This window comes from Coregonus lavaretus (assembly GCF_964263955.1).
Source record: "Coregonus lavaretus genome assembly, chromosome: 16".
NCBI lineage: Eukaryota > Metazoa > Chordata > Actinopteri > Salmoniformes > Salmonidae > Coregonus > Coregonus lavaretus.
The window spans coordinates 40615049-40866568 of NC_140003.1; the positions used below are offsets into that span (position 1 = coordinate 40615049).

General features: G+C 44.2%; 7 protein-coding genes, 1 long non-coding RNA gene and 1 pseudogene across 13 annotated transcripts in view; 6 read left to right on the forward strand and 3 right to left on the reverse strand.

Annotated features, from left to right (window-relative positions):
- LOC311144027 (immunoglobulin-like domain-containing receptor 2) overlaps positions 1–21751 on the forward strand; it is a 22575-nt gene extending 824 nt beyond the window's left edge. The window contains exons 2-9 of one of the 2 annotated variants that reach the window (XM_084179955.1): positions 2441–2770; positions 3986–4105; positions 8551–8607; positions 9806–9952; positions 10043–10207; positions 16860–17061; positions 17268–17976; positions 20707–21751. In XM_084179955.1, coding sequence (XP_084036081.1) covers positions 2441–2770; positions 3986–4105; positions 8551–8607; positions 9806–9952; positions 10043–10207; positions 16860–17061; positions 17268–17976; positions 20707–20742 — 1766 coding nt within the window. In that variant the 3' untranslated portion in view covers positions 20743–21751. The remainder of the gene's footprint in view (positions 1–2440; positions 2771–3985; positions 4106–8550; positions 8608–9805; positions 9953–10042; positions 10208–16859; positions 17062–17267; positions 17977–20706) is intronic. The other variant, XM_084179956.1, reaches the window with a different exon arrangement.
- Positions 21752–24085: 2334 nt separating this feature from the next.
- On the forward strand, positions 24086–29857 carry LOC311144029 (immunoglobulin-like domain-containing receptor 1; annotated as a pseudogene). Its single transcript, XR_014615562.1, has 7 exons — positions 24086–24362; positions 24767–24937; positions 25423–25572; positions 25720–25839; positions 28107–28253; positions 28330–28452; positions 28792–29857. The product of XR_014615562.1 is annotated as an immunoglobulin-like domain-containing receptor 1 (transcript).
- Positions 29858–36169: 6312 nt separating this feature from the next.
- LOC311144025 (NADP-dependent malic enzyme-like) lies at positions 36170–57401 on the forward strand. 2 transcript variants are annotated; one of them, XM_084179953.1, is made up of 15 exons: positions 36170–36382; positions 36987–37207; positions 47101–47231; positions 47711–47860; positions 48054–48129; positions 48276–48437; positions 49008–49111; positions 49195–49304; positions 49748–49845; positions 50059–50172; positions 51743–51848; positions 52888–53030; positions 54679–54852; positions 55194–55292; positions 55429–57401. In XM_084179953.1, the coding sequence occupies exons 2-15, from the start codon at positions 36992–36994 to the stop codon at positions 55588–55590; spliced, it is 1845 nt and encodes a 614-aa protein (XP_084036079.1). In that variant the 5' UTR covers positions 36170–36382; positions 36987–36991; the 3' UTR covers positions 55591–57401. The 2 variants fall into 2 exon arrangements, with proteins under 2 accessions (XP_084036079.1, XP_084036078.1); XM_084179952.1 differs by lacking the exon at positions 36170–36382 and having other exon boundaries at positions 36396–37207.
- Positions 57402–61093: 3692 nt separating this feature from the next.
- Positions 61094–61483, forward strand: LOC311144034. Its single transcript, XR_014614464.1, has 2 exons — positions 61094–61176; positions 61261–61483. It is a non-coding gene; the product is annotated as an uncharacterized lncRNA (long non-coding RNA).
- A 4370-nt stretch (positions 61484–65853) lies between these two features.
- On the reverse strand, positions 65854–76321 carry LOC311144028 (NXPE family member 3-like). Of its 2 annotated transcripts, XM_084179958.1 has the most exons (7): positions 76047–76321; positions 74439–74487; positions 73878–74057; positions 72538–73325; positions 72302–72372; positions 68034–68255; positions 65854–67915 (listed from the first exon to the last, which is right to left on the reverse strand). In XM_084179958.1, exons 3-7 carry the CDS (start codon positions 74025–74027, stop codon positions 67365–67367), a joined length of 1782 nt encoding a protein of 593 aa, XP_084036084.1. In that variant the 5' UTR covers positions 74028–74057; positions 74439–74487; positions 76047–76321; the 3' UTR covers positions 65854–67364. The 2 variants fall into 2 exon arrangements, with proteins under 2 accessions (XP_084036084.1, XP_084036083.1); XM_084179957.1 differs by lacking the exon at positions 74439–74487 and having other exon boundaries at positions 76047–76320.
- Positions 76322–86139: 9818 nt separating this feature from the next.
- LOC311144023 (centrosomal protein of 97 kDa-like) lies at positions 86140–96401 on the reverse strand. The gene is made up of 11 exons (XM_084179945.1): positions 96299–96401; positions 95514–95656; positions 95114–95272; positions 94921–95022; positions 94687–94800; positions 93831–93997; positions 93021–93185; positions 92272–92459; positions 91423–92146; positions 87776–87851; positions 86140–87474 (listed from the first exon to the last, which is right to left on the reverse strand). The coding sequence occupies exons 1-11, from the start codon at positions 96330–96332 to the stop codon at positions 86950–86952; spliced, it is 2397 nt and encodes a 798-aa protein (XP_084036071.1). The 5' UTR covers positions 96333–96401; the 3' UTR covers positions 86140–86949.
- Positions 96402–96941: 540 nt separating this feature from the next.
- LOC311144031 (large ribosomal subunit protein eL24) lies at positions 96942–100375 on the forward strand. Its single transcript, XM_084179960.1, has 6 exons — positions 96942–96979; positions 97106–97181; positions 97496–97606; positions 98190–98326; positions 98699–98762; positions 100249–100375. Exons 1-6 carry the CDS (start codon positions 96975–96977, stop codon positions 100327–100329), a joined length of 474 nt encoding a protein of 157 aa, XP_084036086.1. The 5' UTR covers positions 96942–96974; the 3' UTR covers positions 100330–100375.
- A 5625-nt stretch (positions 100376–106000) lies between these two features.
- On the reverse strand, positions 106001–112384 carry LOC311144032 (mitochondrial pyruvate carrier 2-like). The gene is made up of 5 exons (XM_084179961.1): positions 111477–112384; positions 107770–107810; positions 107571–107655; positions 107347–107458; positions 106001–107070 (listed from the first exon to the last, which is right to left on the reverse strand). Exons 1-5 carry the CDS (start codon positions 111568–111570, stop codon positions 107013–107015), a joined length of 390 nt encoding a protein of 129 aa, XP_084036087.1. The 5' UTR covers positions 111571–112384; the 3' UTR covers positions 106001–107012.
- Positions 112385–112574: 190 nt separating this feature from the next.
- On the forward strand, positions 112575–178265 carry LOC311144022 (DDB1- and CUL4-associated factor 6-like). Of its 2 annotated transcripts, XM_084179943.1 has the most exons (19): positions 112575–113073; positions 134661–134722; positions 138695–138787; positions 141765–141950; positions 142149–142262; positions 142529–142664; positions 144621–144832; positions 146931–147024; positions 152850–152972; positions 153233–153565; positions 169211–169270; positions 171574–171799; positions 172111–172355; positions 172548–172938; positions 174023–174161; positions 175788–175944; positions 176637–176725; positions 177167–177272; positions 177837–178265. In XM_084179943.1, the coding sequence occupies exons 1-19, from the start codon at positions 112986–112988 to the stop codon at positions 177893–177895; spliced, it is 2913 nt and encodes a 970-aa protein (XP_084036069.1). In that variant the 5' UTR covers positions 112575–112985; the 3' UTR covers positions 177896–178265. The 2 variants fall into 2 exon arrangements, with proteins under 2 accessions (XP_084036069.1, XP_084036070.1); XM_084179944.1 differs by lacking the exon at positions 169211–169270.
- The last annotated feature ends 73255 nt before the right edge of the window (positions 178266–251520 follow it).

Consider the following 251520-nt stretch of genomic DNA (forward strand, 5'->3'; position numbering starts at 1 on the left):
AGTCATGTCTGTGTTTGAATGCCTCGCAGGAAAATGGTGTCAGTTGTTGAAGGAGGAAAGGGTGTGATGTGGACAGGAAGCATGGAGTGACTCAGAGCTTTGACCAAGAAGAGCCTAGTAGACTTGAATAGTAAGCTCAGTTTGTGTAGTAGCCCACTCATCAAGAAAACACTATTTAATGGTGTATGTTAGATAGTTGCATGTGTTTACAAATGTGTTTTGAAGTGCCTGGTTACATGTATGGACACTTTTTGTGTTCTCTAACAGAGAGATGCTGAGACAGGCTCACACCTTGGAGCAAAGGTTCCAGAATACAGTGACAATGTTTGTTTTGGTTGTACGTGAATCCTGTGGTTACTAAGGTGTCCCACCCTGTCCATTCTCTCTGTCCCTATCTCCCCTCACTACACTGTAAGGACCTCTTCTAACGGTTTGGTTCAAATACCTAACAGCTAATTGGCTGTTCACACCCGACTGGACCAGATGAGATTATTTCATTGGTTGGAGTCCTCCCATCCCCCTCCTCCATTCTACTGTCCACATAGGATCCTCCAGGATGAGGGGGGGCTTACTAATGCCAAACAATGGGCCAATGGGCCATGAACAAAAGGACAAAGGGAGGGCCACAGCTACCCCGTGGAAGGAATTTAGGAGCACCGTTCCTCTCCCTGCTATCTCTCCTCCCACTTTATTTTTCTCCATCCCTCTCATATTCAAAATGAAAACAAACACAAACAAACAAACGGAACTGTCACCTCTCTCTCTCTCTCCTCTGTCTCTCTCTCTCTCATTTGTTTTGTATTCTCCAGAGGTAACACATCTTCTTCAGACTCTGTAGGAGGAGTGGGTGAACCGTTGGTGTAGGGTCAGATATTTATTTGAAGGCCATCATCATGAATCACCCTGGCTCTTCTTTGGTACAAAGTGTAAAATGGCTTCCCTCCTTGTCTCATTCCCTTCATATGCATTAAACTGCTCCTAAGGAGAGAGTTGCTGGGTAGAACGCTTTGTTGTGATTTCCTCTTTTCTGGGAAATGTTTGGAGTCAGTTCCTGCTGCCTGCCCCACCCAGACCTAATGGGACTGGGAAATGTTTGGAGTCAGTTCCTGCTGCCTGCTCCACCCAGACCTAATGGGAATGGGAAATGTTTGGAGTCAGCTCCTGCTGCCTGCTCCACCCAGACCTAATGGGAATGGGAAATGTTTGGAGTCAGCTCCTGCTGCCTGCTCCACCCAGACCTAATGGGACTGGGACATTTTTTTGAGTCAGTACCTGCTCCCTGCTCCACCCAGAACTAACGGGACAGGTTGGAGCTGTAGACTGATCTGGTTCTGGCCCCCTCACTGTTCCTCTTTATTATGATAACCTCCTACCTCCCTACTGCCGTCCTGCCCCCGCTCCCCACGCACAGCGGAATGTAGTCCCTGTGACCAGGAGAGAGGAGCCCCCATCCCATCTCTGTCTGTCTCTCCTCCCCTTTAGATATTATGCAAATCACCACTTGGTATTCTCCCAGTTGGAGACTGAGTTGGAGTCATCATTACACACACACACACACACACACAAACACACACACACACCATCAAACACAGGTTCACACTGTGGATCCAGACCAGATGTTTTCAGGCGTTGGTGAATTCAAGTCATCACTTTCACAACTCTTATCTCACCACTCCATCTCCCTATCTTATATTCTCTCTGTTCTCAGCCTTTTATCTGAACCACTGAACATCAGGAGCATTCCACCTCTGCAGTCTGTCTCTGATAGGCTCCCTGTGGGGTAGAAAACAAATAAACCCCCTCTTGAGTTTAGTGGTCTGGAATCTCCCTTAACCTTTTGGATGTGCAAGGGGTATGTAAGGGAGAGTTGGACTGAAAAAATATGGGTAGAGGCTATATAATAATAATAATAATAATAATAATAATAATAATAATACATGGGACTTATATAGTACTTTTTAAAGAGACAAAGCTGCTTGGTTCAAGTGATGATGGACTGGTTGCGTTTCAAAGCTGGTGTTGGAGAGCATTCAACTGTGAAGTCAAATCTCTCCTTTACATTTGCATGTTTCACTGGCTATTCAAAATATACTGTATGTTAAAGGCCTTATATGCACACTGCTGTTAGTGAGCATTTCACTGTCAGTCCACACCTGTTATTTACGAAGCATGTGATGAATAGAATTAGATTTTGATAGAAAATGTGATTTGATATGTAGAATGGGACATCTATCACCATGCCTTTTTACCATTCATAGGTCTGTGTTTTTAACCTTTCCGTGAAAATATAATCTGGAATTGTTTTGATTATTGGAATTAATAACTTCTCCCCCTCTCTTTTCTCTGTCATTTTCTTTCATTGTGTGTGTGTGTGTGTGTGTGTGTGTGTGTGTGTGTGTGTGTGTGTGTCCATGTTTGTGCATGTTTTTGTGTGTGTCAGTCTGTGTGTGTGCTGGGGTGCAGGTGACCGTTCGGGAGGAGAGGCGTTTGGCCATGCTCTTCCAGTCCGTGGTGCTTCAGTGCCAGTACCACACGCCCTCCACCCAGACCCCTGTGGTGCAGTGGTGGTACAAGTCCTACTGCCGTGACCGCACGCGAGACTCCTTCACCTTCACCGAGAGCCTGGGGGTCCAGGGGTCTGAGCTGGGCGCCGCGGCCCAACTGGAGTGCTCCGACAGCAGCCGCACCGTCCGCATCGTAGCCTCGGGCCAGGGAGCCTCCATGACGCTGGCTGAGCACTACAAGGGCCGAGACATCGCCATCGTCAACAGTACTGTGAAGATTTCTAATTAGTTGATTTGTGTTGTGTTTATTTAAGTTGTGTGCGTGTGTGGAGGTGTTTATAGTTTAATGAGCTGTTATGTGTATGACTAGAAGGCTGTGCTTGTGAAAATGTTGTGAGGGAACGCAATACATACACACACTCACGCACACGCACACGCTTAAATGCTGGTTACAGTATGCCAGTGCTTTAGTGTTATAAGCGGTGGTCCGTCATAGCCTGTGTCTATTGTCCCAGTCTCTCTACTGTGTGATCCGTCTCCCAACAGGAAACGTGACTGCTTGTGCTCGGCTTTTCCGGTTCCTCAAATAGTCCTTCTCTGTCTCTGCTTCACAATAGACCAGGCTCCACTAACACACACACACACACACACACACACACACACACACACACACACACACACACACACATTAAAGGGATAATTCACCCAAATTACAAAATCACATGTTGGTTTCCTTACCCTGGACAAAGTATGACAGCAGTCCATGCTTTGGTTTAGTTTCCCTGGCACTGTTTCCAAATGATAACGTTTTAGCATTTTTGGTACAAATCCCATCCAAGTCATGAGACCCATTATTAACATTTTAAAAATCATCTATAAGTTACTTTGTTGAGCTTCACAATACATTTTAGATACTTTCGGATGATTTGCTAATATCGGTGCCATGACTTGAATGAGGTTTGTGCCACAAATCCTAAAATATTAGCATTTGGAAACAGTGCCAGGGAAGCTAAACCAAAGCATGGATTGCTGTCATACCTTGTCCACAGACAGCTTACAAGGTAAGGAAACCAATATGTAATTTGGGTGAACTATCCCCTTAACGACACTGCCCCCTGTTCACAATGGAGTGGTCTCTACACACACTGCCCTCTCTTATCCTATTCACAATGAACCACCCCATTGAGCTCCTTATCAAAAGGCAACACCCACCTTCTTGTTCTGCCTTCCTTTTAACTAAACACCCTCCTGTTTTCGTAAATCATAATAGAAATATGCAGGATGTATGAATGTGTCAAATGTCAATGTATCTTTGAGGATTGTTCAGTACATTGTTTTACTAATGGTATATAATCCTATGACAGTATGCAGTTGTCGATGATTTGTTGTATGGCTTTTATACGTTTTTTCAGATGTTTTTATAGGTTTATCGTTTTTTTCATTCAACCTTTGACCTGACCTCTGACCCTGTACCTGTCCAGAGGCGGACCTGCGGATCGGGGACCTGCAGTGGGGCGACAGCGGCGTGTACTTCTGTAAGATCGTCATCGCAGACGACCTGGAGGGGAAGAACGAGGGCCAGGTGGAGTTACTGGTGCTGGGTGAGCGACCACAGGAAGTGAACCCCTCAGCACACAGGAAGTAAACATTCAACACAGGATGTCAAACCACCTCAACATCAAAGAGGAAGGGATAGAACAGAAATTAACACCAATTTGAACATTCCGTTGGGGCTATCTGTCCTCTCTTATTTTGAGGTCCTTTCTCGTCTGAAAGGATTTTGAAGTTGGGAGTTGAGGCAATAGGAAACAAGTATACACTTATTTATTGTCTTGTCTCACTTTCTGAACCTTACCACAGCACCTCAGCATAAGATCTATTGATTTGTGCCGTTGCAGTCTGAAATGCCAGTCTGAAATGCTGAGCATCGTGTGTGTGGGGGGGGGGTGCACATTCCAAAGTGCACTTAGAAATGCTGCCATGACAACGGGCCGAAAAGACATGCGCTGCTGCTCTACACGGTTCTGATCCTCTCCGAGAGGACCTATTGTTTGGCTGAGCTTACCGTTGTACAACAGCAGACATAACCCTGACATAGCCATACATAAACCTTTATAACCTCAAATATAGTGTCAGTATAGGCCAGGTAGACATAGGCTACATAACAGAGAGCTCACAACATACAGTACCTATGTGGAATAAGGTCATTACACATACATTACACATACATTACAGAGAGTAGTTCTAGGTAATTGTTGTGAGCTATGTAATCCACTTCTTAAATTGTTTCCATGGCAAAAAAAAAATTGGGGGGAGTAAAGCATGTTAAGGGTCAGTGGTGTAGCAGTGGCGCAGTGGGATCTCTAGTGAATCCAGGCTCTGTCGTAGCCGGCCGCGACCGGGAGACCCATAGGGCGGCGCACAATTGGCCCAGCGTCGTTGAGGGTAGGGGAGGGAATGGCCGGCAGGGATGTAGCTCAGTTGGTAGAGCATGGCGTTTGCAACGCCAGGGTTGTGGGTTCGATTCCCACGGGGGGCCAGTATGAAAAAATAAAAAAATAAAAAATAATGTATGCACTCACTAACTGTAAGTCGCTCTGGATAAGAGCGTCTGCTAAATAACTAAAATGTAAATGTAAAATGTAGCAGGTTAATGGTCAGTGGTGTAGCAGGTTAATGGTCAGTGGTGTAGCAGCTAAATGGTCAGTGGTGTAGCAGGTTAAGGGTCAGTGGTGTAGCAGGTTAATGGTCAGTGGTGTAGCAGGTTAATGGTCAGTGGTGTAGCAGCTAAATGGTCAGTGGTGTAGCAGGTTAAGGGTCAGTGGTGTAGCAGGTTAATGGTCAGTGGTGTAGCAGGTTAATGGTCAGTGGTGTAGCAGGTTAATGGTCAGTGGTGTAGCAGGTTAAGGGTCAGTGGTGTAGCAGGTTAAGGGTCAGTGGTGTGGCAGGTTAAGGGTCAGTGGTGTGGCAGGTTAAGGGTCAGTGGTGTGGCAGGTTAAGGGTCAGTGGTGTGGCAGGTTAAGGGTCAGTGGTGTAGCAGGTTAAGGGTCAGTGGTGTAGCAGGTTAAGGGTCAGTAGTGTAGCATGTTAAGGGTCAGTGGTGTAGCAGGTTAAGGGTCAGTAGTGTAGCATGTTAAGGGTCAGTGGTGTAGCAGGTTAAGAGTCAGTAGTGTAGCAGGTTAATGGTCAGTGGTGTAGCATGTTAAGGGTCAGCTGTGTGGTGGGACAACAGAGGAGCTGACTTTGGCCTTGTACACACACCATCAGAGTTTGAGTTGTTGAACCCATTTTAATTCCTTCAGAGTTTGTCTGTTTATGTCTTAGAACCCCCCCTCCTACTCCTCTGACCGAGTGGGCCTGGTCTCCCTTCTCTCTCTCAGGTTACTGTCTGCTGTATTTATATGACTGTTGAGGGCTAGGAGAGCTCAATGCATAGCACAAGGATGACTGTGCCCCCATGGTGGGACTGAGACTGACTTCCTAAACTGTCTCCTATATTCGTTCCTCTTTTTCTCAGCTTCCCTCCTTCTCTCCTTCTCCTGTTCTCCCTTTCTCTCAGCTTCCCTCCTTCTCTCCTTCTCCTGTTCTCTTTCTCTCAGCTTCCCTCCCTCTCTCCTTCTCCTGTTCTCTTTCTCTCAGCTTCCCTCCCTCTCTCCTTCTCCTGTTCTCTTTCTCTCAGCTTCCCTCCCTCTCTCCTTCTCCTGTTCTCTTTCTCTCAGCTTCCCTCCCTCTCTCCTTCTCCTGTTCTCTTTCTCTCAGCTTCCCTCCCTCTCTCCTTCTCCTGTTCTATTTCTCTCAGCTTCCCTCCCTCTCTCTTTCTCCTGTTCTATTTCTCTCAGCTTCCCTCCCTCTCTCCTTCTCCTGTTCTATTTCTCTCAGCTTCCCTCCCTCTCTCTTTCTCCTGTTCTATTTCTCTCAGCTTCCATCCCTCTCTCCTTCTCCTGTTCTCTTTCTCCCAGCTTCCCTCCCTCTCTCCTTCTCCTGTTCTATTTCTCTCAGCTTCCCTCCCTCTCTCTTTCTCCTGTTCTATTTCTCTCAGCTTCCCTCCCTCTCTCCTTCTCCTGTTCTATTTCTCTCAGCTTCCATCCCTCTCTCCTTCTCCTGTTCTATTTCTCTCAGCTTCCCTCCCTCTCTCCTTCTCCTGTTCTCTTTCTCTCAGCTTCCCTCCCTCTCTCCTTCTCCTGTTCTATTTCTCTCAGCTTCCCTCCCGCTCTCCTTCTCCTGTCCTCTCTTTCTCATAATTAAATTTTTCACTGCTTTATATTTTTTTGTATTCTACTCTGAAGCACCTCATTTTCCTCTACCCCTTCTTCCCCCTGTCTTCTTATCATTGTTCCTTATCTCCTCTCCCTCCCTCCCTCCCTCCCTCCCTCACCTTCCCCTCTGAGGCACACAGTTTCTCCCCTCCCTCCCTCCCTCCCTCCCTCCCTCCCTCCCTCCCTCCCTCCCTCCCTCCCTCCCTCCCTCCCTCCCTCCCTCCCTCCCTCCCTCCCTCCCTCCCTCCCTCACCTTCCCCTCTCAGAGGCACATAGTTTCTCCCCTCTCCCTCCCGGCCGTCTCTAGTTATCACAGCCACAAAGTCATAAACCTTGCCTATTTCTACAATTGATCTTCTTAAAATGTGATTTTAAACTGAACCTTAACCCTAACCTTAACCACATTGCTAACCTTATGCCTAACCCTAACCTTAAATATAGACCAAAAAGCACATTTTTGCTTTCATGAATTTTTACGATATAGACAATTTTGACTCTGTGGCTGTGGTAACTAATGGAAACCCCTACCTCCTCTCCTCCCTCACCTTGTTCCCCTCTCAGAGGCCCATAGTTTCTCCCCTCTCAGAGGCCCATAGTTTCTCCCCTCTCTCAGGTTACTGAGCTCAGCTAGGTTTATATGACTCAGTGCCAGAGAAGGGTGGTAGGATCAGTGTGTGTGTGTGTGTGTGTGTGTGTGTGTGTGTGTGTGTGTGAGGGCATGGTCCCATTACAACACCATTCTCTCTCTATTTGTCTCTATATTTGTCTCTCTCTCTATTGCCCTTTATCCTTCTCTCATTCAATTTCAATTTCAATTTAAGGGCTTTATTGGCATGGGAAACGTATGTTAACATTGCCAAAGCAAGTGAAGTAGATAGTAAACAAAGGTGAAATAAACAATAAATATTAACAGTAAACATTACACTCAGAAGTTCCAAAAGAATAAAGACATTTCAAATGTCATGTTATGTCTATATCCCATGTTATATCTATATCCAGTGTTGTAACAATGTGCAAATATCACTCTCTGTCTTTATCTTCCTTAACCTTTCTGTCTCCTCCTCTGTGTGTCTCTCGCCTTATCACATTTAGCAGAAACAAAGCAGCCATTGTTACCATGGCTGACCCTCTTTCCCAATGAGCTCCGATGGTTAATTGGTGTCCCAGAATGCTTCAGTGTAGTGTCTGTCCCCGTTACACTCTGACCATTTTCCCATCCCCCCCCCCCTTCCCACACTAGACTGAGGTAGTATGTGTGAAGTGGGCGGCAGGTAGCTTAGTGGGTAAGAGCGTTGTGCCAGTAACCGAAAGGTCGCTGGTTCTAATCCCAGAGCCGACTAGGTGAAAAATCTGTCGATGTGCCCTTGAGCAAGGCACTTAACCCTAATTGCTCCTGTAAGTCGCTCTGGATAAGAGCGTCTGCTAAATGACAAAAAAAATAATAATAAAAAAATAAAATAAAGTGGATGTGAAAATCAATCAGCATCACACTTTCAACTTTGTCTTCACTCCTATTAACTTCTGTCAAATGTATTAAATTCTCTCAAATGTTTGAATCATGGGAAATTATTAACGATGATGATGATCACTTTGGCTTTAGCATCAGTATTGAAGAATAGTTTGACTGTTCTTTTCCTGGGCTCCTCTTTCAATTAATCTGTCTGGTAATCTCTATGCATGACTCTTTGTCAATAACTCCATCTGATTGGCTGATTTGCCTCAACTTTGACCTCTGCCCTCTGCTACTTCCTGTCTGCTGCGCCTCACCTCTGCTCTCCTTCTCTCTGCAGGTAGGACAGGTGTGCTGGATGATCTCCTGCCTGAGTTTGATGTGGCGATTATGCCAGGTACGGCTGCCTGCCTCCTCGCCCGCTGGCTACTGTCTGTCTGTGTGTCTGTGTGTGTGTATGCCAAAAATGGCTGCATTTTCACCCCACCTGTTCCTTCCTTACCTGTTCCCCTCAGTGGCATCACCTGCTCTGGCTCTGCTAACCCTGTTCTCTCACTGTCCAATCAGCTTCTGGGAATCTTGAATGATTTAACAACTGCAGAGTAAAGGACAAATCAGCTCGTTGCCTCATCTTATATTCCGCCTCTGCGCAGTCAAGCATTAACTCACTCTCACAATCATATTCTTGCTACATGACTTAATGCATATGGCACATTTAAAACTCTCCTCAATGGAGCAATGCTAGTTATTCACAAGAAACCCTACCCCCTCTCTCTTTTGAAGATGAGATCTCTCTCTGAAGAGGTCCACTTGGGATGTGTGTTTTCACAAGGGGCTGACCAAAGTGGTGTGTTTGTCGTCCTTGGTCACGACCTGAGGAAGTTCATCATTAGTGTTGGGATGCTTTAGTGATGTGAGGCTGTGATAAGCCAGCAAGCCCTGCCTCTCTACACCCTGAGCATTGGAGGGTTATTATTACCATGTATGTCAATGGTTATTACGGATGTGGAGAGAGGACAGAGATGCAGAAGATGTAACTGTAGTAAGTAACATGTAGTAACTCACTCAAGTAACAAGATGTGTATCTTTACTGTTTGTGGGATCTGTGGTCTCATTGATCTGTGTCTGTGTTCCATAGTGGGTGTTTGTGGGATCTGTAGTCTCATTGATCTGTGTCTGTGTTCCATAGTGGGTGTTTGTGGGATCTGTAGTCTCATTGATCTGTGTCTGTGTTCCATAGTGGGTGTTTGTGGGATCTGTAGTCTCATTGATCTGTGTCTGTGTTCCATAGTGGGTGTTTGTGGGATCTGTGGTCTCATTGATCTGTGTCTGTGTTCCATAGTGGGTGTTTGTGGGATCTGTAGTCTCATTGATCTGTGTCTGTGTTCCATAGTGGGTGTTTGTGGGATCTGTAGTCTCATTGATCTGTTTCTGTGTTCCATAGTGGGTGTTTGTGGGATCTGTAGTCTCATTGATCTGTTTCTGTGTTCCATAGTGGGTGTTTGTGGGATCTGTAGTCTCATTGATCTGTTTCTGTGTTCCATAGTGGGTGTTTGTGGGATCTGTAGTCTCATTGATCTGTTTCTGTGTTCCAGAGTGGGTGTTTGTGGGATCTGTATCCCTGGGCAGTATCCTGTTCCTGTTGTTGATGGGGATTTGCTGGTGTCAGTGCTGCCCTCATTCCTGCTGCTGCTACCTCCGCTGCTGCTGCTGCCCCGACACCTGCTGCTGCCCACGCCACCGTGAGTAACACACACACACACAGCCTTACATTCACATGCTTCCCTTTTTAAAAGTTTAGGATTTTCATTTTATTTTTTACTGTTTTCCAGTCTATGAGGCGGGGAAGATGGTGAAGAGGGGCCAGCCTCCCCAGGTTGTTGTGTACCCCCCCTACTGCATCCCTGGGGTCCCCGCCATGGTTCCCTTCGCTCCACCGTCCCTCGCTGACCCTAAGATGGTCTCCCTCCCCTCAGTGGAGAACAACCTGGCTGGGGGTGAGTGACCCGCCCCACACCTGGGCTCGTCCTGTCAGACTGCAGGAACTGGACAAGCCACTGTGCATTGTGGGAAATTTAGTTTTGCATGATATATCACAGTAACACTAACTACCGTTTGTAGAGGGTCATCTGAGTTAACTAACCCTCTTCTTATGTTGGTCCTCATCTTCTGACCCTAACCTGGGTGGAGTTGTCTATGACCGGACCTGCGTTCGAGTGTGTGTGTGTGTGTGTGTGTGTGTGTGTGCATCCGTGTTTTTGTTTGTGTAAGTGTGTTTCTACTGTCCGTAGTGGCTTTGATCCTTGAAATAAGTGTGTGTGGGTGTGTCCGTGTCCACAGTACGCAGTGGCTATCTTCTCCAGCCCAATCACAGTCAGGACTCTATGAAGGTTCTGTACTACGTAGAGAAGGAGTTTCCCTCTGCCAAGATGGCTCCTCTACAATGTAAGCCTGTACAGAGTCAGTAGTTCCTCAATAATCACTTTGTGTGTGTGTGTGTGTGTGTGTGTGTGTGTGTGTGTGTGTGTGTGTGTGTGTGTGTGTTGATGGGTTGGTGTATCTGCGTCTGTGTTTAATGTGTGTATCTTTGTTAGTAAAGGTTGGTCCTCATCAGAAACCCTCCATTAAATTCTCCAATAACTATTCATTTCCCCATTAGTAACAAACCAACCCTGATTACACTAACTGTCATCAATACCATCTACTGAGAGAATCCATCTGTGTTGAATCGGTCAAATGTTGTTTGGTAACATTAGAAGAACTACCTATAAACTGCTTATAAACCACTATAAATAAATATTTATTATGTTTTTTTCCCCCTCATCAATCTACACAAATACCCATAATGACAAAGCAAAACCAGGTTTTTAGAAATATCACATTTACATAGGTATTCAGAGCCTTTACTCAGTACTTTGTTGAAGCACCTTTGGCAGCGATTACAGCTTTGAGTCTTCTTGGGTATGACGCTACAAGCTTGGCACACCTGTTCAAGTCTGGGCTCTGACTGGGCCACTCAAGGACATTCAGAGACTTGTCCCGAAGCCACTCCTGTGTTGTCTTGGCTGTGTGCTTCAAATCAAATCAAATCAAATCAAATCAAATTTTATTGGTCACATGCGCCGAATACAACAGGTGCAGACATTACAGTGAAATGCTTACTTACAGCCCTTAACCAACAGTGCATTTATTTTAAACAAAAAAAAGTAAGAATAAAACAACAACAAAAAAAGTGTTGAGAAAAAAAGAGCAGAAGTAAAATAAAGTGACAGTAGGGAGGCTATATATACAGTAAAATAAAGTGACAGTAGGGAGGCTATATATACAGGGGGGTACCATTGCAGAGTCAATGTGCGGGGGCACCGGCTAGTTGAGGTAGTTGAGGTAATATGTACATGTGGGTAGAGTTAAAGTGACTATGCATAAATACTTAACAGAGTAGCAGCAGCGTAAAAAGGATGGGGTGGGGGGGCAGTGCAAATAGTCCGGGTAGCCATGATTAGCTGTTCAGGAGTCTTATGGCTTGGGGGTAGAAGCTGTTGAGAAGTCTTTTGGACCTAGACTTGGCACTCCGGTACCGCTTGCCGTGCGGTAGCAGAGAGAACAGTCTATGACTAGGGTGGCTGGAGTCTTTGACAATTTTGAGGGCCTTCCTCTGACACCGCCTGGTATAGAGGTCCTGGATGGCAGGGAGCTTTGCCCCAGTGATGTACTGAGCCGTACGCACTACCCTCTGTAGTGCCTTGCGGTCAGAGGCCAAGCAGTTGCCATACCAGGCGGTGATGCAACCAGTCAGGATGCTCTCGATGGTGCAGCTGTATAATTTTTTGAGGATCTGAGGACCCATGCCAAATCTTTTTAGTCTCCTGAGGGGGAATAGGCTTTGTCGTGCCCTCTTCACGACTGTCTTGGTGTGTTTGGACCATGATAGTTCGTTGGTGATGTGGACACCAAGGAACTTGAAGCTCTCAACCTGTTCCACTACAGCCCCGTCGATGAGAATGGGGGCGTGCTCAGTCCTCTTTTTTTTCCTGTAGTCCACAATCATCTCCTTTGTCTTGGTCACGTTGAGGGAGAGGTTGTTGTCCTGGCACCACACGGCCAGATCTCTGACCTCCTCCCTATAGGCTGTCTCATCGTTGTCGGTGATCAGGCCTACCACTGTTGTGTCGTCGGCAAACTTAATGATGGTGTTGGAGTCGTGCCTGGCCATGCAGTCATGGGTGAACAGAGAGTACAGGAGGGGACTGAGCACGCACCCCTGAGGGGCCCCCGTGTTGAGGATCAGTGTGGCAGATGTGTTGTTACCTACCCTTACCACCTGGGGGCGGCCCGTCAGGAAGTCCAGGATCCAGTTGCAGAGGGAGGTGTTTAGTCCCAGGATCCTTAGCTTAGTGATGAGCTTAGAGGGCACTATGGTGTTGAATGCTGAGCTGTAGTCAATGAATAGCATTCTCACGTAGGTGTTCCTCTTGTCCAGGTGGGAAAGGGCAGTGTGGAGTGAGATAGAGATTGCATCATCTGTGGATCTGTTGGGGCGGTATGCAAATTGGAGTGGGTCTAGGGTTTCTGGGATTATGCTGTTGATGTGAGCCATGACCAGTCTTTCAAAGCACTTCATGGCTACAGACGTCAGTGCTACGGGTCGGTAGTCATTTAGGCAGGTTATCTTAGAGTTCTTGGGCACGGGGACTATGGTGGTCTGCTTGAAACATGTTGGTATTACAGACTCAGTCAGGGACATGTTGAAAATGTCAGTGAAGACACTTGCCAGTTGGTCAGCACATGTTCGGAGTACACGTCCTGGTAATCCGTCTGGCCCTGCGGCCTTGTGAATGTTGACCTGCTTAAAAGTCTTACTCACATCGGCTACGGAGAGCGTGATCACATAGTCATCCGGAACAGCTGGTGCTCTCATGCATGCTTCAGTGTTGCTTGCCTCGAAGCGAGCATAGAAGTGGTTTAGCTCGTCTGGTAGGCTTGTGTCACTGGGCAGCTCGCGGCTGTGCTTCCCTTTGTAGTCTGTAATAGTTTTCAAGCCCTGCCACATCCGACGAGCGTCAGAGACAGTGTAGTATGATTCAATCTTAGACCTGTATTGACTCTTTGCCTGTTTGATGGTTCGTCGGAGGTCATAGCGGGATTTCTTATAAGCGTCCGGGTTAGAGTCCCGTTCCTTGAAAGCAGCAGCTCTACCCTTTAGCTCAGTGCGGATGTTTCCTGTAATCCATGGCTTCTGGTTGGGGTATGTACGTACGGTCACTGTGGGGACGACATCATCGATGCACTTATTGATGAAGCCAGTGACTGATGTGGTGTACTCCTCAATGCTGTCTGAAGAATCCCGGAACATGTTCCAGTCTGTGCTAGCAAAACAGTCCTGTAGCTTAGCATCTGCGTCATCTGACCACTTTTTTATTAACCGAATCACTGGTGCTTCCTGCTTCAGTTTTTGCTTATAAGCAGGAATCAGGAGGATAGAGTTATGGTCAGATTTGCCAAATGGAGGGCGAGGGAGAGCTTTGTATGCGTCTCTGTGTGTGGAGTAAAGGTGGTCTAGAGTTTTTTTCCCTCTGGTTGCACATTTAACATGCTGGTAGAAATTAGGTAGAACGGATTTAAGTTTCCCTGCATTAAAGTCCCCGGCCACTAGGAGCGCTGCATCTGGATGAGCGTTTTCCTGTTGATTAATGGCCTTGTACAACTCATTCAGTGCAATCTTAATGCCAGCATTGGTTTGTGGTGGTAAATAGACAGCGATGAAAACTCTCTTGGTAAATAGTGTGGTCTACAGCTTATCATAAGATACTCTACCTCAGGCGAGCAAAACCTCGAGACTTCCTTAGTATTTGATTTTGTGCACCAGCTGTTGTTTACAAATATACAGAGACCGCCACCCCTTGTCTTACCAGAGTCAGACGTTCTGTCCTGCCGATGTAGCGTATAGCCTGCTAGCTGAATGTTATCATTGTTGTCGTTCAGCCACGACTCCGTGAAACATAAGATATTACAGTTTTTAATGTCCCGTTGGTAGGATAACCGTAATCTTAAATCGTCCATTTTATTCTCAAAAGCTTGAACGTTGGCTAATAGGATTGATGGGAGAGGCAGTTTACTCGCTCGCCGTCGGATCCTTACAAGGCACCCGGATCTGCGTCCGCGATATCTCCGTCTCTTCCTCACGCGAATGACGGGGATCTGGGCCTTGTCGGGTGTCTGTAGGATATCCTTCGCGACCGCCTCGTTGAAGAAAAAATCTTCGTCCAATGCGAGGTGAGTAATCGCTGTCCTGATATCCAGAAGCTCTTTTTGGTTATAAGAGACGATGGCAGAAACATTATGTACAAAATAAATTACAAATAACGCGGAAAAACACACATAATAGTACAATTGGTTAGAGGGCTGTAAAACGGCAGCCATCTTCTCCGGCGCTGTTCTATTGCTTCATTGTCCTGTTGGAAGTTGAACCGTCGCCCCAGTCTGAGGTCCTGAGCGCTTTGGAGCAAGTTTTCATCAAGGATCTCTCTGTACTTTGCTCCGTTGATCTTTCTCTCGATCCGGACTAGTCTCCCAGTCCCTGCCACTGAAAAACATCCCCACAGCATGATGCTGCCACTACCATGTTTCACCGTAGGGATGGTGCCAGCTTTCCTCCAGACGTGACGCTTGGCATTCAGGCCAAAGAGTTCAATCTTGGTTTCATCAGACCAGAGAATCTTGTTTCTCATGGTCTGAGAGTCCTTTAGGTGCCTTTTGGAAAACTCCAAGCTGGCTGTCATGTGCCTTTTACTGAGGAGTGGCTTCCGGCTGGCCACTCTACCATAAAGGCCTGATTGGTGGAGTGCTGCAGAGATGGTTGTCATTCTGGAAGGTTCTCCCATCTCCACAGAGGAACTCTGGAGCTCAGTCAGAGTGGCCATCGGGTTCTTGGTCTCCACCCTGACTAAGGCCCTTCTCCCCTGATTGCTCAGTTTGGCCGGGCGGCCAGCTCTAGGACGAGTCTTGGTGGTTCCAAACTTCTTCCATTTAAGAATGATGGAGGCCACTGTGTTCTTGGGGACTTCTTGGGGAAATGTTTTGGTACCCTTCCCCAGATCTGTGCCTCGACACAATCCTGTCTCAGAGCTCTACGGACAATTCCTTCGACCTCATGGCTTGGTTTTTGCTCTGACATGCACTGTCAACTGTGGGACCTTATATAGACAGGTGTGTGCCTTTCCAAATCATGTCCAATCAGTTGAATATACCACAGGTGGACTCCAATCAAGTTGTAGAAACATCTCAAGGATAATCAATGGAAACAGGATGCACCTGAGCTCAATTTTGAGTCTCATAGCAAAGGGTCTGAATACTTTTGCAAACATTTCTAAAAACCTGTTTTCGCTTTGTCATTATAGGTTATTGTGTGTAGATTGATGAGGAAAATGTTTTATTTAATCAATTTTAGAATAAGGCTGTAACGTAACAAAATGTGGATAAAGTCAAGGGGTCTGAATACTTTCCGAATGCACTGTATGCCTGTGATATTTACATTTACATTTTTTGATGATATGTGATTGTCCCACCTAGTTATCTTAAGATGAATGCACTAACTATAAGTCGCTCTAGATAAGAGCATCTGCTAAATGACTCAAATGTAAAAAAAAAAATATGTGAATTGACTGGACTGTTGCTTTTTCATCAGAAACTATAATATGGCATGGTTCTCTATTTCACATGTTAAGTTCATTAACATACCAGTGGCAGTGTAAGGAGGTATCTATAGTGCTTTGTTGTAAACACACAGACATAGGGGTTGATACATTTTTTGTTAGGACAAATCAGTGGAAATTACAAACTTTAGAAACCTTTTTAAACCTTGAATACACTACAAGGTATCATTTCCTGCTGTGTGATCAAATTCAGGCAGGTCACCCGTGATACAAGTCAGTATTCGACAGCCATCCATGTCTGAGGACATCGGGAGATGATGTTGAATACCGGCCACTAAGGGCAACAGTGAGCGCTGTTACCTTCAAGTAGGTTTCGGTTTGCTAGGGTGTTTTGGATGGGGATGGTGGATGGGCGTAAGCATTGAATGGTCAAATCCAACGATGGAAAGTTGTTTTCTATATTTTGTTTTAAGCCTATCCCAAACCTTAACCCTTACCTTAACCATTCGGAGTTAATGCCTGAACTTATCACTAACCTTAAAAATGTGGAGTTAATACCTAAACTTAACCTTAAATACTTCGAAATTTGACGTCTGGAACAATTTAGAAATGTGTCGTTTGAGAAAGATGGATGAACGTCTCATTCTGATGTGAGACTGTGAGAGCTAGTAATTAAGATCCTACATCTGTATGATGAGGGCCATCAACAAAAGCATTTGCTTTGGAAATAACCAATCTATATTTACACTGATGTCTATGGCTATCAGATGTTGTTTGCATTAGGGGTGATATTTGATGATGTGTATGTGATTGGATTAGAAGTATTGAAGCATAAACATGCTGTGTAGCCTAATGATGGTGGTAAGATGCAATTTCAAAACACTGTAAATAGAACGCTGCTGCAAAAAAACTTGCTGCGAAAACAGTTAATTTATAACATTGAAAACCTTTTCTTGAAAGCAGTAACGGTCTCCATAGTGATGTGTTGTCCCAGCAGCCAGTAGCCTATCAGAGCTCAGCTCTCTGCATGAGGGAGGGGACACGGATTTCCGGCAGACCTATCGGACAGTCCAGATGAAATCTCTCCCACCCATCGCTGACCTTGATGACCAATCAGAGCTCATGGCAGCTCCTGTGCACAACAGTCGTCGACCCAGGCATTACCGTGGCAACCACACTGACGACGAGCAAGACAGCAGGTACCAGTTTGAACTGGATCTACAGTACTCAAACTATCTCACCAGGTGTATGTGTGTGTGTGAGAGAGAATAGGATGTTGTATAGGTATTGGATATTTCATTGCTGTATATCTTGTATTTAGTGTAGGAATAAAATGCTAGTTAGCACTGTCTGCCTGCATTTGTATATCTGTACTCTGATTCCCCCTGTCTTCCCTGTTTTCCAGGTGGAACCCTCGCTCTGTGCACCTGGAGAGGAGGACATTGGGCAGCAGGGGGCGTACCGGCTCACTGGATGAGCTGGAGGAGTTTGCTATGTCCTATGGGCCCCGTGCCCGGAGGGGCGACCCCCGTGACCAGGACAGGGACTACGACCTGGAGCTATGGGGGAGAGAGCACAGCCCCCCTCGCCGTTTCCACAGAGATAGGGATGACGACTGGCACCCCCGCCGCAGCCCGCCTCCACAGAAGAGGAGGGACATGTGGGACGGCGACAGCGATCTCCCCTCTCGCCCCCACCAGCACGCCCAGGGGGGGAGGGGTTACGATGCCGCCTTCCTCAATGACTTATTGGAGCGGAAGGCGAGGGGGAGGGCAGGAGAGAGGGGGGAGAGAGGAAAGGGGCGGGTTGACGAGGACAGTGACACTCCCTCCAAGGGCAGTTCGAAGGGCAAGGGCAGCGATGGTTTCTACAGCCGGTCACCTAGCAACAGGCCCGAGGAGGATGACCCTTTGCCTCCATACTCGGAGCTGGAGATGGAAAGGTACCGGATGGTCAACGCAACCGTTGAACGTTACCGCATGGTCGAACTGCCTTCAGAACGATATCGCACCACTGACCAGGCCATGCAACCATTCTCCTATACCCGTCCCCCTAAAGGACTGGCCCACACCGTACAGGGGGGCAGAGAGGATAGGGACAACAACCGAAAAATGGTGAGTTACCTTTAGGAGGGTCAAGTTGAAGAACACCCCACCCCTCTCAGGTTATCACAGCTAGAAGAGCTCAGACGTAGAAAGCCCAGTAGCTCTAACAGTCTCTAACAGACTGCCAACAAGTGTCTTAGTATTACACCAACTGGACATGGTTAGATGGTTAAATCATCTTTATTTTGTGGGTGTTATTTTTTTAAACTATACTGAACAAAAATATAAACGCAACATGTAAAGTGTTGGTCCCATGTTTCATGAGCTGAAATAAAAGATACCAGAAATTTTCCATATGCACAAAAAGCTTTTATTTTCTAAAATGTTGTGCACAAATTTGTTTACATCCCTGTCAGTTAGCATTTCTCCTTTGCCAAGATAATCCATCCACCTGACAGGTGTGGCATATCAAGAAACTGATTAAACAGCATGATCATTACGCAGGTGCACCTTGTGCTGGGGACAATAAAAGGCCACTCTAAAATGTGCAGTTTTGTCACATAACACAATGCCACAGATGTCTCAAGTTTTGAGGGAGCGTGCAATTGGCATGCTGACTGCAGGAAAGTCCACCATAGCTGTTGCCAGATAATTTAATGTTAATTTCTCTACCATAAGCCGCCTCCAACGTTGTTTTAGAGAATTTGGCAGTACGTCCAACCGGCCTCACAACCGCAGACCACATGTAACCACGCCAGGCAAAGGATCTCCACATCCGGTTTCTTCACCTGCGGGATTGTCTGAGATCAGCCACCCGGAAAGCTGGTGAAACTGAGAAGTATTTCTGTCTGTAATAAATCCCTTTTGTGGGGAAAAACCCATTCTGATTTGCTGGGCCTGGCTCCCCAGTGGGTGGGCCTATGCCCTCCCAGGTCCACCCGTGGCTGTGCCCCTGCCCAATCGTGAAATCCATAGATTAGGGCCTAATGAATTTATTTCAATTGACTGATTTCCTTATATAAACTGTAATTCAGTAAAATCGTTGAAATTATTACATGTTGCGTTTTATATTTTTTAGTTGAGTATATACAGTGCATTCGGAAAGTATTCAGACCCCTTGACTTTTTCCACATTTTGTTACGTTACAGCCTTATTCTACAATGGATTAAATAATTTTTCCCCTCATCAATCTACAAAACAATACCCCATAATGTCAAAGCAAAAACCGTTTTTTTTTTTTTTTACATAAGTATACAGACCCTTTACTCAGTACTTTGTTGAAGCACCTTTGGCAGCGATTACAGCCTTGAGTCTTCTTGAGTATGACACTGCAAGCTTGGCACACCTGTATTTGGGGAGTTTCTCCCATTCTTCTCTGCAGATCCTCTCAAGCTCTGTCAGGTTGGATGGGGAGCGTCGTTGCACAGCTATTTTAAGGTCTCTCCAGAGATGCTAGATCGGGTTCAAGTCCGGGCTCTGGCTGGGCCAGTCAAGGACATTCAGAGACTTGTCCCGAAGCTAGTCCTGCATTGTCTTGGCTGTGTGCTTAGAGTCGTTGTCCTGTTGGAAGGTGAATCTTCACCCCAGTCTGAGGTTCTGAGATCTCTGGAGCAAGTTTTCATCAAGGATCTCACTGTACTTTGCTCCGTTCATCTTTCCCTTGATCCTGACTAGTCTCCCAGTCCCTGCCGCTGAAAAACATCCCCACAGCATGATGCTGCCACCATGCTTCACCGTAGGGATGGTGCCAGCTTTCCTCCAGACGTGATGCTTGGCATTCAGGCCAAAGAGTTCAATCTTGGTTTCATCAGACCAGAGAATCTTGTTTATTATGTTCCTTTAGGTGCCTTTCGGCAAACTCCAAGCTGGCTGTCATGTGCCTTTTACGGAGGAATGGCTTCCGTCTGGCCACTCTACCATAAAGGCCTGATTGGTGGAGTGCTGCAGAAATGGTTGTCCTTCTGGAAGGTTCTCCCATATCCACAGAGGAACTCTGGAGCTCTGTCAGAGTGACTATCAGGTTCTTGGTCACCTCCCTGACCAAGGCCCTTCTCCCTCGATTGCTCAGTCTAGGAAGAGTCTTGGTGGTTCCAAACTTCTTCCATTTAATAATGATGGAGGCCACTGTGTTCGTGGGAACTTTCAATGCTGCAGAAATGTTTTGGTACCCTTCCCCAGATCTGTGCCTCGTCACAATCCTGTCTCGGAGCTCTGCGGACAATTTCTTCGACCTCATGGCTTGGTTTTTGCTCTGACATGCACTGTCAACTGTGGGACCTTATATAGACAGGTGTGTGCCTTTCCAAATCATGTCCAATCAATTGCATGTATCACAGGTGGACTCCAATCAAGTTGTAGAAACATCTCAAGGATGATCAATGGAAACAGGATGCAACTGAGCTCAATTTCTAGTCTTATAGCAAAGGGTCTGAATACTTATGTAAATAAGGTATTTCAGTTATTTTATTTTTAATACATTTGCAAACATTTCTAAAAACCTGTTTTTGCTTTGTCATTATGGGGTACTGTGTGTAGAATGATGAGGAAAAACATTTATATAATCCATTTTAGAATCAGGCTGTACCGTAACAAAATGTGGAAAAAGTGAAGGGGTCTGAATACTTTCCGAAAGCACCGTATAAATCAAAACCTTTTCTAACAGTATTTCATATTGATTGGTTGTTATGTGAAAACGTTACCTCACTGACACGTTACCTCACTGACCACACCAGACTAAACGAGCATGAGCGGCATGATTGCAGGGTCTCTAACATGGCTCTTGTTGTTTTTCTTTAACAGACCCCTGCTCTGAGCAGAGACTCTCTCATAGTGTGACACACCAGAGAGAACTCGAGCCTGTGCCTGCACAGCACTGCCAGTATTGAGAATCACACTCACTTAAAACATCACGCATCAGCCTGGGAGAGACTAACTGATCATCCTCATCATCAACAACCTCAAGAGGCTTATCCAATAGAAGGCTTCAATCCACAGAAGGAAGGCACCTTGCACGGATCACGAAAAGACAATGGAACGTGCATTGTTTATGCATCGATTAAGGAACATTTGGACACCATTTTGTTTGTATGTGTGTTGAGCGTGCATGCATTACAAACACACCATTTGAATGGGTATGTATGGCTGCAACGTGTGTGTGAACCATTTGTGTGGATGTGCACTGTACTGCGTGTCCATATTCAGATTTATCTGTGAAACTCAAACGAAGCATTCCACAGAGCAGTCCCCCTCTCTCACCTATAAAGCATGGTGACAGTTAGTTCCCGTGAAGTTACGCTGACAGCAATGATATAATTAGGGGTATTGGTAGGTATCGATCGATAGGTATTGATTAGGTGTGGAGGGAGAGCTAGGATAAGGGGTTAAAAAAAGGAAAGTAATCAAAGAAACTTCATATGATCAATTCATGTGTGTTAAGTGCAGGATTGTTTTGATAAATTCTAAACATCTATATTTGCCAACTTGCCATTATAATTGTACCTCCAATACTCCCCCACGTGTCATACATTTCATCAGACTATAAGAAACATATAATAGGTGTCAATTGTGCCATAAAAAAGGCAACTCAGGTTCACCTGCCTTCATTGTGTGTGTGTGTGTGTGTGTGTGTGTGTGTCATATACTGTACCTACTGAGCTTGAATTTGTATTACAGATTTGCAATTGCATTGTAATTGCATTCTTTATTAGCCCACAGTATTAATTGAACAGGCCCTTATTGGCCACAGGTAACTGGTTTGAAACTGTGCCATTCAGCCATAGCAGATGTTTGCATTTCACTTGTTTGACATTGATGATTTTGATATAAACGTCCGTTGCCTATCTTAGATTGTGCCACTGTGTGTGATTATTATGCCCTTTTATGTGTGTTTACATTGGATATGGAGTGTGTGTTTCTTATCGCTATCTATGTTAACCGATTAATACACACACAGTGCTTGCTCACAACTTTATTTACACACACAAACACCACAGCTATACACAACTCTTCTAAGCTGGATGACATCACAATATCAGGAAGGAAGCTTTCGCTTCAGCATCTGGCCTTGACAGGTGCAGAATCCCTCTTCACTGTACGAATGGAGTGCATTTCATTTATAAACCACATTTCACAAGGTCTCAAAGCTCTTTACATTGGGTCCAGAAGAGCTGTTGAGCGTGGAACTCAAGCTGGCCTGTTTTTGTGTTGAGTGAATAAAGCTTGATTGCATGTTGGAGAGAGAGTTGAAAAGACTATTAACACAAAAGCACCCCTAGGCTTGTTTAACGTCACCACCCTTCAATGCTGGGACTTGGCCAAACTTTATAAAGCGACTGTCTACCACAAGTATGAATAGAGCCTTAGAATAGAACCACACCAACAGTATGAATAGAGCCTTAGAATAGAACCACACCAACAGTATGAATAGAGCCTTAGAATAGAACCACACCAACATAATGAATAGAGCCTTAGAATAGAACCACACCAACAGTATGAATAGAGCCTTAGAATAGAACCACACCAACAGTATGAATAGAGCCTTAGAATAGAACCACACCAACAGTATGAATAGAGCCTTAGAATAGAACCACACCAACAGTATGAATAGAGCCTTAGAATAGAACCACACCAACAGTATGAATAGAGCCTTAGAATAGAACCACACCAACAGTATGAATAGAGCCTTAGAATAGAACCACACCAACAGTATGAATAGAGCCTTAGAATAGAACCACACCAACAGTATGAATAGAGCCTTAGAATAGAACCACACCAACAGTATGAATAGAGCCTTAGAATAGAACCACACCAACAGTATGAATAGAGCCTTAGAATAGAACCACACAAACAGTCCCTGAACCCCCCAGCAACAATCAACCCTCCTTTCAGTGAAGGATGGACTACGACATTGCTGTGAACAGGTGTGGCAGGTAGCTTAGTGGTTAAGAGTGTTGTGCCAGTAACCGAAAGGCAGCTGGTTCTAATCCCCGAGCCGACTAGGTGAAAAATCTGTCGATGTGCCCTTGAGCAAGGCACTTGACCCTAATTGCTCCTGTAAGTCTGCTAAATGACAAAAATGTAAAATGTAACTCCCCTCCAGTCTTCACAGTACTGTGGCCTAGGCCTTTTCTTCCAGCCTGTAGATATATCCCAATTGGTGAGGAGTGTTTCTGTCTGTAATAAAGCCCTTTTGTGGGGAAAAACTCATTATGATTGGCTGGGCCTGGCTCCCAAGTGGGTGGGCCTATGCCCTCCAAGGCCCACCCCTGCCCAGTCATGTGAAATCCATAGATTAGGGCCTAATTTATTTATTTCAATTGACTGATTTCCTGATATGATCTGTAACTCAGTGAAATCTTCGAAATTGTTGCATGTTGTGTTTATATTTTTGCATTGGATATAATCAAATCAAATCAAATCGTATTGGTCACATACATGTGCTTAGCAGATGTTATTGCGGGTGTTGTGAAATGCTTGTGCTTCTAGCTCTGACAGTGCAGTAATATCTAACAAGTAATATCTAACAATTTCACAAAATATACCCAATAAACACATCTAAGTAAGGAATGAATTAAGAATATATACATATATGGACGAGCGATGTCAGAGCGGCATGGACTAAGATACAGTAGAATAGTATAGAATGCAGTATATACATATGAGATGAGTAATGCAAGATATGTAAACATTATTAAAGGGGCTAGTGTTCCATTTCTTAAAGAGGCCAGTGATTTCTAGTCTATGTCTATAGGCAGCAGCCTCTAATGTGCTAGTGATGGCTGTTTAACAGTCTGATGTAAATGCCTAAAATGTAAATGATGTGTGTATAAAGAAAAAAAAGTGATATGGAACAGTCTGGTGTTGATCTTGAGTTGATATTAGAAAGATCACTACTTGTACTATGATAGGCCAATAGCTAAAGATATCTGATTTTCTCAAGGTACTCTATGTATGAAGGCATTTCCAGAGGGTTTATCTTGTTAATATAATCAATTTCAAAGTCCTAATTCTATTTCCCCGAACTATTTGATACATTTAGGCCTATATGTATTAAAAACTCGTTTCCACGTGCACGAACCTTCCATATAAATATATTTTTGTTTGAATTGCACCTGTTACGGCTCGATGTGGGGTCAGTGATGTCACCTGAAGCTGGGGGATGGGATTGGAAACGCGCGGAGGGACTCTGCCTGGGAAAGTAGCCTCGACACTTGTAGGGGAGTAGTTTCACCACAAAAACGAGGAAATTTAAGACTCCTATTTACATAAAATCAAGAAAGTGCACTGATGAAGGGTTGCTTCGACAAATGTCGCATAGTTTTATCAAATTAATTGTTTATTTCTGTATCGATTGACTAAAGGTTGGTCGTCTTTTAGAAGCTTCCGCGTTGGAATGGTGAAGAACAAAATGGGACATTTTATCTTGCTTGCGCTTCTGCTTGGTTTCCTGCCAACAGGTAAGGTTTTTAATCTAAAAGCGCTTTTAGATACGCCTCTAACATGTATTGAGCTTTATTACTTACAAAACACAACTGAATTGTTCGTTGTCTTGATTCTTTCCAAAATAAGCATGTTAGAATAAGTTAATAATCGACAGGTGTAAACATGACAAGGCCAACAAGTCATGGTCACGTGATCGTAAGGTGTTTACAAGCAGATGGGTGTTCTGGACAATTAATTTACTTTCTAGCTTCTTACATTAAACCTTGCTATAAATTATTGTATCAGAGTACTAATTTGCACTTATGTATACAAATTAAGAAGTTTGAAAAACAGTTTTTATTAAACATTTGAATGCTCACACATCCTTTTTATTTTTTTACTATCCTCTCATTCTATCTCACCACTCTCTGTCTTTCAGAGGTGTTTTCCATCCAGGTGATTGTTCCTCAGACAGAGAGGAGTACGGCTCTCTTTGCCTCGGTCATCATACGCTGTGACTACTCCACCTCCGCCAACGCACAGGACGTCCTGGTCACCTGGCGCTACAAGTCCTTCTGCAAGGACCCCGTGCTGGAATTCTACTCCACAGGTGAGATGTTAAAGGAAAGGTAAACGAGTGAGGGCTGCATGGACACTAGTGTTGCCCTCCCTCTGTCTATACGTTATCATAGTCTTCTTATAGTGGGGCTGTGGCGATTGTGATGTCATAAATCGAACTGCAGAGCTTGTGAGGTAGCAACAGGGCTGTGGAGATTGTGATGTCATATTGTAATAGAGCAGTGAAAATTGTAATGTAATAATGGAACTGTGTAGTTTGTGATGTCATAAGGTGCTGTGGCGATTGTGATGTCATGCTTTGGAGATTGTGCTGTCATAATGGGAATATGACGATTGGGATGTAATAATGGAGCAGCAGAGATTGTGATGTCAGAATTGTATAGTGATGCCATAATGAGGCTTTGAAGATTGTATGATGTCATAGTGGTGCTGTTGAGATTGGGACACCAATATGATAATGGAGCTGTTGGTGTATAGTGATGTCATCATAATGCTTCCATTCTCCTCCTGCTGTAGCCTATCAGGCGGCTCTGCAGCTGGGCCAGGACCCAGCCAATGACTGTCCAGACCGCCAGCGCACCGTTCGCACCGTCATCCAGAAGAAGGGCACCAATGAGGCCACCCTGGGCTCTGAGTATCGGGAGCGCAAGATATCCATCCAAAACAGTGAGTGTTACCCCAACATAGTGAGAGAGACCCCAATTCTCAGATTTGTAAATGTTGCATTAAATGTTATCATGCACATGTACAGTAAGTGCTTGTGTGTGTGTGTGTGTGTGTGTGTGTGTGTGCGCGCGCACCTGCCCTCCACAGAGGCCGACCTGGTTATGAATGAGGTGATGTGGTGGGATAACGGTGTGTACTTCTGCTCCATCGACGCACAGGGAGACACTACAGGAGACTCAGACCGCGAGGTCAAACTCATCGTTTACCGTAAGTGACTGCAAATGTTTTTTGCTTTTTCAGGATGTGTTAAAACTCTCAAAATGTTCACTTATACATAGGGCATACATAGTACATGTAGGGCAACCAAATGTATGTACTTGCATGTTCCACCAAAGCATTGCTTTCCTGGGAAAACCGTGGGCTGCCTGTGGCGCATCATTAAAAAGTGCCCTTAGGCTTGAGGAACAACTGTGCAGCTAATGTGTTACACAATAGTGGGTCATGTTTCATTCTTCCATAACTATGTTCCAGGGGTTCTCTATGCAAAACATGCATTCAACAAACAGTACACCATGTAATGGCCTATTTTGTCTCCATAAGAATATGAGTGACCATATATTAGTGTAGAAACGTGGCGCTGTGTGTGGATCTTTAAAAACAATGTGAGTAACACAGTAGAAAAACTCCACTACCCACTATGCACTTCTGTAGATCTGAAAGGATGGCATAGGTACAGTATAAACAAAATGATAGTATCTCCAGCACGACATGCAGCGGAGGCACGCGTCGACACACAAATCGAAGTGAGAGTGGCGAGGGGAAGGGGTCGGTTTGGGATTCAGCCCACTGCTCTCTCCTCTGTTGCTAAGTACAGTGCCTTCAGAAAGTATTCACACCCGTTGACTTTTTCCACATTTTGTTGTTACAGCCTGAATTTAAAATGGATTAAATTGAGATTTTTGTGTCATTGACATTATGGGGTATTATGTGTAGGCCAAAGTGGAATTATGTTTTTAGACATTTTTACAAATTATACTGAACAAAAATATAAACGCAACAATTTCAAAGATTTTACGGAGTTAGAGTTCATATAAGGAAATCAGTCAATTGAAATAAATTAATTAGGCCCTAATCTATGGATTTCATATGACTGGGCAGTGGTGCAGCCATGGGTGGGCCTGGGAGGGCATAGGCCCACCCATTGGGGAGCCAGGCCCAGCCAATCAGAATGAGCTTTTCCCCACAAAAGGGATTTATTACAGACAGAAATACTCCTCAGCAGCACCTTTATATTTTTGTTAATTGTAATAAAAAATGAAAAGCTGAAAGTCAATAAGTATTCAACCCCTTTGTTATGGCAAGCCTAAATAAGTTCAGGAGTAAAGATTTGCTTAACAAGTCACATAAGTTGCATGGACTCACTCTGTGCAATAATAGTGTTTAACATGATTTTTGAATGACTACCTCATCTCTGTACCCCACACATACAATTATCTGTAAGGTCCCTCAGTCGAGCAGTGAATTTCCAACACCGATTCGACCTCAAAGACCAGGGAGGTTTTCCAATGGCTCGCAAAGAAGGGCACCTATTGGTAGATGGGTAAAAATAAAACAAACAGACATTGAATATCCCGTTGAGCATGGTGAAGTTATTAATTACATTTTTGATGGTGTATCAATATACCCAGTCAATACAAAGATACAGGTGACCTTCCTAACTCAGTTGCCGGAGAGGAAGGAAACCGCTCAGGGATTTCACCATGAGGCCAATGGTGACTTTAAAATAGTTATAGAGTTTAATGGCTGTGATAGGAGAGAACTGATGATTGATCAACAACCTAAATGACAGAGTGAAAAGAAGGAAGCCTGTACAGAATACAAATATTCCAAAACTTGCATCCTGTTTGCAATAAGGCAATAAAGGAAAACTGCTAAGAATTTGGCAATGAAATTAACTTTATATCCTGAATACAAAGCCTTATGTTTGGGGCAAACAGCACATTACTGAGTACCACTCTTCATATTTTCAAGCATGGTGGCGGCTGCATCATGTTATGAGTATGCTTGTCATCGGACTAGGGAGTTTTTTTTAGAGTAAAACAAAACGGAATAGAGCTAAGCACAGGCAAATGATCAACAACCAACTTGACAGAGCTTGAAGAATTTAAAAAATAATAATCTGCAAATATTGTACAATCCAGGTGTGCAAAGCTCTTAGAGATTTACCCAGAAAGACTCACAGCTGTAATCGCTGCCAAAGGTGATTCTAACATGTATTCACACGGGTGTGAATACTTATGTAAATGACATTTCTGTATTTCATTTTCAATAAATTTGCTAACATTTCTAAAAACATGTTTTCACTTTGTTATTATGGGGTATTGTGTGTAGATGGGTGAGAAATTTTGTTTTATTTTTTTAATCCATTTTGAATTCAGGCTGTAACACAACAAAATGTGAAATACGTCAATGGGTATGAATACTTTCTGAAGGCACTGTATGTGTCCTACATGACCTCTTGACCTCTGTTCCAGATTGGCTGACGGTGCTGTTCATCATCATCGGGGCTCTGCTGCTCATGATGCTGTTCTGTATCTGCTGTTGTCAGTGCTGCCCCCAGAAGTGCTGCTGCTACGTCCGCTGTCCCTGCTGCCCACAGACCTGCTGCTGCCCTGAGAAAGGTACCACACTCACACGAGTGAGCGCACACCCACACAGTGATACACACACTTATTCACACCTCTCCTCTCTCCCCAGCGGTGATGCAGCACAGGATGATGCGAGAGGCCCAGAAGTCAATGGCCCCCTGGATGCACGGCCAGCCCATCTACGCCCCCATCAGCAACCACACCTCCCAGGGCAACCCAGTGATGTACTCAGGTCAGTCTTATAATGTTGTTAGTTTTGTACCCTGCATGCTGTGAAACTATCTCCTGAACTCCGGTCAATGTTATAATGTTTTACCCTCAAGGTTCTCCCCAAAGAATGTAAGAGAGGCGCTGCGCCACCTTGTGGACTGGCTGCGCCACTATGTAAATATAGAAACACAAAAATCTCTGGGCACCCCCCCCCTCCAGGCCTCCCCCCGGCCGTACTCAGAAGCACCACTTGTTAAAGAATCCTGGGGAGAACCTTGACCATGCATGCTGTGAAATGATCTACTGGTCTCAGGTCAGTCTTATAACAGTGCTAATGCTGTGTGATTCGCTATGTCTCCAGGCTCGTTCTCCGACGGGTACCCTACCAAGCCCAACTTTGCCATGGCCCCGATGGGCCCCTCGCCCCTGCCCCTCCAGCAGCAGCCTCCCCCTATCCCCCAACACCACATGCCCCAACACCAATACGGTATCCACCACGGTAACGGCAGCGTGCACGGCGGGAGCGTGCACGGCACCAACCAGGATGCTGGACTTCCTGGAGAGCCAGGTGAGGGGGGTGCACAGCCAGATGCCCCCTCCCCCTCATCATCAGCACCTGCCCCACCAGTACCAGCCCCAGGGAGTCTCCCAGGGAGTCCCCTTCACGGCCGGCCCCCCCAGCATGCTGTCTGCCCTGGATGAGATGGGGGTGAGGGGGGTGGAGAGGAGGGTGATCAACCTTGCCCCCCATTGTCCAGCGGGTCCCCAGTTTCTCCTCTCGCAGGGGAATGGAGGGGGAGGAGGAGGGACCAGTGGTGCACCCAGAATATCCAGCCCAATCCAGCGGCAGCTCCAACCACACTGGGGGTGGCGGCGGTGGGCGTTACAGTGACAACCGGCGTGACAAACACGACCCCTCCCCTCCGCGGGCAGGGCATCCTGCGTAGCTACAGTGATGAGTCAGACTGGGGCGACCGAAGGGGAGGGCCGAGGAGGGAGGGGCAAGGCTCAGCCGGGAGGAGGACCGGGGGGTCTGGGTCAGCGCCACGGTCCCGTAGTCGTGACGACATGATGGAGGAACTGCGTCGGTCAGCCCCCGCCAGGCGAGACAGGAGCCACTCACCTCCTTCCCGTCGTCAAGGGTCCTGGAGCTCGGATGAGGAAGACAGCAGGAGGGGGGGGAGGAAGGGGGGGCAAGGGGAAGCTGTGGCCAGAGAAACCCCCCAGCTACTCCTCCATCGAGATCCAAAACAGCAACAGGAGGAACTACGACCGCTACTCAGTAAGAAACAAACACGAGTGCTGATGTACGACTCACACCCATATAACATTGTATACTCACACATACAGATCAGGATCGTACTGTCCCTGTAACAGACATACTGCAGAAACAGGATAGTACACACACAAATCCACAGACATTCACATGCACTCATTTGACCACACAAATGTAAACACTATTGAACTGATTTCTTCACCCTCTCCTCTCTCTCTCTCCCCCATCCCTCTCTCTCTCTCTCTCCTATCCTTCTCTCTCCCTCCCTATCCCTCTCTCTCTCTCTCTCTCTCCCTCCCCATCCCTCTCTCTCCCTCCCCATCCCTCTCTCTCCCTCCCCATCCCTCTCTCTCCTCCCCATCCCTCTCTCTCCCTCCCCATCCCTCTCTCTCCCTCCCCATCCCTCTCTCTCCCTCCCCGTCCCTCTCTCTCCCTCCCCGTCCCTCTCTCTCTCTCCCCATCCCCTCTCTCTCTCTCCCCCATCCCTCTCTCTCTCTCCCATCCCTCTCTCTCTCTCCCATCTCTCTCTCTCTCTCCCTCCCCCTCTCTCTCTCTCCCTCCCCATCCCTCTCTCTCTCTCCACATCCCTCTCTCTCCCTCCCCATCCCTCTCTCTCTCTCCACATCCCTCTCTCTCTCTCCCTCCCCATCCCTCTCTCTCTCTCCCTCCCCATCCCTCTCTCTCCCCATCCCTCTCTCTCCCTCCCCATCCCTCTCTCTCCCTCCCCATCCCTCTCTCTCCCTCCCCATCCCTCTCTCTCCCTCCCCATTCCCTCTCTCTCCCTCCCATCCCTCTCTCTCCCTCCCCACCCCTCTCTCTCCCCCCTCCCCACCCCTCTCTCTCCCCCTCCCCACCCCTCTCTCTCCCCCTCCCCACCCCTCTCTCTCCCTCCCCACCCCTCTCTCTCCCTCCCCATCCCTCTCTCTCTCCTCCCCATCCCTCTCTCTCTCCCTCCCCATCCCTCTCTCTCTCCCCATCCCTCTCTCTCTCTCCCCATCCCTCTCTCTCTCTCCCCCATCCCTCTCTCTCTCTCCCCATCCCTCTCTCTCTCTCTCTCTCCCTCTCTCTCCCTCCCCATCCCTCTCTCTCTCCCTCCCCATCCCTCTCTCTCTCCCCATCCCTCTCTCTCTCTCCCCATCCCTCTCTCTCTCTCCCCATCCCTCTCTCTCTCTCCCCATCCCTCTCTCTCTCTCTCTCTCCCTCTCTCTCTCTCCCCATCCCTATCTCTCTCCCATCCCTCTCTCTCTCTCCCCATCCCGCTCTCTCTCTCTCCCCATCCATCCCGCTCTCTCCTCTCTCCCCATCCATCCCTCCCTCTCTCTCCCCATCTATCCCTCTCTCTCTCCCATCCATCCCTCCCTCTCTCTCTCCCCCATCATCCATACCTCTCTCGCTCTCCCCATCCATCCCTCTCTCTCTCCCCCCCATTCCCTCTCTCTCTCCCCCTCCCCTCTCTCTCTCTCTCCCCCTCTCTCTCCCCCCCCCCTCTCCCCCCCCTCTCTCTCCCCCTCTCTCCCCCCCTCTCCCCCTCTTCTTCTTTCTCTTCCAGAAAAGAGCTCTCGTAGTGGTACCAGTGTGGTGATCTGAAACCTGCCTGTCTCTCTGTCTGAAACCTGTCTGTCTGTCTGAAACCTGTCTGTCTGTCTGAAACCTGCCTGTCTGAAACCTGCCTGTCTGTCTGTCTGTCTGAAACATGCCTGTCTGTCTGCCTTTTCCTCAGTGTAAACCAGGGATGCCCAGACTTTAGTTACATAGGATCTACTTTTCCACCTCTTCCTAACACCGTCTACCCCCCCTCCTCCCCCCGCCAATAACATTTCACCTTATTGATTGGATGATTTGCACTGCATGCTGTCAGCAAGCTTTGCATAGTCTGGGTTGTAGCTACTGATGCTAGCCTCACGCAGGTGTCCAGGTGATCACCTCTAAAAAGGCCTCTTTTACCATTTCTCCATCCTGGAATGGTTTCTTGTGACTCACCCGGAATGATGCAATCGTGGCTGCCTTTAATTTTGAGCTGGGCCTTGTAAAGATTGATAGTTGGGCAGCTAGTTGAGACTTCAACTCTTTCACTTTTCTCTCACATAGTTCACTTTTAGCTCATATTTCACAGTTTTGAAATGCATCTCGACATTTCCTTTCTTAGCAAGAGCTACGTTTGAACGTCAGATCAGACACACACCTTTAGAATTTGTTGTGGGGAAAAAATTATCTTCCTCCCACTCACTGTGAAAGTGGTCGATTTTCGGTTTCTTGCTGCTTGGTCCAGCACTCATATTAAAAACATAACCACAACTTCATAGAACAAAACATAGTAAAAAAACAGCTACCACTGGAATAACAAAGAATATTCTGTTACAGGTCTGTTACAGGTCTGGCAAGTGTGGAAATGTAAACATATTAACTGCAGACGGTTGCTATGGTAGCGACAGTTTGGAAAACAAATGTAGCAGCTATAGTGCCGCGGGTTGGTCCAATTTTATGTCAGTCAGTTTCTTTAATATTTTGGCTGTGCAGTAATATTCGACAAAGGAGCTAACCTGTAAGCAAAGCATACAGTGCTTCAGAACTGTGGACCTCATTATTTTTAAGCAGACTCGATGGTAACGCTGTGAATTGCCTAAATCTATTTTTAGTGCGTACATTTTGAAAACTTTTATGTGGTCTACTAGAAAGAAGTTTGACTTCCTGGGCACCAATGGTGTAAACTGATGGTTTGTCTCCACAAACTGTCTGCCTGTCTCCACTGTCTGCCTGTCTCCACTGTCTGTCTGTCTCCACTGTCTGTCTGTCTCCACAAACTAACTAACTGTCTGTCTGTCTCCACAAACTAACTGTCTGTCTGTCTCCACAAACAGTCTCTGTCTGTCTGCCTTTGGAAGATAATTGGTTCTAAACCAAAATGATGATTAAGCGTAATTCAGAGTCCAGAGACGCGATAGTCCAGCATCCCATTGTGACATAGCTACGGGTCTCTGAGACCACTGCCCAAAATTCCCAACCAACACGGCTCCGCGTACACGTCCTCTATTAATTGGAATGTGTTGACAATTCGAGAAATTGCTTGAGCCACGCTGAGAATTCGAAAAGGATGAAAGCTAACGGTCCAATATTCTAGAACACTGCTGTGCATACGCAAACATGTTTTTGGACTCGCTTCAGGATGTATTGTAATAAGGTGACTCAGCTGCCTTTATACATGTACAGATTTGAAGCTTAAACAGTACTTATGTAATACTGTGCTGTACTTTATATAGAATGGGATTGAAGGGCAAGGTGTATATGCAGGGAGGGAGGGAGGGAGGGTGGGTTAGAATACCGGAATCTTAAGGCACATATTTTACCTGTTGAAATCCATGTGAATTCTTCAATTTTAGAATACTTTTTTTTGGCCACATAATTTACCTATAAGACAATGTAAAACATATAGCACCATCACATCAATTGTAAGGAATGCTTTTTTTTTTATTGTACATTTCATCAAGTGTGTATCTGTTTTCTTATTTTTTATATATATATATGTATAGTTGTATAGTATACAATGTTTTGTTGTAGATTTTGTAGTATGTTACCATTTCTTGTTCAGGTTTCCCCAAGTACTTCTGTCTGTTTACAGTTGTCTGTTGTATTTTAGTCTGTTGTGGTGGTGGGATAAATTATTCCATTGGTCTTGTACTTGGGATTTTGTACTTGGGATTTAAATGAAGTCAAGTGAAATCAGCTTTGAGTGGCATGTTGGAGAGTATGGTGAGTCTTTCTTATACGTCTATCACAGTTCTTAGAGGAAAATATATGACAGATAGAGATGCTTTAGTTAAACAAAGTGCTGTGTGTCTGCTTACAGTATGTGTAGATTTTTGCATTTAAAAAATACATTGTACTGGGAATATACTATAACTAACACTTTTTAAATCAATAGGTTTAGAGAACTTTAATTTTTAATAAAAACGTTTATCTACACAGGTTCCTCAGATGATATTATAAACTAATACTACACTGAAGAAAAATATAAATGCAACATGTAAAGTGTTGGTCCCATGTTTAATGAGCTGAAATAAGATCCCAGAAATTTTCCAGACACACAAAAAGCTTATTTCTCTCATTTTGGCCACATATTTGTTTACATCCCTGTTGGTGAGCATTTCAACTTTGCCAAGATAATCCATCCACCTGACAGGTGTGGCATATCAAAAAGCTGGTTAAACAGCATGGTCATTATACATTTACATTTACATTTTAGTCATTTAGCAGACGCTCTTATCCAGAGCGACTTACAGTTAGTGCATACATTATTTTATCGAACCCACAACCCTGGCGTTGCAAACACCATGCTCTACCAACTGAGCTACATCCCCTGCCGGCCAAATCCCTCCCCTACCCTGGACGACGCTGGGCCAATTGTGCGCGCCGCCCCATGGGTCTCCCGGTCGCGGCCGGCTACGACAGAGCCTGGATTCGAACCAGGATCTCTAGTGGCACAGTTTAGCACTGCGATGCAGTGCCTTAGACCACTGCGCCACTCGGGAGTACATTATACAGGCACCTTGTGCTGGGGACAATAAAAGGCCACTCTAAAATGTGCAGTTTTGTCATAACACAATGCCACAGATGTTTTGAGGGAGTGTGCAATTGGCATGCTGACTGCAGAAATGTCCACCAGAGCTGTAGCCAGAGAACTGAATGTTAATTTCTCTACCTTTAGCCGCCTCAACGTAATTTTAGAGAATTTGGCACTATGTCCAACCGGCCTCACAACCACAGACCGTGTATGGCATCGTGTGGGCGAGTGGTTTGCTGATATCAACGTTGTGAACAGAGTGCTCCATGGTGGCAGTGGGTTTATGGTATGGGCAGGCATAAGCTACGGACAACTAACACAATTGCATTTTATCGATGACAATTTGAATGCACAAAGATACCGTGACGAGATCTTGAGGCCCATTGTCTTGCCATTCATCCACCGCCATCACCTCATGTTTCAGCATGATAATGCACAGCCCCATGTCGCAAGGATCTGTACACAATTCCTGGAAGCTGAAAATGGCCCAGTTCTTACATGGCCTGCATACTTACTAGACATGTCACCCATTGAGCATGTTTGGGATGCTCTGGATCAACGTGTACGACAGCACGTTCCAGTTCCCGCAACTTCACACAGCCATTGAAGAGGAGTGGGACAACATTCCACAGGCCACAATCAACAGCCTGATCAACTCTATACGAAGGAGATGTCGCGCTGCAAATTGCCTTGACTAACCAGTGCCCCCGCACATTGACTCTGTACCGGTACCCCCTGTATATAGCCTCCCTACTATTATCTTATTTTACTTCTGTTCATTAATTATTTGCTTTTTAAAATTTGTATTATTGATCTATTTTTTACTGATCTATTTTCTACTTCACTTTTTTTTATTTTCTTAACTGCATTGTTGGTTAAGGGCTTGTAAGTAAGCATTTCACTGTAATGTCTACACCTGTTGTATTCGGCGCATGTGGCAAATCAAATTTGATTTGATGAGGCAAATGGCAGTCACACCAGATACTGACTGGTTTTCTGATCCAGGCCCCTACCTTTTATTTAAGGTGTCTGTGACCAATAGATGCATATCTGTATTCCCAGTCATTTGAAATCCATAGATTAGGGCTTTTATGAATTTATTTCAATTGACTGATTTCCTTATATGAACTGTAGCTCAGTAAAGTCTTTGAAATTGTTGCATTTTGCGTTTATATTTTTGTTCTGAATAGCTTGAGACTGTACATTAGATTGAAATGCTAGTAGAGTTATATTATATTTTCCCAGCAGAGGGAGACTTAATAAATAAAAATATATATATATATATATATGTGTGCAGTACTTCTCTGCAGGGCGGTGCACTCCTTGGAACGTCTGCACTAATTCTCAATGTTTCCGGGTATAACATAAATCTAAATCTGGATGTTCTTGTTGTAAGCAATAAGATCTGGCTGGTGACTCAGCATTGCAGACTGGATAGAAACTCCCTAGCAGGGCAATAAAGTACCATAAATGGCTGGGAAATATATTTAGTTTTGTCTAGGGAAAAAAATACCTTTACAGACATGGGTTTGACTGTCTTCTGTCATTTATTCGCAACATCTATTTTTCACTCGCACTGCAACCGTCTGTATGACCATAATTATGACGGCAATATGTAGTGTGTTTTCCTCTGTAGCTTCCTAAATAGACAATAACACCCCCAGTCAGTGAATACGGGGGATAAAGAGTATCTATTTAATTCAGTTATGTGGACATTATCAAATACACTCCTACGCTAGTACTCTATTTGAAAAGGAAGGGCTACAACTATGTAAATGGTAAATACAGTACACAGAAACAGGAGGGGAGGAGCGTAGAGTGGCGGGTGGAAGGGCGAGTCTAAAATATTTTGTTTGTCTGCGAACTCACACGAACAACATTTCGCATTATCCGATTGGTCGGCCGTGACAAAATGGGTGGTTCTACTACAGGAACGTGAACGCCTACCGTCTGGTGAAAGCGTCAACGTCAAAGAAGCTTGTATCGACTGTTTAGATCTTTCTCAACATCCACTGATAAAAACGTCAGTGACGGAGAGCGACGGTCGTCTGCTACCCCAACCCTAAGATTGAGCTTTTTGCAGATACGAACTCAAGGGCAGCGTCAAACCGTGTTCAGGTAGCGAGCTACGCAGTTTGTTTTGTAAATAAATTAATTTGTGTGTGCAGTGTGCTGCTGTCTATATTTGGAGCTCAGCTATAACGTTACATTGCCCAACTAGGCCGACATGGAACATAAAACTGCCCATTAGGATGGATACTGATAAACACTGAATGTACACTGCCAGGATCATTGTGGCACCTGTTGTTTACCTACTGCGAGTGTTTAATTAAATATTTAGCCTCAACCTAGCCATAAATGTGTATATTCAAGGCCTAACGTCGTTAACTATATGTGGAGGGCAACCTTGCTGAACTTGAATAGGCTGTGCATGTTGCATGCATGGAATTCTAGGTCGTCTGTCTTGTGATTTAGGACAAGTCATCACCAATGGTCAACCGATGTGTAACCATTGCAGTGCTTGACTTGGGCAGCAGCTCACCGGTGCTGAGTACCGGCACCTCAACATTTCTACTGCTTCTTCTCCTGTTCCTCTTATAGCATATTAGCTCAAAAGTATTGTGGAGCTCCTGCACCTAAATATAAACTGTACCGGCACCCAAAATGAGTACCGGCACTTATTTCAGTCTCACAGCCCCTCTCCCAACCTCTCTCTTCACAGGAAATATGAACTCCCTACCGGGAAGGAGTGTGTCGCTGTGCAGAAGCACCACAGCGGGCGCTATGAGGGTCCTCATGGGTGCACCAGGTCACCCTGTCACCATAGCCTGTGCGACTTGCCTCGAGGCCGTCAGAGGGTGTCACTCGGGCTCGAGCTGCAAGGGCAGCGTCAACACCAAGAAGCGCGGTTATGACATCACCAGAAACCCACACCTGAACAAGGTAAAGCCCTAGATCAAGGTCCCCCAACTGGCAGCCCCTGATTTTCTGAGGAAAAAATGTAAAATATATATTTTATTTGTATTAAATTGTTGGACATAAGAGACTGTAAAAACACCAGAAAATCAGCTCCAAGGGATTTTAATTTTGGAAATCTGTTCCAAAGTATTCTCACACATAATAGAGAGATATACACTGAGTGTACAAAACATTAAAGTGGAACTGACAGCGTTTGAACTACTTTGCAGATATGAAACAGACAGTAATATCAGTAAAAAATATAAAATGTCCAGTTTTATGTTACAAAACCAACTTTATAATAGGTTTTAAAAATAGGTTTTATTTCACAAAAAAATCCATGACATACAGTAAGGGATTGTTGGCAAAATTCAGTGCATTCAGAAAGTATTCAGACCCCTTGACTTTTTCCTCATTTTGTTACGTTACAGCCTTATTCTAAAATTAATTCAATTGTTTTTTCCCCTCATCAATATACACACACAATACCCCATAATGACAAAGCAAAAACAGGTTTTTATTTATTAAAAATAAATAACCCTAGGCACACCTATATTTGGGGAGTTTCTCCCATTCTTCTCTGCAGATCCTCTCAATCTCTGTCAGGTTGGATGGGGAGCGTCGCTGCACAGCTATTTTAAGGTCTCTCCAGAGATGTTCAATCGGGTTCAAGTCCGGGCTCTGGCTGGGCCACTCAAGGACATACAGAGACTTGTCCCGAAGCCACTACTGCGTTGTCTTGGCTGTGTGCTTAGGGTCGTTGTCCTGTTGGAAGGTGAACCTTCACCCCAGTCTGAGGTCCTGAGTGCTCTGGAGCAGGTTTTCATCAAGGATCTCTCTGTACTTTGCTCCGTTCATCTTTCCTTCGATCCTGACTAGTCTCCCAGTCCCTGCCACTGAAAAACATACCCACAGCGTGATGCTGCCACCACCATGCTTCACCTTAGGGATGGTGCCAGGTTTCCTCCAGATGTGACGCTTGGCATTCAGGCCAAAGAGTTCAATCTTGGTTTCATCAGACCAGAGAATCCTGTTTCTCATGGTCTGAGAGTCCTTTAGGTGCCTTTTGGCAAACTCCAAGCGGGCTGTCATGTGCCTTTTACTGAGGAGTGGCTTCTGTCTGGCCACTCTACCCTAAGGGCCGGATTGGTGGAGTGCTGCAGAGATGGTTGTCCTTCTGGAAGGTTCTCCCATCTCCACAGAGGAACTCTGGAGCTCTGTCAGAGTGACCATCGGGTTCTTGGTCACCTCCCTGACCAAGGCCCTTCTCCCCCGATTGCTCAGTTTGGCCGGTCGGCCAGCTCTAGGAAGAGTCTTGGTGGTTCCAAACTTCATCCATTTAAGAATGATGGAGGCCACTATGTTCTTGGGGACCTTAAATGCTGCAGACATTTTTGGGTACCCTTCCCCAGATCTGTGCCCTACGGACCATTCCTTCGACCTCATGGCTTGGTTTTTGCTATGACATGCACGGTCAACTGTGGGACCTTTAAATAGACAGGTGTGTGCCTTTCCAAATCATGTCCAATCAATTGAAATGACCACAGGTGGACTCCAATCCAGTTGTAGAAACATCTCAAGGATGATCAATGGATGCACCTGAGCTCAATTTCGAGTCTCATAGCAAAGGGTCTGAATACTTATGTAAATAAGGTGTTTCTGTTTTTTATTTTTAATACATTTGCAAAAATTCTAAAAACCTGTTTTTTCTTTGTCATTATGGGGTATTGTGTATAGATTGAGAATTGGTTTAAAAAATAATACTTTTTGAATAAGGCTGTTAAGTAACAAAATGTGGAAAAAGTCTGAGTACTTTCTGAATGCATTCTAGATGGATGCAGTTCAATGCATTATTAATATAATTCACCAATATATCTCTTGGTAGTCCAAAAATATTGCTGTCTGGTTGTAAATCAAAGTTCGCCTGGTACATTATTTGCAACCTCCACCAATTCGGGATGCGCTGTTTCAGTTTCAACGACTCAATATTTTAAACAAAAACGGCCAACTGTAACTAAGGCTGGGAATGTCAATACAATCAAACTAGCAAGGGCAATGATCACAAGTCAGTCATAACATGGGTAATCGGCTAGCGCACGTATCAAACACAAGGCGTGACACATTTCTATCCGACCCGCGCAATGATTTGGGTTGTCAATTCATTTTGGCCCGCTACCATACGGTCCGCTGCACTACAAGTCAGAGCAAGCACTGCCAACGTGCTGCACGCCAAACGGCAGTGCATTGCCACACACACAACTCTCCTCCCAGACCCACCCACACACGAGCTATATCATATCATCACTAATGGCATTGACCAAATCTTCTACCAGACCAAAAGTTTAAACATGTTGTAGGCTAAATGTCCATGCCAAGTTTCGGTTCCAACAGGTCATTACTGTAGCCTACAGAAAATGTAATCTTGCTTGTCAAAAAGTTATAAGATAAAGGATTCACATGCGGACACACAAGTGAGTATAAATGAGTCAACAGTTGAGTCCTCTACTTCATGAAATTACAGCCTGATGTGCTCGCATCGGGGAATTCAACTTCAATTGTGCTGCTTTCGTGTGTACCATTTACAACATGCACATGCAACGGAGGGAAAGTGTACAGAAATGCCACAGTCCTAGCAAGGCTACTAAAATGTTGCAGTCTGGCTTCGGTTTTTAAAGCTTGACAATGAATAACCAAAAAACTAAACCTGCAACAAAACACCATGCAAAGGAGAAACATGTAGGCCTATTACAGCAACATTTGAGCAGTAACCTAGGCTGGCTACTCAACTACAAGACGTTTTGAGTGCACCATACAGAAATGCGGCATTCATTATTTATTTAGCAAGCTAAAAACACTGAGTCTAACGTTAGCTAGCTAGCTACTAGGAGGATGTCATGTCATTGGAGGAGTGAGTGAGTGACCTCATATCGTTTTTCAGTGGTGACAGCTAGAGATGCAGGTGTCATTTGGTTAACTAGTAAGAAATGTGAATCGCTTTGCTAGCTAGCTAGCTATGCTGAATGACTTATCCACAGTTAGCATATCTCTTAGTTGTCAATCAAATGTATTTGGCATCGATCAAATGGGCGGGCAGGCAAGTTCCCATTCCCTTGTCAAAACGTGGGTTGGGACAAGCATGCTTTGGTAGACAACCTGCAGAAGGACGAGCAGGCTACTATTCCCCATCGTTTATCAGTGTAATTTTGACGGCCAACTAGCTGAAAAAGTTGGAGAGGGTTTATCTAATGTTCCCTCGTTAGATTTTAGCTCATCTCGTTCTGGCTAGCATTAGCTAGTTGTTGATCTTGTTGTTGTTCATGTACATAGGCAACTGAGGGAGTGAGAGCCTACCTTTTCATGGTTGTTTCATCAATAGGACTGTGACGTTCCCAAATGTAAGAGGACTCCCGTGGTATTTACATATTTGCAGAAACCCATTCAGGTGTATTTTTTGGCGAATGCGTTCTAATTATCTAAATTCGCACTGTTGCTACTGCCTGTAACACACAGTCCAGTTCAAAGTGAATGATGGCAGGCCGGTGTGGCAATTGGCTTATTTGCATATAGGCCTACTGTAGCTCTGATTGGCTATGGCGCACCGGTCTGTGCAGGCTCCGGTTCTGGACAAGACAGACGTTTTAATGTTTTATTTGCTGCAGTGTTTATTAATTGTCCAAACGCACGGCCGCCCTCCCACTCTGTGTTGCTATAGAATTTTGACAAATGCCTTACTACATATACGTAATTCCCAAACATTCTATGAATTTGTGAAAATGGCCATATCTAAGTGCTCGCTTGTTAGAAAATTTAAAAACAAAAGATGTCATAATCTTCCTGAGGGTGTATATGATCAGATTTTTAAAAGATTTCATGTTGCTAAAATGCTGTCAGTTCCACTATAAGGACACATGCTCTTTCCATGACATAGACTGACCAGGTGAATCCAGGTGAAAGCTATTGATGTCATTTCAATCAGTGTAGATGAAGAGGAGGAGACAGGTTAAAGAATGATTTTTAAGCCTTGAGACAATTGAGACATTGATTGTGTATGTGTGCCATTCAGTGGGTGAATGGGCAAGACGAAATATTTAAGTGCCTTTAAATGGGGTATGGTAGTAGGTGCCAGGCGCACCGGTTTGTGTCAAGAACTGCAATGCTGCTGGGTTTTTCACACTCAACAGTTTCCCGTTTGTATCAAGAATGGTCCACCATCCAAAGGACATCCAGCCATCTTGACACAACTGTGGAAAGCATTGGAGTCAACATGGGCCAGCATCCCTGTGGAACGCTTTCGACACCTTGTAGAGTCCATTCCCAGACAAATTGAGGCTTTAACTCAATATTAGGAAGGTGTTCTTAATGTTTTATACACTCAGTGTATGTGATTGTATACAGATGTAAGCAAGGTTTGAAATTATTATGTTTTAGTCAAATATTATATCTGTTTGGGCTTCAATTTGCGGTCTACAAATTATTTGTAATTATGTTCCGGCCTCCTGACCATCGCTGAATAAATAATCGGCCTGCGGCTGAATCTAGTTGATGATCCCTGCCCCTAGACCACCACAGACAGTGCAGTGCCATCAGATGAAAAGCCACTGCTCTCATTCAGGACGCCTGGTTTTCTGAGAAATCTTTAGAATTATTAGAACATGTAAACGCCTTCATCAGAGTTCCAGGGGTGTGTTTGATCTGCGCATGTGGCAGCACCAGCAGCACAAGCCTCCCTCTTTAGCGCAAGTGAAGTGTGTTTGGAATGAATGTATGCGTCTTGGAAGTAGTTTTCACATTGAAACTTTGTCCGAACTCAGAATCAAATATGCTTCCCAAAAATAACATGTTCTCTGTGGTAGAACGTTTATTTTGATCTGCGATTTTCTACATTTTCAGAGTGCCATCAGGTAGCCTGATTTCAGATGTGTCCATGTATACAGGATTATTAGGGAAATCGTTCTTCTTACAAAGCATGTAAACGTTTTAATCAAACTATTATATTAATCTGACTATCCACAATAATCGCATTATTGTGTGCATGTAACCGCATTCAGTATGTGTGTATGTTAACCCTGTTCCGGACCATTAAATAATAATAATAATATGCCATTTAGCAGACGCTTTTATCCAAAGCGACTTACAGTCATGCGTGCATACATTTTTGTGTATGGGTGGTCCCGGGGATCGAACCCACTACCTTGGCGTTACAAGCGCCGTGCTCTACCAGCTGAGCTATAGAGGACCACAAAATAAACATGCTGTTGAGAAGTCGTGGGGTTGGTGCCATCATGGATTTGTAGATAGAAAACCTGATTAATGCTTACAATGTGCTGCTGTACCAATACAGTATGTTACACCCGACCATATGGAAAATATTAATAATGGACCACGCTGGAATGTGAATAATATAAGTTGTGTGCCTGGTTCCGACCCCTGACATAAAGGTTGAAGAGTGAAATGCAAGTATGGTTCTGATTCTGATCATGTTTGCCCTTGCAGATGTAAGTTCAAATGGGCCCTGGGTTCTCTATAGCTTCTATAGCCTCTCTATAGCCTCTATAGCCTCTATAGCCTCTCTATAGCCTCTATAGCCTCTCTATAGCCTCTCTATAGCCTCTCTATAGACTCTCTATAGCCTCTCTATAGCCTCTATAGCCTCTCTATAGCCTCTATAGACTCTCTATACTCTATAGCCACTCTATAGCCTCTCTATAGCCTCTCTATAGCCTCTCTATAGCTTCTCTATAGCCTCTCTATAGCCTCTCTATAACCTCTCTATAACCTCTATAGCCTCTCTATAGCCTCTATAGCCTCTCTATAGCCTCTCTATAGCCTCTATAGCCTCTCTATAGCCTCTCTATAGCCTCTTTAGCCTCTCTATAGCCTCTATAGCCTCTCTATAGCCTCTCTATAGCCTCTCTATAACCTCTCTATAACCTCTATAGCCTCTCTATAGCCTCTATAGCCTCTATAGCCTCTCTATAGCCTCTATAGCCTCGTTAGCCTCTCTATAGCCTCTCTATAGCCTCGTTAGCCTCTCTATAGCCTCTCTATAGCCTCTCTATAGCCTCTCTATAGCCTCTCTTACTTAGGGGACTCTTCCCCATGTTCATCTCTCTGTAGGTGATGGCTTTGTTATGGAAGGTTTGGGAATCGCTTCCTTTTAAGTGGTTATAGAATTTAACGTCTCTTTTCTGGATTTTGATAATTAGCGGGTATTGGCCTAATTCTGCTCTGCATGCATTATTAGGTGTTTTTCGTTGTACACAGAGGATATTTTTGCAGAATTCTGCATGCAGAGTCTCAATTTGGTGTTTGTCCCATTTTGTGAATTCTTGGTTGGTGAGCGGACCCCAGACCTCACAACCATAAAGGGCAATGGGTTCTATAACTGATTCAAGTATTTTCTGCCAGATCCTAATTGGTATGTCAAATTTTATGTTATTTTTAATGGGATAGAAGGCCCTTCTTGCCTTGTCTCTCAGATCGTTCACAGCTTTGTGGAAGTTACCTGTGGCGCTGATGTTTAGGCCGAGGTATGTATAGTTTTTTGTGTGCTCTAGGGCGACGGTGTCTAGATGGAATTGGTATTTGTGGTCCTGGCAACTGGACCTTTTTTGGAACACCATTATTTTTGTCTTACTGAGATTTACTGTCAGGGCCCAGGTCTGACAGAATCTGTGCAGAAGATCTAGGTGCTGCTGTAGGCCCTCCTTGGATGGTGACAGAAGCACCAGATCATCAGCAAACAGTAGACATTTGACTTCAGATTGTAGTAGGGTGAGGCCGGGTGCTGCAGACTGTTCTAGTGCCCTCGCCAATTTGTTGATATATATGTTGAAGAGGGTGGGGCTTAAACTGCATCCCTATCTCACCCCACGGCCCTGTGGAAAGAAATGTGTGTGTTTTTTGCAAAAAATTGTTTTGCCAATTTCTTGCCAATTCTAGAATGGATTGAATTTGTTGTTGCCTAATTGTTTTTTGGTAGGTTTCGACACTACTTTCCTTCCATCTATAGCATTTCTTAATATTATTCAGTTCCTTTGGCTTTGATGCCTCATGATTGAGTATTGCTCTGTTCAAGTAGACTGTGATTTTGCTGTGGTCTGATAGGGGTGTCAGTGGGCTGACTGTGAACGCGAGAGACTCTGGGTTCAAGTCAGTGATAAAGTAGTCTACAGTACTACTGCCAAGAGATGAGCTATAGGTGTACCTACCATGGGAGTCCCCTCGAAGCCTACCATTGACTATGTACATACCTGTCTCTCGCTCTCACTCTCTCTCTCACACTCTCTCACACTCTTTCTCTCTCTCTTTCACACTCGCTCTCTCTCTCTCTATGGAGGTCAATGTAGACTGAAGGTGTAATTGCGGTCGCTAGTCAGCTGCTTCCTTAAGGGGTTTACTTTAGGGCCTCTAACTGCTACTCTATCTGACAGGTTTACTTTAACTCGATTAATCTGTGTGTGTGTGTGTGTGTGTGTGTGTGTGTGTGTGTGTGTCAGAATGATATACAGTGCATTCGGAAAGTATTCAGACCCCTTGACTTTTTCCACATTTTGTTAAGTTACAGCCTTATTCTTAAATTGATTAAATAAAATGTTTTCTTCAACAATCTACACACAATACCCCATAATGACAAAGCGAAAACAGAAATACCTTATTTACATAAGTATTCAGACCCTTTGCTATGAGACTCGAAATTGAGCTCGGTTGCATCCTGTTTCCATTGATCATCCTTGAGATGTTTCTACAACTTGATTGGAGTCCACCTGTGGTAAATTCAATTGATTGGACATCATTTAGAAAGGCACACACCTATATATAAAAGGTCCCACAGTTGACAGTGCATGTCAGAGCAAAAACCAAGCCATGCGGTCGAAGGAATTGTCCGTAGAGCTCCGAGACAGGATTGTGTCGAGGCACAGTGGCCTCCATTATTCTTAAATGGAAGAAGTTTGAAGCCACCAAGACTCTTCCTAGAGCTGGCTAACCGGCCAAACTGAGCAATTGGGGGAGAAGGGCCTTGGTCAGGGAGGTGACCAAGAACCCGATGGTCACTCTGACAGAGCTCCAGAGTTCTTCTGTGGAGATGGGAGAACCTTCCAGAAGGACAACCATCTCTGCAGCACTCCACCAATCAGGCCTTTATGGTAGAGTGGCCAGACGGAAGCCACTCCTCAGTAAAAGGCACATGACAGCCTGCTTGGGGTTTGCCAAAAGGCACCTAAAGGACTCTCAGACCATGAGAAACAAGATTCTCTGGTCTGATGAAACCAAGATTGAACTCTTTGGCCTGAATGCCAAGCGTCACGTCTGGAGGAAACCTGGCACCATCCCTACGGTGAAGTATGGTGGTGGCTGCATCATGCTGTGGGGATGTTTTTCAGTGGCAGGGACTGGGAGACTAGTCAGGATTGAGGGAAAGATGAACGGAGCAAAGTACAGAGAGATCCTTGATGAAAACTGTCTCCAGAGCGCTCAGGACCTCAGACTGGGGCGATGGTTCACCTTCCAACAGGACAACGACCCTAAGCACACAGCCAAGTCAACGCAGGAGTGGCTTCGGGACAAGTCTCTGAAAGTCCTTGAGTGGCCCAGCCAGAGCCCGGACTTGAACCCGATCGAACATCTCTGGAGAGACCTGAAAATAGCTGTGCAGTGACGTTCCCCATCCAACCTGACAGAGCTTGAGAGGATCTGCAGAGAAGAATGGGAGAAACTCCCCAAATACAGGTGTGCCAAGATTGTAGCGTCATACCCAAGAAGACTCGAGGCTGTAATCGCTGCCAAAGGTGCTTCAACAAAGTACTGAGTAAAGGGTCTGAATACTTACGTAAATGTAATATTTCCAGGGTTTTTTATTTGCCCAAATTTCTAAAAACCTGTTTTTGCTTCGTCATTAGCTTTGTCAATTTTAGAATAAGGTTGGAAAAAGTCAATGGATCTGAATACTTTCCAAATGCACTGTATAAGTGTACGAATAATGTATTTCCATCTTGTATTTTTTGTGTGTTTATACCCCATTCACCTTTCAATGTGTTGAATGATTTGCCGTTTGAAGGGTCACACCATCAAACAGTTCTTAGCTTCCTTAAACAATGCACTCTCAAATCCAGTTCAAATTCTCCACTTGTAATCACACTAAAATGAGGAAGTGGATTAGGTTCCATTTGAAGGTTAACATCTCATAGTAGGAGAGAGTGTCACTTTGATTGACACATTAATAGGCATTTATTATTAATGGAAACTAAACCACAGGTGCAAGTGTCACATTACACTATCACAACTTTACATAGTGGCAGTACAATAGTGGTATATTTACTGTAGCAAGTTCCTGATAAGTTTTTAAAATGTGATTTATTTCCATGACGTGCCTCTCTGGCTTTCAGAAGAATTCTTTCCATTGAAGAAAGAAGAGGTAGGGCGTGTGTGTGAGAAAGAGGAAAGCAGAGATTAGAAGGGAGTTCGCAGGGGAGGGAATTCAGGCTCCTATCCTATTGGACAGAATAAATAGATGACCTCCCCTCCCCCAAACGCTCAAACACACCCCTCCAGAATACTGACATGACAAAGTAGAGTGGCACTAACCACAACCAGACCTCAGTCACGACCCAATCAGCCCACTGAGCAACCATATTCATTTTCCTTCATGCAAGAGGCCTAATAAATGAATGCTAAACATGATCAGAACCACAACACAGCTAAAGCACCAAAGCTTCTCGATCAAATACAATAATTGTAAAGACCTGATAGCTGGGTGTTTTTGTGAACAACAGCTAGCTAGACCAATGCTAGCTAGACCAATGCTAGCTAGATCAATGCTACAATATTGGAGCGATTGATCCGAATGTTGGATGTGTGGTCCTCCATCCCCCCTGTAGGGCATGGCCTTCACCCTGCAGGAGCGCCTGCAGCTGGGCATCCACGGCCTGCTGCCCCCCGTCTTCCTCTCCCAGGACATCCAGGTGCTCCGCATCATGAGAAGCTATGAGGGCCGCACCCCCCTCGACAAGTGAGCACAAATACACACACACACACAGAAACAAATAATACACTTACATATACAAACAAACATATACAAGATGGCTAAAAATACACATACAGACAGAAATACATTAGCTTTCCTCCCCCCTCATTATCACAAATCATTATCATCACTATCACTATCATCACTAGCACTATCATCACTATCACTATAATCACTATTACTATCATCACTAGCACTAGCACTATCATCACTATCACTATAATCACTATTACTATCATCACTAGCACTATCATCACTATCATTATCATCACTATCACTTCCAGCTCTCTGTTTCACCTCATCCTACATCTCCTGTTGCTCTCTCTCTCTCTCTGTCTCTGTCTCTCTATCTATTTATTTCTCTCTCTCTCTCTCTCTCTCTCTCTCTCTCTCTCTCGCTCTCTCTATTTATTTCTCTCTCTTACATCTCTCTCTCACCATCTCTATCTCTCTCTCTCTCTCAGGTACATTTTGCTGATGACTTTGCAGGACAGGAATGAGAAGTTGTTTTACCGCCTGCTGACGTCTGATGTAGAGGAGTTCATGCCCATCGTCTATACGCCTACTGTAGGGCTGGCCTGCCAACAGTACGGACTGGCCTTCAGGAGACCACGGTAGGCATGACACACACACACACACACACACACACACACACACACACACACACACACACACACACACACACACACACACACACACACACACACACACACACACACACACACACACACACACACACAGAGACAGGGAATTGTTGTGTGATAATAGTGTCTCAGTGGTTCTGAAGTGTTAGCATGTATCCCACAGAGGTCTCTTCATCACCATCCATGATAAAGGCCACATCGCCACCATGCTCAACTCCTGGCCTGAGGAGAACATCAAGGTGAGGAGTACCACAAACACACACGCTTTACTTTACTTTACTCCATTGTACAGGATGTGGACAGGAGGTCGTAAACAGCATAAGGCTCTTAGCTGGAGACTAGAAGTTTCACCATGTGAACCAAACCTTGTGTGTGTATTCCACAGGCCATCGTGGTGACGGACGGAGAGCGTATCCTGGGTCTGGGGGACCTGGGTAGTTACGGCATGGGCATCCCCGTGGGCAAACTGGCCCTGTACACGGCCTGCGGAGGAGTGCCACCCCAACAGTGTCTGCCAGTGCTGCTGGACGTGGGCACCGACAACCAGGTACTTCAACTGGGACACTCCATGAGGAAACACCCAGGCCTGATGGGCCTTCGTAGGCTAATATCACGGTACTTCTCATTTGACCCAGCCATATAGAAAAGGCAGTATCTTACCTAGTGAACTAAATGTATTACTGTTAGTTCTATGACCGTGGGATCTATGTAGGGTTATGGTAAGAATCCAATCATTTTGGGATTCACCATGATTGAATAACAGTATTGTTCAATTCCAAATCGACCTCTAGCTCCCCCGTCATACTCATAGACCTGTAAATCTGATGGGGTTGGATAGGTGCCTTCAGATCTACAGAAGTGCTTAGGGAGGAGGGGCTAGAAGTCATTTGCAATTCAGGGCTCCACTATCACTTAGTTACTTCCCTTATTTCCCTAGAGGTCCTCGTCGGCAGGTTGACATTTATTGAGATTACTCATATACTAAAGGCAGCTCTGCAGAGTGGTCGCTAGCTTGCACAGCCACAAAGTCATAAAATCGGATTTTAAACCTAGCCTTAACCCAAACCCTGCTCCTTGTCGTAGAGTGTGAAGTTGATGATGTTTAATCTTTGATCAGGCGCTCCTGGAAGACCCCCTGTATATCGGTCTAAAGCACAAGAGGGTCAGAGGAAAGGAGTATGATGATCTCATCGATGAGTTCATGCAGGCAGTTACTGACAAGTGGGTAGTGTGTGTGTGTGTGTGGGTGGGTGGGGCTGTGTAATTTGACTATCTGACCGACTGTTCACTGCTCTACGCTGCAGGTACGGGATGAACTGTCTGATCCAGTTTGAGGATTTTGCCAACGCCAACGCCTTCCGCCTCCTCAACAAGTACCGCAACCACTACTGCACCTTCAATGATGACATCCAAGGTAATCTCTCAGACCCTATCCAAAATCTACTCCCACTCCCATATCGAGATTTTCAAAATTCAGCGGAGGGCCACACAGAATCTTTCCCGGACCGATTTGTTTGTCAAAAGCAATTTGCGGCCCAGATAGAGGGCATTTATTTGAAAACGTATAGGTCCATTATAATTTCTACATACTTTCTCTATTCAATAAGAGTGGCCTGGAGTGTTTTTTAACCCAAAATAATAAATAAATACAACTTTATTTGTTTTGTTTTTTGCAAACCTACCATGGACAGTTATTGGGATTTGTAGGCTGTGTGGTTCACGGATGACATCCTGATGACACATTATATCATTTTTTGTTTTGTTGAAAGATAGATGTGGAAAACCATTCCGAGCACAACTTTCCAACCCATCCCTCGTGTTTATCACCCTCTCTAACTCACTCTCTCCCTCTCCCAGGCACAGCCTCGGTAGCAGTAGCTGGGGTCTTGGCTGCTTTGAAGATCATCAAGAACAAACTGTCAGACCACACCTTTGTGTTCCAGGGAGCAGGGGAGGTAGGAGGACAAACGTGCTGATCTGTGTTAATTATAAACTCTTTGTCCAAAACTTATTAACGTTTGGAGACCTCACTCTCTTGAATCAAGCCTTGTAAGGTAACACAAGCATGCATATGAAATGGATTGATAATCATCATGTTGCATGGCAGTGATTGGTTAGATTGCTTGGCAGCAGGATGCATCATGGGACGATGTGTCTTTTTTAACCAGGCTGCACTGGGCATCGCCCACCTGCTGATCATGGCCATGGCGAAGGAGGGCGTGTCCGCCACGGACGCTGCAAAGAAGATCTGGATGGTCGACTCCAGGGGCCTCATCGTCAAGGTAACGGCAATACCCTAATATCATAGCTAACCTCCTAATCAATGTTCCCTCAAAATACATTTGGCACTGAGCAAATTTCAGGTCTGCTGAGCGCAAACTTGAACATTGTGAAAATTCGGTGCAACTTCCAGCGCGCGTTTACTGTGAACACTGAGGCTGTATCCACTTGAAGTTACAGTTTCAGACAGTGGTCAAGTTGGCTTCTGTGGCTATTTGATCATAATGTAGGGTTACCAGTGTGGCCTACCGTCAAAAACAATGGAGAAAATACATCCCATAACATTTTAACATGCTGTTCTATCATTCAGCCTACAGTAGCAGCCAATGTGTGGTGTTCAATATACGCCTACATTCCATGAGACTTTTGAAAAAAATAACATGCAGGGCTTGACATTAACCTGTTTATCCACTTGTCCTTCAGACAAGGAGGTGACTGAAAATGTTGTTGTGTTGTTTGATGCAAGAAACCACTTTACAAAATAGGTGGGGTTTCAAATGTCTCCGGAAGGTGGTGAGTGACTCCGCTGTCCTGGCGTCATGAGGGAGCTTGTTCCACCATTGGGGTGCCAGAGCAGCGAACAGTTTTGACTGGGCTGAGCAGGAACTGTGCTTCAGCAGAGGTAGGGGAGCCAGCAGGCCAGAGGTGGATGAACGCAATGCCCTCGTTTGGGTGTAGGGACTGATCAGAGCCTGAAGGTACGGAGGTGCCGTTCCCCTCACAGCTCCGTAGGCAAGCACCATGGTCTTGTAGCAGATGCGAGCTTCAACTGGAAGCCAGTGTAGTGTGCGGAGGAGCGGGGTGACGTGAGAGAACTTGGGAAGGTTGAACACACGTCGCTACATGTAGCTCTCGCTTTGATCTCAAAACAAGTGCATCTACTCACGACCACAGCTGTAAACAGTCCAGTTCAAAGTGAATGGCACAGATCCATATATGGCAATGGTCTATTTGCATATAGGCCTACTGCAGCTATGATTGGTTATGCCGCACCGGTTAGTGTAGAGTACGGCCTGAATCGTGCGTGTCAATGGAATCATACTCTGATGCGTTCTACCTACAACAAAATCTCTTGCATAGTTAGTGTTGCATACTAAGTCTTGCATAGTTAGTTTTGTTTCGGTATGTTGCATTGAAAGTGGCTAATATTGCATTGATTCGATCACAATTCCCACAGTAAAGGAAAACATTGACAGTGTTAACTAAGGGGGAAAACTCTAGAACGTTGAGTGAAGTTCAGTCTCATGCTTCTCTGTGCGGGCTGATATTTCAGTCCCGGGGGAGCTGCAGACACGCGCGCAGCTTAGTGGGAACATTGCTCCTAATACACTTGAATAGCTTCAAAACACTGATCTGATAAGCCTTCTCCTGAGCTGTCCATCTAGACATGTAGGATGCAACATCCTAGAGCTTCAGATAGAAATATCATATGTAGAACAGTCATGCTGCGCTGTCATGTAGAATAGGGAATGTCAGTCATTTTGTATCGGCAACATTCAGAACGTTGCTCCCTCCTGAACTGGATCCAGTTGTATGTTAGACTTACTGATGTCATCATTATGCGACCCACAGGGCAGAGGAAACCTGAACCATGAGAAGGAGGAGTTTGCCCATGACCACGCCCACATCAAGACCCTGGAGGAGGTGGTGCACACCATCAAGCCCACTGCCATCATCGGTCAGTCCCCATGATCACCTACTGCAGGGTTCTTCAATTCCGGTCCTGGAGGGCCGAAACACTTCTATTTTTTATTTCTACCTGGTAGTTAATTGCACTCACCTGGTGTCCCAGGTCTGAATTAGCCCCTGATTAGAAGGAGAGGATGAAAAACAGAGGTGTTTCGGCCCTCCAGGACCGGAATTGAAGAACCCTGACCTACTGGCTTAGTTGGGCTCACCTGTGTAACTAGGGCTCACCTGGGTTATGTACTAGGCCCGAAATGAGAAAACATTTTGAGTGCCACCGTTGTGTCAACATTTACCCCCATTTCATGCCCACAGAACACGTCCCTGGTTTCTCTTGACCTTACTTTTTTGGTATTTGGTATTTTATTAGGATGCTATTAGCATTTGAGCAATATGAGATGGAACGGAGTTCCATGCGATAATGGCTCTATATAATACTGGACACTTTCTTGAATTTGTTCTGGATTTGGAGACTGTAAAAAGACCCCTGGTGGCATGTCTGGTGGGGTAAGTGTGTGTGTCAGAGCTTTGTGTAAGTTGACTATGCAAACAATTAGAGATTTCCAACACATCTATCACTCCAGTGTTAATACTAAATTATAATTGTAATTATTTTGCACTATGGCCTATTTATTGCCTTACCTCCATAACTTACTACATTTGCACACACTGTATATAGATTTTCTATTGTGTTATTGACTGTATGTTTTGTTTATCCCATATGTAACTCTGTGTTGTTGTTTTTATCGCACTGCTTTGCTTTATCTTGGCCAGGTCGCAGTTGTAAATGAGAACTTGTTCTCAACTGGCTTACCTGGTTTTATTTTTTTGTTAAAGAAGAAGTGATGCAGTCAGTCTCGCCTCAACTCTTAGCACAGAGAGAGTGGCATGCATAGTATTACACAACATGTTCTTCATAATGCCACTAAGCTCAGAAGCTGAATTGAAACGGACAGATAATCAACATTGCAGAGCATCAGCATCTTATGTATGTTTTATTCTCACACTCAGTACTCTTTTCCTGTGTGCAGGTGTGGCGGCCATCGGAGGGGCATTTACTGAAAACATCATCAAGGACATGGCGTCCTTCAACGAGAGGCCCATCATCTTCGCCCTGAGCAACCCCACCAGCAAGGCAGAGTGCACCGCCGAGCAGTGCTACCAACTCACTGAGGTACTGTAACACTCACCTCTCTGACCTCTGACCCTAACCTAGAGAATATAGATTCACGCTTACTAAATATTATTGCTCTCTCATGCTCTTTCTCTCTCTCTCTCTCTCTCTCTCTCTCTCTCTCTCTCTCTCATGCTCTCTCTCTCTCTGATGCTCTCTCTCTCTCTCTGATGCGCTCTCTCTCATGCTCTCTCTCTCTCATGCTCTCTCTCTCTCATGCTCTCTCTCTCTCATGCTCTTTCTCTCTCTCATGCTCTCTCTCTCTCTCATGCTCTCTCTCTCTCTCTCATGCTCTCTCTCGTTCTCTCTCTCTCTCATTCTCTCATTCTCTCATTCTCTCTCATGCTCTCTCTCTCTCTCTCATGCTCTCTCGCTCTCTCTCTCTCTCATGCTCTCTCTCTCTCTCTCATGCTCTCTCTCACTCTCTCTCTCTCTCTCTCTCTCTCGCTCTCTCTCTCTCTCTCTCTCTCATGCTCTCTCTCTCTCATGCTCTCTCTCGTTCTCTCTCTCATTCTCTCTCATGCTCTCTCTCTCATTCTCTCTCTCTCTCATGCTCTCTCTCTCTCTCATGCTCTCTCTCTCTCTCATGCTCTCTCTCTCTCTCTCTCTCTCTCCTCTCTCTCTCTCTCTCTCCTCTCTCTCTCTCTCTCTCTCTCTCTCTCATGCTCTCTCTCTCTCATGCTCTCTCTCTCTCTCATTCTCTCTCTCTCTCATTCTCTCTCTCTCTCATGCTCTCTCGCTCTCTCATGCTCTCTCTCTCTCTCATGCTCTCTCTCTCTCTCATGCTCTCTCTCTCTCTCTCTCTCTCTCTCTCTCTCTCTCTCTCTCTCTCTCATGCTCTCTCTCTCTCATGCTCTCTCTCTCATGCTCTCTCGCTCTCTCATGCTCTCTCTCTCTCTCATGCTCTCTCTCTCTCTCATGCTCTCTCTCTCTCTCTCTCTCTCTCTCTCTCTCTCTCTCTCTCTCTCTCATGCTCTCTCTCTCTCATGCTCTCTCTCTCATGCTCTCTCTCTCATGCTCTCTCTCTCTCTCATGCTCTCTCTTTCTCTCATGCTCTCTCTCTCTCATGCTCTCTCTCTCTCTCTCATGCTCTCTCTCTCTCTCATGCTCTCTCTCTCTCTCTCATGCTCTCTCTCTCTCTTGCTCTCTCTCTCTCTCATGCTCTCTCTCTCTCTCTCATGCTCTCATTCTCTCTCATGCTCTCTCTCTCTCTCTCATGCTCTCTCGCTCTCTCTCTCTCTCATGCTCTCTCGCTCTCTCTCTCTCTCATGCTCTCTCTCTCTCTCATGCTCTCTCTCTCTCTCTCTCATGCTCTCTCTCACTCATGTTCTCTCTCTCTCTCTCTCTCATGCTCTCTCTCTCTCATGCTCTCTCTCGTTCTCTCTCTCATTCTCTCATTCTCTCTCATGCTCTCTCTCTCATTTGCTCTCTCTCTCTCTCTCTCATGCTCTCTCTCTCTCTCTCATGCTCTCTCTCTCTCTCATGCTTTCTCTCTCTCTCTCATTCTCTCTCTTTCTCTCATGCTCTCTCATGCTCTTTCTCTCATTCTCTCTCTCTCTCTCTCTCTCTCTCTCTCTCTCTCTCTCTCTCTCTCTCTCTCTCTCTCTCTCTCTCTCTCTCTCTCATGCTCTCTCTCTCCCTATCCCAGGGGCGGGGCATCTTTGCGAGTGGCAGCCCCTTTAGTAAAGTGACCCTGGCTGATGGGCGCTCCTTCATCCCCGGCCAGGGGAACAACGCCTACGTGTTCCCTGGCGTGGCGCTGGGGGTCATCGCATGCGGGGTGCGCCAAATCTCTGACGACATCTTCCTCACCACAGCTGAGGTAACTGTTTGTCTTTTATTATCACATTTTCAGCAAAAGACAGACTTTCGTAAAACATTTCAACGAAAGACAAAAAAAAGTTCCCTAACTGCAGAGGTAAAGGGGAAGAGACTTGATCAAGAGAAATCCACACACACACAGTCACACACACACACATTTTTGAGAAGTTATTTTATTTTAATGTCACATCGCACTTTCTATTTTCCATTCTCTTCTCTTTCTGTCACCCATAACCCTCTTTCTCGCTTCACTTCTCTTGCGCAAATCCTTCCCCCCTCATTTATTCACTTATTTGTTACATTTCCTGTTTCTCTCTGTCTCTCTCTCTGTCTCTCGCTCAGGCGATAGCTGACATGGTAACAGAGGAGCACCTAGCCGAAGGGAGACTCTACCCTCCCCTCAACAGCATCAGAGAGGTGTCCTTTAAGATCGCTGTCAAGGTTGGAGACCGACACCTCCCCACAAACCATCATCAATACCAACATTACATTCCCACATCCACACCCATGTTACTGCAGAGAAAGACACTGCATCAGCGCTCTAACTCAATGCCCTTTCTCTCGACCAATCACTCAGGTGGTGGACTATGCTTACAGACACAACATCGCCTCCCTGTACCCGGAGCCCAAGGACAAGGAGGCATTTGTGCTCTCCCACGTCTACAGCCCCGACTACGACTCCTTCATCCAGGACACCTACAACTGGCCCCAGGACTCCATGAATGTCCAGAACGTGTGAACTCCATCTCCCATCAGCCACCTCTCTTTCTGTCTCCATTGTTCGATCACTCTCAGTACAGCACAAGGGAGCCACATATCAGAAACGCACCGCCGCCTCTTCTCTCCAGCACTCGCATATTTTCACCAATCATCACTCAACTCCTTCTGAAGTTAGGTCATCAATACGAGACACTCCTTTGCCCCTAGACACTCCCCAGTGCCCATAGAAATGCATAGGATGTACATATTAGTTGCAGATGACCAGTAGTTAGCCAGCACAGAGATACTTTGAAGGGTATTTTTGAAGGTTCAGTAACTTGAAGCCTCCTTTGTCTTTTGTAATTGGTTTGTTTGTCATATCCACAACATTGTATCCATACAGTCGTACTTCCAGGTTATAGTGCCACATCATTTCATGTATAAATTGAGGCTACCCTCAAACTGTTCTATACATTCTATTTCTATGTTCCCATATTCTAATACCTTGGAATTATCTGTGATTGATACAGAATCTGGAGACAGACTATTGACATCACCATAGCGCCATGGTATTCTATCTGTGTCCTGTGTCACCAAGCCCCTAATAACACACTCTATTGAGCTTTCTAGGCCTGGTCCAGTCTGTGGGGTCTAGCTTCAATAACTAACAGGCTAAACTCTAATATAAATTACATAATATTATTACAAAAGGCTAGGTCTCTCAGGCATCTATTGTAGGGTGCATCTCAGGAGTCTTACCTGGCTTCCTTCCCTTGACTCCTTCATCTTTACTACATCTGCATCTGCAAAATGGACAAGGGAAAGCAAATTCCCATTAGGCATTCACCATATCGCCTTCACCTGTCCATTGTTTTTTAATTAGTCAGGATGAAAGGAGATGGGAGACGAGGACCCCCGTTTTAGACTATTAAGATGGGCCCCTTGTCCGGACATCAACGCACAAACCCTCATAATGCCTTCCTCTGTTTGACCTTCTGACCTCACAATGTCATATCCTGCAGTCTTTGGTTGGAGGATTCTATCAGATATTAGTAAGGAATGAGATGTACAAGCCAGTTCACACTGTTCATTACCTCCTCATTGATTTTCAAGCGCAACTCCTTTATATTATTAACTGACATATTGCTCCTTGTTGTCCCTGCATGCTTTAGGCTACACTCCTGCCAACGCCTGGGTTAGGACAGGGCCAGATAGACAATCTATAGAACTTCAAGCCTTGTAACGTAACACAAGCATGCATATGAAATGGCTTGATTATCATGTTGCATGGCAGTGATTGGTTAGATTGTTTGGTAGCAGGATGCATCATGGGACTATTGTCTTTTATACGCAGGTTGCACTGGGCATAGCCCACTTGCTGATAATGGCCATAAAGTTATAAAGGATATATTTTTTAAAGGATATAAAATAGGGCTTTTAATTTATTTTTAAAAACACTCCCTGTTCATCTTATATTTTTCCTCTAGACTTTGTCACTGATCGCCTGTTGATATGCGAGTGTCAGTAGAGTTTTAACGAGATGCATAGCTACATGGTTTTATCCCCAATGTCACTACCTGTAGCAACTGACTTCAGGTCTGTGAGGTGCCGAAAGTTAATGTACAGAGGTATCTTTGAGCAAGCACTCGTGCAGTGTTTCCCAACCCTGGTCCTCGAGTTCCCCCAACAGTACACATTTTCATTGTAACCCTGGACAAGCACACCTGATTCAACTGGTCATTCATCAAGCCCTCAATGAGCTGAATCAGGTGGGTTTGTCCAGGGTTACAACTAAATGTTATACTGTTGGGGCTACTGGAGGACCAGGGTTGGGAAACACTTCACCAGTGTACCGCCACGATGATTAGATATATAATTGCCTCTTTAAGTAAGTTTTTTATATAATGGAGGGGTTGCTTATTTGAGTGTTGTTTTGTATAAAGCTTTGCCTGTTTCGGTTTAGGTGTTTTTGCCAAAGGTAATAATTATCTGCTTAGGAGTGATGCGCTACGAAAGGAATTCTATTTCAGTTTTTTAATGAAAGACAATGTTTTTGAAGGGAATAAAATGCACTTTTAAGTGAATGTTGTAACAAAACTACTGAGTGTTTTATTGATGATTAACACTGATTTTGCTGACGTGTGTGTGTGTGTGTGTGTGTGTGTGTGTGTGTGTCGTGATGAAAGTGGATAGGAAGCAGGCGACGTCTATTAGTGATGCGCGGGTTCACTCATAACCCGCAGGTTTAGGGTCATGAAATATTGTAGATTTAAGGGCAGCGGGTGGTAACTCATAACCCGGGTGGGTGGCAGGCGGGTTGTATAGAGAGAAAACAATACCTTAAATCCATAAATATATCATTCCTCAACAAAAAATATAAAGGCAACACGGTAAGTGTTGGTCGCATGTATCATGAGCTGAAATAAAAGATCCCTGAAATGTTCCATATGCACAAAAAGCTTATTTCTCTCAAATTTTGTGCACAAATGTCTTTACATCCCTTTTAGTGAGCAATTTCTCATTTGCCAAGATAATCCATCCACCTGACAGGTGTGGCATATCAAGAAGCTGATTAAACAGCATGATCATTACACAGGTGCAACTTGTGCTGGGGACAATAAAAGGCCACTCTAAAATGTGCAGTTTTGTCACACAACACAATGCCACAGATGCCTCAAGTTTTGAGGGAGTGTGCAATTGGCATGCTGACTGCAGGAATGTTTTGGTCATAGAACCCCTTGCCGCCATGATTAGATAACATTACCAAATTAAAGGAATTATAATTCAATTCCAGTCCTCCTGGCATTGCTTGAAGAGTTTGGTAAACTATCTGGTTATAAAGTCAGTTGATCCAAGACAGAGATTATGCCTATATCTATCTTCAACCCCAAACCTTTACAAGACGAACTCAAATGGAAATGGTCCTTGACGAATATTAAGTACTTAGGATTTTTCAAACCCTGTAATGTACATGATGTGTATAAATTGAACTACATTCCAGTTATTGAAAAGGTTACCAATGACTTGAAAAGAACGGACTTCCTTCCTATTTCTCTTCTGGCCAGAGTTAATGTCATGAAAATGCCAATATTACCACATTTTCGTTATTTGTTTCAGAATCTTCTAATGTCACAAACATGCAGAGCCTCTTCTCGTTTATTTGGAATAACGAATCACCCAGAATTAGTTTGCAGGTCCTGTATCTTCCATATAAGGCGGGTGGTCTGAACTAACCTAACCTAAAACTTTACTATTATTGGGCAGTCCAACTTGCCCAAGTTAGGCAATGATTTTCTCCCTCATTAGGTTCCTGGGCAAGGCTAGAACCCTTTGACATTTTACCATATGAGTTGAAATACCTGCCCTATTTTGGCCTGCAAGAGACAAAGAAGATTACGAATACCCCAGTCATTTTGAATAGTATACAAGTATGGAAAGCAACTAATAAATGACTGGGTTACAATGCATCTCTCTCCCCTTTTGCTCCCATATGGAGAAATTCCTGCTTTTCATCCTGTTTTAATGATAATAATAATAATATGCCATTTAGCAGACGCTTTTATCCAAAGCGACTTACAGTCATGCGTGCATACATTTTTGTGTATGGGTGGTCCCGGGGATCGAACCCACTACCTTGGCGTTACAAGCGCCGTGCTCTCCCAGCTGAGCTACAGAGGACCATGATGATACATTTAAATCCTGGCACAACAAGGGTATAAAGGAAATGTACCACCTCTTTCAGGATGGTACGAGAGAAATTCTGTATTCCATCTATTTTTCAAGTCTGACATATGGTTAAATTGAAACAGGGTTCTCTTGGGGAACCCAAATCATCTAAACTTGATTTCTTACTGATAATAGTGAAAAAACTGTCAAGTGTAATTTCTAAGGTTTATAAATTGTGGTTAGATCATATGCCAGTAGACACAGATGTTACTAGATTGAAATGGGAAGATGTACAGGTTGAAATATGCAGAGAAGAATGGTCTTATATATATGTTTGAAAGCACACCAATGTTCCTACAACCTCATACACAATCTCAGATTAAAACCATTCACAGAGTTTACTATACACCAGAAAACTTCACAAAATGAATGCAAAAATATATTTCCTTTGTTGGTGCTGTAAGAGGCAAAAGGGTACTTATTATCACGTTTTGGACATGCAATCTTATTTCAATGTTTTGGGAATCAGTAATCAACACAATTTCAGAATGTTTACAGATGTCTATCCCTCTCATGCCTAGCTTGTGTCTGTTTGGGACTAGTAAAAATATATATTGATCTGTCTGTGCTAGCGGCAAAGAAATGCATAACATTATTCTGAAAATCAGATAGTCCCCCTACTTTAACACACTGGATATATGACATAGAGTACCAGTCAAAAGTTTGGACACACCTACTCATTCAAGGGTTTTTCTTTATGTTAAACAAATCAAAATATATTTATATTTGAGATTCTTCAAATAGCCACCCTTTGCCTTGATGGCAGCTTTGCACACCCTTGGCATTCTCTCAACCAGCTTCATGAGGTAGTCACCTGGAATGCATTTCAATTAACAGGTGTGCCTGGAATTTATTTCCTTCTTATTGTGTTTGAGCCAATCAGTTGTGTTGTGACAATGTAGGGGGGGGGGTATACAGAAGATAGCCCTATTTGGTAAAATACCAAGTCCATATTATGTCAAGAACAGCTCAAATAAGCAAAGAGAAATGACAGTCCATCATTACTTTAAGACAGGGGTGTCAAACTCATTCCATGGAGGGCCTAGTGTCTGCAGGTTTTTGGTTTTTCCTTTCAATTAAGCCCTAGACAACCAGGTGTGGGGAGTTCCTTACTAATTAGTGACCTTAATTCATCAATCAAGGACAAGGGAGGAGTGAAAACCCGCAGCCACTAGGCCCTCCGTGGAATGAGTTTGACACATGTGCTTTAAGACATAAAAGTCAGTCAATACGGAAAATGTCAAGAACTTTTTTCAAGTGCAGTCGCAAAAACCATTACATTTACATTTTCGTCATTTAGCAGACGCTCTTATCCAGAGCGACTTACAAATTGGTGCATTCACCTTATGATAGCCAGTGGGAGAACCACTTTACAATAAAACCTTTTATTTAATTTTTTGGGGGTGGGGTAAGGTGGGGTAGAAGGATTACTTTAGATATAACGTGATTTGACATCATTCTATCTGTGGCCAATGACCTTGAGCCTTCTTGGATGGATGTGAATTTTCGAGGTCCACTCTTAGACTTGGCAGTGACGTACTGTCCCCACGAGTGACAGAACACTGAGCTAATCATGGTGCAACTAGAGAACATTACCAACACCTATGCTCCGTATTTTCCGCTGGCTGCCCCACCACCACAGAAAGCACTGAGCTAGGCTGAAACACTGGTATGTGATACGTATTAATGCCAAAATAACATGCAAAACTGTTAGGCCTACTGCTGCTAGGTAGCTCTCTCTCTGCTCTCCCCCTCCCCTCTGTCTGTCCTTGATTGCAGGAGTGAAGTCTGGTGTGCGGGAGTCAGGGTTCCAGCTGCAGCTCATTCACCATAATCACCTCAGCCTTTAAGACCCGGTCAAACTTGCCACTCATCGTCAGATCATAGTCAAGACGACCATGTTAGTTTCGCTGTTGACTCAACCTGCTTGTTTTCGCCCTTTGTGTTTTTGGCCTGTTCTAGTCACTTTTCTCCTGTGCCACAGATTATTGGAACCTGACTCCTGCCTCTGCTTCACTCCTGCCACCACCATCCTGCTTTCCACTACCGGACCTCCCTTTTGGACTCACCACGGACACTAGGACGTTACGGTACCACTCCTGCTCTGAACCTGGATCTGTTACCCTCCCTGTAAACCTGGACTTGCTCTTCCCCTATTATTGGAAACCTGGACAAATTGAACTTTGTAAATAAACCTGTTAAACCTTCTCTGGCTCGGTGTAGTTATCTGCATTTGGGTTCAAATCCAGTTAAATCATGACAAAAACAGGTATTTGTTATTTTTTCCCTAAAAATGTGAGGTCAAAACAGGTGACTTTAGAGTCATTGAAAGGGTTGAAATTGATGTTTCACGAAGAAGTGTCCAAGTATGCTACTTTTTCTCAGATTGATTTAGGATTATTCAAATTAAATCGTATTTGTCACATGCGCCGAATACAACAGGCGTAGACCTTACCGTGAAATGCCTACTTACAAGCGCTTAACCAACAATGCAATTCAAGAAATAGAGTTCAAGAAATTCACAACTGCAACTTAAAAGTGTAGGCAAAGCTCTTCTGGTAAGACTCCAGCCGTTGAGTCCTGGTGTACTTCTCAACCAGTGACTCCAGATCCTTCTGTTGCTTGCAGTAGAGGGATCTTTGCCATAGCAGTGGAATATAAAGAACAGCTCTGCGTGACTTAATGAAAAGCAGCTGTAGTGTCGAGTCAATGTTGCTAATTATGCTGTAACAAAGGAGTCCGCTTAGACTGAGCCTTGATCATAAGTTTTATTCATATCACAAGATTTCAGCATAAGTTTACAGATGTCATGATCACCCGGAGAGCAGTGTTTTCCAAATTGCAATGGCCGCTCTGCTCTTCTTTGTTTAAACCCAGTACTTATAATTTTCCCAAAATATGGGTGGCTCCCTCTACTGTCCAATCCCCTGTCTACAACACACACTCCCTGTCCCATCTGGGGCGTCACCCTAAAACTCCCTTTGAAACTAAATAAACATCCTCTCAGGTTCCACTTAAAACATTAGCAAAGTCATAATCTTAATACACTACACAGCAAACACACACAACATTGTTTCACATTCTTTAATAAAAGACTCAAACACAAACAGGCAATAGGCTATAGAGCTGGCTTCACAGTTTCCCTGCCAAATAGGCTTTTAAGGAAACTCGACATATATTGACGAGGTTGAGTGTGAGAGTGGGGTCTGTGCGCTGCGCAGTAACTTCCCCAAAATGTTTTGCTCGACAGAAAGACATGTAAGCCACACACACACACAGAGGAGAGCAGGGAGTTAGGAGAACACTTGAGGTGGGGCCAAACAGCGTACAGTAGGTGTGACCTGCTTTAGGCTGTGGGAGTGGGCCAGTCTCTTTGACAGCAGTTAGATGGGCCGACACTGATTTTGAAGTCGCAGATCACGTGATCATGAGCAAGCACAGACTCAGGTCCGCTACACACACACACCTTTTCTGATTTGTATACTTTGAAAACATGAATTGAAAGTCTAGTATCCACTCTTCATCATACATTAACATTTATATTATTGCAAGAAGTGTTAGAACCTATTGACACACTCATTAGGTGATTACAGCAGTGGTGACCCGTCATCCAGGGCAGGTGAGAGCCCCACCTGTTTAGCTATATAAAAAAAAAACGTTGCAATGTAAAAAACATGTTATTGAGTTAATAAAGCCACATACAAACATGGTCTCTACCCCAATTATTATTATTTTTTATTTATTTTTAAATAACATGGTCTCTTTTTTGCTTTCTTGAGTAAGGCAGCTCCAAAATGCAGGTGTTTCAGCCTAGCTCAGTGCTTTCTGTGGTGGAAGGGCAGCCAGCGGAAAATACAGAGCGTAGGGGTTACTAATCTTCTCTAGTTGCGCCGTGATTGGCTCAGTGTTCTGTCAATCATGGGGACACTACGTCACTGCAAAATCTACAGGGAGAGCTACAAAGTTCAAGCCCCCTTAGGTGCTGCCATAGATTTACATTAGAAGTGCCCATCCAAGAAGGCTCAAGGTCATTTGCCACAGATAAAATTATGTCAAATCACGTTATATCTACCGTAGCTTTGATTGGACTGATCATGTCAACATCATACTTTCAAAATCTTAGCTAGCAAGCTAGACAAGCAGTCATCATCATGAATCACGTCGACAATCTACTGGCAAATATTTTTCAATCCTTGTCATATGAAGATAAATGATAGTTAAAACGTATCGGTGCTCATCGGCCATCAACATTACACAATAAGTTGGAAATTTCAAATTCAACAATGAGTGTTTTGGAAGGAATTAGTGGCTAACTGCAAGCGTTGCAAAGCAATCACTATTTTGCTTCCCCTGCCTGCTATTCGGTGGAGAGGGTGTGTGGTCCAAGTCTGGGTTTAAGGGTCTCTTTTCCAAGCTTAAAAGGATAAACATTCACACACAACACCATGGGCCAGAAAAGTTTGAATACATTGGCCATGCTGTCAATACAGCATGACTTCTGTCGCGTTCAAACCAAATGGAAACTCGGAACTGGGAAATCTCAGACTTCATTGAGTTCAAGACAACTGGGAACTCTGAAAAAAAAGAGCTCCGACTGGGAAAATACGTTTTGAACGGTCATCCAATTCGGAATTCCAAGTCGGGAACTCAGGCCTCTTTCTAAAGCCCCGACCTGAAGATCACCGACGTCATGATTCAACCTTGTTTTTTTTCGACTTCCCAGTTGTCTTGAAAGCACCATAAATTCAGAGAATGCCAGACTTTGATCACAAAGTTTCATGACAAAATTTGCCCACAAGGCTGTTCAAGTGAGCACAGCACAACAAGGTGAGTCCAAAAATGTATTGTATGCTGATACATAAATGATGTAATATGCCAGGGAGATATGTATACTGTATCTACGAAAGTAATACTAAGTGTATGTAGTGTAGTAAGCTGTTAGTAGCCCATGTGCCTCACCCTAATAATTTACCCCTCTTAATTTTTCGCATACTGTTCTGACTTGGTGGTGCACATGTAGCCTACAGCCTATTTTAGAGAAATGTCAACATCGAATATTGTAAGAGCTTTCATTGTCTGCTTATATGCCCCCTTTATTTATCCTATGGTTCTGACTTGGTGTACAGAGAGAACACTGTAAGAACGGCCCATGTTCTGAATTCTGGTCGCTGTACATTTCAAAAGTGCTGAACATATAGTTATATTGACTACGTCCGTTTTAGCTCGCTCATTCATGTCTTACTCGAAATTACGGATTGCCTCATCCGCTCATCGTTCCCTTATGCCATAGTTTGTACATCTCAATTGTCATCAGAAACCACATTTGTTTAAGAAAGTCAGCCATATCAGCTATGTTTTTAAAAAAGGCAGTAAATGAGGCTGAATTAACTGTTTTGTTGTCAGACAAGGCTCTGATGATAGCCAGGTGTAGCGGTGGTAAGGATTGAGTCCATGGTGCTGAAAAGAAAGCTCTGATATTGTGACAGCTTTATATAGGCCCCAACAGTTTGTGGGCACAGTTTGTCACAATTATAGTGCAATTAATGTATTATTTAGTGTTGTGTTGTGTAGTGGCTTTGCTGGCATGCATCTAAAATTATTTTTTTTTGCCCCAACAAGATTAACATGCTAAACTCGCCGCTAGATTACAGGATTCTGTTATGATCTTTGACCGTAAAAATGTGTTTTACCTTCAGCAAGGACATCTGCCGCTCGGTAAATGACGACACATATGACCAAATGTTATCAATGAGAGAGGACATCAATGAGCAATTCATTAGATTACAATTCAAAGTTACATCTCTCTCCCCTGTTTGCTTACACTATTACTCCAACATAGCATTTAGTTTATTAATCGGTCCTCACCATTTTCTGAGAGAATGGAGAGAGTTGGGAAAGCGTTCCTCTTTGCTTCGGACAACACTGAGAGGAGGGCATCAATAATGTTGATATTTAGCTAATTATTTTCCACAACAAAATGGTAGCACACATGCTATAGTCCTATACTTTATCCCATGATGAATGAATGACAGGTGCACGCTTCAATTCATCAGATGTACCTTTGGATTTTGTATTGTGTTGTCATGGATGATGCAATAATGATTGGGGTTAGGATTCGAACCAATGAATCAAACGGCTACGCAAGCAAGCACCACGCAGCTGCAGGTAACATGCGCAGGGTGCACGAGCAAGAGGTGCACACATGCTTTTAACTTGAACTTAAAACAGACAGTTTGGCTATCTTGTATGAAGTATCAAATATTTGATATCAAGGGCAGAAGTACAGTATGTGTCAAGTAGACAGATCAGTTGCCTATATTTCCGGACTATCGAACAATCCCGATGGATCACTTGCTAAAGCTATCTAAAGCTTAGCTGAGAATTTTCAACTCCAGGCAGAATTTGAGAATTCTTAGCTAGCTAAAGCTTTAGCTAACCTTAAGCTAGCTAACTAGCTGGATATCAGCACATTTGTTAATGTGGGGGGCGGGGGGAGGGGCAGGAATGCAAGAACTTGTTCAACGAAGACTGGTCATAAGTAAATCAGTGCTTCCATAGCTAATAAAACTGATAATATCACCCTTGTTAGTCAGAATTTGCAGAAGCTAACCCTAGCTAGCTAGTCAGACCTTAGATCTTCCTTCATAAATAAATCACCAATCACTTTATTGCAATTGTTCAATGGGAGATATATTTCAATTGTGGCAAGTTGACACTTATGGTAACTGGTAGAAAGTGAGGTAACACTTGGCAATAGCATAGCTTGGCAAAGGGTAACATGTTAAAGCGTTCCAGCTGTGGTGCACGGCCTAGGCAATAATACTGCTGTAATCGTTAGTTACAAAATGGCATCACTTTGAGACTGCCTAACAAGAGTTAAAAACAGTTACATGTTAAAAGTTCATTCCTATATTTAAATAATGTCACATTTTTGATATAAACTGTTGCAGAAGTACCTGAAAAATAACACTGGATAAAAAGAATAAAGCCATTCCTGGAGGAAGGCTGTCTGCTGGTTGATGACCTTGCCGTTTCCATCAGCATCTGATTCAGGCCTGTAAACCTCTTGATGGATGACAAAAGCCAGCAGACAAAGTCCTCAAGGGTTAAGTTTTTGAACATCCTTGGATATGGAACACATAGGAAAGCATACGATTTGGTACAGAGTTAACAAGTATTCATCTTTTAGGTTGTAGGTTAAATCTTGGCGACATGCCTTGGGCATTTCCTAGAGCCCCACTACTAAACCACACTGATTTATTTGACATGACAGAGCTGGATTCACATTGAGTTTTGTAACCATAAGCACATTGTTTGGTATAATTTTTTTCACATTTACTTTTGTCAAAATACCTTCGACACTGTGCTCCTGTTTCTGTATAACCAAACATATTTGATATTTAGAGTGAGAACAGCATTAATGCAAGTCTAAAGTACAGTATTTGGCAAACGTGTCATTTTCAATGCATTTTTTATACTGCGATTCCCACTCTCAATCTCCCCTACTGCACTGCAGTAGCCTACATTTACTTAGTGCACTCTATGGCAGCCGATATCCCATTCAGGTTTTGCAAAAGTGGGCTGAACAGAATTTGTTGAAATCTGTCGTTTTTTTAAAAACAATCTGTGGGTCACAATTCAATAACATGGCTGTTTCCCATAAAACAAACACTGAATGTCAGAAACTATTGCATAAAACTTCACACACATTTCTTCTAATAACCCTTTGAAACAACGTTTGAACTGGGGAAAACCTGTTGGCCATTCAACTTTAAATACAGCAGGTTGGGTCAAAATCAGTAATGTGCTCATAGTTGATTGATTCAATCAGCCCCGTTGTTTATCTTCCCATCTCTCCTGGTTTATTTGTGAGTGTGTGATGTTGATATAAACACTAGGTCACTTCACAACAGCCAATCCCATACACAGGAAGCAGGTACACAGCAGATAGGGCTTAGGCTACATCAGGCCATGCTCGCAGTAAATAGGTGAGCTTTGTGATCACACTATAAGTAACCCTCGTAAACATAACCACACTCCTATCTCACGCTCATTTTTCATCTTCCATCCCGCTCTTTCCTTCCTCGGCTAGCTCTTCTCTGGGCATACATAAGAGAGGATATTGTCTATCATGTTCTTGACAATGACTGGAGGCGGGTGAAGGGCATGGGGGAGGTGGTGAGCAAGGGTCATCTCCCAGGCATCCACCAGAAAGACATCCAGACCCCTGAACATGGCCCTGAGCACCCCGTCCAGCTGCACTGAGAACCAGTCACTATTGTACAGGCTCACCTCCGGGTCCAAGGCCTGGAGGTTGGCTGAACGCACCACTATCAGGGTCCCTGGAGCCCGGTCCAGAAGCCGCACCACCGCCCGTCGAATGTGGCGTAGTCTGCGTATGTAGACCTCTACAGGGTAGGTGCTGAAATGGGCCCAAACGCTGAGGACCACCACGGTATCTGGGCCCCCCGCCAGGCCGTCCAGCTCGTTAGCTACATAGCGCATCTCACTGGCGATGACAGTAGAGAAACGGATTGGAGGACCGTGACAGCGGTACCTCAGCAGGATGTTGTGGGTGCTGTCCACCGCCATGAAGGGCCCCACATTCCTAGGACTGTGAAGGTTGAACTCCTTCAGCTCTGTGATAAAGAGGGAAGGAGTTGAATGGGGAGTTGGACAAACAGAAGAGAGAGTTAAAAAGCACCCGAGACAGTGCACAGTGAGAGATGTCATTGAGCTTTAGCAGACAGCACTCACCTGGTACAAAGGCATTGAGGTACTCGAACCACTGTCTGGCAGTGGAGTCTCCGTACATGTACACCACCTTGCCCTTCAGACACTGAGTAATGGCAGAGGAGTCGTTAAACTGATGCATTGCGACACCACCCAGCGCCCGCCATGACCCTTGGAAGTAGTACCCAGAGGGAGTAACCCTGATAGGCTCCGCTCTCACACTGCTGCGCTCCATCTCTGGTTTGTCTGAAAGAGGTGCCAGCATGATCACCTTACAAGTACAGTGCCTTCAGAAAGTATTCATACCCCACATTTTGTTGTGTTACAGCCTGAATTCTAAATGGATGTAAATGGGGGGAGTTCTCACCCATTTACACACAATACCCAATAACGACAAAGTGAAAACATGTTTTTAGAAGTGTTTGCAAATTTATTGAAAATTAAATACAGAAATATATCATTTACATAAGTATTCACACCCCTTTGTCAATAAATGTTAGAATCACCTTTGGCAGCGATTATAGCTGTGAGTCTTTCTGGGCAAGTCTCTTTATTTTTTTTATTTTTTTTCACCTTTATTTAACCAGGTAAGCCAGTTGAGAACAAGTTCTCATTTACAACTGCGACCTGGCCAAGATAAAGAAAAGCAGTTCGATAAAAACAACAACACAGAGTTACATATGGGATAAACAAAACAAAGTCAAAAATACAACAGAAAAAAATATATATACAGTGTGTGCAAATGTAGCAAGTTATGGAGGTAAGGCAATAAATAGGCTATAGTGCAAAATAATTACAATTAGTATTAACACTGGAATGATAGATGTGCAAGAGATGATGTGCAAATAGAGATACTGGGGTACAAATGAGCAAAATAAATAACAATATAGGGATGAGGTAGTTGGGCGGGCTAATTTCAGATGGGCTGTGTACAGGTGCAGTGATCGGTAAGGTGCTCTGACAACTGATGCTTAAAGTTAGTGAGGGAGATAAGTGTCTCCAGCTTCAGAGATTTTTGCAATTTGTTCCAGTCATTGGCAGCAGAGAACTGGAAGGAATGGCGGCCAAAGGAGGTGTTGGCTTTGGGGATGACCAGTGAGATATACCTGCTGGAGCGCATACTACAGGTGGGTGTTGCTATGGTGACCAATGAGCTAAGATAAGGCGGGGATTTGCCTAGCAGTGATTTATAGATGGCCTGGAGCCAGTGGGTTTGACGACGAACATGTAGTGAGGACCAGCCAACAAGAGCGTACAGGTCACAGTGGTGGGTAGTGTATGGGGCTTTAGAGACAAAACGGATGGCACTGTGATAGACTACATCCAATTTGCTGAGTAGAGTGTTGGAGGCTATTTTGTAAATGACATCGCCGAAGTCAAGGATCGGTAGGATAGTCAGTTTTACGAGGGCATGTTTGGCAGCATGAGTGAAGGAGGCTTTGTTGCGAAATAGGAAACCGATTCTAGATTTAACTTTGGATTGGAGATTCTTAATGTGAGTCTGGAAGGAGAGTTTACAGTCTAACCAGACACCTAGGTATTTGTAGTTGTCCACATACTCTAGGTCAGACCCGTCGAGAGTAGTGATTCTAGTCGGGTGGGCGGGTGCAAGCAGCGTTCGGTTGAAGAGCATGCATTTAGTTTTACTAGTGTTTAAGAGCATTTGGAGGCTACTGAAGGAGTGTTGTATGGTGTTGAAGCTCGTTTGGAGGTTTGTTAACACAGTGTCCAATGAAGGGCCAGATGTATACAAAATGGTGTCGTCTGCGTAGAGGTGGATCTGAGAGTCACCAGCAGCAAGAGCGACATCATTGATATACACAGAGAAAAGAGTCGGCCCAAGAATTGAACCCCCATAGAGACTGCCATAGGTCCAGACAACAGGCCCTCCGATTTGACACACTGAACTCTATCTGAGAAGTAGTTGGTGAACCAGGCGAGGCAGTCATTTGAGAAACCAAGGCTATTTAGTCTGCCAATAAGAATGCGGTGGTTGACAGTCGAAAGCCTTGGCCAGGTCAATGAAAACGGCTGCACAGTACTGTCTATTATCGATCGCGGTTATAATATCGTTTAGGACCTTGAGCGTGGCTGAAGTGCACCCATGACCAGCTCGGAAACCGGATTGCATAGCAGAGAAGGTACGGTGGGATTCGAAATGGTCGGTGATCTGTTTGTTAACTTGGCTTTCAAAAACGTTTGAAAGGCAGGGCAGGATGGATATGGGTCTATAACAGTTTGGATCTAGAGTGTCACCCCCTTTGAAGAGGGGGATGACCGCGGCAGCTTTCCAATCTCTGGGGATCTCAGACGTTATGAAAGAGAGTTTGAACAGGCTAGTAATAGGGGTTGCTCTCTAAGAGCTTTGCATAAGAGCTTTGCACACCTGGATTGTACAATATTTGCAGATTATTCTTTAAAACATTTGATTGGTTGTTGATCATTGCTAGACAACCATTTACAGGTCTTGCCATAGATTTCCAAGTAGATTTAAGTCAAAACTATAACTCGCCCACTTGTGAACATTCACTGTCTTCTTGGTAAGCAACTCCAGGGTAGATTTGGCCTTGTTTTAGGTTATTGTCCTACTGAAAGGTGAATTCCTCTCCCAGTGTCTGGTGGAAAGAAGGCTGAACCAGCTTTAGGAAGGCTGAACCAGCTCTAGGATTTTGCCTGTGCTTAGCTCCATTCAGTTTCTTTTTTATCCTTTAACTCTCCAAGCATACCCATAACATGTAGCAGCCACCACTATGCTTGAAAATATGAAGAGGGGTACTCAGTAATTTGTTGTAGTGGATTTGCCTCAAACATAACACTTTGTATTCAGGACAAAAAGTGTATTGCTTTGCCATGTTTTTTGCAGTATTACTTTAGTGCCTTGTTTCAAACTGGATGCATGTTTTGGAATATTTTTTATTCTGTACATGCTTCCTTCTTTTCACTCCGTTATCCTCAGTTCTCTCCTATCACAGCCATTTAACTCTATAACTGTTTTGAAGTCACCATTGGCCTCATTGTGAAATCCTCAAGTGGTTTCCTTCCTCTCAGGGCAACTGAGTTAGGAAGGACACCTTTCTTTGTAGTGACTGGGTGTATTGATACACCATCTCTAAAGTGTAATTAATAACTTCACCATGCTCAAAGGGATTTTCAATGTCTGCTTTTTTTTTTTACCCATCTACCAATAGATACTCCTCTTTGCGAGGAATTGGAAAACCTTCCTGGTCTTTGTGGTTGAATCTGTGTTTGAAATACACTGCTCGACTGAGAAGACGTTAAAGATAATTGTATGTGTGGGGTACAAAGATGAGATAGTCATTCAAAAAATCATGTTAAACACTATTATTGCACACAGAGTGAGTCCATGTAACGTATTATGCGAGTTGTTAAGCCAATTTTTACTCCAGAACTTATTTAGGCTTTCCATAACAAAGGGGTTGAATACTTATTGACTCAAGACATTTCAGCTTTTGATTTATTTATTTTTTGTAGACATTTCAAAAAATTCCACTTCGACATTATTGTATGTAGGCCAGTGACAAATAATCTCATTTTAATCCATTTTAAATTTAGGCTGTAACACAACAATATGTGGAAAAAGTCAAGGGGTGTGAATACTTTCTGAAGGGACTGTAAGTTGATTTTTTTTTTAAACACACAAATACTGCATACACACAAATCCAGTACAAAACGTTGATTATAAACTGGGTGGTTCGAGCACTGAATGCTGATTGGCTGACAGCTGTGGTATATCAGACCGTATACCACAGGTATGACAAATCATGTATTTTTACTGCTCTAATTACGTTGGTAACCAGTTTATAATAGCAATAAGGCACCTCGGGGGTTTGTGGTATATGGCCAATATACCATGGCTAAGTGCTGTATCCAGGCACTCCGTGTTGCATCATCAATTTGTAAGTCTCTCTGGATAAGAGCTTCTGCTAAATGACGTAAATGTAAAGCTGAAGAACAGTCCTTAGCCATGGTATATTGACCATATACCACACCCCCTCTGGCCTTATTGCTTAAGCATACCATGTGATAGCATGCAGATCAAAAACAACAGTGTCCCAGAACTTAGCCCTGGGGTACAACTTGTCTGTCAATAGTCAGCTTGGATAGTCACACAAGGGGTTCCCAGGGCTCTGTTCTGGTGCAGCTCTTTTATATGCACCCACTTGGTATGCTGGTTTTTCATTACACTTTCCAACAAATCCTAAACCTCCCACCCTACAAACAAGCACACGGATGCACACTAGCATGTGTGTAGCATCCCCTTGCTGTCTTACCTTTCTTCTCAGGCTCCACAATGACACTGTCAGACCCTGAAGCATGAATACGGACTTTGATGTTTACACCGCTGAGAAAAATCAAAGAGACTTATTTTGTGTAAAAATGTTGCAGCTAAAAAATATCATACACCTGAAACAAACCTTGTAATTGTACATGTTACTAGCAAAGGCACAACTACTACATAGGCCTAACATACAGTCTTCACACATACTCTTATCTATCACTCACTAACCTCTGGAAGAGCAGCGACTCTTTGTTGGTGAGCAGGTGTTTTTGGTAGCCTCCTTTGGCGTGGTTGATCCGCGTGTCACAGCTCAGCAGCTTGGGCTTGTAGCAGTACCAGGGTTCACCTGTGTGGGGGTCTGTGTAATTGCACAGCGGCTGCTGGGTGGTTGGCAGGCACAGGTTACACATGGTGGTCTCAGACAGGAATCCAGAGCGGAACAGACTCTTGAAGAAGACGCGGTCGGGACGTTCCTCTCGTAACCGACGCAGCACAGCAACTGCCTCACTAGAATGGACCAGTGTCACCTCTACCCGTACAGACCCCTCCCATAGTAACGGGAACACAGCTGAGTAGAGCCCATTCCGGTGGTCCAGCACCTGTCCTGCAACACCCGCCCCCAACTCTGGGGAATGCAGCCGGGCCAGCAGGAAGTCCCCACCGTGACGCTTGGGACGCCCCTGGAAGTCATGCATATGGACTAGCGCCTCAAGCTGATCCCCCACACGCCACTCTCTCCCACCTTCTCCTGGCAGGATTGCAAACAGGCTGTGTGCAGGGTCGCTGGTCTGCCGCAGGGGTCTAGGCGTCGGCCGAGGCTGAGGCTGAGGCTCTGGCCAGGCGATGGACTCCAGGAGGTAACGCTCCTCCAGAGCCTCCTCGGCTGAGGGCTCCAGGCCCAGGTGGCCACAGTAGCTCCGGTTGTGATCCAGTGGAGGAGGTTCCTCTGGGTTGAAGGCTGAATGGATGCTGCTCTGGAACTGGTAGAGTGTCGACACTGTTTGGCAGTTTAGCTTCTGCTGAAGAGAAGAGGAAAGGTCACCAAGAGGGAGGGTAGTAATGGAGGATGGTGATTAAAGAAATGTGGGAGAAAGGAAGAAACATCAAAGCACATCTCACTGCTGAGGTGGTTGTTCATTGTTCAGCTTATAGGCCTATTGCTGTTCCATTTTGTTGACATTGTCCTCAATATGATTGCTAATGATGAACAACAAAGTCATCACAAAGGCGAAAAAGGAGGTAAGAAGCAATAGAGGAGGTAGTGAAAAGGAAGGGACACGCTGAGCTTGACTGGATGTTTTCATACAAGGAAAACAACCTTTTTTTTTCTCTCTCTCTGCTCCACATTAGAGCTAGAGTTGCTCTATGACCAGCTGAAAAAACCAACTGAAACCCCTCAGCACTTAAAAAATAGAAAGAGTTGTGGTGATCTTTCAGAATGCTTTGTCCGAACCCCTCTACCTCCAATCTGAACCCTCCCTCCCAACCAAGTGAACGTAAATCCCCCCCCCCCAACCCTTACTAGACCAACTCCAACAAACATACCTTTTCCCCCTTCCCCTCCTCACCTCAAGAGTGTGAATGTTGCGCAACAGGAAGATGATTCCTGACAGGGCCAGCACAAGGAAGATGGAGGTGTATTTGGACAGGTTCTTCCAAACGGTACCCCCTTTCTGCCTCCCATGCTCAGGCCCAGTCTCACGCTCTGATGTCACCATGGCAACGGTGTCACACCCCTACCAGTCCCCCTGATATTAGCACAAAGAAACAGAAGTACAGAAGTCATAAAGGAGTCAGAAGCCAACCGTGGGAAAGTGTTTGCATTTACATATAGAGCATGGAGCCCTAGGTTAACCTCTACGGGTTCGGTGTCCCTTATACGGGACGGTTGTTGCTCAATATGCGATATGTGACTAGAATGGTGTTGTAAACAACAGCCAACTTTCTGGGACATAGACATGTCTTATATGGGCAGAAAGATTAACAAGAATGTAAGCTAACTGCAGTGTCCAATTTACAGTAGGTATTACAGCTAGAAAATACCATGCGGATAGTGCACAACAACAAAACACTTTTATCACAGCAACTGGTTTGGTACATTCACCTCTGAAGGTAAATAATGTACTTACATTCAGTAATCTTGCTCCGATTTGTCATCCTGAGGGTCCCAGAGATAAACTGTAGTGTAGTTTTGTTTGAAAAATCAATTTTTATATTCAAATGTAGGAACTGGGTTCTACAGTTTGACCTCTGACTCCACACCCACCCCGCCCGGCCATCTAGATGTGTGAAGGTTAGTGTATTTTCTGTAGGGAAGCTAATGATCCATCATTTATGACATTCCTGGGAGTGTGCAAACTTAAATGTTGTATTACCATAGCATTTTTGTATGTTCTCTATAGTTATGTACTTGAAAACCAATTCGGCACATTTGGGAAAACTCCTGGCAGACTTGATACAAAATATTGTGTAGTGATGTAATTCTTTACTGGATCAGTCTGAAACTTTGCACACACACTGCTGCCATCTGGTGGACAACATCTAAATTACATCTAGAATCCTACATCACTGTCTGGCCTTTCACTTGCATTTCAAAGACAATGCAACAACAAAATAATAGAAAACGCATGTTTGTTTGTTTGTATTATCTTTTACCAGATCTAATGTGTTATATTCTCTTACGTTAATTTCACATTTCCACAAACTTCAAAGTGTTTCCTTTCAAATGATATCAAGAATATGCATATCCTTGCTTCAGGTCCTGAGCTACAGGCAGTTAGATTTGGGTATGTCATTTTAGGCGACAATTGAAAAAAAGGGTCCGATCCTACAATTCAGATTTCCTGTTTTGTGAAGCACTCACATTGACATCCCTTGTCATTATAATCAATCTACAGAAAGGGAAAGCACTTACAGAGTCATACATCATTCAAATGTTAGCTCAGGGTGGAGAATCCAGGTTCATTTGAGGTAATATCTTGGTATTCCAACATTCAGTGCACTACTCAAACCTATTAGCCAGCAGTATAGCTCACAAAGTACTTTACAGTTACCACTGCTGCAGCAATGTCCCGCCAGTAAGTTAATACTTTGTTCAGGCAAAAATATCTCTATCACGAGTGTGCTGCTATGTTGTAACATTTGTAATCCACTTGTTCTGGTCACATGACTGAAAGTGCATGAGGTGCCTGCAGTTTTTTTGTTCCTGTTGCATACTATGGAACAGCCAGCCATAGGACCGCTAACTATGTCTATTCTGGGCAGACTACGCAATGATTTGCCCTTAGAATTATACGCATTTACCTAGCTAGTCCATGCTACCTGCAGTAGGCTACATACTCTAGCATTGGCTACTAACCTACCACCACCACCAGAGATGCGTTTTCCCAAACACATTTTATCAGTAACAAAAAATGGACGGTGATGTCAACAGATGGAGGTGGGAACGGGCTGCCCAATTTATATGCAGCGTTTGCTCAGCTGCACGTCATTGCTGTATAGATAGCTTGCTAGCTCCAGAGGAATGAATATAATTCGTTGGAAAATGTAGTTAACCACCTAGCTAACAATTGTAGTATCCTTAGCAGCTAACGTTAGCTAAATTAGTGTAGCCAATACGATTTCCGTGTTGGCTCTTCTAGCTAGCCAGCTAGCAAGCTTGCTTATGCTAGCTTGCTACTTTTACATGCACATATCTGACGTACTGTATAAGATAGCGAAATATGACAAATGCTTACTTAGTTGAACTGAAAGTTGCGTTCCTAGAGATGATCTCACTGTCGCGCGGTGTGCCTTTGTGCGGCTCTGCCAACAATATCATTTGCTGTGATTGTGCCAATCATATTCATGTTCACGACTGCGCGTATCAGCTCATTGTGTCGTTCTACGAATCTCTCAGATTTCAGAACGAGATTCATCAGTTTGCGCTGTTTATACTTTGATCAAAGCCTACCAGTGAAATGCAGTTACCCCAAGCAGTGCTGCAGATATGATATAACGTCACCTTAAGACTACGTCAGTATAAAGCCATCCCCTTTTGGCTTAAAGCAAAGATACTGGAAATCATATGGAGAACGTTTTTCTATACCTTAGTGGTGGAGACCACATTTTATTTGTTATGTGAATTTATTTGACCCAGCATACAGCTATTTTGGTTGTTAGAATATACACATATGTCGTTTCTTTTATCCATGTAAACTGAACTGAAGGTTGGCTGGCCTGCAATATGTTATTCAATTATGTATAACATTACTGACTGCTGTTCTGCGTTATACTGTCACCGTGGGGCATCGGTGAAAATGCATAATGAATGCTTTCACAGACGGACCCAGAAAGCGAATGGTCCCGTTATGATATTTATTTTATTCTCACACAGAAAAGGAAACGAGGCACATTGGGGGAGGGTTTAGATTGAGTTGGGGCAATGGACGTTTAGGGTTTGGTGTTTAAGGGGTTTGGAATTGGCCTGAGGAGGGTTGTGGTCTGTGAAAGGGAGATAACATCAATCAATCAATCAATCAATTTTATTTTATATAGCCCTTCTTACATCAGCTAATATCTCGAAGTGCTGTACAGAAACCCAGCCTAAAACCCCAAACAGCTAGTAATGCAGGTGTAGAAGCACGGTGGCTAGGAAAAACTCCCTAGAAAGGCCAAAACCTAGGAAGAAACCTAGAGAGGAACCAGGCTATGAGGGGTGGCCAGTCCTCTTCTGGCTGTGCCGGGTGGAGATTATAACAGAACCATGCCAAGATGTTCAAAAATGTTCATAAGTGACAAGCATGGTCAAATAATAATCAGGAATAAATCTCAGTTGGCTTTTCATAGCCGATCATTAAGAGTTGAAAACAGCAGGTCTGGGACAGGTAGGGGTTCCATAACCGCAGGCAGAACAGTTGAAACTGGAATAGCAGCAAGGCCAGGCGGACTGGGGACAGCAAGGAGTCACCACGGCCGGTAGTCCCGACGTATGGTCCTAGGGCTCAGGTCTCTCAGTTGGCTTTTCATAGCCGATCATTAAGAGTTGAAAACAGCAGGTCTGGGACAGGTAGGGGTTTCGTAACCGCAGGCAGAACAGTTGAAACTGGAATAGCAGCAAGGCCAGGCGGACTGGGGACAGCAAGGTGTCATCATGCCCGGTAGTCCTGACATATGGTCCTAGGGCTCAGGTTCTCAGAGAGAAAGAGAGAACGAGAGAATTAGAGAGAGCATACTTAAATTCACACAGGACACTGGATAAGACAGGAGAAGTACTCCAGGTATAACCAACTAACCCCAGCCCCCCGACACATAAACTACTGCAGCATAAATACTGGAGGCTGAGACAGGAGCGGTCCGGAGACACTGTGGCCCCATCCGAAGAAACCCCCGGACAGGGCCAAACAGGAAGGATATAACCCCACCCACTCTGCCAAAGCACAGCCCCCGCACCACTAGAGGGATATCCTCAACCACCAACTTACAATCCTGAGACAAGGCCGAGTATAGCCCACAGAGGTCTCCACCACAGCACAAACCAAGGGGGGGCGCCAACCCAGACAGGAAGATCACGTCAGTAACTCAACCCACTCAAGTGACGCACCCCTCCTAGGGACGGCATGAAAGAGCACCAGCAAGCCAGTGACTCAGCCCCTGTAACAGGGTTAGAGGCAGAGAACCCCAGTGGAGAGAGGGGAACCGGCCTGGCAGAGACAGCAAGGGCTGTTCGTTGCTCCAGAGCCTTTCCGTTCACCTTCACACTCCTGGGCCAGACTACACTCAATCATATGACCTACTGAAGAGATAAGTCTTCAGTAAAGACTTAAAGGTTGAGACCGAGTCTGCGTCTCTCACATGGGTAGGCAGACTGTTCCATAAAAATGGAGATCTATAGGAGAAAGCCCTGCCTCCCGCTGTTTGCTTAGAAATTCTAGGGACAATTAGGAGGCCTGCGTCTTGTGACCGTAGCGTACGTATTGGTATGTACGGCAGGACCAACTCGGAAAGATAGGTAGGAGCAAGCCCATGTAACGCTTTATAGGTTAACAGTAAAACCTTGAAATCAGCCCTTGCCTTAACAGGAAGCCAGTGTAGGGAAGCTAGCACTGGAGTAATATGATCAAATTTCTTGGTTCTAGTCAGGATTCTAGCAGCCGTATTTAGCACTAACTGAAGTTTATTTAGTGCTTTATCCGGGTAGCCGGAAAGTAGAGCATTGCAGTAGTCTAACCTAGAAGTAACAAATGCATGGATTAATTTTTCTGCATCATTTTTGGACAGAAAATTTCTGATTTTTGCAATGTTACGTAGATGGAAAAAAGCTGTCCTTGAAACAGTCTTGATATGTTCGTCAAAAGAGAGATCAGGGTCAAGAGTAACGCCGAGGTCCTTCACAGTTTTATTTGAGACGACTTTACAACCATCAAGATGAATTGTCAGATTTAACAGAAGATCTCTTTGTTTCTTGGGACCTAGAACAAGCATCTCTGTTTTGTCCGAGTTTAAAAGTAGAAAGTTTTCAGCCATCCACTTCCTTATGTCTGAAACACAGGCTTCTAGCGAGGGCAATTTTGGGGCTTCACCATGTTTCATTGAAATGTACAGCTGTGTGTCATCCGCATAGCAGTGAAAGTTAACATTATGTTTTCGAATAACATCCCCAAGAGGTAAAATATATAGTGAAAACAATAGTGGTCCTAAAACGGAACCTTGAGGAACACCGAAATGTACATTTGATTTGTCAGAGGACAGACCATTCACAGAGACAAACTGATATCTTTCCGACAGGTAAGATCTAAACCAGGCCAGAACTTGTCCGTGTAGACCAATTTGGGTTTCCAGTCTCTCCAAAAGAATGTGGTGATCGATGGTGTCAAAGGCAGCACTAAGGTCTAGTAGCACGAGGACAGATGCAGAGCCTCGGTCTGATGCCATTAAAAGGTCATTTACCACCTTCACAAGTGCAGTCTCAGTGCTATGATGGGGTCTAAAACCAGACTGAAGCATTTCGTATACATTGTTTGTCTTCAGAAAGGCAGTGAGTTGCTGCGCAACAGCTTTTTCTAAAATTTTTGAGAGGAATGGAAGATTCGATATAGGCCGATAGTTTTTTATATTTTCCGGGTCAAGGTTTGGCTTTTTCAAGAGAGGCTTTATCACTGCCACTTTTAGTGAGTTTGGTACACATCCGGTGGATAGAGAGCTGTTTATTATGTTCAACATAGGAGGGCCAAGCACAGGAAGCAGCTCCTTCAGCAGTTTAGTAGGAATAGGATCCAGTATGCAGCTTGAAGGTTTAGAGGCCATGATTATTTTCATCATTGTGTCAAGAGATATAGTACTAAAACACTTAAGTGTCTCTCCCGATCCCAGGCCCTCGCAGAGCTGTGCAGATCCAGGACAGCTAAGCCCTGGAGGAATACGCAGATTCAAAGAGGAGTCCGTAATTTGCTTTCTAATGGTCATGATCTTTTCCTCAAAGAAGTTCATGAATTTATTACTGCTGAAGTGAAAGCCATCCTCTCTTGGGGAATGCTGCTTTTTAGTTAGCTTTGCAACAGTATCAAAAAGAAATTTTGGATTGTTCTTATTTTCCTCGATTAAGTTGGAAAAGTAGGATGATCGAGCAGCAGTGAGGGCTCTTCGGTACTGCACGGTACTGTCTTTCCAAGCTAATCGGAAGACTTCCAGTTTGGTGTGGCGCCATTTCCGTTCCAATTTCCTGGAAGCTTGCTTCAAAGCTCGGGTATTTTCTGTATACCAGGGAGCTAGTTTCTTATGACAAATGTTTTTCGTTTTTAGGGGTGCAACTGCATCTAGGGTATTGCGCAAGGTTAAATTGAGTTCCTCAGTTAAGTGGTTAACTGATTTTTGTCCTCTGACGTCCTTGGGTAGGCAGAAGGAGTCTGGAAGGGCATCAAGGAATTTTTGTGTTGTCTGAGAATTTATAGCACGACTTTTGATGCTCCTTGGTTGGGGTCTGAGCAGATTATTTGTTGCGATTGCAAACGTAATAAAATGGTGGTCCGATAGTCCAGGATTTTGTGGAAAAACATTAAGATCTACAACATTTATTCCATGGGACAAAACTAGGTCCAGAGTATGACTGTGGCAGTGAGTAGGTCCAGAGACATGTTGGACAAAACCCACTGAGTTGATGATGGCTCCGAAAGACTTTTGGAGTGGGTCTGTGGACTTCTCCATGTGAATATTAAAATCACCAAAAATTAGAATATGATCTGCTATGACTACAAGGTCTGATAGGAATTCAGGAAACTCAGAGAGGAACGCTGTATATGGCCCAGGAGGCCTGTAAACAGTAGCTATAAAAAGTGATTGAGTAGGCTGCATAGATTTCATGACTAGAAGCTCAAAAGATGAAAACGCCATTTTTTTTTTTGTAAATTGAAATTTGCTATCGTAAATGTTAGCAACACCTCCGCCTTTGCGGGATGCACGGGGAATATGGTCACTAGTGTAACCAGGAGGTGAGGCCTCATTTAACACAGCAAATTCATCAGGCTTAAGCCATGTTTCAGTCAGGCCAATCACATCAAGATTATGATCAGTGATTAGTTCATTGACTATGACTGCCTTTGAAGTGAGGGATCTAACATTAAGTAACCCTATTTTGAGATGTGAGGTATCACGATCTCTTTCAATAATGGCAGGAATGGAGGAGGTCTTTATCCTAATAAGATTGCTAGGGTGAACACCGCCATGTTTAGTTTTGCCCAACCTAGGTCGAGGCACAGACACAGTCTCAATGGGTATGGCTGAGCTGACTACACTGACTGTGCTATTGGCAGACTCCACTAAGCTGGCAGGTTGGCTAACAGCCTGCTGCCTGGCCTGCACCCTATTTCACTGTGGGGCTAGAGGAGTTAGAGCCCTATCTATGTTGGTAGATAAGAGGAGAGCACCCCTCCAGCTAGGATGGAGTCCGTCACTCCTCAGCAGGTCAGGCTTGATCCTGTTTGTGGGTGAGTCCCAGAAAGAGGGCCAATTATCCACAAATTCTATCTTTTGGGAGGGGCAGAAAACAGTTTTCAACCAGCGATTGAGTGCTGAGACTCTGCTGTAGAGCTCGTCACTTCCCCTAACTGGGAGGGGGCCAGAGACAATTACTCGATGCCGACACATCTTTCTAGCTGATTTACACGCTGAAGCTATGTTGCACTTGGTGACCTCTGACTGTTTCATCCTAACATCGTTGGTGCCGACGTGGATAACAATATCTCTATACTCTCTACACTCGCCAGTTTTAGCTTTAGCCAGCACCATCTTTAGATTAGCCTTAACGTCGGTAGCCCTGCCCCCTGGTAAACAGTGTATGATCGCTGGGTGATTCGTTTTAAGTCTAATACTGTGGGTAATGGAGTCGCCAATGACTAGGGTTTTCAATTTGTCAGAGCTAATGGTGGGAGCCTTCGGCGTCTCAGACCCCGTAACGGGAGGAGTAGAGACAAGAGAAGACTCAGACTCAGACTCCGACTCGCTACATAATGGGGAAAACCGGTTGAAAGTTTCTGTCGGCTGAATGAGCGACACCGGTTGAGCATTCCAACAGTATTTCCCTCCAGAAGCCATGAGAAAGTTGTCCGGCTGCGGGGACTGTGCGGGGGGATTTATACTAACGTTACTATCTGTACTTACTGGTGGCACAGACGCTGTTTCTTCCTTTCCTACACTGATATTACCCTTGCCTAACGATTGCGTCTGAAGCTGGGCTTGTAGCACAGCTATTCTCGCCGTAAGGCGATCGTTCTCCTGTATATTATGAGTACAGCGACTGCAATTAGAAGACATCATGTTAATGTTACTACTTAGCTTCGGCTGTTGAAGATGTTGACGAACCATGTCCAGATAAAGCGTCCGGAGTGAAAAAGTTGAATAAGGGAAAAAAGTTGCGATGGAAAAAAGGAAAATAAAGTAAAGTTGGCAGCAAAAACGCACAGGAAAATGACTCTTCTGTCTCGGGATAAAACGTCCGGGGTGAAAAAGTTTAACGAAAAAAGATGAGTGAGGACAAAACTAAAAAGTTGGTAAATTTGTTAAATTTGTTGAACACAGAGATTGATTAAACGTTTATTTAAAGTAAAACGTGAATAGTTTGGCAGGTAGCCAAGTAGCAACAAACAGCACAGCAGCACGGAGACAATGCGGAAGCGAGACGGAACATAAACACAGATGCATAAAGTGAGCATGACAGACAAGGAAGTGTCAGATGACCAAAGTTGGAGGGTCAAAAACCTGTGTAGGCATAGGGGTCGAAATAAATTAGGGTTAGGGTTAAGGTTAGATTAACGCCTCGATCACACCGACAGTGTCTTGCATTTTGGTACTCAGAAGTACATTCATTTCCAATGGAACGCTGCGTTTGCCTTGCAGCATTGCGTTGCAGAGGCAGTTGCAGTGCGTTCTGTGTGGTGCATACGTTGGGATTTTGGTAGCAGAAGGTGAATGTTGAACATTTGTTGCACACAAATCCAGATGATGCCATTTACTGTACCATCGGTGTGATCGAGGCTTGTTAGGTTTAGGTATACAGTGCCTTCAGAAAGTATTCACACCCCTTAACTTTTTCCACATTTTGTTGTGTTACAGCCTGAATTTAAAATGGATTATATTGAGATTTTGTGTCACTGGCCAACACACAATACCCCATAATGTTAAAGTGGAATTATGTTTTTATACATTAATACAAAATGAAAAGCTGAAATGTCTTGAGTCAATAACTGTTTAACCCCTTTGTTATGGCAAGCCTAAATACGTTCATGAGTAAAAATGGGCTTAACAAGTCACATAATTTGCATGGACTCATTCTGTTTTAAATAATAGTGTTTAACATTATTTTTGAATGACTACCTCGTCTCTGTACCCCACACAATTACTTGTAAGGTCCCTCAGCTGTGTAGTGAATTTCAAACAGATTCAACGACAAAGACCAGGGAGGTTTTCCAAATGCTTCGCAAAGAAGGGCACCTATTGGTAGATGGGTAAAAAAAAGTACGGCCCGCGCTGGGCACTTCAATCCGGCCCGCGAGACATTTTTTTAATGTAATAAATATTATTATATTTCAGTTACGATTTTTGGCCTAAATTTACTCATTCCATTATATACAAACAACCTCCAATAGATGGCGCTGTAGCCTGGCAGTGCGCTCTGAATTTGGGCCTAGTTGTCAGATTCAGAATGCGCTCAGTCATCAAAGCCACTTCAATTGCTTGATGACTTTGCCCCAACCAGGGGCTCTGACTTATATGACAGGGTGTCTGCCTGCTTGGAAAAAAATGAATATACCATGGAGCAAACTGACAAATGTCACAACAGATGGATCACCAAATCTAACCGGTAAAACATTGTCCGAAAAGATTACATTTAAGTCATTTAGCAGACGCTCTTATCCAGAGCAACCTTACATTTAATGCATACATTTTTTTTTCTCATACCGGCACCCCGTGGGAATCGAACCCACAACCCTAGCGTTGCAAGCGCCATGCTCTACCAACTGAGCTACAAGGGGCCAGTATGTAAAACAAGTAAAATTACAAGACAAAGTAAAAGAAGAAAGCCCTAACTCGTAGGAATTGATATTTCTTCACTGTATTATTCATCAGGAAGCCCTGTGTACAAGTGTGTTAAAGCTGGAAAATGTTGTCAAAGTGGTTGTAAAACTTGTCAACTTAATACGGGCAAGGGGCCTTAACCATTGTCAGTTCATTCAGCTGCTCAATGACACAGAGGCAGAGCACCAGGACTTGTTGTACCATTCAAATGTGTGCTGGCTTAGCTTGGGAAAAGTATTTAGCGGTGTGTGGGAACTGAGAGGGGAGATAGGTATGTTCCATGATACGGTTGGTAAAGCTGACGACTTCTCCGAGCTGAAAGACACAGACTGGCTGGGCGACTTTGCTTTCGGTGTGGTCATATTGGGGCATCTAAACGATCTAAATGTGAAATTGCAGGGAAATTGTGTTTTTGTGCATGAACTTTGGCCGTGAAAGCATTCAAGGCCAAACTTATGTTGTTCTCCAGACAAATGAGCAGCTGGTCTCTCGCTCATTTTCCGACACTGCCCGCACTGAACGCGCCCACATCGCAGTCCCGCACTGAGACGTACAGTTGCACATCGACACCAGACTTTGATGCCCTTGCCAAGACAGGTGACCAGACCCATTGTTCACATTAATAACCATGACTGGGGAAGGCAAGGATTATGCTTTTTCATGGTGATGGTTATGCAGTGAGAATTATCCAGCAATGCACTTGGATACAGGTAATAACTAATCAGTCAGATTTGGGCTGAGGTGATTGGATAACTGTAAATATGGCTCACAATGGAGACGAGAATTGTTCCTTAATATGCTTTCAAAAACAGACCATTCCAAATTAAATGGATGTTCTTACCATATGTTTCACAAACATTTTAGAATAGTTTTTTTTACACATCTGCAGTTACATTTTGCATGTCTCCAGTCATATAATATATATCTATTTTTAAGTTTGCATATTGTGACTAAGTTTGATTGTACTTTACAAGAGTAGAAATGCAGGATCTGTGTGTGTGTTTGACTGTGTCTGTGATGTTATACATTATATCCATTTTGTGAATTTGTTTAGAAAAATGAAAAAACAAGGGTAGAGATGGTACAAGGGTAGAATTGTTCTGCAGGCATATGTACACCTACAGTACACTAGTAGTGTGTCAATGTGAAAATGAATAAAGGCTTCACATGTTTTGTCACACATATAGTATGTGGCCCTTCATTTGGTTTCAAAAACTCAATGTGGCCCTTGAGCCAAAAGGTTTGCCCACCCCTGCTTTAGATGGTGTATCAATTCACCCATTCACTACAAAGATACAGGCGTCCTTCCTAACTCTGTTGCCAGAGAGGAAGGAATTTCACCATGAGGCCAATGGTGACTTTAAAACAGTTACAAAGTTTAAGGAATGTGATAGGAGAAAACTGAGGATGGATCAACAACATTACTAACCTAAATGACACAGTGAAAAGAAGGAAGCTTGTACAGAATAAAAATACTCCAAAACATGCATCCTGTTTGCAACAAGGCACTAAAGTAATACTGAAAAAAATGTGGCAAAGCAATTCACTTTATGTCCTGAATACAAAGCGTTATGTTTGGGGCAAATCCAACACATGTAAAAGTGAGTCACCCAGTAAAATATTACTTGAGTAAAAGTCTAAAAGTATTTGGTTTTAAATATACTTAAGTATCAAAAGTAAATGGAATTGCTAAAATGTACTTAAGTATCAAAAGTAAAAGTAAAATCAATTTCAAATTCCTTATATTTAGCAAACCATTGACGGATAGCCAGGGGCACACTCCAACACTTAGACATCATTTACAAACAAAGCATGTGTTTAGTGAGTCCGCCAGATCAGAGGCAGTACGGATGACCAGGGATGTTCTCTTGGTAAGTGTGTGAATTTGACCATTTTCCTGTCAAAATGTAACAAATACTTTTGGGTGTCAGGGAAAGTGTATGGAGTAAAAAGTACATTATTTTCTTTAGGAATGTAGTGAAGTAAAAGTTGGCAAAATTATAAATAGTAAAGTACAGATATCTGAAAAAAACTACTTAAGTACTTTACACCACTGTAAATGAGATATTTCTGTATTTCATTTTCAATACATTTGCAAAATAATTCTACAAACATGTTTTCACTTCGTCATTATGGGTTATTGTGTGTAGATGGGTGAGAAAAACAACATTGAGTCAATTTAGAATTTAGGCTGTAACAATAAAATGTGGAATAAGTCAAGGGGTATGAATACTTTCTGAAGGCACTGTAGTTTAGGGAAAGGCCATACTTAATTTAACGAACCAATGTTAAAGAAAACATTTTATTGTGTACACAAAGCACCAGATTTTTTTATTTTTACAATTTGCATTTGGCCTGGAGATACATTTCAGTGTCTAGTACAAACCATTCTTAGCAACTAAACTACCACCTCAGCAAGCTGTGATATTTACATTCACTCCAAATATCTAGTCCAGACCTGGTCCCCTCTCACTCACCTGCAGGAATACAAGGATAGATTGAGGCATTTAAATACAGGAGAAATTGGAATTACATTTGGAGCTGAGCTGTCTAGCCTGAACTGTCTAGCCAATCTGTTTCTACTTAAAGGTAACGTCACTTATATGTGAATTGTAGTTCTATCTGATACTCCTGGAGAATCTTGTCTTCCGACGTGCTACCACTTAACATCGGGACACACTGCGGATGACCATTAATCGCAGCAATATAAATTGCGTGTCGGCGTGTGGGGAAAAACCAGGGGTGTCGGGAGCTGCCGTTCCCGCGTCGCCCCAATGTAAGTGAAGCAAGCATTAGCCAAATTGACTGACAGATCATGACAATGAACAACGTAGCGTTGTTGAATGCAGGAACAGTCAGGTCTCCGGGCTAGCAGCAGTACAAGAGAATTAAAAGGGAGAAAAAGCATCCGGGCTATACAAACATATCCACATCCTTGAGTCCATATACCACTACATATCATTACATGGATGGTAGTCAGTCAATTCTTAGAGGAGCTGTTAGAGCCATCAATAACATTCATCAGCACAGGTGGACTGATTTTATGGGCAGTCTCTTAGCCAATCCCAGAAGACCAGGAGAGGGACAGGCACTTCAGATTAGACCTCCCAGTGTGTGATGCTGCTTTGCGTCTTCGCTCTGGGCGGAGTTCTGAGTGTTGGAGTCAGGCTGTTCCATTTCAGCCGGTGAGAGGGGTGAGGGGGGCTGTGGTGTGCCTGTTCTGTCGCTGGCACCCCCCTCCTCCGCCTCTCTCTGTTGCACAGAGGACAGGTACTGCTCCAGAAGACTGCAGTCCTGACTGTCCCCCCCACCACCAGGAGCCAGGGACCCCTCCACGGCCAGCGCCCGCACAGTCTCCAGAGAGTCGCCCGTCCCACAGCTCAGGAAGGAGTCTTCCTGCCCCGCCTGCTGTTCACCTGTGAACTGGAAGCCCGAGTCCAGAAAGGAGAGGTCTGTGCAGGCCGGGTCTGCAGTGCTGAAGGCAACATGCAGGGGGAGCCGAAGAGCTGGAGGGTCACAGAGCCCGGGGGTCAGGGCTGGAGCAGGAGATGACCCAGCCTGAGTCAAGCTGGCCAGCTGCCCCTCTACAGAACGTTGCCACTGCTGCATGGACTGAAGCTGCAGAGAGATGGGGAGAAGAGTGAGAAAGGTTGTGTGTGCATTAATCTAAATATGGTTGATACATTACCTTGTTTATCACTAATCTCAGTTAACCCAGAACTGAAGTCTTGAGTAATTGGTCAGATGCTTGATTAAGTTCTGGTTCCATCCATACGTGTGAGAAGAGATGAAGAGCTCCTCTGTCTTTGCAAGTTCATTTGTCCAACACGCATCCCGTTGTATCGTGACAGATCTACGGTACCATTTATGTTTACATAGTTTCCATAGTCAGTCCATTGTGTATTACTGTATTACTGACCTGCCTCCATAGAAAGTTCACAGCCTCCTCCTGTACCAGTCTCTGTAACCTCTCCTCGTCATGCTGCTGATGCACCCTGTACACAAACAACAAAGTATTCGTTGGAAGTACTTTACATATTCATTTGCCTGATATACACTACTGTTCAAAAGTTTGGGGTCACTTAGAAATTTCCTTGTTTTCGATATATATATATATATATATATATTTTGTCCATTAAAATAACATCAAATTGATCAGAAATACAGTGTAGACATTGTTAATGTTGTAAATGGCTATTGTAGCTGGAAATGGCTGATTTGTAATGGAATAGGCGTACAGAGGCCCATTATCAGCAACCATCGCGTTGTGTTTGCTAATCCAAGTTTATCATTATAAAACCCTTTTGCAATTATGTTAGCACAGCTTAAAACTGTTGTGAAGGAGGTAAAGGAGAAACGCTCACTAACAGGGAAGTAAACAAATTTGGGCACAACATTTGAGCGAAATTCGCTTTTTGTGGGTCTGGAAAATTTCTGGGATCTTTTATTTCAGCTCATGAAACATGGGACCAACACTTTACATGTTGCGTTTATACACTGCTCAAAAAAATAAAGGGAACACTTAAACAACACAATGTAACTCCAAGTCAATCACACTTCTGTGAAATCAAACTGTCCACTTAGGAAGCAACACTGATTGACAATAAATGTCACATGCTGTTGTGCAAATGGAATAGACAACAGGTGATTAGCAAGACACCCCCAATAAAGGACTGGTTTTGCAGGTGGTGACCACAGACCACTTCTCAGTTCCTATGCTTCCTGGCTGATGTTTTGGTCACTTTTGAATGCTGGCGGTGCTTTCACTCTAGTGGTAGCATGAGACGGAGTCTACAACCCACACAAGTGGCTCAGGTAGTGCAGCTCATCCAGGATGGCACATCAATGCGAGCTGTGGCAAGAAGGTTTGCTGTGTCTGTCAGCGTAGTGTCCAGAGCATGGAGGCGCTACCAGGAGACAGGCCAGTACATCAGGAGACGTGGAGGAGGCCGTAGGAGGGCAACAACCCAGCAGCAGGACCGCTACCTCCGCCTTTGTGCAAGGAGGAGCAGGAGGAGCACTGCCAGAGCCCTGCAAAATGACCTCCAGCAGGCCACAAATGTGCATGTGTCTGCTCAAACGGTCAGAAACAGACTCCATGAGGGTGGTATGAGGGCCCGACGTCCACAGGTGGGGGTTGTGCTTACAGCCCAACACCGTGCAGGACGTTTGGCATTTGCCAGAGAACACCAAGATTGGCAAATTCGCCACTGGCGCCCTGTGCTCTTCACAGATGAAAGCAGGTTCACACTGAGCACATGTGACAGACGTGACAGAGTCTGGAGACGATGTGGAGAACGTTCTGCTGCCTGCAACATCCTCCAGCATGACCGGTTTGGCGATGGGTCAGTCATGGTGTGGGGTGGCATTTCTTTGGGGGGCCGCACAGCCCTCCATGTGCTCGCCAGAGGTAGCCTAACTGCCATTAGGTACCGAGATGAGATCCTCAGACCCCTTGTGAGACCATATGCTGGTGCGGTTGGCCCTGGGTTCCTCCTAATGCAAGACAATGCTAGACCTCATGTGGCTGGAGTGTGTCAGCAGTTCCTGCAAGAGGAAGGCATTGATGCTATGGACTGGCCCGCCCGTTCCCCAGACCTGAATCCAATTGAGCACATCTGGGACATCATGTCTCGCTCCATCCACCAACGCCACGTTGCACCACAGACTGTCCAGGAGTTGGCGGATGCTTTAGTCCAGGTCTGGGAGGAGATCCCTCAGGAGACCATCCGCCACCTCATCAGGAGCATGCCCAGACGTTGTAGGGAGGTCATACAGGCACGTGGAGGCCACACACACTACTGAGCCTCATTTTGACTTGTTTTAAGGACATTACATCAAAGTTGGATCAGCCTGTAGTGTGGTTTTCCACTTTAATTTTGAGGGTGACTCCAAATCCAGACCTCCATGGGTTGATAAATTTGATTTCCATTGATCATTTTTGTGTGATTTTGTTGTCAGCACATTCAACTATGTAAAGAAAAAAGTATTTAATAAGATTATTTCATTCATTCAGATCTAGGATGTGTTATTTTAGTGTTCCCTTTATTTTTTTGAGCAGTGTATTTTTGTTCAGTATATTTTCTGAAGCATGGCTAAAGACAAGGCTCTTTGTGCACTGCTTACAAAAGGCTAAATGTCTGCTCTTTCTCCTGACAATGGTTTTGTATGGAGATATGTTTGCCAGTTTCTCTAGAAATCACAGGAGGTTGGGGAGGATAGCTCATGGTAATGGCTGGAGCGGAATAGGTGGAAGGGTATCATGGTTTACATATGTTTCCATATGTTTGATGCCATTCCATTTGCTCCATTCCAGCCATTATTATGGTCCGTCCTCCCCTCAGCAGCTTCCACTTCAAGAAACGTACTTCTCTAGCCTACCACCAAGTCTATAAACAAATCACCTAGTGACCATGCCTTCTAGTCAACAACATCCAGATATAGTAATGAACAACCATGAGCATATGACATTGTTTATACCACAAGCCATAGCCGCGGGAAGATGTTTGGGGGGCGCAGAAAATAGCCGCTACAGATGTCTATACCGGTCCGCTTATACAGGACGAGGCCCAGTGCAATACTTTTGTAAAAATACAAAAATAAAAATACAAAATAAATATGTCTTATTATTCCGACTTTTCAGGGGGTGCTGCAGCACCCCTACTTCCCGCCTCAAGCAAGACTGGAGAACCCCAAGACTGGAGAACCCCAAGACTGGAGAACCCCAAGACTGGAGAACCCCAGGACTGGAGAACCCCAAGACTGGAGAACCCCAGGACTGGAGAACCCCAAGACTGGAGAACCCCAGGACTGGAGAACCCCAGGACTGGAGAACCCCAGGACTGGAGAACCCCAAGACTGGAGAACCCCAGGACTGGAGAACCCCAAGACTGGAGAACCCCAGGACTGGAGAACCCCAGGACTGGAGAACCCCAGGACTGGAGAACCCCAAGACTGGAGAACCCCAGGACTGGAGAACCCCAGGACTGGAGAACCCCAAGACTGGAGAACCCCAGGACTGGAGAACCCCAAGACTGGAGAACCCCAGGACTGGAGAACCCCAGGACTGGAGAACCCCAAGACTGGAGAACCCCAGGACTGGAGAACCCCAAGACTGGAGCACCACAGGACTGGAGAACCCCAGGACTGGAGAACACTGATGCGGTAGTCCGTGTCTACATTCCAATTCTCTACCCTTCTCGAGAAGTGTGCACTCGTACACTGGTCCTCTGTAGCTCAGCTGGTAGAGCACGGCGCTTGTAACGCCAAGGTAGTGGGTTCGATCCCCGGGACCACCCATACACAAAAATGTATGCACGCATGACTGTAAGTCGCTTTGGATAAAAGCGTCTGCTAAATGGCATATTATTATATTATTATACACGCCCCCTCATGTATTTAAAAGGAAAGGACTGGTGTGAGGAATATTGTGAAAACTCCCTCCAGCCATGTATGCACCAATCAAATGCTTTAAAATGCATGAGGGGGAGAGAACAAGTGCACACTTCTGGAGAAGGGCAGAGAATCGAAAAGCAGCCCTTGGATTGATTGGGGTCTCTTCCGTACCTCTCCAACTCTCCAGACAGGAAGACTATGTGCTCCTGCATCCTGCGCAGGCGGATCTCACACCGCACCTCTTTGGCCAGAGGGTGGCTACGCCGAGCCCACATTCCCCTCCACCATGCCTGGATCCTGACGGCTGCCCTGTCCGACTCACAGCGGCCCAGCCTATCACATCTCACCACCGCTTCCTCTTCCTGCTTAGATCCCACCCTCACCTCTGCAGCGCTGCAGTTTGAGTACGCTCCCTGGAGCGGAGCGCTGTCATTGGTCTGTGATTGGTCACCTGCCGTCACAGGTGGACTGGCGGTTGAGGTTAAGGTACAGGTGAGGTGGCTGTCAGCCGATACCCTTTCTCCCTTTGCCTCCTCCTCCTTCTCTCTATCCTCCTCCCACTCTCTCTCCCTCTCCCTCTCTCTTTCCAAGGGTGCGTGTTGGGTCTTTTCAGGAGGGGTCTTTTTGGGACGGATGGGGTGTTCAGGTGCCAGCGAGTCAGGCTCAAACGTCTCAGTTTCGTCCTCACTGTCGGAGCGGGCGGGGTCAGAGGTGACAGGTAGAAAGGTGGACTCAGAGGAGAGCAGGCTGCCGGTGATTTTATCTTCGTCCGTCTGGCTCTGGACGTCCTCCAGGTAAAGGCGCTCCTCCGTACCCCTGGGGCCACGGAGAGGAGGTGCGCCCGCCTGGGAGGGGTCGCAGCCCAGCCAGGTGTTTACCTGCAGGGTCACGGGCTCTGGACAAATGCACACACACAGAAGAGAGGAAAAGAGGAGATTTACACACCAGACACACACTGGGATTTATGGGCGTTACAGAAACAAAAAAAACACAAAACAGGTAGAGTTCATTATCTGCTACCTGTCTGTCTGGCTGGTGGGCCAGTCACAGGTGTCGTGGCTCTGTCTGCCTCTCTGGCTTCCCCTAGTGGGAGCACATGGCAGGGGCTGTGAGTCTCCACATCCAGCTGGGTGGGGCGGGGAGGGCTGGGGCGGGGAGGGCTGGGGGAACCCCCTTGGGTCTGCTGCTGGAGCTGCCTCTGGTGGAGCCTGGAGATATATACAGGACCCCTGGTTAAGTAATGGGATTCAAAGGAGAGAGGATCCCAATAAAAACAGTAATTTCAATGATTGTGCAAGCTGTGTCCAATCTGCTTAATATTTCTCATCTGCTTAAAATATACATTGCGGTTAAATTACCAAAACTAAGCAGAAAAGACTGCTTGATCCATTTTAGTGTCAGCTGGATTGTAACAATGGGGGTTGGATTTATAGCTAGAGCGATCACAGGGAGGAGAACACATCCACTGCCAGTGTGATAGCTGACCTCATCAAACAGCTGTTGGCATCACAGCCCAGTTGTGAATGTATTCTCCTCCCTCTGACAGTTGTGAATGTATTCTCCTCCCTCTGACAGTTGTGAATGTATTCTCCTCCCTCTGACAGTTGTGAATGTATTCTCCTCCCTCTGCCAGTTGTGAATGTATTCTCCTCCCTCTGCCAGTTGTGAATGTATTCTCCTCCCTCTGCCAGTTGTGAATGTATTATCCTCCCTCTGACAGTTGTGAATGTATTCTCCTACCTCTGACAGTTGTGAATGTATTCTCCTACCTCTGCTTGCTGAGGATCTTCTCCAGCTTGGCATCCTCGGCCGTCTCCAGGGCTGGCGTGGAGGTCAAAGGGCACACGGTGGCGAGGTACTGGACCAGCTGCACGTGCTGACCTGGCCGGTACGAGCGACCTTTGCCCTGGCTGTACAGCCACTCCGCCTTCAACCTGAGATCGCAGACAATATAGACATTATTGACCAGCAATGATAGTATTGAGTAATAATAATAATAATATGCCATTTAGCAGACGCTTTTATCCAAAGCGACTTACAGTCATGCGTGCATACATTTTTGTGTATGGGTGGTCCCGGGGATCGAACCCACTACCTTGGCGTTACAAGCGCCGTGCTCTACCAGCTGAGCTACAGAGGACCACATCGATGGTATATGATCACTTCGATGGTATAACTGCATAGTACGACACGGCAACCTTACAGTCACCAGTCCATTTCTCTACCCAGGGATTTACATTATGGTCTGAAAGGCACTCGCCATTTGGGCAAGTCAGGAGTAGATTTTGGTTGCCTGAAGATTATGATCACTTGCCCGAAAATGTAACAAGCTATTTTCACCTACACACAAGGGAGGAAACAGAAAGGCCAGACTACTGGAATTCTTTGCATTTTGTTTGTTACCAGTCAAATAAAATCACCTGCCCAATGGGGCAACCTCAGAGCTGGCTCAACATGCGCGACTGCTCAGATCACTTTCACCGGGCAATATGGCAAACCTTAATGTCAATCAATGCTACCCTCCTTCCCCTGCATAGTTAGCATTTTTTACTTCACTGGAGTTGTGGACCTGGTCTCACCCTTCTTTCTGTGACACCAAGTATCCGTCCAGGATCTTCAGGTTCAGGCACCAGCTCATGATGTACGGCCGGTAGTCGTATCCGGGCAACGAGGGGGTTGCCATGATGCAGGGGTTACTCATAATGGAGAGCTGTTCCAGGTCATGGAGGGGTGCCAGGTAGGAGACCTGTGGGAGGCAGGGAGAGAGAGAAAGAAATAGAGACAAGCAGGTGACAGAGAAGTAGGAGAGAGATTGTTGTTAAAAGCAGAGCAGGTGAGAGAGAAGTAGGAGAGAGATTGTTGTTAAAAGCAGAGCAGGTGACAGAGAAGTAGGAGAGAGATTGTTGTTAAAAGCAGAGCAGGTGAGAGAGAAGTAGGAGAGAAATGGTTGTTAAAAGCAGAGCAGGTGAGAGAGAAGTAGGAGAGAAATTGTTGTTAAAAGCAGAGCAGGTGAGAGAGACGTAGGAAAGAGAGTTGTTAAAAGCAGAGCAGATGAGAGAGAAGTAGGAGAGAGATTGTTGTTAAAAGCAGAGCAGGTGACAGAGAAGTAGGAGATATATTGTTGTTAAAAGCAGAGCAGGTGAGAGAGAAGTAGGAGAGAGATTGTTGTTAAAAGCAGAGCAGGTGAGAGAGAAGTAGGAGAGAGATTGTTGTTAAAAGCAGAGCAGGTGAGAGAGAAGTAGGAGAGAGATTGTTGTTAAAAGCAGAGCAGGTGAGAGAGAAGTAGGAGAGAGATTGTTGTTAAAAGCAGAGCAGTTGAGAGAGAAGTAGGAAAGAGATTGTTGTTAAAAGCAGAGCAAGTGAGAGTACAAAGACAAAATGAGAGTAAAGAGAGAAATTAGAGAGTGCAAAGGGACAAAAAGGCGGGGTCTTTACCTCGTTGAGGTCTCTGATCTCATTCTCTGCCAGGGAGAGGATAGACAGATGGGGGGGCAAATGAGTGGGGACAGTCCGCAGCGTCGTAATGCTGTTACCATGAAGGAGAAGGGTCTGCAAGATAAATAGCAGCCTGTCAATCAACACCATGGAGAAACTGTCCTGCTTAATGCTCCTGAATTCTATCTGCATCCCCATAACTCTGAAAAGTCACGAGGCAAGACCTGTTCTCACCTTTAAGGATAACAGCTTGGTAAGATCACCAATGTTGGAGATGTTGTTTTCAGACAGGTCCAAGTGTTGGAGAGCCACACAGTTGTTGAGCTGCTCAATGACCTGAATGAAAAGTGGATATCAAAATTTCATGATCAGGAGCCAAAATGTACACATTATAGAGGGAGTACATTGTCCACTTTCTTCCCCTCACCTTGATGTTGTTGCCTGACAGGTTGAGCCACTCCAGGTGTGGCAGGTCTCTCAGACCTTCAATATAGCCAATACTGTTATTGGGCAGGTTCAGAACTCTCAGCTCGGTTAGACGACACACACCCATCATCCGCACCAGGCGGTTACCAGCAACTGATAGCTGCCCAGCACAGAACACAGGAAAGAGAGAGGCAGAATGAGACAGCAAGACAATATAGAGGGAACTAATCCAACCCAATGTGGTGCATTGCAAGTTTGCAACAACTAGTAAACGCCCATTTACAAATGATCTGAGGAATTCCACAATGTTCAACAATTAAGTTGACCTGATTCCATCAAATGTGCTTGGATGGAAAGGCAAATGTAGTCACACCACTGAGACCCAGTAAGAGGGAGTCTACCTGTTGGAGGCCTGGGCTCCTCTCCAGATGGTCCAGTTTCATGATGTGGTTCCGGTCCAGGATGAGTGTGTGTGTTTCATCAGAGCAGGTGAAACTGGGCTCCAGCTTCTGCAGACCCTGGGCTGACAGGTCCACCACTGGACCTAAAGGGGAAACAGAGAGAAACATAAAAACATGGGAGTGGATGGATGTAAAATCTATTATGCACATGTTGGTAGTATCACCATGAACACGAACAATACATAGAACCAATATGAGCCATTCAGAGGAGGACAACGGCAACTAGGGAGGCTTATAAATCTACTATGTACATACTGTAGACACAGCCTCAAGCAAGATACAGAGAAGGATCCAACTGAAACATGGAAGCCATCTTGGAGAACTGCTGTTGATCACTATCATACAGTTTATTCATACTGGGCTGACTATTAGTCTGAAGGATGATGATTCATTCACCTTCACTCGGTTGATTGAATAGCTGATATAGCAGTGGGATTGTACATAAAGACATGCTGGGTGTGAAAATCCAGCATGGAATTTGGATTCTTGGTCAGACAGTGAAAACAATTTCACATTTGCAATACAGCATAGCTCTACTGAAAACAATCCAGTCCTCTACGCTTGACTCTGGACTATCAGATGATAACAGGATGGGTAGCTAGTTACAGTCAGTAGTTCCAACTAGCAAACGTAGGACAGAACCAATCATTGAAACATACGTATGTTCACAAAATCGTTGCCCTACAAAGTCGAACATCACACGAAGGGAGCTGTCATGCACTCACCAGTTGTGTCAAATGTCAAATCTGATACTCCCATTTCGCGCAAAATATACGAGGCTGCACCAATCTCGCTACGCTAGCCTGCTTGCCAAAGCACAACTGTCTTGTCAGAGACCTCCGGCGAGTACAACAGAAAGAAGGCTAAGAATTGACCGGGATATGTAGTTCAAAAATGTCCGTTTGTCATTAAAGGACCACTATGCTTGGCTTAAAAAAAAACTACAATAAGCTTTACTGCAGTGCAGAGCGACACTGTTGATGATCCGGTGGGAAAGAGATCTCAAGATGTACACTTGATAGCAATCCCAATATGAAACAACAGAAAGCATGATAGTATTTTCAACGTGATCAAACATATCTATACAATTTTAAAATACCTTTATTTTGTTCAATTTGTTGATCGGGTCCTTTGGCTTGACTTGCTATCATCGCCATACTTCCCGCTTGTGTCAACGCCAAGCAACCGATCTAGTTGCTGATTGGTCAAATACTTTTTTATGAACAAAATTCATATTTGAAAATCAAAATACTGATCCTGACTGGATGTAATGAAAAAAAGACATGCTGTGTAGATAAAAATCCGTGGATAAAAAAATAAATAAAATAAAGAAATCTTACCTATAACGTCGTTTCCGTTTCCGCTATCTTTCTTTCCGGTTTTGTGTCCCCCTCAGCAATCATGAAGTGAGTTTACGGAATAATATCTATTGCCATCAAATGTTTAAATTAACACTTTTACCAATAAAAATGTACTATTAAAAACAAATACACGTTGATCTTCTATTCATGATTTATCTTAATCCGCTACAGGGTCGAGCTGTGCAGTTTCAGCGGGTACAAAATATACCCCGGCCATGGCGTCCGATACGCCAGGATAGACGGAAAGGTACGGGGATATGGCAACTCTAACTTCCTCTAATGCCATTTAGTAGTGTTTGGTTTCTCACGGTTGATCGCAATTAGCCGTGGCCGACATTGTGTTGAAATTGTTACAGTAGAACTGTTCATGGAGTGTTTGTACTCTGTTCTTGGCCTGTCCCGTGGACACTGACTATGCTATGTTTTCAGCTAGCTAGCTAACGTTAGCGTGCAAATCCGGCGTTATCCACGTCAGGTATAACGTTACAACTAGCTAGACATGTACATGTCAACGTTGCAAAATATGCTTCACCTCACTAATGTGTAGTTTAACACCACCAGGTTTTCCAGTTCCTGAATGCAAAGTGTGAATCAGCCTTCCTGGCCAAGAGGAACCCCAGACAGATCAACTGGACTGTGCTCTACAGGCGCAAACACAAGAAGGGCCAGTCTGTAAGTACCTGGCTCGTTATTGTCAATCATTTCCCCCCCAAGCGCATAGAAGCAGTGGCTAGTGTGGTTACCTTTTGAATCACAATTATACAACCTTAGTTCTGACATGGTGTGCCTTTGTTTTTGGCTGAGGGTGTGACGGTGTGCGTGGTTGCAATCTGCGTTATGTACTGTCGCCAGGCTGTGTTTTACAGCTTTTCGGCAGTGCTCACTCCACACACCTGCGGCCATAGAGCCACTGGAGATCATAGTACTGGCTCTGTGAAGTCTCTGACTCCTTACCACTGGTCAGCCTCCATACTCTCCTACAAACCTTATATGTGAGAAAGATGTTAGGGGTTTGCAGTAATGTGAATACATCTGTGTGATTGTTACTGTTCATTTTGCACAAAACGGTACTGTCAAGGAACATTCTTATAGGACTGGTTAATCTACACGAGTGACACTTACATTTCTGTGTTTTCTCCTATGTTGTGCCTATTGATATCTTAACACTCATCAACACTACCAAATTGCCCATACCTGATCCTGAATGTGGCCATGATGTTGCTGACTGCATGTTGTCCATTTCCTGTGCTAACAGGAAGAGGTGACGAAGAAGCGCACACGCCGTGCCGTGAAGTTCCAGAGGGCCATCACCGGCGCCTCCCTGGCTGAGATCATGGCCAAGAGGAACCAGAAGCCCGAGGTCCGCAAGGCCCAGCGTGAGCAGGCTATCAGGTAAGGGCCCGACTCAACCCCACCAGAACCATGCTTGACCAGAAACTTTGCTTTAGATGTAAAATGGCAGTGGCTGGCATGTTGGTGCCAAATAAGTGAACTGTGTACTGCTGTGGGGCATTGTTATTGTGTAGTGTTAAACAAATACGTTTCTGTCAAAGTTCTACATGTGAAGCACATGTAGCTGTTCACCCTGTGATGCTGTTTAAGATGGAAAGGTGAATTGTCAGTCTTGGGTTTTATTCACGAATAAAATGGATCATTAGTCTTTTTCACTCATCACTTGAGGTGTTATTTCTGCAGTCTGGACTCCTGTGTCTTGTTGTTTTGCATGTGTGGAATGGGCCTAATTTATATAGTTCTTGTCTCCAGAGCTGCCAAGGAGGCCAAGAAGGCAAAGCAGACAACCAAGAAGCCCTCTGCCGCTGGTGCTAAGGTAAGATTAATATAGCCATGTCCATATATATAATTTATGACTGTGTGAATCTGATTGGTCAGAAGCCGGTCAGAAAGCAAGAAACCTTTATGACCTGCGTTTATAAAACGCAGCAAGGTTCCCCTTTTTCCATTTATCTGTGAAAAATGCAGATTTCTACATTAAAGGGACAATCAGCAGTTGCTACATACATTTCTGGATTTATAATTGAAATGTTCTCATTGTTTCTTAAAGAATATCACTTATGTCTCATGAGCTTAGTTTAACTGTCGTTCCTAATAAGAACACAAAATAATACATTATACTCCAATGTTTGTAAACAAAGTATATGTAAAACAATATATAGCCTCAACATGGTTAACTATAATTGTAATGTCATGGATGGTCAGTCCTTGCATCCATAGCTCTGTGTATTGAGTTGCATTTCTTCAGCCCCATCCCTCAGCTTTTTACTGAAATGGGCAGGGGAGTAAGCGTTGTTTCAACTGCTCATTGCCCCTTTAAAGGTACACTCAGGCTTACGAAGTAAAAATTGGCAGTATTGGGTCGACTTCTGCAACAGAGCGTGTAGCAAGATGCTGCACATTCTTTTCAGTTGTCACGTTGCAGAAGAGGGAAGGGGAAATGGCTCTTTAGGCACTCTCAATTGCATCCTCTTGCATCGCTCTTTGCAATATCTTTGGTTCACATTGCTGCTCTTGGCCACCTCGTATTACTGAGGCTCTGCCATAAATGGCACCCATGGTTTTAATTTATGCTTGGAATTCTAACGGTACCAAGTAGTTTATCAAGAGCTGTGATGAACTGCATAACCCTAGCACTCAGGTCCTCTCCCTCCCATCCCGGAGGACCTGAGCCCTAGGACCATGCCTCAGGACTACCTGGCCTGATGACTCCTTGCTGTCCCCAGTCCACCTGGTCATGCTGCTGCTCCAGTTTCCACTCTTCTGCCTGCGGCTAAGGAACCATGACCTGTTCACCGGACTTGCTACCTTGTCCCAGACCTGCTGTTTTCAACTCTCTCTCTACCACACCTGCTATTTCTACCTCTAAATGCCCGGCTATGAAAAGCCAAGTGACATTTACTCCTGATGTACTGACCTGTTGCAACCTCTACAACCACTGTGATTATTATTTGACCCTGCTGGTCATCTATGAACGTTTGAACATCTTGGAGAAAAATCTGGCCTTAATGGCCATTTACTGTTATAATCTCCACCTGGCACAGCCAGAAGGGGACTGGCCACCCCTCAGAGCCTGGTTCCTCTCTAGGTTTCTGCCTTTCAAGGGTGTTTTTCTTAGCCACTGTGCTTCATCTGCATTGCCTGCTGTTTGAAGTTTTAGGCAGGGTTTCTGTATAGCACTTTGTGACATCTGCTGATGTAAAAAGGGCTTTATAAATAAAATGTGATTGATTTAATTGGATTCCAATGGTGGTTTAGTTTGTATTTTGTCTAATCTATCTGTACTTTGTCTCCCTCTGTAGGCCCCTGCCAAGGCTGCACCCAAACCCAAGGTGGCAAAGCAAATGAAGGTCAATGCACCTCGCGTTGGAGGAAAACGCTAACCCTTTTGGCTTCGTTGGTCATGAATAAACTTTCTTGGTAAACAAAAATGTTTGGTGTGTGATCATGTTTCAGTGCTTTTGTTTTCTATATTTATGTAATTGACAGTTGTCTGACCTGATTTGGTCATACACCCTAAACTGTCCTTCCTGACTTGTCCTTCCTTACTAGTGTTTCATGTTTTAATGTCACACAAATACAGTGAAAAGCCTTTCTTGCTAGCTCTAAAACCAACAATGCAGTCATCAATAACAATGTAATACTAAAAATAAGGTAGAACAAAAACACGAGATAAACAAGGACACAAAGTAAGCAAACTATATTTATTTAACTAGGCAAGTCAGTTAAGAACTTATTTACAATGACTGCCTACCAAAGTGTCCTGCGGGGATGGGGGCTGGGATTTAAAAATATAGGACAAAACACACATTGCGACAACACTACATAAAGAGAGACCTAAGACAACATAGCATAGCAGCAACACATGGCACAAACATTATTGGGCACAGACAACCGCAAGAAGGTAGAAACAATATATCACGCGAAGCAGCCACAACTGTCGGTAAGAGTGTCCATGATTGAGTCTGGATGGAGATAAAACTGTCCAGTTTGAGTGTTTTTATGCAGCTCGTTCCAGTCGCTAGCTGCAGAGAACTGAAAAGTGGTGGTCCTCTGTAGCTCAATTGGTAGAGCATGGCGCTTGTAACGCCAGGGTAGTGGGTTCGATACCCGGGACCACCCATACGTTAAAATGTATGCGCATATGACTGTAAATCGCTTTGGATAAAAGCGTCTGCTAAATGGCATTAAAAAAGGAGCGACCCAGGGATGTGTGTGCTTTGGGGACCTTGGAGGATGAGTGCTGCAGTAGGTATCTCAGATAGGGGGGAGTGAGGCCTAAGAGGGTTTTATAAATAAGCATCAACCAGTGGGTTTTGCGACGGGTTGCACAGAGATGAGCAGTTTATAGAGTGCAGTGATGTGTCCTATAAGGAGCATTGGTGGCAAATCTGATGGCCGAATGGTAAAGAGCATCTAGCCGCTCGAAAGCACCCTTGCCGATCTATGAATTACGTCTTCATAATCTAGTATGGGTAGGATGGTCATCTGAGTCAGGGTTAGTTTGGCAGCTGGGGTGAAAGAGGAGCGATTACGTCTATATTTAATTTATAATGTGTAGGGATACTGGATCGATAAGAGGTAGATAGTGCCTTTAGAAAGTATTTAAACCCCTTGACTTATTCCACATTTTGTTACAGCCTGAATTCAAAATGTATTACATTTTTTTTCTCACCCATCTACACGCTACCCCATAATGACAAAGTGAAAACATGTTTTTATAAAAGTCTCTATGCTTTCTACAACTGGATTGTGCAACATTTGCCCATTCTTTTTTTTTTTTTTATCTTCAAGCGCTGTAAAATTGGTCTTGCCATAGATTTCCAAGTAGATTTAAGTCAAAACTGTAACTCGGCCACTCGTGAACATTCACTGTCTTCTTGGTAAGCATCTCAAGTGTAGATTTGGCCTTATTTTAGGTTATTGTCATTCTGAAAGGTGAATTCCTCTCCCAGTGTCTGGTGGAAAGAAGACAACCAGGTTTTCCTCTAGGATTTTGCCTGTGCTTAGCTCCATTCAGTTTCTTTTTGTTTTATCTTGAAACTCCCTAGTCCTTAACAATTATAAGCATACCCATAACATGTTGCAAACAGGATCCATGTTTTGGAATATTTTTCCTTCCTTTTCACTCTGTCAGTTAGGTTAGTATTGTGGCGTAACTACAATGTTGAGCCATCCTCAGTTTTCTCCTATCACAGCCAATCAACTCTGTAACTGTTTTAAAGTAACTGTTGGCCTCATGGTGAAATCCCTGAGCGTTTTCCTTCTCCGGCAACTGAGTTAGGAAGGATGCCTGTATCTTTCTAGTGACTGGGTGTATTGATACACCATCCAAAGTGAAAGTAATAACTTCACCACGCTCAAAGGGATATTCAATGTCTGTTTTTTTTTGTTTTTTTACCCATCTACCAATTTGTGCCTTTCTTCGCGAGGCATTGGAAAACCTTCCTGGCCTTTGTGGTTAAATCTGTTGAATCTGTGCTCAACTGAGAAGACCCTACAGATAATTGTATGTGTGGGGTACAGAGGTGAGGTAATCATTCAAAAATCATGTTAAACATTATTGTTCTATACTTACGCACATTTTTACTCCTGAACTTTAGGCTTGCCATCAAAGGGATTCAATACAGCTTTTAATTTTCATAAATTTGTAAACATTTTGAAAAAAAAAACATAGTTCCACTTTGACATTATGGGGTATTGTGTGTAGGCCAGTGACAAACAATCTACATTTAATCCATTTTAAATTTAGGCTGTAACACAACAAAACGTGGAAAAAGTCAAGGGGTGTGAATACTATCTGAAGGCACTGTATGTATAGGGGAAGGTGACTAGGCAGCAGCGTATATGATGATTGTATGTGAGTGGGTATGTGTGTGTAGAGTCAGTACAAATGTATGTGCATATTATGTGTGTGTGAGCAAATGATGGAGTGAGTGTGTGTGTGTTGGAGTATTAGTGTCCGTAGAGACTGCAAAAATAAAGATTACAATACAAAGGTCAATTTAGATAGTCCGTATAGACATTTGTTAGCTTTTTAGTTACAGTGCCTTGCAAAAGTATTCATCCCCCTTGGTGTTTTTCCTATTTTGTTGCATTACAACCTGTAATTTAAATCTATTTTTATTTGGATTTCATGTAATGGACATACACAAAATAGTCAAAATTGGTGAAGTGAAATGAAAAAAAAAAAATAACGGAAAAGTGGCGCGTGCATATGTATTCACCCCCTTTGCTATGAAGCCCCTAAATAAGATCTGGTGCAACCAATTACCTTCAGAAGTTATATAATTAGTTAAATAAAGTCCACCTGTGTGCAATCTAAGTGTCACATGATCTGTCACATGATCTCAGTATATATACACCTGTTCTGAAAGGCCCCAGAGTCTGCAACACCACTAAGCAAGGGGCACCACCAAGCAAGTTGCACCATGAAGACCAAGGAGCTCTCAAAACAGGTCAGGGACAAAGTTGTGGAGAAGTACAGATCAGGGTTGGGAAACTTTGAACATCCCACGGAGCACCATTAAATCCATTATTTAAAAATGGATAGAATACGGCACCACAACAAACCTGCCAAGAGAGGGCCGCCCACCAAACTCACAGACCAGGCAAGGAGGGCATTAAAGAGACCAAAGATAACCCTGAAGGAGCTGCAAAGCTCCACAGCGGAGATTGGATTATCTGTCCATAGGACAACTTTAAGCCATACACTCCACAGAGCTGGGCTTTACGGAAGAGTGGCCAGAAAAAAGCCATTGCTTAAAGAAAAAAATAAGCAAACACGTTTGGTGTTCGCCAAAAGGCATGTGGGAGACTCCCCAAACATATGGAAGAAGGTACTCTGGTCAGATGAGACTAAAATTGAGCTTTTTGGCCATCAAGGAAAACGCTATGTCTGGCGCAAACCCAACACCTCTCATCACCCCGAGAACACCATCCCAACAGTGAAGCATGGTGGTGGCAGCATCCTGCTGTGGGGATGTTTTTCATCGGCAGGGACTGGGAAACTGGTCAGAATTGAAGGAATGATGGATGGTGCTAAATACAGGGAAATTCTTGAGGGAAACCTGTTTCAGTCTTCCAGAGATTTGAGACTGGGACAGCGGTTCACCTTCCAGCAGGACAATGACCCTAAGCATACTGCTAAAGCAACACTTGAGTGGTTTAAGGGGAAACGTTTAAATGTTTATCCAATTGAGAATCTGTGGTATGACTTAAAGATTGCTGTACACCAGCGGAACCCATCCAACTTGAAGGAGCTGGAGCAGTTTTGCCTTGAAGATTGGGCAAAAATCCCAGTGGCTAGATGTGGCAAGCTTATAGAGACATACCCCAAGAGACTTGCAGCTGTAATTGCTGCAAAAGGTGGCTCTACAAAGTATTGACTTTGGGGGGGGGGGGGGGGGAATAGTTATGCACGCTCAAGTTCTGTTTTTCTGTCTTATTTCTTGTTTGTTTCACCAATAAATTATTTTGCATCTTCGAAGTGGTAGGCATGTTGTGTAAATCAAATTATACAAACCCCAAAAAAATCCATTTTAATTCCAGGTTGTAAGGCAACAAAATAGGAAAAATGCCATGGGGGGTGAATACTTTCGCAAGCCACTGTAGGTATTTAGCAGTCTAATGGCATGGGGATAGAAGCTGTTCAGGAGCCTGTTGGTGTCAGACTTGATGCACCGGTAGCGCTTTCCGTGCGGAAGCAGAGAGAACAGTCTATGGCTTGGGTAGTTGGAATCTTTAACGATTTTCCGGGCCTTTCTTTCACACCACCTGATATAGTGGTCCTGGATGGCAGCGAGCTGGGCCCCAGTGGTGTACTGTGCTGTCAACACCATCCTCTGTAGCGCCATGTGATCGAGGGCGGTGCTATTGCCATACCAAGCAGTGATGCAGCCAGTCAAGGTGCTCTCAATGGTACAGCTGTATTAACTTTTTGATGGCCCATGCCAAACCTTTTCAATCTCCTGAGGGGAAATAGGCGTGTGGACCATTTTAAGTTCTTGGTGATTTGGACACTGAGGAACTTGAAGCTCTCAACTCTCTCCACTGCAGCCCCGTCGATGTGGATGGGGGCATGCTCGCCACTGCATGCCCCCCCCCCCCCCCCCATTTTCATGTAGCCCCCGTGTTGAGGGTCAGCGTGGCGGAGGTGATGCTGCCAACCCTCACCAGCTTGGGTCGGCCCATCAGGAAGTCCAGGATCCAGTTGCAGAGGGAAGTGTTCAGTCCCAGGGTCTTAAGCGTGGTGATGAGCTTGGAGGGGACAATGGTGTTGAACGCCGAGCTGTAGTCAACGAGCATTTTCACATTGGTATTCCTCTTATCTAGGTGGGTGAGGGCAGTGTGGAGAGCAATTGAGATTGCGTCGTCTATGGATCTGTTGGGGCGGTATGCAAATCGGAGTGGGTCTAAAGTGTCAACAGTCTGACTTAGTTGGTGTTAAGACTCAACTTCCACCTAGTACAGCCAGGGGAGTATGGGTCTCTCCTGAGTCTGGTTACTCAAGGTTTCTTCCTTCTGGGGAGTTTTTCCTTGACACTCTGCTTCTACTGGCACTTTAGGTGTCTAGGTTACCGTAAAGCACAGGCTGCGTTTACACAAGCAGCCAAATTCTGATCTTTTTACTAATCAGATCAGCACTGAAAAAGATCTGATGTGAAAAGATCTGATGTGATCGGTCAGAAGACCAATTATTGGAAAAAATATCAGAATTGGGCTGTCTGTGTAAACGCAGCCTTAGTGACATGTTGATTAGGTGTTGTGTATACAAAGGTGGACCAATCAATGGTCAACTTTCTGTATTTTTCTTTTTGATCTAATCTTTAGCATGTAAAACAGTATTTCACAGTATAATAGTCTAGTTGGAAGACCAAGTAAAAACAGTAATTCATGTAGAGGCATGACTGTTTCAGTTTGTTCCACCCTTGTGGGACACTTATGCCAAGTCACATATCCAAACCTCAATTCACAAGTCAGGTCAAAACATATCTTCAACTCAAACAACCTATTTTTAACTATCATACACTTTCTGCCCAGGAATGAAACTGCTTCAGAATATGCCAAGATTTTTAATTCAACAGAACAAATATGGGCATATCCATTACATACAGACCTTTTTAAGATAGAACCTCTCCATACGTAAGTGCCTGTTCATGTTCCAGTGCATTATGGACCAATGAAATTTGCCAGTTATTGCTATAAAATCTCAGAGATCAATGAACAAAAGGACTTCTTAAATTCTCATCTAGTTACATTAACAGATTATGCGTCTCCCAACTACTGAGAACCAACTAATAGGAGACGAGGACCTTGACTACAGGGCCAATACAAGTTGTCCACGCTAGATTCATCCCCCAAGACTGCAACACATAGGACACATTACCAAGAAGTTCCTCCAAATGATCAGGGACAGAAAGGTGGTGATTTCATATTACTATTGGCAATTGAAAATCTACTGTTAAAAGCTATATGAAATGTTTTTTTAAACCTGATTTATTGGTTAAAGCATTTACAACACGTGGAAGGTTTAATCATCCTTGATGTACGGATATAGAAATTGTTACCAAAATGATTGATGAAAATAGTTGATGAATTAGCATATGGGATGAAAGTGACATCTAATTCAAAAATATTTTGGGAGACATTCTTTTAAACCACATTCAACACAGATCCAAGACCTTCATTGTTAGGAAACCACTCCATGAGGAATGATGATGACTACTCAAAGAAATTATGGAAAAAAGCAACACTTCCCAAAAAGTGCATGATAAATATGAATCATTAACAAATTAAATCAATTTAAGACCATACAAGTTGTTGCATGAAGTACAACTTAAAAATACAACATCTTGTGCATAGATGACAAACATTTGAGTGTTTTGTAAGGGTTAATATTCCATTATAAACCTGAAGAAATCCAGACAAATTACATGATCTACAGCAAGGAAACATTGTTTTTTTCTACTGTAATATCGAATGAGGATGGAGGGGCTGAGAGGGACTGGGTTTGTGCCGGTGATTAACTCCCTTACGGTCCATGGAGATGGATTGGTGACAACACTCAAGACTCTGCAGGGGCAGCCTCCTCCTTTGCTAGTGCCTTCTTCCCTTGTTCATACCTGTAGTGTGAAAGGGGATAAGGGAAGAGAGGGGGAAAATAAACTTGAGGTTTATGTACATTTATTCAAATACATTTGCCCTTAAACTTCAAGGAATAAAAGCTAAATATTAAAAAAAGAAAACAAAGTAAAACAGAGTTTCTTATGAGCCTCCAGGTTGATTCCTAAAGAACTTACAAAAGGACAGAAAAAATGTACTGTGGCCGTTTAATGGCGAGCCAAATCTATAGGTCAGGTCTTCATTCTATTTCTGTGCTCTAAGAGAGGTTCACTTACTGGAAGATCCTGTAGAGCTGGGATATTCCAGCACTACCCACAAATAAATTGACAGCAAAGAGGTTCCAGTTCTTTGGAATGATGACCAAAGAGTATCTGGACCAGGTCAGACCTGAGAAAGTGGGAAAAGTGATTAGTCAATGAGTGAAGTTGTTTATTTGACTGAAGGATTACATTTACACTATACCTGTCACTCACTGAATAATATAGGAACTCCACTATACCTGTGGCTGTCAGTACAGCAGACTGGGAAATGCTCAGTTTCTCGGCTGGTCGACTCATATCTGCCAGACCAGCCCCAACCAGCCCCTATAGAGATGAGGAGATGCATGTGACCTGAAATTTGTTTCATTAGACAATACCTTCCTACATGTTAACGTTTAGATAAAGCAATAGGTCAAGCAAAACAAATTCAGCCCTTACCCATTTGAACATTGGGGCCCAGAAGAAAATAGTCCTTGGACCTGGAATTAGAGAAGACACAATCCATGAGAAAATTGGTTACAGAACAGATGATGAAATATCATACGATTCTCAGCACAACAACATCATAACATCTGATAATCTTTCATGAATCGCTATTTGACCACTACCATAGACTTGTTTAACGGACATAACCACAGTGCTTACATCCTGACCAAGAGTTCTGTCAGTTGCACACTGAATGAAACATTATGGGACAGCACTGACTATTCCTTTGACTGTGTTTAATTCAATGCAGGGAAATCTTAGACATTTAATACTTCATATGACTGATGCTTGTGGATGGGTATGCCTAAACTATTTTCATTGTTCTGCTATCTATCCCATTGGTAACCAAATAAGGCTAAATGACCTCTCCTAAGTAACATCTCACACTCCATGAATAAGATGATACTCAAAGATTTATGCTGTTTTTTTTTGTTTTGTTTTTAAACACCTGTAACTGCAATTTCCTGCAATCTAGAGCAAAAAATGGCCTTAAATTATAACAAATAACGTTTTTTACATAGTGGTACAGCCAGTCCACAAGGTGGCACAGCGCCCTTCTTTGGGGAGGACCATGGGGTGGACAAAAAGCTTCCACATGCAATACGGTAAGAACACCACTGTCTGCTCTGAATCTAATCTACCAGTCTCCATCAGGAAACACTTGGCTCCGGCTGCACACTGAGGAGGAGGGAAGAGAACTCTGTTTTAGCCAATCATCTTGCAGGGAGTTGGGCTTAGGGCACCACCCCTCATGTGGTCAAAACGTTATTCCTTGGTAGCTGTGTTCTGTTCTCCAATAGCAATGATAGAGTGCTGACAACTTTAGTCTGAACTTTAGTCTGAATTGAAAGATAAACATTATTGACTATACAGGAAGAGTTCATGTAGTGATAAGTCAACACAACAAGAATCAAACAGAGAAAATCAGGGCATTAGTCCTCCTAGCCAGCAATCATTGTTTTACACCAATTTAAGTTACATTTCAAGCATTGGGCTAATTGTTTTTTTCTCCACATATATATTTTTACCAACAAGAATAGATGTAAAAAGCAAGGGTTGGCTGTGTCGGCTAGAGCCCTAATCTAAAGCCATGTTTACATTAGCAGTTTGAAGTGACTCAAGTCCTATTTTTTGGCATATCCAATTCTAAAATGTGTTATTTTTCCTGCAGTCTGAACAGCCAAAAAGCACATGGAATATGATAATTCAAGCCACATTTCAAAACCACCTTCGTAGTGGTTTTGATACAAATCTGATTCCTGGCCACACGACTTGTGTCTGAACGGTCAAATCCGATTTATTTGCCCTCAAGTGGTTTTTAGACTTATTTGGCATATCTTGTTGCTTGCAGCTCTGTTGACAGTTTGACAAGAATGTGGTAGCTAACTAGCTTGTTAATTGTTCACAAACAAATTAGTGAATGTGCTAGAAAGCTAAACAGCTACCTTAGGAGCTAGAAACAGAGCTGCCATGTCTATTGGTGCCATCTTGTACATAGCTAGCAAGTTGACTGCTGTGGCTAGCTAAAACATACTTGTTTTGAAAGTTAGATTATCTTATCATTTGAGGCTATAAAAAAAGTGTTTTTACACTATGGTTTTAACAATTCAAAGCAACTGGGAAACGTCCATTGCAGGCATTGTTGTCACCTTAGCTTGCTACATAACTTCTGAGTGATAGGAAGCACGAGCACCACCAATCAGCCTACACCACTGCGCACACACCCGTCATTACTATGACAACTAGCGTAGCCATGTCAGCAAATGACTGCTGTCTGAACACACACAAATCCGATTTGGTCACTTGTAAATTGCTGTTTGGACAGTCAGTATTCCCCCCCAAAAAAATATGAAGATTTGAGCATTAAGGCCTGCAGTGTGAACAAGGCTTAAGTATGCTTGCATCATGATCAAGCCATGTCAGGCTGTCACAATAAAGTCCTGATAATGCGAAATATTTTTAAATATAATTGAAAGGTTACCCCTTCCTATAAACAAAATGTAACATTGGCAGCATTCAACTATTAGTGATAACCACAACAGAGCAGCATGCAGTTCAGCAAAAGATACACAGCATATACAGGTAACTGGCAAAATAAAGGAAACATCCACAAAGTGTCTTAATAGGGTGTTGGGCCACCACGAGCCACCAGAACAGCTTCAATGCACCTTGGCATAGATTCTACAAGTGTCTGGAACTCTATTGGAGGGATGCGACACCATTCAAGAAATGCCATCATTTGCTTTTTTGTTGATGGTGGTGGAAAACGCTGTCTCAGGCGCCGCTCCAGAATCTCCAATAAGTGTTCAATTGGGTTGAGATCTGGTGGCTGAGACAGACAGACACACACTTTCAGACCAATTAGTGAGAAAAAAAGATCGGAATTGGGCTGCCTGTCTAAACGCAGCCAAAATAATGGGCATCTGGGCATTATTATACATGACCCAAAGCATGATGGGATGTTAATTTCTTAATTAACTCAGGAACCACACCTGTGTTGAAGCACCTGCTTTCAATATACTTTGTATCCTTCATTTACTCAAGTGTTTCCTTTATTTTGGCAGTTACATGTAGGCCTACATAGGATGCTATGCAACAGGTTTGACCAGTGTTACAGGTTTGGCCAATCATATCATTTTTCTGCCAAAGGCACATACAGGTAACTGCCAAAATAAAGGAAACACCAACAAAGTGTCTTAATAGGGGCCGCCACAAGCTGCCAGAACAGCTTCAATTTCTATTTAACTAGGCAAGTCAGTTAAGAACAAATTCTTATTTACAACGACAGCCTACCCCGGACGACGCTGGGCCTATGATGGAGGTGTAAAACACTCTCTCAGGCGCTGCTCTAGAATCTCCCATAAGTGTTCAATTGGATTGAGATCTGGTGACCGACAGACACACACACTTTAAACCCCCTATGCTCATTTGAGACCCCTCTTTCAAAGTCACTGAGATCTCTTCTTCTAGCCATGATAGCAACTGGGCATTTTTATACATGACAATAAGCATGAATGGATGTTTTATTTGCTTAATTACCTAGTTAACAGCTGTAGCTAAATTTACTGGTGTAGGACTGTTAAAATACTGCAAATGTTGACAAGCAGTTTGCTCTCAACTTCTTCCTTCCATGTAGGGCATCACATTGATTTCCAAAAACATGCAACTACTCATTCTGTAAGGAACCATGCCAATGCTGAACATGCTATGCTTAGCTTCCATTCGCTTTGGTATTGCATTCCAGACAATCCTCTCATTCACACAAAGCTCCACGCGACCATCTGCAACCAATGATGTCTATGCCTGCAACCACACTCATTTAGCCAGTTACTGTGTACCATTGACTGCACAGTACTCAATGGGATAACTAATCTGCAAAACTGTTGGCATCGCTTTACAGATTTAGAGGCACCGCCATGACACATTTGTTTGGGTTTAAAACACTAAGAGCAGCGACATTAGATAGGATATTGGTTGCACACATCAAAATATTTAGCAAGGGATTCTTGACATCAATCACTAAGTAAGCCAAGGCCACTTCAGCAACAACAGCGGTCATTAGTGTGTACCGTCCTCAAGGGGTCTAGACGCACGCCAGTTGCTAATGATAATCTATGGCTAACGCTGGCTGTCACAGTGTCTAATAACATTTACATTACCTGCAGGGTGATTGTAGAGAGGTCTCAGTTTTGCTGGCAACATTAGCCCGATCTTGTCTAGTAGTTTGTGATAAGAAGCTCTCATCGCAGCCATGTTTGCAAAAGGCTAATGTTGCTGTCTAACGTTAGCTACACTTGACCTAGCAAGCTAGCTAGCTTGCTAAATACGTAGCTACGAAGGAAAATTAGTTCGACTTTGACACTCTTGAGTATTGGTATTGCCCTATATCTCAAATTTACAGCAATGTTTTGTAGTCATAAAACGGTTCGGAAAAATCTCAAAGGCGCTGTCCTACTTTCGACCTTCTAATGCAAACCTATTGCAATGCAGCTAGCCTGCTATACTACAACAGTGCTCATTCCTGGTTGCCTTGATTTGAGCGATTTCACAAGGTGGTGACTTTTCTTCACGGCGCAACCTATCTAGCACAGTACCGCAACAAGCCCATCCTAATTCCTATTGGTGTAGTGGGCCAATCCTCCTAACGTGATTGGTGTACCAGAGTCCAGGGCCATTCATTGAGCTACGGCAGATAGAGAAGAGCGGCACGCTCTACCATTTGTTCATCTATCTACATAATCCAGTATTAATATGATGCCACTTTACTACAGCATTGCGCAATTATAACTATATGATATATAATAGCCTCAACTGGATTTTCAACTAATTGTTAGAGACTGGAGTTTCTAAACCCAGAGGCGCAACATCGCGAGATTTCCGGGAACGTTTGCGAAACAGACCAAAAAGTCCAGGTCGGGGTTTGGGGTTTGAGAAGGAAACGAGAGAAGTGAAGAATTCTTCCTTAGATGTTTAATTTTCTCGAAATCGAAAGGCACAACCTAGATTCGAGCCAATGTCTTAAGTAGTTAAACATGTTATTACTCCAACTTCGTGAAAGTGACAAACTGACTCGTTTTAATTAGTCAAAAACAAACTTTATATCGAAGGAGTGCCTTTGATTTGACGGCCTGCACATGCGCAGTTGGCGCGAGACGATCGTTATACCGATGACGTACTTCTGCGCATGTGCTTAGTTAGCCAACGTCGCCTACAAGTGTGAGCGGCGATTTCTATTGGAGAGCCGTTTCTGTCTGTCTTCATACTGTACTGACTTTGTCTACTCCTTGCGGGCTGCGTCATACTGCTGCAATGTTGACGGTCTCGATTAATGGTCTCGAGCATAGAAATAGAACGTATAGAACGGCCCGCACACAATTGAGGAACCGCTTTATCGCGTTGTTTCAAGCAGGGAGTTCGACACAACAAGAGAGAGAAGTAGAGCCACCCAAATAACAAACAGCACCAGAGGAATAAAGCGACCGAAGAGGGGGCGATAAGCAAAGCTGGATATAGCTTAGCACGCATGCTAACGTTGGCTTCTAGTTAGCTAGCTACGTCGCAACGGCCAAACGACCCCGCAGAGAACAACATCCAAAGGCGATAGTCAGAAGGCAGGGTTTACAACTGAATTTCAATGGTATTTTTAAATAAAAGCAGGTTCGAGCATTATGTCCTGCTCTGGTAACCTGGTTTGGGATGTTAACAAGCGCTCCATTGGATATAATGACCCGAATGCTGTCAGGATCAACTACTTAGGTAAGAGCTCCTGCCTGTGTCCAAAATAATTTGCAACAACACAGACACAGCTACAGTTAACGTCGGTCAGTTAGTTAGTTAGCTAGCTATGTTTTAGATTAGATTACTAACATGTGAAATACAAGCTGACAGCAATGCAACAACATTGCAGCTAACTTGTTTCCCCAGTTTAGACACTAGTGGCGTTGATTTGTTTCATTGTAATGATAGCTTGCTATTTTGTAACAATACCCCTCCGCTTGCCACAGCTAGCTAGCTATGCCTTTTTAGGTAGCTATAGCTAACTAGCTAAGATGCACCATTGCTTATGTGCCAGTTCCCTTAGTTATTTTAACAACCTCCACTTTCACCTAAGGTTACATTTAATTTGTGAATTTAAATATCCTCTTTTTATATTGATGTTTGATTGACCAATGCTTTCCTCACATAGGTTACACAAGTTGTAGCTGGAGGAAATGTATATATGCACCTGCTGTCTAGTGTCTACCCTTTGTCCTTACAAAATCAAGAATAATGACTGGTTATTTGAAGGTGTTTCTGCAGAATATAGAGAACGATTCTCAGGCCTAACGTTAGTCATTCGAAGTATTGATTATTGCAATTTGCCCAATTGCTAATCAAATTAGCAGAGCTGCCAACTCTCACGCATTGGCCTAGAGACACACATTTGAGCCTCTTCTCACGCTCACTCTTATCTCACGCATCGAGAAGTACTGGTTTTATTTTTCTAATTAATCAAGTGCGTTAACTTTTCAACTGTGCTCCAAATCGTTTAGAAATCGGAGCATCGGCAACTGCAATTTAATAACATCACGAGCGGAACCTCATCATTATTGGCCTGTCTTGCCACAGCACTGTGAACCGCGGCACATTAAACCATATGATTGGTCTAGTTATGTAATGAATCAAGGTGATTGGATGCGCGTTTTAAAGAAAAGCCCCTCATGGGGGAGATGGATGCGCGTTTTATAGAAAAGCCCCTCATGGGGAGAGAGAGAGAGAGAGAGAGAGAGAGAGGGAGAGAGATCGATCGATCGATCTCCGCTGAGTTTATAAAACTTTAGAAGGAGCAGCACGGTAGCGCTGTTTTATGTACAATGTCAACAAAATTAGTTTGCTGTTACTCCCTTCCCTATTGCAGAATGCAGCCTTTTCACAGCATGTACTAAAGTCGATTTAATCTACAGTTACATTAGTCCACTTAATTTTGTGTTTTGGCTGTGACAGGCAGCAGACAGACATACAGTATGTTTTAGCAGAGAAGTTTGGTAGGGTCAGTGGCGACCCGTCATTCAGGGCATGTGGGGCAGAGCTAAATGTTTATTTTTTTGTTGTTGCCTGTTTTGAATGTTATTTTGACATTAATACGTGTTGCATATCAGTTTGCAAACAATGTAAAACAATTTTTTTGAGTTAATAAAGCCGCATAAGAACATGGTGTCTTTTTTGCTTTCTTGAGTAAGGCCACTCCAAAATGCAGGTGTTTCAGCCTAGCTCAGTGCTTTCTGTGGTGGTGGAGCAGCCAGCGGAAAATATGAAGCGTAGGGTTTGGTAATGTTCTCTAGTTGCGCCGTGATTGGCTCAGTGTTGTGTCACTCATGGGGACACTATGTCACCGCAAAATATACAGGGAGAGCTAAAAAATTCAAGCCTCTTGGGTACTGCCATAGAGTTACATAGTGCCCATCCAAGAAGGCTCAAGGTCATTGGCCACAGATAAGATGACGTCAAATGACGTTATATCTACCGTTGCTTTGATTGGACTGGTCATGTCAACATCATACTTTCTAAATTTTAGCTAGCAAGCTAGCAGTCATCATCATGAATCAAGTAAACAATCTACTGGCCAATACTTTTTAAATCCTTGTCATATTTACATTTACGTAATTTAGCAGACGCTCTTATCCAGAGCGACTTACAAATTGTTGCATTCACCTTATAGCCAGTGGGATAACCACTTTACAATGTTTTTTTTTTTTTGAGGGGGGGGGGGGTAGAAGGATTACTTTATCCTATCCCAGGTATTCCTTAAAGAGGTGGGGTTTCAAATGTCTCCGGAAGGTGGTGAGTGACTCCGCTGTCCTGGCGTCGTGAGGGAGCTTGTTCCACCATTGGGGTGCCAGAGCAGCGAACAGTTTTGACTGGGCTGAGCGGGAACTGTGCTTCAGCAGAGGAAGGGGAGCCAGCAGGCCAGAGGTGGATGAACGCAATGCCCTCGTTTGGGTGTAGGGACTGATCAGAGCCTGAAGGTACGGAGGTGCCGTTCCCCTCACAGCTCCGTAGGCAAGCACCATGGTTCAACTGGAAGCCAGTGGAGTGTGCGGAGGAGCGGGGTGACGTGAGAGAACTTGGGAAGGTTGAACACCAGACGGGCTGCGGCATTCTGGATGAGTTGTAGGGGTTTAATGGCACAGGCAGGGAGCCCAGCCAACAGCGAGTTGCAGTAATCCAGACGGGAGATGACAAGTGCCTGGATTAGGACCTGTGCTGCTTCCTGTGTAAGGCAGGGTCGTACTCTCCGAATGTTGTAGAGCATGAACCTACAGGATCGGGTCACCGCCTTGATGTTAGCGGAGAACGACAGGGTGTTGTCCAGGGTCACGCCAAGGCTCTTCGCACTCTGGGAGGAGGACACAACGGAGTTGTCAACCGTGATGGCGAGATCATGGAACGGGCAGTCCTTCCCCGGGAGGAAGAGCAGCTCCGTCTTGCCAAGGTTCAGCTTGAGGTGGTGATCCGTCATCCATACTGATATGTCTGCCAGACATGCAGAGATGCAATTCGCCACCTGGTTATGAGAAGGGGGAAAGGAGAAGATTAGTTGTGTGTCGTCTGCGTAGCAATGATAGGAGAGGCCATGTGAGGATATGACAGAGCCAAGTGACTTGGTGTATAGCGAGAGTGTATTGTGTATTATAGTTCAAACGTATCGGTGCTCATCGGCCATTGGACATAAACATTACACAACAAGTTGGAAATTGCAAATTCAACAATGAGTTGTTTTGGAAGGAATCAGTGACAGTGGCTAACTACAAGTATTGCAAAGCAATCACTAGCCTACTATTCAGTGGAGTGGGTGTGTGGTCCAAGTCTAGGTTTAAGGGTATTTTTTTCCAAGCTGAAAAGGATAAACATTCAACATTGGCCATGCTGTCAATCCAGCATGACATCTGTCGCGTTCAAAACAACTGGAAACTCTGAACTGGGAAATCTCAGACTTCAGTGAGTTCAAGACAACTGGGAACTCGGGGAAAAAAAGGAGCTCCGACTGGGGAAAATACTTTTGAACGGTCATCCAATTCGGAATTCCAAGTCAGGAACCTGGGCCTCTTTCTAGAGCTCCAACCTGAAGATCACTGACGTCATGATTCAACCTTGTTTTTTTTCCCGATTTCCCTGTTGTCTTGAAAGCACCATAAATCCAGAGAATGCCAGAATTTGATGACAAAATTTGCCCACGAAGGACCGCCGCGCCACCTTCCTGTTCAAGTGAGCACAACAAGGTGAGTCTAAACATTTATTGTATGCTGCTGCATAAATTATGTAATATGCCAGGGAGTTATGTATACTGTAGCTAAGGAATACTAAGTGTATGTTGTGTAGTAAGCTGTTAGTAGCCCATGTGCCTCACCCTCATAATTTAGCCTACTGTTCTGACTTGGTGGTGCACATGTAGCCTATAGCCTGTTTTTAGAGAAATGTCATCATCAAATATTGTAAGAGCTTTCATTGTCTGCTTATATGCCCCCTTTATTTATCCTACGGTTCTGACTTGGTGTACAGGGAGAACACTGTATGAAAGGCCCATGTTCTGAATTCTGGTCGCTGTACATTTCAAAAGTGCTGAACAAATAGTTATATTGACTATGTCCGTTTTAGCTCGCTCATTCATGTCTTAATCGAAATTACGGATTGCCTCTTATCCGCTCATCGTTCCCTTTTGCCATAGTTTGTACATCTCAATTGTCATCAGAAACCACATTTGTTTAAGAAAGTCAGCCATATCAGCTATGTTTTTTAAAAAGGCAGTAAATGAGGCTGAATTAACTGTTTTGCTGCCAGACAAGGCTCCGATGATAGCCAGGTGTAGCGGTGGTAAGGAATTCAGTCCATGGTGCTGAAAAGAAAGCTCTGATTTTGTGACATCTTTATGTTTATAACAGCCTCCTGTAGCTCAGTTGGTAGAGCATGGCGCTTGCAACGCCAGGGTTGTGGGTTCGATTCCCACGGGGGGCCAGTATGAAAAATGTATGCACTCACTAACTGTAAGTCGCTCTGGATAAGAGCATCTGCTAAATGACCAAAAAAATAAACGTTTGTGGGAACTGTTTGTCACAGTTATAGTGCAATTAATGTATTATTTAGTGTTGTGTTGTGTAGTTGCTGTACTGGCATGCATCTAAAACAATTATTTTTTTGGTGTACAGGGAGAATACTGTAAGAAAGGCCCATGTTCTGAATTCTGCTCGCTCTACATTTCAAAAGTGCTGAACAAATAGTTATATTGACTACGTCCGTCCTATCTCGCTCAATAATGTCTTAATCTAAATTACAGATTACCTCTTAAACGCTCGTCGTCCCCTTATGGCATAGTTTGTACATCTCAATTGTCAGTAGAAACCACATTTGTTTAAGCAAGTCAGCCATATCAGCTATGTTTTTTAAAAAGGCAGTAAATGAGGCTGAATTAACTGTTTTGCTGCCAGACAAGGCTCTGCTGATAGCCAGGTGTAGCAGTGGTAAGGATTCGCTCCATGGAGCTGAAAAGAAAGCTCTGCTGTTGGGACAGCTTTATGTAGGCCCTAACAGTTCGTGGTCACTGTTATAGTGCAATTAATGAATTGTTTAGTGTTGTGTAGTGGCTTTGCTGGCATGCATCCCAATTTTTTGGGCGTCTTGTCTAAAGGACATTTGATTATCTATTTACTTTATTTACCAGATCAGTGGAACAATTCTCATTCTTAACAATGGGCTAAAATATAAGGTAATTAGTGTACTTGTCACCAAGAACACTACTATTATTCCCCACACTTATTTTATTCTGCTTCTTCCCAATTTTGCCAGTGTAATCACGTTTGAAATCTGATATGCCTAATTGTCTTTCAAAATGAATTGTATGAGGCTATGGACAGTTTTGAATAAGTCATACAAATAAGCATTGGATTTTAAATGCTCCAGGCCTGTCAAATAATTTTTGAATATTGTGCACATGCTAGGCAGAGATTGTAGGGGGACTCACAACTCATAAATGCATCATATCTTGTCTATGCAGAGTAAGATTTAGGCAAGGATCTTCAACTAGTAAAACACCTGAATATTGATATTCATTAGATTTTTCTAGAAAGTTGGGTGATTTGAGAAATTAATTGCTATAACAAGAACATTTTCAAACACCCAGCACTTGGGAAACATAGATCGGGGTGGCCAACCCTTCAGGAGAGCAAGCAGGATTTTCTTCCATCTCTATTTTAAAGAGTTCATCAAATTACAAAATACAAAATGTTTGTGTCCTTACCTTGAAAGCAGTCTATGGACAAGCAGACTGCAATCTATGATTTGGTTACCCACTGCCATCAACCATTCATATCCTGTACAGAGCCTTGGTGTAGTGGTAATACTCCCCGGCACGTGTCGCATACAACTTTTCACCTGAGAACAGGGATCAGTCCCTGCTTCCAACCTTCCCTCTGTTTCTAGCATTTGTCTGTCTTCCTTAGCAGATGTTATTGCGAGTGTAGCGAAATGCTTGTGCTTCTAGTTCCGACAGTGCAGTAATATCTAGCAAGTAATATCTAACAGTTCCACAACAAATATCTAATACACACAAATCTAAGTAAAACGAATGGAATAAGAATCTATAAATATATGGATGAGCAATGTCATTGTCAGAGCGGTGTAGGCTAAGATGCAATAGATAGTATAGAATACAGTATATACATATGAGATGGGTAATGCAAGATATGTAAACATTATTACGATAGTATAGAATACAGTATACACATATGAGACGAGTAATGCAAGATATGTAAACATTATTAAAGTGGCCAGTGATTTTCAAGTCTGTATGTAGGCAGCAGCCTCTCTGTGCTAGTGATGGCTGTTTAACAGTCTGATGGCCTTGAGATAGAAGCTGTTTTTCAGTCTCTCGATCCCAGCTTTGATGCACCTGTTCTGACCTCGCCGTCTGGATGATAGCGGGGTGAACAGGCAGTGGCTCGGGTGGTAGTTGTCCTTGATGATCTTTTTGGCCTTCCTGTGACATCGGGTGCTGTAGGAGGATGGGCGATTCTAAATAATTTATGCTCATGTTTAAAGTCAGTTTGAAGTAACTGAAAAGATTGTCATATCCTTAATGAATGAGGAAGACCCCATACAGCCAGAGCATAGGGTCCATGGTGTCTTGTGTATTTTCAAACCCCTCTTTTTTTTGGGGGGTGGGGGGGTCGGAAGCGCTCAGTCTAGTCTAATTGACGTATACAGATAGAACATTCAACACATGCAGTAGACCCCCATACACATTAGCTCTCCCTCCTACCCAGCCAGTTCTCTGCGTATAGAGCAGTGGTGTGTGTGGGACGGGGCCAGGAGTTGAATAATTGATCATAATCCTTGACACCCTGCTGGATTTCAAAGAACTACAGCACAAACATCATCATCGCTTTCTTCCGCCCACACACAGCTCTCCATTCATCTCAGTTAGGTTTCATGGGGGACAGATTTAATTGGGACACAACATGAGCACAGATTGGAGGATTCTGTAAGAAAAGCCCACAACCAAAGCTTTAAAGTCGGAGTGAGTGTTCAAAGGCACTGGCAATGCTGTTTGTTTTCCTTGACTCACAGGGAAAGAATCCGTTGATTCGGGGCAAATGGGCTACTCACAATATAACTCAGAGACTCTGAAATGAATCTGCTGGCAGGGGACAACTTTTGTGATAGCAAATTCATCAGGGACCCCCTCAAAATCAGAACACAACTCCGACTTTTTAGAGTGTGATTTTAAAAATGGCATACAAGGAGTTTAACAATGACTAACCAAGTCTCGGGCCCTGAGAAATAACATTTTAAGGGCCCCCCTCTTTGCATCAGAGAGGAAATGTTATAGTGTTCAACGTAATTTCTTGCAATTCTACACAATTTGCCAATTTGGGACAGAGAGACAATTCTGCAGTTTTAAACCTTCAATTAAAGTGCATTTATGTTAAAAACATTTTTATTTGAGGGAATACAAGAAGTATTGAGTTGACAACTGGATCATTGATGGAGTACGGTGGATCCCTGTGAGCCTCCCTGTTGTTGTATCTAAGGGTAGTTAATATTGTAGATAAATAATATTACATTGCATTATATTGCACCCTCTAAACTTGTTCCGCGGACTCCTTGGCCAATTTGTTGAATCTGTTTTTACTAGCATATCTATCTATAAAATATATATATACACAGTGAGGGAAAAAAGTATTTGATCCCCTGCTGATTTTGTACGTTTGCCCACTGACAAAGAAATGATCAGTCTATAATTTTAATGGTAGGTTTATTTGAACAGTGAGAGACAGAATAACAACAACAAAATCCAGAAAAACGCATGTCAAAAATGTTATAAATTGATTTGCATTTTAATGAGGGAAATAAGTATTTGACCCCCTCTCAATCAGAAAGATTTCTGGCTCCCAGGTGTCTTTTATACAGGTAACGAGCTGAGATTAGGAGCACACTCTTAAAGGGAGTGCTCCTAATCTCAGTTTGTTACCTGTATAAAAGACACCTGTCCACAGAAGCAATCAATCAATCAGATTCCAAACTCTCCACCATGGCCAAGACCAAAGAGTTCTCCAAGGATGTCAGGGACAAGATTGTAGACCTACACAAGGCTGGAATGGGCTACAAGACCATCGCCAAGCAGCTTGGTGAGAAGGTGACAACAGTTGGTGCGATTATTCGCAAATGGAAGAAACACAAAAGAACTGTCAATCTCCCTCGGCCTGGGGCTCCATGCAAGATCTCACCTCGTGGAGTTGATCAGGAGAACGGTGAGGAATCAGCCCAGAACTACATGGTAGGATCTTGTCAATGATCTCAAGGCAGCTGGGACCATAGTCACCAAGAAAACAATTGGTAACACACTACGCCGTGAAGGACTGAAATCCTGCAGCGCCCGCAAGGTCCCCCTGCTCAAGAAAGCACATATACAGGCCCATCTGAAGTTTGCCAATGAACATCTGAATGATTCAGAGGAGAACTGGTTGAAAGTGTTGTGGTCAGATGAGACCAAAATTGAGCTCTTTGGCATCAACTCAACTCGCCGTGTTTGGAGGAGGAGGAATGCTGCCAATGACCCCAAGAACACCATCCCCACCGTCAAACATGGAGGTGGAAACATTATGCTTTGGGGGTGTTTTTCTGCTAAGGGGACAGGACAACTTCACCGCATCAAAGGGACGATGGACGGGGCCATGTACCGTCAAATCTTGGGTGAGAACCTCATTCCCTCAGCCAGGGCATTGAAAATGGGTCATGGATGGGTATTCCAGCATGACAATGACCCAAAACACATGGCCAAGGCAACAAAGGAGTGGCTCAAGAAGAAGCACATTAAGGTCCTGGAGTGGCCTTCCCAGTCTCCAGACCTTAATCCCATAGAAAATCTGTGGAGGGAGTTGAAGGTTCGAGTTGCCAAACGTCAGGCTCGAAACCTTAATAACTTGGAGAAGATCTGCAAAGAGGAGTGGGACAAAATCCCTCCTGAGATGTGTGCAAACCTGGTGGCCAACTACAATAATATAATAATATGCCATTTAGCAGACGCTTTTATCCAAAGCAACTTAGAGTCATGCGTGCATACATTTTTTTGTTTGTGTGTATGGGTAGTCCCGGGGATCAAACCCACTACCTTGGCGTTACAAGCGCCGTGCTCTACCAGCTGAGCTACAGAGGACCACAAGAAAACGTCTGACCTCAGTACTTGGTGGCAAAACCCTTGTTGGCAATCACAAAGTCATATTATGCAGAGGGGTCAAATACTTATTTCCCTCATTAAAATGCAAATCAATTTATAACATTTTTGACATGCGTTTTTCTGGATTTTTTGTTTGTTATTCTGTCTCTCACTGTTCAAATAAACCTACCATTAAAATTATAGACTGATCATGTCTTTGTCAGTGGGCAAACGTACAAAATCAGCAGGGGATCAAATACTTTTTTCCCTCACTATATATATATATATATATATATATATATATATATATATACAGACAGCTCTGGAAAAAATTGAGACCACTGCACATTTTTCTTAAATCAACATCTCTACATGTATGACAGCCATTCCATTCCAGTGTCTGTTGAATTCCAACACAGGCACACGTCATTCTACTGAATTAGGTACTGATTAGGTTATCACCTGAACCAAATCTTATTTAACGGGGAAAAGTATAAAAACCACTGCTGTGGTCATCACTATCCTCTTGCAATAGGACCAGCTGGATGGCAAAAACAGTGCTAATAGTACCTCAAAAGTAATATTAATCAAAAAATAACTATTGCCCATTCCAAAAAAGTTGCAAAGGAAAGTTTTGAGTGAGGAAAAGAAAGGTTCAATTCTGGCTTTACTGGCAGAGGTATACAGTGAGCGTCAGGTTGCTTCCATCCTTAAAATGTCAAAGACGGTGGTTCATAAGAACAAGGTCAAGCAGCAGACATTGGGGACAACAAAACGACAGAACGGCAGAGGGCGAAAACAACTCTACTGACCGGGATGACTGCCAACTCATTCGAATGTCACTCAACAACCGTAGGATGACATCAAGTGACCTACAAAAAGAATGGCAAACGGCAGCTGGGGTGAAGTGCACGGCGAGGACGGTTCGAAACAGGCTCCTAGGGGCAGGGCTGAAGTCGTGCAAAGCTAGAAAAAAGCCCTTCATCAATGAGAAGCAAAGAAGAGCCAGGCTGAGGTTTGCAAAAGACCATAAGGATTGGACCGTAGAGGACTGGAGTAAGGTCATCTTCTCTGATGAGTCCAATTTTCAGCTTTGCCCAACACCTGGTCGTCTAATGTTTAGACGGAGACCTGGAGAGGCCTACAAGCCACAGTGTCTCGCACCCACTGTGAAATTTGGTGAAGGATCGGTGATGATCTGGGGGTGCTTCAGCAAGGCTGGAATCGGGCAGATTTGTCTTTGTGAAGGACGCATGAATCAAGCCACGTACAAGGTTGTCCTGGAAGAAAACTTGCTTCCTTTTGCTCTGACATTGTTCTCCAACTCTGAGGATTGGTTTTTCCAGCAGGACAATGTGCCATGCCACACAGCTAGGTCAATCAAGGTGTGGATGGAGGACCACCAGATCAAGACCCTGTCATGGCCAGCCCAATCTCCAGACCTGAACCCCATTGAAAACTTCTGGAATGAACATGGTACCTTCAGGCGTTTGGAAATTGCTCCCAAGGATGAACCAGACTTGTGGAGGTCAACAATTTTTTTCTGAGGTCTTGGCTGTTTTCTTTTGATTTTTCCCATGATGTCAAGCAAAGAGACACTGAGTTTGAAGGTAGGCCTTGAAATACCTCCACAGGTACACCTCCAAATGACTATCAGAAGCTTCTAAAGCCATGACATCATTTTCTGGAATTTTCCAAGCTGTTTAAAGGCACAGTCAACTTAGTGTATGTAAACTTCTGACCCACTGGAATTGTGATACAGTGAATTATAAGTGAAATAATCTGTCTGTAAACAATTGTTGGAAAAATTACTTGTCATGCACAAAGTAGATGTCCTAACCGACTTGCCAAAACTATAGTTTGTTAACAAGAAATGTGTGGAGTGGTTGAAAAACAAGTTTTAATGACTCCAACCTTAGTGTATGTAAACTTCCGACTTCAACTGTATATATACTACCGTTCAAACGTTTGGGGTCACTTAGACATTTCCTTGTTTTTCCATGAAAACATACATGAAATGAGTTTGAATAGGAAATATAGCAAAATGCATAGGAAATGTAGTCATTGACAAGGTTAGAAATAATGATTTTGAATATAAATAATAATTGTGTCCTTCAAACTTTGCTTTCATCAAAGAATCCTCCATTTGCAGCAATTACAGCCCTGCAGACCTTTGGCATTCTAGTTGTCAATTTGTTGAGGTAATCTGAAGAGATTTCACCCCATGCTTCCTGAAGCACCTCCTACAAGTTGGATTGGCTTGATGGGCACTTCTTACGTACCATACGGTCAAGCTGCTCCCACAACAGCTCAATAGGGTTTAGATCCGGTGACTGTGCTGGCCACTCCATTATAGACAGAATACCAGCTGACTGCTTCTTCCCTAAATAGTTATTGCATAGTTTGGAGCTGTGCTTTGTGACATTGTCCTGTTGTAGGAGGAAATTGGCTCATATCAAGCGCTGTCCACAGGGTAGGGTATGGCATGGCGTTGCAAAATGGAGTGTTAGCCTACCTTCTTCAAGATCCCTTTTACCCTGTACAAATCTCCCACTTTACCACCACCAAAGCACCCCCAGACCATCACATTGCCTCCATCATGCTTGACAGATGGCATCAAGAACTCCTCCAGCATCTTTTCATTTGGTCTTCGTCTCACAAATGTTCTTCTTTGTGATCCGAACACCTCAAACTTCGGTTCATCTGTCCATAACACTTTTTTCCCAATCTTCCTCTGTCCAGTGTCTGTGTTCTTTTGCCCATCTTAATATTTTATTTTTATTGGCCAGTTTGAGATATGGCTTTTTCTTTGCAGCTCTGCCTAGAAGGTCAGCATCCCGGAGTCGCCTCTTCACTGTTGACGTTGAGACTGGTGTTTTGCAGGTACTATTTAATGAAGCTGCCAGTTGAGGACCTGTGAGGCGCCTGTTTCTCAAACTAGACACACTAATGTATTTGTCAGTTGTGCACCGGGGCCTCCCACTCCTCTTTCTATTCTGGTTAGAGCCAGTTTGCTCTGTTCTGTGAAGGGAGTAGTACACAGCGTTGGATGAGATCTTCAGTTTCTTGGCAATCTCTCGCATGGAATAGCGTTCATTTCTCAGAACAAGAATAGACTGACGAGTTTCAGAAGAAAGTTATTTGTTTCTGGCCATTTTGAGCCTGTAATAAAACCCACAATTGCTGATGCTCCAGATACTCAACTAGTCTCAAGAAGGCCAGATTTATTGCTTCTTTAATCAGCACAACATTTTTCAGCTGTGCTAACATAATTGCAAAAGGGTTTTGATAATGATAAACTTGGATTAGCAAACACAACGTGCCATTGGAACACAGGACTGATGGTTGCTGATAATGGGCCTCTGTACGCCTATGTAGATATTCCATTAAAAATCTTCCATTTCCAGCTACAATAGCCATTTACAACATTAACAATGTCAACACTGTATTTCTGATCAATTTGATGTTCTTTTAATGGACCAAAAAATTGCTTTTCTTTCGAAACAAGGACATTTCTAAGTGACCCCAAAGTTTTGAATGGTAGTGTTTATATATGTATGTGTATGTATGTATGTATGTATAACCTCAGCAAAATAAGAAATGTCCTCTCACTGTCAAATGCGTTTATTTTCAGCAAACTTAACATGTGTAAATATTTGTATGAACATAACAAGATTCAACAACTAAGACATAAACTGAACAAGTTCCACAGACATGTGACTAACAGAAATTGAGTAATGTGTCCCTGAACAAAGTGGGGGTCAAAATCAAAAGTAACAGTCAGTATCTGGTGTGGCCACCAGCTGCATTAAGGACTGCAGTGCATTTCCGCATGGACTGCAACATCTTTGCCAGATGTTATCCCACTCTTCCACCAAGGCACCTGCAAGTTCCCAGACATTTCTGGGGGGAATGGCCCTAGCCCTCACCCTCCAATCCAACAGGTCCCAGACGTGCTCAATGGGATTGATATCTGGGCTCTTCGCTGGCCATGGCAGAACACTGACATTCCTGTCTTGCAGGAAATCACGCACAGAACGAGCAGTATGGCTGGTGGCATTGTCATGCTGGAGGGTCATGTCAGGATGAGCCTGCAGGAAGGGTACCACATGAGGGAGGAGGATCTCTTCCCTGTAACGCACAGCGTTGAGATTGCCTGCAATGACAACAAGCTCAGTTCGATGATGCTGTGACACACCGCCCCAGACCATGACGGACCCTCCACCTCCAAATCGATCCCGCTCCAGAGTACAGGCCTCGGTGTAACGCTCATTCCTTCGACAATAAACGCGAATCCGACCGTCACCCCTGGTGAGACAAAACTGTGACTCGTCAGTGAAGAGCACTTTTTGCCAGTTCTGTCTGGTCCAGCAACGGTGGGTTTGTGCCCATAGGTGACGTTGTTGCCGGTGATGTCTGGTGAGGACCTGCCTTACAAGAGGCCTACAAGTCCTCAGTCCAGCCTCTCTCAGCCTATTGCGGACTGTCTGATTACTGATGGAGGGATTGTGCGTTCCTGCTGTCCCGCAGGTGCATGTTCGGATGTACCGATCCTATGCAGGTGTTGTTACACGTGGTCTGCCACTGCGAGGACGATCAGCTGTCCGTCCAGTCTCCCTGTAGCACTGTCTTAGGCATCTCACAGTACGGACATTGTAATTTATTGCCCTGGCCACATCTGCAGTCCTCATGCCTCCTTGCAGCATGCCTAAGGCACGTTCATGCAGATGAGCAGGGACCCTTGGCATCTTTCTTTTGGTGTTTTTCAGAGTCAGTAGTGTCCTAAGTTTTCATAACTGTGACCTTAATTGCCTACCGTCTGTAAGCTGTTAGTGTCTTAACGACCGTTCCACAGGTGCATGTTCATTAATTGTTAATGGTTAATTGAACAAGCATGGGAAACAGTGTTTAAACCCTTTACAATGAAGATCTGTGAAGTTATTTGGATTTTTACGAATTATCTTTGAAAGACAGGGTCCTGAAAAAGGGACGTTTTTATATATATATATATATATATATATATATATATATATATATATATATATATATACATACATACATACATACATACATACATACATACATACATACATACATACATACATACATACATACATACATACATACATACATACATACATACATACATACATACATACATACATACATACATACAGTGGGGAGAACAAGTATTTGATACACTGCCGATTTTGCAGGTTTTCCTACTTACAAAGCATGTAGAGGTCTGTAATTTTTATCATAGGTACACTTCAACTGTGAGAGACGGAATCTAAAACAAAAATCAAGAAAATCTCATTGTATGATTTTTAAGTAATTCATTTGCATTTTATTGCATGACATAAGTATTTGATACATCAGAAAAGCAGAACTTAATATTTGGTACAGAAACCTTTGTTTGCAATTACAGAGATCATACGTTTCCTGTAGGTGTTGACCAGGTTTGCACACACTGCAGCAGGGATTTTGGCCTACTCCTCCATACAGACCTTCTCCAGATCCTTCAGGTGTCGGGGCTGTCGCTGGGCAATACGGACTTTCAGCTCCCTCCAAAGATTTTCCATTGGGTTCAGGTCCGGAGACTGGCTAGGCCACTCCAGGACCTTGAGATGCTTCTTACGGAGCCACTCCTTAGTTGCCCTGGCTGTGTGTTTCGGGTCGTTGTCATGCTGGAAGACCCAGCCATGACCCATCTTCAATGCTCTTACTGAGGGAAGGAGGTTGTTGGCCAAGATCTCACGATACATGGCCCCATCCATCCTCCCCTCAATACAGTGCAGTCGTCCTGTCCCCTTTGCAGAAAAGCATCCCCAAAGAATGATGTTTCCACCTCCATGCTTCATGGTTGGGATGGTGTTCTTGGGGTTGTACTCATCCTCCGTCTTCCTCCAAACACGGCGAGTGGAGTTTAGACCAAAAAGCTCTATTTTTGTCTCATCAGACCACATGACCTTCTCCCATTCCTCCTCTGGATCATCCAGATGGTCACTGGCAAACTTCAGACGGGACTGGACATGCGCTGGCTTGAGCAGGGGGACCTTGCATGCGCTGCAGGATTTTAATCCATGACGGCGTAGTGTGTTACTAATGGTTTTCTTTGAGACTGTGGTCCCAGCTCTCTTCAGGTCATTGACCAGGTCCTGCCATGTAGTTCTGGGCTGATCCCTCACCTTCCTCATGATCATTGATGCCCCACGAGGTGAGATCTTGCATGGAGCCCCAGACCAAGGGTGATTGACCGTCATCCATTTTCTAATAATTGCGCCAACAGTTGTTGCCTTCTCACCAAGCTGCTTGCCTATTGTCCTGTAGCCCATCCCAGCCTTGTGCAGGTCTACAATTTGATCCCTGATGTCCTTACACAGCTCTCTGGTCTTGGCCATTGTGGAGAGGTTGGAGTCTGTTTGATTGAGTGTGTGGACAGGTGTCTTTTATACAGGTAACGAGTTAAAACAGGTGCAGTTAATACAAGTAATGAGTGGAGAACAGGAGGGCTTCTTAAAGAAAAACGAACAGGTCTGTGAGAGCCGGAATTCTTACTGGTTGGTAGGTGATCAAATACTTATGTCATGCAATAAAATGCAAATTAATTACTTAAAAATCATACAATGTGATTTTCTGGATTTTTATTTTAGATTCCGTCTCTCACAGTTGAAGTGTACCTATGATAAAAATTACAGACCTCTACATGCTTTGTAAGTAGGAAACCCTGCAAATTTGGCAGTGTATCAAATACTTGTTCTCCCCACTGTGTATATATATATATATATAAATATATTCCCCTGCAGTACCCCATTTTGGGAACCACTGGTCTAGAGAAGCTAGCCTAGTCTCTTTCAACAGCTGCAGTGTCTGCAAGGAACAGAGTCCTATGAGTGTGGTACACCAGACTACATGATCTTAGAGTAAACAGTAGGCGTATGACAGAGGAGGCTACAGTTCAGTTATGGGATCTGCAAAGTCAAAATGACCATAACAATCCACTCTTGCTATAACGACAACATGTATTGGGTTACTTCATCCCTTTTCCTCCTGATATTTCTTCATTGCCTGCAGCTCCGTAGTGGTTGTTTACAAACCTTCAGCTGTCTTCTCATGCACCCCAATCTTCCTGGGGTTGGCTCTCCATTACACTGACTGGCTTCCCAAGTGCGTGGACCAGGACTACACTGGTGTTTCTCTGGTAGTTTTGAGTTACTGGTTATGTGCGCTTAACTCAGACGACACTAACTTGAAACTGCTCAAGGCTTTTCCTTGAGCACCATTCACAAAAAGCTATGATGCCATGATTAAAACATTCTGTTATTTTTATATGCCTAGGCCATTTTCTCAATAGAAAATCTAATTCAATGTTTTCAATATTCTGTGCTTATGGTAGGCTGTGATTCCCATCTGTTGTGTTGCCCTCAGCTAACATGGATTTCAACAATGGGCCCCGTGTAGGTCAGTTGGTAGAGCATGGCGCTTGCAACACCAGGGTTTTGGGTTCGATTCCCACGGGGGGGGGGCCAGTATGAAAAAAAATATATATAAAAAAAAAAATGTATGCACTAACTGTAAATGGCTCTGGATAAGAGCGTCTGCTAAATGACTAAAATGTAACCATGTGCCCTTTTATCCCGTTTCATTGTGTGATGTCACACTTGCTAGTGGAAAAGAATCATCAGGTTCCATAGAATCTTACTGCCATTTGTTATTCACCCTTAAAGAGGATGATGAAATACTGTGCATTTGATCCTTGGACGTACAACGTCGTTTCTCATGTCGGATCATGTTGGCCTAAGCTCTACTAGGCTGACTGACATGTTGAAGAATCAGGGAGTTGTCCCTGTGAGGACTGAGGAGTGCACTGCCTCCTTCCAATTACTTTACTAATGCGCGCAGATTTGGTTATGTTGACATTGCCTTTTGAGACATCGTGCTTAGGCTGATCTAGTATACATCTGATCTCAGTGAGTCAGTAGTGAGGAAGTTGCTTTAAGAGCCATTGAGAGGAGTGATCTTATGCAGGTTTCACATCCTCATTTCCCCAAAGATATATATATATATATATATATATATATATATATATATATATATATAACAATTAGGCCAACTACATGCTTGAAAAGCTACAGTATCAACCATCATGCAGTGTGTAGCAACAAAGCTATGTCCATGGTATCCTTTGTGATATTGACTCAAAGATGCCTCTGCTCTCATAAACGTAATGGAATTGACAGACACTAAGTGCTGACCAGGCCATTCAGGATATCGACCATCTTCAAACAGCCCCAGACAGTCTCAGTTACTGATGGGATGCAAATATTAGCAGACATCTCCAGCTACAGCAGTGGTTTAAGCAGAGACTGTAGAGAAAGCGAAACATTCCACTCCCTCATTTTTTATTTCTTCTGTTCTACTTATTGCCCCTGCCCTGCGGAGGGGTTCCCCAGGGCGAGACTTCTCACTGGCAATTTTTTTTCTGGTCAGGAAGGGTGGGGCGAGTGGGAGGGGACAATAAGTAGGCCGGAGCCAGCTGTTCCGTCTCTCGCATGAGCATTCCAGATACTATGGAGGAACCGTGAGCTCATGTGGGAAAAGCACGCTCACGCGAGAGGAAACGCAAGGTAGGAAGCTACGTTGTAGTTAATTGCAGTCACCTGGTGTCCGAGGGCTGAATCAGTCCCTGATTAGAAGGAGAGGATGAAAACCAGAAGTGTTTATACCCTCCAGGACTGACGTTGAACAGCCCTGCTATATGCCATGCATGCTTTCTAGGGCTACTGGTATGCTAAATTAGCCTTTTCTATCTGTGGCCAAGTTAACCTAACTAATTTGTATTGAGTTGCATTTGAGTGAGGATCAGCAGGCCCAGGTGTGGGTCAGGTGGCTTATGGATTGGGATAGCCTAGCACTGCATTTAGCTTAGCACTGCAGTTAGCTTGACTAGGCTGGGTGTGTTGGTAGAGCTGTCATTGTCAATCGACAGGAGAGACCCTAGCATATAATCACACTAGTAAGAGGCTAAGTTTTGCACTGTGGAAGGGGGGCTAGCATTCCATTTGTGGAATATCAATCTCAACAAATGCTGTCCCCAGTCCGCCTGGCCTTGCTGCTATTCCAGTTTAAACTGTTCTGCCTGCGGTTATGGAACCCCTACCTGTCCCAGACCTGCTGTTTTAAACTCTAATGATCGGCTATGAAAAGCCAACTGAGATTTATTCCTGATTATTATTTGACCATGCTTGTCACTTATGAACATTTTTGAACATCTTGGCATGGTTCTGTTATAATCTCCACCCGGCACAGCCAGAAGAGGACTGGCCACCCCTCATAGCCTGGTTCCTCTCTAGGTTTCTTCCTAGGTTTTGCCTTTCTAGGGAGTTTTTCCTAGCCACCGTGCTTCTACACCTGCATTACTAGCTGTTTGGGGTTTTAGGCTGGGTTTCTGTACAGCACTTCGAGATATTAGCTGATGTAAGAAGGGCTATATAAAATAAAATTGATTGATTGATTGATTAATCATAGTCTTAAAATGTTACATTTTGCACAGTCCTCTTCACCCATGAGATTTAGTGAGATCAAATTACATGGTTTCAGCTAAATATGCTAATTCAAACATCATCATCACATGTTACTTTCTCATGACCAAGGCCTATCAGCAAATGAAAGAGACATTTTGGTCAGTTGTTTTTCCCTTTTTGGACGTTTGACTTTAAATATGGGAAGGTTGAAAGACAAAGGAGGGAAAATGGATACAATGGAGACATCTCTGCCTATTTTGTTGTATTGATGTTTTGAGCAGTCTTCTCAAGTCTTCAATATTCCACTTCTCCAATGGTGAAAAATCTTTATATTGCTGCAGACGAAGCTGTTACTTCAAGAAAGTGTGACAGTCGAATGGCCAGCTTTCAGGCTTGTTTTGAGGACATCACTGACCTGGGAAGAGCTCTGTTGCCTTCCATGTTCTCTTATTGATTGAATCTATTCCTCAACACTCTCTCAAAATGGATTGGCTGTGAAAAGAATATGTCAGAGGGGTGTGGGTGTGTATGGCAACCTGGAATATTGATCTTGTCAGGCACGAACAACTTTGTTTTGATTTGAACAGCAATGCAGCAGCAATGCACTAGAACCCAATGCACTGGGGCGTTATTAGATTCTAGACTGTCATCGCTCTACCTGACAGGGTCAAATTGCATGAATTCTCTCCCAATGTTTTTTCCATACTATTTTAAAGCAAGTTTAATGTAAGGTGATGTATTTTAGAACCTGGATCTAGCCTAATACCGTTTAGGTTTGGGAGCAAGTTGACTCATAAAATAGCCTACTGCCAAACCTTTTTTAATGACTGTCTATTTGATGACAGGATACAGTCAGTGGAGGCAGCCTGCTCATTTGGTCCCTATCCCTGTAATGGTGACATCAGATGCGAGGGATGCTTCCTCAATATGAGTAATGCATTATAAGCTATGGGAAGACTGACTACAACGATTCTAACGTGTTAGTTCTTTCCCTGCTCCCTCTTTAAATACTAAGAGGAGTGGCAAGAAAACAAACTATTGCAAAACAAAACGGACTCTTACAAATGGTTCCAAAACTTCTGCTGTAGGTTATTGCCCATATAATTAGGAATTAGAATACGAGAATGGACTTGAAGCTTCTTATGATGGTCAGCCATGTTGGTCAGGGAGTTGGCCAACCATGGTTTGCCTGCCAATGTTGTGATAAGATATTGTGTAAAACAATGAATGTGAAGAATTAATCTGTACTGTATGTGTGTTAGCCAGCCAGTTTTAGAGGAATGATTCCATATATCTTTCAAATTAACTGCCAATATGCCAACATTCCACAGCCATACACTGGCCCAAATCAGTTGATGATAGGACTTAGACAAGTTGTAAATGCAACAAGTAGTGATATTGTATCATATAATAGCACTCACAGCTTTACAAGGAAACATTTTTCGAGTCATTTATGGTCTGTTTACATATATTTATACATAATTATATGACAGTATTTTAGGTTGACTATAATTCCATTAAACATATGTCTGATACATCACATGCCCAATTTACGTTTCCTGCATAAGTAAAAGCAGGAAATGCATCACTTATGCATCTACTGCCATTCATTCCAATTAGACTGGTTTTGGATTTCTCCCTGACCAAGATGGCTGCTATTTTCGCCCCATTACTGAACTTTGAGGGTTAATGACAGAACCCCTCTAGTAATTTAATAGGAACTCTACCCTAGTTGATGATGCCCTTGTTGTTGAATTTCATCAATAAGTTTGAATGCTGACTGAAGTAGTCCAATGTTGTATGAAAGTCCTCTGTAGCTCAGCTGGTAGAGCACGGCGCTTGTAACGCCAAGGTAGTGGGTTCGATCCCCGGGACCACCCATACACAAAAAATTTATGCACGCACGACTGTAAGTCGCTTTGGATAAAAGCGTCTGCTAAATGGCATATTATTATTATTATTATTATTATTATTATATTATATTATATTATATTATAAAGTAACATATCGTCCCATATAGATTGCAAAATAGTTGGGAAGAGATTTTTGACGTATCGATCCCATGGCATAGTGTTTATGAACTGATACGCAAAACGACACCGGATTCAAAACTTAGAATCTTTCAATTTTAAATTATTATATAAATTCTTGCTACCAATAGAATGTTATTTATATGGGGGATACAATCTTCCCAGCTCTGCAGATTTTGCTGCGAAGAGACAGAATCATTAGATCATTTGTTTTGGTACTGTCCATTTGTAGCTTGTTTTTGGACACAGGTCCAGGAATGGCTAAAGGATTGCAATATTTACCTGGAGCTAACCTTGCAGATAGCATTACTGGGTGATCTGAAAAGTCATAGTCAATCGATCAATAATATAATAATACTTTTAGCAAAAATGTTTATTTTCAATTCACAATCTGTAGAAACAATGAGAATAGAAAGGTTCAGAACTTTTGTAAAACATCACAGTACAGTGGAAAAATATATGGCAAATAGAAATCCTATATGGATGGTGTTAAGAGATAGATGGGAGGTGTTGAATGGAGTTGAAGGATGGGACTAATAACAACTAACAACAAATAATAACAAGATAACTAATAATGTAAGCATACTGTGTCCATAATAAGTATATAGGTTGTAGGTTGGGAGCTTTTGTAAAAGAGCACAGTTAGAAAGATATGGCATATAGAAGCAAACCGGATGGACATCATGAAAATGATCAGAGAGGTTGAGAGTAGAAGAAGTTCAGGAGAAAAATAAACAAAATATAATTATTGTAAAATTGACTGTGTCCATAAAATGTAGATAGTAAGTATAAGCTGTAAGTAGAGGCCTAAGCATTGTCGTTCACTAGTTTACTCCAAGTAGGGAAAGGGTGGTGGGGTTGGAAAGTAATAAAGGGGAATATATTTTTTTTAAAGGATATGTATGTATGTATGTATGTATGTATGTATGTATGTATAAATAAACATGGGGGATTGGAAGTGATGCAGACAATTACATAGATTGTAACTCTCATCAATCTGCAATATTAAGCTGATCTACCCAAAAAACAACAACAACAAAAAACATATCGTGGTAACAATTATGTTCTTGCTAATAAGGTCTTTCTTCTGTTTCTGCACAGGGAGAAGAGAATTTGTCCAGCGGCTGAAACTCGAAGCGACGCTCAATGTTCACGATGGCTGTGTGAGTACACATTACCCACCGTGTGTGGCTGTGGTGTACTCTGTGCACATAACTGTCCCTCCTTGTATCTTTAGAGCACGTCACTCTCCCCGCTCTGTCTGTCTGTCTGTCTGTCAGTCAGTGTGTGAAACCCTGTGTCTGACAGACAGAAAGTAGAGCTCAGCCAGGCACTGCTGTGACTGTGAGTGTTGAGCTATGGCCAGACTGTTGATACTCTGTAAACCTGAGGCATCCATACGGCCAGTCACCCGTCCTGTCACACTGTCACCCTGCCAATCACTCCTTCTACCACTGCACAACAACTTCAAACAGCCTGATGCTGGTTTGGGTCAAGGATTCTGTCCTTCTCATCCTGTCTGTTCAGTTGGTCGGAGGAAAATAAAGAGAAACGATAAAGGATTGATGAAACTTCTGAAATAGTACAAACAAAATGTCTGCCATACGGAATCCCCTCGTACAACTTGCTGCCACATTCCCGGATTGTAGGCTACATACACATAATCGTTCAGTTAAATTGCGTTGACTTTATTCTCTCAAACCAGTAGCTCAGAAGAGTTTATGCCATATCGCTCCCACCTACCAAGTCCTTATCAGTGCATATGAAGGATGCGAAGGAGACTTAAAGAAGCCATTTATTTTTTTACCGTCTGTCCGCTTACTGAATCGCGAGGACCTGTCTGTCTCCGCGAGGACCTGTCTGTCTCTCGTCTTGGATACCTGAAGCCACTTGAGCTGTCAACCCCTGTCTCCCATCAACAGTGACGGAGGAAGAAGGGACCTCCAACGTGTGTTACTGGCGCCATTCTGACTCACAACCCCTATTAGGCCGGTACGAGTGACATGAGGGTGTGTTGATGCTGGTGGCCATCACTTTTCAGTTTCTCAAATCCCAGCACGACCTCTACTGCAGGAGATGTTAAAAGACTTAAGTTGGAAGAGATACATGTAGGCTAAATCTACTCTGTAGATAACATTACTGTACTGAAGTACTGGATCACAGTAGTAGCATAATGCATAATGTATTGTCATGTCGGCTGTTATTACACTTGACTTGACTAAAATACCCAGTTCTTAATCAGCCCCTTTCCCCTTGTTTCTACTATTCAGATCTGAATTTCTAAAATGGATTTAGGGGGAGCTTGTGCCATATTGCTGCGCACACCTATCCACTTTCTATAGATCTGCATCACAGGGGCACACTGAGTGGTCTGGGTGGCATAAGGACTCTGACCTAGACACAGACACACAGTATTCCTACAGAGTGCCATCAAGTAGTATCAGTATTACAACACAACGGACAAAATAATGAGTGCTGCATGTGATGTGATAAGTCAATTTTAGGTTTAAGCTACAGTCTGCTTGAACAGAAAGATGGTGGTTGTTGTCATAGTGATGATGACGATGATCTCCTCAAGTTCATGTTAGCAACAACCTTCACTCACCACATAATGCTAGGCCAGAAGAAATGGAATATGCAAGATAAGAAATGTGAAAAACATCTCCCACCACCAATGATATTAACGGCAACAGGTTTTTTTTCAGTGTGTAGCTTATTTATTACCCAATCTAGGCCAACATTTTTACAATACTTTTCTGAAACATCAAATGTCCTTTTTCTAGGGGGATACCGGTGAACAGCAGTGTAGTCTTTCCTAGCATGCCTGTGTTGTCCTGGCAACTACTGAAACACAGTATTTAGCAGAGTGGTGACAACAGGAAAACACACTCTGTCTTCTTACCCCCTTGGGAGAGACTTTAGCGTTCTTTATCAGTAACCTATAATCTGTCTGTTTCCAATGCATGCATCATGACATATCCCACATTTAGAGTGATCTGCCTTTTGTGTCTGTCTCTTTCTAATATAAACCATCCACCATAGCTCTAATTACAGCACGTGTGTTATTTTAGCACGAAACACACCACTCTTATTCAGCTAATGTATTTTCTCAGACAGTGCTGCGAGCAGTTTCTCTGAAAATGACAGCCGTTCTGTGAAAATGCAATAACATTTACAGTGTTTTGAAAGCTGTTCGACAAGGGAAGGACAGTAAAACATGACCGGGGATCAAATGGGGATTAAATCACCCAGAAATACTATTTGGGAATGGCAAGGTAGGGGGAGGAGGGGTCCAGTTGGGTTTGGCAATGAAGAGGGATTGTGTGACCAACCTTGTTGCACACTGATGGGGCTTGCCCTAGAAATAGAGGTAAGAGAGTGTATCAAACTCTGCTGGAGAACTTAATGAATTATTGATCTACGGTCGCGAAGACACGACGCCTAGAGAAGGCATGGATTGTGTGCTCTGTGTTGCAGATGTAGAATGTTCCATTATACGCTGAAGAAAAATATAAACGCAACATGCAACAATTTCAAAGATCTTACTGAGTTACAGTTCATATAAGGAAATCAGTCAATTGAAATCAATTCACTGACTGGGAATACAGATATGCATCTGTTGGTCACAGATACCTTAAAAAAAGGTAGGGGCGTGGATCAGAAAACCAGTCAGTATCTGGTGTGACCACCATTTACCTCGTGCAGTGCGTCACATCTTCACATAGAGTTGATCAGGCTGTTGATTGTGGCCCGTGGAATGTTGTCCCACTCCTCTTCAATGCTTGTGCGAAGTTGCTGGATGTTGGCGGGAAGTGGAACACACTATTGTACACCGATCTAGAGCATCCCAAACATGCTCAATGGGTGTCATGTCTGGTGAGTATGCAGGCCAGATTTTCATGCTAGCAGGAATTGTGTTTAGGTCCTTGTGACATGGGGCTGTGCATTATCATGCTGAAACATGAGGTGATGCCTGCAGATGAATGGCACGACAATGGGCCTCAGGATCTCGTCACAGTATCTCTGTGCATTCAAATTGCCATCGATTTAAAATGCAATTGTGTTCGTTGTCCGTAGCTTATGCTTGCCCATACCATAACCGCACCGCCTCCGTGGGGCACTCTGTTCACAACGTTGACATCAGCAAACCGCTCGCCCACATGACGCCATACACGCTGTCTGCCATCTGCCCGGTCCAGTTGAAACCGGGATTCATCCGTGAAGACCACACTTCTCCAGCGTGCCAGTGGCCATCAAAGGTGAGCATTTTCCCACTGAAGTCTTATGACGCCAAACTGCATTCAGGTCAAGACCCTGTTGAGGACGACAAGCACGCAGATGAGCTTCCCTGAGACGGTTTCTGACAGTTTGTGCAGAAATTCTTCGGTTGTGCAAACCCACAGTTTCATCAGGCATGTCCGGGTGGCTGGTCTCCGACGATCCCGCAGGTGAAGAAGCCGGATGTGGAGGTCCTGGGCTGGCGTGGTTACACGGCATCTGTGATTGTGAGGCAGGTTGGACGTACTGCCAAATTCCCCAAAACGACGTTGGAGGTGGCTTATGGTAGAGGAATTAACATTAAATTCTCTAGCAACAGCTCTGGGGGACATTCCTGCAGTCAGCATGCCAATTGCACACTCCCTCAACTTGAGACATCGTGGCATTGTGTTGTGTGACAAAACTGGACATTTTAAAGTGGCCTTTTGTCCCCAGCGCAAGGTGCACCTGTGTAATGATCATGCTGTTTAATCAGCTTCTTGATATGCCACACCTGTCAGGTGGGTGGATTATCTTGGCAAAGGAGAAATGCTCACTAACAGGGATGTAAACAAATTTGTGCAAAAATCTGCAAGAAATAAGCTTTTTGTGCACATGAAACATTTCTGGGATCTTTTATTTCAGCTCATAAAACATGCGACCAACACTTTACACGTTGCGTTTTATATTTTTGTTCAGAATAGTTTGTTTCTCATCTGAACGTTCACCTGGTTTCTATGTGATCGAGGGACAGTGACGCATTGATGTTCCACCTTAGATTGGGTTAGGAATTCCACAGTTGTAGACAAAGTTGTTTTCAGTATTATTATGTGTGTAGGCCAAGAGTGAACTCACACAGTGTATTTTGTCCCAATCAGGTCAATACCATATCCTGGAACGACACTGGAGAGTACATCCTGTCAGGGTCGGACGATACCAACCTGGTCATCACAAACCCATACAACAGAAAGGTAAGGAGTTACTCTGATTTTAGTTCAGTTTATTTATTTACACAAAAAAGACAAGTGAAAATTAAACAGTGCAGGTAAAAAAACAAGATGGAGAAAGAAAAGTGTGCAGGTTAGGTTGGAAACACAAGAGGGCTTATATGAAAACCAGAGAAAAAACCAATATATACAAAACAGATTATTCAATCAAACATATACAAATGTACTGTATGCAGATAAACCTTATATGACCTTACATCGCCACATCCTGTTATTACACAGTTACATGATCGACCTGGGGTGAAATTATCCTGTTATTACAGTTACATGGTCGACCTGGGGTGAAATGATAATGGATTGGATTGATAGATAGTGCTTTACTAGGTGCTCATTATATGGAGGAGAGCTCACCTACTGAAAGATCTTTATCGCTGATAAAGATGGACAGAGAAAAAAACTGACTGAGTAGATATAAACCTCCCATCAGCTTAACCAACAGTCAAAGAAATTGGCTGGCGAGTGATTCTGAAAATCATAAGTAACAATTGCTGATCTAACCTCTGTCTCTTGTGTTGATATGGAACATGACCTTGGCCAATTGGGTGCTTTGGAATCTCGTTTGATTCTTTCAGTGCCCGGCTATGCATCATGTATACCCGCTTCTATTTTACAATATTTTCCAATCACTTACACTACCGGTCAAAAGTTTTAGAACACCTACTCATTCAAGTGTTTTTATTTATTTTTACTATTTTCTACATTGTAGAATAATAGTGAAGACATCAAAACTATGAAATAACACATATGGAATCATGTAGTAACCAAAAAAGTGTTAAACAAATCAAAATATATTTTATATTTGAAATTCTTCAAATACCCACCCCTTGCCTTGATGACAGCTTTGCACACTCTTTGCATTCTCTCAACCAGCTTCATGAGGTAGTCATCTGGAATGCATTTCAATTAACAGGTGTGCCTTCTTAAAAGTTAATTTGTGGAATCTCTTTCCTTAATGTGTTTGAGCCAATCAGTTGTGTTGTGACAAGGTAGGGGGGGGGGGGGGGTATACAGAATATAGCCCTATTTGGTAAAAGACCAAGTCCATATTATGGCAAGAACAGCTCAAATAAGCAAAGAGAAATGACAGTCCATCATTACTTTAAGACATGAAGGTCAGTCAATACGGAACATTTCAAGAACTTAGAAAGTTTCTTCAAGTGAAGTCGCAAAAAACATCAAGCGCTATGATGAAACTGGCTCTCATAAGGACCGCCACAGGAATGGAAGACCCGGAGTTACCTCTGCTGCAGAGGATACGTTCATTCGAGTTGCCAGCCTCAGAAATTGCAGCCCAAATAAAAGCTTCACAGAGTACAAGTAACAGACACATCTCAACATAAACTGTTCATTCGAGACTGTGTGAATCAGGCCTTCATTGTCGAATTGCTGCAAAGAAACCACTACTAAAGGACACCAATAATAAGAAGAGACTTGCTTGGGCCAAGAAACACGAGCAATAGACATTAGACCGGTGGAAATTTGTCCTTTGGTCTGGAGTCCAAATTGGAAATTTTTGGTTCCAACTGCCATGTCTTTGTGAGACGCGGTGTGGGTGAACGGATGATCTCCGCATGTGTGGTTCCCACCGTAAAGCATGGAGGAGGAGGTGTTATGGTGTGGGGGTGATTTGCTGGTGACACTGTCTGTGATTTATTTAGAATTCAAGGAACACTTAACCAGCATGGCTACCACAGCATTCTCCAACAATGCACCATCTCATCTGGTTTTGTCTTAGTGGGACTATCATTTGTTTTTCAACAGGACAATGACCCAACACACCTCCAGGCTGTGTAAGGGCTATTTTACCAAGAAGAAGAGTGATTGAGTGCTGCATCAGATGACCTGGCCTCCACAATCACCTGACCCCAACCCAATTGAGATGGTTTGGGATGAGTTGGAAAAGCAGCCAACAAGTGCTCAGCATATGTGGGAACTCCTTCAAGACTGTTGTAAAAGCATTCCAGGTGAAGCTGGTTGAGAGAATGCCAAGGGTGTGCAAAGCTGTCATCAAGGAAAAGGGTGGCTATTTGAAGAATTTGTTTCACACTTTTTTGGTTACTACATGATTCCATATGTATTATTTCATAGTTTTGATGTCTTCACTATTATTCTACAATGTAGAAAATAGTAAAAATAAAGAAAAACCATTTTTTTGGAATTTAGCCAGGACACCAGGGTTAATGAGTAGGTGTTCTAGGTGTTCTAAAACTTTTGACGGTAGTGTATATTTGGTAAGCATCTCAGTCAGCAGCATACCACCCTGCATCCCGCTGCTGGCTTGCCTCTGAAGCTAAGCAGGGTTGGTCCTAGATGGAAGACTGGGTGCTGCTGTAAGTGGTGTTGGAGGGCCAGCAGGAGGCACTCTTTCAGGGCAGTGATTGGGGACATTGCCCTGTGTAGGGTGCAGTCTTTCGGATGGGACGTTAAACCGGTGTCCTGACTCTGTGGTCAGTAAAGATCCCATGGCACATCGTAAGAGTAGGGGTGTTAACCCTGGTGTCCATACCATCATGGCCACCTAATCATCCCCAGCTTCCAATTGGCTCATTGATCTCCTCTCACCTGTAACTATTCCCCTGGTCGTTGCTGTAAATGAGAATGCTCTCAGTCAATTTACCTGGTAAAATAAGGGCAAAAAAAGAACAAGTCGGACACAGATCAACTGACCAGAATGTTTTTTCGGGATTGAGTTGACGAAGCATGGGAGAGTAGAACCAAGGTCTCCCTTTTTAGTCAGAAGAGGGAGCAACTCATCCCAGTAGTCTTCAATGCAGATGAGGAGGATACCAGGAGAGGGAGCCACTTAAGACTATTGGGACGCACCTATAGAACCGAGCCAACCCACACACACACACACACACACACTCTCACACACACACACATACACACATACACACCACTGCAACTTGCTACACGCTCTCCTCTCTGAAACTCTCCTCAGGTCAAGGCAACCATACGGTCGGGTCACCGGGCGAACATCTTCAGTGCTAAGTTCATGCCACAGACCAGTGACCAGCAGATCATCTCGTGCTCTGGGGACGGTATCATCTACTACACCCACACAGAGAAGAGCCCTGACATCAACAGGCAGTGCCAGTTCACCTGCCACTATGGAACAGCCTACGAGGTACTGTACACAAGGGTTTCTCAACTTGTTGGAACTATATTTTTTTGTGTGGCAGGTGAAATAAGTTGAGGGGAGCTACCCAAATGTTAATTTCTTTCACATTTTCCTTTTTCATCTTCTCCCTCCCTTTTCATTTCCTCTGCCACCGCCCTCTTTCCCTTCACCTCGTGCTGCTCCTTCCTCCTGTTCTCCTTATAGATTATGACGGTACCCAACGACCCCTACACGTTCCTGTCGTGTGGGGAGGACGGCACCGTGCGCTGGTTCGACCTGCGCACGAAGACCAGCTGTACTAAAGAGGACTGCAAAGACGTAAGGAAGGAGAGAAATAAATCAACGTTTTATTTTTCTAAATCTACATTTGTATTTGATTTTGAACATAGAACCTTCAAAGAACAACAATCAAGACTTTTCTCTTACTTTTGATCTATTATTTGGCCTCTTGTGTTTAATGTCAGCATATTCTGCTTATTTTATATTCTTGTTTTTAAATCATATATCACACCTCTTTCCAGATCTCCAGATTATTATTATTTTTGCCCACGGTGGTGGTGTTTACTGTCTCTCCCTCTCACCAGGACATCCTGATTAACTGTCGACGGGCGGCGACGTCTATTTCCATCAGTCCGCTGGTGCCCTATTACCTGGCGGTGGGCTGCTCCGACAGTTCCGTACGCATCTACGACAGACGCATGCTGGGCACCAGGGCTACGGGTAACAACCATCTCTGTCCTCTCATGGAGCTCTCCCACTCTGTTTACCGCTCTGCGTGTCTGTCTGTCTTTGTTGTCCATCTCTGTCCTCTCATGTAGCTCTCCCACTCTGTTTACCGCTCTGCGTGTCTGTCTGTCTTTGTTGTCCATCTCTGTCCTCTCATGTAGCTCTCCCACTCTGTTTACCGCTCTGCGTGTCTGTCTGTCTTTGTTGTCCATCTCTGTCCTCTCATGTAGCTCTCCCACTCTGTTTACCGCTCTGTGTGTCTGTCTGTCTTTGTTGTCCATCTCTGTCTGTCTGAATTCCGATCAGTAGATATAGTGGTCTCCAGAAGTATTGGGACAGTGCCACATTTTTTGTTTTGGCTCTGTACTCCAGCACTTTGGATTTGAAATTATATTAATGACTATGAGGTTAAAGTGCAGACTGTCAGCTTTAATTTGAGGGTATTGTCATCCATATCGGGTGAATGTTTAGACATTTTGTACATAGTCCCTACGTTTTAGGGGACCAAAAGTATTGGGACAAATTCACTTGTGTGTGTTAAAATAGTCAAAATTGTAGTATTTGGTCCCATATTCCTAGCACGCAATGATTACATCAAGCTTGAGACTCTACAAAGTTGTTGGATGCATTTGCTGTTTTATTTGGTTGTGTTTCAGATTATTTTGTGCCCAATAGAAATTAATGGTAAATAATGTATTGAGCCATTTTGGAGTCACTTTTATTGTAAATAAGAAAACAATATGTTTCTAAACACTTCTACATTAATGTGGATGCTACCATGAATACAGACCGTCCTGGATGAATCATGAATAATGAAGAGTGAGAAAGTTAGACTCATAATTATCATACCCCCCAAAAAATGTTAGCCTCCCCTGTTATTGTAATGTTGAGAGGTTAGCATGTCATGGGGGTATGATATTTGTGCGTCTCTAACTTTCTCGCTCATCATTATTGACACTTCATTCAGGACTATCCGTAATCATGGTAGCATCCACATTAATGTAGAAGTGTTTAGAAACATATTCTATTCTTATTTACAATACAATTGACTCCAAAATGACACAATACATTATTTACCGTTCATTTCTATTGGGCACAAAATAATCTGAAAAACAACCAAAACAAACAGCAAATTCATCCAACATGTTTGTAGAGTCACAAGCTTGATGTAGTCATTGTGTGCTATGAATATGGGACAAAATACTTAACTTTTTACTACTTTAATGCACATAAGTGAATTTGTCCCAATACGTTTGGTCCCCATGTTTAGGGGACTATGTACAAAAAGTGCTGTAATTTCTAAACGGTTCACTCGATAGAAATGTGTCACTGTCCCAATACTTTTGGAGCTCGCTGTATTTGATGGACTGGAAGATCAGTTAGTCGACAGGAAGAAATCCCCTGTCGTTATGTATTCTTCTCTCAATGCATCCATGCTCCTATCCACTCTGCTGTTAGGAATGTGCAATGAGCCATACTACTGGACAGTACTATCCGTCCATCGCCTGCCGCTGCTGTTCACTTGCCCCTATTCCAGAGAGCATCAGGACTCTGTGGCAGCCGGGTCTTTGGGTTGACAGACCAGGGCAATGAACCAGATGCTGTCCTCTTCGTCTGTCTCTAGTCTCTGTGCTGCCATCGCCCTGTGGGCCAGAGAAAGATGAATGTCTGTTCCATTAAACCCCCCACAGAGTCTATAGACAGTCTAGATGGCTGGGCTGTATCTGTCCGACATCATTGTGGAAGACAGACAGGATCTAGGATCAGTTCGTCCTACCCAAGCTCTGAACATAACCATTGGGGAAGAATAATGCAAAACTGACCTTGGATCAGAGTCTGGAGAGTTACGCCACTACTGACATCGTGTTTCACTTAACTCTGCTCCATGTCATTCCCCATTGCTTGCCTTTGACTGTCTCACTAAATTCTTTCCCCCCACCCCTCCCTCAGGGAACTACATGGGCCGTGGAACGACGGGCATGTGTGTGCGCTTCGTTCCGGCCCACCTGTCCAACAAGTCGTGTCGTGTGACGTCGCTGTGCTACAGCGGGGATGGGCAGGAGGTGCTGGTCAGCTACTCTTCAGACTATGTCTACCTGTTTGACCCCAATAATGACCAGGCCCGAGAGCTGAAGGGTCCGTCCGAGGAGAGGAGGGAGGAGGTGAGGAGAGGGCGGAAGAGGCGCCGCCATTTTGATTTGAGCTAATTATGAGGTGTATGTTTCTTTATGCAAATTTGAATTTAGCAATTTGGTTTGGACAGTTCTCCATAAACAAAATAGATTTACACTGTTGTGTGCATATCATCAATTATCCTTGTCATTGTGCATAATTGCAGTGTCGGGCCTGAGTATAGCTGGTTGAGTCTGTTACTGTTAGTTGGGTACCATCTGTGATGCGGTACAGTGAAACGGACGGCAGGCAGGCAGGGTGAGGGCTGAGCACTGAGAGCCACACAGAGATCCACACTGCTGCAGTGCGAACAGGCTTCAGGGGATCACAGGGAGAAGACTACTGCACACACAGTCAGGCTAGGATATGTGTGCGTGCGCTGTGTATGCCCCTCTGTGAAAGTCTGTGTATACCAGGGGAGAACGACTGCCCCCTCTCATTGAAGCCGCGGAAGATCAAGGCCAACCGCAGTACTCAGGCATTTTTAGCAGATAACAGGACCCCCCCCATTATAGTGAATGGTGGTCTTCGTGGTCAATCTTGGTGTAAATAAAACAACGTTTTGAAGACAATCATGGTACCAATAATTGCTTCTAATACACCAGATGTATGTCCTTGAACCGATTTATCGCACACATAATAAGTTATAAGGATAATTTAGTTGATAGTGGCAGCCTGCAGTACCTCGGTTGGCCTTCAAATTAGTTACTCAATGAGAAGGGGGCAGCACTGAGCTATCCTGCAACGTCACTTCCTGGAGAAGCTCAAATTATAGCTCCGTGAGCTCAAACTTAACTGACTTCATTTGGCTTAAGTGAGCTATTGAGTCTTCATAGGAATGAATGGTGTCACGTGAGCAATGGCTTTGTCCATTCAAATATACAATCATTGGTGTATATGTACTTCAGTGTTTTTCCACACTCTGTGTGTATTAAAAACATTAAAGGTCCATTACATGAGTGATTGTGGGATTTTATCATGGTACCATGTTTATTGTCCATATGGGACTTTGCTGGGAGCATAAACACACAGATGGCCAGACAGAAATACACTCTCAAGCCAGGGGGATGTTGATTGTAAACAGACAGAGCTGGCTTTGTGTTGAGCGGCTCTCACAACTAAAGTGCTCTCAGGGCATCTCCTGTTAAAGCGTTGTGTGGTGGAAGCGCTCTCAGGGCATCTCCTGTTAAAGCGTTGTGTGGTGGAAGCGCTCTCAGGGCATATCCTGTTAAAGGGAGGGGGGGGGGGGTGTGTAAGAAATGTGCTGGATCACCTCAGCTGTTGGATAGTGTGTTCAGCTGTGCCTGGATTCACCCAGCTCTGTCTCCCACATGCCTTTCCAAATACAGTGCCCGGCGCAGGCAATTTTCCACCACCCACCCCACCAAAATAGACCAGGACGGGGACTGTAGGGCCTGCCAAGGAGTTTACCTCTTTCTCTCTCTCTTCTGGACCCTCCCTCGCTCTCACCCATCTCTCTTCCTCCTTTAACCATCATCTTGTTACTCCTGCGACCCTACTTGAGCTCGGTTCACGTTCTCACCCCTTCAGCCCTCTCACCATCTCACCTTGCTTTTTCTCTCTCTCCTTAGCTCCCCTCTGCTTTTTACCCTCTCACCTCCACCTGTCTCTCTCTCCTTAGCTCCCCTCTGCTTTTTACCCTCTCACCTCCACCTGTCTCTCTCTCACCTCCACCTGTCTCTCTCTCACCTCCACCTGTCTCTCTCTCCATGCAGTTGTCATTTTCTATCTCTGGTCTCAGTGGAAGTTGTTCTCATTCTGTTCCACATTCTCACTCTCGCCACTGAAGCTGGCTGTCCCCCTCTCTCTCTGTCCCCAGGGGAGGAGCAGAGGCACCTGTGTTGGGTGACCAGGTCCCTGGCTCTAGGCCTGTTGTCCTGTGTGTTGGAGACGGCCAGAGGAAAGTGAATCCCCCACCTGTAGTGCAGAGAGAGGAGTGTTTGGGGGGGGGGGGGGGTCTAAGTAGGACAGTAACAGGTACTGTGCCATGTTTTGCTTGGCAGTGGGGCTATTTTTAACTGTGCTTAGACTTGACTGCATGTTCATGTTTTGTGTGTATGTCCTCAGCTGCGTCAACCCCCAGTGAAGCGTCTTCGTCTACGAGGTGACTGGTCTGACACCGGTCCCCGAGCTCGCCCTGAGAGCGAGAGAGAGCGGGACGGTAAGAGTACACAGAATCACGCTTACAACACACACACACACACACACATTTTCTCTCTTACTCCCTTCTCTATCGCCTCCTGTCTCTCTCCCTCTCCTTCCAAATGCCAATTTCAATTCCATTAGGCTTTATTGGTATGAACACATAAGAAAAACAATAACACACACTCTCGCTCACGCTCTCTCACACTCACGCTTTCACTCACTCACTCACTCACTCACTCACTCACTCACTCACTCACTCACTCACTCACACACACACACACACACACATATATATATATATATATATATATATATATTTTTTTTTTTTTTTGTTCAAAAATTCAAGCAGCTCGGCTTTGTTTGATGGCTTGTGACCATCCATCTTCCTCTTGATCACATTCCAGAAGTTTTCAATGGGGTTCAGGTCTGGAGATTGGGCTGGCCATGACAGGGTCTTGATCTGGTGGTCCTCCATCCACACCTTGATTGACCTGGCTGTGTGGCATGGCACATTGTCCTGCTGGAAAAACCAATCCTCAGAGTTGGAACAATGTCAGAGCAAAAGGAAGCAAGTTTTGGCTTGATTCATGCGTCCTTCACAAATACAAATCTGCCCGATTCCAGCCTTGCTGAAGCACCCCCAGATCATCACCGATCCTCCACTAAATTTCACAGTGGGTGCGAGACACTGTGGCTTGTAGGCCTCTCCAGGTCTCCGTCTAAACATTAGACGACCAGGTGTTGGGCAAAGCTGAAAATTGGACTCATCAGAGAAGATGACCTTCCTCCAGTCCTCTACGGTCCAATCCTTATGGTCTTTTGCAAACCTCAGCCTGGCTCTTCTTTGCTTCTCATTGATGAAGGGCTTTTTTCTAGCTTTGCACGACTTCAGCCCTGCCCCTAGGAGCCTGTTTCGAACCGTCCTCGCCGTGCACTTCACCCCAGCTGCCGTTTGCCATTCTTTTTGTAGGTCACTTGATGTCATCCTACGGTTGTTGAGTGACATTCGAATGAGTTGGCGGTCATCCCGGTCAGTAGAGAGTCGTTTTCGCCCTCTGCCGGTCTGTAGCTTTGTTGTCCCCAATGTCTGCTGGTTGACCTTGTTCTTATGAACCGCTGTCTTTGACATTTTAAGGATGGAAGCAACCTGACGCTCACTGTATCCCTCTGCCAGTAAAGCCAGAATTGAACCCTTCTTTTCCTCAATCAAAACTTTCCTTTTCAACTCTTGGGCAATAGTAATTTTTTTGATTAATATTACTTTTGAGGTACTATTAGCACTGTTTTTGCCATCCTGCTGGTCCTATTGCAAGAAGATAGTGATGACCACAGCACTGGTTTTTATACTTTTCCTCGTTAAATAAGATTTGGTTCATGTGATCACCTAATCAGTACCTAATTCAGTAGAATGAGGTGTGCCTGTGTTGGAATTCAACAGACACTGGAATGGAATGGCTGTCATACATGTAGAGATGCTGATTTAAGAACAATTTGCAGCGGTCTCTTAATTTTTTCCACGTGTGTGTGTGTGAGAGAGAGCGTGTGTTATTGTTCCAACTTCAACTATCTATATATATATATATACACACACAGTTGAAGTTGGAAGTTTACATACACTTAGGTTGGAGTCATTAAAACTCATTTGTCAACCACACTTTAGTTTTTGTAAATCGGTTATGACATCTACTTTGTGCATGACACAAGTAATTTTTCCAACAATTGTTTACGGACAGATTATTTCACTTATAATTCACTATCATATAATTCCAGTAGGTCAGAAGTTTACATGCACAAAGTTGACTGTGCCTTTAAACAGCTTGGAAAATTCCTGAAAATTATGTCATTACTTTAGAAGCTTATGATTGGCTAATTTACATAATTTGAGTCAATTGGAGGTGTACCTGTGGATGTAGTTCAAGGCCTACCTTCAAACTCTGCCTTTGCTTGACATCATGGGAAAATCAAAAGAAATCAGCCAAAGAAAAAGCCATATCTCAGACTGGCCAATAAAAAGAAAATATAATGTATTTTTCTTTGCAACTCTGCCTAGAAGGTCAGCATCCCAGAGTCGCCTCTTCACTGTTGACGTTGAGACTGGTGTTTTGCGGGTACTATTTAATGAAGCTGCCAGTTGAGGACCTGTAAGGCGCCTGTTTCTCAAACTAGACACTAATGTATTTGTCCTCTTGCTCAGTTGTGCCTCCTACTCCTCTTTCTATTCTGATTAGAGCCAGTTTGCGCTGTTCTGTGAAGTGAGTAGTACACAGCGTTGGATGAGATCTTCAGTTTCTTGGCAATTTCTCGCATAGAATAGCCTTCATTTCTCAGAACAAGAATAGACTGACGAGTTTCAGAAGAAAGTTATTTGTTTCTGGCCATTTTGAGCCTGTAATAAAACCCACAATTGCTGATGCTCCAGATACTCAACTAGTCTCAAGAAGGCCAGTTTTATTGCTTCTTTAATCAGCACAACCGTTTTCAGCTGTGCTAACATAATTGCAAAAGGGTTTTATAATGATAAACTTGGATTAGCAAACACAACGTGCCATTGGAACACAGGACTGATGGTTGCTGATAATGGGCCTCTGTACGCCTATGTAGATATTCCATTAAAAATAAGCCGTTTCCAGCTACAATAGCCATTTACGACATTAACAATGTCTGCACTGTATTTCTGATCAATTTGGAGAAAAAAAAGTTTTTCTTTCGAAAACAAGGAAATTTCTAAGTGACCCCAAACTTTTGAACGGTAGTGTACATACATACACACACTCTCACACTCACTACCGGTCAAAAGTTTTAGAACACCTACTCATTCAAGGTTTTTTCTTTTATGTTGACTATTTTCTACATTGTAGAATAATAGTGAAAACATCAAAACTATGAAATAACACATATAGAATCATTTACATTTACGTCATTTAGCAGACACTCTTATCCAGAGCGACTTACATGTAGTAACCAAAAAAGTGTTAAACAAATCAAAATATATTTTGTATTTGAGGTTCTTCAAATTGCCACCCTTTGCCTTGATGACAGCTTTGCACACTCTTGGCATTCTCTCAACCAGCTTCATGAGGTAGTCACCTGGAATGCATTTCAATTAACAGGTGTGCCTTCTTAAAAGTTAATTTGTGGAATTTCTTTCCTTCTTAATGCGTTTGAACCAATCAGTTGTGTTGTGACAAGGTAGGGGGGGTATACAGAAGATAACTCTATTTGGTAAAAGACCAAGTCCATATTATGGCAAGAACAGCTCAAATAAGCAAAGAGAAACGACAGTCCATCATTACTTTAAGACATGAAGGTCAGTCAATACGGAACATTTCAAGAACTTAGAAAGTTTCTTCAAGTGAAGTCGCAAAAAACATCAAGCGCTTTGATGAAACTGGCTCTCATGAGGACCGCCACAGGAATGGAAGACCCAGAGTTACCTCTGCTGCAGAGGATAATTTCATTAGAGTTACCAGCCTCAGAAATTGCAGCCCAAATAAATTCTTCACAGAGTTCAAGTAACAGACACATCTCAACATCAACTGTTCAGTGGAGGCTGTGTGAATCAGGCCTTCATGGTCGAATTGCTGCAAAGAAACCACTACTAAAGGACACCAATAATAAGAAGAGACTTGCTTGGGCCAAGACACACGAGCAATGGACATTAGACCGGTGGAAATGTGTCCTTTGGTCTGGAGTCCAAATTGGAGATCTCTGCATGTTTTTCAACAGGACAATGACCCACCACACCTCCAGGCTGTGTAAGGGCTATTTTACCAAGAAGGAGAGTGATGGAGTGCTGCATCAGATGACCTGGCCTCCACGATCACCCAACCTCAACCCAATTGAGATGGTTTGGGATGAGTTGGACCGCAGCGTGAAGGAAAAGCAGCCAACAAGTGCTCAGCATATGTGGGAACTCAAGACTGTTGGAAAAGCATTCCAGGTGAAGCTGGTTGAGAGAATGCCAAGAGTGTGCAAAACTGTCATCAAGGCAAAGGGTGGCTACTTTGAAGAATCTCAAATGTAACATATATTTTGATTTGTTTAACACTTTTTTGGTTACTACATGATTCCATATGTGTTATTTCATAGTTTTGATTTCTTCACTATTATTCTACAATGTAGAAAATGGTAAAAATAAAGAAAAACCCTTGAATGAGTAGGCGTTCTAAAACTTTTGACCGGGTATGTGTGTGTATGTATGTATGTATGTATGTATGTATGTATATATATATATATATGTGTATATATATATATATATATATATATATATATATATGTATATGTGTATATATATATATATATATACACACACACACACACACACACACACACACACACACACACACACACACACACACTGATAACTCTCCACGTCTCCTCCATCTCCTCTAACTGAGAGCTCTAATCTCTCCCCCAGAGCCCTGCCACTGCCTCTCATTGCTAACGGGGCCCATCTCTGTCCATGGGGATCTCGTTAGCTTGAGCTCTCACTGACTCACAGCTTATACCGGGCCCAGTTGAGACTGTGATGAAGCTGCCGCTTGCTATCACAGACTTTTTATAGACGTTAGGGTAATGTAGATGTTAGTGTATTGTATAGGTAGAGTAAGGAGAAGGGAACTTTTTCCCCACTAGGTCAGCAGTTTTAATGTCTGGATGATGCAGTGGATTGGTAGTCCGCTGTTGGCTATTGAAGGACTTATGCATTATACGTCAAGCTATACCCTGATACCATTAACTCATTCTGGCCCAGGCAGCACTGTTCATACTGTCAGGGGTGGGACACAAGGATTCTCTAGACCAGGGGTCTCCAAACTTTTCTAGCATGAGAGTTACTTAAAAGAATTCAACATTACGAGGTACTAAGCACACTCTTCTCTTCTCCCCTTCAACTCTTCCCCGGGAGAAAGTAGTGCACTATGTGTTCTGTCAATATACCTGGTCAAATAATGGTTACAAAATAAAACTCTAAAGGGGGGTCCTATAAAATCTAAAATAATTCTCCCAAATTATGTTTTCTATTTTCCCAAATTATTTTTTCTCAGTTTTATTTTTCCCGGTTTTAGATATGTTTTGCTTTTCACACTGAAATTACAATAGTTCATAGAAAAACAACGAAATTGGATGTTCTGAGTCCATGTCAATGCTTAAATCACATCAGAAGACACTTCTTTTTAAGGAAGAAAACGAACACATTTAGATTTTCGAGTGTAATTCCCCCTTTTAACTGCACAACTAGAGTGAGGAATGTGCCGGTCTAGCAATGCTGCTGATGCTGCTAATTTCATAGCAATGTCTGCAAATAACTAATAATACATACAAATGTATATACTTACTCATGATATACTTCTGCCAGGTAAGCCTACTTTGCAGTTAACATTTAATTGAGAAGGTTTTGGGGGATGTATTTCTGTCAAACCTCATGATTATCACTTCAACTGGCTACACACGGAGTGATCGACAAATGCACGCACCACACAGACAGACGTGCAATATTGGCAGATATTGTGTTAGGTTTGGCTTTGTGTGGGAGCTTGCTGTGTCTGATACTTGTGAGATTTGTTTATGATAGTTTGCAGTGGAACACGTGGAAAATTGCATGTACTTTCAGAATAGTTTGGCGAGGAACTCATAGGTGGTCTGCGAGCTACTGGTATCTGGGGATCAACCTGTTGGAGACCCCTTCCCTAGACAGATAGTAAAGGGGGCAACAACAACAGTAACTTTGTGGGTTTTCAATGGAATGTTGTGCTGAGAAATGCAAGCCAGTCATGTCTCATTCATGCTAACTCGGTCTCTGACCTTTGACCCCCCCCCCCCCCCCCCCCCCCCACCCTCCAGGAGAGCAGAGCCGCAACGTGTCGCTGATGCAGAGGATGTCGGACATGTTGTCCCGCTGGTTCGAGGAGGCCAGTGAAGCCCAGGTGGGCCGGGGGACCACGCGCCCTCAGACACGCCCTAGAGGTGAGATACTGGGACAGGGTAGTGGTTGGCCTGATGCCACAGATCTATGATCTTATTTATTTATTTGGCCCTTTATTTCTGGAGCCGGGTTTGCACCAATGTTTTGTTTGAAGTGGGAAATTATAAAATGGAATCGAATGCAATCGAATGCAATGAATACAATTCGATACAACAGAATATAACTTTATGAAAAGACATGCTTCAGAAAAATCCCTCAGAAAATGTATGACAAAAAAACATATTTCATGCATCTCCTCCAGGCACTCTTCCTCGCATAGAGGGGACTTCTACAACCCCCACCATTCCAACGCTCCCTACAACACCCCCTCCACAAGAAGCCAGAGCCCCAGAGGGCTCCGTGGAAATGGAGGCCCCTGCCATCACCACTGTATCTGTACTCCTTCCCAAGTCCACCTGCTCCTCAGGGTCATCGTCTACGGTTACAGCACCTCCCCCGTCAACCTCCTCACCCATGGAGGGCTCGGTGCCTCCCTCATCCGCCCTCACCTCCTCCCCAGACTCAGAGCAGGGGAGTCAGGCAGACACGGCTGTGACTCCGACGCCAACACCCACCACAGAGGCTGCTCTGTCTGGTAAGTGTCGCATAAAGAGATCACACACACACACTGAGTACTTCAACCAAAACTGCCATTTTAGCTCTCCAGTCCGGTAAGATGTAATTTTTCCCATAAGAGGGCAGAGTCATCATATTTGATTTGAGGAGAGCCAACAGCTGACTCACAGTTAGGGTTGCAAAGGGAGGGTATATTACTGGAAACTTTATACGTTTACCAGTAAACTACCAGAATGTTAAATAGAAATTACCAAAGTTAGATTAGATTGTCATGGATTTTCTGTTAATTACCTAAATTCCTTTAAATTACCGGTAGCTTTCCAACCCTTCTCACAGTAAACTGGCACAAGCAGACCATATCACTGTGTGTGTGTGTGTGTGTGTGTGTGTGTGTGTGTACAGTCTATAGGAGTGTGTGTGGGAGCTGCCTTACCCTCTCCTTCTACTGTTTCCATTATTTTCCTTTATTGCCTCTCGCCGATTACCCCTCCTCCTCTTCCTCCTCCTCCTTTCTTTCTCATCTCTCCACCTCTCTATCCCTCATCTCTCCACCTCTATCCCCCTCGTCTCCCACCTCTCTATCCCTCGTCTCTCCACCTCTCTATCCCCCTCGTCTCTCCACCTCTCTATCCCTCTCGTCTCTCCACCTCTATCCCTCTCGTCTCTCCACCTCTCTATCCCTCTCGTCTCTCCACCTCTCTATCCCCCTCGTCTCCCACCTCTCTATCCCTCGTCTCTCCACCTCTCTATCCCCCTCGTCTCTCCACTTCTCTATCCCTCTCGTCTCTCCACCTCTCTATCCCTCTCGTCTCTCCACCTCTCTATCCCTCTCGTCTCTCCACCTCTCTATCCCTCTCGTCTCTCCACCTCTCTATCCCTCTCGTCTCTCCACCTCTCTATCCCCCTCGTCTCTCCACCTCTCTATCCCTCTCGTCTCTCCACCTCTCTATCCCTCTCGTCTCTCATCTCTCCACCTCTCTATCCCCCTCGTCTCTCCACCTCTCTATCCCTCTCCTCTCTCCACCTCTATCCCCTCGTCTCTCCACCTCTCTATCCCTCTCGTCTCTCATCTCTCCACCGCTCTATCCCTCATCTCTCCACCGCTCTATCCCTCGTCTCTCCACCTCTCTATCCCTCTCGTCTCTCCACCTCTCTATCCCTCTCATCTCTCCACCTCTCTATCCCGCTCGTCTCTCATCTCTCCACCGCTCTATCCCTCATCTCTCCACCGCTCTATCCCTCGTCTCTCATCTCTCCACCTCTCTATCCCTCATCTCTCCACCGCTCTATCCCTCGTCTCTCCACCTCTCTATCCCTCTCATCTCTCATCTCTCCACCGCTCTATCCCTCGTCTCTCCACCTCTCTATCCCCCTCGTCTCTCCACCTCTCTATCCCTCATCTCTCCACCTCTATCCCTCTCGTCTCTCCACCTCTCTATCCCTCTCGTCTCTCATCTCTCCACCTCTCTATCCCCCTCGTCTCTCCACCTCTCTATCCCTCTCGTCTCTCCACCTCTCTATCCCTCTCGTCTCTCATCTCTCCACCTCTCTATCCCCCTCGTCTCTCCACCTCTCTATCCCTCTCCTCTCTCCACCTCTATCCCCCTCGTCTCTCCACCTCTCTATCCCTCTCGTCTCTCATCTCTCCACCGCTCTATCCCTCATCTCTCCACCGCTCTATCCCTCGTCTCTCCACCTCTCTATCCCTCTCGTCTCTCCACCTCTCTATCCCTCTCGTCTCTCTATCCCTCTCGTCTCTCCACCTCTCTATCCCTCTCGTCTCTCCACCTCTCTATCCCTCTCGTCTCTCCACCGCTCTATCCCTCTCGTCTCTCCACCTCTCTATCCCCCTCGTCTCTCCACCTCTCTATCCCTCTCGTCTCTCCACCGCTCTATCCCTCTCGTCTCTCCACCTCTCTATCCCTCTCGTCTCTCTATCCCTCGTCTCTCCACCTCTCTATCCCTCTCGTCTCTCCACCTCTCTATCCCCCTCGTCTCTCCACCTCTCTATCCCTCGTCTCTCCACCTCTCTATCCCTCTCGTCTCTCCACCTCTCTATCCCTCGTCTCTCCACCTCTCTATCCCTCTCGTCTCTCCACCTCTCTATCCCTCTCGTCTCTCCACCTCTCTATCCCTCTCGTCTCTCCACCTCTCTATCCCTCTCGTCTCTCCACCTCTCTATCCCCCTCGTCTCTCCACCTCTCTATCCCTCATCTCTCCACCTCTCTATCCCCCTCGTCTCTCCACCGCTCTATCCCTCTCGTCTCTCCACCTCTCTATCCCTCTCGTCTCTCCACCTCTCTATCCCTCTCGTCTCTCCACCTCTCTATCCCTCGTCTCTCCACCTCTCTATCCCTCTCGTCTCTCCACCTCTCTATCCCTCATCTCTCCACCTCTCTATCCCTCTCGTCTCTCCACCTCTCTATCCCCCTCGTCTCTCCACCGCTCTATCCCTCTCGTCTCTCCACCTCTCTATCCCTCATCTCTCCACCTCTCTATCCCTCTCGTCTCTCCACCTCTCTATCCCTCTCGTCTCTCCACCTCTCTATCCCTCGTCTCTCCACCTCTCTATCCCTCGTCTCTCCACCTCTCTATCCCTCTCGTCTCTCCACCTCTCTATCCCTCTCGTCTCTCCACCTCTCTATCCCTCATCTCTCCACCTCTCTATCCCTCATCTCTCCACCGCTCTATCCCTCTCGTCTCTCTACTGCTCTATCCCTCTCGTCTCTCCACCTCTCTGTCAGAGTACAGCCCTCACCGGCTGCCGGTAAGTTTAGTGTGTAGGCGCTTGCAGCGGCTGCTCATGTTGGCCGACCCACCAGGACAGAGCCAATCCCCTTCCTCCACCGCAGCCACTGAGAGCCAATCACAGGGGGCTGTTGCTGCTGCCACCAAGACGGCCCCCCATACAGGTTACAGTCACTCTCCCATTGCTGACTACAAATGTATCTATAACTGGGCTAATAACTCACTAACTAGCAAAGGATATGAACAAATGTGCACACGTCGCTACATGTAGCTTTCGCTTTGATCTCAAAACAAGTGCATCTACTCACGACCGCTCATGCTGTAAAAACAGTCCAGTTCAAAGTGAATGGCACAGATCCATATATGGCAATGGTCTATTTGCATATAGGCCTACTGCAGCTCTGATTGGTTATGCCGCACCGGTTTGTGTAGAGTACGGGCTGAATCGTGCATGTCAATGGAATCATACTTTGATGCGTTCTACCTACAACAGTTTTGCATACGAACTCTTGCATAGTTAGTTTTGTTTTGGTATGTTGCAATGAAAATGACTAATATTGCGTTGATTCGATCACAATTCCCACAGAAAAGGAAAACGTTGATCGTGTTCATTGAACTTTCTAGAGTTTACCCTGTTAAGTTCATTCTCGTGCTTCTCTGCGCGGGCTGATATTTCTTCTGCGCGGCAGTACCAGGGGGAGCTGCGCGCCCGCTCATGCACGCAGCTTAAAGGGAACATTGCTCCTGTCCCCACACCCATACTCCCTTTTACCTCTTCTACCCAGCTCACCACTCCCTCTACCCAAAATTCCATATGCCCCTCAGACTTTTTAAATGTACTACAAACTCCACTCCGTTGATCTACGTGCGCGTGGGTGGAGTGGGATTTTTGGAGGAGCGGACATCTTTTGGTAACATGATATCCTCACCGGTCCCACTCCCATTCAAAGTCTCTTATTTTTTTTACTTTTCATTTTGTGTAAACCTTCCCTTGCTAGTAGTAGATAGCTGGCAACCTGGCTAGCTGGCTTTAGCCTGGCTAAAAACGTCAAGCTACAGTGCCTTCAGAAAGTATTCACACGCCTTGACTTTTTTCACATTTTGTTACAAAGTGGGATTAAAATGGATTTAATTGTTATTTTTTGTCAACGATCGACACAATACTCTGTCAAAGTGGAAGAAAAACTCTAACTTTAAAAAATAATTATTGCTGGAAAATAAAACACGAATATATCTTGATTAGATAGGTATTCAACCCCATGAGTCAATACATGTTAGAATCAACTTTTGGCAGCAATTACAGCTGTGAGTCTTTCTGGGTAATCTCTAAGAGTTTTGCAAACCTGGATTGTACATTATTTGCATATTCTTTAAAAAATTAATCAAGCTTGGCCTTGTGTTTTAGGTGATTGTCCTGCTGAAAGGTGGGTTTGTCTCCCAGTTTCTGTTGGAAAGCTGACTGAAACAGGTTTACCTCTAGGATTCTGCCTGTGCTTAGCTCTATTCCTTTTATTTTTATACTATAAAACGTCCTAGTCCTTGCCGATGACAAGCATAACATGATGTATCAATCACCATGCTTGAAAATATAAAGAGTGGTACTCGGTGATGTGTTGAATTTGCCCCAAACATAACCCTTTGTATTCAGGACAAAAGGTTAATTTCTTACCCTCTTTTTTCAGTATTACTTTAGTGCCTAATTGCAAACAGGATGCATGTTTTGGAATATTTTTATTCTGTACAGGCTTCCTTCTTTTGACTCCGTCATTTAGGTTAGTATTGTGGAGTAACTACAATGTTGTTGATCCATCCTCAGTTATCTCCTATCACAGCCATTAAACTCTTTAACTGGTTTAAAATCACCATTGGCCTTAAGGTGAAATCCCTGAGCGGTTTCCTTCCTCTCCATCAACTGAGTTAGGAAGGACGCCTGTATCTTTGTAGTGACTGGGTGTATTGATACACCATCCGAAGTGTAATTAATAACTTCACCATACTCAAAGGTTATAATCAGTGTCTGTTTATTTGATATATAGTTTTTTTATCCATCTACCAATAGGTGCCCTTGGTGAGGCATTGGAAAACCTCCCTCCCTGGTCTTTGTCGTTGAATCTGTCCTTCAAATTCACTGCTCGATTGAGGAACCCTACAGATAGTTGTGTGTGTGGGGTACAGAGATGGGGTAGTCATTCAAAAGTCATGTTAAACACCATTATTGCAAATAGAGTTATTCTATGCAACTTATTATGTGACATGTTAAGCACATTTTTACTCCTTTTTTTATTAATTTGTAAACATCTCTAAAACATAATTCCACTTTGACATTATGGGGTATTGTGTGTAGATCAGTGACACAAAATCTAAATTTAATCAATTTGAAAAGTTATGCTGTAACACAACAAAGTGGGAATAAGTAAAGGGGTGTGAATATTTTCTGAAGGTACTGTAGCTAGCCTTTTTAGCTTCCTACATTGCCATATGAAATCAGATTTATAATTAAATATATATACAGTGGGGAGAACAAGTATTTGATACACTGCCGATTTTGCAGGTTGTCCTACTTACAAAGCATGTAGAGGTCTGTCATTTTTATCATAGGTACACTTTAACTGTGAGAGATGGAATCTAAAACAAAAATCCAGAAAATCACATTGTTTTGATTTTTAAGTAATTAATTTGCATTTTATTGCATGATATAAGTATTTGATCACCTACCAACCAGTAAGAATTCCGGCTCTCACAGACCTGTTAGTTTTTCTTTAAGAAGCCCTCCTGTTCTCCACTCATTACCTGTATTAACTGCACCTGTTTGAACTCGTTACCTGTGTAAAAGATACCTGTCCACACACTCAATCAAACAGACTCCAACCTCTCCACAATGGCCAAGACCAGAGAGCTGTGTAAGGACATCAGGGATAAAATGGTAGACCTGCACAAGGCTGGGATGGGCTACAGGACAATAGGCAAGCAGCTTGGTGAGAAGGCAACAACTGTTGGCGCAATTATTAGAAAATGGAAGAAGTTCAAGATGACGGTCAATCACCCTCGGTCTGGGGCTCCATGCAAGATCTCACCTCGTGAGGCATTAATGATAATAATAATAATAATATGCCATTTAGCAGTCTAAACTCCACTCGCCGTGATCATGAGGAAGGTAAGGGATCAGCCCAGAACTACACGGCAGGACCTGGTCAATGACCTGAAGAGAGCTGGGACCACAGTCTCAAAGAAAACCATTAGTAACACACTACGCCGTCATGGATTAAAATCCTGCAGCGCACGCAAGGCCCCCCTGCTCAAGCCAGCGCATGTCCAGGCCGTCTGAAGTTTGCCAATGACCATCTGGATGATCCAGAGGAGGAATGGGAGAAGGTTATGTGGTCTGATGAGACAAAAATATAGCTTTTTGGTCTAAACTCCACTCGCCGTGTTTGGAGGAGGAAGAAGAAGGATGAGTACAACCCCAAGAACACCATCCCAACCGTGAAGCATGGAGGTGGAAACATCATTCTTTGGGGATGCTTTTCTGCAAAGGGGACAGAACGACTTCACCGTATTGAGGGGAGGATGGATGGGGCCATGTATCGCGAGATCTTGGCCAACAACCTCCTTCCCTCAGTAAGAGCATTGAAGATGGGTCGTAGCTGGGTCTTCCAGCATGACAACGACCCGAAACACACAGCCAGGGCAACTAAGGAGTGGCTCCGTAAGAAGCATCTCAAGGTCCTGGAGTGGCCTAGCCAGTCTCCAGACCTGAATCCAATAGAAAATCTTTGGAGGGAGCTGAAAGTCCGTATTGCCCAGCGACAGCCCCGAAACCTGAAGGTTCTGGAGAAGGTCTGTATGGAGGAGTGGGCCAAAATCCCTGCTGCAGTGTGTGCAAACCTGGTCAAGACCTACAGGAAACGTATGATCTCTGTAATTGCAAACAAAGGTTTCTGTACCAAATATTAAGTTATGCTTTTCTGATATATCAAATACTGATGTCATGCAATAAAATGCAAATTAATTACTTAAAAATCATACAATGTGATTTTCTGGATTTTTGTTTTAGATTCCGTCTCTCACAGTTGAAGTGTACCTATGATAAAAATTACAGACCTCTACATGCTTTGTAAGTAGGACAACCTGCAAAATCGGCAGTCTATCAAATACTTGTTCTCTCCACTGTGTGTATGTGTATATATATATATTTTTTACCTTTTATTTAACTAGGCAAGTCAGTTAAGAACATTCTTATTTACAATGACTGCCTACCAAGAGGCAAAAAGCCTACTACGGGGACTGGGATTAAAAATAAGATCAATAATATGCAGTGGCAAACATGATTATACTCGACGTGTAACCTACAATGTTATCCCATTTTAATATGCTACTTGAATGTATTCACTCCCATATCAGCTAAAAATAGAATGTCATCATGTTTTGGTCATGGAGAATAAGCACAGATCTCGCAGCTGTTTTTACCAGTAGCCTTGAATCTCTAGTTATTACTTCTAAACAAAATACATTTTAGGGGGGATTATTGTTTGAACAGTCGCTGAGATTATATTAGTTTATCAATACAAAATAGGCTACTTTGATGCATAGCCTATAGATCAGATCAAGGAACCAAGCAAGCTTAATTGCCTACACAACACTGCCCCCACGGCTACGGAAGGAATGATATGGATATTAGAGTTTTCATGTGGCATGGGGGTACGTTGAATGTCGGGGGACACTATAAGGAGCCGCCCGCCCCTCTTGTGACGATAAACAACATTGCGACACTGTGTTCTCCTCTTTACCTCTCACACACCCAAACCCCCTCCCACCAAACATACACCCCTGTATGGTGTGGCAGTGAGGTATTTGGCACCCTCTGGCTGTGCAACACTGCTTCTGCACATTTGGCACCCTCTGGCTGTGCAGCACTGCTTCTCCACCTCCTTGGCATCAACCGCAGTATGAAGGGGTTGTCTATGTAAAATATTGAAGACTATGACTATGGATGGTTAAGATTAAGATCTGATCAGCCTAGTGTATTTCTACAGATCTTCTAGGAGCTGATGTAATGACTGATGCAGACACGGTTTGTTAATGTTGTCCTAAGCTTCTTCACTCACTCTGATACACATCATGCTGTTTTCTACTTGATCTCCCATATTTCCACCTCCAAACCCCATCCGTGGTGTCTGCACTAAGAGTGTGCAAAGCTGTCATCAAGGGTGGCTATTTGAAGAATCTAAAATATATTTTGATTTGTTTAACACTTTTTTTTGGTTACTACATGATTGCATGTGTTATTTCATAGTTTTGACGTCTTCACTATTATTCTACAATGAAAAACCCTTGAATGAGTAGGTGTGTCCAAACTTTTGACTGGTAGTGTACATACATACAGACACAACCGTTCAAAAGTTTGGGGTCAGTTAGAAATGTCCTTGTTTTCGAAAGAAAAGCAAAATGTTTTGTTAATGTTGTAAATGGCTATTGTAGCTGGAAACTGCTGATTTTTAATGGAATATCTACATAGACGTACAGAGGCCCATTATCAGCAACCATCAGTCCTGTGTTCCAATGGCACGTTGTGTTTGCTAATCCCCGTTTATCATTAGTGAGGGAGACACTATGGCCTATTTATTGCCTTACCTCCATAACTTACTATATTTGCACACACTGTATATAGATTTTCTATTGTGTTATTGACTGAACGTTTTGTTTATTCCATATGTAACTCTGTGTTGTTGTTGTTTTTATCGCACTGCTTTGCTTTATCTTGGCCAGGTCGCAGTTGTAAATGAGAACTTGTTCTCAACTGGCTTACCTGGTTAAATAAAGGTGAAATAAAAAATAAAACAGTAAAAGGCTAATTGAGCATTAGAAAACCCTTTTGCAATTATGTTAGCACAGCTGAAAACTGTTGTGCTGATTAAAGAAGCAATAAAACTGGCCTTCTTGAGACTAGTTGAGTATCTGGAGCATCAGCAATTGTGTGTTTGATTACAGGAATTAAAGGAATAGTACACAGCATTGTACGAGATCTTAAGTTTCTTGGCAATTTCTCGCATGGAATAGCCTTCATTTCTCAGAACAAGAATAGACTGACGAGTTTCAGAAGAAAGTTATTTGTTTCTGGCCATTTTGAGCCTGTAATCGAACCCACAATTGCTGATGCTCCAGATACTCAACTAGTCTCAAGAAGGCCAGTTTTATTGCTTCTTTAATCAGCACAACAGTTTTCAGCTGTGCTAACATAATTGCAAAGGGTTTTCTAATGATCAATTAGCCTTTTAGAATGATAAACTTGGATTAGCAAACACAACGTGCCATTGGAACACAGGACTGATGGTTGCTGATAATGGGCCTCTGTACGCCTACGTAGATATTCCATTAAAATTCAGTCGTTTCCAGCTACAAAAGCCATTTACAACATTAACAATGTCTACACTGTATTTCTGATCAATTTGAAGTTATTTTAATGGGCAAAAAAATTGCTTTTCTTTCGAAAACAAGGACATTTCTATGTGACCCCAAACTTTTGAACGGTAGTGTACATACAGTGGGGAGAACATGTATTTGATACACTGCCGATTTTGCAGGTTTTCCTACTTACAAAGCATGTAGAGGTCTGTAATTTTTATCATAGGTACACTTCAACTTCAAATCCAGAAAATCACATTGTATGATTTTTAAGTAATTAATTTGCATTTTATTGCATGACATAAGTATTTGATCACCTACCAACCAGTAAGAATTCCGGCTCTCACAAACCTGTTAATTTTTCTTTAAGAAGCCCTCCTGTTCTCCACTCATTACTTGTATTAACTGCACCTGTTTTAACTCGTTACCTGTATAAAAGACACCTGTCCACACACTCAATCAAACAGACTCCAACCTCTCCACAATGGCCAAGACCAGAGAGCTGTGTAAGGACATCAGGGATACAATTGTAGACATGCACAAGGCTGGGATGGGCTACAGGACAATAGGCAAGCAGCTTGGTGAGAAGGCAACAACTGTTGGCGCAATTATTAGAAAATGGAAGAAGTTCAAGATGATGGTCAATCACCCTCGGTCTGGGGCTCCATGCAAGATCTCACCTCGTGGGGCATCAATGATCATGAGGAAGGTGAGGGATCAGCCCAGAACTACACGGCAGGACCTGGTCAATGACCTGAAGAGAGCTGGGACCACAGTCTCAAAGAAAACCATTAGTAACACACTACGCCGTCATGGATTAAAATCCTGCAGCGCACGCAAGGTCCCCCTGCTCAAGCCAGCGCATGTCCAGGCCCGTCTGAAGTTTGCCAATGACCATCTGGATGATCCAGAGGAGGAATGGGAGAAGGTCATGTGGTCTGATGAGACAAAAATATAGCTTTTTGGTCTAATCTCCACTCGCCGTGTTTGGAGGAAGAAGAGGGATGAGTACAACCCCAAGAACACCATCCCAACCGTGAAGCATGGAGGTGGAAACATCATTCTTTGGGGATGCTTTTCTGCAAATGGGACAGGAAGACTGCACCATATTGAGGGGAGGATGGATGGGGCCATGTATCGCGAGATCTTGGCCAACAACCTCCTTCCCTCAGTAAGAGCATTGAAGATGGGTCGTGGCTGGATCTTCCAGCATGACAACGACCCGAAACACACAGCCAGGGCAACTAAGGAGTGGCTCCGTAAGAAGCATCTCAAGGTCCTGGAGTGGCCTAGCCAGTCTCCAGACCTGAACCCAATAGAACATCTTTGGAGGGAGCTGAAAGTCTGTATTGCCCAGCGACAGCCCCGAAACCTGAAGGATCTGGAGAAGGTCTGTATGGAGGAGTGGGCCAAAATCCCTGCTGCAGTGTGTGCAAACCTGGTCAAGACCTACAGGAAACGTATGATCTCTGTAATTGCAAACAAAGGTTTCTGTACCAAATATTAAGTTCTGCTTTTCTGATGTTTCAAATACTTATGTCATGCAATAAAATGCAAATTAATTACTTAAAAATCATACAATGTGATTTTATGGATTTTTGTTTTAGATTCCGTCTCTCACAGTTGAAGTGTACCTATGATAAAAATTACAGACCTCTACATGCATTGTAAGTAGGAAAACCTGCAAAATCGGCAGTGTATCAAATAATTGTTCTCCCCACTGTACATACATACATACATACATACATGCATGCATGCATGCATGCATGCATGCATGCATGCATGCATACGGTGCATTCGGAAAGTACTCAGACCCCTTCACCTTTTCCACATTTTGTTACATTACAGCCTTATTCTAAAATTGATTAAATTGTTTTTTTCCCCCTCTCAATCTACACACAATACCCTATAATGACAAAGCAGAAACAGGTTTTTAGAAGTGTTTGCAAATGTATTAAACATTTAAAACTGATATCACATTTACATAAGTATTCAGACTGTTTACTCAATACTTTGTTGAAGCACTTCTGGCAACGATTCAATAAAATTTCAATCAAATTCTATTTATAAAGCCATTTTTACATCAGCAGATGTCACAAAGTGCTATACAGAAACCAAGCCTAAAACCCCAAACAGCAAGCAATGCAGATGTAGAAGCACGGTGGCTAGGAAAAACTCCCTAGAAAGGCAGAAACGTAGGAAGAAACCTAGAGAGGAACCAGGCTCTGAGGGGTGGCCAATCCCCTTCTGGCTGTGCCGGGTGGAGATTATAACAGTTAATGGCCATTAAGGCCAGATTTTTCTCCAAGATGTTAAAACGTTCATAGATGACCAGCAGGGTCAAATAATAATCACAGTGGTTGTAGAGGTTGCAACATGTCAGTACATCAGGAGTAATTGTCACTTGGCTTTTCATAGCCGGGCATTTAGAGGTTGAAGTGGCAGGTGCGAGAGAGCCAGTTGAAAACAACAGGTCTGGGACAAGGTAGCAAGTTCGGTGAACAGGTCAGGGTTCCCTACTCCCGAGTGGCGCAGTGGTCTAAGGCACTGCATCGCAGTGCTAGCTGTGCCACTAGAGATCCTGGTTAGAATCCAGGCTCTGTCGTAGCCGGCCGCGACCGGGAGACCCATGGGGCGGCGCACAATTAGCCTAGCGTCGTCCAGGGTAGGGGAGGGAATGGCCGGCAGGGATGTAGCTCAGTTGGTAGAGCATGGCGTTTGCAACGCCAGGGTTGTGGGTTCGATTCCCACGGGGGGCCAGTATGAAAAATTTAAAAAAAGAATGTATGCACTCACTAACTGTAAGTCGCTCTGGATAAGAGCGTCTGCTAAATGACTAAACTGTAAATGTAAAATGTTCCATAGCCGCAGGCAGAAGAGTTGAAACTGGAGCAGCAGCACGACCAGGTGGACTGGGGACAGCAAGGAGTCATCAGGCCAGGTAGTCATGAGGCATGGTCCAGGGTCAGGTCCTCCGGGAGGGGAGGGAGGGAGGGAGGGAGGGAGAGAGCGAGGGAGGGAGGGAGGGAGAGAGCGAGGGAGGGAGAGAGAGAGAGAATTAAAGGGAGCATACTTAAATTCACACAGGACACCAGATAAGACAGGAGAATAACACCAGATATAACAGACTGACCCTAGCCCCCCGGCACATAAACAATTGCAGCATAGATACTGGGGGGTCGGGAGACACTGTCTTCTTGGGTATGACGCTACAAGCTTGGCACACCTGTATTTGTGGAGTTTCTCCCATTCTTCTCTGCAGATCCTCTCAAGTTCTGTCAGGTTGGACGGGGAGCGTCGCTGCACAGATATTTTAAGGTCTCTCCAGAGATGTTCGATCGGGTTCAAGTCCGGGCTCTGGCTGGGCCACTCAATGACTTTCAGAGACTTGTGCCAATGACACTCTTGCGTTGTCTTGGCTGAGCCAGAGGTGAACCTTCCAACAGGACAACAAGGTCCTGAGTGCTCTGGAGCAGGTTTTCATCAAGGATCTCTCTGTATTTTGTGCCGTTAATCTTTCCCTCGATCCTGACTAGTCTCCCAGTCCCTGCTGCTGAAAAACATCCCCACTGCATGATGCTGCCACCACTATGCTTCACTGTAGGGATGGGGCCAGGTTTCCTCTAGATGTGACGCTTGTCATTCAGGCCAAACAGTTCAATCTTTGTTTAATCAGACCAGAGAATCGTATTTCTGATGGTCAGAGTCCTTTAGGTGCCTTTTGGCAAACTCCAAGCAGGCTGTCATGTGCCTTTTACTGAGGAGTGGCTTCCATCTGGCCACTCTACCATAAAGGCCTGATTGGTGGAGTGCTGCAGAGATGGTCGCCACAGAGGATCTCTGGAGCTCTGTCAGAGTGACCATCGGGTTCTTGGTCAACTCCCTGACCAAGGCCCTTCTCCCCTGATTGCTCAGTTTGGCCGGGCGGCCAGCTCTAGAAAGAGTCTTGGTGGTTCCAAACTTCTTCCATTTAAGAATGATGGAGGCCACTGTGTTCTTGGGGACCTTCAATGCTGCAGAAATGTTTTGGTACCCTTCCCCAGATCTGTGCATCGACACAATCCTGTCTCGGAGCTCTACGGACAATTCCTTCAACCTCATGGCTTGGTCAACTGTGGGACCTTATATAGACAGTTATGTGTCTTTCCATGTCCAATCAATTGAATTTACCACAGGTGGACTCCAAGTTTTAGAAACATCTCAAGGATGATCAAAGGAAACAGGATGCACCTGAGCTCAATTATCGAGTCTCATAGCAAAGGGTCAAAATACTTATGTAAATAAAGTATTTCTGTTTTTTATTTTTAATAAATTTGCTAAAAAATTGAAAAACCTGTTTTCACTTTGTCATTATGGGGTATTTGATGAGGAAAACAATTAATTTTTATCCATTTTAGAATAAGGCTGTAACGTAAGGGGTCTGAATACTTTCCGAATGCACTGTACATGCAGACAGTGCTGTGAAAAGTATTTGCCACTTTCAGATTTTCTGTATTTTTGAGAAAAAAAATGTATACTGAATGTTATCAGATCTTCAAGCAAAACCTACTATTAGATAAAGGAAACCTGAGTTTACAAATAATACAAAATTATACTTATTTTTATTTAATTAACAAAGTTATGCAACACCCAATTCCCCTTTGTGAAAAAGTAATTGCCCCCTTACACTCAGTAACTGGTTGTGCCACCTTTAGCTGCAATGACTGCAACCAAATGCTTCCACTCTTGCATGCAGAACTGCTTTAACTCAGCGACATTTGTGGGTTTTCAAGCATGAACTGCTCGTTTCAAGATCTCAATTGGGATTAGGTCTGGACTTTGACTAGGCTATTCCAAAACTTCAAATTTGTTGTTGTTAACCGTTTTCATGTAGACTTGATTATATGTTTTGGATCATTGTCATACCGTTGGTATGACGTTCTTACTGTGGAATGCAGTGTTTGGTTTTCGCCAGACAAAATGGGACCCATTTCGTCCAAAAGGTTAACTCAAGTTTGCCAAAAAGTATCTAGAAGTACCTGGATGATCATCAAGACTCTTGGAATAATTTTCTATGGACAGATGAGTCAAAAGTATAACTTTTTGGACGACATGGGTCCCATTATGCCTAGAGAAAACCAAACACTGCATTCCACAGTAAGAACCTCATACCAACGGTCAAGCATAATAATAATAATATGCCATTTAGCAGACGCTTTTATCCAAAGCGACTTACAGTCATGCGTGCATACATTTCTACGTATGGGTGGTCCCGGGGATCGAACCCACTACCCTGGCGTTACAAGCGCCATGCTCTACCAATTGAGCTACAGAGGACCACAAAGGTCAAGCATGGTGGTGGTGGTGTGATGGTTTGGGGATGCTTTGCTGCCTCAGGACCTGGACGACTTGCCTTAATAGAAGGAATCATAAATTCTGCTCTGCATCAGAGAATTCTACAGGAGAATGTCAGTCCATCCGTCTGTGAGCTGAAGCTGAAGCGCAGCTGGGTCATACAGCAAGACAATGATCCAAAACACACAATCAAGTCTACATGTAAATGGCTAAAAAAGCAACACATTTGAAGTTTTGGAATGGCCTAGTCAAAGTCCAGACGTAATACCAATTGAGATGATGTGGCAGGACTTGAAACGAGCAGTTCTGCATTGAAGAATTCAAAATTCCTCCACAGCGACCAGTTATTGAGGGGGCAATTACTTTTTCACATGGACTTTGGGTGTTGCATAACTTTGTTTTATGAAATACATTAAATAAGTATGTAATTATTGTGTTATTTGTTCACTCAGGTTCCCTTTATCTAATATTAGGTTTTGGTTGAAGATCTAATCAAAACATTCAGTATCAAAAATATGCAAAAGTAGAGAAAATTAGAAAGAGGGCAAATACCTTTTAACAGCACTGTACAGACACACAGACATCATGTATGTGGCTACAATGATTCAGTTTTGTCTGTAGTCAAGTGTTGCCCGTAGCCAGTTTTGTATGTAGTCTCCCATTTTTATATGTATTGTTTGTACCTGAACATTTGAGCTTCAGTATTGGAGCGAGGCGTATTACTATGAGGTCCATCCTTATTCCACCACTTATTCCATGACTTACTCTCAAAAGGCTGATTGAGACAACTTGAGATGCCTGAAAAACTTGAACTACTGTGTAAATCTTCCATTGATATCAAACTATGAATCTCATGTGGGATATCTTTTGTGTTTTAGCACTGTACATGTGGCGCTAAGTACAGTATGTGTTCCATCTCCCACAAGCTTTCTGTAGTGAAATGGCTGTTCTATTCCCGTATCAATATCAACCTTGAGATGTTCTTCTCAGCGTTACACCAAACATCACCATCTGTTCATTTGGCTGTGTTTAACTCTTCTTCCTGCTTGGCCTTGGTCCACTTTAAGCTTTGTTTGACCTGAGCTTTGAACTTTTGTCCTCTGTGTGACCTGAGCATGATCGTATGAACCCTGGTGTGACCTCTGTGCCCGTTTTTTAGTGAGTCTTATTTGTGTTCCAGATTCTCCCTCGTCTGTGGTTAACAAACAGCTGGGATCCATGACTCTGGATGAGCAGCAGGGTGCGTCTCCTCTCCTCCCTTCTCTCTCTCTCTCCTTTTTCTTTTTTTGTATCTCTGTCTTCCTCCGGCCTTTCTCTCTGTCGTCTGTGTGGCATAACAAAAATATATAATAATTTGCATGAGCCTTCTGGCGTGCCCTCTTGCCCCGCCACCATCTTTACCATGAGACTTCCGGTGTGCCCCTTGCCCCTCCACCAGCTTTACCTGAGTGCATGTTCACTAGGCATGCATTCTAGTCCCTTTTGTCCAACCGAGTCCCCAGGGCAGAGACTGGTGTTAGCTATCTTCTCCGAGGCTCTCTTGTTGCGACTGTAGCTTGAGCTAATGTTAGGTCATTCCTCAGCCGTTAAGTATTGTTTTTATTTTGAACTGGTAACATAATCCAGAGCCGTATTTACGAACGGGCACACAGGGCACGTGCGCCTGGGCTCCAAACCTGGCCCTGACACAATCTTGCTCTCCTTCTGGCTTTTCACTCAGTCACAGCCGTGCTGTAGATCATCTCATGCTCAAACTGTTCCCTCTCAATGCGATCATCTCCTGTGTTGGCTTTTTTTTTACAGAATAATATAATAGGCCCTAGGATGACATTGACATTCCAAACTCATTTCTGATGAAATTTTGCGTGTGGTTGTAGTTTGAGAGGCTTGCATTTGATCCCTTATATTTCTGGTGTTCCCCTCTCACCTGTGTGATGTTTTGGTTCAGATCTGGGTCAAACACTGGCAAATACTTGAGGTGCGCTTGATTTAGCTTCACTGGCATACAGGGTGATCACTCTCCCATTTTCTTCTATTGTCACCATTGTGATGGTCAAGTTAAATCTAACCAAGTGCACCTCACGTTTTTTGAAAGTATATGAATCACCGTTATGTATTGCTGCTGTGGATTGATGGATAGCATTCCTCTCTACCTCCTATGTATGGAATGAAACTTGAAACATTCTTGTGTAACAGACGGTCAGTAGGAGGTGTGTGTATAATGCAGCACTGCGGAGTACAGCCTTCTTTGCATTGCCATTGACCTACCTAAAATAACAACGCTGCATGTTGCCATCGCATGATATTGTCCTGTATATTAAAAAAACAAAACCGTGTCCCTGTCTTGTAAAATATCATCTAGTTGACATATTTTTAACTAGCATAACTACAGACTGCATTATGCGAAGTGCTAACACTGAAATGGAATACAAAGTGGTATTATCTATTATTAGTCTCTACACAGTAGTTCAAAAGCAACTAATCAATGTTGTTTTATCCCCAAGTCTGAAATGTATTGTAACACCTAACATGTAAACACAACGATGAATAACTCATGACATTTTTTATTTTAGTTATTTATATATATTTTATTATTATTATTTTGGGGGTATTTTACCCCCTTTTTCTCCCCAATTTCGTGGTATCCTATTGGTAGTTACAGTCTTGTCCCATCGCTGCAACTCCCGTACGGACTCGGGAGAGGCGATGGTCGAGAGTCGTGCGTCCTCCGAAACAACCCAACCGAGCCGCACTGCTTCTTGCAGTGCGGCTCTTCTTCCCGGAAGCCAGCCGCACCAATGTGTCGGAGGAAACACCGTACACCTGGCGACCGAGTCAGCGTGCACTGCGCCCGGCCTGCCACAGGAGTCGCTAGTGCGCGATGGGACAAGAACATCCCTGCCGGCCAAACCTTCCCCTACCCTGGACGACGCTGGGCCAATTGGTCTCCCGGTTGTGGTCGGCTGCGACAGAGCCTGGACTCAAACCAGGATCTCTAGTGGCACAGTTAGCACTGCGATGCAGTGCCTTAGACCACTGCACCACTCTGTTGAAAATGTATCGTTGCTAGTAGGGTTGCAAAATTCCAGGAACTTTAAATAAATTCCCTGGTTTTCCGGAAATTCTGGTCTGAGGTTTCCGGATTTCCTGGTTATTGCCTCCTGATTCCGGGATACTTTCAACCGGGATCTCGGAAACACCAGGGAATTTATTGAAAGTTCCTGGAATTTTGCAACCCTAATTGCTATAGTGGCTTTTATTTTGGTAACCAGGAGCCATCCAGAGGCAAAACTATTGTCATATACGGTATATTATGCAATAATCTCTCTCTCTGTCTCTCTCTCTCTCTCTCTCTCCCTCTCGCTGTCTCTCTCTCCCTCTCTCTGTCTCTCTGTGTCTCTCGCTGTCTGTCTCTCTCGCTGTCTGTGTCTCTCAATCTCTGTCTCTCTCACTGTCTGTGTCTCTCAATCTCTGTCTCTCTCGCTCTCTGTCTCTCTCTTTCTCTGTGTGTGTGTGTGTGTGTGTGTGTGTTCTCCCTCTCAGGAGCATCAGAAGCTGTGAGTGTAAGTGCTGGAGCGAGTTCAGTCAAAGTGAAAACTCTGTCTGGGTCTGCCAGTTTAACTGGAACTTCGTCTGGGTCCGGGGCACCCAGCAGCAGTACTGGACCTGGAGGTAGCCGAGCCAGCACGGCAGAACCCGTCCTGAGTCTACACTACAGCACTGAGGGAACCACCACCAGCACCATCAAACTGGACTTCACTGACGAGTGGTGAGCGTGCGACTCAGACTACACTGCTTAGAAAGCCAGAAGCAAAACTTCACACTATTCAAACTTTAGGAGGTGATTTTACAGACCCAGATTAAGCCTACTTCTGGACTAAAAGGCACACTCAATGGAGATTCTTAATGGAGAGCAGAATACTGAACATCGAGGGAAACTGACTGTTGATGTTCCCTGATTTTTACTCATCAAGTTAATATTCACAAACTTAAATCAAGTGTCTCATCTTGGTGACGGAATGTTGTTCTTTGAGACCGACTCTTACCCTCTCTCCTTTGCCCACCCCCTGTTCTCTACAGGAGCCGCATAGCCTCCAGTTCCAGGGGCAGCGGAGCCTCCAGTTCCAGGGGCAGCGGAGCCTCCAGTTCCAGGGGCAGCGGAGCCTCCAGTTCCAGGGGCAGCGGAGCCTCCAGTTCCAGGGGCAGCGGAGCCTCCAGTTCCAGGGGCAGCGGAGCCTCCAGTGGAGAGCCCAAACTGTCAGAGGCAGCAGGGGCCTTCCAGACCAGAGAAGGGCCTTTGGCAGAGAGCTCTGCCTCTGAGTATGGTGAGGACTGGAGTGGCCTAGTGGCCATGATTGTTAGTGTTACTGTCCTCTACGGGATTCCATGTGTAGCACTGATCAGGAAAACTGCATTAGTTCCACTAGTTCTGCCATATTGCTCCCACCTAGACAACTGAGCCTCATATTGACCCTTTCTTCCTCTCCCCTCCTTCCTCTCCCCTCCTTCAATACCAGTGGCTGTGTCGGAGCCCCCCGACCAGAGCAGGTCTGCTGCTTCCCACTCAGACCCAGAGTGTGAGGCTGGGGGTGCCTCCTTCTCCAGCATCCAGGGCTCCACGCTGGCCCAGGCCCCAGCACAAGCCTCCTCTGTGGGGGATAGTGTGACTGCCACGCCCCTGGAGAGGAGCCAGGGTGTGGGTGCAGAGGACACCACTGGGGGGTGCAGGAGAGAGGAGCCTGCGGGGGAGGGGGGGCATGGGGGTCCGACAGGGCCAGGGGGGCAGGGGGTTCCAACGGGACCAGGAGGGCAGGGTCAACCCTCCCGTAGCAACCAGGACTCAGACGACAGCGATGACGACCCAATTCTTATCCCCTCTGCGAGGTACAGAGGAGGACAAGGACAGAGGTACGGACAACAACACACACACAGTATTTTGATATGTTGTTGTGGAGTATCACATTTAATGTCACGTCCTCTGTATATTGTCGTGAGGACACTTTTTCTCATTCTATGTGGTTATCTACTGTTAATGATTCTGATATAAACATAGGTCTAATTTCAGAGGATCAGCGGTAGGAGATAGGATGATCAGGTAACGTCTGTGTGCCCACAACTAAAACATCTAACCTGCAAGGAGTGCAGTGCTCATTGAAAAACTTTTACCTCCAAAACTACAGCTCCCATGAGTCCAAGCAAACCCCCCTGAGACACTACTGTAGTCTACAGGACATGGTGTTTGTAGTTTTCACCAGCAGGATTAAGCCTTGTTTGTGTGATGGGCACTTTTGTGAAACACTAATCGTGTGAGCATGCATATGCATGTGTGTACCACCATCATTCACTAAGAGGACAGCTATTAGCTACATTATCCCTGTTAGGTACATAGTGATGTCACAAGGGTAACAGCCAACACCAGAGATGCAACAACCAATGAATGAATGGAGCCCTACATACAGTGGGGAGAACAAGTATTTGATACACTGCCGATTTTGCATGTTTTCCTACTTACAAAGCATGTAGAGGTCTGTCATTTTTATCATAGGTACACTTCAACTGTGAGAGACAGAATCTAAAACAAAAATCCAGAAAATCACATTGTATGATTTTTAAGTAATTCATTACTTAAATCCCCACTGTACCCTGGAGAAAAATGTAGTACCTGGCCTACTCATTGTTTGCTCACAACAAGAGTGATAAGAGAAGAATAGAGAGAGGAGATAGATATTGGCTACAGTGTGAAGTGAAATAAGCACATTGTCACCTCTACAGTATGTGTAGGGTTGTAGAGTACTGGTGACGGTCAGTTAGCGTGGCATGTGAGGTAGTATTTGCTGCTTTTTTTTGCTGATTCTTTTCCCATGTGCTGTTTTGGTCGCTTCAGCGTCATCGAGGGGTGAATCAGCATGACGCTCAGAATTCACTTTCTTCTCTGCAGGGATAGAAATATATTTACTGTCAATACTGTGTATAACGTGTGTATGTGTCACAGACGCTCAGCTGCGGCCCGTATCCAGGAACTGTTTCGTCGGAGGAAGGAGAGGAGAGAGATGGAGGAGAGTGAGACCCAGAATATCAGGAGACCCTCAGTCAAAATGGTCTACAAGGGCCACCGCAACTCCAGGACTATGGTACGCTAATTTTCACTTCCTGACTTCGGTTACTTCTGGTTGCTCGTTTCCAGCTGATTCTAGATCAGCTTCCCCCTTCACCAACCCCTACTGAAAACATAATGCGGAGAGCAACAAACTGACCCTGGGCCAGATGTAGAGAGGGATCCCAGCTGCTGAGCGAACTATCCTCCTGGTTTAATATAATTAGATAAATAAATAAATATATACAGGACAAGTCAAAAGTTTGGACACACCTACTCATTCAAGGGACTTGCTTTATTTTTACTATTTTCTACATTGTAGAATAATAGTGAAGATATCAAAACTATGAAATAACACATATGGAATCATGTAGTAACCAAAAAAGTGTTAAACAAATCAAATATTTGCGCACACTTGGCATTCTCTCAACCAGCTTCACCTGGAATGCTTTTCCAACAGTCTTGAAGGAGTTCCCACATATGCTGAGCACTTGTTGGCTGCTTTTCCTTCACTCTGCGGTCCAACTCATCCCAAACCATCTCAATTGGGTTGAGGTCGGGTGATCGTGGAGGCCAGGTCATCTGATGCAGCACTCCATCACTCTCCTTCTTGGTAAAATAGCCCTTACACAGCCTGGAGGTGTGTTGGGTCATTGTCCTGTTGAAAAACAAATGATAGTCCCACTAAGCGCAAACCAGATGGGATGGCGTATCGCTGCAGAATGCTGTGGTAGCCATTCTGGTTAAGTGTGCCTTGAATTCTAAATAAATCACAGACCGTGTCACCAGCAAAGCACCCCCACGCCATCACACCTCCTCCTCAATGCTTCACGGTGGGAACCACACATTCGGAGATCATCCATTCACCTACTCTGCGTCTCACAAGGACACGGCGGTTGGAACCAAAAATCTCAAATGTGGACGCATCAGACCAAAGGACAGATTTCCACCGGTCTAATGTCCATTGCTCATGTTTCTTGGCCCAAGCAAGTCTCTTCTTCTTATTGGTGTCCTTTAGTAGTGGTTTCTTTGCAGAAATTCGACCATGAAGGCCTGATTCACACAGTCTCCTCTGAACACTTGATGTTGAGATGTGTCTGTTACTTGAACTCTGTGAAGCATTTATTAGGGCTGCAATTTCTGAGGCTGGTAACTCTAATGAAATTATCCTCTGCAGCAGAGGTAACTCTGGGTCTTCCTTTCCTGTGGCGGTCCTCATGAGAGCCAGTTTCATCATAGCGCTTGATGGTTTTTGCGATGGTTCTTGAAATGTTCCGTATTGACTGACCTTCATGTCTTAAAGTAATGATGGACTGTCGTTTCTCTTTGCTTATTTGAGCTGTTCTTGCCATAATATGGACTTGGTCTTTTACCAAATAGGGCTATCTTCTGTATACCCCCACTACATTGTCACAACACAACTGATTGGCTCAAACGCATTAAGAAGGAAAGGCACACCTGTTAATTGAAATGCATTCCAAGTGACTACCTCATGAAGCTGGTTGAGAGAATGCCAAGAGTGTGCAAAGCTGTAATCAAGGGTGGCTATTTGAAGAATCTCAAATATAAAATATATTTTGATTTGTTTAACACTTTTCGAGATGCTTTGAAAGCATTTATAGTTCCTTTGCCTCCTCCAATTATTTATGTGTGTTGTCTGTAGATCAAGGAGTCGTGTTTCTGGGGGAACAACTTTGTGATGAGCGGTTCAGACTGTGGCCACATCTTCATCTGGGACAGACACACGGGCGAGCACCTGATGCTGCTGGAGGCCGACAATCATGTAGTCAACTGTCTCCAGCCACACCCCTATGACCCCAGTGAGTTACAGTACACCCCATACATCTTCAACCACGCCCCTACACCCCTTACAGCCGCACCCCTACGACCCCAGTGAGTTACAGTACACCCCATACACCTTCAACCACGCCCCTACACCCATTACAGCCGCACCCCTACGACCCCAGTGAGTTACACTTCTATATCTAGAGCCACACCTACAGTATACACCCACACCTCTGTAACCCCAGTGAGTAACACACACCTACCCTAGTCTCACCCCTACACCTCAACCACACCCCGGTGAGTAACACACACCTACCCTAGTCTCACCCCTACACCTCAACCACACCCCGGTGAGTAACACACACCTACCCTAGTCTCACCCCTACACCCCAACCACACCCCGGTGAGTAACACACACCTACCCTAGTCTCACCCCTACACCTCAACCACACCCCGGTGAGTAACACACACCTACCCTAGTCTCACCCCTACACCCCAACCACACCCCGGTGAGTAACACACACCTACCCTAGTCTCACCCCTACACCCCAACCACACCCCGGTGAGTAACACACACCTACCCTAGTCTCACCCCTACACCCCAACCACACCCCGGTGAGTTCCCTAGCTACATCTTCAGCCTTGTATAAAGAGGCGATTATGTCACACCCCCTTCCCCTTAACTGTCGTACCCTATTGCCAACAGTTTGTCTTCTGTCTGTTCCAGTTCTTGCCTCGTCAGGGATCGACTACAATATTAAAATCTGGTCACCTCTGGAGGCGTCGCCGTCCTTTAACAGAGTCCTAGCTGACGAGGTATGTTTGGTAAACGATTGATTCAACCTTAGTGACAGACAGCGGGTAGACTTGGGTTCACTTCTGTCTCATCCAGTAGAGGGGGTGGATTCCCCACTGTGTGAGACTTTCCCCATAGAGTCTCTGGTCCTCTACAAGAGCTCTAACAACAGCTGACTGGAGACGCCTTGCCCCAGGAGGCTTACCTATCCCTCCCTGTACCCTCCCTCATTACCCACCTCTGTTCTCTCACCTCCCTTTTTTTCTCCCCTCCCTATTAGCTTTTCTGTTCCCACTCCCACGTTACCCCTTCTCCGCCCTCCCTTACCATTCAACTGCTCTCACCAGTCCCACTCCCAACTTCAGAGGATGATAGAAATCACATTATCTTTTGATGTTTCTGATTTACTGGTAGCATTTGCTTTCTTTTACCTTCTCTCCATCTCCCTCTTTCCCTTTCAGGTGATCACGCGTAATGAGTTGATGCTAGAGGAGACCAGGAACACCATCACAGTCCCCGCCTCCTTCATGCTGCGAATGCTGGCCTCCCTTAATCACATAAGAACGGGTAGAGGCTTACTCAGTTAAATTTTGCTAGTAGTTTTTGTTATATTAACTTTCTCTTTCGTGAATTGATTCTACGGTGTTTTGGAAATCAGTTGACTAATAAACCAATAGAAAGTGCATGTGGAAGTATTTATGTACTTCTTGATGTACTTTTGGACCCTTGAGCCCGGGCTGAGTAAGCTTCTTACCGCTGAGATTTACTGGTTCACCCACTCAATTACTAGCCTGGTTGCCCGTCTCTGTTCAGCTATTACATTCCACTCCTTGTACTCTGTAATTCGCACAAAATCCAGCTGTATATTGAACGTTGAGATTACCAAAAGGCCAGTCCCTTTGGCAAAAGGAGTGGAATGTTACGAACTAGTACCCAGACTACTCAATTACCAGCAACCAGTTATGAAACTTCCACTGCAGTCCCCACAAGCTAGGTACAGTAGGAAATGGGTTTAGGGTTGCGTTCATCAGGCACAAAATGGAAGAAAACTGACTGAAATAGGGGGGAACTACCTGGACTTGTCCAATAAGAAATGGGGGTTTTTCACACACTCACTTTGTTTTTCCTCAGATCGCTTGGAGGGTGACCGCTCAGAAGGTTCTGGACAGGAGAACGAGGGTGAGCAGTAGCTGCCCGGACACCATTTTATTTGAAAAAGAAAACAATTTTTTTCTTTTGCTCTAAAAAGCACTTGAAGATCTTGAGATTTGTACAAGTATTATGTAGAATATTTCCTTATCTGAGCATTAGTTACATTTTTAGCTCTTCTTTTTTAAGATGACTTTCTTACTGGTGTGTCTGTATGAGAACTGCATGTGAGGAAAAGTGTGTGAATGCAAGCGCAAAGCCAGACTCATATATGTATATGTATGTATGTATGTGTGTACAGTTGAAGTCGGAAGTTTACATACATTAGGTTGGAGTCATTAAAACTCGTTTTTCAACCACTCCACAAATGTCTTGTTAACAAACTATAGTTTTGGCAAGTCGGTTAGGACATCTACTTTGTGCATGACACAAGTAATTTTTCCAACAATTGTTTACAGACAGATTATTTCACTTATAATTCACTGTATCACAATTCCAGTGGGTCAGAAGTTTACATACTCTAAGTTGACTGTGCCTTTAAACAGCTTGGAAAATTCCAAGGAAAATCAAAAGAAATCAGCCAAGACCTCAGAAAAATTATTGTAGACCTCCACAAGTCTGGTTTATACTTGGGAGCAATTTCCAAATGCCTGAAGGTACCACGTTCATCTGTACAAACAATAGTACGCAAGTATAAACACCATGGGACCACGCAGCCGTCATACCGCTCAGGAAGGAGACGCGTTCTGTCTCCTAGAGAAGAACATACTTTGGTGCGAAAAGCGCAAATCAATCCCAGAACAACAGCAAAGGACCTTGGGAAGATGCTGGAGGAAACAGATACAAAAGTATCTATATCCACAGTAAAACAAGTCCTATATCGACATAACCTGAAAGGCCGCTCAGCAAGGAAGAAGCCACTGCTCCAAAACCGCCATAAAAAAGCCAGACTACGGTTTGCAACTGCACACGGGGACAAAGATCGTACTTTTTGGAGAAATGTCCTCTGGTCTGATGAAACAAAAATAGAACTGTTTGGCCATAATGACCATTGTTATGTTTGGAGGAGAAAGGGGGTAACTTGCAAGCCGAAGAACACCATTCCAACCGTGAAGCACGGGGGTGGCAGCATCATGCTGTGGGGGTGCTTTGCTGCAGGAGGGACTGGTGCACTTCACAAAATAGATTGCATCATGAGGAAGGAAAATTATGTGGATATATTGAAGCAACATCTCAAGACATCAGTCAGGAAGTTAAAGCTTTGTCGCAAATGGGTCTCCCAACTGGACAATGACCCCAAGCATACTTCCAAAGTTGTGGCAAAATGGCTTAAGGACAACAAAGTCAAGGTATTGGAGTGGCCATCACAAAGCCCTGACCTCAAGCCTATAGAACATTTGTGGGCAGAACGGAAAAAGCGTATGCAAGCAAGGAGGCCTACAAACCTGACTCAGTTACACAAGCTCTGTCAGGAGGAATGGGCCAAAATTCACCCAACTTATTGTGGGAAGCTTGTGAAAGGCTACCCGAAACGTTTGCCCCAAGTTAAACAATTTAAAGGCAATGCTACCAAATACTAATTGAGTGTATGTAAACTTCTGACCCACTGGGAATGTGATGAAAGAAATAAAAGCTGAAATAAATCACTCTCTCTACTATTATTCTGACAATTCACATTCTTAAAATAAAGTGATGATCCTAACTGACCTAAGACAGGGAATTTTTACTAGGATTAAATGTCAGGAATTGTGAAAAACTGAGTTTAAATGTATTTGGCTAAGGTTTATGTAAACTTCCGACTTCAACTGTATGTGTGTGTGTAGCGATATGCCATCCCTATATATGTATGTATATATATGTGTATATATATATATATATATATATATATATATATATATATATATATATATATATACACATACATATATATATATATATATATACTTATATATATATATATATATATATATATATATATATATATATATATATATATATATATATATATATATATATATATATATATATATATATATATATATATATACTTATATACTTATATACTACCGGTCAAAAGTTTTAGAACACCTACTCATTCCAAGGTTTTTCTTTATTTTTTACTATTTTCTACATTGTAGAATAATATTGAAGACATCAAAACTATGAAATAACACATATGGAATCATGTAGTCACCAAAAAAGTGTGAAATTCTTCAAATAGCCACCCTTTGCCTTGATGACAGCTTTGCACACTCTTGGCATTCTCTCAACCAGCTTCACCTGGAATGCTTTTCCAACACTCTTCAAGGAGTTCCCACATATGCTGAGCACTTGTTGGCTGCTTTTCCTTAACTCTGTGGTCCAACTCATCCCAAACCATCTCAATTGGTTTGAGGTCGGGTGATTGTGGAGGCCAGGTAATCTGATACAGCACTCCATTGCTCGTGTTTCTTGGCCCAAGCAAGTCTCTTCTTATTATTGGTGTCCTTTAGTAATGGTTTCTTTGCAGCAATTCGACCATGAAGGCCTGATTCACACAGTCTCCTCTGAACAGTTGTTGTTGAGATGTGTCTGTTATTTGAAAACTGAAGCATTTATTTGGGCTGCAATTTCTGAGGCTGGTAACTAATGATCTTATCTCTGCAGCAGAGGTAACTCTGGGTCTTCCATTCCTGTGGCGGTCCTCATGAGAGCCTGTTTCATCATAGCGCTTGATGGTTTATTTGAGCTGTTCTTGCCATAATATGGACTTGGTCTTTTACCAAATAGGGCTATCTTCTGTATACCCCCCCCTACCTTGTCACAACACAACTGATTGGCTCAAACACATTAAGAAGAAAATAAATTCCACAAATTAACTTTTAAGAAGGCACACCAGTTAATTGAAATGCATTCCAGGTGACTACCTCATGAAGCTGGTTGAGAGAATGCCAAGAGTGTGCAATGCTGTCATCAAGGCAAAGGGTGGCTATTTGAAGAATCTCATATAACATTTATTTTGATTTGTTTAACACCTTTTTGGTTACTACATGATTCCATATGTGTTATTTCATAGTTTTGATTTCTTCACAATTAATCTACAATGTAGAAAATAGTAAAAATAAAGAAAAACGTTGGAATGAGTAGGTGTGTCCAAACTTTTGACTGGTAGTGTGTGTGTGTGTGTGTGTGTGTGTGTGTGTGTGGGGGGGGGGGGGGAATATTATTTAGATGATTTGTGTGTGAGAACGTTTAAAAGTGCAATATTATTTTTGTCAGGAGCAAATGAGCTTTGATCAGTGTTAAGGTGTGATTTATTGTTTGTAGCGCAAGGCTGAGAACTCAAATGTTTATACTGTACTTGCAGTTATGCATGTAAACATAATTATGCTTTAAGTAAACCATTTTGTTGTTGAAAAGGTAGTTCCTCTTTTTGCTGGGTCTGTAAGTATGTCTGTCTCAAAGGTATACGTAGGTCTTGTGATGACAGTTATTACACAAGACAGAACTCTGATCTCAGCACTGTTGAAGGATCCATCCAACAGTTTAGGGATCCTGAATGTCGCCCAGGTCACAGGACAGATTGCTTGTTTTGGTAGCTGTTGGCTGAAGCATTAACACGGTATGGCCCCTGTTTACTGTATAATGCGACCCTTCCTTCTCTACACTCACAAACACACATACTGACACACGTCCCTACCATGGCATTCTAAGAGATTTAATTGGTTGCGGAGGATTGCAAGACATGGACATGATTCAACTGAATTTGGGAGGCATGTCAAACATTGTTTCCCAGCAATCTAAAACACAGAAGGCTTCTGGTATGTATAATTAAAAAAAATTAATACAACAGTACAAAAAGTCTGTAGAAATTACAAGTTGACAATGCCTCAAATTCTGGAGTATTGCTTTGCTCTTACGATGTAGTACCATACTCGGACAGTGACGCACAGACAAACACATACAGTGGGGAAAAAAAGTATTTAGTCAGCCACCAATTGTGCAAGTTCTCCCACTTAAAAAGATGAGAGAGGCCTGTAATTTTCATCATAGGTAAACGTCAACTATGACAGACAAAATGAGAAAAAAAATTCCAGAAAATCACATTGTAGGATTTTTTATGAATTTATTTGCAAATTATGTTGGAAAATAAGTATTTGGTCACCTACAAACAAGCAAGATTTCTGGCTCTCACAGACCTGTAACTTCTTCTTTAAGAGGCTCCTCTGTCCTCCACTCGTTACCTGTATTAATGGCACCTGTTTGAACTTGTTATCAGTATAAAAGACACCTGTCCACATCCTCAAACAGTCACACTCCAAACTCCACTATGGCCAAGACCAAAGAGATGTCAAAGGACACCAGAAACAAAATTGTAGACCTGCACCAGGCTGGGAAGACTGAATCTGCAATAGGTAAGCAGCTTGGTTTGAAGAAATCAACTGTGGGAGCAATTATTAGGAAATGGAAGACATACAAGACCACTGATAATCTCCCTCGATCTGGGGCTCCACGCAAGATCTCACCCCGTGGGGTCAAAATGATCACAAGAACGGTGAGCAAAAATCCCAGAACCACACGGGCGACCTAGTGAATGACCTGCAGAGAGCTGGGACCAAAGTAACAAAGCCTACCATCAGTAACACACTACGCCGCCAGGGACTCAAATCCTGCAGTGCCAGACGTGTCCCCCTGCTTAAGCCAGTACATGTCCAGGCCCGTCTGAAGTTTGCTAGAGTGCATTTGGATGATCCAGAAGAGGATTGGGAGAATGTCATATGGTCAGATGAAACCAAAATAGAACTTTTTGGTAAAAACTCAACTCGTCGTGTTTGGAGGACAAAGAATGCTGAGTTGCATCCAAAGAACACCATACCTACTGTGAAGCATGGGGGTGGAAACATCATGCTTTGGGGCTGTTTTTCTGCAAAGGGACCAGGACGACTGATCCGTGTAAAGGAAAGAATGAATGGGGCCAATGACAATGATCCCAAACACACCACCCGGGCAACGAAGGAGTGGCTTCGTAAGAAGCATTTCAAGGTCCTGGAGTGGCCTAGCCAGTCTCCAGATCTCAACCCCATAGAAAATCTTTGGAGGGAGTTGAAAGTCTGTGTTGCCCAGTGACAGCCCCAAAACATCACTGCTCTAGAGGAGATCTGCATGGAGGAATGGGCCAAAATACCAGCAACAGTGTGTGAAAACTTTGTGAAGACTTACAGAAAACGTTTGACCTGTGTCATTGCCAACAAAGGTTATATAACAAAGTATTGAGAAACTTTTGTTATTGACCAAATACTTATTTTCCACCATAATTTGCAAATAAATTCATTAAAAATCCTACAATGTGATTTTCTGGATTTTTTTTCCTCATTTTGTCTGTCATAGTTGACGTGTACCTATGATGAAAATTACAGGCCTCTCTCATCTTTTTAAGTGGGAGAACTTGTACAATTGGTGGCTGACTAAATACTTTTTTTCCCCACTGTATATAGAGAACAAGTATTTGATACACTGCCGATTTTGCAGGTTTTCCTACTTACAAAGCATGTAGAGGTCTGTAATTTTTATCATGGGTACACTTCAACTGTGAGAGACGGAATCTAAAACAAAAATCCAGAAAATCTCATTGTATGATTTTAAAGTAATTAATTTGCATTTTATTGCATGACATAAGTATTTGATCACCTACCAACCAGTAAGAATTCCGGCTCTCACAGACCTGTTAGTTTTTCTTTAAGAAGCCCTCCTGTACTCCATTCATTACCTGTATTAACTGCACCTGTTTGAACTCGTTACCTGTATAAAGGACACCTGTCCACACACTCAATCAAACAGACTCCAACCTCTCCACAATGGCCAAGACCAGAGAGCTGTGTAAGGACATCAGGGATAAAATTGTAGACCTGCACAAGGCTGGGATGGGCTACAGGACAATAGGCAAGCAGCTTGGTGAGAAGGCAACAACTGTTGGCGCAATTATTAGAAAATGGAAGAAGTTCAAGATGACGGTCAATCACCCTCGGTCTGGGGCTCCATGCAAGATCTCACCTCGTGAGGCATCAATGATCATGAGGAAGGTGAGGGATCAGCCCAGAACTACACGGCATGACCTGGTCAATGACCTGAAGAGAGCTGGGACCACAGTCTCAAAGAAAACCATTAGTAACACACTACGCCGTCATGGATTAAAATCCTGCAGCGCACGCAAGGTCCCCCTGCTCAAGCCAGCGCATGTCCAGGCCCGTCTGAAGTTTGCCAATGACCATCTGGATGATCCATAGGAGGAATGGGAGAAGGTCATGTGGTCTGATGAGACAAAAATAGAGCTTTTTGGTCTAAACTCCACTCGCCGTGTTTGGAGGAAGAAGGAGGATGAGTACAACCCCAAGAACACCATCCCAACCGTGAAGCATGGAGGTGGAAACATAATTCTTTGGGGATGCTTTTCTGCAAAAGGGGACAGGACGACTGCACCGTAATGAGGGGAGGATGGATGGGGCCATGTATCGTGAGATCTTGGCCAACAACCTCCTTCCCTCAGTAAGAGCATTGAAGATGGGTCGTGGCTGGGTCTTCCAGCATGACAACGACCCGAAACACAAGCCAGGGCAACTAAGGAGTGGCTCCGTAAGAAGCATCTCAAGGTCCTGGAGTGGCCTAGCCAGTCTCCAGACCTGAACCCAATAGAACATCTTTGGAGGGAGCTGAAAGTCTGTATTGCCCAGCGACAGCCCCGAAACCTGAAGGATCTGGAGAAGGTCTGTATGGAGGAGTGGGCCAAAATCCCTGCTGCAGTGTGTGCAAACCTGGTCAAGACCTACAGGAAACGTATGATCTCTGTAATTGCAAACAAAGGTTTCTGTACCAAATATTAAGTTCTGCTTTTCTGATGTATCAAATACTTATGTCATGCAATAAAATGCAAATTAATTACTTAAAAATAATACAAAGTGATTTTCTGGACTTTTGTTTTAGATTCCGTCTCTCACAGTTGAAGTGTACCTATGATAAAAATTACAGACCTCTACATGCTTTGTAAGTAGGAAAACCTGCAAAATCGGCAGTGTATTAAATACTTGTTCTCCCCACTGTATACAGTTGAAGTTGGACGTTTACATACACCTTAGCCAAAAACAAATTCCCTGTCTTAGGTCAGTTAGGATCACCACTTTATTTTAAGAATGTGAAATGTCAGAATAATATTAGAGAGAATGATTTATTTCAGATTTTATTTATTTAATCACATTCCCAGTGGGTCAGAAGTTTACATACACTCAATTAGTATTTGGTAGCATTGCCTTTAAATTGTTTAACTTGGGTTAAACGTTTAGGGTAGCCTTCCACAAGCTTCCCACAATAAGTTGGGTGAATTTTGGCCCATTCCTCCTGACAGAGCTGTTGTAACTGAGTGAGGTTTGTAGGCCTCCTTGCTCACACACGCTTTTTCAGTTCTGCCCACAAATGTTCTATAGGATTGAGGTCAGGGCTTTGTGATGGCCACTCCAATACCTTGACTTTGTTGTCCTTAAGCCCTTTTGCCACAACTTTGGAAGTATGTTTGGGGTCATTGTTCATTTGGAAGACCCATTTGCGACCAAGCTTTAACTTCCTGACTGATGTCTTGAGATGTTGCTTCAATATATCCACATAATTTTCCTTCCTCATGATGCCATCTATTTTGTGAAGTGCACCAGTCCCTCCTGCAGCAAAGCACCCCCACAGCATGATGCTGCCACCCCCGTGCTTCACGGTTGGGATGGTGTTCTTCGGCTTGCAAGCAACCCCCTTTTTCCACCAAACATAACGATGGTCATTATGGCCAAACAGTTATATTTTTGTTTCATCAGACCAGAGGACATTTCTCCAAAAAGTATGATATTTGTCCCCATGTGCAGTTGCAAATCGTAGTCTGTCTTTTTTATGGCGGTTTTGGAACAGTGGCTTCTTCCTTGCTGAGCGGCCTTTCAGGTTATGTCAATATAGGACTCGTTTTACTGTGGATATAGATACTTTTGTACCCGTTTCCTCCAACATCTTCACAAGGTCCTTTGCTGTTGTTCTGGGGTTGATTTGCACTTTTCGCACCAAAGTACGTTCATCTCTAGGAGACAGAACGCGTCTCCTTCCTGAGCGGTATGACGGCTGCGTGGTCCCATGGTGTTTATACTTGCGTACTATTGTTTGTACAGATGAACGTACCTTCAGGCGTTTGGAAATTGCTCCCAAGGATGAACCAGACTTGTGGAGGTCTACAATTCTTTTTCTGAGGTCTTGGCTTATTTCTTTTGATTTTCCCATGATGTCAAGCAAAGAGGCACTGAGTTTGAAGGTAGGCCTTGAAATACATCCACAGGTACACCTCCAATTAACTAAAATGATGTCAATTAGCCTATCAGAAGCTTCTAAAGCCATGACATCATTTTCTGGAATTTTCCAAGCTGTTTTAAAAGCACAGTCAACTTAGTGTATGTAAACTTCTGACCCGCTGGAATTGTGATACAGTGAAATAATCTGTCTGTAAACAATTGTTGGAAAAATTACTTGTGTCATGTACAAAGTAGATGTCCTAACCGACTTGCCAAAACTATAGTTTGTTAACAAGAAATTTGTGGAGTGGTTGAAAAACAAGTTTTAATGACTCCAATCTAAGTGTACGTAAACTTCCGACTTCAACTGTAACTCAGTTCGGAGGTAAAACATACCAATACACATTAGCTAACAGGATCCACCGTTATTCTCTCAGGGTGAGAACTGGTGGTCTAATTAATTGATTAAGAACGTATAACGTGTTCGATATGTGATAACCACAAGGTTTGAATACGGGACGGTAACCACTGGTCTCTGATCAGTTTGTGCTTGAAAGCACACAGAGTTGACTAAAGCAGCACTTACAGATTTGGGATCAGGCTAGGTGGACCTCTCTACAGGGACATAGAGAGCCCACATGTAACTGAAAGGTTGCTTGTTCGAATCCTCGAGCCAACTAGGTGAAAAATCTGTCTGTGCCCTTGAGCAAGGCACTGAACCCTAATTGCTCCTGTAAGTAGCTGTGGATAAGAGTGTCTGCTAAATGACTAAAATGTCAAATGTAATGATTGAAGAATACATTAAGTGGTTTCATGGTGTCCTGTTATGTGCTTGAGTTTTTGTCAGGGTGATAAAATGCCACAGTCCTACAAAGCCTGCAGCTCACCCACACCAGGACCTTTATAGAGTAACACTGGCAAGAGATACTTGATAACTCGCCTCTTTCCAAAACAGTAGACCGGTTAGCTGACAACGTCACGAAAACGAGGTGCGCACTTCAAGGGGGCCGAAGGCCGTGTGTTGTAATTCTGGATGGCCAGATAGCTAGAAACAATGACAAGAAGCTACCATGTGGAGAATCGTTAAGTGGCTAGTTTCAGCTAGTTTGATCTTGTTCTTGATACCATGTCTTGTTTTGACTGATGTCATGTCTATGCTAATATGGCTCAAATTTGCTAGCTAGCTAATCAATAACTGTAAAGATGTATGATTGACAAGTAATCATTGTGCAAATTTGTTTTCAATAAACATTGGAGACTAAATATAGTTTACATGTTATCAACAATCTAAGCCAACCCCGTCTGTTTTGCCCCATAGTTGCGCTCACGTCGTTTTTGTTGCTAAACAACCAACCTGTCTATATACACAGAAGAGGAAGGATTCAGACACTGGGTACTGCATTATTCAAGTGCAATCATATGTACATCTACCTAGGGCATGTTTTCACATGAAATACTGTAAATTGTTGGGAAGTATACAAGAATTTGGTCCTTGGACCACAACGAAGGCATTACAGCGACTGAGAACCGAGAGTTCTCCTCCCGGCAGTACCTGGCCGCGTTCAGTAGGCAAACCTCGTGGAACGTTGCATATAGAAATGTCATGAATAGAGTTGACGTGATCCCCTTACTCTACATGTCGGAGAGGCATGTTTGTTCTCCTCAACATATTTCTACCGGAACGTTCCACCACGTCGTTCCCCTCGTCTAATACTACGCAACAGACCTATCTGTTCACACCAACAAGAGGCAGTCTTTATGTAAGGCAAGAAAAGGAGGTATAACTGGCTTGTGATATTATCATAGACAACAAAAAACGTTAATGAAATTACAAACATTGAACTGCTAGGATACAGCTGTTAAGGCCTCCTATTTATCAGAGGTGTATAGTACAACTAGCAAGGCACTCAATTATACAGCACACACTTGGTCCAACAATCTCCTTAGTATGTCTATTGCTTTTTAAGATTTCAACGTATGAACAGGTGGGTTATTGTGCCCAGCTGTTGAGAAGTACCTATTCACAGGAGAATAGGACAAACACAAAAGTGTGATTCTAGGCATGCACTGAACAAGGTCAGTACAGTATTTGACAGAAGAAACCTTGCATTGTTATCCATGTCTATTTTGCAAATATACACACTGCATACTTTTTAACTCCTCAGTACGCACAATGCCCAATGTACCTACCATAAACTCTTCGGTACTTAAAATAAGAAAAGGAACATTTGTACTATGCAGACAACTCTTCCTCATCAACTCTCTCTTGGACGTCTCTGACGATTCCTTCATCGATGTTCTCCAGCCTCAGTCTCTGGCCGTCCTGGTATCAGGGTCTTGGTGCCCCCCCACGTAGCAGCCGCAAACTGCGCCCCGGGTAGGGGTGTGTCCACGCCAAAGAGGGTGAGTTTGGCATCGCTCTCGATGGCCCTGGCCAGACAGGGGGCGAAGGTGTCCAGAGACTTGTGGATCTCTGCTTGGACCTGGACAGTAGAAGGGATGGTGGTGCACTCTGCAGCTGAGAGAAAAGGAACAGAGATTGAGTTGTATTGTCCTTGCATTAAATCTACACAGTGGAATAGTTACAACACTATCACAATGAATGGTGATGAAGACGTGATGTGAAACTGCTCTTATTAATATTGAACAACACGTTTACAGAAGTCTGTTTACTAAATTGTCTAGGTGGGACGTATGTTCTCGTACAACTCATAAGGAGGAAGAGGTGAAGATGTTTGCAAAAGTAAAACAAACCTGTATAAAAATGCATAACATGTATAACAAAAATGTATAAGACTTGACAACGTGTGGAAAAACCCTGTCTTCCCTAGAACCTAAATCAGGGCTCTCCAACCCAGTTCCTGGAGCGCTACCCTCCTGTAGGTTTTCGCTCCAACCCCAGTTGTAACTAATATGACTCAGCTTATCAACCAGCTAATTATTGGAGTTAACCTACAGGACGGTCGCTCTCCAGGAACAGGGTTGGTGTTAACCTACAGGATGGTAGCTCTCCATGAACAGGGTTGGAGTGAAAACCTACAGGATGGTCGCTCTCCATGAACAGGGTTGGAGTTAACCTACAGGACGGTAGCTCTCCAGGAACAGGGTTGGAGTGAAAACCTACAGGACGGTAGCTCTCCATGAACAGAGTTGGAGTGAAAACCTACAGGACGGTCGCTCTCCATGAACAGGGTTGGAGTGAGAACCTACAGGACGGTCGCTCTCCAGGAACAGGGTTGGAGTGTGAACCTACAGGACGGTCGCTCTCCAGGAACAGGGTTGGAGTGTGAACCTACAGGACGGTCGCTCTCCAGGAACAGGGTTGGAGTGTGAACCTACAGGACGGTCGCTCTCCAGGAACAGGGTTGGAGTGTGAACCTACAGGACGGTCGCTCTCCAGGAACAGGGTTGGAGTGTGAACCTACAGGACGGTCGCTCTCCAGGAACAGGGTTGGAGTGTGAACCTACAGGACGGTCGCTCTCCAGGAACAGGGTTGGAGTGTGAACCTACAGGACGGTCGCTCTCCAGGAACAGGGTTGAGTGTGAACCTACAGGACGGTAGCCCTACTCTAGACCCTCTCTAGTCTACCCCAGCCCTTTCATCTCCAGGTGAGAACGGACAGGTACCTTTGGAATGCTGCTGCTGCTCGTCTTCAAAGGTGACCGAGCTCCGCCTCTTCACGGCCAGGCGTCCATGGTGGGAGGAGCCATCTGTGGAGAAGTTGTCCAACAGCATCACGTCTGTACCTGCATGGGGAGGGGAGGGGCACTTGCCTTCAGTATTTTCTAGTGTAGTGTTTCAGTAGAGATTAAGGAGCTGAAAGATGCATTGCAGCCTGACACTAAATAACATTGCTCCTATTGTACTTCCAATGTGTGCCTTCTCTAATCGAATCCCAAAGACTGAAAAAGGTATTATCAGGTTACTATGTAAGAACCATTTTACATTGTCAGACTCATTACTAAGTGAATACCAAGTACATGGGGGACTGTAAAATAAAGCATAACAAAAATGTCTCCACATCCTCTCAAACCACCATACAGCCATACGGTTTAGTACCATTAAGATCAGCTATATCTATACTGTTCAGTACATTCAAGGCCAGCTATATCTATCCTGTTCAGTACATTAAAGGCCAGCTATATACTGTTCAGTATATTCAAGACCAGCTATATCTATACTGTTCAGTACATTCAAGGCCAGCTATATAATGTTCAGTATATTCAAGACCAGCTATATCTATACTGCTCAGTACATTCAAGGCCAGCTATATACTGTTCAGTATTTTCAAGGCCAGCTATATACTGTTCAGTACATTAAAGGCCAGCTATATCTATCCTGTTCAGTACATTCAAGGCCAGCTATATACTGTTCAGTATATTCAAGACCAGCTATATCTATACTGTTCAGTACATTCAAGGCCAGCTATATAATGTTCAGTATATTCAAGACCAGCTATATCTATACTGCTCAGTACATTTACACTGTATTTCAACTGGGACATAAAGGCCTTGCTTGAATCGTTTTACGGAAACAATGTTGTGTCAGCTTCCTGTGTGCCGCCACTCACATGAGTCCTGAGTGAAACTGAAGCTGGTGTCTCCAGTGCTGCTGCCAGGGACCAGGAGCTGCCCTCCCACCAACATGGCCGTCAGGTAAGGGGACATGCCCAGGTCTGCAGGAAGGAACGCAACAGCAGCAGGGTTAGCCAAACCATACAACATCGGACAACACCATACAACACAACACCATACAGCACAGACCATACAACACCACACCATACAACACCATACAACACCGGACAACACCATACAGCACAACACCATACCATACAACACCGGACAACACCATACAACACAACACCATACAACACAAGACCATACAACACCACACCATACAACACCACACCATACGAGTAAGTATTCACCCCCCTTTGCATTTTTCCTACTTTGTTGCCTTACAACCTGGAATAAAAATGGATTTGGGGTTTGTATAATTTGATTTTCACAACATGCCTACCACTTTGAAGATGCAAAATATTATTTCTTGTGAAACAAACAAGAAGACAAAAAAACAGAACTTGAGCGTGCATAACTATTCACCCCCCAAAGTCAATACTTTGTAGAGCCACCTTTTGCAGCAATTACAGCTGCAAGTCTCTTGGGGTATGTCTCTATAAGCTTGGCACATCTAGCCACTGGGATTTTTGCCCATTCTTCAAGGCAAAACTGCTCCAGCTCCTTCAAGTTGGATGGGTTCCGCTGGTGTACAGCAATCTTTAAGTCATACCACAGATTCTCAATTGGATTGAGGTCTGGGCTTTGACTAGGCCATTCCAAGACATTTAAATGTTTCCCCTTAAACCAATCGAGTGTTGCTTTAGCAGCATGCTTAGGGTCATTGTCCTGCTGGAAGGTGAACCTCCGTCCCAGTCTCAAATCTCTGGAAGACTGAAACAGGTTTCCCTCAAGAATTTCCCTGTATTTAGCACCATCCATCATTCCTTCAATTCTGACCAGTTTCCCAGTCCCTGCCAATGGAAAAACATCCCCACATGGGGGATGGTGTTCTCGGGGTGATGAGAGGTGTTGGGTTTGCGCCAGACATGGCGTTTTCCTTGATGGCCAAAAAGCTCAATTTTAGTCTCATCTGATTAGAGTACCTTCTTCCATATGTTTGTGGTGTCTCCCACATGCCTTTTGGCGAGCACCAAATGTGTTTGCTTATTTTTTTCTTTAAGCAATGGCTTTTTTCTGGCCACTCTTCCGTAAAGCCCAGCTCTGTGGAGTGTACGGTTTAAAGTGGTCCTATGGACAGATACTCCAATCTCCGCTGTTGAGCTTTGCAGCTCCTTCAGGGTTATCTTTGGTCTCTTTGTTGCCTCTCTGATTAATGCCCTCCTTGCCTGGTCTGTGAGTTTTGGTGGGCGGCCCTCTCTTGGCAGGTTTGTTGTGGTGCTATATTCTTTCCATTTTTTAATAATGGATTTAATGGTGCTCCGTGGGATGTTCAAAGTTTTGGATATTTTTTTATAACCCAACCCTGATCTGTACTTCTCCACAACTTTGTCCCTGACCTGTTTGGAGAGCTCCTTGGTCTTCATGGTGCTGCTTGCTTGGTGGTGCTCCTTGCTTAGTGGTGTTGCAGACTCTTGGGCCTTTCAGAACAGGTGTATATATACTGAGATCATGTGACAGATCATGTGACACTTAGATTGCACACAGGTGGACTTTATTTAACTAATTATGTGACTTCTGAAGGTAATTGGTTGCACCAGATCTTATTTAGGGGCTTCATAGCAAAGGAGGTGAATACATATGCACACACCACTTTTCCGTTATTTATTTTTTTGAAAGACAGACTGTGTTTTCAACACACAAAACCAGTCCAAACCTCACCCATTCTCAGCCTCATTAATCTAACAGCAGTACCACCCTCACTAATCTAACCGCAGTACCACCCTCACTAATCTAACCGCAGTACCACCCTCACTAATCTAACCGCAGTACCACCCTCATTAATCTAACCGCAGTACCACCCTCATTAATCTAACCGCAGTACCACCCTCACTAATCTAACCGCAGTACCACCCTCATTAATCTAACCGCAGTACCACCCTCATTAATCTAACCGCAGTACCACCCTCATTAATCTAACCGCAGTACCACCCTCATTGATCTAACAGTGGCACCCTCATTAGTCCCACCAGGACTGGAGCTGAACCCGTGTGTCTTGTGCGCTTCTGTAATTTTTTTTGAAAGTGTTCTTGTTATAGTGTAATGTTTTGATATAGTTAGCAAGTTACTTGGCTATATAAACGCTTTTCGCTTATTGGAGAAAGCAAACCGATACAGTGAGGGAAAAAAGTATTTGATCCCCTGCTGATTTTGTACGTTTGCCCACTGACAAAGAAATGATCAGTCTATAATTTTAATGGTAGGTTTATTTGAACAGTGAGAGACAGAATAACAACAAAAAAATCCAGAAAAACGCATGTCAAAAATGTTATAAATTGATTTGCATTTTAATGAGGGAAATAAGTATTTGACCCCATCTCAATCAGAAAGATTTCTGGCTCCCAGGTGTCTTTTATACAGGTAACCGGCTGAGATTAGGAGCACAATCTTAAAGGGAGTAATCCTAATCTCAGTTTATTACCTGTATAAAAGACACCTGTCCACAGGAGCAATCAATCAGATTCCAAACTCTCCACCATGGCCAAGACCAAAGAGCTCTCCAAGGATGTCAGGGACAAGATTGTAGACCTACACAAGGCTGGAATGGGCTACAAGACCATCGCCAAGCAGCTTGGTGAGAAGGTGACAACAGTTGGTGCGATTATTCGCAAATGGAAGAAACACAAAATAACTGTCAATCTCCCTCGGCCTGGGGCTCCATGCAAGATCTCACCTCGTGGAGTTGCAATGATCATGAGAACGGTGAGGAATCAGCCCAGAACTACACGGTAGGATCTTGTCAATGATCTCAAGGCAGCTGGGACCATAGTCACCAAGAAAACAATTGGTAACACACTACGCCGTGAAGGACTGAAATCCTGCAGCGCCCGCAAGGTCCCCCTGCTCAAGAAAGCACATACAGTGCTATGAAAAAGTATTTGCCCCCTTTCTAATTTTCTCTACTTATGCATATTTGTGATATTGAATGTTATCAGATCTTCAACCAAAACCTAATATTAGATAAAGGGAACATAAGTGAACAAATAACACAACAATTACATATTTCTTTCATTTATTTCATAAAGAAAGTTATGCAACACCCAATTCCCCTGTGTAAAAAAGTAATTGCCCCCATACACTCAATAACTGGTTGTGCCACCTTTAGCTGCAATGACTCCAACCAAATGCTTCCTGTAGTTGTTGATCAGTCTCTCACGTCGCTGTGGAGGAATTTTGGCCCACTCTTCCATGCAGAACTGCTTTAACTCAGTGACGTGTGGGTTTTCAAGCATGAACTGCTCGTTTCAAGTCCTGCCACAACATCTCAATTGGGATTAGGTCTGGACTTTGACTAGGCCATTCCAAAACTTCCAATTTGTTGCTTTTTAGCAATTTTCATGTAGACTTGATTGTGTGTTTTGGATCATTGTCTTGCTGCATGACCCAGCTGCGCTTCAGCTTCAGCTCACAGACGAATGGTCTGACATTCTCCTGTAGAATTCTCTGATACAGAGCAGAATTCATGGTTCCTTCTATTAAGGCAAGTCGTCCAGGTCCTGAGGCAGCAAAGCATCCCCAAACCATCACACCACCACCACCATGCTTGACCTTTGGTATGATGTTCTTACTGTGGAATGGAGAGTTTGGTTTTCACCAGGCATAATGGGACCCATCTCGTCCAAAAAGTTGACTAAAGTTTGCCAAAAAAGCACCTGGATGATCATCAAGACTCTTGGAAGAACGTTCTATGGACAGATGATTCAAAAGTATAACTTTTTGGACGATCCAGTAATGCCTGGCGAAAACCAAACTCTGCATTCCACAGTAAGAGCATCATACCAAAGGTCAAGCAATAGAATGTCAGACCATCCGTCTGTGAGCTGAAGCTGAAGCGCAGCTGGGTCATGCAGCAAGACAATGATCCAAAACACAAAATCAAGTCTACAAGAAAATTGCTAAAAATCAACAAATTTGAAGTTTTGGAATGGCCTAGTCAAAGTCCAGACCTAATCCCAATTGAGATGTTGTGGCAGGACTTGAAACGAGCAGTTCATGCTTGAAAACCCACACGCCACTGAGTTAAAGCAGTTCTGCATGGAAGAGTGGGCCAAAATTCCTCCACAGCGACGTGAGAGACTGATCAACAACTACAGGAAGCATTTGGTTGGAGTCCTTGCACTTAAAGGTGGCACAGCCAGTTATTGAGTGTAAGGGGGCAATTTCTTTTTCACACAGGGGAATTGGGTGTTGCATAACTTTCTTTATGAAATAAATGAAAGAAATATGTAATTGTGTTATTTGTTCACTTATGTTCCCTTTATCTAATATTAGGTTTTGGTTGAAGATCTGATAACATTCAGTATCACAAATATGCAAAAGTAGAGAAAATTAGAAAGGGGGCAAATACTTTTTCATAGCACTGTATACAGGCCCGTCTGAAGTTTGCCAATGAACATCTGAATGATTCAGAGGAGAACTGGTTGAAAGTGTTGTGGTCAGATGAGACAAAAATCGAGCTCTTTGGCATCAACTCATGTTTTGCAGAGAGGTCGAATACTTATTTCCCTCATTAAAATGCAAATCAATTTATAACATTTTCGACATGCGTTTTTCTGGATTTTTTTGATGTTATTCTGTCTCCCTGTTTATTTACATTTTAAATGTTCGTCATTTAGCAGACGCTCTTATCCAGAGCGACTTAAAAATTGGTGCATTCACCTTATGATAGCCAGTGGGACAACCACTTTACAATATTTTTTATATATTAATTTTTTTGGGGGGTGGGGTAAGGGTGGGTAGAAGGATTACTTTATCCTATCCCAGGTATTCCTTAAAGAGGTGGGGTTTCAAGTGTCTCCGGAAGGTGGTGAGTGACTCCGCTGTCCTGGCGTCGTGAGGGAGCTTGTTCCACCATTGGGGTGCCAGAGCAGCGAACAGTTTTGACTGAGTTGAGCGGGAACTGTGCTTCCGCAGAGGTAGGGGGGCCAGCAGTCCAGAGGTGGATGAACGCAATGCCCTCGTTTGGATGTAGGGACTGATCAGAGCCTGAAGGTACGGAGGTGCCGTTCCCCTCACAGCTCCGTAGGCAAGCACCATGGTATTGTAGCAGATGCGAGCTTCAACTGGAAGCCAGTGGAGTGTGCGGAGGAGCGGGGTGACGTGAGAGAACTTGGGAAGGTTGAACACCAGACGGGCTGCGGCATTCTGGATGAGTTGTAGGGGTTTAATGGCACAGGCAGGGAGCCCAGCCAACAGCAAGTTGCAGTAATCCAGACGGGAGATGACAAGTGCCTGGATTAGGACCTGTGCCGCTTCCTGTGTAAGGCAGGGTCGTACTCTGCGAATGTTGTAGAGCATGAACCTACAGGATCGAGTCACCGCCTTGATGTTAGCGGAGAACGACAGGGTGTTATGATGAGTTTCTCAGGTATCAAAGAATCAAGGATGCAAGGATATACTTAGACATTCTGTGGAGATTTCATACCAAGTATTTATTGAATCACGAGCTCGTGGGTTCATCTAACCAATGGACATGGCTTTGCCCTTCGTCAGTTGAACCACTTGAACAAAGGAGATACTCTACCTTATATTCCCTTGGTTCTCATTCCTTTCACATACATCTGGAAACCATCATAGGCCTCCCTGTCTCTGTTATTATTAACCTTTGCCCCCAGGTCACTACATCCTGTCAATCAATCACACTACCCTAAACATCAGTAATCTACTTTGACACAAGGAATGTAGACTTCATGGCCCCAAACTAATTATCCCAGTAACTCTACCTCTGTCCACAAAATACTATGACATGACATTATTATACCATAAAAACTTTATCAATCCACTTTTTTTTTCTTACCATGTGGTAAGTAAGATCACTTAACCCCCATAAGTTCATATATAACTTAGTGTAAAATACATTATTCTCCAATCAGTAGTACATATACAGTGGGGAGAACAAGTATTTGATACAGTGCCGATTTTGCAGGTTTTCCTACTTACAAAGGATGTAGAGGTCTGTAATTTTTATCATAGGTACACTTCAACTGTGAGAGACAGAATCTAAAACAAAAATCCAAAAAATCTCATTGTATGATTTTTAAGTAATTAATTTGCATTTTATTGCATGACATAAGTATTTGATCACCTACCAACCAGTAAGAATTCTGGCTCTCACAGACCTGTTAGTTTTTCTTTAAGAAGCCCTCCTGTTCTCCACTCATTACCTGTATTAACTGCACCTGTTTGAACTCGTTACCTGTCCACACACTCAATGTCCACACACTCAATCAAACAGACTCCAACCTCTCCACAATGGCCAAGACCAGAGAGCTGTGTAAGGACATCAGGGATCAAATTGTAGACCTGCACAAGGCTGGGATGGGCTACAGGACAATAGGCAAGCAGCTTGGTGAGAAGGCAACAACTGTTGGCGCAATTATTAGAAAATGGAAGAAGTTCAAGATGACGGTCAATCACCCTCGGTCTGGGGCTCCATGCAAGATCTCACCTAGTGGGGCATCAATGATCATGAGGAAGGTTAGGGATCAGCCCAGAACTACACGGCAGGACGTGGTCAATGACCTGAAGAGAGCTGGGACCACAGTCTCAAAGAAAACCATTAGTAACACACTACGCCGTCATGGATTAAAAATCCTGCAGCGCATGCAAGGTCCCCCTGCTCAAGCCAGCGCATGTCCAGGCCCGTCTGAAGTTTGCCAATGACCATCTGGATGATCCAGTGGAGGAATGGGAGAAGGTCATGTGGTCTGATGAGACAAAAATATAGCTTTTTGGTCTAAACTCCACTCGCCCTGTTTGGAGGAAGAAGAAGGATGAGTACAACCCCAAGAACACCATCCCAACCGTGACGCATGGAGGTGGAAGCATCATTCTTTGAGGATGCTTTTCTGCAAAGGGGACAGGACAACTGCACCGTATTGAGGGGAGGATGGATGTGGCCATGTATCGCGAGATCTTGGCCAACAACCTCCTTCCCTCAGTAAGAGCATTGAAGATGGGTCGTGGCTGGGTCGTCCAGCATGACAACGACCCAAAACAAACAGCCAGGGCAACTAAGGAGTGGCTCCGTAAGAATCATCTCAAGGTCCTGGAGTGGCCTAGCCAGTCTCCAGACCTGAACCCAATAGAAAATCTTTGGAGGGAGCTGAAAGTCCGTATTGCCCAGCGACAGCCCCGAAACCTGAAGGATCTGGAGAAGGTCTGTATGGAGGAGTGGGCCAAAATCCCTGCTGCAGTGTGTGCAAACCTGGTCAAGACCTACAGGAAACGTATGATCTCTGTAATTGCAAACAAAGGTTTCTGTACCAAATATTAAGTTATGCTTTTCTGATGTATCAAATACTTATGTCATGCAATAAAATGCAAATTAATTACTTAAAAATCATACAATGTGATTTTCTGGATTTTTGTTTTAGATTCCGTCTCTCACAGTTGAAGTGTACCTATGATAAAAATTACAGACCTCTACATGCTTTGTAAGTAGGAAAACCTGCAACATCGGCAGTGTATCAAGTACTTGTTCTCCCCACTGTATCTCTGACTATATCCTAAACTATGCTAGATAACTGAGAATTGATCCCTTCAACCTTTCTATACCTGAATCCAACTTGATTCTCCATTTATTTAATCAATGTAGTATCTGAACATTTATAGCTTTGGCTGAGGTTTTCATATTGTTGGTTAAATGAACTTTGCTCTGCTGTGCTGAACCATCTGGAAAGTGTTACTATAGGGGCCCCCTAAAACAGTGGATATGGGGATATGTGGAGGCCAGGGATTGGTCTATTCAAAACACGCCATTTTATGTTACATAGGATATATACCATGTTTGAACAAAGGGACGAGGAGAGTGATCATATTTGAGATTGGGTTTGTTGCTCTCCAGATTCTGCAGAAGTCTGTAAATTGATGCTGAAATCCTTTGATATAATAAACCTTTATAATCAAAGTACAGTGTCAGCGGATTTCTTGTCAACACAGCATCTCAGCAGCATTGTTCGGCCACCACATCAACAAAGGTATAAATTCTCAGTCATCTATCTTATGTGATATCAAACCTCTCAAACCTCTATAAACTCAGTCTGAGTAAAAGATAAACACATAATTAACTACTATATATTCATGCTCATAATCTATGTAGTCAAAACCTTATTTTTCATATATTTACATTTTAGTCATTTAGCAGACGCTCTTATCCAGAGCGACTTACAGTTAATTTATTTTCATACTGGCCCCCCTTGGGAATCAAACCCACAACCCTGGCGTTGCAAACGCCATGCTCTACCAACTGAGCTACATCCCTGCCAGCCATTCCCTCCCCTACCCTGGACGACGCTGGGCCAATTGTGCGCCGCCCCATGGGTCTCCCGGTCGCGGCCGGCTACGACAGAGCCTGGATTCGAACCAGGACCTCTAGTGGCACAGCTAGCACTGCGATGCAGCGCCTTAGACCACTGCGCCACTCGGGAGACATACAGTGAGGGAAAAAAGTATTTGATCCCCTGCTGATTTTGTACGTTTGCCCACTGACAAAGAAATGATCAGTCTATAATTTTAATGGTAGGTTTATTTGAACAGTGAGAGACAGAATAACAAAAAAATATATATATAAAAAACACGTCAAAAATGTTATAAATTGATTTGCATTTTAATGAGGGAAATAAGTATTTTACCCCCTCTCAATCAGAAAGATTTCTGGCTCCCAGGTGTCTTTTATACAGGTAGCGAGCTGAGATTAGGAGCACACTCTTATAGGGAGTGCTTCTAATCTCAGCTTGTTACCTGTATAAAAGACATCTGTCCACAGAAGCAATCAATCAGATTCCAAACTCTCCACCATGGCCAAGACCAAAGAGCTCTCCAAGGATGTCAGGGACAAGAATGCAAATCAATTCATAACATTTTTGACATGCGTTTTTCTGGATTTTTTTGTTGTTATTCTGTCTCTCACTGTTCAAATAAACCTACCATTAAAATTATAGACTGATCATGTCTTTGTCAGTGGGCAAACGTACAAAATAAGCAGGGGATCAAATACTTTTTTCCCTCACTGTATATAAGGAACAATCCCACATAGACATCCCCTTTTTTTAAATGACCCCTTTTTCTGACACACGCAAACAAAAAAAACTCCATAGAAATAAATTGTTACCATAACGACATCATCACTACACAACAATCAAACATAACCAACACCAAGTTACATATATATTATGATCTACAGTGGGGAAAAAAAGTATTTAGTCAGCCACCAATTGTGCAAGTTCTCCCACTTAAAAAGATGAGAGAGGCCTGTAATTTTCATCATAGGTTCACGTCAACTATGACAGACAAAATGAGAAAAGAAAATCCAGAAAATCACATTGTAGGATTTTTAATGAATTTATTTGCAAATTATGGTGGAAAATAAGTATTTGGTCAATAACAAAAGTTTCTCAATACTTTGTTATATACCCTTTGTTGGCAATGACACAGGTCAAACGTTTTCTGTAAGTCTTCACAAGGTTTTCACACACCGTTGCTGGTATTTTGGCCCATTCCTCCATGCAGATCTCCTCTAGAGCAGTGATGTTTTGGGGCTGTCGCTGGGCAACACAGACTTTCAACTCCCTCCAAAGATTTTCTATGGGGTTGAGATCTGGAGACTGGCTAGGCCACTCCAGGACCTTAAAATGCTTCTTACGAAGCCACTCCTTCGTTGTCCGGGCGGTGTGTTTGGGATCCTTGTCATGCTGAAAGACCCAGCCACGTTTCATCTTCAATGCCCTTGCTGATGGAAGGAGGTTTTCACTCAAAATCTCACGATACATGGCCCCATTCATTCTTTCCTTTACACGGATCAGTCGTCCTGGTCCCTTTGCAGAAAAACAGCCCCAAAGCATGATGTTTCCACCCCCATGCTTCACAGTAGGTATGGTGTTCTTTGGATGCAACTCAGCATTCTTTGTCCTCCAAACACGACGAGTTGAGTTTTTACCAAAAAGTTCTATTTTGGTTTCATCTGACATTCTCCCAATCCTCTTCTGGATCATCCAAATGCACTCTAGCAAACTTCAGACGGGCCTGGACATGTACTGGCTTAAGCAGGGGGACACGTCTGGCACTGCAGGATTTGAGTCCCTGGCGGCGTAGTGTGTTACTGATGGTAGGCTTTGTTACTTTGGTCCCAGCTCTCTGCAGGTCATTCACTAGGTCCCCCCGTGTGGTTCTGGGATTTTTGCTCACCATTCTTGTGATCATTTTGACCCCACGGGGTGAGATCTTGCGTGGAGCCCCAGATCGAGGGAGATTATCAGTGGTCTTGTATGTCTTCCATTTCCTAATAATTGCTCCCACAGTTGATTTCTTCAAACCAAGCTGCTTACCTATTGCAGATTCAGTCTTCCCAGCCTGGTGCAGGTCTGCAATTTTGTTTCTGGTGTCCTTTGACAGCTCTTTGGTCTTGGCCATAGTGGAGTTTGGAGTGTGACTGTTTGAGGTTGTGGACAGGTGTCTTTTATACTGATAACAAGTTGAAACAGGTGCCATTAACACAGGTAACGAGTGGAGGACAGAGGAGCCTCTTAAAGAAGAAGTTACAGGTCTGTGAGAGCCAGAAATCTTGCTTGTTTGTAGGTGACCAAATACTTATTTTCCACCATAATTTGCAAATAAATTCATAAAAAATCCTACAATGTGATTTTCTGGATTTTTTTTCCTCAATTTGTCTGTCATAGTTGACGTGTACCTATGATGAAAATTACAGGCCTCTCTCATCTTTTTAAGTGGGAGAACTTGCACAATTGGTGGCTGACTAAATACTTTTTTCCCCCACTGTATACACATTACTATAAAAATAACAAAAACGTCCATCTTCCATGCGCTGTCAGAGGAACCCCAAGTTTCATCTGTCCACATCTTCTTCCTGTAACCCTTAATTCCATGGTATACAATTCCAACTTAACATTCCTTGTCCCCAATCAACATTATCAATGGAATCTAAACTGGAACAACCTGACAAAGAAGAATAATTATTCCTTTCCCTCCTTGCATTAACATTAACTGATACATCTCTAACTGTAATCACAGGCATGTTAATAATCGTTTGTACAGATCTTAAAATCAATCCCCGAAAATTTTGAAAACAACCCCCATAACTATTCCTACTTTAATAATTCTACCAAATTCAGATCATATGAAAATGTCATAACACCATGATAATAACCAATTAAGTATTTGCTAATCCACCTAGATATTTACCACTCTAAACATCCATATCAATATCATCCAATACTTCAAATCTATATCATTACTAATATGTTAATACTTTAACCAAATTAATCAACATATTCATTATTTCATTCACAATCCTCACCTTAACTTCCCATTACAACTTTCACAATGTATACTTATATTATCATACATTATAAACATCCATAATTCAATTATGACCTTCCTCATCCTGATAATAAATACAGATCATTATCTCAATGGATTCTTTATACTATCAATTTAGCAGTGTATATACCTACTACCCAACTTATCAAATTTAGATAAATCCAATTGTATTATCAACAAGCAACCCCTTTATTCCTCCCGGCACTTAAATCTTCTGGCGTCTCTTCATTATGTTCTTCAGACATCTTCATATTTCAAAATGACCTTTGCTATTACCATGTCACAACTACACTGTCTCATTCGATTCACCACCAACTCCACAACTTCAATGCCTTGTCCATTTGTCAACCATTATACCAACAACATGAGAAATGTTGCATTTGAACAGATCTTTCTCCATTCTCACTCAATGGTGGACTCCTTTCCCACTCCTTCGATATAAAAACATGAGAAAATCCTTTGATATCTTCGATTGGTTGTTGTAGACCAGTTGCATGTAGAAATTGTATTTTACAAAAACGTCTTCAACGCCTCTGATATTCATCTTCAGCCGGTTCATAGTTTGTTACTTTTACTTATTTATATAGGTACACACCATTCTATGCCAAATTATCCCTTATTATGCATCAAGATACCACCTGTATTTACCTCACTAGAAGACAAAAAACACAACAGTTTAATTGATTTCATTCCTAAACCAATAAATCCATACAAACATTCATCATATGACAAATTATTATGCTTTAACAATTATTCCTAATACCAATTCCCAATATAATTCCCAATTTCTATTATATAAACCCTTTAAATACATATAACCGAATGGAATAGCCAGTTGATTCCTGGAAATCTGGAAAATCTTGAAATAATTGGAGGTCTATAGCTCTGTTCCTCCACTGAGGTAATCATCCATAACCCACATCTCATCATTATCATTCCTCAAACATCGTCCTCTGTCACCTGATAATTGTCATCAACAGCATCCTCATCTCTAGATCATCAGTTTCCTCGTAGCAATCCGTTGCATTGGTTGACATGATACCTGTTCAATCTCCCCTCTATCCATACCTCCTTTGGTGTAGACCAGGGGTGTCAAACTCATTTTAGCTCAGGGGCCACATGGAGGAAAATCTATTCCCAAGTGGGCCGGACCGGAAAAATCATGGTATATATAACTTAAAAACAACAACTTCAGATTGTTTTCTTTGTTTTAATACGATCAACATACAACATAAAGCTGGAGCCTGAGGACAGTGTGTCCAAAATAGTACAAGCACAACATCACTATTAATCATAAAACACGTCAAGTTTATTTGAAAATTCTAAAGAAAAAGAACACACAAACACACAATGCCTCAGTGATTAACAGAACTGTTTCACAGATCACAGAACTATATCAGGGTGTCATTTCTCAGGCAGAAATGTAGATAAAAATAATGAAATCCTGTTCCCCAAACAAGTGCAAGAACCACAGAGTCAAGAATAGGTTAAATATACAAATAAAATAAAATCAATTAAAAACAATAGCACATCAACATAAAAACATATAAACATAAATCTGAAAGCGTTGCTCAAACTCCCGTAACAGTCCAGTTATTTTATCTTTGAACCGCTTCATGTCTGCCACATGTTGGGTCGCGCACACATTTTTCAGACAGGGGAAGTGAGCTGCATCACCACCGGCAAGTTGCGTCTCCCACAATGACAGCTTCAACTTGAAAGAACGTATGCTGTCATAATACTGCGTGACAACCAGCTGTTTGTTCAAGTTATTCAGGTGCTCTGTAACATCCACCATAAATGCAAGGTCCGGCATCCATTCTGCGGAATGAAATTCTAACACTGGTTTGCCCTTTTCTTCCATGAACTGTTCAATTTCTTCTCGTAAATCAAAGAAACGCCTCAGCACAGCACCTCGGCTTAACCATCTTACCTCAGTGTGGTATGGCAGGCCATAGATGTGGTCTTTCTCTCTGAGAAGGCTGTCAAACTGACGGTGATTCAGGCTTCTGGATCGGATGAAATTAACAGTTTGGATGACCACCTTCATGACGTTATACCATCTTTAATGACTTGCAACACAAAGCCTCCTGGTGCAAAATACAGTGAAAAGTCAAAAAATCACGTCCTCCATTTGCAGATTGCACTTTCTCTCTGAACTTTGTCACAACGCCTGCTTTTTTCCCGATCATTGAGGGCGCACCATCTGTAGCCAGGCTGACAGCGCGGGACCAGTCCACTCCGACCCTGTCCAGCGCGCCGACGAGTGCGGTAAAAATATCAGCTGCTGTCGTTGTATCTGTCATCGGCACCAACTGCACGAACTCCTCGGTGACGGTCAATGTGTCATCAACTCCGCGGATGAAAAAATGGCCAGTTGTGCAACATCTGTAATGTCCGTGCTTTCATCAATTGCAACCGAAAACGCAATAAATGACTTTACTTTTTGCTTCAACTGGCTGTCCATATCCACTGAAAGATCGGAAATCCTGTCTGCAACTGTGTTTCTTGTCGCTTTTCAGGGCACACAATCTCCGCTGCCTTCATCATGCATGTTTTTACAAATTCACCCTCACTAAATGGTTTTGAAGCCACTGCGATTTCATTAGCAATGAGGTAGCTAGCTTTCACTGCAGCGTCACTGATGTCTCGGCTGTGAGTAAACACAGACTGCTGTTTCTTCAGACCCGCCAACAGTTCATTCACCTTCTCTCATCTCCGCTGTCCTTGAAAGTTGTCATATTTGTCGGCATGAAGACTCACATAGTGGCGACGAAGGTTATATTCTTTCAGCACTGCAACATGCTCTGAACACACCAAACATACAGCTTTCCCATTCAATTCCGTGATTAAATAGGATGACCATTTTTCTTGGAACACTCTGCACTCTGCGTCCACTTTTCTCTTTTTTGACAGAGACATATTGGGGCAATGAGGGTGCCAAAGCACATAATGTTAAAAGTAGAAGCCGTAATAAATATCGCGGGCAAAACAAAGTAGCTCATTGGCTGCACGTGCTTGACCTACTTGCTCTGCCCCGGTATAAACAGTTTGCTTGCTTAACACAATTGCTATTGCGCCATCCACCCCATCCTTTTTACGCTGCTGCTACTCTGTTAAGTAAGTATTTATGCATAGTCACTTTAACTCTACCCACATGTACATATTACCTCAACTACCTCAACTAGCCGGTGCCCCCGCACATTGACTCTGCAACGGTACCCCCCTGTATATATAGCCTCCCTACTGTCACTTTATTTTACTGTATATATAGCCTCCCTACTGTCACTTTATTTTACTTCTGCTCTTTTTTTCTCAACACTTTTTTTGTTGTTGTTTTATTCTTACTTTTTTGTTTAAAATAAATGCACTGTTGGTTAAGGGCTGTAAGTAAGCATTTCACTGTAATGTCTGCACCTGTTGTATTCGGCGCATGTGACCAATAAAATTTGATTTGATTTGATTTGAACAGCAGTTTATTTTATTGAAAAATTGCAGCGCATTTTTATACTTTTTTTCTTTCAAAATCATCTCGCGGGCCGGATTAAACCCGTTTGCGGGCCTGATCCGGCCCGCGGGCCGTATGTTTGACACCCCTGGTGTAGACTGTATGATGATGCATGAACCATCTTCCTTCACTAGTTCTCTGTGTAGTGTGTCCTTCTATCAGCGTACCAATAGTCTCTGCTTCCAAAAACACACAAACAAAACAAAACAATGCTCTGCCAAAGCAGTGCCATCTTCCTCCTTTGGGTTGTGGGGATCTAGATGTGATGCCTAGTTTAGAAAGAATGATTAAACATAATAGGTTTGTACTGCACTGATATAAATTGTTTCACATAACAAGCTGTGATTCATGTGAGGAATGTTAGGGAGTAGGGTGAGACAGACTTGTATTTCTCACAGACACATGCACACTGCCTCTTTGTTAAACCGCGCTCAAGGACGTGTACTGCAAAAAGGTGCTGACTCTACAGGTTGTGATGATAACAACTTATGCCTGGCAACAATGTGCAACGGTAAAGCGCCAAGGGGCTGGGACCAGCCTGTGCGCCAACGATTGGCTGAGTAGGTCTAAACCACGCTCAGTCTCTACTCTGATTGGCCAGCAGGGAGCGGGAACTATCTCTGTCAGAGTATTTGAAGAAGAACTTAGAACAATGGATCAGTTCTCTGAGTGCCCTGCGTGGTATTTCAGTGGACCCGTATATACGAACATCATATTTACCATTGAAGTGGTGTGCATTAATTAAAATACTAGTCTATTTTAGAAGACGTGTATTGACCTCTTTTGTTCCTAATACCAGATTTGAATTGACGCAAGTTAACAATTGGTGACCAGCGACTGTGATCTAGTAGAAGGGACTTCGCTGGGTCATTGTCATTGGACGGTGTGTTTCACAAAGAGTCCGAACTACTAAAAACAGGTAAGCAGACACCTATTGTTATATAACTAAAGTTCTGCACATTGGCTTTATCCAAATACATTTTGTGAAACACCTGTTTGATGTAAGTGAACTAAATTATGAAATTATTATGAGTAGATAAGCACCATATTGTGACATGTAAACCTGTGGTGAATGTGATGTTAAACCTTGGTACCATAGAGTATTGTTTCACCGGCACGTACCAGAAGGCTAGGTATGGCTAGGATCGGGAAATAATACTGAAATCCCCAGGCTAGGACCACCAGGGGTGGGAACTGGGGGTACAGGGAATTATTGGCTTAAAAGTGTTGCGCTATTGACACGTATGAGAAGGCTAGATACAGCTAGGATCATAGGGGCGCTTAAATTTTAGTCGACTCCAGGCTAGGATCACAAGTGGTGAGAACTGGAGGTGTAGGGAATTATTGTTAAAAGTGTTGCGCTATTGACACGTATCAGAAGGCTAGATACGGCTAGGATCATAGGGGCACATAAATTTTAGTCGACTCCAGGCTAGGATCACAAGTGGTGAGAACTGGAGGCGTAGGGAATTATTGGTTAAAAGTGTTGCGCTATTGACACGTATCAGAAGGCTAGATACGGCTAGGATCATAGGGGCACTTAAATTTTAGTAGACTCCAGGCTAGGATCACAAGTGGTGAGAACTGGAGGCGTAGGGAATTATTGGTTAAAAGTGTTGCGCTATTGACACGTATCAGAAGGCTAGATACGGCTAGGATCATAGGGACACTTACATTTTAGATAGTGTTGCACTACTGACACGTATCAGAGGGCTAGATACGGCTAAGATCAGAGGGGCACTTGAAAGTATAGGGTGTCGTATGAATGAGGGTGCGAATGATCCCAGACGAAATAAAAGAGTGAATACGGGTTATTAAAATTAATAAACCTGTATACCTTGATAGAAAACTAATTAGGAATTAAAGACGTCTGTGGCTGTCCAAACTGTATAATTTGTGAATAACTATTGGGTTTGTGGTTGCTTAAACCGTATAACCCGTTAATAACAATTGGGAACATAAAGGTAAAATAATGAATAACTAGTATGACTAAACTGAAACGTTTGAACTGATATGATTGAACTGTAACGTTTGATGTTTGACCCTGCAAAATACTGGTTAAATAATTAGACTGAAATAATTCGGTTTATTGTTGAAATATAAATATGCACCGACTTTAACTAATTAGGTGGGAATAATTTGATTTAAATAAATAGACTAACGTACTTTAAATAACGGCAGAATATTGGAAACGCTAAAACGAAAAGCAGACAAAGCCTGTTCCGACTGGACACAGGAGGGGAGGGGCTGGAGACAGCGAGAGTGTGGCTTTTGGAGAAGTCAGGAGAGACTGGGGGGCGCCACCACGGGGCGATTGTTTGAGAGGTACCTATACATTTCTAACGATATATACGTATGAACTTGCTCACCCGAACGTAGACCTACATCATGGGTGAGAAAGTAGAGAATATTTACATTTGCATTTTTGGTCATTTGGCAGACGCTCTGGTCCAGAGCGACTTATGGGAGCGATTGGGGTTGAGTGCCTTGCTCAGGGGCACATCAGCAGATTTTTCGCCTGGTCGGCTCGGGGATTGGAACCGGCGACCTCTCGGTTGTTGGCGCGGCGCTATTGGTCACTAAGCTGCCTGCCGCCCCATATGAGTTTAAGGTTGTGCCGTTGTTTGATCATGTGATAAGGTTTAATGGGTAATCGGACCATAACTAATGTGGGTATGGAAGTAATGTATAAACAGTGGAGAGCCAATAGGGGGCTCCATTGAACTATTATGTTTTGCTGGGCATTTCGGTGGCATGAGGTGAAATCTGTATGTATGAGGGGAATTCGATTATGTATTATTATAGTATTATGGACACTCCGTAATAAATAAACTGAACCAAACAAGACGTTACTACAGCAATAGAGGATGGTTAATGTTGTTACGTTAGTTTTTAAACCCGATGATAGAGGTAAATGCAGAACGCTGTTTGAGAGTGTGTTTTATTTTTGCTACTAGGGTGTTTGAGATGAAAGGGCTGGCTAGTCGGGAGTGATGACGTGGCTGGTTGTGCGACATGGAAGTTGTTGTTTGGCGTACTTTGAAAGCATCGCGAAATGTGTGGGGTGACTGGCAATGTATGGAGAGGGTCCCTGGTTCGAACACATGTAGGGACAGTGGGTAAAGCTTTCGCATTGGGGCTATAGACCTAGATTACTATGTGGATTGAGAAATGTGAAAGGTTGAATTAGATAGCTTAAGTAGAAGTATTCTAGAAAGGTCTATGAAAATATGTTACAAGGTCCCCGCGCCCCGTAGTTAAAAAATGATAGGGATATGAATTAAATGTGTGCTGGTAAATTATAGCAAGTATTTGTTTTATTAATTAGGGCCTAATCAGAGAGAACAGTTAAAGAAATTGAATAGTGAACTGAAATGGCGATAGAGCTGTGAAAGTTGAGTTGAGGACAAAGGAGAGTAATTTATGGCTCTGGTTAGCGAAAAATAAATAAATAGAGACAGTCAAGCGAGTTAGATTGAGCTGTGGGATTTCAAGTGGAGGTCTGAATGCTTGACTGGAAGGCAGTGCTTTGATACATTCTAATTGTTATTACTTTATTTGATAGGTTGCTTAACACCAGTGGTGTATACAAATAAGTTGGTAAATTGTAGAACAATAATTTATTTTCATTACGGGGACCAGGGGATGCAAGTGGCTTTGGCTGTTGTGCTGGGGGAATAGCGCCAGCCTGTGGTGGGTTCTGGATTTGTTAAATAAACAAACTTATATTTTAAACTATAGTAATGCAATAGGCTACAATTATAACATTATCACAAAAAGGCACAATTTAATGTGAAATAGTTATTGCAATTATTATTAATAGTTATTACAGTTATTATCATTGATCCAGTAATGATAGAAGGATAGTAGAGGAAAGGCAAGGGATTAAATCTCATTTAGGGAAAGAAGAAGAGTATGAAGATATATTATGGAGAAAATACCATTAACTGAGGGATATAAAACGTTTAGCTGAAAAACGCAACAGGAATAATTTACCTTACAACCTAATATAGACATTGCATTATATTTGATGTAACCGTGATTGTATTGGCTAAAAAATGAAATATGACAGAGACAGATTTTCCTAGGGGGTTGATCAAATAATTGATAATGGATCATTTGAGATGAGATCACATGTAGCAGAGTTAGGGTAATCAATTAAATAATCATTGTATACTCTGGGAATTTTGAGTGGTTTTATGGATTAGTTATGAGGAATTAGATTGATACAAACAATTATTGATGGGTTAGGACTGGGGATATCTGTATCATGTTTTGTGTGTACTACCATCTTTAGATTACTGATGGTAATTGAAGGTTAACAAAAATTATAACCAGGAGAAAGAGAATTAGCTTATCTCATTGGAATGTTGCCCAGGGCTAGGGGGAGCAGTAGTGAAGTTAGGCAGTATTTACAGTGGGGAGAAAAAGTATTTAGTCAGCCACCAATTGTGCAAGTTCTCCCACTTAAAAAGATGAGAGAGGCCTGTAATTTTCATCATAGGTACACATCAACTATGACAGACAAAATGAGATTTTTTTTCTCCAGAAAATCACATTGTAGGATTTTTAATGATTTTATTTGCAAATTATTTGGTCACCTACAAACAAGCAAGATTTCTGGCTCTCACAGACCTGTAACTTCTTCTTTAAGAGGCTCCTCTGTCCTCCACTCGTTACCTGTATTAATGGCACCTGTTTGAACTTGTTATCAGTATAAAAGACACCTGTCCACAACCTCAAACAGTCACACTCCAAACTCCACTATGGCCAAGACCAAAGAGCTGTCAAAGGACACCAGAAACAAAATTGTAGACCTGCACCAGGCTGGGAAGACTGAATCTGCAATAGGTAAGCAGCTTGGTTTGAAGAAATCAACTGTGGGAGCAATTATTAGGAAATGGAAGACATACAAGACCACTGATAATCTCCCTCGATCTGGGGCTCCACGCAAGATCTCACCCCGTGGGGTCAAAATGATCACAAGAATGGTGAGCAAAAATCCCAGAACCACACGGGGGGACCTAGTGAATGACCTGCAGAGAGCTGGGACCAAAGTAACAAAGCATTTTGCTACAGCTGGCCATGCTTTCCATCTGGCTACCACTAACCCGGCCACCAACTCTGCACCCTCTGCTGCAACTTGCCCATGCCCCCCCCGCTTCTCCTTCACACAAATTCAGACAGCTGATGTTTTGAAAGCGCTGCAAAATCTGGACCCCTACAAATCAGCTGGGCTAGACAATCTGGACCCTTTCTTCCTAAAACTAGCCGCCGAAATTGTCGCAACCCCTATTACTAGTCTGTTCAACCTCTCTTTCATAACGTCTGAGATCCCCAGAGATTGGAAAGCTGCCGCGGTCATCCCCCTCTTCAAAGGGGGTGACACTCTAGATCCAAACTGCTACAGACCTATATCCATCCTGCCCTGCCTTTCGAAAGTATTCGAAAGCCAAGTTAATAAACAGATCATCGACCATTTCGAATACCACCGTACCTTCTCCGCTATGCAATCCGGTTTCCGAGCTGGTCACGGGTGCACTTCAGCCACGCTCAAGGTCCTAAACGATATTATAACCGCGATTGATAATAGACAGTACTGTGCAGCCGTCTTCATCGACCTGGCCAAGGCTTTCGACTCTGTCAACCACCGCATTCTTATTGGCAGACTAAATAGCCTTGGTTTCTCAAATGACTGCCTCGCCTGGTTCACCAACTACTTCTCAGATAGAGTTCAGTGTGTCAAATCGGAGGGCCTGTTGTCTGGACCTATGGCAGTCTCTATGGGGGTGCCACAGGGTTCAATTCTTGGGCCGACACTTTTCTCCGTGTATATCAATGATGTCGCTCTTGCTGCTGGTGACTCTCAGATCCACCTCTACGCAGACGACACCATTTTGTATACATCTGGCCCTTCATTGGACACTGTGTTAACAAACCTCCAAACGAGCTTCAATGCCATACAACAATCCTTCAGTAGCCTTCAACTGCTCTTAAACACTAGTAAAACTAAATGCATGCTTTTCAATCGAACGCTGCTAGCACCCGCCCACCCGACTAGAATCACCACTCTCGACGGGTCTGACCTAGAGTATGTGGACAACTACAAATATCTAGGTGTCTGGTTAGACTGTAAACTCAACTTCCAGACTCACATAAAGAATCTCCAATCCAAAGTTAAATCTAGAATTGGCTTCCTATTTCGCAACAAAGCCTCCTTCACTCATGCTGCCAAACATGCCCTCGTAAAACTGACTATCCTACCGATCCTTGACTTCGGCGATGTCATTTATAAAATAGCCTCCAACACTCTACTCAGCAAATTGGATGTAGTCTATCACAGTGCCATCTGTTTTGTCTCCAAAGCCCCATACACTACCCACCACTGTGACCTGTACGCTCTTGTTGGCTGGTCCTCACTACATGTTCGTCGTCAAACCCACTGGCTCCAGGCCATCTATAAATCACTGCTAGGCAAATCCCCGCCTTATCTTAGCTCATTGGTCACCATAGCAGCACCCACCCGTAGTCTGCGCTCCAGCAGGTATATCTCACTGGTCATTCCCAAAGCCAACACCTCCTTTGGCCGCCATTCCTTCCAGTTCTCTGCTGCCAATGACTGGAACGAATTGCAAAAATCTCTGAAGCTGGAGACTCTTATCTCCCTCAATAACTTTAAGCATCAGTTGTCAGAGCACCTTACCGATCACTGCACCTGTACACAGCCCATCTGAAATTAGCCCACCCAACTACCTCATCCCTATATTGTTATTTAATTTGCTCTTTTGCACCCCAGTATCTCTATTTGCACATAATCTCTTGCACATCTAGCATTCCAGTGTTAATACTATTGTAATTATTCTGCACTATAGCCTATTTATTGCCTTACCTCCATAACTTGCTACATTTGCACACACTGTATATATATTTTCTGTTGTATTTCTGACTTTATGTTTTTTTTTACCCCATATGTAACTCTGTGTTGTTTTTGTTGCACTACTTTGCTTTGTCTTGGCCAGGTCGCAGTTGTAAATGAGAACCTGTTCTCAACTGGCTTACCTGGTTAAATAAAGGTGAAATAAAAAAATAAAAAAATAAAAAAGCCTACCATCAGTAACACACTACACCGCCAGGGACTCAAATCCTGCAGTGCCAGATGTGTCCCCCTGCTTAAGCCAGTACATGTCCAGGCCCGTCTGAAGTTTGCTAGAGTGCATTTGGATGATCCAGAAGAGGATTGGGAGAATGTCATATGGTCAGATGAAACCAAAATAGAACTTTTTGGTAAAAACTCAACTCGTCATGTTTGGAGGACAAAGAATGCTGAGTTGCATCCAAAGAACACCATAACTACTGTGAAGCATGGGGGTGGAAACATCATGCTTTGGGGCTGTTTTTCTGCAAAGGGACCAGGACGACTGTTCCGTGTAAAGGAAAGAATGAATGGGGCCATGTATCGTGAGATTTTGAGTGAAAACCTCCTTCCATCAGCAAGGGCATTGAAGATGAAACGTGGCTGGGTCTTTCAGCATGACAATGATCCCAAACACACCGCCCGGGCAACGAAGGAGTGGCTTCGTAAGAAGCATTTCAAGGTCCTGGAGTGGCCTAGCCAGTCTCCAGATCTCAACCCCATAGAAAATCTTTGGAGGGAGTTGAAAGTCCGTGTTGCCCAGCGACAGCCCCAAAACATCACTGCTCTAGAGGAGATCTGCATGGAGGAATGGGCCAAAATACCAGCAACAGTGTGTGAAAACCTTGTGAAGACTTACAGAAAACGTTTGACCTGTGTCATGCCAACAAAGAGTATATAACAAAGCATTGAGAAACTTTTGTTATTGACCAAATACTTATTTTCCACCATAATTTGCAAATAAATTCATTAAAAATCCTACAATGTGATTTTCTGGATTTTTTTTCTCATTTTGTCTGTCATAGTTGACGTGTACCTATGATGAAAATTACAGGCCTCTCTCATCTTTTTAAGTGGGAGAACTTGCACAATTGGTGGCTGACTAAATACTTTTTCCCCCCACTGTAGGTCATAAAAGTGAGCTACCAAATTAAGTGAGGCCTGGCTATTTGTGGTTGTTGTTTTTCAAATTGGGTTTTTCAAACAAAAAACAACACACCTAGTATGATGTTTATAAAGCCTTGTTGTTTCAATTTTGGGGGGTTTTCAGCAGGTCAAGGGTGATAGGTCTTGGAGGAGCACGCACAGTGAATTTTATGGAGTTTTTCGGTTTTGCCTGAGTTTGGGGTATATATGATTTCTTATGAGAATGAATGTCATGAGGACTTAATGAACACTTTATGTCAATCTCCATACACTTAATGAACACAATATGTCAATCTCCATACACAGTTTAAGGACAGGTGTAGTATTGTGAAAGTAGGGAATTACCAGAAATGGCAGTGCGACCCATATAAGGGTAGGTACTGTCTGAAAGTCTGAATTACGCTAAAACAGGTTACAGACCTGACAAGTGAGATATCCTCTTCAACTGGGGCACCCTATAGAGTAAACCTCTCTGAGGGAGGTAGTGAGACCGGGGCTGTGGTGAAGATAGTGCAAACTATAGACCTGAAGGAAGTAGTACAGGTGGAGACGGGGTATAGAGATCCTAACCTGTGGTTGGAATGGATTCAGTATACGGCAAGAACTATGTCTAAAGAGGACTGTTATGCCTGTGGGACAGCCAAACCAAGGTTAACAACTACTCCGTTCCCCTTGACAGGCTTTAACTCTCCGTCAGGTTTATCCTCCATGATTAAATTGTTCAAGCCACCTGGGAATGTGGTGAAGGAGTCTTGTAGTAACTTGCACTATCTGTATCCCCCGATAACAAAGTCACCCCGACCTAGGTTGCCTCCGTTTGAAGTCTCAGGGGATTCTTATTATTGTTTTTCTAGGACTAATAAGATAGGATACAGGGTAGGGCATCTTAGCTCCTGCTCCCACACAGAGAATATCACAACTAAAGAGACCATGACTAATCTCTCCTCTTTGTTGCAGCCAGAGGATTTTAGGAACCAAAACCAGGCCCGTGCTGACATCTGATGGTTGTGTGGTGATAACAGATTGTGAACTCACCTACATACGCAAACAATCAGACGTGTCAGAGACTGGTGAGTTGTCACGTAGAAAGTGGGACCTCCTCCCGGGATCCTTTGATGAAAGGATATATATTGATGGGATAGGAGTACCTCGAGGGGTTCCAGAAGAATTCAAAGCTAGGAATCAGATCGCAGCTGGGTTTGAATCAAGTCTTTTCTGGTGGTCAACAATTAATAAAAATGTAGATTGGATAAATTATATTTACTATAACCAGCAAAGATTTATAAACCACACTCGTGATGCAATAAAGGGATTAGCTGAGCAGACAGCGACAACTAGCTTAATGGCATGGCAGAATAGAATAGCTTTAGATATGCTTTTGGCTGAGCGGGGCGGAGTTTGTGTTCTGTTTGGATCTATGTGCTGTACTTTCATCCCCAACAATACAGCACCGGACGGGTCCGTGACCAAAGCGCTTCAGGGACTCACCACGCTGGCAAACGAACTGGCTGAGAACTCTGGTATTGATAGCTCCCTAAACAGTTGGTTTGATAACATATTTGTAAATGGAAAACTATTGTTGTAACTATTCTGGGTGAAGTTATAGCTTCTATGGGTATACTTGTTCTTTGTGGATGTTGTCTTATTCCCTGTGTCCGAGGGTTGGTGGGAAAGGCGATGGAGAAGGTGGTTTCCCAACAGATGATGAGATACGGCCCAATCCCGGACTCCGACCTAAGGAATGAAGGATATGACCTACCAGGATTGGTGGAGTGACACCCTAGAGGGTGTCTAAAGGGGGCCAAAATTTACTTCCCTGTTTGTGTTTTATGTTTTAATAATCTTGTGTTTTGTGTTATTAATCCTGTGTTTTATGCTTTGTTAATCAAGTTAACCATTGTGAATGTTTGTCTTTCCTTATGTGAAGGTTTGAAGTTCCTGGGTGGCTGGTAGCCAATCTAGTACAAGTTAGGTGTAGATGGAAGGACTGAAGGCCTTTTTATTATCATTATTGCCTATTAATAAAAGTGTGATTCTTTTTGTTTGTATTGTATTTTAACGAGTGACACCCTAGAGGGTGTCAATAGGGGGAATCCTACATTTCCCTGAAATTTCTTATTTTGGGTTTTCTTATTTTAGGTTCACACCCAGTGGGTGTGAAAAGGGGGATTGTGGTGATCTAGATGTGATGCCTAGTTTAGAAAGAATGCATTAATGATTAAACATAATAGGTTTGTACTGTACTGATATAAATAGTTTCACATAACAAGCTGTGATTCATGTGAGGAATGTTAGGGAGTAGGGTGAGACAGACTTGTATTTCTCACAGACACATACACACTGCCTCTTTGTTAAACCGCGCTCAAGGACGTGTACTGCAAAAAGGTGCTGACTCTACAGGTTGTGATGATAACAACTTATGCCTGGCAACAATGTGCAACGGTAAAGCGCCAAGGGGCTGGGACCAGCCTGTGCGCCAACGATTGGCTGAGTAAGTCTAAACCACGCTCAGTCTCTACTCTGATTGGCCAGCAGGGAGCGGGAACTATCTCTGTCAGAGTATTTGAAGAAGAACTTAAAACAATGGATCAGTTCTCTGAGTGCCCTGCGTGGTATTTCAGTGGACCCGTATATACGAACATCATATTTACCATTGAAGTGGTTTGCATTAATTAAAATACTAGTCTATTTTAGAAGACGTGTATTGAGCTCTTTTGTTCCTAATACCAGATTTGAATTGACGCAACTTAACAGGGTTAGAAAAGTCCTACAATGGTACATATAGATCTAGGAATCTCTCTCTCTTACTTACCACTCCATCAAGGTAGCCATCAACACTTATTACTAACCTTCCCACTTGGGTGTTGTCCATCTCTGACTTCCTTAATCCTTTACCACCACATATTCTCCAAATCGCAGAAAATGTTCAGATTCTCCTGGTAGTTCTGGCAGACAAACCTTCACCTTTTCATAAGAAAGTCTGCATAACATTGTTATTTGAGACACAGCATGCTACTTCATCCTGTCTTCTTCTCAGTCCTGATAAGCCTTTTACATTAGGAATTGCACATTCTTGCAGCTTGTTGCAGTCTACTAATATCATAGAAAGGCCTCCTCTAAATTCTTCCTTCTACCACAAATACATTTTCCCCTAAAACATTTAATCTAACCCATAACACATTACTTACTACTGCTCAAATTCTTACTATGATATGCAAATATACCAATAAATCCTCATACCATCATTACTACCCCCTTTTTTGAACACATGAGTCACAACGTGATTCATGCTTTCAAAAACAAAACACCAACATTGTTTATTAAATCATAATAAAAATTAAATTAAAAAGACAACCTTTGATAATACCTCAATTTACTTCTATCCCGTAAAGTAATCCACGATTAGTATAATTAACTATCAACTGGTATCCCTCATTCAGGATAGCTCTCTCTCTCCCTTGTTATTATATAGCCCAAATCATATATATCAAAATCAAATTATAAACCACTTCACAATAGTCCGTTTTAATAAATTACCCTCAACTCAGTAAAATGAATTATCTTAAATTCCTCACCCGTTTCTAGGATTACTAGTGTGGATGATCAGATCACACCAGAAAGTCAGAACAGAGTTCAGAGGTCATTGAAATCATTCAACGAATTGTTCCATCAAATAGTATACTAATCATTACCAACATTCAAAACATCTAATAAATGTTATGTACCCCAAGTGTACATTAAATCCTCATGACATTCATTCTCATAAGAAATCATGTATACCCAAAACTCAGTCAAAAAATAAAAACTTCATAAAATTCACTGTGTGTGCTCCTTTAAGACATATCACATTTGACCTGTTGAAAACCCCCTTAAATCAAAATAACAACATTTTATAACATCATACTAGGTGTGTTGTGTGTTTATTTGAAAAACCCATTTGAAAAACAAATAAAACAAACATGGCCAGGCCTTATTTAATTTAGTAGCTCCCTATGATAACCTAAAAATAAGACTACTTAATTTTACTAACTAGTCCACCTAGCCTACAGACGTTTTAAACATCCCAATGAGATATAAAGAAATCCCCATGTTCCTGGAAGAGAAAGTATACATTCCGTTAACATATAATCCACAATCCAAAGATAGTAATTACACACAAAACATGATCCCACTTAGAAGACACTAGATAATAACACGTTTCATTAAGTTAACTACACCTTCCACTATAAACCTATAACCCCTTTCTAGTAATTTAATCATCGCAAACTGTTGCATTGATGCTTTTTAAAATATAAACCTATTGTTTTATAATCCAAAACCCACAAAAAGATGTCTACTTAATCCATCAGGCCAACAGCAACAACTATCTCCCATCGTTCAACGTACTATAAACAGATTATCGTTATCAGAAGTAATGAACCGTCTGCATAACTCACTGTTGTTTAAACAAACGATATAATGTAATAATAATAATTACCAATGATCAAATAACGTTCCATATTCAACTATCTAGACATGTGCTCACCATTACCCTCTGCGTCCTGTCCATCTCAAAATAACCCAACTAGCACCACTTTCTTTTTCATCCTCTTACCAAATTATGTCATTAGTAAATTCCATCCACAAACCACTACTACTAATAAACATATTTTCATTCACCTAACTAGAAAGCATTATTTTAATACCACTCTACTCAAACCATCCAATTCAACATTTCTCATCTCCCAATTAACCTACATCCCTTCTTCAAAACAATCCAATTCAACATTTCTCATCTCCCACTTAACCTACTTTCCTTGTCTTCAACCAATTAAATTCAACCTTTCAACATGTCTCATCACCAAATGAACTTACTTCCTTTGTAAACCCTCTACAATACCTATCATATTCTATCGTTAACTTTCCACATAACGGTACCTCAACAGATGAGAAATTATTTTAAATTTATGGTCAAAACCAATAAAACATCAAATTCAAACCTATGCAACTTTAATTACTATATTATCCTATCTGACATTGATTGGTAGGACAACATCTTTCCTATAATATTATCAATGAAACCAGTAATTCACGTCAATAGCATCAATGTAAAATATTTGCTTTCTGTCCCTTACTGGGCTCGAACCAGGGACCCTCTATACATATCGACAACATTCACCATCGACACACTATACCAAATCCGCGATTCTTGCAAAGCAACTACTTCCAGTTCATAGAGCAAGTGACGTCACCTAATGAAAACCGCACTAGCTCTCACCGCTAACTAGCTAGCCATTTCCAGCCGATAATATTCAACCCCCTATGACTTCCTACAAAATACGCGATCCTTGTACACCTAACGTAACCCATAATGTCCCTTACAGCGCTCTCATGTTTCAGCAAGCCCCAATGGTTAACACCCGCAGACAAAAATGGAAATTCTTCCATTTTTACTAGCAGACCTAATAAAACACACTTTCAAACAGCGTTCTGCATTTACCTCTATCTGTCACGCCCTGACTCTGGGGACTCGTATATGTTGAGTCAGGGTGTGTATGTTCTATGTTGTGTATTTCTATGTTGGTGTTCTATTATGTGTAGATCTATGTTGGCCGGTGTGGTTCCCAATCAGAGGCAGCTGTAGCTCGTTGTCTCTGATTGGGGACCATACTTAGGCAGCCTATTGGCACTAGTGGGTTGTGGGATCTTGTTCCGTGAAGGTATGTTGTTTGTGTCTACCTTGGACTTCACGTTTTGTTTCGTTTATTGTGTTGTCGTTGTGTTTATTCAATTTAAATAAACATGTATGCATATCACGCTGCGCCTTGGTCTGACCCGTCGATGAACGAACGTGACAGAAGATCCCACCAAACGAGGACCAAGCAGCGTGTCCAGGAGCAGACAGCCTGGACATGGGAGGAGATCCTGGAAGGAAAGGGTTCCTGGACATGGGAGGAGATTCAGGCCGGGATGGATCGCCGTCCTTGGGAGGAGACAGTGGAGGCACAGTATAGAGAGGAGCAGCGGCAACGCAGAGGACGCTGGTCGAGGAGGAAGCCCGAGAGACAGCCCCAAGAAAACTTTTTTGGGGGGCTAAAAGGGTGGTTGGCGGAGCCTAGCGTTAGAGCAGAGCCAACTCCCCGTACTCACGCGAGGAGGCGTGTGACTGGGCAGGCTCCGTGTTATGCGGAGCTACGTACTGTGTCGCCAGTGTGCCGGCACAGTCGTCCTGTGCTAGCACCACGCACGTGCCGTGCGTTGATGGGCATCCAGCCAGGACAGGGTGTGCCGGCTCAATGCTCCTGGTCTCCAGTACGCCTCCGCGGTCCCGCATATCCTGCGCCGGTTCTACGAGCTGTATCGCCAGTACGCGTGCACAGCCCAGTGCGTCCTGTGCCAGCGTCCCGCACGTGTAGTGCGAAAGTGGGTAGCCAGCCAGGACGGGTTGTGCCAGCTCTCCGCTCCAGACCTCCAGTCCGCCTTCGCAGTCCGGTCCGGCCCGTTCCTGCTCCTCGCACCATGCCAGTGGTGCGCGTCGCCAGCCCGGCCCGGCCCGGCCCGTTCCTGCTCCTCGCACCAAGCCAGTGGTGCGCGTCGCCAGCCCGGCCTGGCCCGTTCCTGCCCCTCGCACCAAGCCAGTGGTGCGCGTCGCCAGCCCGGCCCGGCCTGTTCCTGTCCCTCGCACCAAGCCAGTGGTGCGCGTCGCCAGCCCGGCCCGGCCTGTTCCTGCCCCTCGCACCAAGCCAGTGGTGCGCGGCGCCAGCCCGGCCCGGCCTGTTCCTGCCCCTCGCACCAAGCCAGTGGTGCGCGGCGCCAGCCCGGCCCGGCCTGTTCCTCGCACCAAGCCAGTGGTGCGCGTCGCCAGCCCGGCCCGGCCTGTTCCTGCCCCTCGCACCAAGCCAGTGGTGCGCGTCGCCGGCCCGGCCTGTTCCTGCTTCTCGCACCAAGCCAGTGGTGCGTGTCGCCAGTCCGGCCCGGCCTGTTCCTAATCCTAGCACCAAGCCAGTGGTGCATGTTCCTAGTCCGGTTCGGCCCGTGCCTGCTCCTCGCACCAGACCAGTGGTGAGTGTGTCCAGTCCGGCACGGCCCGTGCCCGTTCCACCGGTGCCTGGTCCGGCACCAGTCAGCAGCTCCAGTCCGGAGCCAGAGCAGTCCGCTCCACCAGTGCCTGATCCAGCTCCGGTAAGCTGCTCCAGTCCGGAGCCAGAGCAGTCCGCTCCACCGGTGCCTGATCCAGCTCTGGTCAGCTGCTCCACTCCGGAGCCAGAGCTGTCCACTCCACCGGGGTCTAGTCCAGCTCCGGTCAGCGGCTCCACTCCGGAGCCAGAGCAGTCCGCTCCACCTGTGCCTGATCCAGCTCCGGTCAGCGGCTCCACTCCAGAGCCAGAGCAGTACGCTCCACCGGGGTCCAGTCCAGATCCGGTCAGCGGCTCTACTCCGGAGCCAGAGCAGTCCACTCCACCGGTGCCCAGTCCAGCTCCGGTCAGCGGCTCCAGTCCGGAGCCTGAGCAGTCCGCTCCACCGGTGCCCGGTCCAGCTCCGGTCAGCGGCTCCAGTCCAGACCCAGACGTCAGCCCCTCTCCAGGTTCGGGGTCTCCCACACCAGGGTCCAGACAGGGCTTGGAGTATAGTGGGAGGAAGGAGAGGGGAAGCAGCGCGCCGAGATCCAGACCAGACCAGGGGCGCAACAGGGAGGCGGAGAATAAGTGGTGGTCACGCCCGGAGCCGGATCCGCCTCCGAGGCAGAATGCCCACCCGGCCCCTACTCTGTTAAGTAAAGGTTGTGCGGTCGGAGTCCGCACCTTTGGGGGGGGGGGTACTGTCACGCCCTGACTCTGGGGACTCGTATATGTTGAGTCAGGGTGTGTATGTTCTATGTTGTGTATTTCTATGTTGGTGTTCTATTATGTGTAGATCTATGTTGGCCGGTGTGGTTCCCAATCAGAGGCAGCTGTAGCTCGTTGTCTCTGATTGGGGACCATACTTAGGCAGCCTATTGGCACTAGTGGGTTGTGGGATCTTGTTCCGTGAAAGGTATGTTGTTTGTGTCTACCTTGGACTTCACGTTTCGTTTCGTTTATTGTGTTGTCGTTGTGTTTATTCGATTTAAATAAACATGTATGCATATCACGCTGCGCCTTGGTCTGACCCGTCGATGAACGAACGTGACACTATCATAGGGTTTAAAAACGAACTTAACAACATTAACCATCCTAAATTGCCGTAGTAACGTCATGTTTGGTTCAGTTTATCTATTACGATATAAGACATTCACTTCTCCATGCGTCGTAAACTATATCCTATTTCTCTTGTAATCAACTAAAATCATAGCCACCCAATGAAACCATCATTCTGCCATTATCAGAATGAATGAGATCTAGTCAACTACCCTTCCTAAGTAGGCTACAAGTAACACCAAACACTTGCTGTAGTTTACCATCACATATTGAAATCATCCATTTATCACGATCCAATTTATTTATAGATATATTCCACCATTCTCACTCGTTTAATCTAGCAAAACCTTATTCAATGCCCCAAAAAATGACTACCATGCACTCTTCTCTCCATACCCGTTAACATTTTTAAATTTTAGTCATTTAGCAGACGCACCTATCCCGAGCGACCCACAATTAGTGAACTCATACATTTTTTATAGTTATACTAGCTCCCCTTGGGAATCGACCACACAACCCTGGCGTTGCAAGCACCATTCTCCACCAACCGAGATACAAGAGTCCTGCTATTTAAACCACACACGCTTCAAATCACACATTCAACATCACCAAACCAAATACTCCGTCGTACCCAGTCAATCAACACATCAGCAGTGGAATTTACACTCATAAATTCAGATTGTTACTCCATGCCTTGAAATGATAAATAGATTCCACAAATAGCGCCATTACAATGATTTCTCATCTTAACTGATATAAAATGAAGTTCCATCACTTTACTACATTAGCTCAACCATGATAATTAGTTCAATTGAACCCTATATTGGCTTTGTACTATATTATACATTACGTCTAAAACAACATTACTTATGGTCAGTTTATTCCACTATCACATGATCCAACAATGGTGTAAACTTAGAAAACCCATATTAATTACTTTCCCACCCATTACGTACGTCTACGTTTGGGTGAGCAAGCCAATATATAATTATTATTCCAATTATTATTTTATGAAACCTCTAATAATCACCTACCCATACGTAAAATGGATCATATCTTCACATTTGTCACAAACTCCATATAGACTGTTAGAAACGTATAGATACTCACATCAAATAATCCTTTAATTAGTTTAACAATCCTCATTCAACCCGAATCAGCCTCTCCTTCATTCTCTCAGCGGAACCAAAAAACATACTGTAATTTCCAAGGACACTGCCATGCCTGTCCCAGAAAACACAGACTCTTCCACTACTTTCTACAATAACATCAAGCTCTATTTACCCCTTATAAATACTCTCCTGAGGATATTCATTATCACCCATGCAATGTTAGTAACATTCAATGTTAGTAATTAAATACTTGCATAAAATATCCACTTCTGATAATGTATTAAAATGTAGTTCCTATTTGTCGTTTTTGGTGCTATGATTCAATATGTTACTTGTCATTGGCTCCCTCTCCTAGCCATTTTGAGTAATTCATTTGTCTAATTATCTTCTTATTTAATGATGTTTTTACCACATCAAAAAGGTCCGTAATCTATTTCTCTCTTTACCTATTTACTCCTATGATGATACAACACATCAGAGCTTCTCTAATTTACTCCTATGATGATACAGTGGGGAAAAAAGTATTTAGTCAGCCACCAATTGTGCAAGTTCTCCCACTTAAAAAGATGAGAGAGGCCTGTGATTTTCATCATAGGTACACATCAACTATGACAGACAAATTGAGAAGAAAAAAAACCCAGAAAATCACATTGTAGGATTTTTAATGAATTTTTTTGCAAATTATGGTGGAAAATAAGTATTTGGTCACCTACAAACAAGCAAGATTTCTGGCTCTCACAGACCTGTAACTTCTTCTTTAAGAGGCTCCTCTGTCCTCCACTCATTACCTGTATTAATGGCACCTGTTTGAACTTGTTATCAGTATAAAAGACACCTGTCCACAACCTCAAACAGTCACACTCCAAACTCCACTATGGCCAAGACCAAAGAGTTGTCAAAGGACACCAGAAACAAAATTGTAGACCTGCACCAGGCTGGGAAGACTGAATCTGCAATAGGTAAGCAGCTTGGTTTGAAGAAATCAACTGTGGGAGCAATTATTAGGAAATGGAAGACATACAAGACCACTGATAATCTTCCTCGATCTGGGGCTCCACGCAAGATCTCACCCCGTGGGGTCAAAATGATCACAAGAATGGTGAGCAAAAATCCCAGAACCACACGGGGGTCCTAGTGAATGACCTGCAGAGAGCTGGGACCAAAGTAAAAAAGCCTACCATCAGTAACACACTACGCCGCCAGGGACTCAAATCCTGCAGTGCCAGACGTGTCCCCCTGCTTAAGCCAGTACATGTCCAGGCCCATCTGAAGTTTGCTAGAGTGCATTTGGATGATGATCCAGAAGAGGATTGGGAGAATGTCATATGGTCAGATGAAACCAAAATATAACTTTTTGGTAAAAACTCAACTCGTCGTGTTTGGAGGACAAAGAATGCTTAGTTGCATCCAAAGAACACCATACCTACTGTGAAGCATGGGGATGGAAATATCATGCTTTGGGGCTGGTTTTCTGCAAAGGGACCAGGACGACTGATCCGTGTAAAGGAAAGAATGAATGGGGCCATGTATCGTGAGATTTTGAGTGAAAACCTCCTTCCATCAGCAAGGGCATTGAAGATGAAACGTGGCTGGGTCTTTCAGCATGACAATGATCCCAAACACACCGCCCGGGCAACGAAGGAGTGACTTCATAAGAAGCATTTCAAGGTCCTGGAGTGGCCTAGCCAGTCTCCAGATCTCAACCCCATAGAAAATCTTTGGAGGGAGTTGAAAGTCCGTGTTTGTCAAGGGGTGCTGAAGGTGGGTGTGGTGCAGGAATCAAGCGCAGAACGCATAAGCTCAGTCCAAAAGACTTTAGTGAAATATTCACGGACTAAAAGAGCACAATAAGCCCGGAGGCGAAATAACGGCGCACACAGGCGTCAAATAAACGGCGCACTAACATGTGCGAAAACCTCTCCAAACACTGGAGGGAAGTACGTAGCTCAAACACCAAAACAGAAGAGCAATCACACACAAACACAGACACACACAACGAGACTTAAATAGGACACTAACGAGGACTAACTAGACACAGGTGTACAACATCAAGACAAAACCAAACGAACATGAAACATAGATCGGTGGCAGCTAGTACTCCGGGGATGACGACCGCCGAAGCCTGCCTGAACCAGGAGGAGCAGCAGCCTCGGCCGAAACCGTGACAGTACCCCCTCCTTGACGCGCGGCTCCAGCCGTGCGCCGACCCTGGCCTCGGGGACGACCAGGAGGACGCGGAGCAGGGCGCGCGGGATGGTCCCGGTGGAACTCCGACAGGAGAGATGGGTCTAGGATGTCCCTCCGCGGCACCCAGCACCGCTCCTCCGGGCCGTACCCCTCCCACTCCACGAGATACTGGAGACCCCCCATCCGGTGCCTTGAGTCCAAGATGGACCGAACGGTGTACGCCGGAGCCCCCTCGATGTCCAGTGGGGGCGGAGGAGTCTCTCCTATCTCACCTTCCTGGAGTGGACCAGCTACCACCGGCCTGAGAAGAGACACATGGAACGAGGGGTTAATATTCTTATATGCAACAGGTAGATGTAACCTATAATACACCTCGTTCAATCTTCTCAGGACTTTAAAAGGCCCCACAAACCGCCGACCCAGCTTCCGGCAGGGCAGGCGGAGGGGTAGGTTTCTGGTAGAGAGCCAGACTCGATCTCCGGGTGCGTACACCGGCCCCTCACTGCGGTGGAGATCGGCGCTCGCCTTGTGACGACGGATGGCCCGCTGCAGGTGGACGTGGGCAGCGTTCCACGTCTCCTCCGAGCGCCTCATCCAATCATCCACCGCAGGGGCCTCGATCTGGCTCTGCTGCCAAGGTGCCAGAACCGGCTGGTAACCTAACACACATTGGAAGGGGGTTAGGTTGGTAGAGGAGTGGCGGAGAGAGTTCTGGGCCATCTCGGCCCAGGGAATGTATCGAGCCCACTCCTCAGGCCGGTCCTGGCAATACGACCTCAGAAACCTACCCACATCCTGGTTGACACGTTCTACCTGCCCGTTACTCTCCGGGTGGTACCCTGAGGTAAGGCTAACCGAGACCCCAAAACGCTCCATGAACGCTCTCCAAACTCGGGAGGTAAACTGGGGGCCTCGATCAGACACTATATCCTCGGGTACCCCGTAATGCCGGAAGACGTGGGTAAATAGGGCCTCTGCGGTTTGTAGGGCAGTAGGCAGACCCGACATAGGGAGAAGACGACAGGCCTTAGAGAACCGGTCCACAACGACCAGGATGGTGGTATTCCCCTGAGAGAGGGGAAGGTCTGTCACAAAATCCACCGAGAGGTGGGACCATGGTCGTTGTGGAACGGGCAGGGGTTGTAACTTACCCCTGGGCAGGTGTCTGGGCGCCTTACACTGGGCGCACACCGAGCAGGAGGAGACATAAACCCTCACATCCCTGGCTAACGTGGGCCACCAGTATTTAGTGCTAAGACAATGCACTGTCCGGTCAATACCCGGATGTCCAGAGGAGGGTGACGTGTGAGCCCAGTAAATGAGTCGATCCCGAATCTCGAGCGGAACGTACTTCCGACCCTCAGGACACTGTGGAGGGCTGGGGTCGGTACGCAACGCTCGCTCGATTTCGGCATCGACCTCCCACACCACCGGTGCCACAAGACAAGACTCCGGTAGTATGGGAGTAGGCTCAACGGACCTCTCCTCCGTGTCATACCGCCGGGACAGCGCATCTGCCTTACCATTCTGGGACCCAGGGATGTACGTGATTTTAAATACGAACCTGGTGAGAAACATACTCCATCGAGCCTGGCGAGGGTTCAGTCTCCTCGCTGCCCGGATGTACTCCAGGTTCCGATGGTCAGTCAAAATGAGGAAAGGGTGTTGAGCCCCCTCAAGCCAATGCCTCCACACCTTAAGGGCCTGAACTACAGCTAACAGCTCCCTGTCCCCGACGTCATAATTACGCTCCGCCGGGCTGAGCTTTTTTGAGTAAAAAGCACAGGGGCGGAGTTTAGGTGGCGTGCCGGACCGTTGAGAGAGAACGGCCCCTATACCAGCCTCAGACGCGTCCACCTCAACCTGAAAGGGTAATGCGGGATCCGGATGCGCCAGCACCGGAGCCGACGTAAACAGGTCCTTCAGTTTCCTAAAGGCCCTGTCCGCATCAGCTGACCACTGCAGGCGCACCGGACCCCCTTTCAGAAGGGACGTGATGGGAGCTGCCACCTGTCCAAAACCCCGGATAAACCTCCGGTAGTAATTCGCAAAACCCAAGAACTGCTGCACCTCTTTGACAGTGGTTGGGGTTTGCCAATTACGCACAGCGGACACACGATCCACCTCCATTCTCACCCCTGACGCGGACAACCGATAACCCAAAAAGGAGTCCGACTCCTGGAAAAACAGACATTTCTCTGCCTTGACATATAGGTCGTGCTCCAACAGCCTCCTCAATACACGACGCACCAGGGTTATATGCTCGGCTCGGGTAGATGAGTACACCAGAATGTCATCAATGTACACGACCACCCCTTGCCCCTGCATATCCCGGAAAATGTCATCTACGAAGGATTGGAAGACTGATGGAGCATTCATCAACCCATATGGCATGACGAGATACTCGAAATGACCTGACGTGGTACTAAACGCTGTTTTCCATTCGTCGCCCTCCCTAATGCGCACCAAGTTATACGCGCTCCTGAGATCCAGTTTTGTGAAAAACCACGCTCCATGCAATGACTCCGTCATGGTCGCAATCAGAGGGAGTGGATAACTGTATTTCACAGTAATCTGATTGAGACCACGGTAATCAATGCACGGGCGCAACCCTCCATCTTTTTTCTTCACAAAAAAGAAGCTCGAGGAGGCGGGAGAAGTGGAGGGCCGGATGTATCCCTGTCTCAAAGATTCGGCTATGTAAGTCTCCATAGCTTTTCTCTCCTCTTGAGACAAAGGATACACGTGGCTCCGTGGGAGCGCTGCTCCTGGCTGGAGATCAATCGCACAATCCCCCTGTCTATGAGGAGGCAACTGCGTCGCCCTAGTCTTACTAAACACGAGAGCTAAATCCCCATATTCAGGCGGAATGTGCAGTGCGGGCACTTGGTTTGGACTTTCCACCGAAGTCGCCCCCACGGAAACACCCAGACATCGCCCCTCGCACTGAGCAGACCACCCATCGAGAGCCCTCTGTTGCCACGAAATAGCAGGGTTATGGGTGCTTAACCAGGGAATACCCAGCACCACTGGGTACGCAGGAGAGTCGATCAGATACAGCTGTATAGTCTCTTCATGACCCCCCTGCGCACACATCCTAAGTGGTGCTGTGATCTCCCTAATCAACCCCGACCCCAACGGGCGGCTATCTAAGGCATGAACGGGAAAAGGTTTGTCAACAGGTAGGAGAGGGATCCCTAAATCTAAACAAAACTTCCGATCAACAAAATTCCCAGCTGCGCCTGAATCTACTAGCGCCTTATGCTGGGAATGAGGTGCAACCTGTGGAAAACAAACAGGTATACAAAAGTGCGCAACAGAGGGCTCTGGGTAAGTGGGGCGTCTACTCACCTGGGAGGGCTCCCCAGTGCGTGGCCTGTTGTCTTCTCCCCCGGAGAACCCTCCCCAGCACCTGGCCGCAGTGTGCCCTCCACGACCGCACTTGGTGCAGGAGACAGGCCCCCTCGGGCTCCTCCTCCTCCTTTCTCTAGCGCCGGCACACCCGAGCTCCATAGGGCTCGGCTCGGAGGTGCCGGAGGGCGGAATGGACGGACCCCCCTCGGGACGTCCACGGGTGGCCAGCAGGGTGTCCAGACGGATGGACATATCGACCAACTGGTCGAAGGTGAGATTGGTATCCCTGCAGGCCAACTCACGTTGAACGTCCTCCCGTAGGCTACATCGAAAATGGTTGATGAGGGCCCGTTCATTCCACCCTGCGTCCGCCGCTAGAGTCCGGAACTCCAGCGCAAACGCCTGTGCGCTCCTCCTCCCCTGTCTCAGGTGGACTAGACGCTCCCCCGCCGCTTTGCCCTCAGGTGGATGGTCGAACACGGCCTTGAAGCGACAGGAGAACTCGGCGTAGGAGATGGTGGTGGCGTCCATCTTCCTCCACTCGGCGTTGGCCCATTCCAACGCCTTGCCCGTGAGACAGGAGATGAGGGCGGAAACGCTCTCGTGTCCCGAGGGCACCGGGTGTACAGTGGCCAGGTAGAGCTCCACCTGCAGGAGGAACCCCTGACACCCGGCAGCTGTTCCGTCATACGCCCTCGGGAGCGAGAGCCGAATCCCCCTGGGTTCCGGACCTGGGACTGGTGGACCGGCCGATGGGGTTGGCAGGGTAGGTGGAGGTGTGGGTACCCCTCTGGCCTCCCATCGGTGCAGGGTGTTGATGACGTCCTGTAGAGCGGTCCCCAGTTGTCGTATCTGGTCATCCTGGCCGCGGACATTTTCCTCGAGCGACTCAGGCGTGACTGTTGATCCTGCTGATTCCATTCAATTGGTGTGTGATTCTGTCAAGGGGTGCTGAAGGTGGGTGTGGTGCAGGAATCAAGCGCAGGACGCAGAAGCTCAGTCCAAAAGACTTTAGTGAAATATTCACGGAGTAAATGAGCACAATAAGCCCGGAGGCGAAATAACGGCGCACACAGGCGTCAAATAAACGGCGCACTAACATGTGCGAAAACCTCTCCAAACACTGGAGGGAAGTACGTAGCTCAAACACCAAAACAGAAGAGCAATCACACACAAACACAGACACACACAACGAGACTTAAATAGGACACTAACGAGGACTAACTAGACACAGGTGTACAACATCAAGACAAAACCAAACGAACATGAAACATAGATCGGTGGCAGCTAGTACTCCGGGGACGACGACCGCCGAAGCCTGCCCGAACCAGGAGGAGGAGCAGCCTCGGCCGAAACCGTGACAGTGTTGCCCAGCGACAGCCCCAAAACATCACTGCTCTAGAGGAGATCTGCATGGAGGAATGCGCCAAAATACCAGCAACAGAGTGTGAAAACCTTGTGAAGACTTACAGAAAACATTTGACCTGTGTCGTTGCCAACAAAGGGTATATAACAAAGTATTGAGAAACTTTTGTTATTGACCAAATACTTATTTTCCACCATCATTTGCAAATAATTCATAAAAAATCCTACAATGTGATTTTCTGGAAATGTTTTTCTCATTTTGTCTGTCATAGTTGACGTGTACCTATGATGAAAATTACAGGCCTCTCTCATCTTTTTAAGTGGGAGAACTTGCACAATTGGTGGCTGACTAAATACTTTTTTCCCCACTGTACAACACATCAGAGCATCATCTATTTTACTCCTATGATGATACAACACATCAGAGCTTCATCTATTTTACTCCTATGATGATACAACACATCAGAGCTTCATCTATTTTACTCCTATGATGATACAACACATCAGAGCTTCATAATCTAATTTACTCCCATGATGATAATCAGAGCTTCATAACCTAATTTACTCCCATGATGATCCAACACATCAGAGTCTCTCTTTACCAATTTATGCTAATTACTGTTAACACACCTTGTTTTGAATCATAGCATCATGTCATTTTGCAATTTAATATCCCTCCTTACATCCCTTTACATAATTAAATACCACTTATCGTCCCCCTTCAAAAATATTGAATTTTAAAGTGCGTTACAGTTCAGCTTTACCACAGATAAGCAGATTTTGACAAAATTTAAAAAATGAAAGCCTGCTTACCTGTTAGTTGAGCTGTGAACTGCATCCTGCTTGTTTAGACGCCAATCTGTTATGATGAGTTTCTCGGGTATCAAAGAATCAAGGATGCAAGGATATACTTAGACATTCTGTGGAGATTTCATACCAAGTATTTATTGAATCACGAGCTCGTGGGTTCATCTAACCAACGGACATGGCTTTGCCCTTCGTCAGTTGAACCACTTGAACAAAGGAGATACTCTACCTTATATACCCTTGGTTCTTATTCTTTTCACATACATCTGGAAACCATCATAGGCCTCCCTGTCTCTGTTATTATTAACCTTTGCCCCCAAGTCACTACATCCTGTCAATCAATCACACTACCCTAAACATCAGTAATCTACTTTGACACAAGGAATGTAGACTTCATGGCCCCAAACTAATTATCCCAGTAACTCTACCTCTGTCCACACAATACTATGACATGACATTATTATACCATAAAAACATCATATCACAGGGTGTTGTCCAGGGTCATGCCAAGGCTCTTTGCACTCTGGGAGGAGGACACAACGGAGTTGTCAACCGTGATGGCGAGATCATGGAACGGGCAGTCCTTCCCCGGGAGGAAGAGCAGCTCCGTCTTGCAGAGGTTCAGCTTGAGGTGGTGATCCGTCATCCACACTGATATGTCTGCCAGACATGCAGAGATGCGATTCGCCACCTGGTTATCAGAAGGGGGAAAGGAGAAGATGAATTGTGTGTCGTCTGCGTAGCAATGATAGGAGAGGCCATGTGAGGATATGACAGAGCCAAGTGACTTGGTGTATAGCGAGAATAGGAGAGGGCCTAGAACTGAGCCCTGGGGCACACCAGTGGTGAGAGCACGTGGTGCGGAGACAGATTCTCGCCACGCCACCTGGTAGGAGCGACCTGTCAGGTAGGACGCAATCCAAGAGTGAGCCGCGCCGGAGATGCCCAACTCGGAGAGGGTGGAGAGGAGGATCTGATGGTTCATAGTATCAAAGGCAGCAGATAGGTCTAGAAGGACGAGAGCAGAGGAGAGAGAGTTAGCTTTAGCAGTGCGGAGAGCCTCCGTGACACAGAGAAGAGCAGTCTCAGTTGAATGACCAGTCTTGAAACCTGACTGGTTTGGATCAAGAAGGTCATTCTGAAAGAGATAGCAAGAGAGTTGGCTAAAGACGGCACGCTCAAGAGTTTTGGAGAGAAAAGAAAGAAGGGATACTGGTCTGTAGTTGTTGACATCGGAGGGATCGAGTGTAGGTTTTTTGAGAAGGGGTGCAACTCTCGCTCTCTTGAAGACGGAAGTGACATAGCCAGCGGTCAAGGATGAGTTGATGAGCGAGGTGAGGTAAGGGAGAAGGTCTCCGGAAATGGTCTGGAGAAGAGAGGAGGGGATAGGGTCAAGCGGGCAGGTTGTTGGGCGGCCGGCCGTCACAAGTCGCATGATTTCATCTGGAGAGAGAGGGGAGAAAGAAGTGAAAGCATAGGGTAGGGCAGTGTGAGCAGGACCAGCGGTGTCATTTGACTTAACAAACGAGGATCGGATGTCGTCAACCTTCTTTTCAAAATGGTTGACGAAGTCATCCACAGAGAGGGAGGGGGAGGGGGAGGAAGATTCAGCAGGGAGGAGAAGGTGGCAAAGAGCTTCCTAGGGTTAGAGGCAGATGCTTGGAATTTAGAGTGGTAGAAAGTGGCTTTAGCAGCAGAAACAGAGGAAGAAAATGTAGAGAGGAGGGAGTGAAAAGATGCCAGGTCCGCAGGGAGTCTAGTTTTCCTCCATTTCCGCTCGGCTGCCCGGAGCCCTGTTCTGTGAGCTCGCAATGAGTCGTCAAGCCAAGGCGGTGAGCGGGTGAGGTCAAAAGAGGAGAGGAGTGGAAAGAAGGAGGCAGAGAGAAATGAGTTAAAGGTAGACGTAGGGAGGTTAAAGTCACCCAGAACTGTGAGGGGTGAGCCATCCTCAGGAAAGGAACTTATCAAGGCGTCAAGCTCATTGATGAACTCTCCAAGGGAACCTGGAGGGCGATAAATGATAAGGATGTTAAGCTTGAATGGGCTAGTGACTATGACAGCATGGAATTCAAATGAGGAGACAGATGGGTCAGGGGAGAAAGAGAGAATGTCCACTTGGAAGAGATGAGGTTCCTGTGCCACCACCCCGCTGACCAGATGCTCTCGGGGTATGAGAAAACACATGGTCAGACAAGGAGAGAGCAGTAGGAGTAGCAGTGTTTTCTGTGGTAATCCATGTTTCCGTCAGCGCCAAGAAGTTGAGGGACTGGAGGGTAGCATAGCCTTAGATGAACTCTGCCTTGTTGGCTGTCTCCGGAGGCTGCCGGAGACCTGGAACTCCAACGTGGGTCGTGCGTGCAGGGACCACCAGGTTAGAGTGGCAGCTGCCACGCGGTGTGAGGCGTTTGTATAGCCTGTGCGGAGAGGAGAGAATTGGGATAGACAGACGCATGGTTGACAGGCTACAGAAAATAGCTACAATAATGCAAAGGAGATCGGAATGAAATGAACTAAACATCTGGGAAAGCGAGAGAGCGGGAGAGCGGGGCCTCCCTCACTTACTTTTCACTGAAACACTCAAATATAACTCTCCCAACTTCCACTTTAGAATTATAATTGTTGTAAACTACAGCGGTTCAATGTTTTCTAGGAATAGACTAACTTAGTTTATTCAGGAAGCTAACTTGGTACAGTATTCTTCCGTCCAGGGCACCGAATCCTATGACACCATAGCAAACTAGCATGCCAGGCTCCAATAACACAGTTTAGCACCAATACTCGGTTACAACAAACCACCAGTGTGTTAACACGCCAAGCAGATCTTTCGTGTCCGTGTCTAACGTTGTGTAAAGTTTTGGGTTAGTTTTGACAGTTTGAGTGAGTCCGTCGTCAACTTATTCAGCCAGTTAGTTAACTAGAATAGTTAGCATACTAGCTAGCCATTGCTCGCTGCCAACGAAAAAAAAACTCCTCCCGCGGCACGAACACACAGAGAGAGCCAAGCTAACGTTAACTAGTCAGCCATGTCCCGAATTCCCTTGAACGACTCTCGTTACCAGTATGTAAAAACAAAACACAAATGTAGGTTATAACTTACCCTTAGTAGCTACTGTTAGCCAGTTAAGTGCAAAGCTAGCCACTGAATCGATTCAGCCAGTTTGTGTCTGTTCGCTAGGTCATTCCAGCTATTGTCTAGTTAGCTATCCAGGTAGCATCAAGCTAGCTACATTTCGAGTACAGTAGCTACTGACTACCTAACGTTAACGCTTCAGATAATGAGGTTAGAAAAACAGCTGAATGGTAGGCAGCTAGCTGACATAATTACAGGTACTCTTAAGCGTGAAATAACATTGGAAACAACTATCCACAGTTGCTAATAGTTACCAGTAGCTACCCGCTAGCTAGTCCAGGTAGTGGGTTAGCTAGCCTTGTGCTTCACTGGGCTCAGCCGAATACAATACTTACCTACAATTACCTACTGTGGGGATCTATTTTCTTATAACTAGATGTGATGCCTAGCTTAGAAAGAATGCATTAATGATTAAACATAATAGGTTTGTACTGTACTGATATAAATTGTTTAACATAACAAGCTGTGATTCATGTGAGGAATGTTAGGGAGTAGGGTGAGACAGACTTGTGATTCTCACAGACACATACACACTGCCTCTTTGTTAAACCGCGCTCAAGGACGTGTACTGCAAAAGTGCTGACTTTCTGGACAAGTTGCAAAACAACTAGACACCTGGCAACAGTGAAGCGCCAAGGGGCTGGGACCAGCCTGTGCGCCAACGATAGGCTGAGTAAGTCTAAACCACGCTCAGTCTCTACTCTGATTGGCCAGCAGGGAGCGGGAACTATCTCTGTCAGAGTATTTGAAGAAGAACTTAGAACAATGGACCAGTTCTCTGAGTGCCCTGCGTGGTATTTCAGTGGACCCGTTTATACGAACATCATATTTACCATTGAAGGTTTTGCATTAATTAAAATACTAGTCTATTTTAGAAGACGTGTATTGACCTCTTTTGTTCCCAATACCAGATTTGAATTGACGCAACTTAACACTACGATAACTTACGATAACTACCTAGATAAACTACCTACTACCTACCTACCTACAATACCTAACTACAATCTAAATACATGGTTTAAGCTTTACTCAACACCATATAAGCCAAGCTTACCTCCCGCCAGAGAGAGACACAACCGCACCCGAAGACCTTCCATTAAACCTACCATTAAAATTATAGACTGATCATGTCTTTGTCAGTGGGCAAACGTACAAAATCAGCAGGGGATCAAATACTTTTTTCCCTCACTGTATATTAATCACTCAGGTGCCATTGCTGAAAGCTCCTCCACCACGCACCTGTCTGGCTGAAAGCCTCCTCTCCTACCCAGCATCTCGACACAAGCCTCTCCCAAGCTGGTGTGATACCTAGGCTACTCCCGTGGCGTGATGCACTGCTTGGCACCCACCTTTCGGTGTGGTCCCGACTACCCAAGTCTGCTCCCCCCGCCCTGTCTGGTACAAGTACCCTCGCCACTTGCAACCTTCTCCCGAGCTTCGCACACCACTCAAGCACACACACCACGGTTTCTGATCCACATTTTATCTTTAGCCTGTGGACTTGTGTGTGGACTTTTACTCAGGAACTTGTATGCATTTATATTTCTATTAGTTGGCCTTTTATGGGTGTAGGCAGTGAACATGTTCAAGTAAGTAAGTAAATACATTTTGAAAATGTTAAACTATGTATTATTAGCTATTAGCTACAGCAGGCTAACAACACAACACGATACAACACAACACCATACAACACTATACACAACACCATACAACACTATACAAAACACCATACAACACAACACCATCCATTTCAGGTGAACCGTTTAGAAATCACAGGAGCTTTGGCACATAGTCCCTCCATTTTAGGGGACTAAAACTATTGGGACAAATTCACTTATTTGTATTAAAGTAGTAAAAAGTTAAGTATTTGGTCCCGTATTCATAGCACACAATTATTACATCAAGCTTTTTTATTTGGTTGCGTTTCAGATTATTTTGTGCCCAATAGAAATTAATGGTAAAGAATGTATTGAGCCATTTTGGAGTCACTTTTATTGTAAATAAGAAAACAATATGTTTCTAAACACTTCTACATTCATGTGGATGCTACCATGATTACAGATAGTCCTGAATGAATCATGAATAATGAGAAAGTTAGACACACAAATATCTTTTGAGTATGTGAGCACACTCGTTCGGTAGCCCACACTCATTCAGTAGCACACTCGTTCGAAACTTGTTCTGCAATTTTACATCCAACTAGGATGTTTGGTGCAGTATTTCTCAAGCGAAAAAATGTGCATGAAAACGATTAGTCTCTCGTTGAATAACAACAAACATTTCATTGAAGAATCCCTACAGTTGACCAATCACCGACGAAGGGGCGTAGACTTCGGCTACCGACTTCGGCTTGCCTCAAGAAATTATTTTATGTGCACGAACAGCCGAGAAAACCCTTGCCGAAGACCAAAATGAACAAAAACGTCACAAAATGTCATACTAAAATATATGCACACACTGTTCTGAACTGTTTTGCATGGGAAGCATGTGGACACCTATACACTGAGGATGATGCATTTAGGGCCTGATGTCCCTGGGAGAAACCATACGCTTGCCCTGCTATTGCGCTGGAGAACATGGGAGAAACCATGTCTGGATTGGTCTTTCGGCACTTAATCATGTCTCTGGACTGTACGCACCTTTTGAAATACGTTGTGTTAAAGACTCTGATTCCTCTGGACTATGGTTCTAGTATGGTTCTCTGAATCCAAATGTTATAAAATCTGATCTAGACTTGCCATTATTTTGCTGATTTTACTGTCAGGAAATGTGCAATCTAACCCACGTCCTGACATTTCTACCCCATCTGAATTAAAAATCTGAATAATCTGAAGTTTCTGCACATAAATGTAAGAAGTCTTGATTTTGTGAATATTTTGATAAAAACCGCAGATCTATTTATGCTTTCTGAAACCTGGCTCAAAAAATATATCACTGATAAAGACATTGGCATTGATGGTTACAATGTTTTTAGGTCAGATCGCAAATCTAAGGGTGGTGGTGTTGCTATACTGTATACCAGGAATCATCAACTTGATTCAGCCGCGGGCCAATTTTTTTCTTGTGTGGATGGTCGGGGGGCCGGAACATAATTAAGCAATAAGGCCTGAGGGGGTGTGGTACAGTGAGGGAAAAAAGTATTTGATCCCCTGCTGATTTAGTATGTTTGCCCACAGCTCCCTCCACAGATTTTCTATGGGATTAAGGTCTGGAGACTGGCTAGGCCACTCCAGGACCTTAATATGCTTCTTCTTGAGCCACTCCTTTGTTGCCTTGGCCGTCTGTTTTGGGTCATTGTCATGCTGGAATACCCATCCACAACCCACTTTCAATGCCCTGGCTGAGGGAAGGAGGTTCTCACCCAAGAATTGACGGTACATGGCCCCATCCATCGTCCCTTTGATGCGGTGAAGTTGTACTGTCCCCTCAGCAGAAAAACACCCCCAAAGCATCATGTTTCCACCTCCATGTTTGACGGTGGGGATGGTGTTCTTGGGGTTATAGGCAGCATTACTCCTCCTCCAAACACGGCGAGTGGAGTTTATGCCAAAGAGCTTGATTTTGGTCTCATCTGACCACAACACTTTCACCCAGTTCTCCTCTGAATCATTCAGATGTTCATTGGCAAACTTCAGACGGGCCTGTATATGTGCTTTCTTGAGCAGGGGGATCTTGCGGGCGCTGCAGGATTTCAGTCCTTCACGGCGTAGTGTGTTACCAATTGCTTTCTTGGTGACTATGGTCCCAGCTGCCTTGAGATCATTGACAAGATCCTCCCGTGTAGTTCTGGGCTGATTCCTCACCGTTCTCATGATCATTGCAACTCCACGAGGTGAGATCTTGCATGGAGCCCCAGGCTGAGGGAGATTGACAGTTCTTTTGTGTTTCTTCCATTTGCGAATAATCGCACCAACTGTTGTCACCTTCTCACCAAGCTGCTTGGTGATGGTCTTGTAGCTCATTCCAGCCTTGTGTAGGTCTACAATCTTGTCCCTGACATCCTTGGAGAGCTCTTTAGTCTTGGCCATAGTGGAGAGTTTGGAATCTGATTGACTGATTGCTTCTGTGGACAGGTGTCTTTTATACAGGTAACAAGCTGAGATTAGGAGCACTCCCTTTAAGAGTGTGAGGGGGTCAAATACTTATTTCCCTCATTAAAATGCAAATCAATTTATAACATTTTTTACATGTGTTTTTCTGGATTTTTGTTGTTGTTGTTATTCTGTCTCTCACTGTTCAAATAAACCTACCATTAAAATTATAGACTGATAATTTCTTTGTCAGTGGGCAAACGTACAAAATCAGCAGGGGATCAAATACTTTTTTCCCCTCACTGTATATGGCCAATATACCATGGCTAAGGGCTAACACGAAGTTCCTGGATACAGCCCTTAGCCGTGGTATATTGGCCATATACCACAAACCCCCAAGGTGCCTTATTGCTATTATATACTGGTGATCAACGTAATTAGAGCAGTAAAAATAAATGTTTTGTCATACCCGTGGTATACAGACTGATATACCATGGCTGTCAGCCAATCAGCATTCAGGGCTCGAACCACTCAGTTTATAATTACAAATAATTTGTAGACTGCATATTGACTGCAAGAAGCCCAAACAGATATAACTTGCTTACATTTGTATACGATCATGTGTCTCTCTATTACGTGTGGGAATACTTGGGAACAGATTTCTTAAATTAAAGTCCTTTGGAGCTAATTTCCTGTTTTTTTAGTCTTTTTTTTTTGCTCAGAAAACTTGAGGGGCCAAATAAAACCACCAGCGGGCCATATTTGGGGAACCCTGCTGTATACAGTGCATTCGGAAAGTATTAAGACCTTTTAAATGTTTTCCTCTTCAATCTACACACAATACCCCATAATGCCAAAGCGAAAACAAGTTTAAAAATGTTTCACATTTTTACAAATAAAAAACAGAAATACCTTATTTACATAAGTATTCAGACCCTTTGCCATGAGACTCGAAATTGAGCTCAGATGCATCTTATTTGCATTGATCATCCTTGAGATGTTTCTACAACTTGATTGGAGTCCACCTGTGGTAAATTAAATTGATTGGACATGATTTGGAAAGGCACACACCTGTCTATATAAGGTCCCACAGTTGACAGTGCATGTCAGAGCAAAAACCAAGCCATACGGTTTAAGGAATTGTCCGATGAGCTCAGAGACAGGATTGGGTCGAGGCACAGATCTGGGGAAGGGTACCAAAAAATGTCTGCAGCATTGAAGGTCCCCAAGAACACAGTGGCCTCCATCATTCTTAAATGGAAGAAGTTTGGAACCACCAAGACTCTTCCTAGAGCTGGCCACCCGGCCAAACTGAGCAATTGGGGGAGAAGGGCCTTGGTCAGGGAGGTGACCAAGAACCCAATGGTCACTCTGACAGAGCTCCAGAGTTCCTCTGTGGAGTTGGGAGAATCTTCCAGAAGGACAACCATCTCTGCAGCACTCCACCAATCAGGCCTTTATGGTAGAGTGGCCAGACAGAAGCCACTCCTCAGTAAAAAGCACATGACAGCCCGCTTGGAGTTTGCCAAAAGGCACCTAAATGACTCTCAGACCATGAGAAACAAGATTCTCTGGTCTGATGAAACCAAGATTGAACTCTTTGGCCTGAATGCCAAGTGTCACGTCTGGAGGAAACCTGATACCATCCCTATGGTGAAGCATGGTGGTGGCAGCATGTTGTTTTTCTGGGAGACTAGTCAGGATTGATGGAAAGATGAACAGAGCAAAATACAGAGAGATCCTTGATGAAAACCTGCTCCAGAGCACTCAGGACCTCAGACTGGGGCGAAGGTTCACCTTCCAACAGGACAACGACCCTAAGCACCCATCCAAGACAACGAAGGAGTGGCTTCGGGACAAGTCTCTGAATGTCCTTGAGTGGCCCAGCCAGAGCCCAGGCTTGAACCCGATCGAACATCTCTGGAAAGACCTGAAAATATGTGACGCTCCCCATCCAACCTCACAGAGCTTGAGAGGATCTGCAGAGAAGAATAGGAGAAATTCCCCAAATACAAGTGTGCCAAGCTTGTAGCGTCATACCCAAGAGGACTCGAGGCTGTAATCGCTGCGAAAGGTGCTTCGACAAAGCACTGAGTAAAGTATCTGAATACTTATGTAAATGTGATATTACAGTTTTGTATTTGTAAATACATTTGTAAAAAAAACATAAAAACCTGTTTTTGCTTTGTCATTATGGGGTATCGTGTGTAGATTGATAAGGGAAAAAACTATTTAATCCATTTTAGAATAAGGCTGTAACATAACAAAATGTGGAAAAAGTCAAGAGGTCTGAATACTTTCCGAATGCACTTTATACTGAACAAAAATATAAACGCAACATGCAACAACTTGTAAGATTTTACTGAGTTACACTTCATATAAGGAAATCAGTCAATTGAAATAAATTCATTAGGCCCTAATCCAGGGATCATCAACTAGAATCAGCCGCGGGCCGATTTTTTCTGGAGTGGATGGTCAAGGGGCCGGAACAGAATTACAAATAATTTGTAGACTGCAAATTGACCGCAAGAAGCCCGATCACGTATCTCTCTATTATGCGTGGGAATACTTGGAAACAGATCTCTTAAATTAAAATCACTTGGAGCTGATTTCCTGGTGTTTTTACAGTATTTTATGTCTGACAATTAAACTTTTTATTTTTTGCTCAGAAAACTTGGGGGGGGGGGGCAAATAAAACCACCCGGAGGTCAAATTCGGCCCATTGGACCAGTTGGGGAACCCCTAATCTATGGATTTCACATGACTAGGAATACACATACAGTATGCATCTGTTGGTCATGGAAACAATTTTTTTTTTTAAGGTAGGGGTGTGGATCAGAAAACCAGTCAGTATCTGGTGTGTCCACCATTTGCCTCATGCAGCGGGACACATCTCCTTTGCATAGAGTTGATCAGGCTGTTGATTCTGGCCTGTAGAATGTCCTCTTCAATGGCTGTTCAAAGTTGCTGGATATTGGTGTGAACTGGAACATGCTATCATACACGTCGATCCAGAGCATCCAAAACATGCTCAATGGGTGACATGCTTGGTGAGTATGCAGGCCATGGAAGAACTAGGACATTTTCAGCTTGCAGGAATTGTGTACAGATCCTTGCGACATGGGGCCGTGCATTATCATGCAGAAACATGAGGTGATGGCGCGAAAATGGGCCTCAGGAACTCGTCACAGTATCTCTGTACATTCAAATTGCCAATTGTGTTCGTTGTCCGTAGCTTATGCTTGCCCATACCATAACCGCACTGCCACCATGGGGCACCCTGTTCACAACATTGACATCAGCAAACCGCTCGCCCACACGATGTCATCTGCCCGGTACAGTTGAAACCGGGATTAATCTGTGAAGAGTACACTTCTCCAGCGTGCCAGTGGCCATCGAAGGTGAGCATTTGCCCATTGAAGTCGGTTACAACGGCGAACTGCAGTCAGGTCAAGACCCTGTTGAGGACGACGAGCACGCAGATGAGCTTCCCTGAGACGGATTCTGACAGTTTGTGCAAAAATTATTCGGTTGTGCAAACCCACAGTTTCATCAGCTGTCCGGGTGGCTGGCCTCAGACGATCCCGCAGGTGAAGAAGCCGGATGTAGAGGTCCTGGTCTGGAGTGGTTACACGTGGTCTGCAGTTGTGAGGCCGGTTGGACGAACTGTCAAATTTCCTAAAACGACGTTGGAGGCAGCTTATGGTAGAGAAATGAACATTACATTCTCTGGCAACAGCTCTGGTGGACATTCCTGCAGTCAGCATGCCACTTGCACACTCCCTCAGAACTTGAGACTGTGGTATTGTGTTGTGTGGCCTTTTATTGTCCCCAGCACAAGGTGCACCTGTGTAAGGATCATGCCGTTTAATCAGCTTCTTGACATGTCACACCTGTCAGGTGGATGGAATATATTGGCAAAGGAGAAATGCTCACTAACAGGGATGTAAACAAATGTATGCACAAAATCAGAGAAATAAGCTTTTTGTGTGTGTGAAACATATCTGGGATATTTTATTTCAGCTCATGAAACGTGAGACTGTTGTGTTAAATAACCACTATACTTTATTACAAATCAGTCCTTCCAGAGTGTTTGTGGGATTAAGAATAACTTTATTATAATGTCAACAAAGCCAGGCCAATCTGCAGATTCGCCCACTCGCTCGCTCTTCCTCCTACCTATATAGTCTCCTTCCCCCACCCTAGGTTCAAATCCCTCCCTCTTCAGTTTCCCGCTCTTTATCACACGCCCTTTGTCTCTGAGGGCGGCTAAATTCGACATTCATTAAGTTCAGAGTACTACAATCAATCAATCCTTATCTTGCAAAAACACTCATGTTTAGATTAAACTCTGTTCAACCCCGGCTCTTTTCACTGTGTTTGAAGAAAGAAACAAAAGGCCCAAGCCAGTTTCAGTCTCTGATATGATAAGACAACCATGGATCTAAGTAAGAGCAAGCAATTTGACCCTGGGTCAGCTTCCCTCTTTACCCCGACACACACAGTGAAATGACCCAATTACATTCCTGGCCTAGTAACAAATAATTCTAACTCTATTTTCGCTTCTCGGCCTTTTGGCTAAGATCAAGTGTAGTATTTTGCTGTGCTTGGTTTAGAGAAGTGATCTGAGGCCGGTGGGCAGAGCATTGTGCTTTTGTTTGAAAATAGTTTTTTCTGTTTCACTATTGTTTTTTTGTCCTGGGTAGGTGGTGGTTTGGTGGTGGACTACAGGTGCACCAAGTTGTTTTCCTTATTTGTTTATTGCTTTTCTTTGTGTTAGCTTGTTGTTGTTGTTGTTGTGTGTTTTGTCTTTACCTTAAATAAAAACAAAAAAAATCGTATTTGTGTCTGTTCTGTGTGTTTGCTTGTTGTTGTTTATTTTTCTACTTTTATTTTTCTTATTTTTTGTTCTTTGTGTTTCCCCATCCTCTTGCAGCCCTAGTTTCCCTTTAGTTTTACCCCCCTAGTTTTTTGTTTTGTGAAGTGTTTGCTAGCTGGGTTGGCTTGCTGGCTAGCCGGCCTGTTTAGCTTTTAGCTTGATTGGCCTGCTAGCCTCCTCGCCCCTTAGGCTTGGCAGGCATTGTTTGTTCCTTTCTGTTCGTTTTGTACCCCCCTTTAACCCATCCATACCCCTTAAACTGTATTTCCATCCCCTGAATTTTCATTTGTCTTGGTTTTTTGTTAGTGGTTTTTGTTGCCACTTGGGGGGCCATTTTGCTGGCTGGCCGGCCTGCTAGCTGGTTAGCATATCCTGGCCTGCTGGTGAGGCCGGCTAGCCTCCTCGCCCCTCAATATTGGCCAGTTAGTGAGTATTTGTTTGTTTTCTCTGTGTCCCCTCACCCCATCCATATTGTTTCCCTAGTTTTTTTACCCTATTTAAAATTCCCCCTTGTTTGTTTTGTCAGCTGGGAGGTTTTAGCATCCGGCCTGCTAGCTTGTTAGCTTAGCCTGTCTTGCTAGTGCGGCCTGCTAGCCTCTTAGCCCTTGTAAATTTGTTTGTTTGGTGTGTTTTTATTATATTTCCCATCCTCCCCTCGTGTCCTTTCGTGTTTAGTTTAAACCCCTTCCCCCTACCGTCTTTCCCCATTGTTGATAAGTCTAGTTGGGTGCTGTGCTAGGTAGTTTGTTTTGTGTCCTGGGGTTTTGGTAGGCCCTGTTAGCCTAGCATAGCTGGGCCTGCCACCCAGCGGCAGTTGCCAAGGTGGTGGTAGTGGAGGAGGTGGTGGTGGTAGTGGAGGAGGTGGTGGAGGAAGTGGTGGCAGTAGTGGAGGAGGTGGTAGATGAGGTGGAGGGCGCGGAAGGCGCAGTGGCGGAAGAAGTGGGAGGGGAGGAAAACCCCCCCCCCCAACCGCCCTGCCCCAGATTGAGGTGACCCCTGAAGGAGAAAGGGCAGAGAAAGACGGCTCTGGAGAGATGGTGAGTGAGAGCTCCCCAAGTGGGTCTGACAGCATGATGACAGTGTCGGAAATGACACTGTCAAGTGAGGAGAGTGCAGGAGAGGTGGGAGAGACCCTGGGCGAACACCTTCCCCTACGGAAGAGAAACGCAGAGGAGCTCTCCGACCCCGAACAGGGTGAGGGAAAAAAAGGAAAATTGGAGTGGGAGAGCTCCCAGGGGGAGGATGAGTCCAGGGTCTTCCCATCCAACTCTCCTAACCAGGACTAGTTTTTAAACCCTGTTTGTACCTCCTCTGCCTACCGCCCCCCCTTACCCCGTAGGGAGAGAGAGAAAGGTTCTGAAAAATAACCCCTTTTAAACTGTTTTAATACCTTCTTTCTTTTTAGCACTGTTTTTACTCACCTCTTTCATGGCTTTTAACATCACCACCATTAATGTTAGGAGTGTAAAGACAGAATTAAGAGCACAATCGGTTTTATCCTTTTTAGAAAGTGTAAATTCAGATGTGTTTTTATTACAGGAGTGTGGTCTACCCTTTTTAACCTTACAGTAAATGGGAGGAGAAGTGGCAGCACGGGCCCTCCATTTGGAGCGGATCCAATTTTAATAAAAACGATGGTGTTGCCATTTTATTCAAGACCCCACAGGTGGTGGTGAAGGGGAGCCAGTGGTGGTTGGAGGGCGTGCTCTTTTAGCCAAATGCACTTTTATGGGGAGGGATTTTAACGTGCTAAATGTATATGGTTTTAGTAACAAACACGACCGTTGCACACTTTTAGAAGACCTGCAGTCCCACATGCTGGGGAGGGATCCTCTAGTGGTGGGTGGGGATTTTAACTGTGTTTTAAGTAGAGCAGACAGGAGAGGAGCGGGAGAAGATTTTAAGGTAGATAGGTCTAGTGTTTTATTGCAAGGGTTGTGCAGGGATTTTAAACTAACTGACTGTTTAAAAACCCTGCATCCAAGAGAGGAGGGCTTCACCTGGACCAGTGGTGACGGCAACCAGAGCCTCTTGCATTGACCATCTGTTCACCTGTGACTGCCCGCCAACTGATGCTAGAATAACCCCTGCTTTCTTCTCTGATCACGTAATGCTGACGTGCACCCTTTCACTAACTTCGGGTGTGACTGTAGGAAGAGGGCCCTGGAAACTGAACTGCTCCCTTTTAGAAGATGATAGAGTAGTTAGCCAGTACAGGGAGCAGTTCAGCCAGTGGCAGACGCTACAGGACTTCTTTGACAAACGAGCACAGTGGTGGGAAATGGTGAAGGGCAAGACGAGGACCTTCTTTAGAGAGATAGGAAAGAGAAAAAGTAAAGAGAAAGATAGATGCATGTTGGGACTGCAGAAGCGACTAGAATGGTATTTTAAACTAAATCAACAGGGCTTTGATTTTAACCAAGACATCAAAGAAGTAAAGAAAGAAATGGCATTTTTAGCAGAACAGAAGAGCAAGGGGGTTATTTTAAGAAGCAAGGAAAGGGAATTGGACGAGGGGGAGAAGTGCACTAGGTACTTTTTTAAGAAGATAGTTAGTAAGGGTAGGATAATGACAAGATTAAAAGATAAAGATGGGGTTTTAAAAACAGACACAGAGGGAATTATAGAAGTAGTCAAGGATTTTTATGGGGAACTGTTTGGGGAAAAAGACGTGTGTGAGGAAACCATGGGGGACGTTTTATCATACATTGACAGGACTATACTCAATACGAACGACCTAGTAAAAGATCTGACAATGACCGAACTTGACAAAGGACTGAGACATTTTAAGAGGGGTAAATCACCGGGGGAGGACGGCCTCCCTTTGGAGTTTTATCTGACCTTTTGGGATGTTTTAGCCGACGAACTTCTGACTGTTTTTACTGACTTTGAACATCTTGACAGACTACCTGACAGTTTTAGAACAGGAATCGTGACCCTTTTACATAAGAAAAATTACAGGACTGACCTTATAAACTGGCGACCGATTACCCTTTTAAACTTTGATTGTAAACTTTTTACCAAGGTTTTAACACTCAGAATGTCTTCTGTTTTAGGGGAGGTGATCCACCCGGATCAAGCCTGTGCCATTCCGGGAAGAAAGATCACGGACAGCCTAGTACTGATCAGAGATGCCATCGGTTATGCGAGAGACAGAAACATGCGGCTTATAGTCCTAAATTTAGATTTTGGGAAAGCTTTTGATCGGGTCTCGCACCAGTACCTCTTCAAGGTACTGCAAAAAATGGGGTTCCCTGAAAGGTTTCTAGCTTGGGTGGGATTGCTGTTTGGGGACATCACCAGCAGAATCCTTGTAAATGGGCATTTGTCAAGAGCAGTGGGAGTACACTGCGGCGTCCGTCAGGGATGTCCATTATCTCCCCTCCTGTTTGTGGCCTGCATAGAACCACTGGCACAGGTCTTGAGAAGGGACCAACGGATCAGTGGGGTGGGTATCCCGGGGAGTGGGGGGATGCCGCCAAGTGCGTTTTTTACATGGACGACGTCAACATTTTATGCACTGACCTTTTATCCGTCGACAGGACTCTGGACAGGACTGACTGGTACGGACGAGCCTCTGGGGCGAGACTGAACAGAACCAAGACAGAGGCACAATTTTTCGGACCGTGGGCAGACTCAGACTTGACCAGACTACCACTGACAGTAAAAATGACAGACATAAGGGTTCTGGGAGTAAAGTTTGACAGGGAGGGAGGAGGTAGTGGTAATTGGACCGGGATGTTAGGGACAGTAAGACAGAGACTGGGTTTTTGGGGACTAAGACGACTGACTTTTGAGGGAAAGGTTTTAATCATCAAGGCTGTGATTTTACCTGTCCTTTTATTAATCAGTTCTGTTTTTATCCCCCCAAGATCAACTCTTTTAGCTCTGGACCGGATGCTCTTTTATTTCCTGTGGGGAAGCAAGTGGGAGAGGCTGAGGAGGGAGGTGGTAAAGAGGCCCAGGCTCAAGGGGGGGAAAGGCTTGCCTGACCTCTACTTGTTCCTGGGCAGCCGCTATACAGCGTTACATCTCACTCTTGCCACCTCCCCGGTCAGCAACAAGACCCAGGCCCTCGCACGTTTCTGGCTGGGGTCTTACCTCAGGTCTCTGAGGTTGATCCCAGTCGACCTGCGAGCCCCAGTCTCTTTCCTGCTCCCCACACACCACGTCCAGCTCAAAACGTTTTTAAGACATTTTAAACTGGAAAAGGAGCCTGTCACAGTTTTAACTAAGCACCGCTCTCTTCTCTCTCTTGTGCAGGAACGGGAACCGGTGTGTCCAGTGCGCAGGCTTGCTATAGGCGAGCCCACAACGGTTTGGCGCAACGTGGCCCATCCTGCTCTGCTGAATTGGCACCGTGACCTGTCCTGGATGGTCGCCCATGAGATCCTCCCGGTCAGGGCCGTCATGCACTCCCGGGGCATGGTGAGGACATCCGCGTGACCCCGACCAGGCTGCGGCCAAGAGGAGTCGGTGAGGCACTTGCTCTGGGAGTGCAGAGCCGCACAGGACCTGTGGAAGGAAGCAGGCCCCCTGATCTCCCCACGCCTGCCAGCAGGGGAGGACCTAACGCCGCAGCTCGTGCTGTATGGGGTGGGCCGAAGGCCTATTCAACCAAAGGCCTTCACAAAACTCTGGCCCACCCTCACGTGTCTGAAGGATGCACTGTGGTCCTCCCGCAACCTGCTGGTAGGGAAACAGGTAGAGACCACCCCCCAGGCAGTGGCTTTGGTAGCCACGGAAGCCCTGGGGTGGTACGAACGACAGGGGGCCTCGACCCCAGGCGAAGGGTCCCCCACAACACCCAAGGTCCCGGCGGCCACGGCCTGACAGCACTGCGGTGCCTAGGGCGATGCGCCTAGGGGAGGAGTCTCCTCTGGGCCCCGACGGATGGGTACGGAGTCGATTCAGGAAGAGCAAGAGGAGGCTTTTTTGATAAGGACTCACCCCGTTTTTGTACAAAGGACCGAAGACAGCTTTTTTAACAAAGTGACTTTTGACAGGCTTTTTATGTCTTAAAAACGTCTCTTCCTCATGCGAATGATGGGGATTTGGGCCTTGTCGAGTGTCTGTAGGATATCCTTCGTGGCCGCCTCGTTGAAGAAAAAATCTTTGTCCAATACGAGGTGAGTAATCGCTGTTCTGATATCCAGAAGCTCTTTTTGATTATAAGAGACGATGGCAGAAACATTATGTACAAAATAAATTACAAATAACGCGGAAAAACACACATAATAGTACAATTGGTTAGAGGGCTGTAAAATGGCAGCCATCTTCTCCGGCGCCGTTCATCTAGTGTGGGACTGCGTTCGCGCTCTCCCCTGATGTCTTGTTTAATGATAAACTGTTGCTTGAGATTGTTGTGCATTAACTGACCTTGTGCTGCGCTTATGGATTTCATTGAAATCAGCTGTGAAATAGACTTGGTGGGCAAATGTTACACATAATCAAAAGGTGGAAGTATTTGTTTTAGCAAAGCATTGTTATCATTTTGTGGAAACTTTATTTTGTGAAATGCAACAAGCTATATATGCCGCGCTGAAACTTCAAAGAGAAAGTGGTGATTATTTCAACAGTGCTGCATGATGGGAAACTAGCGGTTCATTTATATAATCTAGTAAAGAAAATAAACTACTTTTCCACCGCTCTGTCTGCAATTGCAATCCAAAACGGCATTTAACGCAGGTCGATATGATGTGATATTATCAGAACACAAAGTGGTTACCGTCAGCCGAAAAGGTTGGCACTCGAAAGACCTGCCCTCCACCGACGTGTACAACTCATACTTACCTGGCAAGGGAGATACCGTAATCAAGAAGGCGGTTCATCCAGGGCGAGACTCAGCCATTGCACTCCGGCTGTGCTGACCCCCGCCAATGGGCATGCGCCGTAGAGTAGTGCAATTGCCCCCGATCGTGATTGGCTGGAAGTTTTAATTATATGGTGTTTGTCAGTGTGTGAGAATTGCCCCTGATCGTGATTGGCTGGAAGTTTTAATTATATGGTGTTTGTCAGTGTGTGAGTTAAACAGAATTAATTGAACTTCAGGACAGATTGAACTGATAGATGGCAATAACTGCTTCCATGCCTCCTATTTAGTTTTTTCCCAAGGAATTTAATGTTGTTTTGTGGCTTTACCTTTTCTACTAAAATATGTGCAAAATGATCTGATTTCATTGTGCTATTGGCACATTTCCTTACCTCAGTTACTTTATCTGTGTCTTTATGTTTTGATACATACAAATATAACCCCATTGTTCAATTCATTAATTGATATTCCACAACTGTTACTGTAGCACTGACCACTTTAATGAATAAAGTGCATGTATATTGGGGAACACTTATAAAAAACACAGCACTACAGTGTAGACAATATAAGTTAGACAATATAAAATGTCATAAAATCAAAGCCTATTTACCATATGTACAATGCAACCGTCCCATATTTACAGATGTATTACAACATATTTATATTACTACAACTTGTCAACAACAGAGGTGAAGTGTTCGTAGCTGCTGTACACTTTGTTGTCCAGACCTTTTGATGGGGACATCATATTTGTAGGGCAGAAACTCTTTTTTTTGTATTTTTTATGTCCCTGGGTTGTTTGGCCACAGAGTGTACAGACAGGGAGATTTTGCACCCTTGACACTTTGGCTCCTACTTCTGAGGAGTGTTCCTTATGCTTCCGCTTGAATTGCGTAGCTCTTGCCCAGAATGAAGTACTACTGTGTGCTGTGCCAATTGTAGTAGGCATTTTGGGCAGAGTTGGAGGGACTGATTTAGGTGGACCATCAATCCCTGGATTTGCCTCACTAGCAGGCATTATGGGCCATGTGGAGGGGCCAGCAATTCCTGGGGTTGCTGTAGATGCAGAGAGGGAGGGCACAGGTCTGGTGATGGTAGAGGGGGCGTTGGGTTTTCTCACTGGTGGTGGCAGTAGCAAATGTGGCATCGGTGGCTGAGGCCGGGAGAGTGGTGCCATCATATCTGTCCTTCCCTTTAACACCTTGGTCCCTGCTGTGCTGGGTGTGGGCACATATTCCATCAGGGGGTAGTCTGGTGGAGGGAGGACTGCAGGCTGATGTGGTGCTGGTGGAAGGTCTGCAGATGAGATGGAGGTGGTCTTAGTGATGGTGGAGGGCTGTTTTGTGGCGTGCAAGTTGAGGAGCCTCTCTTGGCGACGGATAAAGTCCTGCACAGTCTTGCTGTTAATCTTGGGTAGAGGAATGCCTGCTTTGCACAGGACTGGATCCTCCACTAAAATCCGGTGCTGGACTCGCTCGTACGCCTTCAAGAGGGTTCTCTTCTCAGGACTGTTGCGAGAGCCTTGAGGTGAGCGCAACCACAACAGTTTCACCAGCGTGTACATCAGCCTGTTGTGCTGAGCACTGATGTCCTGTTGCGCTGGTGCGTAGCGCTTGGCCATCTTTACCCTCTGTATCAGAGCAGCGTCAACAAGATCGTCCCTTTTTGTGCGGCAGTAGAGGGTGTTGCCCCAGTGTGTTCTGTACAACTGGTTGAACTTTTGTGGCTGCTTGTCATGCTCCTCCACGGCATTCCAGGCTTTAAGGACCTGGTTTCTCTGCTCGGTGGTGAGTGACAGCTTTTCTTCTGCCAGGCCAATCTCCACCAGCACAGAGCAGAACATTTCCAACTTAGGAAAGCCAGGAAGAGGGTTTGGACTGCAGGCATCCTCCTGTAAAAGAAAAAGCCATATGAATGTGGTAAGTTCAAATATGTTGTCTTTTTCAGTAACTGGTGCATTGTATTTCATTCTAGCAGACACACGGCTACTCACAAAGGCCGGAGGGTGAACAGTGGCGGTTTCGTCGCTGGTGAGTGTGATGTGGGGCAGGACGGCATCCAGCGCACGGTCGTGTGCCTCCACATCGCTCTGGTACGCCTCGTCTGCGTCATCTGGATCAGGCTGCCCAGGTCGGAGCACCTCCTCTTCTGGACCAGGTCCATCGTTGACAATGTCCTGAAGAGAGAAGGGCCCAGATTCCCCCGTGCTCTGGCTGAACAGTTACTACCCGAGCAGCTCGTTGGAAGAGACATCAGCAGGGGCCCGGAAATTCTCCTCCACAGTCTCTCCGAACAGCTGCTGACAGCGAGCGTTGAGGCGATCAATCAGCGGCGCCGAATAGGTCCTGTGGTGCCGTCCTTTGCCACCAAACACGGCATCCCCGCTCCTGTCAGAGTTCCACCGTGCAATGCCACTGATCAGGTAAACCTGATAGGGCCGTGCTGCACAGTGGGGACCTGAAAATCAAAATTGAAGGTATTATACAACAGTTAGTTCCACTTTTTCAACTAATTAGTTTGATTGGACAATGGGCATTCCATGAGTTCCTATATTGAGCGTTACTGCACGGGGACTTTTAACTACATGTATCACTCCGCTTTACAGGTGTTCTAATAAATGTTTTGTTTGTGTTGCTTGGCAAAAGTCAAGTCCGAAGTCCAGTTGCAGATCTTTTTGTGTTGGCGGAGGAAAATAAATGATTAAAAAAAGAAACAAATCATAATCTGTTGTGGCTTATTACTGTTAACTAATAAATGGCAATTGTAGAATGGTTGTATTAAAGCTATATCCAAATCACAGCTGTGATATATTCAGTACAATCGCACCCCCTCTCCTGTCATTATTGCTTAATGACAGGGTCACATATTTAATTTGTTACAAGTATAGAGAATACACCTGTGTA

Excerpts from the sequence above, each read along its gene's own strand:
- LOC311144025 (XM_084179952.1), top strand. The coding sequence starts at position 36,929 with ATGAGTACCGGCACTTATTTCAGTCTCACAGCCCCTCTCCCAACCTCT. Across the intron at positions 49,112-49,194 it reads ATGCAGGCAGTTACTGACAA|GTACGGGATGAACTGTCTGA; the intron begins GTGGGTAGTGTG and ends TCTACGCTGCAG. Across the intron at positions 55,293-55,428 it reads CCTTTAAGATCGCTGTCAAG|GTGGTGGACTATGCTTACAG; the intron begins GTTGGAGACCGA and ends CCAATCACTCAG.
- LOC311144028 (XM_084179958.1), bottom strand. The coding sequence starts at position 74,027 with ATGGTGACATCAGAGCGTGAGACTGGGCCTGAGCATGGGAGGCAGAAA. Across the intron at positions 72,373-72,537 it reads GAGTCGCTGCTCTTCCAGAG|CGGTGTAAACATCAAAGTCC; the intron begins GTTAGTGAGTGA and ends GATTTTTCTCAG. Across the intron at positions 67,916-68,033 it reads CCTCAATGCCTTTGTACCAG|AGCTGAAGGAGTTCAACCTT; the intron begins GTGAGTGCTGTC and ends TCTTTATCACAG.
- LOC311144023 (XM_084179945.1), bottom strand. The coding sequence starts at position 96,332 with ATGGGAGTATCAGATTTGACATTTGACACAACTG. Across the intron at positions 95,657-96,298 it reads TTTGACATTTGACACAACTG|GTCCAGTGGTGGACCTGTCA; the intron begins GTGAGTGCATGA and ends TTTCCCCTTTAG. Across the intron at positions 92,147-92,271 it reads CCCACCAGCCAGACAGACAG|AGCCCGTGACCCTGCAGGTA; the intron begins GTAGCAGATAAT and ends GCATTTGTCCAG.
- LOC311144031 (XM_084179960.1), top strand. Across the intron at positions 97,607-98,189 it reads AACACAAGAAGGGCCAGTCT|GAAGAGGTGACGAAGAAGCG; the intron begins GTAAGTACCTGG and ends CTGTGCTAACAG. Across the intron at positions 98,327-98,698 it reads CAGCGTGAGCAGGCTATCAG|AGCTGCCAAGGAGGCCAAGA; the intron begins GTAAGGGCCCGA and ends TCTTGTCTCCAG.
- LOC311144032 (XM_084179961.1), bottom strand. The coding sequence starts at position 111,570 with ATGGCTGCGATGAGAGCTTCTTATCACAAACTACTAGACAAGATCGGG. Across the intron at positions 107,811-111,476 it reads TCTCTACAATCACCCTGCAG|GTCCAAGGACTATTTTCTTC; the intron begins GTAATGTAAATG and ends CTCTAATTCCAG. Across the intron at positions 107,459-107,570 it reads TGCTGTACTGACAGCCACAG|GTCTGACCTGGTCCAGATAC; the intron begins GTATAGTGGAGT and ends CCACTTTCTCAG.
- LOC311144022 (XM_084179943.1), top strand. The coding sequence starts at position 112,986 with ATGTCCTGCTCTGGTAACCTGGTTTGGGATGTTAACAAGCGCTCCATT. Across the intron at positions 169,271-171,573 it reads GACTCTGGATGAGCAGCAGG|GAGCATCAGAAGCTGTGAGT; the intron begins GTGCGTCTCCTC and ends TCTCCCTCTCAG. Across the intron at positions 171,800-172,110 it reads CTGGACTTCACTGACGAGTG|GAGCCGCATAGCCTCCAGTT; the intron begins GTGAGCGTGCGA and ends TGTTCTCTACAG.